Source organism: Ovis aries, chromosome 23 (assembly GCF_016772045.2).
Source record: "Ovis aries strain OAR_USU_Benz2616 breed Rambouillet chromosome 23, ARS-UI_Ramb_v3.0, whole genome shotgun sequence".
Taxonomy (NCBI): Eukaryota; Metazoa; Chordata; class Mammalia; order Artiodactyla; family Bovidae; genus Ovis; species Ovis aries.
In genome coordinates this window covers 60,803,877-61,035,893 of record NC_056076.1, presented here as the reverse complement: position 1 = coordinate 61,035,893, position 232,017 = coordinate 60,803,877, and the positions used below count along the sequence as shown (strand labels likewise).

The window sequence follows — 232,017 nt, the reverse complement described above, 5'->3', positions numbered from 1 at the left end:
GAACTGCAGCCCGTCAGGCTCTCTTGTCCATCACCAGCTCCCAGAGCTTGCTCAGCCTCAGTCCATCGAGTGGGTGATGCCATCCAACCATCTCATCCTCTGTCGTCCCCTTTTCCTCCCGCCTTCAGTCTTTCCCAGCATCAGGGTCTTTTCAAATGAGTCGGCTAAGACCAACCTAGATAGCATATTCAAAAGCAGAGACATTACTTTGCCTACTAAGGTCCGTCTAGTCAAGGCTATGGTTTTTCCTGTGGTCATGTATGGATGTGAGAGTTGGACTGTGAAGAAGGCTGAGTGCCAAAGAATTGATGCTTTTGAACTGTGGTGTTGAAGATTCTTGCGAGTTCCTTGGACTGCAAGGAGATCCAACCAGTCCATCCTAAAGGAAATCAGTCCTGAATATTGATTGGAAGGACTGATGCTGAAGCTGAAACGCCAATGCTTTGGCCACCTGATGGGAAGAGTTGACTCATTGGAAAAGACTCTGATGCTGGGAGGGATTGGGGGCAGGAGGAGAAGGGACGACCGAGGATGAGATGGCTGGATGGCATCACGGACTCCATGGACGTGAGTCTGAGTGAACTCCGGGAGTTGGTGATGGACAGGGGCGTGCTGCCGTTCATGGGGTCGCAAAGAGTCGGACACGACTGAGCGACTGAACTGAAGACCCCACAAGCGGCGCGCCTCGGCCAAAGAAGAAGAGAAAGAGCAGCCTGTGGCTGACAGCGGCGCAGGGCAAGCTCTCGGAGCGTCAGAGACACTTGTGTCCGAAGCATCAGAGACGCGCCTCCAAGCCCTCCCCACTTGGGTGCTTGTGCTAAGTCGCTTCAGTTGTGTCCAGTCTTTGCGACCCCAGGGACTGTAGCCCGCCAGCCCCCTCTGTCGGTGGAATTCTCCAGGCAAGAATACTTGAGCGGGTTGGCTTGAGGCTTCAACAATCTAATGAATGGGAGAAAATATTTGCAAATCACGTAGCCGATAAGGGGGTTAGATGGTAAAGAATTGCCTGCAATACAGGAGACCCAGGTTCGAACTCTGGGTCGGGAAGATCCCCTGTAGGAGGGCATGACTACCCGCTCCAGTATTCTTACCTGGAGAATCCCATGGATAGAGGAGCCTGGCGGGCTACAGTCCATGGGGTCGCGAAGAGTCGGGCACGACTGAGCAACTAACACTTCACTTCGATGTGATTATAAATATGGTGAAATTTAAGTCTGGCTATTTGTTTTGTATTTGTTCCACCTTGGCTCATTTTTTCCTTCCCTTCTTCTGGATGATTTGGGTATTTTTACGGCTATGTTTTTTCTCCGTTGGTAGCTTATTTTATATGCCTCTCGTTTGTTTTGTTGTTTTAGTTCTGGGTTTGCAACGTGAACGTATGACATCACAGCCTACCTCCAGATGAAGTTCTGCGGCTCTAGGTGTAGGGTAAGGGCCACACAACGGCATACTGCCATTGCCCCTCCTGCCTTGGGCTGCGGCAGGCACGCAGGCTCCTTTACTTTGTGACTCTCTCCTGGGCAGCCTGATGGGTACACTGCCCAGTTACTTTTCTGCTTTTTGGAAAGCAATCTGTAGTGTTGCTTAAAAAAAATTAAAAGTGCAAATATCCTTTGGCAAAGCAATTCCATATCATAGTAGAAAAAGCTAGTTACAGAGAAATATCATCCCATGTCTGTAAAAAATAATTTAAAAACATGATTTTACTTATCTAAGCAAAGGAAGTTTCTGGAGAGACAACAATAGCAAATACTAATAGCATACTTACAAATTCTTTTAATCCTTGCAACAGCTTTGCAAGGAATACTATATCCTTCCTACAGATGAGGAAACTGAGGCATAGAGGTTAATAACTTACCTGGGGTCACCTGGAGTAAGTGACAGAGCCGGGATTCAAACCTTGGCTGTCTGGCTCTGGAGTGTATCTTATTACTAAGCACCAACTTTTCCCCAGGTTTTAAAAAATTGAACTATAGCTGATTTACAACACTGTGTTAGTTTATATAGTAATACTGTTAGATATAAAGTGATTCTGTTATATTTATTCTTTTTTCAGACTTTTTTCAGTTATAGGTTATTATAAGATACTGAGAGAGCTATATGTAAATCCTTGGTGTTTGCCTATTTTAAATACAGTGGGTGTATATCTGTTGATCTCATACTCCAGATTTATCCCTCCTCCCCTTTTCCCTTTGGTAACCGTAAGTTTGTTTTCTGTGCCTGTAAGTTGGTTTCTCTTTTCTAAATAAGTTCATTTGCTTCTTTTTTTTTTTTAGATTCCTCATATTAAGCTGACTTACTTCACTTAGCATGATAGTATCTAGCTCCATCCACGTTGTTGCAAAAGACATTTCATCCTTTTTATGGCTGAGTATTATTCCATGGTGTGCGTATCACATCTTCTTTATCCACTTATCTGTTGATGGACATTTAGGTTAAAGTACCAAATATTAGCATTAGGTGAGTCATAAAAGAAAAAGTAGAAACTACTCATTTCAACTTTTGATGTTCCTAAGCTGTTTACACTGAGGAAAAAGTACTTTTGTACTTTAACTGACAGGTATGGACATTCGGTAAAGAGAGGTTAAAACTCCAGATGAAGTGAAGTATAGGAATTGAACAAAATTACAGATTAAGAGAAATATTTATCTGGCCTTTTGTTGTCTTGAATGTGGAGACAGACTTTCTGGAAATGGCTGTGTGGGAGACTTTGATTTTGATAAAAGGAACTGACTCGTGGGAGAGGGTATACTCAGTGTGGCACTTCACGAGAAACACCAAGGCCTACTCCTGGCGTATTTCCAACATCTACCCCTTCTTTTTTCAAAAAAAGATTAGGGGACTTAAAACTTCTGCTTGGAAAGTCCCAGAGGTGAATGTGCTGGTTTTGGAAGCACTCTCAACAACAGGATGCCCAGGTCACCATATTAAATCTACTGAAACAAGTTTACCTGAAAAAATAATTACCTTTAAAGACTTTATTTCTATATTTACAGATCACTCAAATAATTCAAATACTTTGTAGAGATTAATGTAGAATACATTTGTTATTAACAAGATCCATTAAAATGAGCTTGAAGACATCATCTTTCCTATATAAATGGCGTTATTATGAGAAACGTGGAAGATAAATAGTAGTTTTTCCTATTAAATGAAGAATGCTTGCTCTATAAAGAGATTTCTCATCATTTACAGAAAGTGTTATTTATTATTTTTATAAGTCCATTTACAAGCACACGTATAATTAAATTTTGGTTATACGTAATAAATGCAAAATTCATTTTAAACAACAGATGTTTTAACATTTATTAAATATTTCCAATTTTTACAGAGTAATCAGCCAATGGTGAATTGTTTTATTTGTACTGGGGAGAAAAATAAAGGAATCATAGCATTAGTTGAAAACTATTTTGCATGGCTAATGTGCAACTAACCCTGAAAATCCTCACTACTCCCCACTTCTGCAAGAACTTTTTGAGTTTCCAGAATCGAAAAGGTAAATTAAAATATGGCTGTCATTTTTGTTTCAGGGGAATGGTTTGTAAGTATTATGTCAATAGTATTATATTTTAATGGTCTGTACTAGGCACCAGAAAATAGATACAATCTTGTTAATAACACGCTTATAAATGTCCACAAGAATGATAATTAATCAGCTTATGTAATTTTTTTCATGTGGTGACAGAAAATACTTACTGGGCACAGAGCTAAAGCAAATACATAAAAAGTGACGTTATTGAGTAAACATAAGGCTTCACAAGCCTCCAGTGAAGCTCAGGAAACACAGACGTTTCCACTATTCACTCTCTCTGCTCGTGCTGACGTCTCACCCACAAAACACGTTTCCAACCAAAGTGAACCTTGAGAAATCGGTGTTCACTCACAGATAAATCAAGGGGCAATACTATCCCACAACGACAGGAAGAAATTTCACATCCAGGTTTGTGAGCGAGATTGGCCTGTCATGCCCTTCCTGAATTGGGTCAAGTTTTGGTGTCAGGGTTTTGCTGGACAAGACTGAGGAGTATGGAAGACCTTCGAAAAGGTGTATGATACGGTGTTATTTTTTCCTTAAATATTTGGTAGAATTCACCCATAAAACCATCTCGGCATTGAGGTTTCTTTATGGCATGGTTTTAAATGACAGTTTTGCTGTATTTAACAGATAGCTTCAGAGAGTTTGTTTCCTTTTGTGTTGGTTTTGGTAAGAAGTGGTGTGTGTGTGTTTAAATAGAAGTGTGTTCATTCCGTCTCATCTTTTAACTTTGCTGGTGTACAGTCATTTATAAAGTCTCATTATATTTTAAATGTAGTGTTTGCAAGGATTTCTTCTTTTCAGTTTCCAATACTGGTAATGGCAGAAAGAGAAGAGGAACTAAAGAGCCTCTTGATGAAGGTGAAAGAGGAGAGTGAACAAGTTGGCTTAAAACTCAACATTCAGAAAACTAAGATCATGGCATCTAGTCCCATCACTTCATGGCAAACAGATGGGGAAACAGTGGAAACAGTGAGAGATTTTATATTCTTGGGCTCCAAAATCACTGCAGATGGTGACTGCAGCCATGAAATTAAAAGAGACTTGCTCCTTGGAAGAAAAGCTATGACCAACCTAGACAGTGTATTAAAAAGCAGAGACATTACCTTGCTGACAAAGGTCCATCTAGTCAAAGCTAAGGTTTTTCCAGTAGTCATGTATGGATTTGAGAGGTGGACCATAAAGAAGCCCGACTGCCGAAGAATTGACGCTTTTGAACTGTGGTGTTGGAAAAATTCCCGAGAGTCCGTTGGACTGCAAGGAGAGTCAACCAGTCCATCCTAAAGGATATCAGTCCTGAATATTCATTGGAAGGACTGAAGCTCAAACTCCAGTACTTTGGTCACCTGATGCAAAGAGCTGACTCATTGGAAAAGACCCTGATGCTGGGAAAGATTGAGGGCAGGAGGAGAAGGGGACGACAGAGGATGAGAGGTTGGATGGCACCATCAACTCGATGGACATGAGTTTGGGTAAACTCTGGGAGCTGGTGATGGCCAGGGAGGCCTGGTGTGCTGCCGTCCATGGGGCTGCACAGTCTGACCCGCCTGAGCGACTGAACACCACCTGGGGATTTATTTATGCCTTCTCCTTTTCTTGGTAATCTTTCTGAGGTTTAACCAGATTTTATTAGTTCAATTAATTAGAATCAAATTGTCTTTCTTCATCTTCCTTATCGTATGTTTTTCTGTTTAATTTCTGATCTTTATTGATTCTTCTGCCTCATGGTTCTTTTCAAACTTCTTAAAATGAATGTTAATTGACCTTAAACCTTCTTTCCTCATTTATGTGTTTAAAGCTGTATGTACAGCTCCCTGTAAGAATGGCTTTAATCTCACAAGTTTCATATTTCCCATTATTTAATAAAAATGTTTTCTAATGTTGTCACAGCTTCCTTAACATATGGTTTCTTTTAAAAGCACGTTGCTTACATCTCAACATTCGATATTTTCCAGTTTCCTTTAAAAAATAAGCTTGGCTGTCCTGGGTCTCGGTTGGGGCATGTGGGGTCTAGTCCCCTGAGCAGGGCTCGAACCCAGGTCCCTGCATTGGGAGCGCAGAGTCCTGGCTGCTGGACTGCCAGGGAAGTCCCTGTGTATCCTTTTTTGGCTCCGTATTCCTTTTTGCATCACTTTCCTTTTGCTTGAATAGCTTTCTCGGCTTTTCCTTTGGTGTGAGTCTGCTGCTAACAAATTCTGTTTTGGGGTTTTTTTTTTTCTAGGGGACGAGTGTCTAAAAATACCTTAACTTGCCTTCTTTTGAAGTTGTAGGGTGGCGGTTATTTTCCTTCGGCATTTAAAAAACATAATTGCTTTTGTTTTCTGTTGATATGCCAACGATCAGTCTTACAGTAGCTGCTTTTAAGACTTGCTGTTTGTAATCGGTTTCCAGCAGGTACTCTAACATGGGGAGGCTTAGTTTCCTTTGAATTGATCCTGTTTGTGATTCATTGCCTTTCTTGATGTTTTTGTCAGCTTAAACATTTTTGTGTCCATTCTCTCTTCAAATAACATTTCTGCCCAGTCTCTCTCTTCCCTTCTGGCCCCAATGACTTTTACCCTCTTTTCTGTGTTTTGCATTAAAAAAAAAAATCTGTGCTGCTTCCTGTTTCCAGTTCCACATGTAGGGAGCTTGAGGTTGCCACTCTGCCCTGAGGAGTAAAAAGCTGAATGATCAATGGTTTAGTCGTTAAGTCGTGTCCGACTCTCGCGGCTCCATGGACTGTAGCCCGCCAGGCTCCTCTGTCCACGGGATTTCCCAGGCAAGAATACTGGAATGGGTTGCCTGTTCTTTCTCCAAGGGATCTTCCTGACTGACAGATTGAACCCTAGTCTCCTGCACTGCAGGCTGATTCTTTACCAACTGAGCCACCAGAAAATCAGTTCAGTTCAGTTCAGTTGCTCAGTCGTGTCCGACTCTTTGCGACCCCATGAACCGCAGCGCGCCAGGCCTCCCTGTTCATCACCAACTCCCAGAGTTCACTCAGACTCGCATCCATTGAGTCAGTGATGCCATCCAGCCATCTCTTCCTCGGTCGTCCCCTTCTCCTCCTGCCCCCAATCCCTCCCAGCATCAGAGTCTTTTCCAATGAGTCAATTCTTCGCATGAGGTGGCCAAAGTACTGGAGTTTCAGCTTCAGCATCATTCCTTCCAAAGAAATCCCGGGGCTGATCTCCTTCAGAATGGACTCTTCCTAAATCCATTTAAGAGAAGGGAGGTCCCAGGGCATACCACTGCCCCCCAAACTGGAGAGACTGACAGGCAAATACAGAGAATCACAAATTGTCAGAGCAGGACGCTCACAAGCTATAATCTCTGTGGGAACTGAGGCAGGGGTGGAAAAACTAGAACTGTTATTGATCAACTGCTGGAGCCCCAGGAGGACAAGTCCAGGAGCCACAGACCCCAGGGAGCCCAGCCAGAGAGCGGCCCCTGCTCTTTGTTCGTTCTTACCTCCAGGAGCTTGACCAGGTTCACACAGATGTCAGCGAGAAAGCTCCTCAATCTCTAACCCTTCCCACTGGGCACATGGCAACTCAAGGTCTGTCTTCAGGTTTCTCGCCTTCATCCTCAGCCTCTTCTCTTGGACTCATCTTATGCTAATTGAATCCTGACTACCCCTTGGTAAAGACACCGCCTGCAATGTAGGAGACCTGGGTTTGATCCCTGGGTTGGGAAGACCCTCTGGAGGAGGAAATGGACACCCACTCCAGTATTCTTGCCTGGAAAACCCCATGGACAGAGGAGCCTGGCGGGCTACAGTCCGTGGGGTTGCTAGAGTCAGATGCGACTTAGGGACTAAACCACCATCACCCCTAAAACATCACCTTCATTGCTATTCTTCAGCGTGCAGGCTTTTCCATTTTGTTTCCTCAAACCTCTGTACCTTAAAGGCTGGACGCAGAACAGGTATAGTATTTGCTTTTCACTTCTACTCTCAAAGGAAGCTCTTTCCAGCTCACTTACATATTGCTGACCCTATCCATCCGGTTGTGTCCCCTCTTTCCCAGTTAGATTCCGTAGGTCCATCTCGATAATACTTTCTTTGCAAGAGGTTTAATATTCTTTTCTCATCTTACGCATCTGGAAAAACCCGGACTTGGTTCTACTTTATTGTATGTATACTTTACGTCTGTTCTGAACAGCTAATTTTGTCTGGAAGAAAACAACAACAACAACAAACCACAATTGTGTTAACTGCCTGTCTTTAAATTCGTAATTACTATTCTCAAATCAGCTCTCACAATTGCTTGGCAATTTAACAGTTGTATCCGTAATACTCTGCTATTCTTGGAGACAAGCATTTCTACCTTCCTTTTCCTCAAACCTCCAAAACTTTCCACATGCCGGCCACACTAGTATCTTTGCTTCATACTTTACTGAGAAGAGATGGAAAACCCCAAACCTTCCCACCACTAAATCTACCAAATTGCCTCCAGTGCACCTGTCCTCTCCAGTCACGGAGGAGGTCTGGATGTGTCTGTGTTCTGAACCGCACCCCTCTTGCCTTCTCAAGGACTTCGCTGTTTCACAGTCCTTGCCTACTCTCACTGCTCCATCACCGTTCTCTCTCAGTTTACCGACTTGCTCTCAGCAGGTTATGTACAGACCTAATTTCTCCTGTTACAAAACTTTCCTCCACGCCTCTCCTGGACCTCACGTTCCTTTCTAGATGCCTTTATAGCAACGTTTCCTGAAAGAGCCGGAACCCCGCCTGTCTCTCTTCACGCCTGCAATCAGGCCTCTATTTCCCCAGACCCACTGAGCTCACGATTGACGTCATCAGTGACTTTAATCTTCCGCCAACCTTAGACCCACCCTCCTACTGACTGCCAAGGGGCCACCACTGCTCCTCGGGGTGTTCTTTGCTTTCAAGAAACCACCCTTTCTTGGTTTCTCTCCAGCCTCACTTCCGAGTCTTTGAGTAGCTCCTCCTGCTCTACTGAACTTCAGATACGGGAGTGTCTCAGGGCTGAGTCGGGTCTCTTCACGGTCACTCTCTCACCAGGCCATCTCATTTAGTTTCATGGCTTTAGTCAAATATCAATGACTCCACAATCTGTGTTTTCAACCTTGACCTCTGTTGAGACCCACACTTGGATAATTAACTTCTCACTTGACCTCGAGACAGGTACCTCTCAGGTATCTCAATTCTGGCACATCTCAAATCAAACTGTAGATTCACTCCTAAAATTTCCTTACTGTTGTTATCACTCATTATTTATTCAGTTAATCCAGCCCAAAATCCCAGTGACATTTTTGACTTTTCTTTTTCCCTCACTCTTCATACCCAACCTGTCATGCCTGTATTACGTCCCGAATTTACATCAGGTCTGCCCTTTCCCTCTACTTTTGTCCAGGCTGCCACCATCTCTTGCTTAGACATTGCCTTAGCTTCTGCCTGCTTGCTTCTTGCCTCTGCATGCTTGCTAAGTTGCTTCCCTCTGACTCTTTGCAACCCCATGGTCTGTAGCCTGCCAGGCTCCTCTGTCCATGGAATTCTCCAGGCAAGGATACCTGAGTGGGTTGCCATGCCCTCCTCCAGGGCATCTTCTTAACCCAGGGACCGAACCGTTCCCTCGTTTCCTGCATTGGCAGGTGGGTTCTTGACCACTAGTGCCACCGGGGAAGCCCCTGCAGCCTCTATTCCTGCCTTTTTCCAAAGCGTTCTTCCAAAGCCTGTCTAACCATCATGTGAACTGGATCAAGCCAGTGTACTACTTCAACCATGTGAGAAGAATATTGGAATGGGTTGCCATTTCCTACTTCAGGGGATCTTCCCGACCCAGGGATCGAACCTGTGTGATCTGGCTATACCCCTCTCCAGTTTAATCTGTTGATACCCCATCACATTTAAAATGCTGGAGTCACGCTGATCTTCTTTTTCCAGTTCCCTAAACCCTCCAAGGCCTATGCACATATTGCTCTTTTTTCTCTTCCTGTTTTCACATGGGTAAAGCCACTCTTCCTAATTTTCAGGTACAATGTCACCTTACAGAGGCCTTCCAAAGTACTCATCCTAATTACAGTAAGGCTTCCTCAGTCCTTCCCTCTCAACCTGTTTGGTTCCCTGCCTGGCTGCAAGCTCTGTTCTACGCTGGCCTTATCCATTGCCTCCCGTGCCTAGCACAGTATAGGTACTCCATAAACAATACAAATGTTGAGTAGTGAACGACTGGATAATCTTTAGAAAGGCATGGTTTTACTACATTTACAAATGGCTTAGAAAACGTGGTAAGGTTTGCTGATAAATGGGGCTGCCCAGAGCCAGTGATAAGGAGACAAGCTCTGCTGAGCTTTTTAGGCCATGAGCACACAGCACAGTGCTTTATTTGTGCTTTTATTTACCCATATTTTTTACCTTGGAGATAAGTAAGGATGTTAAGACAATCAGTCAGATACTTTGCTGAGTTCAAAATGTATAAGACTACACAATTCTGATCAACATATAATGGCTCTATGAAAAGAACATTAGGTTAGGGCTAGAGGAAAGGTAAACAGAGCATTCTTATGTAGCATGAAAATAGTCTAAAATCCAATTATTTCGCTGATATGCAGATACCACATACATTTATTATTCTTATTAGTAACATGTATCTTTAACCTATTATTTTTTAAATATACTGAAATAAAATAGTAACCAAATGAGGTACACGGTAAAGTTTTCAAACATGTCTACTCATATGAAAGGCACAGTTTGCTTGTAAGAGTTAACAACTAAGATAAAGTTGGAATATAGTTACCTGGGCAATCTGAAGAATTTGAGGAATCGGAGTAGCCAGTTACAAACTTCTTAAAATAAATATACATTATTTAGGCAAAAAATAGTCAAGAACTTGTAATCAGCATAAAGTGTTAGCTGCGGTTGGCTATCACTGTTCAAAGATCCACAAGGTGGGTCTAGACAAAGTTACGTTCTTAAAGCTGAGCGCTGAAGAATTGATGCTTTTGAACTGTGGTGTTGAAGAAGACTCTTGAGAGTCCCTTGGACTGCAAGGAGATCCCACCAGTTCATCCTAAAGGAGACCAGTCATGGGTGTTCTTTGGAAGGAATGATGCTGAAGCTGAAACTCCAATACTTTGGCCACCTCATACAAAGAGGTGACTCATTGGAAAAGACCCTGATGCTGGAAGGGGCTGGGGGCAGGTGAAGGGGATGACAGAGGATGAGATGGTTGGATGGCATCACCGACTCGATGGATATGAGTTTGAGTAGATTCTGGGAGTTGGTGACGGACAGGGAGGCCTGGTGTGTTGCAATTCATGGGGTCACAAAGAGTCGGACACGACTTAGCGACTGAACTGAACTGAATGGCCTAAAATAGTTTATCTTAAAGAGCAGGTTCGTGAAAAGACAACTCAATACACACTGATTTCATGTTCCCAAACTTTAGTTTAGTTCAGAGACTATTTATTTGAACCATTTTTTCTTTTCTTATAAGGAAAGGAAGCTTGATAGCACCTGAATTGATACCCCATTAAAGTTACTTAAATTATTCACAATTTCATTCAGGCTGTCAGTTAATCTGATGTTTAGCAAGTAATCTCTCAAAAGGGGTGCTGACTGTCGACAGATGAAGGTCGAGGATGCTGAGCACAGAGGTGCACACACAGAGTGCTGCGGCTACTCGCGAGGCACTCTCAGGTTAGTACAGAGAAGTCGGCAACTACAACCCTTGCGGGTTTCTGGAAAACTTCAGTCTCTGGCTTGCTTTGGAACATAATTTCGAATGAACTTTTCATTACTTTGCAAACTTTGCTTTTATTTGTATCATTTTTACCTCTGTTTAAAAAGAGTGAGGATGGGAGTTTTCCAGCTTGTTTTGGAAGAACACACCCAGTTTCATATTAGTGTCTGTCTTGTCATTAAAGAATCTATATTTTACAATAGAAAGCCATGGGAAAATAAATGTAAAGTCTTACTGACATTAAGATGTTTAATAGCATAGTAACAGGGACTCGAAACACACTGCATATCTTGCTGGATGGCGCCTTTCATGAAAACCTGTTAGCATTTGGATAAACGGATTCACAAATTAATAAAACGTATCACATTAAAAATACATTATATTTATTCATCAGGTAACAAACATACTAGTGTTGCTATAGTTCAAAGCAAATGAGAATTCAAACATTTTTTTCTTTAAATCATCTCAGAAATGTTTTCATTTTATACAACATAATGCTTTTTAAATAAAAGTAAACTAAACGAGGTAACTTATAGAGATTATATTCCTAAATTAAAATATATTTAAGTGAATATACAGTTTCTCATTTCTCTTTTGCTTGGATGGAGGATATAGTGTTTCAAAATGAAAATAAATACACATAGCCAAAATCAAAACCAAAATAAGTATGCAAAAACATTTTATTTATAATAGATCAACATTTTTGACATGAAAGGAAGCCACTTTTAATTTCTCAGGAATGCCTAGAATCCAACAGTTTCCATAAATACTAGCTAACAATTATTTCACTGTAGGTTAAAGAAATAATTTCAGAATAAACTTTTTAAATGGCTCTGCCTATGGCAACTTATTTTTTATAAGCTTCAATGTGTGGTAAGCTAGCTTTGCCCATGAATGTAATCCAACTACATTCCAAGCGTATTAAAACCAGTTTATACAACAAACGTGACAATCACCCATATGTGCTCAAAAGAGAATTCTCTTTACCAAAATACGCATTTTTCAGAAAGGCCTCACATTAAACCCTTAAATCAACCGCCTCCCTCCCATGTCCAGGATCCCTCTTTTCTACTGCAAGTTGCCTTACTTGACAGACAACTGCCAGATTCCAGGGGAACTGTACACTGACTTAAGACTCTATGCGATATATGTCAAACACAAGAACAGTCACTGACTTTAAGGGACAAGCTGATGACTGAGACCAATAGTAAGGAAGCCGATGCCTTTTTTTGTCTAGAGGGAAAAAAGCAGCCCCAAACGTCCTGAACTTTTCTGTACCTCTCTGTACTACATAGGATGAAAAGATAATCTCTGAAATTAAAATTCATCAGAAAATTTATCACCTTAAATAGAATGTTTTATGCAAATAAGCATTAACTTTTAGATCCGAGCCATACTTTCTTCTGTATTTCCACTTGGGAAAAAAAAATGTCACAATTATTAGCTCTTCTTACTTAAATTTTGTTTGGTATTTAAATCTACTACACACCAGTTGGTAAAATTCACCTTCGTTACCACTCCCCACGCGACACGTGCTCTCCTCCCTCAGGTAAGCCCATTATATTCATATAAGTGACGGGGAGATTTAAATAGCACTTAAAGAATATCCATGAGAGCGAGGAAATGTTGAAAGTTACATTATTATCTACTGACTGCAGGATTTGTAATTCAGGCTCATTACCGCGTTATAAATACTGTGTGACTGGAATGCACACAACTCCTACAGACACACAAACTGAAGTCCAAAAGGCACAGAGTAATGCTGGTGGCTCTTTCTAGTCAGTTAAGAAACAATAAAAAGTCTGCATCATCCTTTCATAATTTAAATACTTAAGTAATCTCCATTTTTATTACTTTATAACAATGACTTCAAATTTACATTATTTTAAGTACCATTGTAATAGCTTAGTGTATCATACAAGTATTTGCTAATGTCCCATCCAAAAATTAAAAAAAAACTATTCACTATATATATATAATATATAAAAAAAATATTCTGAAAGACAAGAACATAGAGGGGGACTTGGTACAGACTATCAGCTCAGCTTTTTCATCACCACAGTTGGAACTCCAAAATTACAGATATACAGCAACAATCAAAAGCAGTGCAAGTGTCTTTGGAGGTTAAGATAAAATTATTATGCAAGAACGAAAAACAGAGAAATAAAAAAGGCAAGTACTTCAAGTACAAGGAACCAGTCTGCTTGAGGTCCATCTCAGTGTTCGCTGGGGCCTCCTTCCCGCTCTTACTTCTTCCTCTGAAACACGTTGGCCAGCATGGCGCCCGATGTTGTCAACTGGCCCATTTTGTTCAAGAATTTGGTCTTCGCATCTTCACTCACTAGGCTTGCAGCAATTGACATTGAGCTAGGAAAAAGATTTTGAAATTCGTGTAAAGCGATTAGAAAATGAAAATTATCTACTTTTTTTCCAAGTCTTTAGTAACAGAACATTAAGAAATACATTCTGAACTGGTATCACAAAAGGGAAACGAACACTTAGGGAGTAGAGCTTTTTAGTAGGTTAGTGGTTTTTGTGTTAATCATTTCTTGAAAGGAAGCAGTGTGGTGTAGTGATTAGGCGCAAGTCTGGAATGAGACTGAAGCTCAATTCTGTCATTCACGAGCTGTGTGACTTTGGGCAAGTTATTTAATCTCTGTTTCCTCATCTATTAAAAGGAACGTAATTCTAGTACCTACCTCATAGGACTATTCAAGCATTAAAAAGGCTTCCTTGGTGGCTCAGTGGGTACACAATCCGCCTGCAATGCAGGAGACCCGGGTTCCATCCCTGGGTCAGGGAGATCCCCTGGAGAAGGGAGGGGCAACCCACTGAAGTATTCCTGCCTGGAAACTTCCATGGACAGAAGAGCCTGGTAGGCTACAGTTCATGGGATTGCAAAGAGTTGGACATGACTGAGCGACAGACACTCGGTTCCCTGATGAGTATACAGTGCTCATTAGCAGAGCCAGGCATGTAATAGCAGGTCTAAGTGTTAGTTATGCTTCTTATTATTACCATTACTTCACCTAATGCTTACAGCAACCCTGGAAGATAGATATTATTTCTATTTTCACGAATGGGTAAACCAAGCCACACTGAGGTCTTCTACTGTGCGGGTAACAGTCCTGTGACTTATGCCTGTGTGCGGGGGGCGTGGGAAGAAGAAACATGTCATCAGTCGCCATCTGCACTAGTGCCAATCAGCAACGTCAAATCTTGTTTCTCTTTAGCCAACCTTCTGTGTAGGGAGTAAGCACAACCTAAATGACCACTAAAGACTGCTGACACATCATGCTGCTGAACAAAGTATCGACCAGGGACACTTTCCAGCGATTCAACAATCGTGCTGCGACAAGTAGTTTCAGGAGTCCAGCTTTCTGGATTTGCGACTTTGGCCAAGATACTTTAAATCACTGATTCAGTTTCCTCCTCTGTAAAATGCAGTTTGCAACTGTTACTGCAAAATATCTTGAGGTCTAAGTAAGAGAATATGTCTGGCCCTGTCAGAGCCGAGAGCGAGGCGAGCCAGGTACAGGAGCGCAGCAGGCGTCTGCTCCATCTGCGCGTGGAGGGATGCTGCCAGCGAGCACTGCTGGTTCAGTGTGGCCTTTAAAGGTGCGCGGCGAGCCACCAGCTCCGCGCTGGCCACGGCACCCACCGTGAGCACCTCTTCTTCCTGTTGCTCTTCCACCAGTGCCTCCACCTAAGGTGTCCCCGTGCCTCCGAGCACTCCTCTCTTGCTGGTTTCCCTCTTCCCACAAGTAATCCTCCACCAGGCTCAGTATCTGACTCTAGTTCTTCAGTTACAAAATACACTCATTCTCTTTGTTTCAAATAAATTTCCATAGGATGCCTACAAAATAGTTACCGAAACACAACGCTTTGCTGAGGGCCAGAATCATCAACTGTTGTATACTAGATAAAGCCAATGTCCCAAGCATTTTTCTCAGACCCTAACTTTAGAAATAACTCCCCAGAGCTCTAATACTTTGGCCACCTGATGCGAAGAACTGATTCACTGGAAAACACCATGATGTTGGTAAAGACTGAGGGCAGGAGAAGGGGGGGACAGAGGATGAGATGGTTGGATGGCATCACCAACTCAATGGACATAAGTGTGAGCAAACTCAGGGAGATGGTAAAGGATGGGCAAGCCTGGTGTGCTGCAGTCCATGGGGCTGCAGAGAGTCAGACACGATGCAGTGACTCAGCAGCAACCCCGCTGGTGTGTCTCTCCTTGCCGGTGCTCCTGTCATTTCCCCTCTTCCTAGCAGTGGATATGATGGCTCTCAAACTGTCATCAAATCTTGAGCCTTTACAACGTCTCTATTGTTTACTTTTATTTCTAATGTCAAGACTTTACAACTGGATTATTCCGATAATCTTGGATCTGGTTTCTTGCATTAGTCACTCACCACTTAAATAATCACTTCTTTATATCACACCCCTTCTCAGAATCTTCAGTGGCCACTTACTACCTCCAAGATAAAATATGCATGGGATTCAAGAAACAGCAATCTAACTCTTGTGTGGGTGTGTGTTTTAAACCAACCATCACTGATTAACTCCTTGACTCCCTTGAGTCATGTTTGCCTAGTCTAACTGTTTGAACTATTCTCAACTTAAATATCTCTTCTTTGGTGTCTAGCCAAGTTTTAAATTCCATGATGCCTTTCCTTAACACTGTAGGTTGATGGTACTGTTTTCTTTCTTTAGGAAACAGTGTTATGTCAGAAGATAAGTATTATTTTAGTCTGCATCTAGAAAAACAGGAGACATGGGTCAGATAATATCTGAGATACCATCAAGTCAATGACTCTAAGAGGAGTACAATATGCTAAAGGAGCCTGGAAACCAGGACATAGAAGGGAAAGCAGTGCCCAGTGTTTAGCTTGGAGGAGAGTTAGGAGGCTTACGATACCTTCCTATGAAGAATGAAACATATAATATACATCTGCACAGCTGTGTATATCTATAGAGACCTACTGAGGCGCAGCACAATTATCTGGGGAACTTCTTGATGTGGATACCTAGACCTGACCCCAGTGATTCTGATTTTTTCTTTCCAGGGTAGAAGACCCAGGTAGGTATTTTACAAAGCTTTCTAGTACAGAATCACCGCATTATAGCATTTTTTTTGTTTGTTTGTTTGTTTTTCTGAATATTTACATTTTTTATTACTTTGACAAAAGAGTCTGACTCTGATCCCTCTGCCAAAACTTTGGAGAGCAGATGTTACAGGAAGGGAGACTTTAACTCAGAATATGAAAGGAGTTTTTTTTTTTTTTAAAACAAGTGGTTAAAAATGAAATGGACTGCTCTGTAAAGTACTGTCTTCTTACTGCAGGCTTTCAAGGAAATCTCAGACCTTTCCATTGCAACTCATAGCCAATCACTTCCCATCACCTGTTGATTCTGCATCTATAGAACCTCTTGCTGCTGGTAAGTCACTTGTCGTGTCCGACTCTGTGTGACCCCACAGACGGCAGCCCACCAGGCTCCCTTGTCCCTGGGATTCTCCAGGCAAGAACATTGGAGTGGGTTGCTACTTCCTTCTCCAATGCATGAAAGTGAAAAGTGAAAGGGAAGTCGCTTAGTCGTGTTTGACTCTTCACGACCCCATGGACTGCAGCCTACCGGGCTCCTCCGTCCATGGAATTTTCTAGGCAAGAGTACTAGAGTGGGGTGCCATCGCCTTCTCTGATACTTCTGGCCTATTTTTTAAATTATTTATATCCTAGAATATTTCTCTCCCTCTCCACATTACTCTATCTTACAAATGGAAGACCACTGCTCCTTCTCTTTTAAATTCCTGTTTGATTTTTTGACACCACTCTGAATTGCCTCCTAATTCGCAGTGAAGCTTCTCTTGAAGTGAAGTATTAGTTGCTCAGTCATGTCTGACTCTTTGCGACCCTCTGGACTGTAGTCTGCCAGGCTCCTCTGTCCATGGTATTCTGCAGGCAAGAAGACGGGAGTGGACTGCCATGCCCACTTCCAGGCAAACGTCCTGACCCAGGGACTGAACCCGAGTCTCCTGCGCTGGCAGGCGGATTCTTTACTACTGAGCCACCTGGAAAGCCCAAGCTTCTCCTAGATGCTGCATTTTAAACACTGGTCTAATTTCATGTCTGAGCCCTCTTTCCAAGTGAGATCCGTCCACCTCCACCCCTCTAATTACCACCACTATTTTACTAGTTCCTAAATCTCAGTAACTGCTTACAGTGCTTTTCTAACTGTACTTCAAACTGTGAATAAACACTTCTCTTCAGAATAGCTCCCCTGGGTTGTACTGTGCCATCACCCAACCTGGGAACCCTTAGATTCTAGTTCTCTCTTAGTCTAACCTGTTGCCAAGTTAAACTGAACTCACATTTGAATATATCCTGAATCCACCTTATTTCTCATACTCACTGTTATATATAAACTGAGTAAGTGAATACGTGAGGATTCATTATGTCATGTTTATTTTTGTGTCTATTTGAAATTCTGTGGATTAAGAATTAAAAAAAATGATAATACAGGAGATGTGAATAACACAGGGAAACTATGATTATCAAAGTGAACTTTTCTTTTTAGATGGAAGGTCATATAACCAAAGGCGGCTCAGGACGGTACAGAGACTTCTTTCTTGTAATCTCCTGCATGCTAATTTATGAAATGTCATTTAGAAGGTATTTCACATATAATTTCTCTCAATTTTAGTCCCAAACCTTTTACATTTTAAACTAATAAGGCATCAAAAATGTTCATATTAAATGTATAAAAACGAACAGAATTATACGCTTTAATGTTAACTTTACGGATTTTGTGTTCAGAGTAGAAACCTATCAAAGTATTTCTATTTTATAACTTTCCATGGCTAAAATGATAGAAGAGCTTCCACCATTCCAGGAGACTAAGGCAACAGTTCTGAGCTGTGCTAAGGGGCAAAGGACTGCCCGTGTGTGTGTGCGTACTGGGGCTGGAACTGTGAAGGAGCGTCTGTATGGGCACCTGGCCTGACAAGATGAAACACTTATTCCTGGGAGTCACTTTTACAAAGGAAACACCTTTGAGTTTTTCATGCCTAAACAGATTCCACTTAAGATTAACTGTCCAAGGTTACTTTAGAAAGAGTACAACAGACTATTTATAAATTACTTCCTATCCTGAAATGACCAACTTTATTCTTCCACACCTATGTTCACATTTTAATTTCACTAAATCTCTGAGCTCTAGTTTGGTCAGAAGCACGTGACTAGAACACCCACACGCTGACAGCCCTTTATGCAGTGAATCCGTTAACTGCCCCAACTCTTGTCACAAATTTTTAGATATTTTCACCAGTGATTCCCAAACCCAACTACCTATCAGAATCTCTTTGGAAGCTTTTGTTTTCTGTTCAATATTTTATTGAAGTATAGCTTATAAAGGCATCCCTGATAGCTCAGTTGGTACAGAATCTGCCTGCAATGCAGGAGACCCTGGTTCGGTTGCTGGGTAGGGAAGATCCCCTGGAGAAAGGACGGGCTGCCCACGCCAGTGCTCTTGGGCTTCCCTTGCAGCTCAGCTGGTAAAGACTCTGCCTGCAATGCAGGAGACCTGACCTGGAAAAGGTCAGTTTTCATCCCAATCCCAAAGAAAGACAATGCCAAAGAAAGCTCAAACTACCGCACAACTGCACTCATCTCACACACTAGCAAAGTAATGCTCAAAATTCTCCAAGTCAGGCTTCAACAGTATGTGAACCATGAACTTCCAGATGGTCAAGCTGGATTTAGAAAAGGAAGAGGAACCAGCACATTGCCAACATTCATCAGATTACCGAAAAAACAAGAAAGTTCCAGAAAAACATCTATTTCTGCTTTATTGACTACACCAAAGCCTTTGACTGTGTGGATCACAACAAACTATGGAAAATTCTTCAAGAGATGGCAATACCAGACCACCTAACCTGCCTCTTGAGAAATCTGTATGCAGGTCAGGAAGCAACAGTTAGAACTGGATATGGAACAACAGACTGGCTCCAGATCAGGAAAGGAGTACATCAAGGCTGTATATTGTCACCCTGCTTATTTAACTTATACGCAGAGTACATCAAGAGAAACGCTGGGCTGGAAGAAACACAAGCGGGAATCAAGATTGCCGGGAGAAATATCAATAACCTCCGATATGCAGATGACACCACTCTCATGGCAGAAAAGTGAAGAACTAAACAGCCTCTTGATGAAAGTGAAAGAGGAGAGTGAAAAAGTTGGCTTAAAACTCAACATTCAGAAAAGTAAGATCATGGCATGTGGTCCCATGACTTCATGGCAAATAGATGGGGAAACAGTGGAAACAGTGTCAGACTTTATTTTCTTGGGCTCCAAAAATCATGGCAGATGGTGACTGCAGCCATGAAATTAAAAGACACTTGCTCCTTGGAAGAAAAGCTATGACCAACCTAGACAGCATATTCAAAAGCAGAGACATTACTTTGCCAACAAAGGTCTGTCTAGCCAAAGCTACAGTTTTTCCAGTAGTCATGTATGGATGTGAGAGTTGGACAATAAAGAAAGCTGAGTACCGAAGAATTGATGCTTTTGAACTGTGGTGTTGGAGAAGACGCTTGAGAGTCCCTTGGACTGCAAGGAGATCCAACCAGTCCATCCTAAAGATCAGTCCTGAATATTCATTGGAAGGACTGATGCTGAAGCTGGAACTCCAATACTTTGGCCACCTGATGTGAAGAACCAACTCATTGGAAAAGACCCTGATGCTGGTAAAGATTGAAGGCAGGAGGAGAAGGGGACGACAGAGGATGAGATGGTTGGATGGCATCACTGACTCGATGGACATGGGTTTGAGTGAACTCTGAGAGTTGGTGATGGACAGGGAGGCCTGGCGTGCTGCAGTCAGTGGGGTCGCAGAGTTGGACACGACTGAGTGACTGAACTGAACTGAACTGATAGATGATATACAATATTATGTAAGTTAAAGGTGCACAATGTAATGATTCACAATTTTTAAAGGCTATATTCCATTTATAGTTATTATAAAATATTGGCTATATTCCCTGTATTGTACAATATATCCTTGCAATTTATATATAATAGTTTGTTCCTCTTAATCTTCTACCCCTAAATTGCCCCTCCCCCTTTCCTCCACCCTTCTCAGTCGGTTCAGTCACTCAGTCGTGTCCGACTCTTTGCGATCCCATGAATCACAGCACGCCTGGCCTCCCTGTCCATCACCAACTCCTGGAGCCCACCCAGACTCATGTCCATCGAGTCAGTGATGCCATCCAGCCATCTCATCCTCTGTCATCCCCTTCTTCTCCTGCCCCCAATCCCTCCCAGCATCAGAGTCTTTTTCCAATGAGTCAACTCTTCGCATGAGGTGGCCACAGTACTGGAGTTTCAGCTTTAGCATCATTCCTTCCAAAGAAATCTCAAGGCTGATCTCTTTCAGAATAGACTGGTTGGATCTCCTTGCAGTCCAAGGGACTCTCAAGAGTCTTCTTCAACACCACAGTTCAAAACCATCAATTCTTCGGCGCTCAGTCTTCTTCACAGTCCAACTCTCACATCCATACATGACTACTGGAAAAATCATAGCCTCGACTAGACGGACCTTAGTCGGCAAAGTAATGTCTCTGCTTTTGAATATGCTATCTAGGTTGGTAGTAACTTTTCTTCCTAGGAGCAAGTGTCTTTTAATTTCATGGCTGCAGTCACCATCTGCAGTGATTTTGGAGCCCCCCAAAATAAAGTCTGACACTGTTTCCACTGTTTCCCCATCTATTTGCCATGAAGTGATGGGACCACATGCCATGATCTTACTTTTCTGAATGTTGAGCTTTAAGCCAACTTTTTTGCTCTCCTCTTTCACTTTCATCAAGAGGCTTTTAGTTCCTCTTCACTTTCTGCCATAAGGGTGGTGTCATCTGCACATCTGAGGTTATTGACATTTCTCCTGGCAATCTTGATTCCAGCTTGTGCTTCTTCCAGTCCAGCATTTCTCTTGATGTACTCAGCATATAAGGTAAGTAAGCAGAGTGACAATATACAGCCTTGACGTACTCCTTTTCCTATTTGGAACCAGTCTGTTATTCCATGTCCAGTTCTAACTGTTGCTTCCTGACCTGCATATAGGTTTCTCAAGAGGCAGGTCAGGTGGTCTGGTATTGCCATCTCTTTCAGAATTTTCCACAGTTTATTGTCATCCACACAAAGGCTTTGGCGTACTCAATAAAGCAGAAACAGATGTTTTTCTGGAACTCTCTTGCTTTTCCATGATCCAGCGGATGTTGGCAGTTTGATCTCTGGTTCCTCTGCCTTTTCTAAAACCAGCTTGAACATCTGGAAGTTCACAGTTCACGTATTGCTTAAGCCTGGCTTGGAGAATTTTGAGCATTACTCTACCAGCGTGTGAGATGAGGGCAATTGTGCGGCAGTTTGAGCATTCTTTGGCATTGTCTTTCTTTGGGATTGGAATGAAAACTGACCTTTTCCAGTCCTGTGGCCACTGCTGAGTGTTCCAAGTTTGCTGGCATATTGAGTGCAGCACTTTCACAGCATCATCTTTCACGACTTGCAGCAGCTCAGCTGGAGTCCCGTCCCCTCCCCTCCACCCTTCTGGTAACCACTAGTTTGTTTTCTGTATCCGAGTCTGTTTCTTTTTTGTTATATCCATAATCCTGTTGTATTTTTCAGATTCTACATAAATGATATGATGCAGTATTTGTCTTGCCCTGACTAATTTCATCAGTAGAATATGCTCTTCTTTATGGTGTAGTAGTATTGCATTCTGTGTGTGTATACATACAGACACTCACACATCTTTATCCATTCATCTGTTCATAGACACTTAGTCTGCCTTCCATATCTTGTCAATTGTAAATAATGCTTCTATGAACACTGGGGTGTGAGTCTCTTTGAATTGGTATTTGGCTGGAAGCTTTTAAATATACAGATCTCTAGGCCGACTCAGAAAGATGAGGGCACAAAGAATAAGGCAGAGATCTGAATTTTAAATTCCCTAGATGGTTTATGGATTAGTACTGTGAACTGCCCATTTAAAGGCTTTTCTTGCCTTCTAAATTAATTACCACAAAACAACACACTATAAAACACTTGACCCACTGACAAAAATTCCATGTAGAGAAGTTAAGGTTAACAGAAAGCCATAAAAAAGAATTAAGGTTTTACCCTTGAGGCTCTTGGACGGTCTTGTTCTCTACTTTTTGTTCACATTCTTTTATCATGGAAGTCAAAATAACCTGATTAAAAAAAAACTGACTTTAGTGAAATATAGGTAGCACAGTAAAACTAAAGTTTTTAGTTGAGCATTTAATATTGCCATAAGCTAATATGTTAATTAAAAGAGGAAACTTTTGGCAGTTACTTTGTTAAAGGCTTGCCTCTTGTTTGTTCTATTCTACAGATGGCCTTCATCTTCAATGCACAAATCCTGAACAAAATATCAGCAAGTTGAATCTACCTTCATCTATTAATAAAAGGAATTATGCATCATAACTAAGTGGGATTTTTACAGGGTTCAGAGGTTGCTTTAGGATATAAAAACCCATTAATATCAAATATTGTGAGAGAATAAAAAACCATAATTATGTAATCATCTCAACTGACTCAGAAAAATACATTTAACAATATCCAACCACCCCTCATGATAAAAATACTCAACTAACCAGCAATAAAAACAAACTCCCTCAGGTTGGTAAAGGGCAGCTATAAAATGTACAAAGCACAACAGGGAAAAAGCTAAAACGAGGGAAAGAAAGCAATTCCCAATCATGATTTTAACATGTCTTTCACAGCTGATAGAACGACTAGATCACAAAACGTTAATACAAATATAAGAGAACTGGCTCATAAAATTACCTACCTTTACCTCATGAAGCAAAAATCCATGGATCAATAAAGAAATAATGGAAATGAGAATCTAATTTGGACCAAATGATAACAAAGCTACAATGGAACAAAAGGGACGTGGCCTAAGGAGCACTGACAGGCTTGCGTTTATGTATCAGAAAAGAAGAAAAGTTAACAAGAGAAAAACCCAAGCTTCCTCCTTAAGGAGTTAGAAAAACAGGAAAAAAAAATCAAACCTAAAGAAAGCAGAAGGAAATAAAGATGAAAACAGCAGTCAAACTAAAAAACAGAGAAAAATCAACAGTCAAAAATTCAATATTTGAAAAGGTTAATAAAATTCATAACCCCTAACAAAACTACTTTAAAAAGAAAGCAAAAAGCAAATTAATATCAGAAGTAAAAAGGTATAGCAATATAGAGCCTACACTAAGGAAAAGGAAAAAAAATACAGTAAAAGTATTAGAAAATAATATATTATTTACTATAATAATGGTGACTTTCCTGCATTTGAAACTTACTTAAAAAATTCAGAGACATTTTATTATTAGAATAATAAAGTTTCTCAGGTTAGTCAGACATAAATTCAACACATAAAAGTTATATACATTTCTACACCCCAATAACAAAGTGTTAAAAAACATATAATCCTAAAGAAAGTTAGCATTATAGCATTATAAATGTAAGGTGACAGTTTTTTTCAAACAAAATTATAAAACTTCATTCAAAGACATTAAAGGAGACATAAACAAATGTAAGATACAGTCTGTTCTGCATGCGTGCGTGCTCAGTTGCTAAGGAGTGTCTGACTATTTTCGACCCCATGGACTGTCCATGGGATTTTCTAGACAAGAATGCTGGAGCAGACTGCCATTTCCTCCTCCAGGGGACCTTCCTGGCCCAGGGACGGAACCTGCGTCTCTTGCACCTTCTGCATTGGCAGGTGGAATTTTTTTTTTTTTTTTTTTTTACCACTGAGCCCTTTGGGAAGCCCCATGTTCTAGATAGAAGACTCGAAATTATGAAGTTGATGTCTCTCCCAATTAATTTATAGAATCAATTAAACTTCATCAGAATCTGAACAAGATCATTCTAGGAACCTTGTTTAACGCAAAAATTTACATAAAAATGATAAGGGTTATGAAAAGTTCTAAAAAAATGACAGGATGCTGAATCTGCCGTTAGATTTCAGGACTTTTTAACAAGCAACTGTAATAAAGACAGTTCATTACAATGATACAGTTCATATCAATGTTATAATAAACAAGGAGATCAGCAGGAAACAATGTTCCTGAGTAAGACATGCAGGAATACAAGGAAACATCAGATATGAAAGAAGTGGCACTGCCAGTCAGTACAAGACATAATGAACTGTTCCGTAAACAGTAACGGGACAGCGGGTCATCTGTACAGAAAAAAGCATAATTTACGCACTGCCTCATACCATACATAAAAACTAATTTTAGATGGATTATGAATTTTATTGTAAAAATACAATTTTAAACATTTTAAGAAGAAAGTATAGGAGATCATGTCTTAGAAAGATTTAAACAATCTATTAAAATTAAAAATCAGTGTTCAAATAGGCCAAAAATATGAAAAAAAAATTGGGAAAAGATATTCATAAAATACAAAATGAACAGAATACTGGATTTCCAATTAAACAACAAACATCAAAGAAATAACAGGAAAAAATATCATCCAAAGTGAAAAAAATGGGCAGAAAACCTAAAAAGGCTTTGCTGTTAGTGAGCACATAGAGGATTCCAGGTTTAAAACAATCAAGGAGATGCAAGGAAAGCCGTCACGAGATGCCGCTTTGTCTCTACCGAATTCAAAGAAGCCCAAAACCATCGAGCACTGACGAAGACGTGGAGGAAAAGCTTGCAACTCCGGCGTGCCTGTGCAGGGCAGCACTCACCACCGGCGAGCTCAGAGACGGAAGCTTTGCTGGCGGCGAACTGTGTGAGAGCTGAGAGTGAGCGTGGACTACTGGGAGGAAACAGGTGTGGTGCAGGGATAACGGGAAGATTTTGGTTTTGTTTTGTTTAGGACGGGAGAGTCAAACATGGGAACAGGCTAAAGAAAAGCTGATAGAAAAACAGATTGAAGACAGAATAGGAAATAAATGATACAACAGGGACAGAACCTGTGTCTTCTGTCCTGAGGACACAGGAAGATAAACAGAATGAGAAGCGTTATGAGGAAATGGAGACAGAAAACAGAAACGCTGCCTCTAAGAAAGCTGATGGTCTGAGATAATACTGCACAGCATTTTGCAGATAAAAAGCATTTCACATACATTCCTTGCTAAATTCTAGACAGTTCATTGTGCCTACTTTAGAGAGTTGAACAGATAGATGCAAAAGGAGCTGCTTAAGATCTCATCACTAGTTAACAAATCCGTAAAATGACACTGAACTTGATTTGAAAAAATTAAGCACAGCCTGCCATCATCAGGCCTCACACGAAGAGGAATGAAAGTCTGAACAGGAGATAATGAACCTCCCAGGTGGTGCTAGTGGTGAAGAAACCGCCTGCCAATGCAGCAGACATGGAGACAAGGCTGGATCCTGGGTCGGAAGATCCCCTGGAGGCGGGCACAGCAACCCACTCCAGTGTTCTTGCCTGGAGAGTCCCATGGACAGGGGAGCCTGGAGGCCTACAGTCCACGGGGTTGCAAAGAGTCAGATACGACTGAAGCGACTTAGCACGCACACGTAGGAGATATTAAAACACATGAGCATGGTGCTGATGGTCACAATGGCTTAATCATGACAGCAGCTTACTTCGTGCTCTGGAGAAAGATGTTCCATGTCGATGCGTAAACATCTGAGACCAGGTAAAAAGTGATTAACCATTAAATCCTCTGAAATGACTTGAGAGAAAGTAGTTAAGGACATTTACAAAAACCAAACTGGTATGTCCAACAGAACAACAGCAGCAGATTTCTTAAATGATGGCTGTGGTATGCTGATCACTTAGGGCCAACAGGCTTCCCTCAAGCATCATTCTTATCTGTTGAGTTAGCTACTTATCAAGAGTCAACTGTGTTTATTGCCACAAATCTCTTCATGTCAGAAGCATTCATTATTGTTACAGCACATAGTTTAATAACTTGGTATGTAAACATATGAAATAATAAGGGTGAAAATGAAATCAGGAAATTTAACTGGATGTTTAAATGAGGATAAAAAGAAAATTAATGTTTCCATGACAATTAAGTTGAAAGTCCAGCTGCTTAAAACATTGCTGTTTAAAATATATGCATATTAAAATATAAAGAAAAATACAAAAATCTAGAAAAATTCAGTATCCATTATCAGAAATGTTTCTGGATTCTCTTTAAACAAACTTAAGTTGAAATTCATAGACAATTATATTACAAACGTGATTATTCTAAGAAGGCTGATGTTTAAAACTCTAATCAGCAGACTGACAAAAGAAATGCCGTAACTTTACATCAAAAGATTGGTAAAATAAGTTATATTTATGTGTTTTAAGTTAAAAGAAGCTACCTTAGATATATATTATTTTCTAGATTCCTTACTTCAACCATTCTGCTAAACTGACGCATATGGTCCTGACTGAATTGGGCAAGAGAGGTTTTGCTGTAATACGTTTAGTACTACCTATATTTCTCAGTCCTATGAGTTTTAGTTGATTATATGACATTGAAAGGAGTCAGGAAAGCAGATGCATTTCTCAAGAAAACAATTCACCCTGTTCATTCACATTACTTAACAACACTTTCTCACCTATAATAGTTGTGAGCCATTTAAAAATAGTTCTTATTTAACATTATACCATATTAATATTCAAGTGAAAAATGCCAGTAAGTGACTTCCCCTATAAAGATGAGCTGATTTTTCTGAAGCAAATTATAATAAACTTTATTAAGTAAAAAAGTCCATATAACTACTGCCTTGAAAATAGTTATTTTCAAGAGAGAGAGGAATAAAGCCTCCTCTCTCCCTACTCACTGTTTGGTCCTCTTCCCCATGAAATCCCACAGTCTTTCTTAGGAGCTGGAAACTTATAGGTCATTTAGTCCTATCTGATGTTAGAAACCACCTCTACCTCATCCATGAGTGATGGTCATAAGGCCTCTGACTGCAAAACAGTGACAGGACATTCAGTTTCACAGAAGAGGTCACTGTACTTTTAGATAACTCAGAAAGCTCTTCTCAGACCACAGGCCTCCCTGCTCGTCAGCGTTTACACAAACGGGCCTAAGTTTTTTTCATAACCACCTTTAAAATTATTTTCAAATTATCTTTTCATCGCTAAACCATTCTAAGTCAAATATTTCTAGACTCCTTCAAATTTTATATTAAACGTCACTTCTTGACGCAACACCTTGCCAAACCTATTGAAACACGATGCTGTGTCCCATCAGCTCAGGATGCCGTGGAACACAGCGCAGACACAGGCAGCGTGATTCTCCCGGTGGCCTTAACGCCCCTGTAGACACAAGCACAAGCCCTGACTCAGGCGGAAGTGCCCGCACAGGGCCTGCTGTTGGGAGGCTGCTTCCCCTTGCTACGCTGGTGCGGAGGCTTCTTCCTGTGTGTCCTCTGCAGTGACAGTCTGCGCGTGCCTAGCCATGCACTGACGCCCCTTCCATACGGACGCCTCTGCTGTCAGAAACCACCGCACAGAGCTGAAAGTTTTGACCTTTCTTTTTTTGACTTTCTCATTTTCTTTGAGGCATATTCTTTTTGAAACTCTAAGAAAATTTAAGATTACACATAACTTTTCACTGAAGTTTGTAAACATTTACTTCTGCAAAGTTTAGGGAACAGGTACAAACATATCTGTGTTTTCTTTCTTTGACATGCCACACTCTGAAATGCCATTATTACTTTCTTGTAAGGGTCTTGCCACTTCTCCATTACTAAAGAGTCCTTCCTTGAGAATTCACAATTATTACTTCCTCTTCTTGCTTCCTCTATCTTCTCTAAGTTGAAAATGCCAACAAGATAAACTAGGAATGATGGTAAGTTCTGCTTTTACCAGAATTAAACTTATAGAAAATATGTGGTTAGTTGAGGCAAAATTATCAAACTATGGTATCTCTGCCCATTTTATAATCTATATGATAAAAAGCAGCTAACGTCAGCCATGTGACTAGGCAATTCGCAGTAGGTCCCAAAATGAAGTGCTCTCAGCCGTGCATCGAGCTTCAAGCTTGACACTTTGGAAAGGACCAGCAGCTCCTTACCACCCGGTTCTACATTCCTGCTTTCCCTCCCACCACTTCCTTCTGCCCCAGCCCTAATCCTCTGGTCATGCTATGCGGCGCGCACTTTCACAGTCCTGGGCAAGTGCTCAGTGCTCACTCCTTTTTCAACCTCTTACTTCCCCTTTCTAGGGCTATTCCGCTTTTAATGGGAAAGCCTGAAAGCTGGAGCTTGTTCTGCCCATCATTATCTTTACTTCCTTCTTAGTTTTATTTCATTTTTATTTCTTAGTTTTATTTTACTAGGTCTAGGATAGTAGAGAGAACATTTAACAGGACAGCTAAAGTTCACTGTTGTGGTCACAATTTTGCTTTTAACTATTAAAAAACAGAAGTCACTAATGGCTTCAGGTTTTAGTTTAATCATTTATAGAAAGCAGTGAGTGACACGGCTTAGATGAGCTCTGAGGCTTCCTCCAGTTCTGCTATCAATGTCAATGATTAGCCTGGGTGGCCCTGTATTTTTTTTTTCAATGAGTGATATGTCTCCAAGAGATATTCATAGGATCATAAAGGTGGTTAAACATTCATTAAAAGTGAGTGCCAGGACATAGATAAGGCTTCCTTTTGATTAACAGAGAAGCCTCAGCTGTAGTTCATTTGTGGCTTAAGTCATACAGCCGATTAACACAGACAAAATTTTAGTCAGTATTTTCAAAACTATAGAACATATAAAAATAGAAGACTCAAAGTTGTCTTAAAATTAGGGGATGGCTAGAGTGAAGAGTGGGGCAAGTCAACTCAAATTTTTAAACTTCTACTCTACTTCTTGTTTGAGCTGAAGAAAACATTCTACTGCTCAAGGCTCGACAACTGAGGCTCACAGCAAAGCTGGCCCTTACGTCCAGACGCACAGAGCGAGGCGAGGATACAGCAGCAGGAAAGTGCACTGAAGGCCTCAAAGAGGTGGGCAGCGACGTCCAGCCGCTTAGAGTCCACGATCTGCAAGTTGTTCACCAAGGCCAACTTATGCAGGTGCGGTATAACAACTGGAAAGAGAGAGAGAAATGGTTGATTTTAACCTGAAATGTCCTCTATCCATTTGAAAAACAATATTTTATTTTATAAAATTTTACTTTAGTTTTGGATGATTTCAAAAGATCACCCACATCCTACACTTGCTCTTTCTTACTAGGGAAGAAAGCATGTTTTTTCAGAATAAAGAGTGATCCAGAATTTGGGAGAAATAGATTATAGCATGCCATTGTAACCTAACTGTGAGGATGTATACAGGTCATTTGGCTTCACTGCAATTCAGTTTCGCAATCTGAAAACCAAATAAATAAATGTAAACAACCTACCTCTTGTGTTATTATTATAAAGTTTATATAAATCAGGTATTGTTGCTATTAAAAGATGAATACAGTATACTTATTCTCTTTCAATATCAAATTATTTCACTACTTCATGAAAATATTACTGACTTTAGTTTCTCAAGTTCATAGCAAAGACCAGTGTCCAACAGCACAAGGTGGCTGAGTTTTCAAGTCACTCAATGGGCTCAATATCTGGTATCTCAATGAACAGAGTAAAATTTCAAAAATACAGACAGCACACTGCTAAAATAAAAGCAGCGGCCCAAGAAACAGTAGCCACTCCAGCAACGCTGAGTGTTCCTCCTGCCTAAGACCATGACCTCTAAACACCACTTCCCACTAAAACCAGGGCTCCTTGGAGAAACGGCTCCAGGGTAAGCGGCTATCAAGTTGTTGATCTCAGGGCCCCTTTCTAGTCCCTGCTTGGGTGGGGGACTCCAAACCGGGTTCATGAGCTCATATTCTGACCACTTGCAGTGACTCCTTTCACGTTTACACCGAATTTGCATATATTAAAGCCACAATCTCCTTATTGAAAAATCTTCTTTCTCAATAGATCAGCACTATAATTACAATCTTTAAGCTTACCTTAGTAAATGTAAAAAAAAAAAAAAAAAAAACCCCACAAAAACTTAGGACAACGGCCATTTTTAGGGGACTTTTTGACTTGTCAAAATTAGTAACAGTATACTTAAGAGGTATTCTAAAACCATAAGACAAAACTTCAGCTCTTCATTGAATTCCTAATGAATTCACTGAAACTTTGATTCATTAACTGGCATGCTGAGGCCTCAACAAAACGGTGGCTCTGAGACAGTCTCTCAAAGAGTCTTTATTTCATTTCTGCCCACACTTACCTTCCTTGCGCTTGTTTATCTATAAAAGCATGGCCTCTCTATTCATTCTGCTCATGCTCTGTTATTTCTTATTCAAGCAATCCTTTCCTCAATGTTTTTCTCAGAAACTCAACAACCACACTACACAATATCCCCTTAAAACTGCTCAACTAGAAAACAAACCTAAACAAGTTTCTTTAAATTCTAGTCTACTGACAGTTACAGGCGATCATTTAGGATCTTCCTAAATCTCTGAAGATAGACATTTATTACAGAATTCAACATTTCATTATATAAGTACTGTCCTGGAACAACTAATTCACTCAACTGTTAACCCCTCAGATGGAGATAAATCATTAAAAGATTTAATAACCTAAGTGTGAGTAGTTCTACAAATGACCTGCAGTGGGCAAGGAAAACAGGAAACACACAATATAAGGCCACTTCTGGAGCCTTTCACTTAAAGATTCAAAACTGCAAACAAAGTACAGATAGATCAATAGGAAACTTTCTAAAAATAGACTTTAGTAAAGTTCCAAAATATATTCTGGGGTAGATCCAGTAGCAAAAATGAAGGGAATCATGTCTTCTCTTTTTAGAAATGGGCTGAGATCAAAAATAAGGAACTAAAAAAAAAAAAAAAAAAAACAACACACTGATTTGAAATGTAAAACTGCCATGTTAGAAAATCTCTGAAGTATGACTGAACGTTTTCAGATAAAGTTAAAAAAGTGGAAAACAAACAAAATTGTATCATATTCTGAAAAATATTCCCCAGTGGCTCAGACAGTAAACAGTCTGCCCGCAATGTGGGACACCTGAGTTCAATCCCTGGGTCTGGAAGGTCCCCTGGAGAAGGAAATGGCAACCCACTCCAGTATTCTTGCCTGGAAAATCCTATGGACGGAGGAGCTGGCAGGCTACAGCCCACTGGGTTGCAAAGAGTTGGACACGACTGAGCGGCTTCACTCTCACTGGAAAAACCAAATGGCCCCTGAGATAAAAATGAAAACCGAAAGGGCCTGTGTTCACTAAGAGTGGGGAAGAAAAAGGGCCGCTGGATGAGCCGGTGTCGTCTATTCTTTGAGAAATAGAGGGGAAAAGAGATAGAAAAGCTCAAAAATACCACTCCAAGAAACAGCAGTCACCACCCTGCAACTCTCTGACCCTTCTTCAGTTTGTAACAGTAACTGTCTGTAGACATAGACAGACGGCAATATAGCATCCTTGTCAGTATGCGTTCTACTCTGTACACCATTCATCTCACTAATACAGGATGTTAAGTTCCTTGGGGTGAAGTTTCAAGCAAAAGAGAAACCAACTGACTGAGTAGTAGATATAGAAGTGGAAAAAATTGTTTGGTCTTAAAACATACTTGTCAATCAATACACAGTTAACTTGTAGAAGGCTTCAGGGATAATAGTTTACTACACCTATTCAAGCATCGGAAACTTCTATTCTCAATCCTTTCTCTAGCCAAACCTTGTTATTTTGGGATCATTATGAAAAGAAAATTTCTTTTTTCTATGCAATGTGTCAACCTTTCTCTTGAATGTACATACAAAGGTTCGATTGTGTTCTCAACCATGTGGCGCCCATCAAAGGTCCACTGACTATTTAGACTGTCCCTTGATTCAATAGCCAAGACCTGCTTTAGGACAATTACAGCCACAATAAAGTTAGTCTAAGCTCCTGCAGAGGGCCATCTGTAAATCTGATGTTGCTGTGATGAAGAGCTAACCCTACTGCTCACTAAAACACTAAGCCTTTTTCTGTTAACTAATTGTGAAATATGTGAAATATTATTTCCTCCTCATGCTACCAACACTATTACCCATCGAGAAATAATCCTGTGATTGTGTTTTTGTAGCTCATGCCCTTTTGGACACTGCAGTCCAAATCCTGACAATATTCTTGGTGATAATTCTTATAAACTGACTTAGGAAACCAAGCCTGTGATCCTTTCAAGAGCATGTCAAATGGCTAAAAATAAAAGGACTAAGATGTAGCAGTGCTAACTGTCATGCTTTTGGCATAATAATTATTGGATGCTTTGATACCACTCAGAAATGGCTGTCACGAAGGTTGAGGCTCACTGTAGAAGTGACAGTATAGAAACCGGAGAAAACGCTTTAGCAGATCATTATGCAGCTTATTCAGCAGGTTGACAAGCTGTGACTTAAAACTGTTGAATGGCATGCTAAGTGGAAGAAATGTACACGTTTCATGACATGTCTAAAAACACATATAAATTTCCTTAGAAATAACAATTAAATAATAATCTCTGAATATAAGGAGCACAGTTATTTTGAAATTAAGTTATTAAGAACCGTTCTAAAAATAACTTGAAATTATTTATGAGTTACTTTTCATGTCTACAGGATATAGTATAAGAAACCACTGAGTAACAGCAATAATGACCAACCCTCAATAAGAAACTTGCTTCACTCGTGGCTTTCAGTGTATGAAAGACAAAGCGCAGAAAAGGCTTTAACACAAGACATATCCTCAGAGAAGCTCATGCTTTTGCTCTTACACGTCAACTCAGGAAAAAGAGTAAGAAAATGCAACTTACACTCATCTCGGAACCTTGGCTCTGCATTAGGCCCAACTCTACCAAACGTTTTTATGATCTCTGTATGCAGAGAATATTGGTCTTGATATTGAGGGTCTTCCAGGAAAGAAGCCAACTGCATTTTCACTCTTTCCAGCAACTTAAAATTGAATATCATACAGTCAGATTGAGGGAAAGACACACACTAAACATGGCTTGCATCACTGGATTCAAATGACTTGTATCAACATGAGTTGAAGTTTGAAATTAAATAAGTACTTCTCTAGTTTTTCAGGTCAGAAAAGAGCCTACATTTTTATGTTTGCCAACTCATTTTATTTTCTTAACACAAATATTCCCTGACAAACTGTAGAAAGATCCCACAATATTTAGGGAAAAAGATAAACGTATGATGATTTTGTGTCTAAGTTAGAATTCTTAAAACAGATAACAGTGTAAGTTACCCACTTATTCACCTTCTGAAAGCAATGAGTCATTAGTGACTTATATATTACTCATATTTCCCTAAAAGAAGTTTTTATTTTGGGATTTAAGAACATGTTGAAATTCTGCCAAGACTGCAAGCTTTGCAGAATGATGTATTTTTTTTATTTTGCTCCACCAGGGAAATATATATATATATATGTAAGTAAAAAAACAAAAAACACTTTTTCCCACAACTAACAAAGTTGTTTATTTTGTTATAAAAAAACTCTATGACAAAAATTTTACAAAACAGTCTATATGTATATAATTTGTGTGTGTGTGTGTGTGAAATGTCTATGAGATGGAAAATCTTGTTTTCCATTTAAGTGGCTAATACGCCCACAAATAACTGATTTTCTAGTGTACAGCGTTTTTCACCGTGCAAGGACATGTCCAATCTCATAATAGAGAATAACATTCTGATACTAATTTTGATAAGTGTCTAACAGTTAATTTGCAGACAGAACCGAACAAACTTCAGATCACACAGGTTTCCGAATCAAAGTGGACTCTGAGGGAGGAAGACTGGTAATCTCCTGAAGCGGGCACGACAGAAGGCTGCCACAGTGCCGAGGAGGCCGGAAGACACCAGCAGCCTACAGCATGACTTGCAGCTTGACACGAGTGACAGTTACCAGAACATCGGCCCCTCTCGCCTCCATTCTCAAAACTGAGGAAGACTGTTCTCTTCAAATCTGCACACACTGACAACTGGGAATTTATGCATACTATCCAGAAGTCTACTGAATAAGAGAAGTCTCTGAAACTAGATCTGCTGTGAAGGATTATTCAATACTGCAATACCCAGACAAGCTTAGAATAGAACATCTGAGAGCTGGCTTATATTGAAGTTTCAAATTGAGAAGAAAGACTAGGGATTGTCTTAGCATATGAAAAGATACTTTTGGAAGGCTGGCTATCATATTCTCACGCACTGAGGTCCCTCTGGCCCATAACTAACTGAGGAATAAAGTGGATGCGTGTGCCCCCTGCCCCCAGCCACAGGGCGTGGGTGCGGGCATGTGCTCCCACCCCCTCAGCAGCACATCAGATGAGAGAAACTTCACTCATTTCCTACCTCTCTTTGAATAACTGTTTCCATAATCGTGCCAAAGGCTGGAATCGTAGCAATCCTGACAGAGCTGTTAGAATTAAAGAAGAAAAAAACTGACATTTTCTTTGAGACGAAAAACTGGTTATTATTAAAGTATATATCAAGGTAAGTACAAGGTAAATATACTGTATTAGTCGCTAGCAATGACAAATTAAATTAAAAAAAGCAGACCAAGAAGAATGCTCAAAAGGACAGACAGTATAACTTAAGGTCGCAGTCTGTGGAACTCACAATTCAGGATCACTGGACAAGGTAACAAGGGCCGGAGCAACCCGCTTGTCAACTAACGCTTCACTCATGCCTCGAAGAGTCAGCTGTAAACCAGTCAACATGCAATAAAAAATGGTTTGGTAAACTGGAATGAGAACTGGGTTAGCTGTGACTGAGGATGGGCAGGCAGACTCATTGGCCTTTCTTGGTTTAGTCACCCACATGAGACATTAAAACGTTAAGCCTCTGGTTCATGCCACTGTACTTACTGGTAACAGCGTGTTAGTGAGATTAGCAGAGCACCCCTTCTTGGCTTGGAAGAAATAGTCCATCAGCGTGTTTCAAGTTTTGGAGCTGTTTACTGAGGAACACTACTACTAATAACCCCTTTCAATACATGGCCTTGTCATTAGGCTTACTGCGAAGGTGGACTTGAAAACACAAAACCCACACATGAATAGTAGTATAATAGTTTAAAACCAAGTAAGCATGATCCCATTTTATTATTTTAAAGAGTTAAACCTACTCTTCAATGAATTTAAAAGCTGATGGTTATTTCTTGACAGGCACGTTTTGAAAGGGATGCTGAAGGTAAAAGGCAAGGACGACACTTACATTTCAGGGTCACTGGAGAGAGTTATGAGAGCAGGAACAACCCTCTGAGCTACCAGAGTTTCATTCACCCCCTTCACCAACAGCTGATTGGTCAGCGCAGGGGGTATTCACAGGTGATGCATGGAAAGAACAAACAACAATGCCACGGGAAGAAGAAAGAACAATCAAGAGAAAGAGAAAACACAAAAGCAAAACCAAAATTAGAAGCTAAGCCAATATGACTACTGGAATGCTTAAAAAAGGCAGAGAACGCTTAGGAGGAGAATAAAGCTTCCACAGCCTAGCAGTCCCCGAAAACAGCTTGTCACCAACTCAATGGCAATTTGTACTTTTGGTCACATAGTCTGCACAATTTCCAAATTCAATTAAAAGGCAATTTAAAATAAAGCTTTATTCTTTATTATTATTATTTTTTAAAAGAAGCCAGAAAGACGACATACTGGGTTCTACGGTTAAATTCTTTAAATAAATCTGGTATAACTTTGTTTTGACCAACAAGGTACAAACTGGACTGTCTTTAAACCAAACTCAAATGGCTAGCAGCCACCACTAAATTGCTTTTGACTGTTCTAAAGCATGTAAATTTTAAAATCACATACAAAAATTCCCAGTCTTTCACATCACAGAGCTTTCTTTCTTGAGGTACAGAGACCCAAGACAGCCTAGTGCAAAGCAGTTACTTCATGTGGACCTCAGACCTGGGTTCAGACTGCAGCTCTCCACTTATTAGGCATGTGGCCTCACATATATCATACCATCCCTTGAAACTCAGTTTTCTCATCTGAAAATGGTGACTGTCATCTGCCTCCAAGGATCCCTGCTCTGCTGGCTGCACACAATGCACTGGAACACTGTGTCTGACAGAGACTAGGCATTCAAGAAATGTACGTGGAATTACGACGCTGACTCAAAGGATGCAAGATTCGTGATCTATTTAGAAAAAGCAGTTAAATAAAAAAATGCTTCTGGTTGGTCCAAGGAGTTAATGCTTACAAATGGTTCACTTCTCCAAAAGCTCAAATTACAAAAAAATATGATAACCACAATTAGACCTATTTCTATAATCTAATTATAAAACAATTTTTTTTAGCAGCCAACCCTAAATTGTAGAACAAGAGGACAATATTGAGCTATATGCATTTTGTTTTTATAGAAATCACAGCATTTTATGAGCTTCAACAGAGAAGTGTAACACCTTAATCCTATAATCTCAATTTCAGAATGTAAATACAAATTATTAATCTTAAATGCTAACCTTGTAAGGGAACTAGTCCTCCAAGAAGTTGGAAGATGTCATGGAATTTTTAGTAACAAAAACCCAGCAGGTACTTTTGAATCTGCTTCAGTATTCTGAAATAATTTTTATTTCAACAGAACCATGGATAATTTAGACAGGAATAAAATGACAAAGAATTTCTGTTACTACTTTAAAAGCATTACAGCTGTCAGGTAGAAAGAAACAGGGGGAAGAAATTAAAATATTGTTAAATAAAACTTTCTTCTCTGTATCATTTTATAAATAAAAGGGCATCCCTGGTGGCTCAGATAGTAAAGAAATCTGCCTACAATACAGGAGACTGGGGTTCACTCCCTGGGTCAGGAAGATCCCCTAGACAAGGGGATGGCAACCCACTCTAGTTACTCTTGGCTGGGAAATCCCACGGACAGAGAAGCCTGGCAGGCTACAATTCACAAGGTCACAAAGAGTTGTTCTGTTAAATAAAACTCTCTTCTCTGTATCATTTTATAAACAAAATAACTTAGATTTGAATCAGTAAAATACATTTTGAAAGGTTTATATTGTGCCAGCCAAAAAGCCTTAAAATGGACTCATTCACTGGTCTTAAAAGCCCATGCCTTCTTTGAGTTGTGGTCTTAATATCATGTGCTTTATTTCCTTATGACTGATATAAGAAATCATTATATGAAACTAATTTTCTGCATCTTTTGGGAAATCCACTATGTCACCCTAGAAGACACATAAGAGAGTCTCTTTCATAAATCAATTTCAATACTAATTTGTTACATCAAGAATATACTTTCTCTTATTTAACAATGACTAGAGTTCCCCTTTTTGTCCTGCTGTCTGAAAACTCAAGAGCTAAATTTAGTGTTCAATCTCACTAAGCATCCAATATCAAATTCCTGATATATCCATTTCTCACTTTCTTATCAATAGTTTCTATTCTGACATTAAAAACTTAAAACATGTTAAGTCCCCCGCTTTTTACATTTTTATTTTGAATTAAGTCATTTTTGGGTGGCAGGGGAAGCAAGCATAATTGTAAATTATAATGTATTAGTATCAAAAGAAATCTTATGAAATAATTAATCTTTTAATACAATATTGTTAAGGCTCATTGACAAAAATAATTTTAATATTTCCTGACAACTTTTACTGGCATGCTCAGTAAAACTACTTTTATCATAAATGAATTTGAAAAAATACTGAAATAAGTTCTCAAATTAGACTCAGAAATTCATAATCAACCTGAGAACACTGAAAACTGCTTAAGCATAGGTATAGTTTCCAACCAGGACTGACAGCAGACATAGAAACCAAAACCAGACAAAAGTCACATGTAAGAAATAAGGCAGAAAAAATACAAAAACAAGTAAAAAGGGAGGAGACCTCATTTTCTTTAAACTATTTTCCTTTATATGGTATGCTTCATCAGTATATATAGACACATTAGAAATAAATGTTTTAAGACAAAGAAATAGCTCTTATGGTCTTAGAACACAATTCTATGAAGACAGTATATTAAAGAAATACGATGCTCTTTTCCTTTGGGGGAAAGATGGGGCTGAAGAAAGACTTTCTTCTTCCATGGTAATAACTTTTCAGCATACTGAATAATCAAAAACTATTTGTACCTAAAAGGAACTTATTATGCTAGGCATCTAATTAAACTTTTAATTTGGCATTTGTCTTGACAAAGAACACGTGATTGGTTTTTTGGATCAAATTTGTATAACTGTGGAATAACATGGACAGATTATTTTCAATCTTCTGATAAGAATGGAATTTTCTTTAGATGCCACAGAAACTTAAAAGTTTTAGATGGTATATGTTTTAAAATCTATCAGTGCTCTAACACTTTGATTGCAATTTACCTTAAATTATCTAAAAATTCTGAAATGTAGGAAGACATGAATTATCTCCTTCTTCTTATGAAAATAAATGCTTTAAGAGATCTTAAGAATGACATACACAATAGGGACAGTTTTAGCCTGATCAAACATACTTTTCTTAAACTATTATATTATCTTGTGAAGTAATGGCATAGATTTAAAAAACAACAATCATAATAATAGTTAACATTTATTAAGTTCTTCTAATTATGTGTCAGACACTGTCTTAAGGCTTTTACAAGTATTAACTCATTTAATATTAACAAAAAATCCTTTGAGATGGATACTTATTATTATCTTCACTTTATAGATGAGAAAACCAAGGCCAGAGAAGTCTGAACCCGGCAATAAGTGGCAGAGACAGACGCTGAACCCAGGCAGGACGGCTCTGTGATAAGACTCAAGAATAAGAAAACATTCAAAGCCAACTTTAGTGCTCACATTCAAGTTCTAAAAACATATATCATGAACTAGGCTGACACAATTTCTTTTGTGAAGAATAAAAAAGATAGGTATTCCAGTTTTCATACTAAACTTGGGTAGGTGGCAATTTAAGAAAATCTAGTTAAATTATATGAAGTGTCTTCTCTCTTGGGCATTTAAAGTCTAGAGATGCCGTTATTCTAGATATGATATGCGAGGAAATAACAAAGTAGGAGCAATCAATAAATATTTCCATAATTGCAATGACTGAATCAAAGTATATTTTACTCATGAATCCAACTTTATAAATACCCTCTACTATTCTACTTTGTTTTAATAGCCATTTGCCTCATTAAATAGAAAAGTACAGCCAAGAAGATTTACATAGGATGGAAATAAGTAAGATTTAAAAGAAATTTGAGAAGAGGAAATGATAATATAATAACATTCAAGGAACCAATAAGGCTAAAAAACAATCCGAAATATTCCAAAACTAGATTTCTGCCCCATCCCACAGGACACAACTAGATACTATCCAATGCCACAGAATGGACGTCAATGTAACACAGTGTGAAAAGCTCCCTCCCTTCAAAAAAATAGTCCCTCTCCCTCTCCCAAAGAAAATCATTACGATCTGAAACTTTTGTTTACATACCTCAAACATTCTAGCAGCAGTACACCTCACGAGTGCTGACGTGTGGACAACACCATACCACAGAACAGTCAGCAGCAGCTCGTGGTAAGCTGGATTCGCACTGCAAGGGAGAAGATCAGTGCTAAAAGTGAGCACCACAGTGTCCTACTGGGGTACTGAAAACCTCTACCTTTCTGAGGAATACCAGTGGCAAAAATATTGGCAAAACATATAGAATTACTTTCTATGGTTTAATAGGTTATGTCTAAGATTCTTTAAAAAAAGGAAGTCACTTTATACAACTACAAACTTTTAGCCCACTCAGGAACTAAGTTTCTCTAAGCATGCGCAAAGAGAATAGACATTTCAACTCTTTAATAGCATAAAAGTTAGAATTATAAAAAAACAGAGTAAAATAAAACATACTACTTATGAGAAGAAACACTGGACTAAGAGATGGGTAAGTTGTAACCTTTGTGAGTCTCAATTTCTGACACCTATAAACACTGGAGAAACAGTATTGCCCTATATATGCCATATGGGTGGTACAGGATCAGTGAGGATAACCCAAATCAAGGAGAACTCAAACCACCATATATGGAAGGGTTAAGTTGGGTGTGACACTTATCCAAATGTGGGATAGTGTTATTAATAAATACATAAACCTGTTTTTAGTAAAGAATGAGAAGAAACTACTTAAGCAGCTAGATGATGTGATTATGGGTTCAGTTCAGTTCGGTCCCTCAGTCGTGTCCGACTCTTTGCAACCCCATGGACTGCAGCACACCAGGCCTCCCTGTCCATCACTGACTCCCAGAGTTTACTCAAACTCATGTCTATTAAGTCAGTCCAACCATCTTATCCTCTGTTGTCCCCTTCTCCTCTCGCCTTCAATCTTTTCCCAGCATCAGGGTCTTTTCAAATGAGTAAGTTCTTCACATCAGGTGGCCAAAGTATTGGAGTTTCAGCTTCAGCATCAGTCCTTCCAATGAATATTCAAGACTGATTTCCTTTAGGATGGACTGGTTGGATCTCCTTGCTGTCCAAGGGACTCTCAAGTCTTCTGCAACACCACAGTTCAAAAGCATCAATTCTTCAGCGCTCAGCTTTCTTTATGGTCCAACTCTCACATTCATACATGACAACTGGAAAAACCATAGCCTTGACTAGATGGGTCTTTGTTGGCAAAGTAATGTCTCTGCTTTTTAATATGCTGTCTAGGTCGGTCATAACTTTTCTTCCAAGGAGCAAGCGTCTTTTAATTTCATGGCTGCAGTCACCATCTGCAGTGATTCTGGAGCCCCCCCAAAATAGTCTGTCACTGTTTCCACTGTTTCCCCATCTATTTGCCATGAAGTGATGGGACCAGATGCCATGATCTTACTTTTCTGAATATTGAGTTTTAAGCCAACTTTTTCACTCTCCTCTTTCACTTTCACCAAGAGGCTCTTTAGTTCTTCCCTTTCTGCCATTAGGGTGGTGTCATCTGCATATCTGAGGTGATTGATATTTCTCCTGGCAATCTTGATTCCAGCTTGTGCTTCTTCCAGCCCAGCGTTTCTCATGGTGTACTCTGCATAGAAGTTAAATAAGCAGGGTGACAATATATAGCCTTGACGTACTCCTTTTCCTATTTGGAACCAGTCTGTTGTTCCATGTCCAGTTCTAACTGTTGCTTCCTGACCTGCATACAGATTTCTTAGGAGGAAGGTCAGGTGGTCTGGTATTCCCATCTCTTTCAGGATTTTCCACAGTTTGCTGTGATCCACACAGTCAAAGGCTTTGGCATAGCCAATAAAGCAGAAATAGATGTTTTTGTGGAACTTTCTTGCTTTTTTGATGATTCAGTGGATGTTGGCAATTTGATCTCTGGTTCCTCTGCCTTTTCTAAATCCAGATTGAACACCTGGAAGTTCATGGTTTACATACTGTTGAAGCCCGGCTTGGAGAATTTTGAGCATTACTTTACTAGTGAGATGAGTGCAACTGTGTGGTAAACCAGGCAAATCAAATGGAATGGAAAAGGGAGCCCAGTGGGACTCCTTTTCCAGTTTGGGGCCACTGAATTTTCTTCAAATTTGTACTTGATTTTATGCCTCCAGATGCTTCAAAGAAGATATATCTATATCCTTTACCTCATTCTTTTATTACAATGTATTGATTATAAAATATTAAAATATACAAAAAAAGAATAAGAAGATGTTAATTAAGAAATCAAGAAGTTTGGCATGTAATCTTTATTTAGACTAAAACTATGTAGTCTATAAAACCAATTTTAAGACTTGCTATAGCTTTTAAAAACTATCAGCTATTATTTTTACCCCAGTTCCACAAAAGCAGCTTTCAGGCTATCAAGAGGAGCATGAGATAATGAAAGCAAGGTCATTACATCCTCTAAGAATCCAATCAACAGCTTTCGGTCTTCTTCCTATGGAGGAAAAAGACTGATAATGAATTTCCAAGCAATCAAGTAGAACTTAAAAACCATCATTTCATATCTACAATTAGAAAATTTTATCAAATAAGGGGAAAATATCCTAATTTGTAAGCATTTTAATTAAAGATATTTATTAAGCATATCTACAATCACAATGGTATGAGGACAAGTACTATTCTGATTCATTGATTTAGACTTGAGCTGTCCAACACGGTTGTCACTCACCACATGTGGTAACTTATACTCAAACTAAAGAGAAGTAAAAGAAAAGATTCAGTTCCTGAACTGCACTAATTACAATTCAAGCTGTTTAACATCCATGTATGGTTACCTCAATGGACAACTCAGATACAGATTACTTGTATCACTGCAGAGTTTGATAAGATAGTTCTGGTTTGAAAATAAAAAGGTATATTTTTTTATTAAAATTCATTTTAACAGTTTTACTTCCCATTAACTTTGGCTCTAAATACTTAAATACAAGCCACTAAAACAGTTATCCTCCTAACAGAAGAAACTGACATCTGAGAAATTATTAGTGGTGAGAAGTCACACACTTGCTGAGACCATTGTGTCCTTAAAAAAAAATAGTCACACCTTTGATTAATAAATTACCTTTATTTTTAAACTTTATTTGACAAACCATTATTTTAATAATCAGAAAATATTCTTCTTTCTTTTTTTACATAGCACACTATTAAGAAATTTGTTAGAAAAAGCAAGTTTGGTCAATAGAAAAGTTAAAAAAGATAACTGTATGTTAAATTAGCCAGAATCTATAAGGGAAAGAATCTGACATTCTATCAGGAAATAAATATATAATAAACTAGAGTCAAATATTTTGTCTTTAGGGCTACCTTATGTAAACAGTAAATGGCTTCTATATGTACCAGTATCAATGCCTCCTGGGGGCTCAGTGGTAAAGAACCCACCTGCCACCGCAGGAGACACAGGCTCAACCCCTGGATCAGGAAGACCCCTGGCGAAGGAAACGGCAGCCCACTCCAGGATTCCTGCCTGGAGAGTCACATGGACAGAGGAGCCTTGGTGGGCTACTGTCCACGCGGCCACAAAGAGCTGGACATGGCTGAGTGACTAAAAAGGCACATATGTCACTAGGCCCACGAGGAAGACTGGACTGCCATCTAACTTTTCCTACACGGCCAGGCTAACTTAGAGTGAGGCAGGGACAAAGGACTGACAACCGTAACGCTCCGCAGGCATGGAGGATGGACACAGCAGCTTTCTAATGCGCCGCTCTGCTCAGTGGAGAACGGAAACGCAGACAAGCCACCGTCAGAGCTAAGGGGGAACAGAGATCTCACTCATTTTTAGTTGCTTACGGTACCAGAGGATCCATAAAATTTGGAAAATAAACTGTAAATCTGAAAAAACTTAACTGTGAAGTAACAGCTACAAAATATACTGCTAAATGAGCATGGATTCTTTGATTTGAAAAGTTACTACAACACAATTTCTCAACTTTGAAATTTCAAAACAAGTAATACTGCTTACGTACCTGATTCAAAATAGGCTTTGTTTATCAAAGCAACAAGGACAGTTAATTTATCTTAATAGAAAATTTTGTTTAGTAAGAAAAACACTGGCATGTGCTTCCTTAAGCACTGACAATCTATAATAGCCACTCGATTCTCGGTTTGTAAATAGTAGCAAAGCTCTCATCTCTTTAGATATTTGGATTTCACACAGTGCCTCAAAAAATGTGTCTATATTGATTTATTCAATAAATCTATTCTGAGGGACTACTGTGAAACAAATCTTGTATTTCATACTTTATCAAACCTTAAAAAAAATGTATTTCATATTTATTATGCCTTAAAATACTATTTATGGTCAAAATCAACATACTTAACATACTTACTGCCCAAGCTTAAAAATGAGAGAGGAAAACACTGACATTACGTTTGTTATTCTGCTGGAAGAGCTTCTGAAATTAGAGAGGAAAGGGTACTTGTGCTGTTGTGCCTGGTAATGCGCTAGGACTTAATCTTCACAAATTAAGGACAACAATGGATGTAATCTGTTATGGTTACATGACTTAAAATATTTAAACACAGAGATCCTGTGTGCATCTGTATTATGAGGTAGGCTGAGAAACTAGGGTAGAAAAGTTAAGAGAATACCGTACTACTCTAACTGAGCTGGAGCTTCTACTGCAAGATATCTTATGATATTGGAGAACCACAGTTTAATATTATAAGATGGTTCAAGTCTGTTTTAGAAGAAGAGTGCAATAAATATGAATAGCTAGCCCACATACTTTGAATTTAAATGCAAAAAAAGTTAGGAATTATTATGGAAAATTTGGGGAAAAAAAGATCTTCCTCTTTGGTTTTCCCATTCTAATTCCTTTTTAAAAGTTAATTTGGATTTATTTTATTGTTTTCCTATGATTACATTCAGATTAATTGGGGGGAGTGGTCAGAAATACTACATAGGAATTATTGTGTCATAATTTCTCCAAATGCTTTATCCTGAGTCCATATTTTCAACTCACAGGTGGGACTGCCTCACACTTAAAAATTACTGATATTAATATACAACATGTTTATTTAAAACAATGCTAAGTAGAGTGAGGTGGTCTGCTGTACTGGTGACCACCAATCAACCCACCTCCTGGGTCAAGCTCTCACTGAGTTTCCTCTTTTTTGAGTCTGGGTTGGACCTGTGACTTGCTTTAACCAACAGATACAGTAGTGGCGATGTGCTGACTCCAAAGCCTAGGCTGCAGCCTAGCAGATTCCGTTCCTTACAATTTGGGAGCCCTAAGCTAGCACAGAATGAGCCTGGCTCTGCCGCTACACAGGACCTGTGGACAGAGAGTGGCCCTAAGACTCCATGGGGACTAAAGCTCAGTCATCCTGCCAGGAGCCCCACCAACCAACCAGGTGAACGCAGCCACACAGCGACTATCAGCAAGAACAGCGGAAGAGACGCCCAGCCAAGCAAAGACCACGAGCCACCCTTCGTGTCTCGGGATTACAGAGCACTTTGCTAAAAATGACGAAGCTGCCTGTCATGGCACTCTGCAGTTTGCTTCACCTAACAGATGTGCTTTGTTTATTAATGAAATAATTATCATGAAACACAAAGAAATTGGTACGTAAGTACAATCTAACCCTTTTAAACAAAATATCAAGAAGCACACAATGTCTAATTTTATTTAACAGAGATAGTCCTCAAGAGACTATTATTAAAATATGCTTTCTACTATATATTATTTATTGAATAAGAAGAATAAATAAATTTGTTTCTCATTTATGGGTATTATTTTCACTTATAAACACATTAAAAGATATAACATTAGCTATCTTTCTAAATAGGAAGTGCTTTTACCTTTTCCAGCCAAAGAATTTTTCCCTTACCTGAATATAACACGTAAGGACTCCTGTTGCATAAATGGGGACAGTGGCTTTAGTGAGGACCCCATTTCCTGCTGAGGAATCTAAAAATCACAAAAATAATTTTAAATATCTGAGTATACTTTAAATGTAAGGCAAAAGGTCATAGTACAAATTATATTTTAAATTACAATTGGTTACAAGGCTTACAAATAAATGTTATCATTACTTTAAAAATACTTTGATCAAAACATACATATCCACTGGTGGTTGTGAAAATGTAACTTAATACTTTCCAGAGCCATTAGCATACACAATTTTGAAAGATGGGAAAACCTTTAATGACTAAAATGAGATGCTATACTGTTATTTGCATAGTCATAAATCAGAGCTTTCTTTAACACTTTCCCAAGTGGCCATATAAGCATGTTCTATAAATTTTCAGGCTTTTAATTTGCAGTATTCAATAAAACATAAAGGCACTCAGCTGAAAGGAGACACCTAGATATGTATTTAACCTGCTTCTAGACAGGAGACACTACCCAGTTTCTAGTACTTGCCTAGTTCCAGAGCTCTTCCTGCCCCCTGTACAGGGGTTTTTCAGAAGCCAAACAGAACCCTGACTATTTTCATGGAGTAGGGAGGCTAAATACAGCTTGGGGAGACGGGAAAGCATCCAATCACAGCTGAGTGTTCCTGTGGCGGCTTTAACACATCAGATGCTCTTATGCAGCATGTGTAGCCGACCCTTTTTTTTAAAGTCCAGAGATGATATGGCAGTTGCTATTTATAGCACCAAAAGCTCTCACTTACTGACGCCAGGCATTATTTGAAGCGCTTCACATTTGCTTTTATGTACTCAGACTTTTAAAAATTATTTTTTTCTATTCTTATATGGTTTTAAATTCTTTTCAGAAAGTAGTACATACAGAATTCAGTCGAAAGCATGTATTTAACTGTCTTGAAAGTATTTTCACCCAAAATGAATCTATTTTCATATCAATTAGTATTTGAGGTTTTTTTATTCTCTTGGCAAGAATAATTTTATCTTTTGGGGAGTACTGATGTTCGCTGAGTGTGACTATGGTAGTTGAGAAATAAATTTGAGGCTACAAACATAAGCTTAAGTTGAATTCATACATATAGACTGTATATAATCACCTCCTAACTAACAATTCTGAAAGCTATCATCATCAGAATGAATAATTAACTAAACAGATGATACCAATTTTTAATTCTAAGTAATTAAACCATTAGAAACCTATTAAATATAAACTTTAGGAAGCATTTGTCAAAAAAAAAAAAACCTCACTGACATTTTCAAACTTAAAAGGAATCATTTATTCACTCTCTAATTACCTCTGATGACAGACAAAAATGGAATCAAATCACTAAGGTACGACTGCGTTAAGAATTCCCTATACATCCAAAACAGCCAAGGTAAGATACCGATCAGAGGGACTATACATTTTTGTCCTTAATATTTTTTTACAATTCATTCCTAGAAATTAGAAAAATACACAGGGACATAAGATCCAAACATAAAGGAGTTCTTGGTGCTATAACCAGACTTCTTGAGACAGGTAAGTAAAAACTATGAACAGAGGGGCTGGAGCGGCCCATTAAAACCTGTAGCTTCATAAAAATCTCATGTTTCATTTAAAAAAAATGTATATCTTACATTCTATTCAGTTATACTTGTTTTAATTTTTAAAAGTTCTAAGTAATTATGAATTACATGCTCTGTATTTTTTCCTTTTTAGTATTTCAGCTGCACAATTTCAAACCTCCAAGGGTACAGTAAGTACGCAGTCTGAGAAGGTCAGGCTTAGGTCAACCTGATTACAGTGAAGGTAGATATTCACAATAAAACTGACGGAGATTAACCTCATTACTACTCCATGGAAAGGATATCAGACGTAGCAGTGCTGTGAACCCAAGAACGCCATAGTATAAATTTTCCTGTTCAGCTGCACTTGTTAGTTTATTTATACAATTTGCATATAATGAATAAAGTATTTTTCTGGAGTAAAGAGATTTAATTGTTTTTATAAATTATAATGCATAGACTTACCAATATTTTCTTCAGACAGCCTTAAAATCTCCTGGAACTGAGGTTTTACCTAAGCAACCCGAAGAAAAGATCCAGAAAGTCTCAGGTTCAACAGGCCAATCAGTGGTTAAACAGAATGCTTCCTACCATTGCTACTCCTGCTTATTTTTAGAGATTCAAGTAGTCAAAACCCTAACAGTTCTTAAAGCCATAGGAAAAGAGAAGTGTCAAGTTTCTGAAAACAACACCTTTTTAGAGACAAGATATTTAAAAAATCAATTTAGGTCAGCAAGTTTTCTGAAGGGCCTTTAGATTAATTTCCAAAGTGACTCTAAGTGTTTGAAATTACTACCTCCCAAAACTGAACTTTATGATAGAAAGGGTATTTAGGCAGATATTATATGATTAAAATTGTTGAAAAAAAAATGTTGTGCATAAAAGGAATGAAAATGAAATTCCATTCATTTAGGATATTCAGTGAGTAACATACTCATTATGTTATGTCCACTGGCTTAGATTAGTCTTTAACTTTTTTAAAATTTAATTTTAAACATGAAAGACAGAATTTAACATTAAAGTTTTAAGTTAGAGGAAATGCTTGTTTCAATTTTTATTTTTAACATCACAGATTTCAGGCCTCTGAAGTCAACCACTTAAGTGTTCAAGTGAATTCGTAATTGCTTTTGTAAGAAAAAGTAAAATTAATAACAGTTACTTCTTCTGGAGATGTCAAATAGTTTTTGCCAATAGTGATTCCCAGTAAAATCCAATTATACTTAATAATTAGATGTTAATGAATGATTCGTTTTCTTCTACAGTAACATTAAGCTCTGGTTTTTGCCCTCCCACTGTGAAAAGATTAACCTTCAGCATCAGATGTACAGGACTAGATGTCACACCACACATGAAAAGATTAAGTACAGATCCGTTAAATGATTTACTCGAGGACACACAGAGTCATAACCCACTTTCTGAAGTTTGTCAGTCCACTATACCAAACTGTTATGCTCCAAATGTTTCAAAAACTACCGGCTTAGTAAAGAGGTACCACAAAATTTTTACCTTTTAAATGTCTCAACGTATAGCAACTACATCTTTATAAGGTTTTGTTAATGCTCTAAAGAACTGGCTCAACAATCTGTTATGAACACAAATGGATTAACAGGATTAAAGAAGAAAGTAGGACCTAAGGACTTCACAATTTTAATATTTAAACAACAGAATAACCTGGTTAGGCAAGTGTGACAGTGACTGAGATGTGCAGCGGTAATCCCCCATGTCCACCCTGTTTCAAGAGCTCCTGCCTCCTGGCAAGCATTCTACATAAGCTGCTTTGTTTCTATAACCACCTGAGTGAAAGCGAAAGTCGCTCAGCTGTGTCCGACTCTTTGCGACCTCGTAGACTATACAGTCCATGGAATTCTCCAGGCCAGAATACTGGAGTGGGTAGCCTTCCCTTTCTCCAGGAGATCTTTCCAATCCAGGGATCGAACCCAGATCTGCTGCATTGCAGGCGGATTCTTTGCCAGCTGAGCCACAGGCGAAGCCCGAGAATACTGGAGTGGGTAGCTCATCCCTTCTCCAGCAGATCTTCCTGACCCAGGAATTGAACCGGGGTCTCCTGCACTGCAGGTGGATTCTTTACCAGCTGAGCTATCAGGGGAGCCCATAATCGCCTGAAGTGTTGACCAAAGCATAGAGAGGAAATGGCGGCTTCCTGAATCTGTGGTCGATTCAGTACAAGAAACAAATTCAAAGAACTGCAGTGGAGTCCCCCAGCTGATACTTTCTATGCTGGAAAGCTCTGAGACATCCACAGTGAGTAGACCTTATATTTAAATGTGGATACAGACTAAATTTTGGCTAAATCATTTTTTGGAAAGTCAATAAAGAATATTACAGACCAGAATTTTCTTTTTTATCATTGTTTTCTAAGATATTAAAAGATACTTAGAATAAAGGAAGGGCTCCTGCTTTTACTTACTCTGCCATAGCATTAGTGAACACATTACATTTTTATATGTCTTGCATATAAGAAAATATGAAATACAAGTTTTTACCTTAGTGTTTGTAAAAATTTTGCCAAATGTCCGGCAAAGGCGCCAGAAAAATCTGGAGAATTCATGGACACAGGCAGTTGAAGTAACGTTAATTTTGCCAACTATTTCTATAAGCTGTGGCAACCTGAATAAGAAAGAAAGGAAAACAGGCAGGGAACACAAGTAAATGGCTGTTTCTCGCCAATTTCTGAGCCCATCTAAATCGAACAAGCGCTTCTGCTTTTCACAGCCAGCAAAACCAGAATGCAAAGGAGTTGTTTGGGACCCTTTGAAAAAGTCTTAACTTTATATTCTTTTTTTTTTTTTTTTAACTTTATATTCTGTAAACTTCTTAAATGTTAACAGGTTGTCATGAAATATATGGAAACTTAATGGCAGAGTTCCAAGGGTGGTGTTAGTAAGACTCAAGTCAGTGGAGGTGACACTCCCTACAGCAGCTTGGCTAACATGGCTCCATGCATTTTAGCCCCAAAAATGAGAAGTGTGGATGCAGTTTACAATCCACCACCACTTTTAGATAATAAGGTAGCAGACAGGTCTTTCTGCAATAACACAGACGCACCGTTTTCACAGATAAGCCGCTACATATCTACAGGTATAACTCTTCTCTCCCAAAGAAAGTTACCACAGATGACGCCAAGTTATGTTTTGTTATTTTTTAAAAAATATTTTACTATATTTTGTCCCTCAGTTCCTAGGCTAAATATAGTGAGCTATCGTCCATTCAAGTAGCTGAGATGTACCAAATGAACACGGGAGTGGTAACTCACAGCTGATTGACAACCCACAGCAAGCTCTCCCAGCCGGTTGTGCCCGCGTGCTCCAGCTGGTAGTCATAGAGCTGCAGGAGCACCGCCAGTTGCTCACGGCTTCCAATAATAGTGGACACGTCTTGAAGAGGGGACATAGGCCGAGGGAACCTAGTCACTGTAGAAAAGAGCAACGAAATAAATCATATGTAAAATGGCAGTTTGGAAAGCTAGCTATCTTATCAGAAGAAAACTAAGGTTCTGCCTCCTAGTATCTTTTTAGCATATTATAGCCTTTAAATATAAAACTAAAATACATTAAATTACTTTTAGAAAAAGAATGAAATATAGCTGATCCCCGCACAATCAGGGGTTAAACTGTCTAACTTATCGTCAGCCCTTTGTGTCAGAGATTCCTTCACACCCACAAATTCAACCAACCATGGACCAGGCAGTACTACAATATTAACTACGGAAACTACACACATATAAGCGGGGGGTACACCTCAAACTCCTGTTGCTTAAGGGTCGACTGTAAATTTCTCTTGCATGTGAACAAATTTAACAAATCTCAAAAATTAAGATTTTATGAGACTAAATATATAGTAAGCAAAAACTGAAATGAAAGAGTTTGCCAGTAAAAAGCAAAATTTTATTTATTTTAATTTAAAATTTGCTCCAGAACAAGATCTCAGTTAAAATATGGATTTGAATTTGGTTTAAAAAAAAGATAGCTGTAAATCCACCAGACTGTTTATGTCAGTAAATAATAATTATAATAAGATATTTCCTTCATGGAGTAAAAAACTAATAGGTTGACAGCAGGAAAAAGTTGTTCAATATCAGAGAATAACCTAAAATACATTAGAGCTTGAGCTGAACAGGACTCTTAAGTATTTAATCTCCAATAGTAAATGCTTTATTTAGAAAGTCTTCCATAATTTGATAAACATTAAGTTAATATACAGTGTTAAAAGCAGTGGCCAGTAAGATAAAGCTATATGTAATAATAATAAAAAATTATTATAAATATTATAACCAGGGTCTCAAATACAAACTCTAAAAGTTTTAGGGGAAAACTGGAAAAATCACTTTCAAAACTGTGTGAGTAAATAGTGAATATACATCAGTGTCTTTTCAAGTCTGAACATCACAGCAATAAAACCTGCGGCCCTAAGGACCACAGTGGGATTCCAGGTCTTAGCTGGCTCTCGAGTGAAGATGCTACCGACAGTTTCTTTACTGTTGAAGAGAAACTCCTAGCGGCCCAACAGCCCCTGCGTAGAGGGTAACACCCTGAAAAGACACAGTGAAGGGTGCAGCGTTTTCTCAAAGCACATGATCGGCTTAACGATAATCAGCAAGCTTAAGAAAACATGAAATAGCTTTTAAAATGCCGAAAGACAAAATTAAGATGGTACTGTCTTCCTATGCTTCCTAACGTATTTAACAATATCTTAAGTACAGATAAGGGTTGTCCCTTGTTAGTTCAAGTCTCTATTTGCTATCATAATACACAAACAAGTAAATGAATTTAGGTTAAATGGTACCCCATAATACTCTGAGATTTCTGCATGAATTGTCATTATCTCAACCTAGGAATCCAACAGATTTGGACATACTGTTACAGGTGGCCCAGTTTACTTTACACGGAAATTATAACACTAAAAACACTTGATTTTATACTCCTGTTTATTACAAGCCCATAAGAGATATGGATAATTTCACAAATCTGAAAATCTCATACATACTAACAGCTTGTCTATAGCCATTTATCCTGGGGGTTGGGTGCTGTGGGGCTACCACGTGCCGTGGATCAAAGGTCACTTACTGGTTAGCGGGACTTTGAGCTAAGAGAAGAATGGCTTTTGCTATCAATTTCATGTATTCCTGAAAATAAATCATATTCTTTTTTCTGGGGGGAAAAAATACAAAAAAACTGCTGCATATGCTTATATTCCTATCAAGGACACAGCAGGAAATAGTAATTACACTTTCTTTCCCCTACTGAAAATAAGACAAAATAGCTGAGGAAGAAAAAAAATACAAAGAAAATGAAAATGAAAAGCTTCACAAACTGGCCCTAGTAACTATTAATTCAGCTCTGTTAATGAAAGAAAACACTTACTTCTGACTTACCACACTGAAAAAAAGAAGGTTATAAAAAGGTTCTGGATTAAGAATGGAGAGGAAGAATAAAACCTGTAAAATTACACCATAAGGCTCATCCATAAATGATGACGCCATGGAGTTCACCTTAGGTATCATACGATCTCTGACCACGCGGTTCCACACGTATAGTACGTTTTAGTAATTATGATGTCATAAAGTGACTTTTGGAGAAGGAAATGGCAACCCACTCCAGTAATCTTGCCCAGGAAATCCCAGGGACAGAAGAGCCTGATGGGCTACAGTCCTTGGGGTTACAAGAGTTGGACATGATTTAGCAACTAAAACAAAGTGACCTTTACAATTTTAATCAATAACAATTCTGTGCGAAGCTAAGCTGTTAATGTTCTACTTCTTCCTTCCATAATTTAAGTTCAGTACCTTCTATCTGTGGCACGTCACCATGAAGCTTGGCTTTGCTGGAGAAGGGTGCGTTCTGTAGCACTAATGCAAAGAGAGATGGGATCAAGGACTGCAAGGCAGACAGATACATGTGGAGCTTATGCTCATCCAGCCCGTGCTCGCCTTCCTGAAACATAAGCAGGTGGAAGCTAATTTAGTCTCCTGAAAGTATGCATTTATGATGCTCTTCCTTTCAGTGACAAACAATGAAACACTGAAGGCCATGCATGTTAGCCTCACAGTAAACCTGATGCAGATGACCAAGAATCTTTTCTGAACTGCTCTGAGTATGTGAAAATATAGGCACTGTGGGGGCTTCCCTGGTTGCTGAGAAGGGAAAGAATCCGCCTGCAATGAAGGAGATCCTGTTTCGATCCCTGGATCAGGAAGATCCCCTGGAGGAGGAAAAGGCAACCCACTCCAGTATTCTTGCCTGGAGAATTCCATGGACAAAGGAGCCTGGTTGGCTGCAGTCCATGGGGTCGCAGAGAGTCAGACACTACTGGTTAGCTAACATTCTAACTTTCACAAGGCACTGTGGATGTAATAGAATCTTTTGTATGGAAAACTTCAGGGTGAACATAAGTCATTTCATTTGTATAGAACTTCTTTCAGAGCTTTTTTCTTTTAAGAGGGTCTTAACTTTTGAAATTTTAGACATCAGGTGAAAGATATTAAAGTGATCAAAGGAATCATTTTAAATGCTCAACTGTTAGACCAGCAGTAGCACTTATTATTTTCTCTCTACTTCCAAACTCCTTTCATAGACTTGATGACAACTGTATTTGCCAGTAATTAATGCACTTTAAAATAATTCAAGGTATAGGTAAAACGCAGAAGAAATTTCAAAAGGAAACAAAAGAAAGAGATAACAGAAACAACAACCAAAAAGAGTGAAATGATCACTGTGGGCACAGAAGCCCAGCATCACAGTGAAGAGCAGAGTCATCAGAGACAGAAGCACTAAATGCTGCTCAAGTCCACTTGGGATGTCATTATATTACAAGTAACAGCTGTGTCAGAAGCACCAGATATGTTAGGTTTTTTTTACTATCAGGCTCTAAACTAGTTAATTTCTTTATGGAACAGTACCTGTGCTGAATATTGCAGCTGTGCTTAGTGGCAACGTGGAATTAGCTGCGTTATGGAATGGAACAAAGAAAATGATGGATAATTCTCAGATAGAAGGGATGCAAATATTAAAGAAAAATAAAATACTTGAGAAAAATCCCCTAGATTTCATGAAAAGAGGTACTCCAGTCTAGCTGTCTATTTATAGTCTTCAACATGCATTTTGAAATTTACAGGAAAAAGAAGTCCAATTTTTAAATTAAATAAATGCACATATATACATGTAAGACTATACACAGAGTAGTATATATATATGTTAAAATACTTTATGTTAAGAGTCTTATAAAGATTCTTAAAATTTTGGGGTAGAAAGGGCAACAGTGTAGTTTCAGAGGCTGATATCTGATCCTGGTCCTGTCATTTGACAGCTGTGGTAAGTTAAACAGTTTCCACACCAAAAAACCAAAATATAATTCAAAGAGTTCTAAGGATGAAATAATAGATTTTATTTATAAAATATGGTACATAATGTGTACATAATACACATGAAAGAAATGTTAGTTTTTCTCATAGACACTGAGACTTTCAGTACAAAAATTAGTTTCATTGTATCAACTTTTCTTCTGTTCTTAGGAAGAATGGAAAATTCATTTTAAAGAAAAGAAGACTCATTTTAAAGAGTGAGGGCATGAACGAATGCAGTGAAATAAAGTTAAGACATTTTGACATTGTGTAAATAAGAAAGCTTTGCAGACTCATATTTTAAGTCATCTCTGCAGTTCTGGGGACTGAAGCTGATACTTTATCTAAAGTATTTAAATATTCAGAAGAGGTTAGGAAGAGGCAGCATTGGGGACAGTGTCAGAGTAGGCGCCACAAAGGTGCTATTTTAGCTAACAAAGTCAGATCGTGCCCTTCTCCTTAGCTTCAGTCAAAAGCAAAAGTTCCTCAAATCTCTCTTGGCTCCAGACCAACAGAATCTTTAAAGGGTAATTAATTAGAATGTTCAGCGAAGTGGTACTTTCTATCTTTGTTTCCCCAACATTCTTTCAAGATGCCTTAAAACACACTTGTATAATTTCTGTTGTATAAATAAAGGAAGCATTTACCCTGAGAAGTTTTTCAATCTTGTTCAGCAATGTGGGTATAAGGTGAGACTGTAAATTTCCAAGTTCTGTAGTCCAGGCAGCATAGGCTGGTAAAAATACTTGATGTGTGGCACTAACGACTCTTTCTGAGGGATCACCCAAGGCTGACAGCAACAGTTCAAAACCCTGCCACAAGGAAACAGACAGACATAACGCAGATTTAAAGCGAAAGAGAAGCCTCGGAAACACAACAGAACGCACCGTCCATCCCAGCACCTTTAGAAGGCGCTTCAAGCGAGAAGGAGGCCATTCGAAGCCCACCTTCCCCCAGTTCTTTATAGAAAACGTCACATGTCCACTGGTGGGAACCAGAGAGGAAATGCTGCCAACTTCCTGCCACAAAGCTGTGCAGATACTATAAATGAATCAAAGCATTTCCTCCTTGAAATTGCAGAATTGAAACCAGGCAGCCAACTCTACCTTGTTCAGGCTGACACATCTGCCATCCCTACTAGGGATTATGTGGTATCTGAATCAGATTTGGGATATTACACCATTCGGAATTTTATAATGGAACAGATGGGATTTATTCTGAAAGGCATACCTGCTGATATTTGTCTGGGTCATCAATGTATCCCATAATGATACCAAGGCTTTTGATCACAGCTTCTCTTACCAAATCTGCCTTATCTTCCATTAACATTTGTTGCAACATTGAAAGAACCAAGGAGCTACGGATCTCTTTCTGAAATGAACAAGAACATGTTTTACTATTTTTTTATACTAGTAGCAGAAAAGAATAGAAAAAAATGACAGATATCCATGTAGTCACAATCCAGATTAAATATATATTAACACGTTGCTATATTTGCTTCAAGTCATTTCTGAAACACGGACGACGTTACAGAAGCCCCCCCTCCCCCAATTCTCCTCTCTAAAGAGAACATTTGCCCTGAACTTGCTAATGATCATCTCCCAGCACACTTTTGTGTTTTCGCTATGGAAGTGCCAACCCCTGAAACCTCCACAGTGCACTTTCGGCAAACCAACAGTCACCCCTCTGCCATAAACAGACTCTTCTGTGTAAAAGGACTATTCTTCCTATCACTACCTATGGAACCCAGAAAAGCACTGATAGACAGGAGGGATTACAAAAATCACTCTGGTAATCAAAACATTTGCCTGGGGTAGGAGCATGGAAACTAAAATCCTGGTGTTGCTATTTTTTTGAAGAATTGAGGGGGAGAAAAAACAGAATGATAAAATATGAGAGTAAACTTTAAAAGTGCTTACAAAACTGCACGGCTATCTTCAGATGCTACTATTAAATATAATGTCAACTACTATTGCGTCTTAAATTTCATACAACTTTTCCCCCATGGATTCAGCCTAATTACTGTCTGAGGTTAGAATAAAGTGTCATTGTTTTCATATTCTTGCCCTTCCTTCCCTTTTTTGTACCATTATTGTAACTTGATCAACTCATAAAATTCTTTAAACCTAAACTTGTTTAGGTCACTTTTACATTTAACAGTTACAATAAAAGGAAATGACCACTTCTGTAAATCTCCAGTCAGTGTGATCTGGGATGCAGAGCAAGGTCTGAAAGACGTTTTTAAATAACCTAGTTTTTGTTTTGATTTTTAAAAACAAAAATATATGTAATTATAGAAACGTTTGGTCACATTTAGGGTGGTGAACATACTTTTTGGTACAGCCTTGTTTATTTATCGTTTAGGTTACATACTGCTTCCCAAGGTTTCTTTAAAAGTGAATTAAAAGGGCTTTTTGGGTGATGTCTACACAGGCAACAGGCCAGAGATCAGTAAACCTCAGCTGGGTATCTGCTTTGTAGCCATCAAGGCTGTGGTCAACTGTGGCAGTTTCCATATGCTAAGGAAACCCATGGGACAAGTTAGGAGGCTTCACGCCATCTGAGCTATGACTACACTGAGGTTCTACTGCTACCAGTTACTGAGGGGTAATGAGGCACGCGGAGATTCATGCAGGAAACATTAAGTCCATTACTAACGCTGCTTTGCATTCGAGTGCTAGGAGCAGTGTGGAACAGTTTCTTCCTTCTTTGAGAACATGTGATATTCAGCTCTCTCTTGGAACAATAAATAATAGGGTGCTCAGACTCACTCATGGATATCTACCTATACAATTTATCACAATAAGATAATTTTCTCTGAAAAGATAGGCAAACACTAGAAAAAAAGTTTATGCCCAGTTCCTGGTGGAAGTATGGGAAAATAAGAACTTTGATGCACAGCTGATGGGAGTGCAATCTGTGCTGTCTTGGTTGGGGGAGAGTTAAACTGTCAAAATAAAAAAAATGGACATGTCAAGAGAAGCAAGATACAGAGGTTTCAACAATATGTGAAAATTTAAAATGCATAGATTCCCACACAAGGGATATATAGATCATTGTACAGTGTAATTCATTCTGAGTAAGAAAAACTTAAAAGATATAAATTTATAAGCTTGCATATGCATGAAGTTTTATTTTCTCTAAGTATTCATTAAAAACCATTAACTGCAGATGTCTTTGGAGAGAAGGACTAGGGCCAGGGAAGGCTTTGATTTTCATGTTGTTCTTTTCTGTACTGTCTGAAAATTTATTTTCAACAGCGTTTCTGGGAGTGGAGACCATGAATTGTTCTTGGATTATTCTCTGTATTTTTCTGTATAAAAAGAAAAGATAAACTTTATTTTTTAAAAAGACGATCGTCTGACTCTTGGGGTTCTCAGTCTTCACTCACCCTCACACTACAGAATGGGAGCTAACAGTAAATGTAACATAGACAGCTCCTGTACTGCTGCTGCTGCTGCTGCTGCTGCTGCTGTGCTAAGCTGCTCCAGTTGTGTCTGCCTCGGCACGACTCCAAAGGCGGCAGCCCACCAGGCTCCTCTGTCCATGGGATTCTCCAGGCAAGAGTACTGGAGTGAGTTGCCTTGCCTTCTCCTATGTACTGTTGCATAATTCCAATTTTTGTACTCCCTTTAAAGAGCTGTCTTATAGAAATGACCCTTCAGGGCAGGGGTCAGCAAACTGGGCTGAAAAGTCTCTGCTGCAGCCGCTCAACTCTGCTGCTGCAGCATGAAAGCAGACAGACCATACACGAGAAAAGCGTGTGGCTGCGTGCCAATAAAGCTTTATTAAAACACAGGCTGCGGACTCCATCTGTACTTTGCCAAGCTCTGCTTTAAGCGACCGTTGTTCACAGTGAAGCAATTCTTGATGTCGCCTCCTGCTTCCATCCCCTGCAAGCCCTGGGCCCATCGGGAGACGCCTGAGAGAGCACAGCAGCCCAGCGTGCTCAGTCTTCTTCCTGGCGGGGGCCCTCGGTCATTTAGGAACCAACAAGCACCTCAAACAGCTTCTGTTTGGCTGGGGAATATCATCCTGACATTTATCATAGCAGAAATTTAAAACGAGAAATTTCAAATTATTAACTCATTAAAAACTAAACTTCTTAATGACTAATGAAATTACAATTTTAATGGAAATAACTATAATCAAAAAAACTAGTGAGGAATAGTGTTGCAAATCTCAGTGACGTCTGACTCAAAAGAAGACAGGCAGGATCCTCTTATCTGCTCTGAACTCAACTGTGCTCTGTTGCTTGGGTGGGAGGACTAAGAAAACTGGGCCTCAGAGAAACGTGTACCTGAGAAAGGGAGAAGTATCTTCATAGCCTGTTCTGATAAGAATAGAAGCTGTCAAGCTCTGAATGGTGAATACAAGTTTTCCAAAATTCTTGTTCTCATTAGAAGTTCTAATTTTATCATTGGCAATGAAAACTGTACTTGTTTACCTTGAAGCAAGGCTCCATGCCACTTATCTTCGTGAAAATGTCTGCCACATACCCAAGTTTGAATAATCACAGCTTGTTTTTCAGTGATCTATTGAGGAAAATTGGTGTCCACGAGCAAAGGCAGGTGGTTCAGCTCACAACTCAAACTATCTGAGTGCTTTCTCTCTACAATAGCCTCCATAGTTCAGAATGTAGCAAAAGGGCTTAATATCAGTATCTTCCAGCTGATTATATAGACTATTAGAAAAGAGGCACACTCAGGGTCAAAGTTTAGCAGAATTAACAATTTCACTGATTCCCCAAGTGCATGTCTGAGTGCAGCTGCCTCCCTGTGGGTGCACTGTGGCAGAGTACGGCCACTGCCCGTCTATCTGGGGGCCCCTGCTCTGATCGGTGCTGACGCACAGGCGCTGTGCCCGTTACAACTTGTGCTTGCACCGACAGTGTAACTGTCAACACAGAGAAACAGACAGAAATGTTTTAATATTATGATGAAAATGGTTTTCATCTCATGGACCTCTTCGAAAGGATCAAGGAACTCCCCAGGGTCCTCAGACCAAACTTTGAGAATTCCTGATGAGGTTTAATATATTTATACTCATGTAAAATCAATGGCTAATGTTCCCCTCTGTCTGCAATGTCACATGGTATCAATGTGAGCTTTCTTTATTCAGCTCATCTTCTTCCTTTGTTAGGACACAATGTGGATTAAAATGTGTAGTAAGACACCTGAAAAAAAAGGTTTCTCTATTGCTAAAAAAAGAAGGAAAAGGTTTTATCTTTTTAAGAAAAAATTACAATTCTTACAGGAAGGTAAGGTGCCAGCGCTCCACAAGATTCTGCCACAAGCAATCTTCTTTCTGGGTATTTGTGATTAATCTAGAGTAAAAAATAAATAAACATAAACAACATACCCTCCCTTTCTCCAAAAGAGAATTATTTTCACCACAAATCTTGTTAGGAATGCAATAAAGCTTCTTTCTTTCCACGTCTGGGGATCCCTATACATGGATCAGGATTAAGGGACTCAGAGAGAGCCTAAAAAATGAGATCATAGGGGTTATTTGTTGAAGAGAAAGAGGATAAAGCAAAGATGAAAATATGGCAAGGTGTCTAGAGATTGTGGGCTTGCCCAAGAAAGCTTTCCTCAGGATGTCAGGAGCAACCTTTTCCTTCCCTAGGAACATTATTATATTTTCAAATTTGGAAAATCCAGCATCTAGATATTTACTGATATGGCCTACAATATGGAAAATCCAGCATCTAGGTATTTACTGATATGACCTACAATTTGGAAAATCCAGCGTCTAGGTATTTACTGATATGGCCTACAATATGTACCAGGAATGATCCATCATTCCTCATTTTTACCTCAAGGATTAAGTTGCAAGTCATCAATGATTTAACCAGAGCTCCTGACCAGTGTTACGACTTTGTTTTTAAAGTGAGCAGATGTCAATTCATTCCTGCTTGCATATGCAAGATGATGGGGTTTTACTATTGTAATAACTACACTGAATCATAACAAAAAATAACAAAACAAAAAAAAGGACACATACTGGGTTTAATTCCCTATGTCTTCTTCATAGAATATAAATCTTTCTTTGACTGGAAAAGAAGCATATCTGTTCTCATACCGCCATATGAAAAGGTGACATAATTCATTAAAGTATTGGATGCCTAAAATTAAGAAAAGAAATTATGCAGCAATCTACTGGACAACAAACTGGAGGCAGGCGGCTGACAGATCCTTGATGTCCATGTTTATTCGGGTTACAGAAGAAAGAGGTGGCGGGGGAGTTGTTGGTAACTGAGATCTCCGAGTTAGGCTTAACCCAGGAACAATAACCTCAAGACAAAATGGTTTGAATGTCATAATATGTTACCCATAAACTTACACGTTTCTTTAGTCTAGCAGGATGAGTCTCAAAATTAAATGCACACACAACAATCAACTGTATTCCTACATACTTTCAATCAACAACCAGAAAAATACAGAAAATTCTATTTATACAATAGTATTAAAAAGAATAAAATACTCAGGAATAAACTTTATGTAAATTATATTCTGAAGACTATAAAACATTACTGAAAGGAAATTTAAAAGACCTAAATAAACGGAGAAGTAAAGTGAAAGTCGCTCAGTTGTGTCTGACTCTTTGCGACTCCATGGACTGTACAGTCCATGGAACTCTCCAGGCCAGAATACTAGAGTGGGTAGCCTTTCCCTTGTACAGGGGGTCTTCCCAACCCAGGGATCACGCCCAGGTCTCCCTCATTACTTCTTTACCAGTGGAGTAAAAAGCTCGGATTTTGCTCTTCATGGTGACTACAGTGAAGAAATTCATGCATCACTGCCAGAATAAATGGAAAGATGTCTTAAATTCATGGATTGAAAGCTTCACTATTGGAATGGCAACATCCTCCAGATTGATCTACAGATTCAAGGCAATCCTTACAATTTCAGCTGACTTCTTTGCAGAAATTGACCTGTTGATCTTACAATTTATACAGAAATTGAAGGGACTCAGACTAGCGAAACAACCTTGAAATGTAAGAACCACTTTAGGAGGTTGGGGCTTCTTTTGTGGGTGATAAAACTGTTCTAAAGTTGACTGTAGTGATGGCTGTGTATCTCTGTGACTACTAAAACCCACTGAACTGTAGACTTTAAACAGGTGAGCTGTATGCTGTCTGAATTACAATCTCAATAAAGCTTAAAAGAAGATGGAAAAACAATTTAAAAAGACATGTACATATACAGAACTGTAGAACTGTAAATTCAAAGTTGTGTATACTGTTTTCAGCTCAACTTCATTTTCAGTGATTAGAGTCTCACCCTAGATTACTGCGCACTAGAATCGACAGGAGACAAAGGGACTGTCAGAGACGATGTGAGGACATTTAATGTTCCCTTTCAAACAACGTCTCTAGGTTACTAAATTAGGAGATGACTCTACTAAATTTTAAAGAAAAAAATGAATATCTGAAGAAAGCGGGAAGAGAATTCTCAAAGGCCATATACTTCAGCCATATTCCAGAGAGTAATATTTTCCCTTAAGAAAAGTGACCGAGCTGGTATAAGTGAGGCCAAGAAATCTGTCTTCATGAGCAAGAAATTCATCTTTTGAGGATGGAACAGTGAGTTACTTAATGACCTAAATGTCAAGCATACAAAGTCAAAGATCCTGAGTTTTAGAGAAGACAGGAATATTCAATATAAAACCAAAAGTGTTATTAGTAAACAGTGAGCTGCATTATACAGACTTCTTACATCAAAGGTTCACGCTTTACATTCTGTCTATATTTGTAACATATACAAGTATACAGTATATACAGATACAATGTCTATTATTTACCTCCTTACTTATACATACACAGAGCCTCTTGCTTTCCCTGAACTCATTAGTTTTTTTATATATTTTTTTGTATTTTGTAGCTCACTTGATTCAGAATAAAGCAAAACATCCCAGACGTTTCTTAAGCACTGTTAAATCACCGGGCTGGGCAACAGAAATACTAGCATAATTTATATCCGACATATTTCCTAATAGCATTTTTAACAGATAATATGAGCATTTACAATAACCTAGAATACAACAGCTAGAGAAAACACAACACAGCTACTTACCTGTTCCCAACACTGTGGTAAAAGCTCAGCTTCAACACGCGTGGGTCCAACATGACGTGCAAATGCCACACAGCCCGTCAGTATCATCTGCCTGAAAGACAAAATGCACGACTGCAGACTAGCGTCGCGTTAGGAAGCACAGCCAGGCCTGGGGGTTAAGAAGAGCCAGCTCTAATCACCATGGAGTACAACTATTTCTGTATGATCAAATTTGACTTTTGACTTTTCCCAATGGATAGGCTGCCCCAAGGGAGTGAGTTTCTTAAGACTAGTCCTTCCAGCAACGGCAACACCATTTGAGAGACGTTGTGAAGAGATTCTCTACAGCTGTAAAGCTGAATTCCTAAATTAACTTCCCACATATATAGTACATTGTGAGATCATGTTTAATGCTTCCATTTCTAATGAACTTCAGTTTCCAGTCACTAACTCAATCTATGACCATTTTCCCAGCACTCCTATAGCCCAGTTTCCCAGGCAGAGCAGCGGTGAAGAGCCCACCTGCCCATGCAGCAGACCCAAATGACACGGGCTCGAGCCCTGAGTTGGGAATGTCCCCTGGAGGAGGAAATGGCAACCCAGCCCAATACTCCTGCCTGGAAAATTCCATGGACAGAGGAGCCTGGCAGGCTACAGTCCATGGGGTCACAAGAGTCAGACACGACTGAGCAGACAGATTTCTGTAACTAAAAACTATGATACTGTATTAGTGAGATGATGCTTAAGTGAGAATTTTTGGTACTGAACCCAAGATAACTGTGGTGGGTAGGCAGCTTCTGACATGACTCCTAATGAGGTCTGTCTCCTGATATTCATGCCTGTGTGTAATCCCATCTTGTGGAGTGTAGACTGGACCCAAGGATTTGCTCCTAATGAACAGAATAATGGCCACAGTGATGGGATGTCACTTATGAGATCAGGTTACAAAGGCCTGTGACAGCCACCTCGAGAGACAGTCTTTTCTGCCTTCTCAGCTGGCATGCTCTGAAGACACTACCACGCTGGAGCGGTTTCAGGGGGTGAGAGGATGAATCCTGCCAATAGCCAACCACGTGAATGAGCTCAGAAGCAAATCCTTCCCCCATGGGCCTTGAGGTGACCCCAGCCACAGACAACACCTTGACCACAGCTTTATAAGAGACCCGGATGGACTGACTCACATAAATCATAATATAAGTGTTACTTTAAACCACTTTCTTTTGGGGTAATTTGTTATAAAATAATATATAAATAATTAATATGACAGTTTCATTTTATGATAGATTTGTAATACAAAATTTTGAAAGATTTTTCACTTTTCAGAATGAAGATACATTTAAAATGATTCTGAAAGTCAGAATCTTAAATTTTCATTTTTTTTTACTTCTGATTATCTATGACTTCAAAACCAGTAAAGGTTGATGGAAAAAAAAAGCATGTTTTCCACAGATGTTTCAAAGTAGCCAACTTTAAGGAAAACCAAAACAGAAAGTTCAATTCATATCAACTATAAAAGCAATTCCTCATTGCTGTTTCTTAAAATATGTCAATTTAACTGAAAACTGAAGCATGACTTTAGGTTTCTCCTTAGACTGCCCAAGTCAGCGACAACTGCTCTCTCAGGCTGGGGGGATCAGTGACAGACAGTAAGCCTGTGGGCGGCAGGACAATGCTGAGCCGTGTGTCTTCACGGCATGCAGCAGCAGCCTCTCCCCGTTCCTTGTAACTTTTACCTACATGATTTCCCTTTATGCTTATGTCACTGTCTTCTCTGATGGCTTCTCAGCTTTTCTCTTTGCTCCTACTTTAGGAAGGCAAAGAAAGTGAATAAAAGAAAAATGGAAAAAGAAATTCCCAGGCTTTAAGACAGACATTTAGCTTCCCACTAAAAATTTCTTCATTTCTGATCATTTCTACCCCTACTAGTCTGTTAAAATAATGAGAAGTCACATACATAGGTTTCAGAAATATTTGATATATTATAATAAATGGACTGTTGAAATTTAAGCATTTTGAACAAGTGTAAGAACTATACACTTGTATAAGACATTCACGTGAGATAACTTTAAATTGTGAGTCACCACCACTATATTAAGCATGTACAAATTTGTTAAAAAAATGTTAAGCCCCTCAAAATAAACTTCTAGCAGAATCGAGTCACAATTCTAAAAAGTAGGTCAGTTTTGAAATATACTTGAAAACAGAAAAGATCAGATGGCTACAGATTATTAATAGCATTCGAATCAGACTCCTGTGATAGTAAAAATACTGTTTCTACTTGTGGGAAATCAAATACTGTTCCTACTTGTGAAATTATTTGATTGCTATTTGACACAATGGGCTTCCCTTGTGGCTCAGCTGGTAAAGAATCCGCCTGCAATGCAGGAGACCTGGGTTCGATCTTTGGGTTGGGAAGATCCCCTGGAAAAGGGAAAGGCTACTCATTCCAGTATTCTGGCCTGGAGAAATTCCACGGACTATAGTTCCAATACTTTGGCCACCTGATGGAAAGAACTGACTCACTGGAAAAGACCTTCATGCTGGGAAAGATTGAAAATGGGAGAAGGGGACGACAGAAGATGAGATGGCTGGACGGCATCACCGACTCGATGGACATGAGTTTCGGTAAACTCCAGGAGTTGGTGATGGACAGGGAGGCCTGGTGCGCTGCAGTCCATGGGGTCGCAAAGAGTTAGACAAGACTGAGCAACTGAACTGACACAACAGGTGGAAATATGGGGTTAGTTATGGCTGCTAGCAAAGAGTTACCAAAAATGCAACATAGCTGAGCATAAAACTCAGGACACAAGGAAGCTTGTGATTCAGTAAGTAAAGAAAATGAAAAGCAATAACTGATTATATATCAAACTTATGCTAATTTAAAAATTTTGCTTAATTTTTTATTCATATCAAATATAGTTAACAGTTCAGCTTATTTAAATAAATAACTTTATTTCTGAAAAGTGGAAGAGCGTCTGTGAACACGCGTGTTTAAATCCTGACGTGTCTTTACCTGAAGTCAGGCTGACAGGCACTTTTGGCCACCAGGTGGCAGCTGCTAGCTTTACATGCAGAGTCTATAAAAACAGGCTAGCTAAGTTGAGAGATTTTTGCCTTGCATTCTAAAAATGACAATGTAATAAGTAGTATTTAATTATTAATTAAGTTTCTAAGATAGGGAATAGTATTTTCAAGGAGAAGATAAAATATTAACTTTCCTATATGCTGCTGCTAAGTCACTTCAGTCGTGTCCGACTCTGTGCGACCCCATAGACAGCACCATCAGATTGTCCTCGGAAAATTTCAGTTTGCAGTGAATGGAACCTGACTGAATTTCCTTTCATGTAGATTAATCTTGACTAGATCCTGAAAACAACATGTCTCTCTGCTTGCTCAGATGTATTTTAATAAGGGCAGGAAAGAGACACATGTTCACAGTTTACAAGTCTACGTGACTGTTTATTCTCACGGTGGAGAGACTCCCTGTGTCTTAAACTTCGGGCTTGACTTGTCATATGGTTCACTTCATGATTTCCCACCGTGCTCAGAAGAGGTAAAAACTGTAACAGTCAGTAAAACAAGAGCTAAAATGATATCAAGTTGCCTAGTCTTAATGTACAATTCTGTTTTGCGAAAGTATAAGTGAAAACTGCCTGCTTATTAAGCTGGAAAATCACAAAGTGGAGACATTTCAGCAGCTCAGCCCTGTCCAGCTGGTGCTTAGTCTGCCTACCCTCCCCCAGGGTACTCTGCTCACGCTCACACTTGCACAGCTTCTCCTAGTATTTTAAAGTCTACTTTCTGGGGAGACACCTATCACGGTTGCCTGAGCAAAAAACCCACTCCCCTTTCTTCCAGAAGTCTCTCGGGTATGTGTCTTGTCCCCCTGCCCCACCACTCTCATGCCCCTCACCACCCCCAAGTACAACTCATTTCTCCATTCAGGCATCCTTGATTGCGGGTGTTTGAATCAGGACTAACCGAAACACTACATCCCTCTAGCCATACAGAAACTGCTTTATAGACAGCTTGGTGATGCAGACATCCCTATGTTAAATATTTCATTTCTGGTAAAGCATAACTATTAAGAGGCCATGCTGTATCTAGTTCATCTGTGGTGGGGGAAAGGGAAACATTTAGGAGCTCTTGGAAATCAAATGTGAAAGATAAAAGCGAAGACTTATGGAACAATCAGCAGTCCAAAGATGACTAACACGGAAGCGCAGCAGTGCAACCTGAGTGCTGGACTGACAAGGAGAGCACGGTTGGGCGCTGTAAGCAAAGGCCAGTGCTCCCCTTAGTAAGAGAGACCTTAGAGAGGAGAGATGGCATTTAGGTTAGAAAGGCAATCCTGACACCAAAGCAATAAAGAGCAAGGCAGCACTATGTTGATTTCCCAGAGAAGCAGCCATAGTCACCTCTGCTCGTCGTCGGGCCTCTTGATCAGATTGAAGAGTATGTGGAGAAGCTGGTCCCTCTCCTTGGGCTCGGGGTGCAGACAGGCTGTGCACAAGATGAGGGGGATCAGCTCCTAGAGAGACACGGAGGCGGAAAAGGCCAAAGTAAAAACGCATCGCAGAATATTCTTTTCCCCCCAAAGTATTCATAAATGAAGTTTTGAATGAAATACACCTCAACACAGAGAGGAGCACATTTTTATTTTGTAAGGCTGATAATTCAAGAGATAAACACCATTATGGAGTGATTGTGCATATCACGATGTAATAAGGTAACTTACGATTGAACTAACCTTGTTTGCTCATCCAATATTTCCCAAGGGTCTACTACCTTTTATACTAAGTAACATTTTATCTTACTAGAAGCTGATGTAGTAGTTTAAATTTTGAAAGTGCTTTTAAATAAAAACTTGCAGAAGTTAACTACATTTTAAAACCTAAATGAAAAGCAGAGAATAAAGATGACCCTTCATACTTCCACAGGCACAGCAGGACCAGAAATAATCAGCAAGTTTATGCCCTTAGCACCTGACCTAGTGGCTGATTAAAAAGACCATCTTCACAGGTGTTGAATGCTCTCCGTAAAAGCATCTGTGGAAATGTTCTATTTTGAAATGAAAATTTTAAGTAATATTTTGTTCCACTTTCAACATACAGAAGTAAATTTAGTATTTTCAAGGAAACAGATAAAAGTTTGTTTCTCTTTTACAAAGTATTAGAAAATTAAAGTTTTTTCACATTTTAATTAAACTGAGGTAAAATTCTAAAATACATTTAAAAGATATTAATGTTTTTCACTTTTGAAAATCTACTGAAATAAAAGTTCAAAAGTGATGAAGTATTTTTGGAGAGAAATCCTCTGAGTTATTTTGCAGCTATTTTAAATAAATCACTATGATATAATAAAAAGGGTAGAATGATTATTCTCATTTATTTTTCCCATATACCTCCCTACCCACCAAAAAGTATTGGCAGATTTAAAATAGGAATTAATCACTATGTGCTAACGCATGGCTGGACGGCATCGCGGACTTGATGGACGCGAGTCTGAGTGAACTCTGGGAGTTGGTGATGGACAGGGAGGCCTGGTGTGCTGCGATTCATGGGGTCACAAAGAGTCGGACACGACTGAGTGACTGAACTGAACGGAACTGAATGCGGGACACTTTAAAGAAGAGTCTACATTATTCTGAAGATGGTCCCTTAGAAACAGATGATATGCTTTTAGAGGAGTTGAGTCTGAAACTAAGGCGTGACTACAAGTCCTTTCCATTATTTCTAATGTCTTACATATATTATGTTAAAATTATAATTACTCGGTATAAATCTAAATTCAAAGCACAAAGATGTAGATAAGAAGAGGAAAAACAAATCTGAGAAGCAAAAACAAATTTAAATGTAAAACACGTATTCTGCCATCTTTCTATTCAGGTGCCTCTGAAGGTTTTAGGTGAGTGAGTGACTGAAAAGTGGGGAAATGATTGTGCACTGGGGATGGACTAGAATATGCATGGGTCGCTGTATTTTGATGTTTTCCAAATATGCTTACTATGAGGCTTGATGGGTGAGGACCAATAATACCAAGGATCCTTAGAGACTCCCACTGAGATTGCTAAGGGCCAGTGATACTAATGAGAGGACAAGGATGACACATAAGCATATTCCACTGAGAGTAGAAGTTTAAGGATGAAAGGTAGTTATTCTAGGAAGTGCTAACAAAAAGAGAGAACATTTTAATGCCTGAAAAATCAAAAAGGCCCTAAATATTTAACTTATACTTTCCCCTCATGTCCCATGGGTTTTCTTTCTCTCCCATGGGTTTTCTTGCTTTCTCCTAACCCTTCTTCCTGCTTCCCAATTATCTCCAAATATTCACTCTTAAACTATCTCACTCTACTGTCTTCCTATTGCATTACTCTTTAAAGAAATAAAGTTGTGAAGTGTAGGTAAGATATCTGCTCTAACTGCAAGTACATGCATACACCCTCTGTTTAAAGTACAGAATAATAGTTTATCTCAAAAACAGGTATACCAAAATAACTGTTACTGTTTACTTTTTGTGCCTTACATTTTCTTTCCCTTTTTTCTTTTTTTTAAACCATGAGGCCTAGTGATTCTTAATCAAAGAGGAATTTTATGTTATAGATTACTGTAATGAATCTTTTAACTGGAATGTAGCTACGGATGTGCCAAACCAAGAACGCTAAACTCAAGAGTTTGAAGAGCTCCTGTCTCAAAACTCCTAAGTACCAAAGAACCCAATGAAAACTGTAAACCTCTCTGAGTTTTTGTTTCCTCAACGGAAACATACAGGAATTAAGCTGAGTACAGAAATCAAAAGTACATATATTTTGTCATTTTCTTATCTATTGCTAATGAGATGGTTAATTTTCCTTTCTGAGATCAAAGCTGGCCTCAAAACCCTTCTCAACACAGCAGCCATTACCGACCAATCCAAACGGGCACATAGGAAACGAAAAAAAAAAATTGTCAATCCTTGTCTCCTTGAACTCTAAAATTTTGTGAATTTAGGACTTTAGAGAAACATTCGTTTACTTTTCTCAATCACAGTTAGTAATAATTTACTCTGCCACCTGTTTTTATTTCTTGCTGGCTAAAATAGCAAACGCGGGAAGTCAGTGCCAATACACTTTGGTTGATACTCTAAGCCACGGAGAACTGGTTACATCCTGGCACCTTGATGGCAACGGCAGTTATAAAGTGTGCCAGATGGCTTCCTCTTCCTGAGCATTGCTGAGCTGAGAAGAGGCCCAGAAGGTGACGGCAGGAAAAAGTGGAAGCTGTAGTCTGTTTGTGACACAGCCATCAGGACTTTAATTGCTAAATTATGACCAGCTTCAAATACCCTAATTTCCTCTCCCTCTATCACTCATTCAATCACCACTTCTAGTCACACCACTTTTCAATGAACTCTGTAAGTACGTCGTCTGCTGTGCTGCGTATCTTACTTCCTACAAATTCACCTTTTTCAAGCCTCTGATGTGCTAGTCTATCCACAAGACTCCTTAGGATTTTCACACTACAGTTGACCCTTAAACAACACCGGTTTGAACTGTGCTGTGGGCCCACTTACATGAAGTGTGTGTGTGCTTAGTAGCTCAGTCGTGTCCGACTCTTTGCAACCCCATAGGCTATAGCCCGCCAGGCTCCCTTGTCCATGGGAATTCTCCAGGTAAGAATACTGGAGTGAGTTGCCATGCTCTCCTCCAAGGGATCTTCCCAACCCAGGGATCAAACCCACGTCTCCTGCATTGCAGGCGGATTCTTCTCTGTCTGAGCCTCCAGGAAATACTGGAGTGCATAGCCTATCCCTTCTTCAGGGGACCTTCCCAACCCAAGAATTGAACCAGGGTCTCCTTCACTGCAGGCGGATTCTTTACCAGCTGAGCTACCAGGGAAGCCCACTTACGTGCAGGTTTTACCCCTTAAACATGTACTACATGACTACACGCATCTGTGGTTGGCTGAATGTGTGCAGTCAGCACACATAATCTGTGCACTGTTCAAGGAAGGGTCAAGGGTGCGCGTGAATGTATAGATTTGAATTACTATTTTCCCACTGGTATCATCATCTCCAACTGAAGAAATCTAGTGTTTAAAATAGTTTCCTTATAATTCTAAACAAAATATTTAAAAACTGGTGTCTAGATTTTCAGAGGAAAATGTGACAGTGGGTTTAAAAATGTCTTTGAATAATAACCATGGCAAAATAATAAAGCTTTGATAAACATGATATACAAAAGGAATCCCTTGCCTACTCCGCCTAAAAACGTTACTGGGTCCATATTTCAAGGCAACAGACATTTTAAATATTTTCAAACATGCTTTATCAGTTAACATGTACTGAAGTGAAATACAAAACTGATCTACTGATCATCAGAGAGGAAATCAGTGTAGTAATCCTATTACAGAAGGTATTCCCGTAGTTTCTTACCACGGACACTAGCAAAGATGTTTCTAAGGCCTTTAGAATTCATTAATCGAAAAGCCTTCAGTAATCTGCACTTTACTCAAGTAAATGAGTTTTGCTTCAACTGGTTTGACTTCTGCCATTTTGACAACACTAGTTCTTTCCATATGAAGGACCTCCCACCCTTCCTGTGAAATTTTGTACATAATTAAACAAGAAAGGTTTCTAGTATTTTTCTTTCAGTTTTATAAGTAAAACAAAATAAATTCTAATGATAATAAAGAAATCATTTTCAAGGTAGTAAATGTCTTCAGAGATGATTACATTTGATTTAATGAATACTTTTACTTGACTTTCTTCGTCTTTAAAGATTAGTATGTGTTCAGACTACAAAAATAGTAGAAAAAATAGTACCTGAACAGGACGTAAAACAATGTGAGTGATCAGATGTTGAAGGGAAAAGAAATGAAGTAGGAAATGAGATCAGGCACAATTTAAAATTTAAAAAAGTATGGGAATGTTGATATGATAATGACTCCGAGATCTGAAAGGAGTCTAAAACACAAAAGGAAGCAGTGCGCTCAGATCAGATGCCAATGAGGGAAAGCCTGAGTACTTCAGGTCAGGAAGCAAAACTCTACAATTCTAGAAAGGTGATATCAGTCCAATTAATTATAGGTCACCATGTGTCTTCACTATTCCACTGAAAATATTTCCTATAATTTAAGCTTCAAAAAAATTTGATGGCTGTTACTAAATTTTTTTCATCTAGTCTTTTGCCTAGGAATTAAGCAATAAAGAATTACAATTTAAATTCAAATACTGATAAGTATACACCCTTTGATTTGGATTTTCAGTTGAAATTTGTCATGATGTTGGTAGTAACATATAGAGAAAAAAAAAACATTACAAAGACTTATATAAGGAAAAGACAAGATTACTCACCTCTGGAAAAGTTTTATACTTCAAGGGCTGCTAAAATACCTATTCTTAGAATTATTAACATCTATAATTCCCAGGTCTCAGACTTTAGGAAGCTTAACTGAAATACTTAAGTGACTTTTAAACTCTGATACTGCTAAAGGGCATGTGATTTACTCTGAAAATTACAAGATACACACACACACACACACACAGCATGGGTGCAGAAGGTGGACCCAACCTGCGCAACTCACTGTTCACTGCCCTCTGCTTGTCCTGCTCCACTGCACTCACACAATTATGAGTTATATCGTTGCTCTCCAGTTAAAAGTTTACCCTAGCGCAACCACAAATGGTAATGTAAAAGAGTAAAGTTTGGTTTCTTAGAAAATGAACAAGTCTTTAGAGGTACTAGCTAATTTTTAAGGCTTTTAGGGAATTGGTGCTCTCCTTTATCTTTTTTCTTCTTATAGCTTTAATGATATCCATTTCACACAACACACTCTAAAACAACCAATGGGTCAAAGAAATCACTAAGAAAATTAACATACTTTGAGATAAATGAAAAACAGAACATACCAAAGCATGTGAGATGCAGCATAAGCAGAACACAGAGGGAGACCTATAGCCACAGTCACCTGCATTAACAAAATGAGATTCCAATTCAACAGCCTTGCCACAAAAAGGAAACTAAACTCAAGGCCAGCAGAAAGAAGAAAATAATAAAGATTACAGCAGGGGTTAAGTGAAATATGGAACCGAAAAAAAAACACAGAATCAACAACATCAGAAGTTGGCTCTTTGAAAAGATCAATACAATTGACAATTTTTACCTTGACTGACTAAGAGAAAAATAGAGAAGATGCAAATAACTACAATCAGAAATAAAGGAAAGGCCATTAGTAACAAATTTAAAAAAATCAAAAGGATTATAAGTGAATACCATAAACAATGGTCCACCAACAAGTTAGATAATCAATAAATGAACTAACTTCTAGAATCACATAATGACCAAAACTGATACAAGAAGAAACAGAAAATCAAAACAGACCTATAACAGGCAAACAGATTGAATCAATAATTAAAAAACCTCTAGGATCAGATGACTGCTTGTGAATTCTAAAACACATTTAAAGAATTATTAATACTGATCGTACTCAACTCTTTGAAAGAACAGAAAAGGAGGAACAATTCTTAACACATTCTGTGTGCAAATACTCTGAAGAATTTCCTGTTCATAAAATACAAGAGTTAATACTGTTTGAATGTCAATATTCCTCAAAGTGATCCACAGATTCAGTACAATTCCTATCAAAATTGAAATGACTTTTATGGCAGAGACCAAAACTGAGCATCCCATTATGTGGAACCAAGAGGGACCCTAAATGGCTGAACGATACTGTCAAGAGAACAAATCTGGAAGACTTATGCTTTCTACCTTCAAAACTTACTGTAAAGCTACAGTAATCAGAACAGAGCGGAACAGGCACACAGATAAACAGAAAGACCCATGGGACAGAACTGAAAGTGTAGAAATGAATCCAGCATCCACATCAAACTGATTTTTGACAAAGGTGCCATGACCATTCAATAAAGAAACAACTCTCTCTTCAACAAACGGTGCTGGGACACCTGGGTAACTTCATGAACAGAATACAGTTCTGGACTCCTGCCTCACTCCATATATTAACAAAAAACAAAACAAAAACATGGATCAATCACCTAAATAAGAGCTAAAGGTATAGAACTATTAGAAGAAAACATAGGGGTAAATCTTTCTGACTTCAGCTTTGGCAAGGGATTCTTAGATGGATACCAAAAACATCAGCAACAAAAGAAAAAAATAGAGAAATCAGATTTCACAGAAATGAAAAACATCTGTCCATTTAAGGACAACATCAACTACAGGATGGAAAAAATACTTGCAAATCATATATGAGGTCAGAGTTTAATATCCAGAATTGTAAGAACTCTTACAATTCAAAAACAAATAATCCACTTAAAAAATGGGCCAAGGATTTACTAAAATTTACTGCATGTGAGATGACAGCTCAGGGACAGGGGAGTAAAAGCTCTTATTGTACATCTTTTCATATTCAAAAGATGTTAAACCATGAATATACATTATTTAGTCAAACCTTATACTCTGCTTTTAATGCTTTATTTTTTAAATTATCTAGGATATTGCTATGATCAATCATACAAATGGACATTTTAATTGTCACATATCAATAAAAAGGCTTACACTGATAAAAGAACACAAAAAACTTGAGAAATAAGAAAAAACAAAAATATTAATTCTTAAAGCATAAGACCTTTTAAAAAATATAAATTTATGGAACTAGGGTAAAATATTAAATACAAGTAATCCAATATCAAAGGATAAAATCAAATAAAAGTTTTGTGCTTTTATGCCCTGGGATTTAGTTTCAAAGAAAGGCAAGATAAACCTCATTATTTACCAATTTAATTTTGAAGGAATACAACTCTGGTATATTAAAAATGGTAAAATTTCCAGTAAAACAAAATATGATACAAATAATTAAATAAACAAAGATAAATGATCAATTCTTCATGAAATTATAAGTAAAAAAATATTTTTATATATAAAAAAACTTAAAATCAGCCAGAAAAGTAAACATCATACCACAAATAAAATATACATGTATATATAAATATATGCTTACATATATATTTATATATATATATCTGATTACTGATGATGCAAATTTATAAAAACTTCATGCAGTACAATCAGATTTTAGTGGTAGAGTTTTTTATGATTAAAAAAGGGAAAATAAAAATTAAAGCTTAAACTGCATCTCATGACGATTAGGCTTCTGTGCTATTTTAAAGACTGTCTCAAGGAAACATAGTGAGAGGGATGCAAATGTTAATGCACTGCACAGATTATGCTACAAGCTGGGAAGGAAAGAAGCTCAGACGCCATCCCGCCAGGCAGAACTGCCAAACCATCTGAAATTGGACACTGATCCTTCAAGACAGAGAATTTTCATACTTCTTAATGTCTCACAACTATTCTTAAATGTTAGGTAAAATAAAACCATCAGTAAGAAAAGTCATGCTTATCATTTTTAAATTAAAAATACCTATAGGTATAAAAATTATTAAAGCTCTACATATGTTTTCTTGAGGATCAGTACAAATTTCTTGTGCTAAACAGATAATTAAGGATAAGCTCTCATATGGGTTTTGCCAATGCACTGTGTACCTATCATACTGTAGGTCCCATGAATTATGATTAAAACCAGTGGTAAAGATTAAGAGGATAACAAAAGAAAACTTGTAGGACACGTTCGATAATATTCTTAACCTAAAAAACTTGTGAATTGCAAATTGATTTCATAAATTGAATAATTCAAATAAATAAACTTGTTTGCAAATAAATCATTCACTATTTAAATGAGATTACTGATAGTTTTTCCTTAATCTTTTAATGGCAAAATATAACTCTAAAAATACTTTCTGTAGTATTTACGGCTTATAACACAGGCACTGTGCACCAAAATAAATCTGCTACTCTATTTTAGACATTTAAAGCATCTGTCAACAACAGGTTAGCTACAAGAAAAATAAAAAAGAGACTCTCAAAAGTTATTGCAGGCAATATTATAACTATCCTATTCTAAGACAAGTCTAACTACTGCCAAACAAATACAATAAAACTAACATTAATAAGAGGTAACTACAAGTACATTTAAGAAAAGAGTTATATTATTAGTCCCTATTAATGTTCAATCCCAAGACTGTCTATTTCTGTAGGCAAGTCACGCATATCATATCGAGAGAGATCAAATAAATTAGTTAACTGGTAATGTATAGAACGGACAGTGTTCATGGCGCCTAAACGGACCTACAGTACTAGTTAGTGTTGCAGAAGCTAATGATGCTTTAAGCGAAACTGGAAGCATGAACACCATGCAGCTTCACTGAACTCACCTGGCAGAGGTGTAAAACCATTCTCTAGGAGCAGAGATGCGTGCACAAAAGTAAGAACATGATTGCAAGGAACAGACTTTAACAAATGAAAATATGACACTAAGCTTCAAAACGACGGAAAATGGACGACAGGATGGTCTAGGGGTGACAGGGCTTCTCTGGGCCTCACCTCCCTCTTGGCCAGCAGCACGTTAGGCACGATGTGCGGCAGGCAGCGCCCCAGCATCAGCATGACGCTCGCCTCACTGTCTGCAATCCGAGACACCTGGAAGACCACAGGGTTAGTCAAGGCCGGCACGGGAGGGCTGCTGGGCGCGACGCGGCTGCAAGGCTATGCTTTGGACCCTGTCTCAAACACTTCTGTTTCACACACACATTCAAAAGGATGATCTATGAGGAGGAGGGAAAAAACCAAGAACCACCTGAGATTCCAAACAGGACGAACATTTCTGTAGGCCAGAAACGGATTTAAAACACGAGGGGAGCAGGGGGCAGACAGGGAGGCTTACTAGGCTTCCGTTCCGGGAACAAACAGTGGTAACACAGCACTGGGGTGGCCTCGATGGCTTTTAATCTTTGTTTTGGGGGGAAAGGTACCCACAAAGTCACGGTCTTTGGCTAAGGTGAACGAGTAGTTTGTATAATGAAAACAAAGGGGAAGCCCATGGGGGCTGCCCTAGTCTTACAATGAGAACTGCCAGACTGCATCCAAACCACTCTCTAGCTCTGTCATATTCTTAGCGACACTGTGGGACAGAAGCCCAGAAGAGGTGACGAAGAATCAACCACAAGCAAGGTATTAACAGAAAGGGAGAAGCACAAAGAAAGGAGGAAAAAAATACCCTTTCAAGGTAAGCCTGCAACAACAGCTACAGAGGACTTGATGAAAAGAAGTGAGAGATCTGAGCCAATTTACTCTGCAATAAAGACAGTCAATCCTAGAGAAATTAAAAATGGAGTAATCTAAAAATAACTGAAGTTATAAATAATATATACATCTGACTTGGTTTTCTAAATTACACCATAAAGAGGCATATAATTGTAGTCTGATAGACATAAAAAATTAAAACTAGACTGTCAAGAGTCACTTTCATACTAAACAGAGCTTTAATCCAAAGATAAAAATAATCAACTACTTTTCTTGAAAGTGGAAAACTGGATTTATTTCTTAGATTTTTACTGGAAACAGAGTTGTATTACAATTATTTTTTGGGTAAAATGCTAAGAAGAAAAACGGAATGTTTTAAGAAAGTTGCAGGAATCTGATATAACTTACCTCTGATCCTAAACGACTATCAGCTGACATTCGACAGAAAGAGAGTAGTGCTTGATGGAAAGCAGGAGACAGCTTCCTAGAAGAAGACATCGGATGAAGATGGGACGATGCCCAACGTTAAATCGGCGTTCAAGGAGAAAGTAAGTTGCAGGCTGTAATTCCCATCATTACATGAATCCTACCCCACACATGCTTGAATTTCTTAGCCACAAAAGATTTAAGGTCACTTCACTGGAGAATCATACAGGGAAAAAGGAATAGCAATAGCTGCTGAGCTTAAAAGAGCTTGATATTATGTGAATGAATGTCTTATAAATGTTAATAGATTAAAACTGAAGTTGTATGGCAGGTCAATGACTATAGAAAGTGTTTGCAACACCTGAAATGAGGACTTCTCCTCCCCTTCCCTAATTCTAAGGCCCCAGAAAGGTAATGAGCGGCTGCAAAGGATAACCTGCTATGTTGCTGACAAGTTCGGCAGATCCATATCATGAGAACGATAACCCTTAATGTTAGAAACCCACATAAGAGAGCAAGAAATTAAACCTGAATGAAGGAGAGGCTCATTCAACATTCACATGTATTTTAAACGAAGGATTATTTTGTAATTGAAAATATTAGCCTATTTCTGTTTAATAAAGAAGGTTAAAACATTTACATTTGTAAAATAACACTGGTCTCTATGTAATAGTATTCATAATATTGTAACTAGGAGTTGTATTTTATGTGTTCAATCTACGACGAAGAAAAGTGGAAACATCTAAGGTTACATAACAGAGGTATTCAGTATACACCACAGAGTGGCCCCCAGGAGCACCTGATTATGGAGTTAGTGTGCCAAAGCTGAAGCCTGTTTGCTCATTATGTCCCCCCTCCCCTATTCTTTCTGCGGAGGGAGCTACAACACACCTAACTGCCCAAGCCAGAAAGCCTTCATCCTTCCCTTAGTTTTAACCTCCTAATCCAATCAATTTTTTTTAACCTTCTAACTATCTTACAAACCTATCTGTCTTTCCAATACAGGAAATCCCACCATCTCTTTCTTGAACTCTTCCAACAGGTATCCTGTGAGTCTCCGTTCTTGCTGCCCTCTAATTACCACTACACTCTGGAGGACTCTTTCTAAAACTTCAGTTCAGTCGCTCAGTCGTGCCCAACTCTTTGCGACCCCATGGACTGCAGCACGCCAGGCCTCCTTGTCCATCACCAACTCCCAGAGTTTACTCAAACTCATGTCCATTGACTTGGTGATGCCATCCAACCATCTCATCCTCTGTCGTCCCCTTCTCTTCCAGCCTTCAAACTTTCCCAGCATCAGGGTCTTTTCAAATGAGTCAGCTCTTCGCATCAGGAGGCCAAAGTATTGCAGTTTCAGCTTCAAAACCAGTCCTTCCACTGAACACCCAGGACTGATTTCCTTTAGGATGGACTGGTTGGATCTCCTTGCTGTCCAAGGAACTCTCAAGAGTCTTCTCCAACACCACAGTTTAAAAGCAGCAATTCTTCGGGGCTCAGCTTTCTTCATAGTCCAACTCTCACTTCCATCCATGACTACTGGAAAAACCATAGCCTTGGCTAGACGGACCTTTGTTGGCAAAGTCATGTCTCTGCTTTCTAATATGCTGTCTAGGTTGGTCGTAACTTCCCTTCCAAGGAGTAAGCGTCTTTTAATTTCATGGCTGCAGTCACCATCTGCAGTGATTTTGGAGCCCTCCCAAAATAAAGTTTGCCACTGTTTCCACATCTACTTGCCATGAAGCGATGGGACCAGATGCCATAATCTTCATTTTCTGAATGCTGAGCTTTAAGCCAACTTTTTCACGCTCTTCTTTTACTTTCATCAAGAGGTTCTTTAGTTCTTCTTCACTTTCTGCTATAAGGGTGGTATCATCTGCTTATCTGAGGTTATTGATATTTCTTCCAGCAATCTTGATTCCAGATTGTGCTTCATCCAGCCCACTGTTTCTCATGATGTACTCTGCATGTAAGTTAAATAAGCAGGGTGACAATATACAGCCTTGACGCACTCCTTTTCCTATTTGGAACCAGTTTGTTGTTCCATGTCCAGTTCTAACTGTTGTTTCCTGACCTGCATACAGGTTTCTCAAGAGGCAGGTCAGGTGGTCTGGTATTCCCATCTCTTTCAGAATTTTCCAGTTTATTGTGATCCACACAGTCAAAGGCTTTGGCATACTCAATAAAGCAGAAATAGATATTTTTCTGGAACTCTCTTGCTTTTTCCTTGATCCAGAGGATGTTGGCAATTTGATCTCTGGTTCCTCTGCCTTTTCTAAAACCAGCTTGAACATCAGGAAGTTCACAGTTCACGTATTGCTGAAGCCTGGCTTGGAGAATTTTGAGCATTACTTTGCTAGCATGTGAGATGAGTATAATTGTATGGTAGTTTGAGCATTCTTTGGCATTGCCTTTCTTTGGGATTGGAATGAAAACTGACCTTTTCCAGTCCTGTGGCCACTGCTGAGTTTTCCCAATTTGCTGGCATACTGAGTACAGCCCTTTCATAGCATCATCTTTCAGGATTTGAAATAGCTCAGCTGGAATTCCATCACCTCCACTAGCTTTGTTCATAGTGATGCTTCCTAAGGCCCACTTGACTTCACATTCCAGGATGTCTGGCTCTAGGTGAGTGATCACACCATCATGATCATCTGGGTCGTGAAGATCTTTTTTGTACACTTCTTCTGTGTATTCTTGCCACCTCTTCTTAATATCGTCTGCTTCTGTTAGGTCCATACCATTTCTGTCCTTTATTGAGCCCATCTTTACATGAAATGTTCCCTTGGCAACTCCAATTTTCTTGAAGAGATCTCTAGTCTTTCCCATTCTATTGTTTTCCTCTATTTTTTTGCACTGATTCATTGAGGAAGGCTTTCTTATCTCTCCTTGCTATTCTTTGGAACTCTGCATTCAAATGGGTGTATCTTTCCTTTTCTCCTTTGTTTCCACAGCTATTTGTAAGGCCTCCTCAGAGAGCCATTTTGCATTTCTTTTTCTTAGGGATGGTCTTGCTCCCTGTCTCCTGTACAATGTCAGGAACCTCTGTCCATAGAGTTCATCAGAAACTCTTTCAGATCTAGTTCCGTAAATCTATTTCCCACTTCCACTGTATATCATAAGGGATTTGATTTGGGTCATACTTGAATGGTCTAGTGGTTTTCCCTACCTTCTTTTAAAACTTAGATACCATCGTGTTCCAAGTCTCTAAAATGAGTTAACACAGTTTATACGACTTAGTCTCAGCTCCGTTCTCCAGCTTCCCCTCCTGCTGCCTTCTCACCTGCATGCTTTGCTTCCGTCTTCATACACCGTTCTAGCTCCCAAGTGCAGTGTTCCTCCTGCTCCTATTAGTGCCTCTTAGTGGGAAGACTTCCTCTTATCTCTTGGCCTGGTTCACCGCTACTTACGCATTAGGTATAAAGTTAGAAAATACTTCTTCCCTGAAACCTTTCCTCCTCTGATGACCAGGTTAGGTACCCTGATTGTGTGTTTCCAAGCAAGCTGAACTTCTCTTATCTTCCTACCTTTTACAATATTATAACTGCCTGACAGTCTCTCTCACACTGTAAAGTCTGTGACCGAAGGGCACCATATGCTCGGTTACCATTGTTATACTTTTCATTTGGGCTTCCCTGGTGGCTCAGAGGGCAAAGAATCCGCCTGCAATGCAGGAGACCCAGGCTGGATCCCTGGGTCGGGAAGATCCCCTGGAGAAGGGACTGGCTACCCACTCCAGTGCTCTTGCCTGGAGAATCCCATGGACGGAGGAGCCCGGTGGGCTGCAGTCCATGGGGTCGTGAAGAGTCGGACACGACTGCGCGACTTCCCTTTCACTTTCATGCACTGGAGAAGGACATGGCACCCGCTCCAGTGTTCTTGCCTGGAGAATCCCAGGGACGGGGGAGCCTGGCGGGCGGCCGTCCACGGGGTCGCACAGAGTCGGACACGACTGAAGCGACGCAGCAGCAGCAGCAGCGAGAGGACTGGCAGGCTGCAGCGCGTGGGGTCCCGAAGAGTGAGCAGCTAACACTTCCACTCTTCTTTTAAACCGCAAACTCCTCGCTGACACTGCCTGACACGCGCTTAAGAGCTAGAAGTCAGCTGGACACATTTGAGAGTCATCTTTCTCCTGAGAGTGGCTCTGGGGTCTGGAGCAGATGCAGGGAGCTACTGCAGACGCCGCTGCGTCGCCCTTAGGCCTGGGTCTTGACCATGTGAGATCAGACGCACTCTGAAGACTGGCCCATGTCTGTTGCAATCCTGTGACCCCCTCATGATGCACAGACACACACACAACCACACACAAAGTTGTGGCATGTGAGTCAGAAAGTTTGCTTTGGAAAAAATAAAATAAAATACTTCTCACTAATAATGAGTACCTTTAAATCTAAAACAAATTAGTCATGCTTTCCTATTACATCCCAACGCTTGCTATGATACTCCTCCATTTATGAGGAGGAGGAAGTATGACTGCTCAGAATGCATCACAGGGTATGTGTGAGGGTCGACTAAGCTGGCATATGTAGAGCGCTTAGCACTGTCTGATGCATAAAACGAACTCAGTAAGTATTCCTCTCTCAAGAGAATATTCTTTTTCCACATTATAACGTAAATAGTTTTTGTCTCCTCTACTAGGAAACGTAATCATGAGGGGCAAGGGACCCTGCTTTGGTCATCTAAGTTCAATCATTGCAATTCAATAAAAATTAAATGAATTAAGATAATATTAATGACACAATGTTACTAATGGAAGCAGAAACAGGAAAAAGGACTAAGATCAAGAACTAATCAATCACCTTTTTCGTAAAGGCTACTATTCAACATCAAACTTTCTACTGGGCCTGGTCACGACGCGGAGCACAGAGAAGGCAGCAGCACTGGGCGGACACAGCCCAGAGAGCACGCGGTCCGTTCTCGGGCTTACGCACTGGGCTAACACGGGGCCTAGCTCATGCACGGTCTGCTCCTCTGCACCACAATCCAACTCAGCAATTACTTTCGATTTTTCGCAGCGATGTGGACTCTGCTAAGTGTTAAGTTCATGCTAGACACATAAAAATTCATATATCTGATCTGCAAAATAAGAACTGAAACTCTTCTAGTTTGACAATGTACTAAATAGCTGAAAGATGCATTTCAAAACACAGGACACATACTAACCTATTGGGTTTATCAAAATGGACTGTGCTTTTACTTGATGGAGAAGACGACGGCATTCCTTCTCTTTCTCTTCTGGGGAAAGACTGTGGGAAATTCTCTTTAGGAACAGTAGAATCAACTTCATCTGATTTTGAAAGATGGACATCCTTGTTTTCTCTCTTGTCCAAACTATTTATAACTGAATTCTGTCCACTGTCTTCAGAGTCTTTGTGGGGAGACTGATCCAAAGAAGGTTGAAGAGAGTCACAAACGACAGGGCTGGCAAAGTGCTCACTTTTGAGGAAGTCCATTTCACTGTAAAAGAGAGAGAGATTCTTAGAGAAGAATTGTATTTTTTAAGACTTTGGCAATAGCATAAACCTCATACTGGGTTTAATGATTTAAAAGTATAACATATTAATAGAAAGTGGTTTGGCAGCTAATCTTTCCTGTACCATATATATTGATGCTTCATATAGAAATGTAGCCACAAACTCTTACAAAACATAAAAATATTTTTATAATCTATGCTTTGGATTATCACTTAGCCTTCTCCATGTGCAAAATGTGGAAAATTCCATCTAACCCACATCATAAGAATTAAATGAAATAATGAATGGAAAATATGTATAACATTAGCACGAAGAAGCTCCTTTATTACTACTGATACAACCTGAAGAAAGTAAAAAATACCTTACTCCTTGGTTCTAAGACAGATGTGATTTTATGATTATTACAGTGATTAACAAGTTTTGGGGGGAGAAGAACACATTAAGTATATAAGCAATTATAAGATTTGTTTCCCCCAGAAGTATTAGGATATGAAAAATTATGCCTTACAACTGAAATATTATCTTATATGTTTATATAATTTGTCAATTTCTTTAATAATTTTAAGAGGTTTTATAGAAATGATGATTAAGTACTAACCTTTCAAGCCTTCTGATTTGCTCCATCAAAGACCATTTCTCACTATTTAATAAACTAATTTTATCTTCTAATTTCTGCACTAGCAAGGAGTTCTAAAATCAAAATGAGAGAAAAACAGAAACTCAGCATCTCATAGTGCGCTTTTACATGGCTTAAACACTTTTTGTGGACTTGATTATTTACACCTCTCACCTCTACAGTCTGAGGAGTTTCAAGGGTTGAAGGAAGGTTGCCTAAAACTGGCGTCAGAGCTTCTAATTCGTCTTCTTCTACACCGCTGGCCACGTCCACAAGGTCTTTTCCAGTTACTTGATGATTTCCAAAATCTCGGTAGAGCTGCAATAAGTCTGGAGGTTTTGGAATATTTAATCCTACATCATCCCATAGTTCAAAATCCTAAAAGATAAAAAACAGTAACATAAAAAAAAATCTATGTGGCAGTTTGATCTTGCATTTTTGAGATGTATCTTTTCCTTATTGCTAATATCTTGAAAACTCAACATAATTGTGTGATAACGTCAAAGTGTACGTGCCTGGTGAATCCCACCCTGGGAGTCAGGAAGTGTGCAGGATTAGAGTGTGTGATGCACCCCCACCTCATACTTGGAAAACAAGGGAAACAGGGTCCTCAGTGGAGAGACAAGTTTTCTTTACAGCAGAAAGGATATTCTGGACTTCCCTAGTAGCACAGTGGATGAGGGCCTGCCTGACAAAGTAGGAGCCCTGGGTTTCGTCCCTGGTCCGGGAAGATTCCACCTGCCCTGGAACTACTGAGGGCAAGCTCTAGAACTCGAGGGCTGCAACGAGTGGGCCTGCAGCCTGCAACCACAGAGACGCATGCACCTCAACAAGAGAGACCAAGGGGTGAGGAGCCCAGGGGCCCCAAAAGGAAGAGTGACCCCGGCTCACCACAACTAAAGAAAGCCCGCGAGCAACAACAGAGACCCATCACAACCAGAGGAGTAAAAAATAATAAATTCCTAAAATAAAACAAACAAACAAACAAAAAAGGATACTCAGAGAGAAGTTGAAAATAAAGACTGCTCATTTACAATAAGAGAATTTCACATAGCACCACAGAAAGGAAAGAGAGGAAGTAAAGGAAAGAACTGGCAAGAGGGAACCCGAAATCAGCAAGACAACGATTATATGCAGATAAAAATATAAGAAAACTATCACTAAGTAAGCATTGAGTGCAACTATATCTGCAGATACAGAGATCTGTTTAGCCTCAAGAAGATTACAGGCTAGTCAAGGGAGCTCAGAGATAATCCTAGGTAATCATAGAGCCATTAAGATTAAATCAGGCCACTAAGATAAATGATCAAAAATAAACTCAGGTAAAAAGTCTTACACTTTCGCCAGAGGCTAAACATGAAAGACAGCCACTGGCACCGACCCCAGTGCTCTTGCCTGGAGAACCCCATGGACAGAGCAGCATGCTGGGCTACAGTCATGGGGTCGCAGAGAGTTGGACACGACGGAGCGGCTCCACTTTCACTCTTGAAACACGAAAGCAGTGAGGGCCCTGGGACAGAGCTGCGTTAAGGGCAGGCGGGATCACCATTAAACACCATTTAGTGGTTAAAGGGTGAGTAATTGATGAGCGCTTACACTGCCCTTTATAAAATACTTTCATTGGGGTATATAATTAATAAAAAACAAACTGCACAATTTAAATCTGACTCTCTGCGACCCCATGGATTGTAGCCCGCCAGGCTCCTCCATCCATGGGATTCTCCAGGCAAGAATACTGGAGTTGGTTGCCACTCCCTTCTCCAGGAGACATTCCCGACCCAGGGATCAAACCTGGGTCTCCCGCATTGTAGGCAGATGCTTTTCCCGTCTGCGCCACCAGGGAAGTCTTAAACCCACAAGCTAACTTAAGATGTGCAGCTGCTGCGTCCTGACACCTGAGCGCACACCTGAAGAGGTCACTGCGGTCAAGATGGACCTGGGGGTGTCCCTGGGGGCTCAGTGGTCAAGAACCTGCCACCAGTGCAGGAGACACAGGTTCAATCCCTGATCTGGGAAGATCCCACCTGTCGCGGAGCAACCGAGCCTGTGCGCCGGAGCAACTGAGCCTGTGTGCCACAGCTACTGAGCCTGTTTCATCTCGGGCCTGCGGGCTGCAATTATGGAGCCCATGTTCTGCGACTACCGAAGCCCACACCCCTGGAGTCTGAGTTTTGCAACTACAGAGTAGTTCCCACTTGCTGCAACTAGGGAAAAGTCAGAGCAGCAATGAAGACCCGGCACAGCCAAAAATAAACAAACAAAGCAGAGGAAAAAAAAAAAAGATTAAACACCAAAGCTACGAAAAAAAAGATGAACTTGTTCACTCCCAAGTGTTCCTGGCCGCTTGCGACGCTTCCCCCTTTTTCCTCACACACGCCCTGTTCCTAGGCAAATACTGCGCTGTTTTCCGTCACTGTTACAGGTTTACCTTTCTTAGAATTTTATAAGTGGAAGCATACAGCAAGTACTCTATTTGCCTGGTTTCTTTCATCCAGATTATCGATTTTCAGAGTAATCTTTGTTGTTGTATCTGTCAGAGGTTCATTTTTTTTTTTTTTTTACTGCTGAGTTAGCATTTCACTGTAACGATACATCAGAATTTTTTATTCAACTGCCTCCTTTTGGATATGTGGGTTGTCTCCCTAATGTCAGCTATTATAAATAAAGTGTGTGTGAACAGTGCGTAGGAGTCTTGGTATGAATATCTCCCTTCACTTCTCTTGGACTGCAATATCTAGGAACGGAATGATCAAGTCATATAGGTAGTGAAGGTTTTAATTCTTTTAAAATAGCCTGCTAAAAAATGTTCCAAAGTGACTGTACCATTTTGGATTCCCATGAGCAATGATGATATTTCTACTTTCTCCACATCTTTGCCAAGACTTGGTACAGTCTCAGGTAAACATTTTAGTAAGTGTGCTATGGGATTTCACTGTGACTTAATTTTTACCCACCTAATGACTACAGATGCAGAACATCTTTTTCCATGTGCTAATCTGATACCCACATAGGTTCTTTGTTATAAATCATATATACATGTTTGTTATAAAATCATCTATATAAATCTTTTGTCCATTCTTTTAAAAACTGGGTCTTTTTTTATTATTCATTTTATAGAGTTCTTTAAATATTCTGGATAGAAATTCTTTATCAGATATGTTACTTGAAATATTTTACCGAATCTATGGCTCATCTTTTCATTTGTTTAGAGTTGCTTTCAAAGAGTAGAAGCTACTGACTTTGATGAGAACAAATATTTGATGAAGAACACCATACTTTTGGTGTCATATACAAGAAATCTTGGCCTCCCTTCCAGGGTTGCAATGAATTTTTCCATGGTTTCTTCCAGGAGCCTTATGGCTTTAGAACTTACATTTAAATCCATGATTCACTTGAATTACTTTTTGTATATGGTGTGAGGTATGGTTCAAAGTTCATTTTTGGAGGTATACAGATATCAGAATGTTACAGTACCAACTGTAAAAGAGACTGTGCTTTCTGAATGGAATTTACTCTGTGCTCTGTTAGCATCAAAAGGTCACTTCCGTGAAGTTAACCTCGTGACTACCAGCGCACTAAGTTCCAATGATTTGCCTGCGTTTATGCCAGCAGGACACCGCCTGAACTAGAATATCTTAAAGTCAGCCAGCTGAAGTCCCCTAATTTTGTGCTTCTTTATTAAAGTTGTTTTGGGCTATACTACGTTATTTCCATTTCCACAGAAATTTTAGAATAAGCTAACCTCTACAAAAAGGCTGGCGAGATCATTAGGATTGTATTAAAAGTACAAATCAATTTACAGAAACTGGCACTTTGACAATGCTGAATCCTATCTATTAGTACAGTGTGTCTCCTCTTTATTTTCTTTCAGCACGTATAATAGTTTCCAGTGCATAATCCTTCGTCATATTTATCCCTAAGTATTTCCTATTTTTTGATACTTTTATAAATGGTATCTTTAAAACTTGAATGTTTATTTGTTGCTAGCATACAGAAATACAATTCATTTTTGTTTACTGACCTTGAATCCTACAGCTTGTCTATCATCACTTATAGTGTTCAACACTATAAGCAGTCTATAGGATTCTTGATATATCTAATCGTATTACCAGTGAAAGTCTTCTTTCTTCTTTTCCAAAATATGTCTTTTGTTTTTTTCTTGCCTTGTACTGGCTAGACTGCTCAGCATGATGCTCAACAGAAGTAGCGAGAGCAGATATTCCTGTTTTATTCCTTATCTATTCCTTATTGTTCATCATCAGGCATGATGTTAGTGATAGTTTTCCTATAAACGTCTTTTATGAATCTAAGGAAATTCCTCACAATTCCTAGTTTCTTTAAAGGTTTTACGGGAAAGACATGTTTGATTGTGGCAAATGTTTTTTTTGAGCTGACCATATGATTGCTCTTTTGAAAAGTTTCTTAAAACGGTGAATTACAATGATTGATTTTTGGACTAATCAATCTTATGTTCCTCAGATAAACCATTTGGTCATTGTGTATTAGCACTTTTACACATTGTTGGATTTAATATATTAAAATGTTATATAGAATTTCTATATCCATGCTCATGAGGAAAATAAGCCTGCAACTTTCTTTGTTAGCCAGGTCTGTATCTGGTTTTGCAATCAGAATTATGCTGGTCTCATGGAATGAGTTTTGGACGATTCCCTTCTCTTCAATTTCCAGAAGAGTTTGTGGAGGAGTGGTACTACTTCTCCCTTAAATGGCAGGTATCTACAGTGATAGAACCTTGCTCATTTACTTTACTTCTTCCTTAAAGTCTAGTAGATATCTACAGTGATATAACTTTGCTCATTCCAGATTCTGATAATTTGCTTCTTGTCTCTTTTTCTTGGTAAGTCCGGCTAGAGGTTTACCAATTTCATTAACCTCAAAAACCCAGTTTTTTGTTGTTATTAATTTTTCTCTGTTGTTCTCTGTTACCTATATCACTAATACATTCTCATTTTTAGTATTTCCTTCATTTTAATTTCTTTGGACTTCAGTTAGTTTTCTTTTTCTAGTTTCTTAAAATAGAAACCAATCTTCATCAACTTGAAATGTTCTTTCTTTTCTATTCACTATTTTGGTGTTATGGAATTTTACTGTATGTATATAACTTTAAAAAAATTAAAGCTAGATAAAAGAGGAAATAAGTACATTATAAATTAGAAAGAAACAAATTATTGTAAAAAAAAAAAAAAGGAAACGGTACCTGATCATCATTTTCATCTGAAAACGTTATTGATGTCAGCTTGTAGTTATTCTTCAATAAAAATTCATTGACTAAGAAGTTTAGAGCTCTCTTTTCAAGAGGTTTGATTGGCTCCTAGAGGTGGACACAAGATGGGTAGAGTACTGTGAGTCTCCGCTTTCAACACCTGTGCTTCCATCTCATACGGAAGATACTTTTAGATCTGTCATTCACCCACCTGAATTTCAGGACTTGATTTGTAATTTTTTCGTTCCTGTAAAGGAACTTCATGTTCTGGTGGAAGAAAATACAAATAATAGTTTACTCCTTTACATTTCACACCATCTCAGCTACCTCTACATTGTCAAAGCAGAAAAGTCTCAGAAAAGTTGCATGTACACCACCTGCAGCCTCCGTCAGGTTGGCTCGGAGGGCCTGAATGGTCTCCTTGGCTTTCCGTAGTTCAAACTCCAGGACTGGACAGGGATTTGGAATAAACACACACAGGCATCCAACCAAGAAAAGGGAAACAGAAATAAAAAATAAAAAGCAAGGATGGGTATGAAAAAAAAATACAATTTGTATTGAAAACAGAAAGCATGCAATCTTTATGAAACTTGTGAACGCATGCAGCAGAGTTGATTTGCAAGCAAACTGGTGAATGTTTTCCATAGTTTTAGAATACAGGGGACTACTGATCAAGGGTTCCAGCTGTCTGACAAGGAATAGCTCTATTTAAAAATAAAATCTATGGCATACTCTCATTTAGGCAAATAAAAACCTTAGGTGTTGTGCTTCACTCAGTCTAGGTAAGAAATGGAATGGAATGTTTCCAGGTGACATCATTTTAGGGGAAAAGACAAAACTTAGATGAAGTTCAGCAAATACAGTTAAAGAAAATCTTAGGATTAAAAAAAATATTTATCTAGAATAATGTTTTAAATCAACATACAGGAACAGTGAATATATTCTTTCATTAAGATGTTGAAGAAGTATGTTTTAAGTATCTTACAAATGTGGGATGTCTATCAATTTTTCTACAAACAAGTATATATGTTCTGTAAACAGGCACAGATATGTTAAACACATATCTAAAAAAGTTCCAAGGGATTTATTTTAGGTTTCATTTAAAGCCAAAGAATAGACATACGTTTGTTTTTTAAGTTACAATTAAAATCATTCTAAAGCAAATGATTGTGTACAATTCTAATAAGAGTGTAGTTATCTAAGGATATGGATAAAATTAAGCAGAATTTCAAAGTTCCTGACAACCCTTCAAATAGATATTTGTTCACATTAAGAGGTGCTAATGAAACTTAAAGATTTCTCCTGTTACTGCAGAGTCTAACACAATAAACACGAATAACTGAGGAAACATTTTAATGAGCTTTTTGAAATGTTTCATCATGAGCAAGATTTAACTATGTCTTTACTTGGAATTTTCTTTAAAATATATAAATATTGCTACGAAGGAAAAAGCATTGGACGGAAAAGTCATTTCTGTGAAGTAAAGCTCTGAGAAAATTAAGTGATCTTTGTCACAACTGGATGTTTAAAAAATTATTATTTAAATAGTTCTGCATAAAGATGAGTAAATTTAAAACTTTAGAGATGCAACTTTTTCCTGATTTACTAATAAACAGAAAAAAGAAGATGGCAAATGAAACGCTATCAGAGACAACAGAGCTATAAAATATACGGGAAAAACAGAATTCACTCAGTTTGCACATTTTCATTAAAAACTTAAGATGTAACTGAATCACACCTAGTACATGAAGGCCAATTATTTTGATGCACAGAATTTCAGTGCAGCAACACGAAAGCACAGCTAAAAATCAGAAGATGTGTATATGACTATTTTTTTGGTCGTCAGCAATGCTGATCTGCAAACATTTCTGTGCAACAAAGTAGAAACATTTTCCCTAAAAATTACACTTCTGGAAACTCTCCGAGTTTGTATTTAAAGTCAGACTGCACAGATTCGATGTGTAAGCTAAGTACAGAATAGATTTACTTTTCTTCTATTTCAAAACTCTAGGTTTTGATTTAAAAGCACTTCACTATACCATAAGCAAAGTAAGTATACATATCATACTTTCAGTATAACTTACAATTTACTAAGAGATATTATAGAACAATTGCAGATCAGAAATGCCCTGTACCAGAATGATAGAATATGGAAAAAAAAAACACAAAAACTGGTTAAAACACAAACTGTGGGAAAAAAAAAAACAACTCAATTCAACTGGTGAAGTTTAGGTGACCGAGAACAAAACAATGCATGATCCAGGCACAGAAAGCCAGAAAAACCCATGTCAGACGGCGAGAGTTTGTGTCTTTGAGCACACCTCAACGCACATTGCCAAATGCCACCAGAAGCCAGCACTGCTTTTAGAGCCAGTGCTCACCGAAATGGGCTCACTCTGCTGCATGTGTCTCACTGCATAATACAGACTTTAAAAGACAAAGGCAAATCTCTGAAGCTACTCACATCTCTATAAAGGCACAGTATGGTCAGATAATTGAACTTATGTGAAAAGTTTTCCATGAAAGGTCTGAACAGATATATTTATACACATATGAATTTGTCACTTCTTTATCAAAAGATATTGAATTATAACTCAAGACTTATTACTCTGTAAAGTGATACATTATACCAAGCAACCTCCAAGTCGTTTTCAAACACTATGATTCTTCATAAGAATGTTTGAAGAAGTGAATGCTTTTAAAAAACACTGTAGGAACCAGCCACCAGCCTGCTCACTCCACTACCCCACCCTCTACTAGCCCAACACTGTTGAATGAAACTTTAGTGGAACTAAAGTAACAACTGCAAAGATATAGGTATATTGTAATGCTGCATATTATAATCTTACCAAAATAATTAATGACTAAGTCAGCATCAGCCATTCTAGATTGGCTGAAACAGTTGTTTTTCAATCAAAGTTGGATAATACTGGTATTGTATCGGGGTACTACTAGATCAGGCACTAATGACTTGGGATATATGCAAGTGTGTATCACTATCTTAAAATATTTGTTAAGTCTTAGTTCTTTTGGCACAAAACTCAAAATAATGGTGCTCTATAAACATCTGTTCATTTAGAGATCTTCTCCTCATTAAAGGAACACCTGCACAGACTTATAACCAGATTTTTAAATTTAGGAAAATGATGATGAAAATCATCACATACATATTTATATCACACACACACACACACACACACACACACACACACGTCAGAGAAACAGCTTATTAATGGTTGGAGCAGACTCTACATTTGCATCATGGGGCAATGGACTCAAAACCTGTGTTATCTATAAACTCCTGCCCAAGACTGGTACAGGAACATCAAAAAGATGTTTCTCAGTAAGGTTTACGTGTGAGCCAATGACAGATGACATGGTAATTATCTCTTCTCAATTACTGGTCTTTCAATTAGTTTCTAAGTTACTATCAATGGTTATAAAGAGACAAAAATCTCTTCGGAAATGGGAATTGTGATTAATTTAAATTTTCAGCCACATATCACACACTTGATTCAACAACAGGCTATGGTACAAGAGCCCTAAGAGTTTAAAGATTATTTTCTTGGAATAACATGTATTTTCTTCCTTTTCCCAGTGAAGATCAAAGACTGCATCCATTCATCCATTTATCCTGAAGTATCACTGATGCATAGTATTGTGCTAGTTTTCAGCTGTATAGCATAGTCATTCCCTTTTTTTGTAGCCTATATTTCATTATAGGTTATTACAGGACATTAGATATAGACTTCTGTGCTATGAAGTAAACCCTTGCTGCTTACCTATTTTACGTTTAGCAGTTCGTATCTATTACTCCTGTACTCCTAACCTGTCCCATCCTCCCCTCTCTCTCCGCTTTGGGGAACCACGGGTTTGTTTCCTATGTCTGTAAGTCTATTTCTGTTTTATACATAGATTCACTGGTATTATTTTTAGATTCCACATATAAGTGATATCACATAATATTTGTCTTTCTCAAGACTGGATGTATTTATATAATAAATACATATATAATTAAATATAACATAATGCCACTTAACAAATGATGTAATTAGGAGGATAAGTCCTAAAATTATTGAAATAATTCCCATTTGATTTGGCAATTTTCAGATATCACTGATGTGATTTGCTCTTTTGACACAGCTCTTTACTAACCATTGGTAGTAACTTAGAAGCTAATTGAAAGGCCAGTAATTCAGAAGAGATAATTACCGTGTCATCTGTCAGCTAACAATGTTTACAACTAAATCATGACAATTGAGGAGGCAGCTGCACTGAAGTTTCCCAATGACTTCCCCCTTCAGCTGACACTAATATTGTTCTCACTGCCGAGTCCTCTCTGAGCCTCTGCTGAACTAAAAATGATTCATCATTTTTTCCCTTAAATCATGTAATACTGTTTGAGATTTTTAAACTCTTTTATCAAGCAATAAATGAAAAGCACATACTGGAATGTCATTTTACATAGGTCAAACTTAATCCTTCACCCTAAGAGGTGGCATATGGTATGATCAGTGTTGGGCTCTGCTGCTGGGCTGTCTACATCTGAGTCTTAGTTCTGCCACTAAAGTCTGAAGACTCTCTGAGCGCCTCAGTTTCTTGGGGAGTGGAAGATGAGGATAATTCTATAACTTAATGAGTTAAGATACATTTACAAAGTGTTCAGAAAAGAGCAAGTGCTATATAAAAATTAGCGCTCAATAGCACTCATCTTTATTCATGATGACTAGAACAGGCAAATGTAGGGTAGGTTTTAACAACATTGTTCCAGTAAAGGGAAAAAAAAACTCAACAGGGCTGATGAAGAGAGGAAGCCAGCGTGTGGATGCCCCTGGCCCCAGGGCCCTCACAGGCTCCACGTGTCCCATGTGGCATCTTTCCTGCGCCAGGAGTGCCCACCACCCCAGCGGGGTAAAATGCCTCACTGAGGGTGGCTTCCCGTCTATCTCAGAGTCAACATCCCGTGAAAACCACAATTCCTATAAAGACATTCAGGAACTACTTCAGTAACTGACAGCCACAGCCTGAAGCACCAGAAAGGTACCAGGCACTTGACATCTGAGGAGCCAGAGCTTCTGCACTGGTGGATTCAGGGTGGACCCCAGGAGAACCCCACTGGCCTCATCTGATGAGGGCAGGGTACAGAGGGTGCAAACGGGTCTTCTGAAGTCCCCACAGACCCAATGGTGATGCCAGAAAGGCAAAACTGGTGGGAGAGTGGAGAAGGGACGCAGACTGGGGTGAGGAACCAGGCCACTAAAAAGCATGCTGCTCTTCTTTTTGGAATGGGCGAAGTCCAGGAAGCCCTGAGTGGACCAAGCATTAACAACCTTTACTTCCAGGACCACAGGAAGGTCGAGTGACGTTTCTAGAGGGATGCAGTGGTGGCCAGGGAGAACCCAAGGACTGAAGACACAGTTCTGGTCGCTAATCAGCATGGAGGTATTTAAACCAGCTTTTAACCATCAGCAGAGGGCACTGGTACATACCATGTAGATATCACTTAGCCCCGGTCTGGAGGATAAAAGGAATGAGGAGAGCAAGGTCCAAGTAACTTTGCACTAAACCATGGCTGACTGACACCTGCTTTACACCAGTTTTATAACTGCACGGCTGTAAACTGTTAGATGTAAGCAGAACTCAGTAGTTGCAGGCACACATAACCAAAAACTCAGAGCATCACTGGAAAGAGCAGTTGGGGGTTGGTGAACACTCAGGAATGCTCCCTGAAGCCAATACTTGAGTAACGTAACTTTGTATAGTAACTATCTAATTCTATTCACATACTGAACTGTACAGGAAGAGAATTTTTCAAGTCATTTCATTATTTCTGGAATGTGAAAAACTTCCAAATCTGTCTTTAGAATCTTACCTGCCACTCTCTCATCTGTTTCCCTGTTACCATCATCTGAATATCTTGCAAAGTCTAAAGAATCAAGGGTGCTGATGCTCCCAGCTCGATCTGTAATAAATCAAAAACAGAAAAAAAAAAAAAAAAAAGGGAAGAAGAATTAAACAGCTTTTTATTTAACTGCCAAAATAAGGGACTGGAAATCAATTAATTATCTATGATTTTTTTTCCAGTTAATAAACTATGACTCTACGGTATAGGAATTCTATTACAACTATAAGGTAAAAATGCTCGTACTAATTAAAGTACTTTGAAGTAACTCGAGTTTCCCTGCCCAGATCTCTAACTCCTGAACAAGACACACACAGGGTATAATGCAACCAGCCTAGCTAAGGACAACAGAACTGCAAACAATTTGGATTTTACTCCAAGTCCAGTGGAAAAACAACAGAAACACACACATTTTTAGAAACTGGCTGCTGTAAGGAAAGTGGTTTTCAGAGAGATCAACTCAGAGGCTGTTATGTAAATCAACTATACTCCACTAAAAAATAAAAATTAAAAAAGAGAGGCGACTGCAGTCATGTAAGGGCTTCCCAGGTGGCATCAGCGGTGAAAACAACGAGAAACACAGCCGACGGCGAGCGCAGGAGACATTGAGGGACGAGGGTTTGGCCCGAGTCAGGAATATCCCCTGACGGGGCACGGCAGCCCAGGCCAGTACTCTTGCCTGGAGAATCCCATGGACAGAGGAACCTGTGGGCTACAGTCCACGGGTCACAAAGAGTCGGACACGACTGAACTGACTTAGCACAGCACACAGCACAGAGGCGTGTAGGTGAGGGATGATCAGATCTGGCCTAGAATAGAGGTACTAGAAATGTGAGAAGTGGTCAGATTTGCGTTATTTTCTGGTGTAAAACATGTCCTGGTAGTGAAATGAACGTAGGTTTAAGTAAAAGAGAGAAAACAAGGTGATTCCTGAAGACTCCATTTATCGAATTTGTAATATGAGATGCAAAAGATGAACGCAGGGGCTTTAGGAGGTCTGTGTTTTAAGTGTACAGGGGTGGTATGGAGTGTTCTTAGCTTTAGGCAGATTTTTAAGTGTCTCTAAACAGAAAAATACACTGTACAAATTCTCAGCTGAAGGAAGAAATCAAAGCTGACACTTATTAAGGGAGATGTACCTAGCTAACGCAAAGAAGGGACAATAGGTCAACTCTTTATTAAGTTATGCTACTCACAGAGTGCTTACTGTTTATTACTGCTGTAAGGAATAGATTATCTGTTTAGAAAGCACTATTTGGGCAAATAAATTCAGACTACAGAAATATAGATTTGAAATCCACATATGGCTCCCCAACCTCCTTTTAAAACAATTAGTATATGCCAATAATTGAAATGGTTGACTTTTCAAATAGAGTTATGCTATTACTAATGTACCTCTTATCTTTTTAAAGTGAACCAAAAAGTTGAATCTTATTAAGGTGAACCAAGTGAAATTCTATATATAGTACTCTTCTGAGAACACAGTGTTTGTATTCAGAGAAGCATTTAATTTCTCTGCACTTTAATTATATCTGATAAATAACAACTTACTATGAACTTTTGTTGTAAGATGGTATAAACAAATTACAGGGAATCAAGTACACATCAAATCATTAGAGCATAATTTATTTAAGCATAAACCAAGAAATATCAAATAACAATATTTACTATACAAATCTCAAAAGTTCACATTAAAATGGGTTGAAATTAGAAATATTACTCAGCAATAAAAAAAACTACTGATATATGCCACATGACTGAATTTCAGTGCCTTATGATGAATGAAAATCTTTATACAGAATACACACTGTGTAATTTCATTTACATGAAGTTTTAGAACAGACAGTAGTAATTTACGGTAGAAAAAAATCACTATAGTGGATCTTGGAGTGGGGGGAGTGGGGGGCTGCAAGGACCGGGGGCTGCTGACTGGGAAGAGGCTGGAGGGGCCTTTTAGGGGCGAAGCTAGTTGGCAGGAGACTGGGTCACCACAGGGCATTCATTTCTTACAATTCATCAAACAGTACACTCGAGACGTGTATTTTACTGTTTGTAAATTTGCCTCAAAGGAAAAAAAGGTGAATTCTAAACACTGAGCCCGAGTCTGTGGTGTGCATGCTGAAACATTTAGAGGGAAGGGCACTGGCATTGAGAAGCTTCTCTGGTAGCTCAGTTGGTAAAGAATCTGTCCGCAGTGCAGGAAACCTGGGTTTGATTCCTGGGTCGGAAAGATCCCCTGAAGAAGGAAATGGCAATCCACTCCAGTGTTCTTGCCCGGAGAACCCCGTGGACAGAGGGGCCTGGCAGGTGGCAGCCAATGAGGTTGCAAGAGTCAGACATGACTCAGCAACTAAACCACCACCAACACTGGTATCTGCAACTTAATTTGGAATGCACAGAAAAATAAGATGACCTTTCAGATGAGCAGAGGATCAAAGAGCGGTATAAGTCGGAGATAAAGCAATCCTAGTAAAAATTTAATCGCATAATCGAGGTGGTAGATAAAGCAATCACAATAAAAATTTTCTCGAATAATCAAGGTGGTAGATATCAGCTGTAAAAATTCTTTTCCACCTTTCTCAAGTTTTGAAATTTTCAAAAAAAGTTGGAAAAAAACCTGGATGTACAAAGGGGACCAAAAAAAAAAAAACCCACAAAAAAATGCATTTAAGTTAAGTCCAGGATCCACCGACTCCTAGAATTTAATAACTGAAGTTGTAATACCGGGAAATAGCTATGATTTCTTATTGTCTTAAATGACAAAATAAATAAATTTGTTTTACTTCTACTGTTTGAAATGGAACCAAAGTTAGACAATGTGTCACAAAAAGAAAGGAAATAAATTTCAAAATAGATCAACTTCATAAGGCTTTTTACTTATACATCTTTTAAACAAGTAAAAACACAAAATGCTTGACTCGAATAGACCACTGACCTATGAATATATCTGCCTGGTAAATAACTAATATATATTATAAAATGGTGTTTTCAGGTCACTATATGTATACTACCTAAAATTTCCTGTTGTTTCTTTTTAATAATGACTTTTCTCCAATGATTTGTACCATACTGAAAATAGGAGCTCTTTCCTCCAATTATACAAATACACATACTAGACATAATTATAAAAATAGAGATACACAGAAAAGTAGATAAACCATTCCAATCTTACTAAGATTGGAAACATGATCAGAGATTATTAATTATCCCCCCAGAATTTCTAGATATTCTTTTCTGAACTCTCTTCCCCATGTGTAAGTATACATATATATTTCTGCAAAAACAGAATGGATACTTGCATCTTTGTAACTTGCTTTTTAAAAATGAAGATCATGTAGTGAGATTTTGCCATATTGATAAGGCGATGGATACATATTGCTTAGACTGCTTTCTAAATTAAGCACGGCAATTTGAGTTCCATCCACAGTATACAACAGCAGTTGTCAATGTCTGGTATTATTATTTTTAATCTCACCAATTTAACAAACTATAACACTGTCTTTTTAATTATGCATCTCTTTGATTTCTGGTGAACCTGAACGTTCTTTTAAAGATATAATGGCCATCTACCTTTTTCGGTGTGTGTGTGTGCAAATTTTCTATTCCCTTTCTTTGACCATGTAACTAACATCAAGATTTTCCTGGTAAGTTATTTTGCCATTACTGCCCTAATCAGAAATTCCTCTTGAGTACTAGGCCCTCCGCTCACACTCACAAGCATGTTTTGGCTCCTCACTAGCTAGTCTTATGTCTCCAACCTGTGTATTAAAACATGTACACCCAGTAGGATAAATCTTTATCAACCAATATTCTGGTGGCGGTGTAGCAGACCTCACTGTTTTATTCCTGAGTTTCATGAATGGTGAAGTATGGTGCTGGTGAAGTATGAGGTTGATTTCATATATTTTTTTTTCCATATTAAGTAACTAATGTTAGTTTTCTAAGTTCTTTCTCTTTCTGGTATTTTCAATCAGATACACAGGCCTACTAGGCTAGAGCCTATTTGATCATCATACATTATCCCTCCATTATACTATTTATCCAGAAGTTTGTAATAGGAAAGAGTCTTTGGGGAAAGCAAACGCAGCTTAATTTCTGTCTTGGTATTATTATGACCATTGAAAAATATATTTTTTCTTTTTTTTTTTCAGTTCCAAGCCAACAATTTTATATTCTCCAAGGAAAAAAGCTTTAATATCTTTTAAACTATAATAACATTAATCTTATAAAAGTAAAAGCAATCTCCAGATGTACTAAAATATATGCCATGTCAGAAAATAATTACTTATGGAAGAAAGTAATTTCAACTTTGATGGAGTTAACCTGTAACAGTTTGTATATAAAATATACTTGGGAATTTAAGACTAAAAGGTAAGATTTTCCAGTTTTTGCAGTAGTCACGTATGGATGTGAGAGTTGGACTATAAAGAAAGCTGAGCACCGAAGAATTGATGCTTTTGAACTGTGGTCTTGGAGAAGATTCTTGAGAGTCCCTTGGACAGCAAGGAGATCCAACCAGTCCATCCTAAAGGAAATCAGTCCTGAATATTCATTGGAAGGACTGATGCTGAAGCTGAAGCTCCAATACTTCGGCCACCTGATGTGAAGAACTGACTCATTGGCAAAGACCCTGATGCTGGGAAAGATTGAAGGCAGAAGGAGAAGGGGACAACGGAGGACGAGATGGTTGGATGGCAACAGCGACTCGATGGACATGAGTTTGAGCAAGTTCTGGGAGTTGGTGACGGACAGGGAAGCCTGGCGTGTTGCAGTCCATGAGGTTGCAAAGAGTCAGACACGACGGAGCAACTGAACTGAACTGAGGTAAGATTATAGCTTCTAGATAAATAAGCTTCTTTGGATTCAGCCAGAATTCTTTTCCAGGGCAAGCACATACCTTTCCAAATACTCTGATATAAAAGAGGAAGAGTTTGGAAAAACTAGCCTCTTTTCTTTGGAGAAGGAAATGGCAACCCACTCCTCCCAGGGATGGAGGAGTGTGGTGGGCTGCCGTCTATAGAGTCGCACAGAGTCGGACACGACTGAAGCGACTTAGCAGCAGCAGCAGCCTCTTTTCTTAAGAAAGAAGCTGTTACCACTTTCTAATATAAAGTATACCACAAAGCATTTCTTCAAATTCTAAGATTGTGTAACTTCTTAGTAATTCACTTTGTAACTCAGAAACTGAATGATCAGGGACTTTCACCATAGCTGACAAACCAGTAAAACCTGTATGTAAGTTTTAGTAGGCCTGAAAACTAAAACCATTAGACAGAGTGTAACTATAAGGCATGCAGACCGATTTTATAAATTATTGTATGAGAGGAGCCTTATTTATATATATTTAATCTTTAGGTACTGATGACAGAATGTACTTCTATAATAGCTAGAAAAATTAGCTTCAGACTCTTGAAAAGTCATCTTTTATAGAAATTAGATACCAATAGCACTGTAAAAGAAAAATGTATCAGAGAAATTGATCAGCTCCTGACTGGGAAAGAGCATTGGTTAATTCAGTGAACATTCAGTGAACAGCTACTGTGCACCAGGTTAACAACAGGAAAATACAACAAAGAATTAAAGAATAATTTTTAAAGACTATAGATATAACTGATTCTGAAGAATAGACTTAAATTTTCTGAATACTTCTTTCTATACTGTTTAATTTTTTACAATTAATACTTTTTGTAATATGGGCATTTTATAATTAAAAAGTCATTAAAGTACCCAATTTATAATTAATGGATTTAAAGAAAAATAATGTCAAGCAATTAGCTTTAAATTTCAATTTGCTTAGTAAAGATCATTTACTGAACTACACCTGTGCCATGGGTTAGGGTTAAAGCAAAGAAAGAAGTATATAGTTTATAAATTCAGTAAACAGATAACAAATTTACCTTAAAATTAATTATATCCAAATTTGAGGTCATGCATAAACACTCTAGTGTATTATCCACTTAAATTAAAAAACGGATCTCAGAAATCTGTCAGTGGCAAAATTTGCGTTTAGATTTCCTGATCTTCAGTTCTTCTCTAACATGGGGCTCATTTCACTGGCCCCTCTGTTTGAGAGCTAGAGGGAAGCTTAGAGATAGCCCACCTCTCATCTTGACTAGTAAGGAAACAGAGCTGCATATTCACCCAGTGCATATTCACTAATCCATGGTGTGGAGTAGAAAGATAAACATTCAGTGAGACTTGGCTCTAGCTTTCAGTAAGCTTATAACCACTGGAATTAAGTCACGTACACAGATAATAACAATACAATTAGACTACATTAAAGGTTAAGCAAATTAACCTTTGTAAGAAGCTCGGGGTATAATTTAAGTCTCCCAGTTTCCAGCTCACTGTCTTTTCTTTGTCACAAGATTCCACTGAGTTAAACATCAAATTAAAAGACTTACACTTAGGAACAGGCGAACGAAACTTTACTGACAAACTGTTCATTAGAGGTAAGATTTCTATAACGCCAGATGACTTGACCATACGAACAGCTGTCAGGTGGAGAGGAGGGTTATTATTAGTAGCATTAGCTACTATTATATTTAACTTTCTGACCACTTATTTTGTGCCAGATATTTTTCACAGATAAACAGGAGCTGTTACCTTCTGTATTTTGCAATAAAGGATAAAGAGACTATCCCAGACTCACGCAACTGGGAAGGCGCAGACTAGAACTACGAACGCAAGCCCGCTGGCGCCAAAGCCTGTGCTCTAAACCATTCGTCTCCTTGAGCAACATGTGAAAGCATGCAGGCTCTCATCTCCTAGACTCCAGCCGAGCGGGCTTGATGCCGTGAGTGGCCTCAGTAAGGTCGACCTGGACTCAACTTTCCTCAGGCGACAGAGGGAAAAGCTAACTTGACAAGGAATACTCCAAACTCACATATCTAAAAGATCCCAATACCTAAAGATCGTCTCTTTAACATACAATCAACATTTACTCAAAGGCTTATTTGTCTGGTACAGTATTAGGCACTGGTGACAAAAGATAAATATCGTCTCTTTTCTATATTCATGCTAAATAAATATTTCTGAACTGCCTACTTTAGGCAGCTGTGCCAGGTGTGAGAGAAGACAAAGATACGTGAGACAGGAACTCCAACAAACACCTTAAAAAAAACCCTAGTCAGCTGAAACATCGACATGCAAAAATAAGAGCAACAGTATCACAGTCACAAGTTTCATATAATTAATTTCCATGAGACAGAGACAAACAAACACAAGTTCAGAGGATTTAGAGACCACTTTGAGGAAGGACATTAACTGGACCTTGACTTAAAGGTAAACAGAATCTGGAAAGCGGGAAAGAACGTGAAGAGAAGGAAACCGATACGGACAAGAGCACTGAGACAAGAGCATATGAAGCAAGTCCAAGAAACACTACGTGAACAACGTGAGTACAACACAGGCCTGCACACGCCAGTGCGGATGAAGACGCAGGGAGAAACAAGAGCACAGGGAGAAAGTCACAAGGCATATTTACAATAAAATAGTTCAAAGTCATTTTTATCGTATACTGTGCAAAAATGGGGAAAATTAACTTCCTAAACAGATTTATAAATTTTTTTTCTGCAATGTATAATTCTGCTAATAAAAAAGAGTTTAAAAAAAACTGTCTTGGATGTGAGCAATTTTAAAAGGTTTTAGCTAGACTGACATGAACAAACTGCTTTTAAAATCAATTAAGGATGGAGGAACCGATTAAAGGCACAGGAACCAGCGATAAGGCTGAGACTCAGGATCCAGAGGTGAGCTGCAGGCCTGAGCTGAGGCAGCGCACAAGCACAGAGCTGAGGATGGTCAGAAAGAGCACAGGAAACAGGGCGGCACAGCCTTGAGCAACACTGGCCACCTAATCAGGATCGGCTGGTTTCAGAAACAAATGAGCATCATTTCTGCCTGCTGAGGAAATCTGGAAGAAGGTTACACCCACAATGGCAACCGTGGTCCCCCTCCTAGAGGCTTAGTCATCTTTCAGGACTAGACCAGAACCTGAGATGTAACCATGCAGCAAAGCTTCAGGACTGAGAAAAAGGAGGACGTCCTGATCCAGCGTTCGTGGATTTCCATAGCTGATTCCATTCAGCAAATGATCATTCTCCTTTGTCTTGGTGTGGTGCTACAGTTTATCATTTTACTTGTTAAATGATCAATATTACTCTACCTGACCTGCCCTCTGCATTAAAATGACTGGCTACTCTCAGTCAGTCAGTAAGATATACTCTGAATGGGTCACTAAGATACTTTGCCTGATCACATACTAAAATGACTCAAGAACATTTGCTTAACTGTGCTTTAAAATTGACAAAACAGTAGTTGTACTGCAATGGAAAGAATGAAAACTCGGAAGCTGACGATCTGGTCTGGAATCCCAGTCTTGCCACTTAAGACATGATACGCAGAAAGATACGAAAGGGCACACAAATAAAACGTAAGCCCATCTTCAGCCAGCCCTCAGCACCCTGTGGGTCCCCAATCCTTGCTTAGACTCTTCTGTGCGTGTCCTTTCAGAAAACGCGACGCGCAGACCAGTTTCTCCCTTTTTGCAGCTCAGTGGAAACAGTTCACAAATACTGCCTGCACCCTAGCTTGCTCACTTTGTAACACATCCTCTGTCATTCCACATGAGGGCATACAGATCACTCTGCTTTAATTAGCCGATCCCCCCTGTTGGACATTCAGGTAGTTTTCAACTTTTGATACCTTTACTCGAACATAGAAGATATGAAAAAAATCTAGGTTCAATAATTTTGATGCAAACAAGCTTGTCTTTAATAAAATATGGAATGGAACTGGATACTAAGGAACATGCATTTTTAAAATGTGCTTGATACCACCAAATTACTCGCAAAAGAGTGTCCTACCAAGAGTATATAAGTATACATCTTACTTTCCAACCTTTGTATCATACGTATTTTGATCAAAACTACACTCAGAAGACAATATTGTTTACAGGGGAAAAAAAAAAAACTTGTTAGGAAGAGTTCAGTGAGCCTGTAGACTTGAAACCCACCAATACGAGCTGCCTGTCTGGCGCAGACACCTTATCAGAAAGTTTAGGAGGCAACGATCAATATTCCCACTACTGTAGCTTACCACAATGCAAATACTAAACATTAAGAACATAACAAAATATGACTGAGAGATTTTGGTGATACATTCGTTACTCTCATCATCTCATACTCTTGGACATTTCTCCTTACTCATACATTCATTCTCCACGCCCACTATCCTCCAACACACACACACACACACACACACACACACACACACACACACACACACACACACACGCTTTATTCCTTACAGTGATTGTAAAGAATGCCTACAACCAGGAACTACTCTTGACTAAAACAATTAGAAGCTTTTCGGGCCGCTGCCACACACCTCTCCAGTGGTGACACTATCTCTGCGCACACATGCAGAGTATCTACAAGGCCCCCACACAGCGCCACGTGCAGCGCAGCACTCTGTAATACTTCTTACTGCTGAGCAATAAGAAGCTGCTGGTAGAATTCTGACTGCTTGAAACATGTCAAATGTATCCTAAAAGAGATCTTTGTCAACATTATAGTAAGAATTATCAACTCAGTCTCAAAATTTCCCTTCCAAATAAAACTGACCTTCAAGGTAAAACACCAATAGGTGACTGAGAACAGAGAAACCGGTGCATAGGCACCAATAATTTGTGAGCAAAGAATGACATTTTTTGCTACTGTCTTGTACAGGAGACAGGGATCAAGACCATCCCCATGGAAAAGAAATGCAAAAAAGCAAAATGGCTGTCTGGGGAGGCTTTACAAATACTTGTGAAAAGAAGAGAAGCAAAAAAGCAAAGGAGAAAAGGTAAGATATTCCCATCTGAATTCAGAGTTCCAAAGAACAGCAAGGAGAGATAAGAAAGCCTTCCTCAGCGATCAATGCAAACAAATAGAGGAAAACAACAGAATGGGAAAGACTAGAGATCTCTTCAAGAAATTTAGAGATACCAAGGGAACATTTCATGCAAAGATGGGCTCGGTAAAGGACAGAAATGGTCTGGACCTAACAGAAGCAGAAGATATTAAGAAGAGGTGGCAAGAATACAAAGAACTGTACAAAAAGATCTTCATTACCCAGATAATCATGATGATGTGATCACTCACCTAGAGCCAAACATCCTGGAATGTGAAGTCAAGTGGGCCTTAGAAAGCATCACTACGAACAAAGTGAGTGGAGGTGATGGAATTCCAGTTGAGCTGTTTCAAATCCTGAAAGATGATGCTGTGAAAGTGCTGCACTCAGTATGCCAGCAAATTGGGAAAACTCAGCAGTGGCCACAGGACTGGAAAAGGTCAGTTTTCATTCCAATCCCAAAGAAAGGCAATGCCAAAGAAAGCTCAATCTACCGCACAATTGCCCTCATCTCACATGCTAGTAAATTCATGTGCAAAATTCTCCAAGCCAGGCTTCAGCAATACGTGAACCGTGAACTTCCAGATGTTCAAGCTGGTTTTAGAAAAGGCAGAGGAACCAGAGATCAAACTGCCAACATCACTGGATCATTGAAAAAGCAAGAGAGTTCCAGAAAAACATCTATTTCTGCTTTACTGACTACGCCAAAGCCTTTGACTCTGTGGATCACAATAAAACTGTGGAAAATTCTTCAAGAGATGGGAATACCAGACCATCTGACCTGCCTCTTGAGAAACCTATATGCAGGTCAGGAAGCAACAGTTAGAACTGGACATGGAACAACAGACTGGTTCCAAATAGGAAAAGGAGTACGTCAAGGCTGTATATGTTCACCCTGCCTATTTAACTTATATGCAGAGTACATCATGAGAAACGCTGGGCTGGAAGAAGCACAATCTGGAATCAAGATTGCCGGGAGAAATGTCAATAACCTCAGATGTGCAGATGACACCACCCTTATGGCAGAAAGTGAAGAGGAGCTAAAAAGCCTCTTGATGAAAGTGAAAGAGGAGAGTGAAAAAGTTGGCTTAAAGCTCAACATTCAGAAAACGAAGATCATGGCATCTGGTCCCATCACTTCATGGGAAATAGGTGGGGAAACAGTAGAAACAGTGTCAGACTTTATTTTTTTGGGCTCCAAAACCACTGCAGATGGTGACTGCAGCCATGAAATTAAAAGACGCTTACTCCTTGGATGGAAAATTATGACCAATCTACATAGCATATTAAAAAGCAGAGACATTACTTTGCCAACAAAGGTCGGTCTAGTCAAGGCTATGGTTTTTCCTGTGGTCATGTATGGATGTGAGATTTGGACTGTGAAGAAAGCTGAGCACTGAAGAATTGATGCTTTTGAGCTGTGGTGTTGGAGAAGACTCTTGAGAGTCCCTTGGACTGCAAGGAGATCCAACCAGTCCATCTTAAAGGAGATCAGTCCTGGGTCTTCTTTGGAAGGAATCATGCTAAAGTTGAAATTCCAATACTTTGGCCACTTCATGTGAAGAGCTGACTCATTGGAAAAGACTCTGATGCTGGGAGGGATTGGTGGCAGGAGAAGGGGACGAGAGAGGATGAGATGGCTGGATGGCATCACCGGCTGGATGGCATCACCGACTCGGTGGACATGAATTTGGGTGAACTCCGGGATTTGGTAATGGACAGGGAGGCCTGGCGTGTTGCAATTCATGGGGTCACAAAGAGTCGGACATGATTGAGAGACTGAACTGAACTGTCCAAATCTAATTAATAGATGATACAAGACAGATATTCAATATGAGCCAACAAAAAAGGCAGACATGTACCAAACACATATGCAGAAATAACTTAACAATGCAGAATATGTTCCTCCTGTTCATGTACCAGAGTAAGGATGGTATTCGCATTTCACATCACTACAAACACCAAACTTGGTTTACACTGCATAGTTATAGGCTTTGGTGTCAATTAATGGCAGAACACTGGAGCTGTTAATTCCCCTGACAAATGTTCCTTGCTTTGCTAGAATTTATTACATGCAAAATTTGACAAAATACCTTATATCGACTCAAAAGAGAAAAGTTCAAAGTACACCGTCACATAGCCACCACCTGATGTGAACAACTGCTAACATTTTACAAAATTTAAAAAGAAATGCCTTTAAGTTCATGTCCCTAATGTTTCCCTCCTCAAAGGCAATCACAGTAATGGATTCAGTGTGACTCTAGTTGATGTTTTGTAAACCTATAGCACATATCAGTTCAGTTCAGTTGCTCAGTCGTGTCCGACTCTTTGCGACCCCATGAACCGCAGCACACCAAGCCTCCCTGTCCATCACCAACTCCCCGAGTCTAAGTACCCACAAATAATATATTGTTTTATGCATTTGAAAATGTACATAAGGGCACAGAACCGTGTGTGATGCTTCACAACAGATGTGAGATCTGATTGAGATGCTAAGATCTTCATTCTATGAATATACCATAGTTAATGTTTCCATTACGTATGGCCAAAAGCACTGCTTCCAGCGTTGTACACAGCTCGTTCCGCACCCTTGTGAGCTCTGGATAAACAGTTCTATGTGGAGACGCTGGGTTAACCGGTGTGCACCACCTCCAGTTCTACTGCATTTTATCAAACACTTTCCACAGGAGCTCTACGGACATTTCTACTGGTGGCACAGACGGCCTGCCTCCTCCGTATCAGGAACACTAAGTGTCAGGCCTCTTCATATTTTGCCAAAAGATCAGGTATAGGTATCATAATATGCATTTCCCTAATTACTAGTGAACTTGAGCGACTTTTCATTGGTTTGCTTCTGCCTATTTTTCATTAGGTTATTTTTCTTTTCCTTACTTTGCAGGGATTCTATACAGATTCTATATTTGAAATACTTTTTGACTACTATATATACATGTGCCAAATACGTACTCCTAGTCTATGGCTTGTCTTTTACTTTATGTTATCTTTTCACATACAGGAATTTTAACTGTGATACAAATATATCAATCTCTTCAAAGTCTACAATTTTTATGTGTAAGAAATCTTACCTCATAAAGGTCATAAATATGTTTTAATATTTCCTTCAAAAAGTCTTCCAGTTTCATTTCCCACATTTAGTATTTCAATTCATTTGGAACCTCTGTTTTGATGTGTGTATGTCTGTGGTAGGAGAGAAAGGAATAACTCCCCTCTAGAAGGAGAAAAATGTATCCAATAGTCTTCCCTTTCCTCCTTTATCTGACTCTGTTTCTTATACAAAAGATTCACTGAGCTTGTTTCTGGCCTATAATCTCTTCCTTACTTCAATCTGTCTACCTTTGCTTGCCTTTGCTTTTAAAATATTTGTTCTGTAGACAGCAACATATATTGGTTTCAAAAAAATTTTAGTAAGCTTCAAAAAGACAAATCCCATTTTCTCGCCATGTGCTGGTTATAAAATCAAATAACTAACCATTGCCTAAGAGGAACACAAAAAGAAATATTTAAAAATAACTTATATGAATGTAATTTAAAATATCTACAAAAATGGAGGTACAATGCCTTTACAGATATAAAACACAATGCATTAACTGTATGGAGGCAGATTTTAATGAACCATTACAAAATCTTAAATCCAATGTTTGCCTTTTAATATCAATAATCTATTTTACACTTACACAGACTTACTGCAAATGATAATAAATATTAATTCAGCTGACTCTCATAACAGCTCTTATCAGGTAGGTGCTGTTATCCTCAGTTCTCATTTTTAGATGAAGAAATTGAGGCACTGAGAGATTAAGAAACAAGAAAAAAAAAGTGGCAGAAACAGGATCAAAGCCAGGACTCCAAACTTTGTGCTCTGAAGTCTCTATGCTGTACAGTTTTACTTCTTTAATTTATGGTGGCCACTCAAATAGAAATGTTTTAAATTTTCAAGTGAATTTCAAGTACAGATGTTCCCAGTATGTTTTTTAAACAAATATTTTAATCCGGATGTCACATACCCATTCAGTTCAGTTCAGTTGCTCAGGCATGTCCGACTCTTTGCGACTCCACGGACTGCAGCAAGCCAGGCCTCCTTGTCCATCACCAACTCCCGGAGTTCACCCAAACTCATGTCCATTGAGTCGGTGATGCCATCCAGCCATCTCATCCTCTGTCGTCCCCTTCTCCTCCTGCCTTCCTTCAATCTGTCCCAGCATCAGGGTCTTTTCAAATGAGTCAGTTCGTCACATCAGGTGGTCAAAGTATTGCAGTTTCAGCTTCAACACCAGTCCTTCCACTGAACACTCAGGACTGATCTCCTTTAGGATGGACTGGTTGGATCTCCTTGCATGGAGCTCTCAAGAGAATTCTCCAACACCACAGTTCGAAAGTATCAATTCTTTGGCGGTCTTCAGAAAATAGGCCAAGTTCACTTTCACTTTCAAAAGTATAGGTGGTACACACAGACCTACTCCTGTTTTATCAGCCACACATTTTTCCAGTTACTCTGCTGCCAAGCTCACATTTCTCTACTTCGTTCACACCAATGTGAGAGATCTATCACACAGCTTTTGCTATAACACAAACACATCAGCTCTAGGATGTTCTCCTGGGTCCTGTTATAGTCACCTTTTGCTGAATCTTAGTAAATACCATTGCTGTATTCAATTATATCAAGTATTCACTTTTCAGAAATCTGAAGAATCTATTTTTAAAGTAAATTAGGCAATTTACATCCAGCTTGTTCAGATTTTCTGTGCAGATTTCCCTAGTTTGTAGAAACTATATGCACACATGGAACTGGAGAGTTATCAGTCTGCCATGCTCCAGGGAAATGGGGCCAGAACCACTTTAAAAAGTTAATCGTGGGTACAAACTTCCAACAAGATAGATAAGTCTTGGGGACGAAGTGTACAGCATGGTGGCCATAGTTAACAATATTGTTTTGTGTATTTCAAAGCTGCTCAGAGAGCAGATCACAGAAGTTCTCATCAAAGGAAAAAAACAAACAAACTCTAACTGTGTGGTGATGGGTGGAAACTAAACTCACTGTGGTGATCATTTCAAAATGCAGACGCGTATCAAATCACTTTGCCGGACGCCTAACACTAGTGGAATGTCATGACAATTAGATCTCAAAAAAAGTTAACGGTAATAGCTCCACAAACACTCATACAAGGGGGTTGAAGCAGATCAACCCTCAACTAATGCAAATCCCCCAAAAGTCAACCAAAGAGGCACCACGTTCAAAATATGGCCAAACAGCAGAACACAATTTATTTAAGTATCAACAAGTATGTTTTTAGTATAAATAATTCAGAAACCACATTTTATCATCAACTCTTACAGTACAGACGTGTGTGTTGTGTGTTTAGTTAGTTACAGTACACATACATAGAAGCCAACAAAAACAACTATCTGAAGGGAGAAAATAGGTTATTAATATTTAAGGCCCTTCTCAATTGATATTTACAATTTAGATATAAGCAGACTTTAGACCAAAGTAAGTGCTCTTTTCCAGTGAATCATCCTAAAACCATGGGAATTAAGGTAGCAGGCACAGTTAGAAGCCACCATTCAAAAAAAAAAAAATGATAACAAAATTTAGTTTTTGTCCTAAATAGATTAAACAAAATGAAAACTGAGCCAATCCTGAATGGTTTTTTCCAACAAAGGTGCTTAAAAGACAAGCAAAGAAACAAAAAAACATACAGTAAGATCATCTCTAAAGTATAAAGTGTAAATTTAGTTTTTAACATAAAAGGCCTGTTCACTGGTTAATACCCTTATCTTGCTTCCTTTTAAACTATGTACCACAAGGGCCTGAAGTGTCATACTGCATTTTTATAACTACCCAAATGGAATCACTTTATTAATTGTGAGCCAGATAATGGAAAGCATGTTCCCAGATGATGTTTTCAACAAGGCAAAATATAAAATAAATATTATCTTCTCTTTACCCTCACTTCCTTTTCCTCTTCCTCACTCAGGATGAGACTCTAAATATGGCCAAATAAGAAAGTTACTGTTTATATCGAAATTTCACTCATACTTGAGCATCACGTTAAAATTTTACTTTCTCCACAATTATCACAATCAACAATGATGTTTCTATATCTGATCACAATCAACAATGATGTTTCTACATCTGAATGCTTACACTATTACCTGTACCACGGAAAACTATTCTATAGACTTTTAGGCGCTAGTCTTGGCTCTTCATTAAGAACATAATATGCTCAAGGATATGCACTAAACTTCTTTTGGATTCCTATACTTGGCTGATCACATAACTTTATAAATTTACTGATCAATGTAAAATATTGAATACCAACTATACGCAAGTGACTGTTCTAGGCAATGAAAATATCTGACTTTCCACAAGAATTAAAAAGTTTGAAGCTGATGAAAGACATGGGTAAAAAATGAGTCATATAAGAGAGAAATTTAGGAATCTATATCAATCACCTCAGATGTGCAGGTGACACCCCCCTTATGGCAGAAAGTGAGAACAACTAAAGAGCCTCTTGATGAAAGTGAAGAGGAGAGTGAAAAAGTGGGCTTAAAGCTCAACACTCAGAAAACTAAGATCTTGGCATCTGGTCCCATCATTTCATGGCAAATAGATGAGGAAACAGGGGCTGACTTTATTTTGGGGGGCTCCAAAATCACTGCAGATGGTGACTGCGGCCATGAAATTAAAAGACGCTTACTCCTTGGAAGGAAAGTTATGACCAACCTGCTAAGTTGCTTCAGTCATGTCGGACTCTGTGCAACCCCACAGACGGCAGCCCATCAGGCTCTGCCATCCCTGGGATTCTTCAGGCGGAATACTGGAGTGGGTTGCCATTTCCTTCTCCAACCTGGATAGCATATTAAAAAGCAGAGACATTATTTTGTCAACAAAGTCCGTCTAGTCAAGGCTATGGTTTTTCCAGTAGTCATGTATGGATGTGAGAGTTGGACTATAAAGAAAGCTAAGTGCCAAAGAATTGATGCTTTTGAACTGCGGTGTTGGAAAAGACTCTTGAGAGTCCCTTAGACTGCAAGAAGATCTAACCAGTCTATCCTAAAGGAGATCAGCCCTGGATGTTCATTGGAAGGACTGAGGTTGAAGCTGAAACTACCAATATTTTGGCCACCTGATGTGCAGAACTGACTCATTTGAAAAGACTCTGATGCTGGGAAAGATTGAAGGCAGGAGGAAAAGCGGACGACAGAGGATGAGATGGTTGGATGGCATCACCGACTCAACAGACATGAGTCTGAGTGAGCTCCAGGAGTTGATGATGGATAGGGAGGCCTGGCGTGCTGCAATTCATGGGGTCGCAAAGAGGCGGACAAGTCTGAGCAACTGAGCTGAACAGAACTGAATATGGTCCAGACAGCAATAGCAAGTCTCCCTCAGCTAAAAGCAGTGAGCTTAATATATTTTAGGAATATTCTCTCGATATTTGGTTAGAAGCCAGAGGAAGCACTAAACCCAGCTCCAACCTAGCGGGGAGGGACTATTTTGTTAAGTGGAAGCGATGGGCACTTTTCCAAGATGGGAGTCACAGCACAGGGGACACGAAGAAGGGGACAGAGCAGTGAGGTGAGCGCTCTTTCAGAGCTCTGAGAAAAGATAGGCAGGACAGTGAAAGAGCACTTCAAAAGGAGAGAGGGGACTCAAGAAGTCTGCAGGCTCATAAGTTAAATTATTAAAGTCAGCCATAAATAAGCTGATAAGCTGCCTTAAGAACATCTGGAAGCATAACTACAGAATAAAAGAAATTCATCACTGAAAGGCATGTTATTTGACCACTTACTGTCTCTACAGAGCTGACTCATTCTAGGCAATTTTTCTGATTTTGATTAAACCTTGAAGGCTCAGAGTAGAACAGCATTCCTCTAGATAAAATACTGTAATTTGTAATTAAGTTGTGCCAAAGGCATTGGCATAAGTTTTACCTTGCAATCTAACTGGAAACCAAACTGGCTCAACTGGCAAAAATACAGGGGACAATATATAATTAATGTGTGTCTATATTCAAGCAAGTAATATTACATGCAAAAGATCAAATTAGTTTATCAAGTGGGCCTAGCAGGACTGTCACAAGGAATCAAACCCTGAGACTCCATGAGAGTGCATTTTACATTCTTCCACTGAAAACATCAAATTTAAAAAGCTATAGTTCTTTTACATGTTTTATAAATTTGACTTACTCTTTTAGTCAAGGAAAAAAAGATAGTATGAAGACTTCTTAAAGTATTTTAGAATTACCACTATACTATTATCTAGGTCAGCAGACTTTTGGGCAAACAATTTAGTAAATCTTACAAAATTAAACTGCTTTTGTGTCTGCTTAGTCGCTCAGTCCTGTCTCTGCGACCCCACGAACTGTAGCCCGCCAGGCTGCTCTGTCCATGGGGATTCTCTAGGTAAAAATACTGGAGTGGATTGCCATGCCCTCCTCCAAGGAATCTTCCTAACCCAGGGATCGAACCCAGGTCTCCCACATTGCAGGTGGATTCTTTACCATCTGAGCCACCAGATAAGCCTTTTAGAAATCTTTAAACAAAGAAAACCACTGTTGATTATACATTTATTACTCTGAAGTTTTATGAATTTTCAGATCTGACACACATTAATCAAAAATACATAAAAACAAATAAAAATAATTTAATGTTTTAGATAATCCACACTATCAATGTTTATACTGTTCATAATCAACCAAAAAGTACTCATTGAGCATTATAAAGTAATAATCCAACTAGCAGCAATTAACATGGTAGAAGTGAATACAGAGGACCTTTATAACCGGCAGTAGTCTGGTCCTAAAGAAAGATTCATCCTCAGAGTTTCTAAAATATAATTTGTATGATCCAAATCTTAATCAAAATCTTCAAAACACGGTACTAACCATAGATTTACAGACTTATTTTAGCATGTATCTACTTCCTGACTGTATTAAGACATTTAAGTATATTAATATTTTGATACACAATGCATTTGGATTTAAATTATACTAAAGCTTGAGCTATAAGTGTCTGCATAATTATAGGAGGAATATTTCAGAAATATTTCTTCTTTTTATGATGCCATCATAGGCCTAAATTTAGAAACAGAAAACTATAAAACTTCTAGAAGAAAATACACAGGAAAATTTTTGTGACTTTAGGATACGCAAATATTTATTTAAGAAACAAAGACCATGAATCATTAAGGAAAAACACAATTAACTGGACTTGATGAAATGAAAATCTTTTGTTCATAAGACACATTGTTAAAAAATGAAAAGGCAAATCATGCTGGGAGAAAAAACTTAGAAAACACATATTTGATGGAGGACTTGGGTTCAGAATATATAAAAGAACTACAACTCAATAAAAAGCTGTTAACAGACATCGCACAAAAGATATGTAATAGCAGTCGACACCCCCCCCCCCCCATGGCCAAAAGCTCACAGGAGCTCAGCATTGCTAGTCCTCGAGAAATAAAAATTAAAACCACAATGATATACCACCGTACTCTCACTAGAATGAGTTAAGTAAAAGCCTGAAAATACCAAGGATTTCGGGGATGTATAGAAACAAACTTTCATACCCTGATGATGGAAATTTTAAATGATACAACCACTTTGCAAAACCTGTTTGACAGCTTCTTACAAAGTTAAATGTATACTAACTATGAACCAGCAATTCTATTCCTAGGTTTTATCCAAAAGAAATGAAAACATATGTCTCTGCAAAACTCACACACGCATGTTCATGGTAGCTTTGTTCATACAGGCCAAAAATGGGGAAAAAGACAAATGTCTAACAACAGATGAATGGTAAAACCGAAACAGGAATGAACTACCATGACCCATAAAAACATTATCTGGATGAATTTCAAAACCATTATACTGAGGAGAGAAAGCCATACAGAAAAGACTATATGCTCCCAACTGCGTTTGTATGAAATTTTAAAACAGGCAAAACTCATCTAAGGAAGTGGTTCTCACTTGGGGCATTTTGCCCTCCCCTTCCTCCGACGGTGCTGGCAACATTTTTTGACTGTCACAACTTGAGGAATGGGGGCTGGGTGGCTGCTTCTGTGATGCAGTGGACAAGGGGCCAGCAGTGCTGCTGAACAGTCTAGAATGCACAGGACACTAACAACAAAGAATTATCAGGCCCAAAATTCCAACAGTGCCCAGGCCCAGGTTGGAAAACTGTTTTCTACTGTGGTCAGTGATGGGCTTGAGATACTGAATGCAAATGAAAATGAAGGCGTTCTGGGGACAATAAAAATGTCCCCAGACATTCATTTGCGGTGGTAGTTTGTTTTCCCAAATTCACCATGTGCGGCACGCTTCAAACGGGCACGTTTTATTGCGTGCAGTTTCCCCTCGAGGTTGATGGCGAGAGTTACAGCCCATCCAGTAACATCAAGCTACAAAGACTCTTTAATCCAATTTTTGCTTTTAAACATATATGCACAGAAAAAAATGGAAAAGGCAAGTACTATTGGTTGGATTATGGATAACTCTGATTTTTTCCCCCTACTGCTCATCTGTTTGGTATTCACCTGAAAATATATTATATTATATTATGGAATAATGTACTTTTGAGTTATACCCAAAACAGGTCCAAATCAACTAGGGAAGAGCACAACTGCACATGAATATTTGATTATAGCTAAATCCCGATTTATGATCACAGGACTGAAGTTATTTCAAGAAACTATAAAAATGTATAATGCAAAGGCATTTACCAGTCAACTTTTACTTTAAAACACAGCTACATTTAGAGCCTAAATTATAAATATAACTTTCTGTACAAAAAAGTTTTTAACAGAAATTTTCACTACAGTGATTCCACACAATAAGGTAGGCTAAAAAGATTAATAAATGCTTTTAAATTAAATAATGTTATAAAGGAATAACATTTCATTATATGTATGCTGCGATTCATGGGGTCGCAGAGTCAGACACGACTGAGCGACTGAACTGAACTGAACTGATACAGTAGAAAAACATATCAGATGCAATTCAGTTATGTTCAACAACAGGCCAGGGACTATACAAACTGTGAGTAATAAAAACATGTCCCTCAAGAAGCTGACTATCTAATGGAGAGAAATGATACTGTTAATAAATCCAAATAAAAAGAGTTAAAGGGTATGGTTGAGGTTTGAAAGTAGTACAATGAAAAGAATCAAACAACTAAGCCTTGGTAGTCTGGGAAGCATTTACAAAGATGACAGTTGAGCTGGGTCTTGAGGAAGCAGTAAGAGCTTATCAGGTGAAAACCATTATTAGACACTTCAAAAATCTTAAAACAAACAAAAGCCAGCTGCCTAACAACTTTGTTACACTGCTCTTTTGTTACATTTTATGGTCTTAAAGGTCAGCAACAGAAAAACCAGTTCCGAGAAAAGGAAGATAATCCTACAATACTGAGCAAGGAAGTTACAACTGCTGAGAAAATTCCATATTCAAGAGAGAAGACTGCTTTGGATCTACCTTGATGGAAAAAGGCACTCTTTGCAGTTTAACTACATCTAACTAAGTTACGTGTAAGTTAGGGAACTGTGGTGTTGGAGAAGATTCTCGAGAGTCCATCTCAACCAGATCCAACCAGTCCAACCAGTCCATCCTAAAGGAAATCAGTGCTGAATATTCACTGGAAGGACTGATGTTGAAGCTGAAACTGCAATACTTTGGCCACCTGATGAGAAGAACTGACTCAGAAAAGCCCCTGATGCTGGGAAAGATTGAAGGCGGGAGGAGAAGGGGATGACATGGTTGGATGGCATCACCAACTCAATGGACATGAGTTTGAGCAAGCTCCGGGAGTTGGTGATGGACAGGGAGGCCTGGCGTGCTGCCATCCATGGGGTCACAAAGAATCAGACATGACTGAGAGACTGAACTGAAGTGAAGTTAGGTGATCTCAGTCTCTGGAACTACTTAAAAGTACTGACAAAAACCCATCAGTTTGGCTACAATTTTAAATGTATTTTAACATGTGTGAGCAAATTTCAGTTGGCCTCACATAACACATTGAAAACCTCATACCGCCAGTAAGGGAAAATCTAAGATGCCTCTTAAAGATAGGTACTGGGACTCCAATATGCATCCTCGGCAGAACATTTTAAAGACATAAATGCTTATAAACACATGATGAATGAGGTAAATGACCACTCTATACAGTTAATGATTACAACGAGGCAGAAAACATAATTCCTAAACTTCTGAAAAGAAAAAAGCCTACAAGGTACTGAGACCAGGAGGCAACACCGCAGGGAGAGCCTGCCTGCTCCTCAGTTCAGTTCAGTGCAGGCGCTCAGGCGTGTCCGGCTCTTTGCGACCCCATGGACTGCAGCACGCCAGGCCTCCCTGTCCATCACCAACTCCCAGAGTTCACTCAGACTCACCACTGAGTCGGTGATGCCATCCAGCCATCTCATCCTCTGTTGTCCCCTTCTCCTCCTGCCCCCAATCCCTCCCAGCATCAGAGTCTTCTCCAATGAGTCAACTCTTCACATGAGGTGGCCAAAGTACTGGAGTTTCAGCTTTAGCATCATTCCTTTCAAAAAACACCCAGGACTGATCTCCTTTAGGATGGACTGGTTGGATCTCCTTGCAGTCCAAGGAACTCTCAAGAGTCTTCTCCAACACCACAGTTCAAAAGCATCAATTCTTTGGCGCTCAGCTTTCTTCATAGTCCAACTCTCACATCCATACATGACCACTGGAAAGCCATAGCTCTGCTCCTTAGACTTTCTATAATTCTGGACACCCACTGAAATTAAGGAACCGAAAGTGAATGAAACTGAGTTTATTTAAACTGAACAAATTTTATGCAGCAGAAGATGCAACTTTTGAGTAGTCAACCCAAAGACAAAGGTTCAAGTGGATCTGGCTTCGGGGAGAGAGCAACACCATTTCCTATTCTTTTCTCTCTTGACTTGGAGTCAAATAATTACTGCGAACAACAGAAGGAACACTGTTTCCGGGTAGTGGCGATTCAGGAGATGGGAGAGAATGGAAAAACGATTAAAGCGATAAACCAAGGTTGCAAGGGAGTCTTCTGGAGTCATGTAGTGGCCAGCGAACTAGAAACTGGATATTTAATAGATATCGACACCAATAGTGGGACCAGGAGCTGGTGTAAGTCCAGCCAAGGGCTGGAGGCAAGCAGGGAGAGAACAGTCGCTGCCAGATACTTTGGCCTCCACCGTACGAGATCACCACCCCCAGCCCCGCACTACCCCCCCCGCCCCGCCAGCCCCAACCCTCTAGCTGAAACGCTCCCAGTACTCAGCACCAGCCCACAAGCACTCCCTCCCCACAGTAACCCCCCACAACCCCAACAGCCCAGCCGGAGCGACAGCGCCGTCGTTCACTTACTGAGCTGTCCCCCACCCGACGTTGTACTCGGGTCCCGACCTCCTGCGCCTCCAAGGCCGGCTGCCCCGGGGATCCCCGGCGCCCCCGTCCCCGGCGGGGTTCCGCTCTGCCTCTCGAAGTTGCCAGGGTTGGAGAAGTAGTCGCGCAGCCGAGGGAGCTCCCGGCCGCTCTCTAACAGCTCGGTGTGCAGCTCCAAGGCGGTGAGCAGGTACTGATCGCGCAGCAGCTGGGCCGCGATCGCATCAATTGACAGGCGGGCCGGGGTCTCCCCAGGGCCCCCCAGGGCCGCCGCCGCCGCCTCCCCGGGGAGCCCCGCTCGGGCACTGCTCCCCAAGGCCACGGGGTCCTGGGGCGACAGCGAGTCCGCAGAGCCCGGGTCTAGGCCGCCTCCGGCACCCAGCCGAAGTCCTGCCCGCCGCTCGTCGGTCGCCGAGACCTCGTCCTCGTCCTCGTCCGAATCGCTGAGGAAAGGGTTCACGCCGCCGCCGCCACCTCCAGGCGCCATCGCCGCCATCTTACACTGTCAGGCGTGTGGGCGCCTCCCTGTCTGGCTCTGACAGGCCGCGGCCTGCGTCCCCGCTCAGCCTCAGCGGGCACCGCTCGCTTCCGCAGCCCCGGCCTTGCCACGTCCCGCCTCCTCACCCGGAGACCAGGCGCAGGCTCGGAGGCGAACCGTCAGGAGGCTGCAGCGGCAGCAACAGCCACTGCCTCAGCCGCAGCTGCACCAGCAGCCCGGCTCTGCGGGCGTCTTCCTGGTCCCCCGTCTCGCGAGAAATGGCGCGTGCCCCGCCCCTCTCCTCTCCCCGCCCCGCCCCGCCCCGCCCCGCCCCGCCTGCTCCCCAACGCCTGTGACCAGAGACTGAGGGGCCCCGCGCCCTAGTCAAAGGCAAAGCCCCGCCCCACTCCTTTTTGATTGGCCGCAGGAGGTAGGGGCGGGGATTGGAGTCACGGAGGACTAACCCGGGAATTATCGCGAGAGTAGCTTCTGGCCAGGTAAGTGTCAGGGACGTTTCGTAGTTGGGGGGCGGTTGTGACGGTGGCTTAGGAACCTTCTCTTCTGGGCCGGAGGGGCGCTCTGACTCGCAGCCGGGCCCTGCCTTCGCGCTGACGAGGGCTCGTTCCCGAGGTCAGGCCTGACCTGCTCAAGCCCAGGTAGAGTCCGGGAGAAGTGGGGACATGGGCCGGGCCCCGACACTGGCGCTCGCCGGGGTGCGCTGCCCCCTCTTCCTTCCGGCTGCTGCTGTTTTCCCCGCAGGGGTGGCCGGTGGCCGGTGCAAGGCAGGGCCGGTGGTCAGAAGGGGGCTTGCTTCCTCTTCCTCGCCGTCCCCGCCTCGTGCAGGCGGGCCCCGGGGGCCTGGGTGCGGCACAGAGACAGAGCCAATGGAAAATGCAGCGGGGACGTTGGGATCTGCTTGAATCGGGGAATATCCCGATAGTCTCGACTTCGGTAACGAACTATTAGGAGCGCAGCAAGCACTTGTGATTTAATACACAGCTTGCACAATGGGGACGCTTCAAAACGTCAAATGCTGTCTCTCAGAGGGTCCCTTGCAGAGAAAGGAGATCCAACCAGTCCATCCTAAAGGAAATCAGTCCTGGGTGTTCATTGGAAGGACTGATGCTGAAGCTGAAACTCCAATACTTTGGCCACCTCATGCGAAGAACTGACTCATTGGAAAAGCCCCTGATGCTGAGAAAGATTGAAGGAGGGAGGAGAAGGGGACGACAGAGGATGAGATGGTTGGATGGCATCACCGACTCAATGGACATGAGTTTGAACAAGCTCCGGGAGTTGGTGATGGACAGGGAAGCCTGGCATGCTGCAGTCCATGGTGTCTCAAACAGTCAGACACGAACTGAACTTGGGGATTTTGTTTTGTTTTCGGTAGAAGTTTTTTTGATGCTTTTAATACTACGAATTGGAAGCTTTTTTTTTTTTTTTTTAACAGAGCATTAGCTCCTGGTATTTAATTCTAAATTTATGTGTATGTGCCTGCACGCCATGTATTGAAGAAAAGCATGGAAAAAAATCCCAGATCTTAGGAAAATAGTATCAAAAGAGCCACCGGTGTTGTTTCATCAGTTCAGTTCAGTCGCTCAGTCGTATCCGACTCTTTGCGACCCCGTGAGTGACAGCACGCCAGGCCTCCCTGTCCATCACCAACTCCCAGAGTTCACTCAGACTCATGTCCATCGAGTTGGTGATGCTAACCAGCCATCTCATCCTCTGTTGTCCCCTTCTCCTCCTGCCCCCAATCCCTCCTAGCATCAGAGTCTTTCCCAGTGAGTCAACTCTTCGCATGAGGTGGCCAAAGTATTGGAGTTTCAGCTTCAGCATCAGTCCTTCCAAAGAACACCCAGGACTGATCTCCTTTAGGATGGACTGGTTGGATCTCCTTGCAGTCCAAGGGACTCTCAAGAGTCTTCTCCAACACCACAGTTCAAAACCATCAATTCTTTGGTGCTCAGCTTTCTTCACAGTCCAACTCTCATATCCATACATGACCACTGGAAAAACCATAGCCTTGACTAGATGGACCTCTGTTGGCAAAGTAATATCTCGGCTTTTGAGTATGCTATCTAGGTTGGTCATAACTTTCCTTCCAAGGAGTGTCTTTTAATTTCATGGCTGCAATCACCATCTGCAGTGATTTTGGAGACCCCCCAAAATAAAGTCTGACACTGTTTCCATTGTTTCCCCATCTATTTCCCATGAAGTGATGGGACCAGATGCCATGATCTTAGTTTTCTGAATGTTGAGGTTTAAGCCAACTTTTTCACTCTCTTCTTTTACTTTCATCAAGAGGCTTTTTAGCTCCTCTTCACTTTCTGCCATAAGGGTGGTGTCATCTGCATATCAGAGGTTATTGATATTTCTACCGGCAATCTTGCTTGATTCCAGCTTGTGCTTCTTCCAGCCCAGCGTTTCTCATGATGTACTCTGCATATAAGTTAAATAAACAGGGTGACCATATACAGCCTTGACGTACTCCTTTTCCTATTTGGAACCAGTCTGTTGTTCCATGTCCAGTTCTAACTGTTGCTTCCTGACCTGCATATAGGTTTCTCAAGAGGCAGGTCAGGTGGTCTGGTATTCCAATCTCTTTCAGAATTTTCCACAGTTTATCGTGATCCACACAGTCAAAGGCTTTGGCATAGTCAATAGAACAGAAATAGATGTTTTTCTGGAACTCTTGCTTTTTCCTTGATCCAGTGAATGTTGGCAATTTGATCTCTGGTTCCTCTGCCTTTTCTAAAATCAGCTTGAACATCTGGAAGTTCATGGTTCACGTATTGCTGAAGGTGGTTTGAAGAATTTTGCGCATGAATTTACTAGCATGTGAGATGACTGCAATTGTGTGGTAGTTTGAGCATTTTTTGGCATTGCCTTTCTTAGGGATTGGAATGAAAACTGACCTTTTCCAATCCTGTGGCCACTGCTGAGTTTTCCAAATGTGCTGGCATATTGAGTGCAGTGCTTTCACAGCATCGTCTTTCAGGATTTGAAACAGCTCAGCTGGAATTCCATCACCTCCACTAGCTTTGTTCATAGTGATGCTTTCTATGGCCCACTTGACTTTGCATTCCAGGATGCCTGGCTCTAGGTGAGTGATCACACCATCATGATCATCTGGGTCGTGAAGGTCTTTTTTGTACAGTTCTTCTGTGTATTCTTGTTGTTTCATAGTCCTTAGCTAAAGGATTGCTGATCTTTATTGTAATTGAGTTGCCAGAGAGATTGAAAATGGAAACAATGTCTGGCATGGAGAATGGGAAGGGTTAGGGAGTGGCATGGAAAGGGCATGTTTAGAGATGTGTCATTTACATGCAATGTTTCTGCCTGTGTGATGGGAATTTTTCACATCTGTTGTACTTAGGTCCCCACATTTAGGGGCTTCCTGTCAAGGATTGTGCTTATTAGGTTCATATCTCCGTCCTGCCGATTATTTGCCATGAGACTTTTAAAAAGTTACTTGACTTCTCTCAGCCTCCTCTGACAAGGAGATACTTAAAGTACACAGAATTAGGAATGTGATTGTCACAGTACCTGGTACTTAGCACACAACAAATGTCATAATCATTTATCAGTTAATGTACTCCTAGTGGAGAAGGAAATGGCAGCCCACGCCAGCGTCCTCGCCTGGAGAGTCCCCGGGGCGGGGGAGCCTGGCGGGCTGTCGTCCATGGGGCGCTAAGGGCTGGACACGACTGAGCGAATTAGTAGTAGTAGTAGTGTATATTGAGAATATTTGACAGATTTTTAAAAGTAAAGCAAAACAAACCTGGTGTCAGTCATTTAGTAGCATTAGCCAGAAAAAGCAATAAAGGTGGTAGGCTCCAAAGGGAATATCTTCAGGGTCTGATTTCTAAAATGGAAATTGAAAGTAGGTGTGAAATGTGTTTCCTTAGAGAGCTGGAAGAAGTTGGATGTGGAAGTTCTTTCTTGACCAGCGGCTTCCTGTGGCACGTCTGTGACCTCTTGGCTCTGCCTCACATCCTGTAATCATGGACCTGGGAATGTGACCTTCCAAGCCCCTAGCAAATCACCTGGCCAGTCGTCTCAGTAAGTACTTTTCTCTTCCACTAGTGCAGAGAAATTTGCTTATCAATGAAAAATGTTGAAGAAATATTAACAGTGTATACTAGGATATTATTAACAATTGCTGATTTCTATTTAATAACAATTTACGATTAACATTGTTGAGGAATTTTCTTTCTACTTACCAAAATTTGCATTAATCTGGGTCTTTACAGCCAATGTTTCACTGAATAATCTGGATAGTCATTGATGCTTGTATGTTAGTGATAAAAATATAAAAGATTGCTCTTTTCCAAGCACTTCAATTGTTTTCTTGATTAAAAAATTATTTTTTTTGTTTTAGTACTCTTAAAATAACCACAAGCAATATTTTCAGTGCAAGTTTTTCATTGATGTAAACTTTTATAAATATCTAATTTTTTATACATTTTTACATATTTTAATTTTTGACATTGTTTTTCAGTGTGTGGTAAACATCCCAGAGGTATAAGCTTAATGACTTTTATTGATACATGGTTATGTGTATTTTAAAAAGTTTAGTAGCTATTCATTTGTTTAGGTGATTTCCAAATGATTCATCCATGAAAATGTTTTCTTTTTTACTGCTGCTGCTACTGCTGCTTCAGTTGTGTCCGACTCTGGGCGACCCCATAGATGGCAGCCCACCAGGCTCCCCTGTCCCTGGGATTCTCCAGGCACTAAATCTGAATAAAAAGTGATTTTAAAAAAGAGATTAAATGATAATAGTGCTTATTTCATGTACTTAGGTATAATAAAGTAAGTAGTATGTGAAGGGTGATGTTTTGGAGTCACTGAAATTTTGTGTATAGTAAATGACAAGTATGAAAGTTACTGTGGTTGTATTTATCCTCAGTCTTCACAGCTCTTGTTTCTGATCTGGAGAAATAAACAGAGAAGCAAGGTAGCCTGTAGTGGCTACAGTGCGTGTTACACATCCATTGAAAGGATAATCCTAGGTAATTTAATAGACCGAAGTGGCACCCCACTCCAGCACTCTTGCCTGGAAAATCCCATGGACAGAGGAGCCTGGTGGGCCGCAGTCCATGGGGTTGCTAAGAGCCGGACATGACTGATCGACTTCACTTTCACTTTTCACTTTCAAGCATTGGAGAAGGAAACGGCACCCCACCCCAGTGTTCTTGCCTGGAGAATCCCAGGGACGGGGGAGCCTGGTGGGCTGCCGTCTATGGGGTCGCACAGAGTCGGACACGACTGAAGCGACTTGGCAGCAGTCGTAGTAAGAGCCCAGGACTGGGCTGAGTGCTGGAGAAAGCCTGTCTTGCTGTCCTGGAATTAGCATGAAGTTATAGAGGCAGACATTGCTACAGTCAGAGTCGTACTGTGCGCTTATAAACGGAAGGAAAGGCCTTAGCTTCTGATCTGGACTGAGTGGTCTATGAAGGAGTGATGCTGGAAGGTGCCCAGGAGGGACCTAAATCCCACTGTTACTATACGAGAGAGCTAGGTTTTTATGTTAGCTATTACAGCTTCAGGGTCAAAGTTCTCAAATAAAATGTTTGTTTTACTACTTCAGTAAGCTTTAGGGTAGGGGAGAATTTGTATTATCCTTTAACACAGACACTTTGATACTTTTTACAGAAAAGTTGTGTAACAACATAAGTCCAGGGAGTTGTTTGTAAATGCAAAAGAAAGTGAGAAACGATAGAGATGTTTCCTTATTAGTGAGCATGATAAGGAGAGTACTCAGGTTCCATGGTTGAGAGGAGCGTTTCAGTCAATGGGAGCTTCTCTGCATCTAGGTAGACGCCATATGTACTTCAGTTGTGAATAGAGTTAAAGATCTTACAGAAATGAATTAAAATGAGTTGAAAAATGAGTTACTTTGCGTAACTAACTATGATACCTGATAGAAGAGTTCTGAGCTAAAGCACAGAAGAAAGAACAAGAGACCAGAATATTAGGGACAGTTTTGGGATAATAAATTTGACAATGTGGATGAAATGGACAAATGGACAAAAGATACAACTACCAAAACTTACTCAGCAAGTAGTAAATAATCTTAGTATCTCTCTGGATATGAAGAAATTGAATTTGTAGTTAAAAACTTTCCAACAAAGGAAACTCTGAGCCATTGATATCCTGTTACACAATAGAGGAAGAACTAGTACTAATCCTACACAAACTCTTCCAAAACATAAAATGTAGTAACACGTCCCATTGCATCGTCTGACTCCAGAACCAGAGAAAGATATTACACAGAAATTATAGTCTAATGTCGCTAATAAATATTAACTTAAAATGCTGAATATTTTAGCAAATAAAATCCAAGAGTATATAGGAAGGATAATACTTAATGATTAAGTTCAGTTTATTCTGGGAACCCTAGTTTGGTTTAACATTTGAAACGCCATCAGTGTAGTTCACCACACTAGGAGAGCCCACTCCGGGGGAGACCCCACACCTGGAGAGAGAGACCCCACACCAGGAGAGACCCCACACTCTGGGGGAGACCCCACACCAGGGGAGACCCCACACCGGGAGAGATAGACCCCACAGCAGGGGAGGGAGACCCCACACCAGGGGAGAGAGACCCCATACCAGGGGAGACCCCACACTCCGGGGGAGACCCCACACCTGGAGAGAGAGACCCCACACCAGGAGAGACCCCACACTCCGGGGGAGACCCCACACCAGGGGAGACCCCACTCCGGGAGAGATAGACCCCACAGCAGGGGAGACCCCACACCAGGGGAGGGAGACCCCACACCAGGGGAGACCCCACACCGGGAGAGACCCCACTCCGGGAGAGATAGACCCCACAGCAGGGGAGGGAGACCCCACAGCAGGGGAGGGAGACCCCACACGGGAGAGAGAGACCCCACAGCAGGGGAGACCCCACACCGGGAGAGAGAGACACCACACCAGGGGAGACCCCACACTCCGGGGGAGACCCCACACTCCGGGGGAGACCCCACACCTGGAGAGAGAGACCCCACAGCAGGGGAGACCCCACACCGGGAGAGACCCCACTCCGGGAGAGATAGACCCCACAGCAGGGGAGGGAGACCCCACAGCAGGGGAGGGAGACCCCACACGGGAGAGAGAGACCCCACAGCAGGGGAGAGACCCCACACCAGGGGAGAGAGACCCCACACTAGGAGAAACCCCACTCTGGGAGAGATAGACCCCACAGCAGGGGAGGGAGACCCCACACCAGGGGAGAGAGAGACCCCACAGCAGGGGAGAGACCCCACACCAGGGGAGAGACCCCACACCAGGGGAGAGACCCCACACCAGGGGAGAGAGACCCCACACTAGGAGAAACCCCACTCAGGGAGAGATAGACCCCACAGCAGGGGAGGGAGACCCCACACCAGGGGAGACCCCACACTGGGAGAGACCCCACTCTGGGAGAGATAGACCCCACAGCAGGGGAGACCCCACAGCAGGGGAGAGACCCCACACCAGGGGAGAGAGACCCCCACACTGGGAGAGACCCCACTCCAGGAGAGATAGACCCCACAGCAAGGGAGACCCCACACCAGGGGAGAGAGACCCTACACTGGGGGAGACCCCACACCAGGGGAGACCCCACACCAGGAGAGAGAGACACCACACCGGGAGAGAGAGACACCACACCGGGAGAGAGACCCCACACTGGGGGAGACCCTACACCAGGGGAGAGAGACCCCACAGCAGGAGAGACCCTACACCAGGGGAGACCCCACACCGGGGGAGACCCCACTCTGGGAGAAACCAAAAGAGCAAAACCAGATGGTCTCGGTCCCTCAAGCAAGAGGATCTCATGTGATCCTCCCCTCTCACTTTTGCTTTTGTCAAAAGCGCTTGACAAAATCCAGCATTTTTCATTCACAACTTTAAAACTGCATATTGAGAGTAAAAGAGAACTTCTTTAAAGCAACAAAAGGAATCTGTGAAGAAAACCTGAAAACCTGACAGCTTTCACCCTAAGACTGGAAACAAGGCGGGGCCTCTGTTGTGCCCAGCGTCACGCTAGTCCTAGACCGCGCAAGGTTGAGACACGAGAAAGTGTGCAGGGAAGGCCGAAAGGTGCCTGCAGAGAATCTACCAGAACAAACAGGCTTCTAGCGTTTCAGAATACAAGGTGAATGATAAAGATCAGCAGTGATTTAAAAAGTAATGAGGGGAAACTGAAATTGAAAATACCGTTTACAATAACATTAAAAAGTGAAATATATAGGGATGAACCACAGGGGCATGAGGAAAGTTTTGAGGGTTATGAGTATGTTCTCTCCTGTGATTATTATACACTTTAAATATGTACACAGCTTATTATAGGCCAGTTATACCTCAATAAAGCTATAAAAATGCTGTGAAGAATATTACTGGGACACTTCAAAAAGTTGAAGTATAGATGGTACATTAGGTAAAATACTGACGTTGAGTTTACTGATGTCGGTAACCACCGTAGGTACATAAGGGAGTATCATTATTGTCAGAAAATAAGCACTGAACTATACCCCCCCACACACACACGAGAGAGGTAAGTTAAAGAGACGAGGCAAGGACGAGAGAAAAAGGATAACGTTAGAGATATATGGCTAAGGGGTGTATGGGTGTTTGTACCATTATTGTGGCTTTTCTCTGAACTTGAAATTGTTTTAAAATAAAAATAGTAAAAGTCTATACTAAAGAAAGTGTTGTCATCTACAAAAATTCCCTAGGTGGAACACAAAATACAATCGCCAAAAGAAAAGTTAATTCAGAACTTTCAGAATTCATAAGTACTGACTGCTCTTTGAAAAACACGGTTAAAAAAATGAAAAGGGGATGAAAGAGGATTTAAAAATGTCCATTACATGCAAGTACAGTAGCTCAACATCATTGACCACCAGGGAGACATAAATTAGAACCACAGTAAGGTAACAGACGGGACAAAACCAAACGGATCACAGTACAAGTCCTGGCCAGTGTCATGGGTACACACTGAGGACACAAGGCTCAGCGAAACAGGTCGCTCCCAGAAGGACGGGTGTGCACAGTTCTGCTGGCCTGAGATAGTCTAAGAGAGTCACACTCACGGCGGGTGAGGGGGGGGGGGCGCTGAAAGAAAGTGGTTGTTCAGTGGCTGTGAAATCTCACTTATGCAAAGTGAATAAGCTGTCGAGATCTAATGTATAACAGTTTTACACATAAAAATTTAAGAGGGTAGATCTTATGTTAAGAACTCTCTTTTTCTTTTAAGTTGCTCAGTCGTGTCCAACTCTTCACGACCCCGTGCACTAGAGCCCCCCAGGCTCCTCTGTCCATAGAATTCTCCAGGCCAGAATGGTGGAGTGGGTTGCCATCCCACATCTCCAGGGGATCTTCCCAACCCAGGGATCGAACCCAGGTCTCCCGCATTGCCAGCGAATTGTTTACCGTTTGAGCCACCAGGGAAGCCCTCTTACCACAACTTGAAAACAGTTACCAGTGTAGATAGGGAAGGAGCCGCAGAGCAATGACGCTTATTGAAAGATGGAGGAAATAAAAAGTGTCCACCAAACTAAGAAGTTTTTTGAGACTGAAAAATGAGGCTGCTGCTGCTGCTGCTGCTGCTAAGTCACTTCAGTCGTGTCCGACTCTGTGTGACCCCAGAGACGGCAGCCCGCCAGGCTCCCGCGTCCCTGGGATTCTCCAGGCCAGAACACTGGGGTGGGCTGCCGTTTCCGTCTCTAGTGCATGAACGTGAAGAGTGAAAGTGAAGTTGCTCAGTGCAGGCAGCTCTAGTCATCAAGTAAGGTGGAACATACGTGCTTGCTCTAAGGCTTACCCGGATGTGGTCCCGTGCCCTCTCCCCAGCTGCCCTGGAGACGGCCCCCCGGACATGCTGCTGTACGTCGCCTTGGGGCTGCTCGTGCACCTCGTGTTCTTCGCCTCCATCTTCGACATTTATTTCACCTCTCCTTTGGTTCATGGAATGACTCCTCGGTTTACGCCCCTGCCTCCCCCGGCAAAAAGACTGATGCTGTTTGTTGCTGACGGCCTGCGAGCAGATAAGCTTTATGAATTAGATGAAGATGGGAATTCTAGGGCGCCATTTCTTAGGTAAGCGTGTCAACTGGTACAAGGACATCTCTGGAACTGTTAGGCTGAGACTGCTTCCCTCACACTGGGTAGAGGGGTGATGATGAAAGAGAGTAGGGCACGTGTGCCTCTGCCTTTGTCTTAGAAATTAGCAAGTGTGCTTCCTTCCACAGTTACTTCTGTTATTGTGGAGGTTGATAGCAGGTGGTCAAAATGCATGGCCTTAGCTGCCTGGCCTCGCTTGTCCTAATTCTGAATGCTGGCTTACAACTCAGTATATTATCTTTTTTTCTTTTTTTGTAAAGTAAGACTGTTCAATTTTCAAGTAAGGACAAGCATAAATTTCAGTGAATTGCCAATTACAAAGGTATTTATCTAAAAAATATAAATTTTAATTCAAAATATGTTTTCTATAAAATAAAGCCTTCCAAATTTATATCACTATGTAATATGATAATTTTGGATTCTGTCCGTTCCGAAGGAGATCAGCCCTGGGATTTCTTTGGAAGGAATGATGCTAAAGCTGAAATTCCAGTACTTTGGCCACCTCATGCGAAGAGTTGACCCATTGGAAAATACTCTGATGCTGGGAGGGATTGAGGGCAGGAGGAGAAGGGGACGACAGAGGATGAGACGGCTGGATGGCATCACTGACTTGATGGACGTGAGTCTGAGTGAACTCCGGGAGTTGGTGATGGACGGGAGGCCTGGCGTGCTGCGATTCATGGGGTCGCAAAGAGTGGGACATGACTGAGTGACTGAAATGAACTGAAGCGGCTTTGAAAAGAAATATTTAATTTTTTGGACCTGTGGGGTTCTTGCAATCAACTATTCTTTTTTTTTTTTTTCATTCATAGCAAGCCCCTCAAAAGCCCTTCCTAATGCTAATGTGGAGAGATTAAAACTCAAATTCAAGGGAAATTTGTCTAAAATTGTCTCTTTCCCCTGTCCCTACCTGTCATCATTGCTTCTTATTCCTCTATCCTGTGATTTTCTTTATAGTACCACTCAGCATGTACAGCTTCCACTAAGGCAGGGACTTGGTTTTATACACGACGTTATTTCTGGTTCCTAAAACATAGTTCAGTTCAGTTCAGTCACTCAGTCGTGTCCAACTTTTTACAATTACATGAATCGCAGCACGCCAGGCTTCGCTGTCCATCACCAACTCCCGGAGTTGACTCAAACTCATGTCTATCGAGTCGGTGATGCCATCCAGCCATCTCATCCTCTGTCGTCCCCTTCTCCTCCTGCCCCCAATCCCTCCCAGCATCAGGGTCTTTTCCAGTGAGTCAACTCTTTGCATGAGGTGGCCAAAGTATTGCAGTTTCAGCTTCAGCATCAGTCCTTCCAGTGAACACCCAGGGCTGATCTCCTTCAGAATGGACTGGTTGGATCTCCTTGCAGTCCAAGAGACTCTCAAGAGTCTTCTCCAACACCACAGTTGGAGCATTAATTCTTCGGTGCTCAGCTTTCTGCACAGTCCAACTCTCACATCCATATATGACCACTGGAAAAACTATAGCCTTGACTAGACTGACCTTTGTTGGCAAAGCAGTATCTTTGCTTTTTAATATACTGTCTAGGTTGGTCATAACTTTCCTTCCAAGAAGTAAATGTCTTTTAATTTCATGGCTGCAATCACCATATGCAGTGATTTTGGACCCCCCCCCAAAAAAAAATAAAGCCTGACACTGTTTCCACTGTTTCCCATCTATTTCCCATAAAGTGATGGGACCAGATACCATAGTAGGCAGTTAATAAATATTTGTTGACTGCTAGAAGAATGAATGAACCTGAATTCTCTGTCAGATTTCCAGGAATAAATTTATGGTGCATCAAAGAAATGCATAATATATTAAAGGATACAAAGAAACAAGCAACTCAGGGCAATAGGAAAATACAAGTAGGAAAATAAGATTGTCAGGGTTAGGTTCAGTACACAGAAATATGTAACATGAATTCCTATGACTGGTTTAAAAATTGGGGTGATATACTTGCTTGAATTTCTTAGTTGTCATAGAGAGGAGAGAAATGTAGTTCATTGCAAAGTTAATGACTGTAAACTCTACTGGTTGTTGAGACGAAGATGAGCTTTTCCGACAGTGCCTGCTTCTCCCTGGGGTGTTCGGTGGGGGCCAGGGGCTCCCAGGGGCTGTGCTGCGTGCTGCCTGCCTTTCCAGCTGCTTCTGAAGCCTTTTTGACAGGTTTTCTTTGTTTCTCACTTCGTTTTTTTAAAAATACGATCTGATCAAAATGTTTCTCATGAGAGGTATCCACATTGCTTTATACCTCCCTGTTTTTGCTTGAGTTCAGTTTCCATTATAGAACTGAAGAAGTTAAAAAACATTTCTCCCTTAGCATGTGGTTTAATGGTTTTTCAAGCCTTTTACTTTTTATATATGTATTTTACCAAAGTCTATTTGGTTATAAGTCAATTAAAAGTATCTAAATCAGCACTTTTAGGTACTTCTCTCCAGAACATTTTGAGAGTTGAGAGTTTAGCTTGAAAACTGTTACAAATGAATTTGTGTTTCATAACTTGTTGCTCTGCTGGCCTTTTACCTGTTGGCATTACTGTTCGTTTTGCATTTTTCTCCAGATTTTGCAAATCACCCTTAGACAGCTTAAAGAATGGTGATACATTTAGCAAAAGAAACTTTTGACTTGTTTTAATCTCAAATTTAGAAAGATAATTTAACTCCTAATTGAGAGTATAGCTGTTTCCTCTTAATTTTTTATTTTGAAAAACTTTTAACTACAGAAATGTTGAAAGGATTATATCATGAATATTCATCTGTATATCCTTAATCTAGATATGACCATTTTAAACATTTTTCATATTTGCATTCTCTGTCTCAGTACACACACACACACACACATACACGCTGAAACTTTATTTTTTTTCCTGAATAATTTGAAAGCAAAATATTTTCACACTTTACCCCTAAACACTTCAGTGTGTATCTCCTAAGAACAAGGACTTCAATATGATCACACCACCATCATCACACCTAATAAAATTTAGCATTGACAAAGTAATACTTTGTGTATCAGTGATTTCTTATGTAACACAGCATTTTGATACTTTGTGACTTAGAGCTCTAGCGTGTATTTCGTTTTGTGATTCTGTATGATGCTTGGGAGGTTCCTTGTCTTACCTGGGCTTTCTTATGCTATGGAATCCGTCTGGTGGAATCCGTCTGGTGGGAGGAACTGGACCGAGCCCAGTTGGGATCAGAAAGATTCCTTCTTAAATTTTGACTCCTTCTCTTGATTGGACTTCTTCTGTGGTGATCTTGTTTTTCTAAAACCTCCGCAGAGCCCGTGACTGTAGTGCATGCTGACTCTCTGTCTGTGACACCTTTCAGGAATGTCATAATGAACGAAGGCAGCTGGGGGATCTCTCACACGCATGTGCCGACCGAGTCTCGGCCCGGGCACGTGGCCATTATTGCAGGGTTCTATGAAGATGTCAGCGCAGTTGCCAAAGGTACTGTCTCTTTAGATGATTTTATCACACGAAGAGACCGCTTGCACAAATATTGCTTCTTTAATACTGCACCGTGACACAAAGCGAAGGATGTTCTGAGATCCTTTTGACAAGTCGCTTAGCCTCACTCACTCACACACACACTGGGACTGACTCAGGGGTACACCTTTAATCTTGTATCATCATGTCCTGTTGATAGAATATGATTGGATGGATTGCTGGTTTTCCTAGATGTTAACTCTCAAAAGTTCGGAAGTGATTCTGTATTTTAGTAAGAAGTCGGTCAGCTGGCGAGCCTTTTAACGAGGCTTGCAGTAGAAGTCGGTTAGCTGGCGAGCTTTTTAACGAGGCTTGCAGTAGAAGACGCAGGTGACAAAAGCTGCCGTTAGTTTTGCATTTGTTCTGCGGTTAATCCTCTTTGTTATTGTTTGAAAAAAAACTTCTTCAGGAGCCACACCAATGCATCACCATCTAAATATTACTATTGTCATTGTTTTTTTTCTCAACTACCTGAAGGATGGAAGGAAAATCCTGTAGAATTTGATTCTCTTCTTAATGAAACCAGGTACACATGGTCCTGGGGAAGCCCAGACATCCTGGCTATGTTTGCCAAAGGTAGGAGTCGCTGATTATATTTCCCCAAATACTAAGTAGGCAATGAATCAATCTGGTAATTTAAAAGATATACTACATTTTACTGATTAATGAGATACATGTTTTGACATATTTAACATCTCTGAAATGAGTGTATATTATAATAGATGTGTGGGTTTGATTTTTTTTCATCTTAGTTGTACTTAAAATGTTGGATTATACAGTTTAAATACCTTGGATTCAGTGAAATGGTATATGATTCTAACATCTAACAGCTTTTTAATCTTGGGTAAGTTAGATAACTTCTCTAAATTTTAGTTTTCCTTTTTGTAAAATGTGATAATAATAATTTCTATCTTATAGGTTTGTTTTGGGTGTTAAAAAAATTAATTCATGTGAAATATTGACCAAAAGGCTTATTACAGTGATCTCATTATGTTGTTGATGGTCACTTACTTTGACTATTAAGAAGTTAGTACCTAATCACATAAAGATTTAAATGGCAAAATTTATATTTATAGCTTCTGTTTTCATGTGTTCAAGATCATGCCAACGAGATTTGTTGTATTTGTTGTGTTTCTGTGCCTGAATCTGCAAGTGTGAGAACATCTCTTAATGAGGAAGTTCATTTGCATCATTTTCTAGAATCAGCTAGATTCCACTTAAATTTTATGCTATTAAGTGCTTTTTAGTGGGAACATTGAGGTCATTTCACCCAATGAAAAGATTTGGACCTTTAGTCATGGGTATAATTATACTATAAATTATAACAGTTGGAATTATTAAAGATTATTCTATATCTCAAAAGCAAATCAGATATTCAGAATTTTCTGTGTGATAGTCACAGAACATTATTATGTAGAGCAGGTCCACAAACTCATACTGCTTGAAGTTCAGTTCAGTCGCTCAGTTGTGTCTGACTCTTTGCAACCCCATGGACTGCAGTACGCCAGGCCTCCCTGTCTATCACCAATTTCCGGAGTTTGCTCAAACTCATGTCTGTTGAGTCGGTGATGCCATCGAATCATATTATCCTCTGTCATCCCCTTCTCCTCCCACCTTCAGTCTTTCCGAGCATCAGGGTCTTTTCTAATGAGCCAGTTCTTTGCATCAGGTGGCCAAAGTACTGGTGCTTCAGCTTCAGCATCAGTCCTTCCAGTGAATATTCAGGACTGATTTCCTTTAAGATGGACTGATTGGATCTCCTTGCAGTCCAAGGGACTCTTAAGAATCTTCTCCAACACCACAGTTCAAAAGCATCAGTTCTTCGGTGCTCAGTTTTCTTTATAGTCCAACTCTCATATCCACACATGACTCCTGGAAAAAACATAGCTTTGGCTAGATTGAGCTTAGTTAGCAAAGTAATGTCTCTGCTTTTTAATATGCTGTCTAGGTTGGTCATAGCTTTTCTTCCAAGGAGCAAGGAGTTAAGCTTTTTTGGGGACTGGTAGTGGTGAGGATGAAGTTGCTATGATTTACCAAACTCACCTCCCTGCTTCTGACTTCAGTTCATAGGACAGGATCAGTGCCTTAACTGGAGACAATCCAATGGGACTGTTCCATTTCTTACAGTAATTTACAGTCCCACTCAGATCTTTACTTGGGATTTGAAGAATAGGATGGTTGAGGGGTGGAACCAGTATCATTGGAGCTTAGCTTGTCATTATTATAAGAGATTGTCATTATTTTGTTATCTCTCTTCCTTATGACCTTTAAGAGGCTATCTAACTCAGAAATTCACTAAGTTGATTAGATCCTTAATAAAATCTTACAAGTGATTAATGTATTTGTTGACCCTTTCAAACTATTTGGCAATTATCAATATTTTTTCTCATACATTGAGAAGAATGCATGTATTTTATGAACGAAAGAATTGAAATATTTGAATTTTCTTCTTGGTTAGGGAATTTTGTAAAACAGGTGATTTAATCTGATTGTACCATCCCTAGATGCCCAAATTCTTTGAGTAGTTTCATCCTTACTTGAAGGCAAACTCCGTTGTTTACTTTTATGCTATTGTATACTAACTAGTGTTGTGATTTTTTTCTTAGCATTTTAAATTACAGCTCACTTGTATCTGCCAACAAAGGTCTGTCTAGTCAATGCTGTGGTTTTTCTAGTGGTCATGTATGGATGTGAGAGTTGGACTGTGAAGAAAACTGAGCGCCGAAGAATTGATGCTTTTGAACTGTTACTGGATAAGACTCTTGAGAGTCCCTTGGACTGCAAAGAGATCAACCAGTCCATTCTAAAGGACATCAGTCCTGAGTGTTCTTTGGAAGGACTGATGCTAAAGCTGAAACTCCAATACTTTGGCCACCTCATACGAAGAGTTGACTCATTGGAAAAGACCCTGATGCTGGGAGGGATTGGGGCAGGAGGAGAAGGGGAGGACCGAGGATGAGATGGCTGGATGGCATCACCGACTCGATGGACATGAGTTTGAGTAAATTCTGGGAGTTGGTGATGGCCAGGGAGGCCTGGCGTGCTGCGATTCATGGGGTTGCAAAGAGTCGGACACGACTGAGCGACTGAACTGAACTGACCTGTATCTATAAAACTGGAAAATGTTATTGGGAGAACAGAAGCAACAGCATACGTTCAAGCGTACACCATGGTCCATGGCAGATCATTAAAATTTTTCCCTAAAATTTCCTCTTCAGGTGACTCTGGAAACCATATTTTTACAGACAGTTATGATGCATCCAGTGAGGATTTTGGTGCCCACGATGTAACAAAACTGGACACGTGGGTTTTTGATCATGTGAAGGTATGTGCTGTTGGTGGCTGGCCTGCCACACACTAGATGTAGGTATTTGCCTCATGCAGTTGTCTAGTAGCTATACCTAATGTGCTGGAAACTGATTTGTTAATACATGCATCTATAGTTTTTTTTGCTTGGATGAATTTGAAAGTTCCTTATTGTAGCATACAATTTTGAAAAGACTGGATTCTAAGGAATTGCACATTCTACAATAACCATACAGATTTTTAAAAAATAATTTGAAAAAGTAAACCCTTTTCAATTCCATGCTTCTGCAGTGAAGTGGGCCCTGGATGTGATTCAGGAACCCCACATTTCCTTCCTCATTTGCTGAATCACCCCAGAATAACCTTGCTGGTCTTTTGTTGACCACAGAGTCAGTCTCTGACAAGCAGTGATGTATGTGGAAGTCTTTTGAAGTTTCAAATCTAAGGCATTTCTTATAGAATACAGTAGATGTTTCAAATATTTGCAAAGAAAAATTAGATAAGCAAAAACCAAGTTCATAAGTTAATCCTAGTAAAACATTTGAGTCTCTTTAAGAAGTAGAGGGGTTTTTGGACTATTTTTTAGTGACAATCCTCAGAGTTTCACCAGGAATCCAGTAGAATTTATGTTTTCAAAAATTGTGAGAAAATCTAAACTCTGGATATTGGCTGACTCCTATCTATCATTCTCTTCTTTCTCATCTCCAAATTGGAGCTCATAATTCATCTATTGTAGGAGGCATTCACTGACTGACCTTTAGTGATTCTTATTTTTACCAGCAGTGTCTCTGGACTGACACTGTGGGCTTCTCCATAACACAGTCATTTTTTATTGCTTGTTTGTAAACAGTCAGTAGCTGTCTGCATATTTATCAGGAATTAAGTGCTCAATATGTTCTTTGATAAACCATATTTCTTTCCTTGGAATTTGTTCCCTTAAGATTTTCTTTTCTTACTTAAAGTGAAAGTGAAAATCTTCAAGTTAAATAAAATCTCTTTACAAAAATAGCAAATGATTTTGCTAAGTATCACTTCTTAATATAATCAATTTACGTTAGTATTTGTTTCAACGCCCTTGGCTTCTGACTTCATAAACATAGCCAAAGATGTCCAGCATCGTGGGTTTGATTCCTTGTGGACAGGCAGATATAGTTAGTGGCTATAGCTTTGTATAACTAGGCAGATATGGTTAGTGGCTATAGCTTTGTACAACTAGGCAGATATGGTTAGTGGCTATAGCTTTGTATAATTAGGCAGATGTAGTTAGTGGCTTTAGCTTTGTATAACTAGGCAGATATGGTTAGTGGCTATAGCTTTGTATAACTAGGCAGATATGGTTAGTGGCTATAGCTTTGTATAACTAGGCAGATATAGTTAGGCAGTTACAGCTTTGTATAATTAGGCAGATGTAGTTAGGCAGTTACAGCTTTGTATAACTAGGCAGATATGGTTAGTGGTTATCGCTTTGTATAACTAGGCAGATATGGTTAGTGGTTATCGCTTTGTATGACTAGGCAGATATAGTTAGGCAGTTACAGCTTTGTATAATTAGGCAGATGTAGTTAGGTAGTTACAGCTTTGTATGACTAGGCAGATATAGTTAGTGGTTATCGCTTTGTATGACTAGGCAGATATAGTTAGTGGTTATCGCTTTGTATAACTAGGCAGATATAGTTAGTGGTTATCACTTTGTATAACTAGGCAGATACAGTTAGGGGCTGGCTTGATTCTATGCCTTTTTTTAACCTTATTTCAACACTGCTATTGACCAGAAAAAAAGAATTCCCTATAATTTCATAAGATGTGATAGAGGTATATGTACATTAATCAGGTAACAACAAAAATATAAAATCATCCGCAGTAAAGAGTGGTGTGAAGGAAACATATAGGGACTAAGAAGATATCTTTAGAAAAGTCCAATCTGAGCTGAACAGTTAGAGGAAGACTTTCCTGGAAAAGCCTAGGAAACATAGAAATGGTTGGGCCTGGATTGCACATAGAGCAGAGTGTCTCAGGCCAACAGCATAATGATAACTTGGGCTCCAAAGGAACTCTGTAATAGAGTGAAAATACTGCTTTAAAGCTAGCTTGTCTCTCAGTGAATGATAACGCCAGTAGGCAGCCCAGGACTGAGGCAGCCCAGGATTGAGGTAGCCCAGGATTGGCATGGTGGCTCCCCAGTGCCATTAAGACCCGGCCTCTGAAGTGTCTCTTCTGTCCTCAGAGTGTGGCCTTAGCTTCTGAGTCGTCTTACGACAGGAGATGCTGGAGTTCCAGCCATTATTTCAGTGTTTTAGGTCAACAATACACGGAATTGAAAAGGACTCTGTCTTCTTCTAAACTAAATTTATTTCGAAAAGACCTTAATAAATAGTTAAATTTATTTCAAAAGACACATTGTCTTTTGACTGAAGTGTTTGATTTCTGTCTCATTGGCCATAACCAAACAGGTACCGTGGGAGAGAATAAGAAACATGTAGGTTTTAAGTTTGGCGCACTAACATGGTCCCATAAAATCAGAAGCTTTACTTAGAGGGAAAGGGAGAATGCATGCACTCTCCCCCAGTGCATAATAAATATTTAAATACAAAAAGGAACAAGTGCCTTTGAGCTAAGAACAAAATGGAGTTGGTGGGCATAATTATACTAAATATTGGGAGTGGGGAAGAAGTTAAGAGTGTATTTCACATCTTGTGTGCAAAAGACCAATTTTTTAAAAGGCAATGGGAATCTATCAGTTTGAGCTCTGCAAGATTAGTATTTCATGGTTTCCCAGATCGTATGTCCACTTTTGAATGAACCGCACTTTTTACAAAGCTGAATAATATCAGTCATGAAACAGATTGTAAATTCGACTCCAATTCGATTGCTAAGTTTTGTTGTTTCTCGTCAGCTTTTCAATTACATCTTTAGAATATAAGTCCTTTCTCTTGAAAAACTTCCTGTTTCCATATAGATTTAAAGTTTCTTAGGGGCTAATTAGAATGTATATGAAAGCTAGGGGGCCATTTTATGCTTTTAAGGATGATTATGTTTATTTATATTTATTTTTATTTATGTTTAATTTCATTTGTATTCCTTTTTTTCTTCTTATTTGGAAATAGGTAGTTTCTCTAATGGCACCATTTATATTTTTTAATGTTTGTAATAATGAAGAGTTGGTTGAAGGAATACTTCAGGCTTTTATTGGAAAGTTAAATACCTTGTTAAAATTAACATCTTATATAGTTAAAGACTATGGGGTCTTTCATGGGGTCGCAAAGAGTCAGACACGACTGAGCGACTGAACTGAACTGATAGTTAAAGACATTTATGTGAATAATAATTATATATCTTGGCAGTCAGTTGACTTATTCAAAATAATTTAAAAGTACTTTCTGTAGGTACTTGCTTACACATTCATGTGTATGTAAATTCAGGATGAACCCTTTTCTTAGAGGGCTTTATAAATCCAGTTTATCATTGTGAAATTAATCATTTTTGAACTGTATTTCCATTCATTATGTGGCCATTTTTCCATCATACCTTGTGAAGCACAGATTCGAGTCTTGGGACAGTAGAAATAAGCTATTTGCAATGTTCCAAGTGAGATTATGGTTGAACTAGGGCGCCAACACAGGACAAGAAGCAGGAAAACGTTTTAACACTCATAACGCGTTCCTAAATTGCTGCCATGAGTGCTGTTTTATTGTTGGCTCATGTCAAAATAGTTCTCCAGTATTATTAGAACTTCATGAAACTGAGATCCCCTTTCTATAATCTTTTTTCAGCCTAATTATAACACGGAAAATAGCTCACTTGTGTTTTGAATGTAGATGTCTGAACTGACAAGTACTTTGTGTTGGTAGGTCCTGAGGACAAATTTAAATAAAATAGGACAATTTGATTTTTTAGTTCTGTATAAGTTTAATTAAATGTTTTCATCAGAATTACTTTTTAAATAAAATTAATAAAATTTTTAATTAATTAATAAAATTAATTTTTTAATAAAATTAATGAACTAAAAATTTTTAACTGATTTGTTACATATAGGAGTTCTTTCACGCTGCCAGAAACAACCAATCTTTGCTTTCTAAACTAAACGGAGACAGAATAGTCTTCTTCTTGCATTTATTAGGGATAGACACAAATGGACATGCTCATCGACCAACATCAAGGTAATTTTAATGCCGGGTTTAATTTCATGGTTTTGAGGGAAATACCTGTTCCGTTTGAACTTTTAAAGTACTATAATGTACTTTCTTTGTAATGATCACAACAGAACTTATATTTTAAATAACTCTAAAGTAGAATATATTCTAATTTATATGATATGTAGTATGATATTGTGGCTAAAATCACATGTGCTGTGACCACACTACACATTAATATAAGTAAAATATGTTCTGTACGTGTGTTCCATATTACTCACTTATCAAAGCAGAGAGAAAAAGATTATATTTGAGAAGGATTTTAATAAATTTTAAAACAAAAAGCATTTTTATTATGTTAATGTTTGTATCACAAAAAGATGTAACTAGCTGTTCCTTACGTTCCATTTAATCAGTGCTACATCGAGCAGATAACAGTATGAAGTTTTGTGCACCGTATTTCAGCAGCACTCCTTATAGAAAACAACAACTGTCTTTCTCACTTTGGCAGAGCATAAGATAGGAAGAATTCATATTATGCTTTTATTTTTCATTTTGGATTAGATTTAGATTACTCTTAACTTCCAGTAATGAATACCTCATGCTTCTCATCTGTAACACAATGCATTGTCTTAAGTAATAAAACATACTAAACCACCCCTTGTGCAACTGTATGGAAAGCTTAAATATAGTTTGTCCAAAATGTGTTATATCGTATCATAAACACACTAAAGAATGAAATTCTATAGTTGAAACAGTGATACTTAACCTGTTTGATAAATGTGTCAAAAGCAACATAGACATTATTAGAGACATGAGTTTAAAAGTCATCATTGTTGCATTTGAGGCTTAGAAAGCGCTCATAGAGACCTATTTGCTAATCGATGCTTTAAAAAAAAATTTCTGAAAATGATTTCAGATTGTTTTACTTCTTTAAGAGAGGAAAAAGTGTTTTTTAACAATCTACAGAGCTCTGATTAAAAAACATTAAGGTTGAAATCTAGAAGTATTTTAGCAGTTACTGACTTTATCATAAATTCGTGTTGAATCAAAATAAATTTGATTTTGCCAAATTAATGTAATTAATATAATTTGCTCTTCTTTTTAAACAGGGAATATTCAGACAATATTAAATTAGTTGATAAAGAATTGAAAGAAATTGAGGCTACTGTCAAAGACTTTTATGGAAATGACGGGAAAACAGCATTTGTCTTCACCGCAGACCATGGGATGACCGACTGGGGTCAGTCTGTCTCTGAGTGATGCATATGCTTTATGACTGGAGTCGCGGCGGGTGTAGCTTGCAGACATTTTAGGGCATTGCAGAGGATTAGATGTCTAGTGTATACAAAGTGTCTGGCATATGAGAGTGTGCATAACATGGCAGTGTGAAAAAGACTAATCTTATGCAGTCTTTCTTTTAACTGTGAAAGGCACATATTCTCATCTGACTTCCCAGGTGGTGCAGTTGATAAAGAATCCCCCTGCCGGTGCAGGAGACAGGAGACACGGGTTCGATCCCTGGGTTGAGAAGATCCCCTGGGGCAGGAAGTGGCAACCCACTCCAGCATACTTGCCAGAGAAGATCCATGGGCAGAGCCTGGCGGGCTACGGCCCACAGGGCTGCAGAGTGGGGCACAACTGAGTGTGCGCACGCGTGCACACACACACACAGAGGAACCCCCCCCAACTCACGGTTACCTCCCTACACGCAACTGTGTGATGGCGTAGGGCTGAGTGCAAGGTGGTGTTGCTGGGGGACCTAGGGCTACTGACCTTGTCCACTAGAGGAGACTGTCCACTCTGCCAGACTCCCAAGGCAGACAGTGTGCCCAGAGAGCAAGTCAAGGCAAAGCGGAGACTTGAGTCCCCGAATCACAGTGTAGAGTTCTGATGAGCGGGTCCCACTTTATAAGGGGGTTTGGGCTACACCAGCCAGGGTGGCCGGGAGGAAAAGCAGACCAAGACTGCTGCCCTCTTCAGAGCAGACCTGGCCTCGACCGCCCACCCCAAACCTGAGCGCTTCCTCCCCAGAGGAGCCTCGCCTGCGGTTGCTGCCTTCGCGGCCACTCTGGTGGCGTCTCCTCATAGCCTTAGTCGTTGTTATCCTTCATCTTCTTTCAACCAGAGCCACTCCACGGATGTTCTGGTTTTTCTTTCTGCCTGTTTGTTGTTGATGCTCTGATTTGCCTGGAGAGTATTTTAAAACTAATTGTTAAATAGAGATGCAAACTTTTGGGAGTGTGGTGGTAGAAATTAGCTCTTTATGGGTCAACTCTTTACAACGAAATATTAAAAGATTTTCAGGGATAGGTTACTCAGGTATAAGTTCGTCTTGGTTACTCACATTGCTCATTGTGTCTTACTTGTAGGCTCCCATGGAGCCGGTCATCCTTTAGAGACTTGTACTCCTTTTATCGCTTGGGGAGCTGGAATCAGGCTTCCCCAAAAAGTGTCAGCTCAGAACTTTGATGACTCATATTTGCAAGGTAGGAAATTTGCTTACCTTTATTGTTTTTATGAATGTGACATTTTAAAATCAAAGTTTAATTTTTAAAAATGACTTCAAATTATAGCTTTCATTTTGTTATTTGTGACATTGCTATTTCTGTGTATTACTTTTGTATAGTTCATATTATTTCATTTATGATATTCAGCTTAAAATACACATTATTATTTGCCTTATGAAAGTTCAAGTGTACTATTCTTTTTTCACAAACCTTATTACTCTAGGACTCAGATTAAACCCTTGGCTTAGATCTTACCTACAAAGACTATCAGTCAGATAAGCCACACATATGTCACAATTTATGTTTCAGAACTGGGCAGACTTTGCCCTGTCTCTAGTATTTTTGAAGGCCTTCTCTTACGCAAGCCTCCTTGTTTCTCAATCCATGATAAAAAGGAATTTCTTTTTCCTTGGAGTTCTGGTTATCTTGTAAGGTAAGGGTCTTTTTAGAATTTGAGAGCTTTTACTAATTGGACAAAATAAATTCCTCCCAAATGTCCTTCTCTGGATTAGTTGTGTCAACTCATTCAAAGTACTTGTTAAGAATACAGACTTTTTAAAATTTACAGATTTCTAGACCTTGTCATTAGATATTTCGATTCCATGAGTCTGGGTGAGGCCTGGAAATTTTCTTTTTAAAACCTTCTCCAGTGATGTGAACTCACAGCTGTATTAGGTATTTCTACTAGAAGACTTTTGGGTTTGTATAATAAAGTTTTGTTACATGTTCTGTCTTTTTTGGAAATTTTTGGAGATATAATTCTCATACTATAAAATTCATGTTTTAAAAGTGTGCGATTGAATTTTTTTTTAGCATTTTCACAGAGTTTTGCCTCTGCTATGCAATTTCATTGCTCTCCCCCCCCCACAAAAAACCCTTGTCAATTAGCGGTCGCTCCCCCCTCCCCTCTCCCTCGTATGTGTATAAACCGTATTCTGTTCAGTCAGCTTCTGGGCGTTCGGGTAGTTTCCACATCTGGGCTATTTTACAGTGGCGCAGCGAACCTTTCTATATGGGTGTGTCCTTTTATTCCTCTTGGATGGGTTCCTAGGTGAGTAGTAGCAGCTCATGTGTGCCTTATGTTCTATTTTTTGCAAACTGCCAAGCTGGTTTCCTAGGCAGCTGCGGCATTCTCTGTTCCTACACTCTGTGCTAAATAGGCTGTTTCTGTTGTTTAGTCGCCCAGGCGTGCCTCTTTTGTGACCCCGTGGACTGTAGCCCGCCAGACTCCTCTGTCCATGGGATTTCCCAGACAAGAATATTGGAGTGGGTTGCCATTTCCTTCTCCAGGGGATCTTCGTGACCCAGGTGTCAAACCCGCATCTCCTGCTTGGCAGGCAGATTCTCTGCCACTGAGCCACCTGGGAAGCCTTTTAAATGGATTAGACTGGGTCCAACTAGAAGCTAGGTTAAACAGTATGTTTGTACTTAGGAAACAGAACTTTATTTTGGCAGTTGATTTCAACCCACTCCAGTATTCTTGCCTGGAGAATCCCCATGGACAGAGAACCCTGGCGGACTGCAGTCCATGGGGTCACAAAGAGGCGGACAGAGCTGAGCTGCTAAGCACATTCACAGTTGGAATCAGTGGTGGCAGGAGCACCAGAGCTAAAAAGTTCCATGTATTTTGCAAGCAGCTGCCATTACAGAAAAAGAGAGCAGCTGCGATTGGCTACCGGCCGGCGGGCTGCCTGGTAACCTGGAGCGAGACTGTCGCTGCGGCCGTGTGACAGGCGTCATCGTTGTGCCTCTTGCTTCCATCTTCCTTCCTTAGCCTTTTGATGTTTTGAAGCAGTTATGGCCTAGTGAGCATTTTGGAAGTTTAATAAACTATTACAGAAAATATCAAATAAATTTTATTGAGTTACTCTTTTAAAATTCTAGTTTAAAAAAGTTTGCAGCTCTGCCTTTTGAGTACCCTTGTGGTTCATACTTGGCTTAAAATCGACTGTCCCAATACTTTCTTTTTCCATTAACCACCTGTAATAATGAAATAACTTCTCTTTTTTTTTTTTTTAATTTTTAACATCAGCACTTATGTTTATTTGTATCTTTCAGAATGGAAGTTGGAGAACTGGAAGAGACAAGATATTAATCAGGTATTCATTATATTTAATCATGTTCAAATTTAATTTTCTGTCTATAAGAAGTTTAGAACAAAAAAATCTGGGAAACAAAATTGTATTAAAGATGATAAAAGATTTTTCTAAAACATTTCAGTTACTAAGAGAACTCCTGCTAGTGTGAATATTTTCATCCCGAGTAATCTTATTTTGGGCTTCCCTGGTGGCGCAGAGGGTGAAGCGTCTGCCTGCAATGCAGGAGACCTGGGTTCAGTCCCTGGGTCAGGAAGCTCCCCTGGAGAAGGAAATGGTAGCCCACTCCAGTACTCTTGCCTGGAGAATCCCGTGGACAGGGAAGCCTGGTAGACTACAGTTCATGGGATCGCAAAGAGTGTTTCTTTGGGCAAAATAAAGCAGCCTCAGATAAAACTGAAAGGCGAAGACTTCCTCCAAATAACACTGGCTAATCACAGGATTATCATGCAGACTGGAGTGTGCGTGCCTGTCACACCTGTGTGGCTTCTGTGTGGCTCCTGTGTCACAGCTGCCTTGCTCCGTTGCTTCCGGCACAGGCCTGGTGGAGCCCGTGGTGCGCTTCTTCCCTCTTCCTGTGCCAGTTGCTGTTTCCTTTTTATTAACACAAGTCTTCTCTTTAATTCTACCCCCAAATTTTTACAGATGCGTGGGAAAAAAGTGACAGGAGCATACAGATTAGAAACCTGACCTTACAGGGATCCTTACACTGTAGGGGACCGTACATCACAGGCAAGTGCCGGCCAATCTAATGGTTAGACCGGCAGCGTCACCTGTAGATAGGAAGCACCGAATTTTCTTGTTGAGGACATGCTATGCAGATAGCTGTCTGCAAGTGAAAGGCATGGTATCGTCGGTGTGTGTCCTCCAGAATGGCAGGAATATCTTACACCTCCTCCAGATCACCTCACACGTTCACCTCAGAAGCTGGCTTTCCTTACTGTGGAAGATAAACCAAGGCCTGGGGTCTCATTTTCAGCTGTGTGCTTACAGAAGCCTTTTCTTTCTCAGCATATTAACAATGGTCTTATCTCTCCAGATGAATGCTTATTACCCAAGCAAATGAAAATGTATAGAACTGGATAGCAGTCTATTAATTTGCAATAAAAACAACTGTCAGAGGGATAGGAATATCTTGAAGTTCATAAAATAAGAGCATGTATTATTTATAGCCAGACTGGATCATCATCAAAAGCTGAATGCTCTTACTCTCTGAACACTGCTTCAGACCTGCGTTAGATGAGGGTCTGTGCTCATCCCTTCTGCCTCTGTCGTTGTGTGTCTGCAGCATGTTTAAGCACTGTGCAAACGTTAACACTCAGCATTGAAGTATTAACTTTAAACTTCGTGTGACAGCTATCATGGTGAATAAAAGAAGACACAGTCCCTCTCCTAGGAAGCTTATAGTCTAGGAATAAGATAAATTTTACATTTATCTTTACTTATCATACAAATAAATGCGGTGATGAGTACAGCAGAAGAGGTCTGGGAAGCGATGAAGGCACAGAGCAGATCTGTCTGGTGGGCTGTGTGGTCAGCAAAGGCTTCCTGAGAAACTGCGGCCTGAGCCGAGACTGAGCCAGTGCAGGAGGCGGGAGCTTCTCAGGCCAAGGGGCAGCGTGTGCCCAGAGGTCTGGGAGGGGGCACATGGCATCTCAAAGGACCCTGAAGACGGTGGTGTACAGAGCATAGCGCTGTGGTTCAGTGGGAGGCGGAAGGCAGACACTGGGCCGTGCAGGGCCTCGTGGGCCTCTGGAATTCATCCTTAAGTTGGGGGAAGCCCTCCTAGTGTTTGCAGCCTGGGGAGGGGCGTGATCTGAGGTTTTACTGCAGGGTCGTCTCTCTGTTGGAGGACAATTCAGAGGCCAGCAGTGGAGGCTGGGGAAGGAAGAGGGTGCAATCAGGCGACCAGGGGTGTTGTCGGTTTTCTGTGAGATGGGGCTTGGTAAAGAGGACATAGATCGTGAAAGTGAGACAGACTGAGAGCCTAGGACGAAACTCCAACTTTAAATGAGGGCTTGAGAATGTTCATTGGAAGGACTGATGCTGAAGCTGAACCTCCAATACTTTGGCCACCTGAAGCGAAGAGCTGAGTCATTGGAAAAGACCCTGATGCTGGGAAAGATTGAGGGCAGGAGAAGGGGACAACAGAGGATGAGATGGTTGGATGGCATCATCGACTCAAAGGACATGAGGTTGGGTGGACTCGGAATTGGTGATGGACAGGGAGCCTGGTGTGCTGCAGTTCATGGGGTCACAAAGAGTTGGACACGACTGAGCTACTGAATGAACTGAACTGAGAAAGTAGAGACTGGAGACTCTAATGGTGGGGTCACAGAGACCCAGAGAGGGTGGTCTGCACAGTGCCGTGTGGTCGCATCATTATAATCACAGCAGCATCTGCAGCCGCTGGTTAGTGTGGGATTATTACACACCAGTACTTTATAAATTGTCTCATTGGATCGTGCCATAATTCTATAAGGGAGAAACTTTCATTTATTTTCTAACTGACAGGGAAACCTGAAGCATTGGAGAGTTGAAATAACCTGCCCAAGGTCTCAGAGATCACAAGCGAAGTGTTTGGAATTGGGCATTCTGACAGCCAAGCACTTGACTGCCTGAAACATTATCGGTACTAATACCAAAGCAGTCAGTTAGATGTAGAAAATGGGGGCTATGAGTTCTGTGGTGAGTGCAGTCTAGAGGATGATGAAGAGTGAAAACAAGTTCGAGCAGCCCGAGGACGGATGGGGAGGTGAGGCCGTGCAGACTGGAAGCGTGGACCGCTCCTCCGGACACTTGGACCTGGAGGGGCCCTCCAAAGCCGTGCTCGAGGACTTGTGTCTAAAGAGGCTCTTATCCTGCTTGATGCCTTCTTCGAGAGTCACTGGCTGGCCAGCCGGCCTCCTTCTGCTGTACTCTTTCTTTAATTAATATATAATATATGTGTATATATATTTGTATATACACTGCTGCTGTCGGGGGGTCACACAGAGTCAGACACGGCTGAAGCGGCTCAGCAGCAGCAGCAGTTGAAGTCTACTTTTGCTGGCTATTTCCTATCTAGTAAGCATCCTTGTCGTAATACCCCAAAACTGTTAGATTAGATGGTCAAGCTTTTAGCTTGTAGAATAAGTAACTTTTTTGTTTTATATATTTTACTTTGGGGGCTCCTAGTGATTTCAGATTTAGGTTTTCGTACGTTCATGTACCTCTAGCAAGTGACATTTTTTTAGAGATCAGTATCTACCGTGTATGGAATAAGTATTTGATGAGAGTGGATTAAAATGGATATCATGGTCATCTTTCAAGATACAGGCACAGCAGTTGACTTACTCGATGTCCTTGTTGGTCTGTCGCCGTCTCAGATCTAACTCCCTCTGTTTGCAGGCTGATGTCGCACCGTTGATGGCAGCTCTGATTGGAGTTCCCTTCCCTCTTAACTCAGTGGTAAAGAGTACGATTTTCTTATCAACTCTCAGAATAACAGAAAAATTATCGTACAGTAAAGTTTACCTTTTACGTGTTTCTGAATCCATTTAAGGAAAGTTTATTACACAGATATTGCTGGTTTGCTAGGTCAGTGCCCCAGAGACTCGGGACGAAGAAACTCCCTGCAGTTCCGTGGCAGAGCCTGTTTGCAGGGTCACCAGGCCTCACCGTGCCTGTTGCACCGTCTGTTCCGTGACCCTAAAGCAGCAAATTCCAGTGTTTGTTAGCATTTGAGTGGTCCAGCCGGGAATACTTGTCTACCTTCAGTGTGGGAAGGCAGGGGACCTCATTAGACCCACTGTGCTCCATCTAATTTCTCAGCTTCCAATGGAAATGTGTTTAAGATGGGAACTGGATGCTGAAAAACTAAAAGACAGAATCCATTCCCATCAGCCATTCTTTCTAGCCCTTCAACTCAAAGTTAAAAAAAATAATATCCTCTGCCTCAGAGCTCTGCGTCATTTGCCCCCTGTAGTCATAAACGTGTGGTATGTCTATGACTGAAACCAGAGTCTCGGAAACGAAACTTTCCGTGTAGTGTGACCGTGTGGAGCTTCCCTGGTCACTCCCTCGGTGAGGGACCTGCCTGCGGTGCCGGAGAACCGGGTTCCATCCCTGGGTCGAGAAGATCTCCTGGAGAAGGAGATGGCAAGCCACTTCAGTATTGCCTGGAAAATCCCATGGACAGAGGAGCCTGGTGGGCTACAGTCCATGGGGTCACGAGAGTTGGGCAGCTTTAGCAACTAAACCCTAATAGCAAACTCCTATTTTCCTTCTGTCTTTTTTTGGGTGTGCTGGCTGTGGCCCACCATAGGAGCTTTTTGTGTGTGCAGAGCATCTGGCTCACTGCCTGCCATATAGCGATCTTTTGAGAAATGTTAGGTTTGATTGAACTTGACTCATCTCTTTTGCTTTCTTTATTTTATTATACCTATTTTGTGAGAAAAGTAATAGAACATTTTTCAGTTACGATTAAAAAAAATGTTTTTAATTATTCCAAGAATTTATTTGTCCATATGTCTTATCTCTCTTGCTTCCTTGTAAGTCTGTTCTGTTTTATCAGAATAACCTGAGCTTTGTTAGTGCTAATATTAAACCAGTGTGTATTATTTACAGGGAATCATTCCTGTGGATATGCTTAATACCTCTGATCTCTTCAAAGCAGAGAGCATGTTTACAAATGCAGTACAGATTCTTGAACAGTTCAAGGTAAAACGAGACCACACACAAATACGGACATGATTCCAATTTTAAAACTGAATATATCTTGTGAAAATATTTGATTTTGCATTTTAAGAAATGATTTTCATAATTTATTATCTTTAAATTGTTTGTGTTTGACTAGTGTCCTAAGTTTCATATTTCTGAGATGCACTTTCCTTGAATCAGTTTGAGGGTGTAGAATTAGCTCTGAGGAGCGTCCCGAATTGTTAGAGCACCACAGACGCTTATAAAGACTACAGACCAAGTCTCTGTCAGTGGGATTTGCCTTGTGCAGCATTGCATGGTGCTCTGGGTATATTATTATTTGCATTAACAACTTAAAGAAATGACCGTTTAACTGAAACTTTCTGTTATTCATAATAGTGTTAATGCAGCATGGCTTATTGTGTTTCGTAAGGGTTAAAAAGTATAGCTTAATTATATGACATTTTGCAGGCCTGATATACTTCATTCTCAGCTTGTTGTAATGGTACTATATAGCATTAACATTTTCTTTAAATATTTATGAAGTAGGATAGTAACACAAAATTCCATTTATTTCTATTGCTGAAGAACCATTTTAATGGATATTTGTATTTCAAAATGAAATCAGTTCATTTTTTTCTCTTATCTAATATAAAATATTTTCACGCTTGGTTCCCAGGTAAAAATGACTCAGAAAAAAGAAGCTACTTTGTCGTTTTTGTTTACACCATTTAAGTAAGTCTCTTATGTTTTTTATTAACTTGTAGGAAAGAAGTTTTCATTGAGTTTGAATGCTTGACAGTAGATTAGGTTCTTAGAAAAGCTGTCTTTTTTGTGTACATTAGTGTCGTTCACCAAATGAAAGCCTCTTCTGTTGTTTTACAAGTAATGAACCAGGTGCTGTGTGCCTTTGAGTGGCTCGTAGAGGGGATACAGGGGTGTAGAAAGACAGGGCTTGGCTGGGGAGGGGTGTGGCTCTTAGCCTGGCCGAGGAGGAGATGCTCATGCTGTTCTGGCTTATAGAAAGAGAGGAGAGCTGGCGTGAGAGGTGAGGCTGAAGGCTGCTGAGCTCAACTTGGCGTTTGAAGATGCATGAATTAGTTAGAAATAGGGATTGGGATCTCAAGGTAGAGGTGAGAGTTGGTTAGGAGGATATCGGCGCCGCCAGCATAAAGATGGTGGCGGAAAGCCTCGCGCGCGCAGGAGGCTCTCGGGTGGCTGCATGAAGTGACAAGGCCGGTGGTCTGCTTCTGGGAAACACGGACAGCTGCTTGGCAAAGAGAAGAGCAGGTTTTGGTGGGCAGCAGATTTTGTCCCATCCCAGAAAGATGTGCTTTCCTTGAATTGGGAACGGGGTTATTTGAGACAAAACCTGGCTGACTGACTCGGGTGGGTGCCTCCTGGGACATCATGTGCAGTTAGCAAGAATTCCCATTTTCAGGAAGGATTTTTCTCTTGACCAAAATAAATAAAATTTGTTTGAAATATGGGTAGTAGGGATGTGATTGAGTGACTTCACTGGAGTTGTTTTTGACAACTTATAGCGTGCTAAGTTGCTTCAGGCGTGTCCGACTCTTTGTGACCCCATGGACTGTGGCCCACCAGGCTCCTCTGTCCATGGGATTCTCCAGGCAGCAATACTGCAGTGGGTTGCCATGTCCTCCTCCAGGAGATCTTCCCAACCCAGGGATCGAGCCCATGCCTCCTGCATCTCCCGCATCAGCAGGCAGGGTCTTTCCCACCAGCACCACCTGGGAAGCCGATCTTACATAGCACTAGTGTGCGCTTGGTCGCTTCAGTCGTGTCCAACTCTGCAACCCGTGGACTTTAACCTGCCAGGCTCTTCTGTCCATGGGATTCTTCAGGCAAAAATACTGGAGTAGGTTGCCATTTCCTTCTCCATATAGCACGGGTGATTAATCCTAAAGGAAGTCAACCCTGAATATTCATTGGAAAGACTGGTGCTAAAACTGAAACTCCAGTACTTTGGCCACATGATGCGAAGAGCTGACTCATTGGAAAAGACCCTGATGCTTGGAAAGATCAGGTCAGGAGGGGAAGCGGACAGTACGAATGAGATGGTTGGATGGCATCACTGACTCAATGAACATGAATTTGAACAAACCCAGGGAGATAGTGAAGGACAGAGAAGCCTGGCGTATATAGTTCAAGGGGCTATAAAGAGTCAGACACGACTTAGTGACTGAACAACAAGAGGATAGCCCTGGTGTAATGTTCACAGACTAGAAGCTTATACCCTCTGGATCATGTAATATGAGTCAGTATGGCAGCTTGCTTCTGTGTGTGTGTGTAGGAGAGCAAATACCAAGTAAAATTAGGATTTTGCAAGTCAAAATTGATTATATAATATAATGATATATATAATAATGTTAGTGAAATATTATATTAATTATATATGTCAAAGGTAGAATTATCATTTGAAGAGTGTCCCTAGTTGTAAGGTCATCACATATGCTTATAAAGACTATAAGCCAAGTCTTTATCAATTAGAATTAGAGTTAGAATTCTAATCCTCCAATTAGAATGTATCCTATAGTATATCATATAGATATCATATGCATCTGTTTATTGATAACATAGTAGTATAGTCAGACCATAACAAAATAACTAAATAAATATTCTATCAATTCTTGGTATGAAGAAAATACACAGGACGTTGGAAATCACAGTTACCTTAGATCAGCAACCTTAGGAAGACTTATCAGGGTGATGCTCTTCTGCGGGAGGTTCAAGTGCATGTTGCCTGTCGTCTTCCCCTCGGCCCGGAAGCTGACCGTGACCTTTGCCCTGCTCTGAAGCTCAGCACCTGCCTGGCAGCTGCTGCTAGCTTTGTGTCAGCTGGGGGCCTGACAGAAGGGCTGATTTTCGTCCGTTGGCTCACTCATCCTGCCTGCAAACTTGTCTGGCTGAAAAGCACCATTTGTCGAAAGCCTGCAGTATGACCAAAAAAGCCCAAGATAAAATAAAAAATTAACTTATGAGGAAATGGATAGTTGAAGGAATAGCAAAAGACCAAAAATATTAAAATCTTGAAATCCTCATAAGTATCTGAGAAGCTGTTTTATCCATAAGACAAAAAGTGGCGCAAACTTTACAAAAGGAGGAGTACAGGGTGCATTGTTTAAAAATGGGAAATGTGTCTAAAACCTCATGGAAAGATAAACTGTACAGGAATGAGCCAAAGGGGAGGCCAGTCCTCCAGATTAGAACAGCAAGTAGACCTCAACTGAAGTGAGATGGATTTTCAGTAATTTGTGGACTGATGAGGAGCTAGAGGAAACACTAGAAGTCATCATTTCTTCATCCCTCTTGCGGTGGAAACTTTAGGAAAAGGAAACATTTCAAACTGTACAAGAAAGCACGCTTGCAGTGTGCAGCAACCGAAGACGTGATGTGGTTTGGAACAGCTGAGGGAGACGGCTTGGTCCAAGCAGACATAGGAAGGGGTGCATTTCTGTACTGGGAAGCTGAGAGTTGAGAATGATGGGGCAGAGATTGATTGGTTGTCATTATGCCCCTCGGTACTGTTTTTTATTATTAAAAATCACATCTGTGTGTGTGTGTGTGTGTGTGTGTGTGTGTGTGTAGGCGCTTTCAGTTCAGTCTGTCAGTCATGTCTGATTCTTTGTGACCCCATGGACTGCAGCGCACCAGGCCTCCCTGTCGATCACCAACTCCCGGAGCTTGCTCAGACTCATGTCCATTGAGTCGGTGATGCCATCCAACCATCTCATCCTCTGTCTTCCCCTTCTCCTCCTGCCCTCAATCTTTCCCAGCATTGGGGTCTTTTCAAATGAGTCAGTTCTTTGCATCAGGTGGCCAAAGTATTGCAGTTTCAGCTTCAGGATCCGTTCTTCCAATGAATATTCAGGACTGATCTCCTTTAGGATGGACTGGTTGGATCTCCTTGCAGTCCAAGGACTCTCAAGAGTCTTCTCCAACACCACAGTTCAAAAGCATCAATTCTTCGGTGCTCAGCTTTCTTTATAGTCCAACTCTCACATCCATACATGGCTACTGGAAAAACCATAGCTTTGACTAGATGGATGTTGGTTGGTAAAGTGATATCTCTGCTTTTTAATATGCTGTCTAGATTTGTCGTAGCTTTTCTTCCAAGGAGCAAGTGTAATTTAATTTCATGACCGCAGTCACCATCTGCAGTGATTTTGGAGCCCCCCCAAAATAAAGTCTGTCACTGTTTCCATTGTTTCCCCATCTATTTGCCATGAAGTGATGGGACCAGATGCCATGATCTTAGTTTTCGGTATGTTGAGTTTTAAGCCAACTTTTTCACTTTCCTCTTTCCCTTTCATCAAGAGGCTCTTTAGTTCTTCCCTTTCTGCCATGAGGGTGGTGTCATCTGCATATCTGAGGTTATTGATATTTCTCCTGGTAATGTTGATTCCAGCTTGTGCTTCATCCAGCCTGGCATTTCTCATGCTGTGCTCTGCATATAAGTTAAATAAGCAGCATGACCCATATGTAACCTTGACGAACTCCTTTCCGGATGTGTAACTAGTCTGATGTTCCGCGTCCAGTTCCAACTGTTGCCTCTTGACCTGCATCCAGATTTCTCAGGAAGCAGATCAGCTAGCCTGGTGTTCCGTCTCTTTCAGAATTTTCTTTAGTCCTGTTCAGCTCTTTGCCGCCCTGTGGACTGCAGCCCGCCAGGCTCCTCTGTCCATCGGGTTCTCCAGGCAAGAATACTGGAGTGGGTAGCCATTTCCTTCTCCAAAGGATCTTCCCAACCCAGGGACTGAGCCCGTGTCTCTTATGTCTTCCGCATTGACTGTTGGCTTCTTTACCACTAATGCCACCTGGGAAGCCCAAATATATAGTAATATGTATTAATATGTATAGCTTTTATAAAATATAGTTTAAAAAGAAATAAAAAATAGAAAATTCCCTGGTGGTACAGTGGTTGGGACCTGATGCTTTCACTGATGTGGGCCCAGGTTCCATCCCTGGTTGGGGAACTAAAAGTGTACAAGCTGTGCAATGCAGCAAAAAATAAATATAAAATAAAAAATTTAAATATTAAAATAATTTAAAAGACAGATATTTTAATCATTGGCATGACTCATAAAATCATGCAGTCTGTGGGCACAGATAAAAAAGAAATTTATTCTTTCATATAAATTTTAGAATCATCATGTTGAGTTATATATAAAATTCTTTAGTTATTTTAATATATTTAGGAAGCAGTTGGAGAGAATTGACATTTTTTACAGTATTGAATATTATTTATTTATATCTTCTGTTATATCCCTAAGTAAAATTTTATCATTCTTCACCCAATATACATTTCTCATTATTTTATTCCTAGATATTGTATTTCTAAATATTATGAGTAGTATCCTATTTTTCCTATCACAGATGCTTGGTATACCAGGAAAAACAGTTATCATCATTTATCATTTGAGTACAATGGGTTCTTTAATTTTCTCTATTCCAATGAGTTTTTTTCATTTCTACACATCTCTTTCAGTCACCTTTATATATTCACCTAATGTCAACATTGTCCGCTTTGAAACTACAGTATAATTATTGGCACATAGACATTATAAAAGATGAAAATATACTATGGTTACATATTCTTTTTGTACAACAGAGCTTCCTTGGTGACTCCCTGCAATGTAGGAGACCCGGGTTCAGTCCCTGGATTGGGAAGATCCCCTGGAGAAGGAAATAGCAACCTACTCCAGCACTCTTGCCTGGAGAATTCCATGGATGGAGGAGCCTGATAGGCTATAGTCCATGGGGTCTCAAAGAGTCAGACAGACTGACTATCACTCACTCAGGTTCTTGTTACAAGTAATTGTTCAATGAAATCCTTCCTTCTTGAATAAGTACTGTATTTTTTTCTTCTTATAAATATATTGTTCACTCATTGGTGAGTGTGAGGAAGTTTATCTCTGAGGTGTTGAGAACTGAAAATTCAGTCTTGAGATTTTGCCCAGGTGATCAATTGCACCAGCATCACTAGGTTTTGGTTTACTGATGTCTCTTTATCATTCTTCCACTGTCTTATTTAGTCTTTTTTTAGCATGAATAATGGATGAATAATGTCATAGTTCTTAGGGTGATGGAATAGTAAATGTGTCATCAAGATACAGAAAAACAAGATTGCTAGACTCTTACATCTGAAACTTGTTAAAGGGTCCAGTGGGTCCATATGCTCCCTGGTGGCTGAGTGGTAAAGACTCTGCCTGCAGTGCAGGAGACCCGGGTTTGATCCCTGGGCAGGGAAGATCCGCTGGAGGAGGGAATAGCAACCTACTCCAGTCTTCTCTCATCTGGAGAATCCCATGGACAGAGGAGCCTGGAGGGCTGCAGTCCATAGGGTCGCACAGAGTCGGACATGACTGAAGCGACTAACCAGCATTTTATTCTGTTATTTAAAAGTAAGTAAATTTTATTTTTTGATATTTTAAAGACCTCCAAGGAAGAATAAAAATCATGGATAGAACTGCTCAAAAAAAAACCCCTCAGAAGTAAAATTGGGTCTAATGGACCCTGAGGCTATGCCTAGAAGTGACCAGCAGGTGGGGCTGCATGACTAGAAAAAGTAGTTTGGCTGCCTGCGAAGGTGACTTAAAAGGGAGGAAAAACATACCCTATTTGAAAATTGTGTACTGTAGAGGCCAGAGTAAAATTTTTTTAAAAAATGTTTTTTTAATTGCATGAAATCAGAAAGGTCTCTTGAGAGAGAGTTTAGGAAACATGAAGGTGGGAGGAGACATTATGTTGCGCTGTGTGCGTTTGTCGCTTCTGTCTCTGCGACCCCACGGGCTGCAGCCCGCCAGGCTCCTCTGTCCATGGGATGCTATAGGCGGTGGCCACGCCCACCTCCTGGGGGATCTTCCCACCCCAGGAATTGAACCCAGGTCTCTCTAAGTCTCCTGCATTGGCAGGTGGGTTATCCACCTGGGATAGTATATTAATATCTTGCCATTTGAAGCCAAAACATTTTGTTATATATTTTACTTAAAAATCACCATATAAATTCAGGGAGCTGAAATAAATGTTAACAAAACAGTTCAATGTGTTTTTCTACTAAAATGATAAGATACTTTTTTTTTTTTACATTTCTTTCAGTCTGATACAAATTAAAGGTCCTCCCTTAGACCATTTTTTTTTTTTTTTTTAACCAGCAAAAGGAGTTTATCTTGGAATAGCAGAGAATTGCAATTTGGGACAAGCAGACACTGGTGAACCAGAGGCGCTCCTGTAGAGCGGAGGCGAGGGCGGGCCTTAACTGGGAGGGAGGGCTCGGGGAGCGCTGCGGGCGCCTCCTTGGCTGCGGGGCGGCAGCGCGCTCTCGCTGGGCCGGGAGGACACCTTTCTTTCTGCCCGGCTCGGCGAGCTGCGGCCAGTGATCGGGGCTTCCTTCACTTCAGATGCCATTCCCTTTAGTCATGTTCATGCTGCTCTCAGAAGCACCTCAGTTTAGTTGAAAAAAATTGTAAGGATCGTAAGGGACAGCTGTTCACCTTCGGGCATTTCAGTACCGAGGCTTCAGTCGCTCCTGTCCGCATTGCTCCTCGGCTGCTGCTGCGAAGTCGCTCAGGCGTGTCCGCCTCTGTGCGACCCCATGGACGGCAGCCCACCAGGCTCCCCCGTCCCCGGGATTCTCCAGGCAAGGACGCTGGAGTGGGGTGCCGTCGCCTGCTCCGTTCCCTAGTGTAGAGCCGGATACTCAAAAGGTCACAGGCTCTGTAGGATGTTGGTTTGCTTCTGTGTGGTTTTCTTCTCCCGAGGCTCCCAACTCTTCAATTCTTGGTGGTCTGCTAGCTCTCCAGCGCCTTTAAATTTATTTTAAAAAATTTTATTTAAAGCACGCAATCGGAGGATAGTTACAATACTGTGTTGGTTTCTGCCGTGCATCGGCATGAGTCAGCCGTAGCTGCACGGATGTCCCCTTCCTGTGGAACCTTCCTCCCGCGTCCCCCCCCATCCCATCCCTCTAGGTTGTCACAGGGCCCCGGATTCGAGCTCCGGGCCTCAGACGGCAAATCCCCACTGGCTGTCTAACTTCCACGCGGTATATACGTTGCCATCTGCTCTCTCCACGGGCCCCACCCTCTTTTGTTTTGTCAGGCTTTCTGATTGTTCCTGGTGGGAGCATTGGCATGCCCAAGTTTTTCCATCAAGCTGTGGTTAAATTTTAATGTTTTAATTATTTTATTTACAAAATCTGGCTCGTCAAATATGAATGAAAAGTAATGCATCTTCACAATAAAAAACCACACAGGTGATAATGAAAAGTTCCCATGCCTGTGTTCATCCTTGGCAGTCTTTGCTCCTGTAGGCAAAGTTGCAGTTTCTCCTGTATCTGTGTAGCTGTATCTTGAGTACACATGTATGTCTATGTACATATCCCTTTTGCTAGCATATTTTCGATTTTAATTATGAAACTGTTCACACTGAGAAGAATAAAGACTGTAGTAAAAATCTTTGTACCTACAATCCAGGCTTTAGAAATGTCAACATTTTACCGTATTTCTTTAGATCTTCTTTCTCTTAAGAAATAAAATGGTGTAATATCATCGAATCCCCATTTTTAAAGTCTGTTCATTTTTTTTACAGTTCTCCTTTCCCTGTTCAGCTTGATTTTCAAGATCCACCCGTACTGAGGCGCACGGGCCCCTTCTTCGCTCCAGGGCATTCGTGGTGCCCCTTTGACTCCTTCTTGCCAACCCCCCACGTAGTTTGTTGTTATTTGTTTTGTCTTTTCTCCAGGACGTTAAAATATGGTCCCTTCATTCTGGACTTTCCATTTTTCATAAAGTTTCTTTATATTTAAAATATGTGATACTAAGACTATTTTGTACCCTTCTCAACTTACAGAGAACTGAAAAAAAAAATTACATGGGGAATAAGAGTCTTTAATGTCATAATGCCCCAGTGAGGTTTGTTTAGAGCATTTTAATGAACATTTTGATGTCCAGGAATTAGTTTCTGGACAAGCTTTTTTCCCTCTTTTTAGCAAATTGTGAGGTGCTTTCGGAATAGCAATGTATACGCTTCCGTTTTTCTTCCTTTTTAGGTCTGCAATATTTTGATAGCACTTTAATCAATTAAGATATATTGCTTGATGTGCTTTGCACTTTCCTGAGCATTATTGATATTAATGAAAATAATTAATGGCCCGCATGGAGGTTAAAATTTAGTTGGAGAGAAATGAATTGGTGATCAGACCACACTAAAGTGCTAATGGTGTGCGGTGAGATTTGGAGTGGATCATAAAGGGTGATGCAGATTTGATTTTGGAAAGCAGAGACAAGAGGATCTTTATGAATAATAACGCAGACATGAATGCGAGATAGGTAACGACGAAAAGCTTAACCATTTTATAAAGCTGAGAGTTTATATTTGGGGTAATGGGAAATTAAATAGAAGAGAAGGAGATGGTCATCAGAAGTCCAGGAAGTTTAGAACTGATGAAGTAGACAATAAGATGCCCATCTCAATTTCAAGTACATTAGAAGATTTTAGGATGTGGAGTGGATTAGAGCAAGGAGAAGGGAGATCGTCTTAGGAGGTTTCTATAGAACTTTGGAATTTCCTCTTAGATGTAGCCTTTAATGAGCGCCTGTGTCCTTTGGCCGAGTAATTCCATTTCAAAGACTTCTAGGAAGATATTCCAAACTGTGAGGTGTCTGAAAGACAGAGAACTGAACTGGATCATGGCAACATTTCAAAGGAACTCAGTTTTAGTCATGAACTCCTGCTTCCTGGTACCTTTTTCCTCCACGTCCCAGTGAGTCCAGGGGATCCCCTCCAGTCTGACACAGTGTTTAGGGGTAGTATTAGTCCTTCAGTCGTGTCCGACTCTGCTACCCCACGGACTGTAGCCCCCAGGCTCCTCTGTCCACGGGTTCTCCAGGCAAGATTACTGGGGTGGGTTGCCATCCCCTTCTCCAGAGGATCTTCCTGACCCAGGGGTCGAACCCGGGCCTCCTGCACGGCAGGCAGCTTCATTACCGTAGGAGCTACAGGGAAGTCCTGACGGAGTGTGCCGGTTCCCACGAGTGGGAGGACCTGGGACTCCTCGGAGTGGGCCCGGATTCTTCTTAGTCAGGGTCTCTACAGAACTCGAGGGAGCTCACAGATGAGTTTCTATGGGTCTTGAACTTTCTTAAAATCTTACGTAAGAGTTTGAATTATGTTTATTTTGAAAACTCTGGAGTGAGTTTCAGATCCTAAAAGATGTCTGTGACCCACCCAAATTAATAACAATGCTTAAAGATGACTTTCTGAAACCAAGTAGAAAAAAGACAAGTGATTATATGTTGAGCTATATGAAATTGTAAAAAAAAATTTTTAGTAGTTATTGACCTACAGAAACATCAGTGTCATATGATCTGACCCAATATATTCTTCAATAACGTTTTTACACTTTGATAATGTAAAGGTATGCACTTTAGGAATGTAGATTCTAGTTAAACAGTTTGTGTTCCAATTTCGTGTTAACTATACTTATGCAGTAAGGAGTATTGTTCCTGTGTCTTTAAGGTTTTTACTGTGGTAAAACAAGGGTAAGGAAGTGGTAGAAAGAGATTGGTAGAAAGAGAAATGAAAGATAGGGAAACCAAAAAAGTATATGGTCTAATACCAAAATTGCAAATCGATTCCGATTTTTGACTGACTACTTGCTGGTTAAGCTCTGCCCGGCTCTCTTTGATAATGAAAACTGTCAGGCCCTGTCTGGCTCAGGGACAACCGAACCCAGGCCTCCTACGTTGCAGGCAGATTCTTTACCAGCTGAGCCACAAGGGAAGCCCAAGAATTCTGGAGAGGGTAGCTCATCCCTTCTCTAGAAGGTCTTCCCGACCCAGGAATCGAGCTGGGGTCTCCTGCACTGCAGGTGGGTTCTTTCCCAGCTGAGCCACCGGGAAACCCCCAGGGACACAAGACAGGGTAATAAGTCCGTCCTGTCTGTTGCATCTGCCACGAGCGTGAGAGGGCTGAGTGTTGTAATGCTCATCACTCATTTGCTGTTTCACTAATTCTGTTGATCTAATCATACTTTTCTTTGTTAGCCAGAGCATTCCATTTCTTCCAGTGACGTATTGTGTGACTGTTTTCAGTGGAGTTTGGCAGTTGCAACTTTGAGTCAAGAAAACCAAATTTAACTATAAACTATTTCTTGGGAGAGTTCAGATAACCAACATACAGTTTGGCTCAGAGTTTGTTTCTTTCCCTTTTCTCAATTTTCACTATTCTATTTTATTTTCAATCAAGCGAAAAAAAAAAAAAAAAGCAAAAATATAATTGAAATGAGAAAACATTTTAAACCTAAGCCTTTTTATTTTCTTTTATAGGTCGCTATCTGATACTAAACAGGCCAACATTTTAAGAAAAGCAAGATACTATATAAAACAGAAGAAGTATGATGAAGCAGTAAGTACACAGGCCTTGTGTGTATAAATAGCTGACCGTTCAGGTATGGAAAGGGGCAGATATGGTGGGAGCACAATGAGCCAGCCAGGGAGCTGTCCTCACCCTGCGTGCAAGGGCTGAATTTCCGAAGCAGCTGCTTTGACCCCATGGATAGACTTCTCTAATTTCAGATAATGTCACAGGTGAGCTTTCTTAGGTTAGTGTTGTTGATGAACAGTTGCTGTTTTCTGTCGTGAGAAAGGATCTTCCAAGCTCCTGTCATCCTGCCTTTGCATACTATTTTAGAGCGTGGCACATTTGTACATTTAGAATTAGCTTCACGCTATTATAAATTTACTAGTTTATTCTGAAGCTTTGACTTTTCCCAATCCCTGCCCCATTGTCTTTTCCATAAATTTTCCTCTTTGTTAAATGGTCGTATAAGTTTAAAGTAAAAGAGAATTCTATTTTCATTTCTAAAATTGCCTAAGTAGTATGATGGCATTTCTAATGCTTATTTTTATTATAGTTTCACAATGGCAAGCTACACTCCTCTAAAATATTAAGCTATTTTAATAATGTTTTATAACTGATTGGATTGGGAAGATCCCCTGGTGAAGGGAAAGGCTACCCACTCCAGTATTCTGCCCTGGAGAGTTCCATGGGGTCACAAAGAGTTGGACACGACTGAGTGACTTTCATTTCCACTTTATAGCTGATTTGGGTAATCTAATAAAAAGAAAGTAAAACATGTGAATATGAGCCTTTCTATCAGGGACATATAGAGCCATTTTAAAAAATGTATTTTTATTGTGTATTAGGGTGTAGCCGAGGAACGCTGTTGGGATGGTGTCAGGTGAACAGTGAGGCGACCCAGCCGCACATGTACATGGGCCCCTTCTCCCCCAGCCGCGCTTCCCAGCCAGGCGGCCGCGTGGCGCCGGGCGGAGCTTCCTGGGCCGTACCGGAGGCCCTTGCTGGTTGTCCATCTTAAGCACAGCAGTGTGTACGGTCCACCCAGGCTCCCTGACGGCCCCTCCCTCCTCCCCCAGCAACCGCACGCTCACCCTCTCAGTCTGTGAGTTAAAGAGACATTTCTCTCACGTCCTCTGAGGGTAATTTCCACAAAATGAGTCCTCTAAAGTCACTACACATCGCATCGATAGTTTGCACTTAAAAATATCCTTTCTTATCAAGATTTTAAAATTTCTTTTAGTCGGGATTTTTTTCTTATTTACCCCTTGCAAGAAGATCCTTGACCAACCAGAATCTGTTTCTGCTGCACGGTCTGCAGCCACGTTGATTGTGAGGACTCCCCTCCCCCTGACGCGTGGTCCCCCTCCTCTGTCTGCGTGGCCGTGTGTCCCGCTCTCCCCAGGTCTCGCTCTGTCGGGAGCTGATCGACCTCGCCCTGAGAGGCCTGGCCTACTACCACACCTACGACAGGCTCTTCCTGGCCTCCAACGTCGTCCTCGGCTTTGTGGGCTGGATCTCTTACGCGTCTCTGTTGATCATCAAGTCTCACTGCAACCTTACGAGAGGCGTTAGCACAGAGGCCAAGGTATGTTCAGAAAAACTGGATTCAGACGATGCTGCCAGACCAAAGGGCTGAGGAAGGAAATGGAGTCTGATTGACTGTAGGGCGCCCGCACAGGGCCCCCGTCGCTCTAAGCCAGCTCTGTCTTCCGCCTTTGTCGAGGTGCCTTTTCTCAGAAATCTCTATTTCTTTAGTGGGGAAAAGAGCATATCAGTAATAATAGTCCTGTAACAGAAGAGGGCTATAAAGACAGCTGTGCAGTTTACATTCACCTGTGGCGTTAACTGCGTGGACTTTCTGTTTATTTTCATATTTATTTAGTGTGTTATAAGTATTCCATATCTTTCTACAGTATAGGCAATCAGAGAACAATTTCAGAGCGATATATTTAACCTCATCTGTTACTAAGTTTAGGAGCTGGAAAGAGATAAAATCACTTATTCAAAATGTTCCTTTTAAAACAAGATATATATTTTTTGGAACTGTTCTTCCCTTTTTCATCTTTCCAAAATTCTTAAACATGAATTTCAAACTTCCTCTATATCCTCATTTTAAGAGTTAGCTCTCATTTATTGTACTTTCAACACCAGACAAAAAAACCCTGTTCTTTAGTAATACTTTATACAACTGAGAAAATATAACAGTACATATATGGTTCATAGTAAAACACTTCACTCTCTTGAAGTGCGTCTCTGTCACTCTCCAGGGACAGCATGCCGCTTGCGCTTTCTTTACTTCACTCTCTAGTGATTATTACCTTGTCCAAATCCTCTAAAAAGTAATATATCCAGATGCTGTATTATTGATAAGAATAGCCGGTACACATTTCCAACAGTAAGGTTTTTCAACTTCATATTTTATTTTTCTATAATGGAAGGAAGAACAGTAGTGTTTATTCCATTTTTACAGTGCTTTAATGCATCTTAAATAATTTAACCCAAGTAATTTTCATTATTTGAATGTATGTGGAATGGGCTAAAATAAAAATAATTTCTTACATGACAGGAAAAGAGACAAAGATGTCTTAGTGAAGGCTATATCTAGGCACTCAGCTGGCTCTTGGAAGCTCATTTTGCCCCTTTGAGCTTGTGACTGCTGAAGCAGGCTGTACAAAAAGGAGGAGACTGGAGCTGTTTAAGGGGCTTGCACAGGGCCGCTCAGCTAAGACGGGGAGGAAGGGAGGTTTGAGTGCTGAGTAGTAATGCCACGTGCCTTTGCTGTCCACTCGAATCTATCACAGCGTTGTTAATTGTCTATTCTCCAATATAAAATAAACAGTATTTTAAAAATCGCCCCAAACTGACCACTACAGTTGAGTTCATTAGAAATATTCTGAACCCTTTGGTTCTGTTTGCAAAAGCATTCTGATTCTTCTTCAGTGAGAGTTTGTAATCTAGTGACCTGACAGCATGTAAGCAGTTTGGGAGGAAGAATGCGTTGCCAGAAGCCGGAAGCACTGACGAAAGGGGGGCATGGAGAGCAGTTGGGGGTGAGGGGCTGCAGCCGCAGAGCCTGGCGCCTGCGGTTGGGGAGCGTGGAGGCCCCAGCAGCGCCCGGCACCCTGCCTCCTGGAATGGCTGCATGCCACCGAGAAGGGGGCTGGTCGACGGCTGGGAGGGGGAAAGAGTGGCTCGCAGCAAACACTGCCCTCCTCTCCAGACATGGGGGCAGATGTGAGGCAAGCTAAGTGGTTTAGCCGGTGAGAGAGTGAAAGTGAGTCGGTGGCTTAGCCAAAGGGACAGCAAATAGAACAGAAGCGCTGAAATTACCTTTTGGTCTGACTCCAGTGATGCCTGGGAAAATCGAGAGCCAGAGGATGAGGTGGTCGGATGGCATCCCCGACTCAGTCGAGCAAACTCTGGGAGTTAAACTCCGGGAGATGGTGAAGGGCAGGGAGCCTGGCGTGCTGCAGTCCATGGGGTCGCACGTGGGGACACGACTGAGCGACGGAACAACAACCTCCAGAGGCGATGTCGCGTCTGCCTGACAGCGTCCCTCAGACGATACAGGTTGTTTCTGATGTGTCTCCGTTACAGACAGGTCTGCAGCGAGCATTGTCTTTAGAGCTAATCTGCCACAGCTCCTCCAGATGAGCTCTGCATTGGACTTGCCTCTGTTCTCTGCTTGCTAGTTCAGACGTCTTTTGCTTTAGAAGTAAATATCCTTATTTATCTTCATGCTTTCCTGTTCTCTCGTTACTTGGGGAAATCTCAAAAGGTTAACCCCTTAAACCAGCCCCGTGTTTCCACCTCTGTGTGGATTGAATTCCTTCTTGGTCAGCACCTTGTCCAGAGCGTGGCATAGAGGTGTGACTTAAGAACTGTTGGCTGGAGGGGTAGCCTCAGTTAGGTGCTTTTTGGAGGATCTGGGAAGGCGCGGAGTTAATTGTGAGGGAGAAACCGTCTCCCATTCCTGTATTTAAAGTTCTTCCCATTTTTACTTTAGCGGAACCCACTTCTCTTTGATTTGGTTTCCTACAAGTAGATGTCTGTTTGTGATGTCTGTTACTTTATGTATGAAAGGTTCAGATAATTATACGATACTGTGCTGACCCTGGAAGGTCCCTTGAGGATCTTTTTACATACTTGTTTACATTTATTTTCTTATGATTTTACTCTTCTCAGAGTGATGTGAAACCAGTCTCAATCCCTACAGTGCTTGCCTGCCTTGGGCACCTTCCGTGTTAGAGGCCCTCCCTGTCCATCTCTGAGTTCTGCCCCTTCTCCTCCTGCCCCCTTGTTTGGGGTCCTCCATCCTGTCTGGCCTGCATCTCCGTTTCCAGGGCTAGTCACTGGGTAGGCGTCTCCACTGACTGCTGGGACTAATGCAGAGAAGGAGAGGAGGAGACAAGGAAAATAGAGGCAGTGATAGGAACCGTTATTTCTTAAGCAGCAGTAATATTCTGGGCATTTTGGTAAGCTCTTTTCATAACCTCATTAAAGCATGACTAGCCTTGATAAATAAATATGGATATTATTATTCCCATTTTATAGATGGGGTGAAATTAAGTCTCAGAATCTTAGTTTCTTTTGTTTTTTTTTTTTTCCTCCAGCTCATGGTCATACAGTGAGCCATTGACAGAAGCAGGATTTGAATCCTGATCTGTGTAGCTCCAAGCTCTTGATCACAGTGCTATGCTTCACCTTCCTTTTTACAGCCCTGCTCTAGTTTATCCTGGCTTCCTTGCTCCCTTTCTGGTGACATTTTAGAGCAGAAGGGAGGAATTATAAAGGGGAGAAAAACACTTGCTTTTCCTCCCTAACCTCACCTGCTCCAGAAGGTAATTCGTGATTCTCCCCTTACTCAGCTTGGGCAGCAAGGCAAGGGGGAACAGAAAGAGCAAACAAGGAGCAGAGGCAAGAGGGCGCCGCCAGGCCGTGCAGTCCTGCTCCTCCCCCGCGCTGTTCTTAGCGCGGCTTCCGTCAGTCAGCGCGTCTTGTCCTCATCGCTGGCCTTACTGCCCCCGACGTGGGCCTCATTGCTCCCGGCCCAGAGCGCCCGCAGGCTCCCCATCCACGCGCCGCCACTGAGCGGCTCCCCTCCTGCTTGGCGGGCGGCGGGAGCGGAGATGCGCCCGAGCGATCCTCCTGTGGTCAACTGGTGGGAGAGTGGCGTGCGCGGCCGGTCAAGGTGAAGCTGGAGCAGATAGCGGCGTTGCTCCCGATGGAGATGAAGGCCCACGCTTCCTGTAGATCCAGTTTTGTGCGCTAGGCAGTGAGCTTAGCCAACATCTATGAAATTGTCACTAAGGAGAACTATGCTCAGAGGTCCAGACGCGTCATTTGACAGCAAACTGTAGCAGCGTAGTCTTAAATGGAGACTTGCCTAACGGCTGCAGCCCCAGGCTTCCTGCTCTTATCCAGTGACAAGTTTCTTTTAAAACGCAGTTCTTAGATCGATCGTCTAGTTGTGGAATCACTGAAAGAAAGTAATGTATTTCCTTTACTTCAAAAATGTCTTTTAAGAATCTGTCAGTGAGCATGAGTTTGGACTGTTTTCAATGTTCTCTTTGACTTTCAGAACCCAAGCCGTCTCCTGCCATACACTTTTGTAGCCATTGGCCTTTTCGTCGCGCTTCTACTGCTGATTCAAGCCTGTCCCTGGACTTACTACGTCTACTGTTTGTTGCCGTTGCCAATATGGTACGCGGTTCTCAGAGAGTGAGTAACACGTCTCGTGGTCTTGTTTTCCACTTCACTGACAGTTAAATCTGTAATTATAAGGCATTAAGCTAGCATAAGTGGATTTCTGTAGCATGTCATGAAAGAGACTGACAGTACTGTCAGATCTCCCAGCCCTCTGATTTCACGGATAATAGCATAAATGGTGCATATAACCATCCTCTTTTTTTTCCTTGGCTGCCCCTCACAGCTTGCAGGGTCTTCCTTTCTATGTCAGGAGTGGCTTACACTTTGAAATCTCATCGTCCCAGTTTCCAGTGTATCTTTATCTTTCACGAGGCAGTTTGCGTGCTGTTGTTCCAGACATTTTTGGCCCTTTTCCCAGCTATCATGTAAACCTAGATGAATGAAAGCTTGTAATTAAATTCAGTCTAGTAATGTGTACCTGTGAGGATTAGGGGAGATTATTCCCGTATGCTGTGGTTCCATCTTTAAGAACTTCCTCACAGGTTGAACTTGAAATGAACTCTTATCATCATAGAAAACATGAAGGCTGAGCTCTCATGCTCTTAAAACAAAATTGCTGTAACACTGGGCTGGTTCATGTTCACAGGCAGTGAGGATCGTGGTGGGGACTGTGTTACTCTCTGCATCTGCACCGGTCGTCTGGAATGTAAACTTAATCTTGGGCACCCTTTGGGCAAGCCAGACCCGGGAGTGGCGGTGCAGAATAAGGGTGCTGTCGGGCTTGGCAAGCACGCTCGAAAAGACACAGTGTTGTTTCTATTCTGATTTCTGCCAACTCCAGCTTTGATCCCCTCTTAATATCAAAGTAAAAATTAATATTAAAATATTTTAAATGTTAACTTTTTCAAATGCAAGGTGAAAAGACACTGACAAAAGAACAGACTGTTACTTTTCCATTTGAAAGGAGTATAGTTGCTGGATACACATATTTAAATCAGAATTTTTTCTAATGTCATTTTTTCTGATTTAAAGCTTCTTAGAATGAGAAGTTTTATCTAAAATTCTCTCCTAAATTATTAAGCACATGCATGCTTAAATTTTAAGGGACACTGTGATTTTGAAAATATGTTGTTTTCTGTATTTATCTTTTTGATAGATTAGATAAAATAAAACATGAAATTTCACTTTTCTTCTAGAAAAAAACTCAGTGACTTTATTGAATCATCACTGCTGAGAACAAAAGAAACATTCTCCTTTTGACTGGTGTTAGCTTTTCTTCCCTGCATGGTACTTTAATTGTTTTGATGACAATGTGTAACCATTGTTCTTAATTAGAAAAAGGTTATAAACCAAATCATACTGACAGTTTATAATTTCCTACTTAAGAATGCACTACAAATGCTAAAGAAATTTTTCTTGTGATAAAATGTAAAACATACTCAAGTATGTAATGCATGTTAAATGGTTGTGAAGTCACATTTAATTATAATTAGTGTACGATTAGTGACATCTTAAATTGAGTTTGGAAAAGGTTATTTCGCCCAGTGAAAAAGTGCAATTAAGATTTTCTCTACCTAGATTAAGTTGAAGACAGTTGAGATTTCAATATAAAATTAATTTTACTGAATTTTTAAAATGTTCTCAGTTTTTATTCATTTGGGTTCATTTATTTTATTTCTGATGTTGTGTCTGTAACTGCATGTGCCCATGTTTAAACTCTAGAGAAGGAAATGGCAGCCCACTCCAGTATTCCTGCCTGGGAAATCATGGGCAGGGGAGCCTGACAGGCTGCAGTCCATGGGGGCGCAGAAAGTTGGACACAGCTTAGCGGCTAAGCAACAAAATGTTTAAACTCAGGTCAAGTAAGACTCATTTATTGTCATTAATGTTGATAAAAAGCCAAGCAAATTATTGTGATCCTTATCAAGTTAATTCAGAAGTTGCATTTTTCCTAATATATTTCCAGATTTCAAAAAAGGTGTAGGTAAGTTAAGGCATTGAAACAAATCTTAGAAATTATCTTAGTTTTTAAAAGATCTATGAATCAAAAACTTCCTGATTTCTGTGCACAAGATTTTAATGTTTTGCCATGTGAGAACTAACTTTTTATACTCAACACAGGTTATAAATAATCTTTTTATAAATAATCCTGTTACACAGAATCCCAGTTATTCAAGGCTTTGTCACCGTACTGTTGGCCTTCCGTCCGTGGTGCTTCCTTGGATACCTCTTGCTCTTTATCCTGGGAGTTGAAGTATTGGTAAGTGATTTGCCCCTTACCCGGTCTCGGGTCTCTTCCATACACGTGCGCACCGCGCTCGCAGTGGCCGCCTCTCCCCTGTCTTCCCTGCATTGCGTTCCCAGGTGCTCAGCTTTTTCTACCGCTGCACGCTCACAGCGGGACTCGTCGCATTCGCCGCTTGGCCGTTGATCACGCCGCTGTGGACTCGAGCAAAGGTATAAGTGCTACTCACTTCAACTCTGGGCGGATTCATAGTGACTTTTTCGTTTATGTGTTTTAACTCTGGGAATTGTCCTTTTCTTAAGAGACGCAGAGAATGTGTCCTTACATAAAGATCCTGATCCTTTTGACAGGAGGACTGAGGTTGACTTAAAGGTGTCAGTGATTCGTGTAGATTTTCATATCAAAGTGAACTCCTCTTCTGGTGATTGAAATACTCAAGAAGTGCAGCTGATACATCCTTCTCTGAAAGGGTTCCTAGGTTCCTTTAGCCTCAAATGTCTGTGCCACCGAGGAGCTGCCCAGAGCAGAGCGCTGGCAGGAGGGGCCACGTTCTGGGCTCAGATCCGAGGGGTCACCTCCCCTGGTCCAGGGCCCCATCGTGCTTTCTCTGGAGAAGTATGTGTTCATGATAGATGATTTTAAAATAGAATTACTCCTGATTTTTGTTTTTTGTTGTTGTTGTTGTTTGTTTTGTGTATGGTTTGCAGAGCTTATTTTTTATGCATTGCATGTATCCCTGAAGACAAATTAGAATACGCAAATAAGCAAAGATTTAGGGAAAAAAACACCCCCAATCCCATCACCCAGACACTGCATGTTGTTAACCCTTCTGGATTTTTTTCCTATACATTCATTCTTAAAGAGGAAGAAAGGAATCATCCTATACTTCGTATTTCACAACTTTTTTTTTTTTTTACTGAATTATTATTGTAATTACTCCTGATTTTCTGCCTTTAACTACATAGGTAATTACAATGTGCTACAAAAAATATTCTCCTGTTTCCACTTTGATGCTTTTTGGTGGAGGTAGCACGAGGATAGACATTTCTTCTTTCTGTTCTATGAGAACCTACAAGATGTTCCAGTTAGTGGAATTAATTTTTCTGTCTTAATCTAACTACAAAAATGGTTTTACTTTTATCCCTCCTGGGCACAATCATTTAATAGTAGGCCAGCTCTCTCGAAGCCGTCACCAGCGTATGTTGGGCCATAAATTGAATGAGGCTTCCCAGTTGGTAGCGAATCTGCCCGCCAGTGCAGGGGCCCCAGGAGACGTGAGTTTGATCCCTGGGTCGGGAAGATCCCCTGGAGGAGGAAAGGGCAACCCACTCCAGTATTCTTTGTTGGGATAATCCCATGGACGGAGGAGCCTGGTGGGCTATAGTATGGGGTCCCAGAGAGTCAGACACGACCGAGCATGCACAAAGGACTGAATGAAGGGCTTGCTTTGAAAGAGTTCAAGGCCAGGTTTAAGTCCTGGCTCTTTGATTTACTAGTCTTAGATCTGATGCTACACGCTTCGACGTCTCTGAGCTCAGTATCATGATCTGAAATGCTGTGAATAATATAGCCTACCTCTTGAGATTATTGTGAGAATTAAAGGAGATAATACCTAAATCATACTTAACAGAGTGCCTCGAACGTAACAGATCCTTCACAGATAGCAGCTGTATTACTTTCAGAGTAAACAAATGTAAGGCTTTGAATTTTCCTTTTAGTTTCACTAACTGTGTAGTCTGCAAAATGATGAGGACGGCTGCTTGCGCCGCAGTGCCTAAAGGTGACTTTCCTCTTTCTTCTAGCGCACCTCGCTGAGTTGGATTCTCTTCTGTTTCCTGCTGGCCGTGTTCCCGCTTTTGCCTGTCGTAGGACGAGAGCCAGACATCTTCCTAGTGTATGGACACTACTTTACCTTACTTTCGTTTGAATACAGTTGTTTTTCTCAGTCAACACTATATGAACCACATCTTGGCCATGAGTTTAAAATCATGTGAACAACCTGGAAGTTAAAATATTAATATTAAACCATGAGTCATTGTTTTGGCCCGGCTCTGAGAGGCATTGAAACTCCCTGAAGATGCTTCTGAGCCTTCATAAAAAATGAAATTGTGCCAGTGGTAACTTAAATTTCCAACAATTTAAAAAATGTCTGGAAGCTCTTGTATTTTGGGGGAATCAGTGCATGATTTGACATGAAAAGCATGTTCGGTTGCTGAAATTAACAGGTCCAAGAAGCTGCTGATGACTAATATCATCTCTGTCTTCGCCTTTGAGCAAGTCCACACTTTTAATGTCGTAGAAAGACGAAATTCTCTTCTACTTTGAACATAAATATATCCACTGGGGAGGGGGGAGTCTCTGTGCACCTTGACAGCTTTAATCACGTACGCTGTTAGAAAATTCTTTATGCCTTACTTGAATTCTCCTTGCTGCTCTTATGCTTATTTCCCCTTGATGTATCCCAACAAATCTGTAAAATAACTGGTTACCTGTGTTTTTAATTTTAAATTATTATCATATAATCTATTGGCTGTGTGTGTATGTGCTTGGGAAGCTAAATGATCATTATTTCATTTAACCTTTTACTCTCTTATTTTCTAATCATGTAATCATCTTCATTACTTTCTTTTGGACTCTGTGTAAGGAAATTTTTTAGCAGTCTAACTCAGTCTTTAATAGATGAGGGTATTCTTTTTAACTGAAAGAAACCACAACATTTTAAAAGTATATGTTAATTTTAAAGTATGTGTTATCTATAAATTAATACATTTATTCTCATTTCTGTGAGAATAATAATTATGGACTAGATTAGAAATTATTCTGTGAGTCAATTTATTTGCAGAGCTCAAAAAATAGTATTGAATTCTAGGACTATTCTCTGTTAGCCATACCTTACTGGTTACTAAGTGGAAACACTTTGCAGTTGTTTCGAACTGTAGACAGCATGTGCAGAGACGAACTCAGACATTCTGCTTCATTTGTTACTTCCCATTGCTCTGATGCTCTTATCTCTGTGAAGACCCTCCCCTCCTTTCACTAGTCTCTCCCTGTCTGTCCTGTTCAAGTACTGTCGACACAGTTGAACAGGACTTAGGCTAAGAGGAAATGAGATTATATAAACAGTCTCCATATAGATTTGCCACTCACCTATTCTGTTGTGAATTGTGTTTTAAACAGAGTAGGTGCAGGCTTGCTGGTTCTTCTGCTATCCCTGTTTGTTGTAACATCTGTCATAAAAAGAAACGATAGTTTTATAAATGAAGAGCTGGTGTTACATCTATTACAGGTGGGTTACAGATTTTCAATAGTATGCTATATATGTGATATGCTAAAATGGACGTTATGGTTGTATTTAATTATTTCATTCTTAAGATGCCATCATGCTTTTATTACTCAATAAGAAGAGCTGAGAAGAGAGTTTTCTGTTTAAGATATTAAATGGAAATACATTCTCTAGAAGGAATAAAGGAAATACATTCTCTAAAATAGCTACAAGGTCAACAGGAGCCACCCCCTGCCCCTACCCCGAGGGCAGAGATTAAGGAGGTATAAGTCTACTTTGGCCACCTGATGTGAAAAGCTGACTCACTGGAAAAGACCCTGGTGCTGGGAAAGATTGAGGGCTGAAGGAGAAGGGGATGACAGAGGATGAGATGGTTGGATGGTATCACCGACTCAATGGACATGGGTTTGGGTAAACTCTGGAAGTTGGTGATGGACAGGGAGGCCTGGTGTGCTGCGGTCCATGGGGTCGCAAAGAGTTGGACACGACTGAGTAACTGAACTGAACTGAACTGAAGAGGTATTGATCAAGAGGTTAAACTGAAAAGGGCTTATTCTGGTCTGAGATTCTGTGTTGTCCTCTTTGGGGTCAGGAAAGAATAAGTTATTTGAAGGGAAAGCACCTGCTGAGTATGTTTATGTAAAGATTAGCCACATTACGACTGCAGATGACATGCTAGGAGAAAATAAACTTCACCTTGGTTGGTGGCTTTGGAGTGGTGAAAAGAACTTTGAACTTGATGTTTCCAAATTGAGTTAATTCCCAGCTACTCTTTGTACTATATGTGTGATTTTCAATAATAAAGCTTCAGTCTGTTTATTTTTAATCAGTAGAGACAATATTCAGTAGGGTGGTAAGAGGTTATATGATGTCATATTCTGTAAAATGATAGCTTTACTGTAGATGAGTGGAAGTCACTTTTTTTTTCCTTTTAAACAATAAAAAATAAGCCACATCTAGAACATTGATTAAAAAGAAAACATATCTGAGTCTTCTCAAAAAATTTACTCAGAGTCAAGCTGGGATAATAGTAGTTCCAAGAACACTCAAAACTTAAAGTATACAAGACATGAAAGATGTTAACTCATTCTTGGAGAAAACAGAGAACATATGAAAAAGAGAGATATTTTCATTGAAGATCCTATCAAGCCATTGAAACATATCTTTTCATTTTATTTGGTCTCTGATTGGCTTTACACTAACCCATAGTAGCTTTGACAAAACTCACCTGTAATAATGAGTATTTTGACAAAGGTGAGTGTTCATGCATCTCACTCTTAGGAACAAATGCCATGTTAAAATTCTTATGGACTTTGTTAGAAATGCTCCTAAATATAAGGTAAATCTGATTTTTTAAAAAAAATTCCCTCTCACCTTAACCTTGCTAATGCGCACTCCCTCCTCTCTTGTGTGCCGTGTTTATATATGTGTATATATATGTGTATATGTATATGTATATGTTTGATTTGAAGATTTGTGTCTTTTCACATTTTAACGTATCTGAAATGAGAATGTGGCTTATAATTGAAAGGATCCTAGGACTGTGTCCTAGATATATTGACAGCATTTCTCCTTAATTCACTGAAAACAGGAGTAAATTAAATGTGTCTCTAGGATTTGGTGATCAGGTTGCTAATCTGAACTTTAAGAGAGTTTGCTTGATTCACAACCATAGTTTAGCTCATTTTTTAAACTGGCTGTTAATCTACTAATTCAGGGGTCAGCACACATATCTCTGAAGAGCTAGATTGTACATATTTTAGGCTTGTGGGCCGTATGGAGCCTGTTGTCAGTTTTCAGCTCTGCCGTTGTAGGGCAAAGGGAGCTATCGACAATAGGTAAATGAATGGGAGTGACTATTCAACAGTGAAGAAAACAGCATTTCAATAAAGCAGCATTTCGAAAAGCAAGCAGCAGCCCACAAGCCATAGTTTACCAGCTCCACCAGTTTATGTGTGCTCTCTGAAGAATTCTACACTCCTTGTATTCTCAGCACCAGCGACCCCTCAGGCCACAGCCACGGACTGAGTGTGTGAACAGACCTGCCGTGAGTGAGGCCAGAGGGGGGAGACATTCAGGCACACGCACCAGGCTGTGTGCATCCATCCTCTGCATGCCCATGGCTTAGGAAACCTTCAGGACTGAGAACATCTTCCTAAGCAGGCACGGCGTGGTGACGCGTGCCACAGTACTCTTGAAAGTGTAGAACGCCTCGTTTGTGCTTGTAAAGGAAGGCCCTTCGCTCAGTACAGGAATCCCGACTCTTGGTCTTGGCCACAGGAAGGTGAGCGGGTCCAGTTTCAGTAGCGTTTGGGCCAGATCCCAGCTGTTGAAGCGGTTTTCTAAGGATCTTTCTGATACAGACCTGGCCACTCACCACCACCTCTTCTCACGTCTCCTGGGTCTGTTTTCAGATGCTGAGCATCGTGCTTTCCGTGTGCGTTGTGTATGGGACCCATAAGAGTCTGCTCGAGAAACAGGGACTGCCGCTTCTCAATCAGATTGTTAGCTGGACAATATTAGGTAAGAGGGCAGTCAAGTCGAGTGAGGTGACTTCCCATCAGGGTGCATCTTAAAATCATCCATTGACATCTGCATTATTGTTACTGAAACAAGTTTGTTGTGAGAAAATAATAACAAGTACCTATTATTTCTGTCTCTTGCTAGAATTTGATAAAGAAAATTAGAACTCTTGTGAGCATTCATGTGTTAATAAGAATTCCTGAGAGAACATTTATGACTTGATAATAAGGCTGCATATTCATTCACACCTGATAAAAAGTGATTCCAGGAGGAGGAAGGCTCTGTGAAGAGACTCCTATGCTGAAGTTTCACGTCAGTCCATAAATTCCCAGTTCTTACACAGGGAACAGGGACTAGGAAGCAGTTAAATTTTATCTGTGTTTCCCTTGCTGAAAATAACATTGCTTAGTCATCTCCCAACACATCACACATTTATAAAGCCAGTTGTGTGTTTCAAAGCGTTCTCCTCTGTAGCTCTCTGTAGAATGTGCTTGAGGAGCAAACATGCCATTTAAAGGCAGCCTTTGCCTTCCAGGCAGAAGCAAACTGGAAGTCCATATTTTTCATGAAAAAAAAAAAGGAGAAGACGACAGTTTGTAATGCCTATGGATGATGTGATGTGCAGTTTAACCTTTATTTGTTTAAAAACGCTTTTTGTTCATCATTTTAATAAAAAAGATCGTTGGGTGGAACTTTGCCTGACAAAGAGCATTAAGGGATAGGAGTGTTTTACCTTGGATTACCCTTAAACTCCAAGCAGACGTGTAACAATACAACAGGAAGCTGACATGTGTCTCTCAAAGTTTTGATTTGCACCTTTTCCAAACACCATGGTTATTGTGTAAGTGGAGCTGGACAAGAAGTATCTCTTGTAAACGTAACTCTGTTTTCACTGTATGAGCTTTATTTCATTATGGGCTTTATGTAGACTGTTCCTTTTAAATTATCTTGATTACTAGAGTTACTATTTAAATTTATTGTGCATGACAATAGAGAGACTTCTCTTTCATTTTTTTTTTAAAAAATGTGTTCAGATCGTACCATGTTCTGGTGCTATTCTGTTCCCTGAGAAAAATAAAAGATTGCTTAAATGGATTAACAGACTTGCCCCATGGTTAAACAGTTATAAGCCTTTCATCCAGGATGCCCTCCCGAGGGATCTGTCTTCATTCTCTGAAACATTTAATTCTAAAGGTGGCACTAATGGTGAAGAATCTGCCTGCCATTGCAGGAGCTGGAAGAGAGGCAGGTTTGATCCCTGGGGCGGGAAGATTCCCTGGAAGAGGGCCTGGAAACCCACTTCAGTATTCTGGCCTGGAGAATTGAGTGGACAGAGGAGCCTGGTGTGTTATAGCCCTTAGGGTTGCGGAGAGTCGATGCAGCTTAGCAGAGCGTGGCACATATTGCCATCTTAACCAGGAGGGTTAGGAAATCGTGCACATTTTCCTTCCAGAATAAAGATTGGGAAGTTTATGGTTAGTTGTGCTCAGCTGCTCAGTCATGTCCGACTCTGCTACCCCATGGACTGTAGCCCGGCAGAATCCATGGGATTCTCCAAGCAAGAATTCTGGAGTGAGTTACCATGCCCTCCTCCAGGAGATCTTCCTAACCCGAGAATCGAACCCAGGTCTCCCACATTGCAGGCGGGTGCTTTACCGTCTGACCCACAGGGAAGCCCAAGAATACTGGAGTGGGTAGCCCATCCCTTCTTCAGGGGATCTTCCTGACCCAGAAGTCAAGCCAGTGTCTCCTGCCCCGCAGGTGGATTCTTTACTAGCTGCCCCTGCCCCAGTTCGTTTGCTCCCCCGAGTGGCGTGACTGCTTCCTGGCCTGCGAGGGAAGAGGGCCTCCCTTGCTCCCGTCACGGCCTCTTGTGTGGCGGGCTCCTCCTCCTGTCTCCTGTTCTAACTGGCATGCTACAACTCTTCAGTGCAGTGCTTTGCAGGGGAAAACTTGGAGAAGAGCAGGGGGGCCGGGTTTAGGGAAAATCAGCTTCTATCTTAGAATTAAATGTCTAATTAAGAGAAAAGTTGCTGAATCTTGAGTAATATTTTTTATTTTTATTATTTACATTATTCTCTTAGGAGTTATTACAGTGAGCAAGAGCGAGGATATACACTGAAAAAATCTGAACTAAAATACGGTTAAAGTGAGGGAATGTCGTTAAACATATGGAGTTTTAAGTGTCTTACAAAAATGAGTAGGGCAAATGTAGTTTCCTTTTAAATGTCACACAAGCAATAAATGCTGGAAGTGGTAACAGATTATTTGGTGCTTTAGACTCTGCACTGTGACCCTCGTCCTGACTCCACCCAAATCTCTCTCATTGCAGCCTCCTCCTTCGTCACGCCTCTCCTGAGCCCTCCCGTCCTCTTCGATCGACTGTTCAGCATTCTTCTTGCCTCGATGTCGACCTACCTACTTCTAAGTACTGGGTATAAAGTGTTTTAAGATTTTAATTTTTAGTAGCAAGTTTTAAATGATATACTGACCGTTCTCTAAGTATTTGACCTCTGGAAATGAAAAACATGTGAATCCTGAGGAATACATTGCAGGCATTTTTACTCTGGAAGAACTGTCTGTGCCTTTATGTGTTCTCTGCAGCTTTCCGTGTCGTGCCGTTTTCAGAGTATTACCTGTTGTCTTGTGTTTCTGTTTATTTCCTGAAGTTGCTAAAATGTTGCTTACATCCAGTGTTAGAAAGTTCTGATAGATTGTAGAGGAATTTAAAATCTCAATGACTTATAAAAATTCAAGTTTTTGTTGCTTTCCTTTCATGCACTGTAAATTATGTTTTGATTTGTTCATTCTTTTTTAAATACATTTTCTTCTATATTTACCCTTAAATATGTCATAGCCCAAATATTCCTTTTGATTCAGAAACCTTTTAGAATATTTTCTTAAAAGTTAGGGAATACATTTTCATTGAAGATTGAAGTTTTCTTATAAAACCAAAAAAGAACAGCTTGATTTGGGTGAGTCTGAAGCATTCTCTAGAAATCAGTGAGAACAATGATTCTCTCCGTGTCTGCTTTGAAGAAAAGAGTTCTTCATTTGCTTTCAAATTTTATTTCATCTTTACTTAAATCCTTATGGGTGCAAAAAATATGCACATTACTCAGTTTCAAAATTCAGTCCAAATATAGGATCTTGGTCTCAATTAGAATAAACCTAGGGATTCACCATTGTGCTATCAACAGATTATCATCTATCGATAATTTATATAGGATTTTGTAAAGCCATTATGTGTCCAAGACTTGGGTCCATTTTGTGGGAAGCCTAGTATCTCCTGTTTTAGGGTTAGAAGGGTGTCCTCAACATCTTTTCCTAGTAGACCCTAACGTCCTAAGTGATCTGGAACCCAGGAGTTCTTGTAACCTCCTTCTCTTAACAAGGTTCCCACACCTGTTTCTTCATTTCTCCCCCAGAACCTGATCTGGGGTGTATCTGTGAAGATGTTATATGAACAACATGGACATGTTCACCAGTCACCTTGACTTGAGGCTTAGAATTTTCAATTGTCAAAGAAAACTTGAAGTCTATCAGCATATAAACATAATGAGACTTAATGCTGTTGACTCTTTTCTCCTTTATTGGTGAAATTTCAGGATAAACAGTTCAATTATAATCAGAATCCATTAAAGTGCATATGAATTAGAATATGCACAGGTTTTAGTCTAGATTAAAAAAGTAGAAGATAAGATCATTTCTAACCCTCCTTTTGGGACAACACACAAGTTTCATTACGATCACACCCCCGGAGGTTGTCTTTAGGAGGTGGATGTTTGAGTGTTCAGTATATGTGCCAGCCCCTACATAGTCACTTAAAGATCAATAAGCCCTTTTCTTTTTTGAGCCTTTAAATTCTAAAGCAATGTAAATCTTTTAATCTAAATATTTAAAGAAATGTATTATAGACTCAAAAATACAAACAAATCTAGAAATAGATTTAGTTTCCTGGATTAGAAATGAAGGAAGGAAGAGTAATTAAAGTTGAATTTTAAGTCAAAAATATTTCACAGTGTAGACTGAGCTAATCATACGACTTATATTAAGGAAAATATTAGTGTTTTATCTTCTATTTAAAAAATTTTTAGTATTAGAGTATTTTAAATTATCATCAGTTTCATTGTCAAAAGATACCAAAGCAGATTATCATAGGCATGTTTAATTTAAAAAAATCTAAAAAGTGAAAAATCACATCTGAAATCAGAATACTAATGATGTATGACCTTATTAATGAATGTATTAAGAAATATATTTTGCAACATCAGAAAGTATTTACCTTTGCAAAAAAAATTAAAACAGAGATAGCTGAAACAGGAGTCTAATAATTTCAGTTAGTACATTTTTCAATGGCAAGTCAGTTTTGCAAAACATAGTCCACCTGTTACTGTTCCCATCACTGTTTTGGACAAGCTAGAGGGTTCTGTACCCACTTCAGTGTCCTTGCCTGGAGAATCCCAGGGGAGCCTGATGGGCTGCCGTCTATGGGGTCGCACAGAGTCGGACACGACAGACGTGACTAAGCAGCAGCAGCAGAGGGTTCTCTATGTAAATAGTGTGAATAGTCAGAATTATAGGATATTTAAAAGAAATGCAGTTTTATTACTTTACAAAAGTATAGTAATAGAAATTCTAAATTCTAACAATGCATCCTTGATTAAGTGAATAAAGAAGATTCATTTTTAATCAGCATTTGATTATTTTTATGCAAATGGAAGCTATTGTAATACTTGAAAATAGTTTTCTTAAGTTGGTTAAACATGTTCTAAAATTTTGATTATCCCTTTGCTTAACAAAGTATAATATAAACTGAATGTCTTTTCAGCCCTGTTCAGTTGTCACAGAGCCCAAACTAAACAGATCCTAACTTAGTCTAACTTAGTAAGTACACTATGAGCCCATAATGACATTTTCTTGGTATTTCAGTTTGTTAATTCAGATATAGAGACTTTAATGCGATATTGGCTTTCTGAAGAAATTATTTCTAAAGAAATATACTCTCATAAGAAGATTGTCTTTATCAGATTTATTCACCTACATTTTAAAAATTGTATTTAATAGTTGTAAAAAGAAGTAAATCTGTAGCGCTATTTGTTGAACTATGGAATTTCTGTTTTTATGTATTCAGTTCAGTTCAGTTCAGTCACTCAGTCGTGTCCGACTCTTTGCGACCCCATGAATCGCAGCACGCCAGGCCTCCCTGTCCATCACCAACTCCCGGAGTTCACGCAGACTCATGTCCATCGAGTCCGTGATGCCATCCGGCCATCTCATCCTCTGTCGTCCCCTTCTCCTGCTGCCCCCAATCCCTCCCAGCATCAGGGTCTTTTCCAGTGAGTCAACTCTTCTCATGAGGTGGCCAAAGTACTGGAGTTTCAGCTTTAGCATCATTCCTTCCAAAGAAATCCCAGGGCTGATCTCCTTCAGAATGGGCTGGTTGGATCTCCTTGCAGTCCAAGGGACTCTCAAGAGTCTTCTCCAACACCACAGTTCAAAAGCATCAATTCTTCGGCGCTCAGCCTTCTTCACAGTCCAACTCTCACATCCATACATGACCACTGGAAAAACCATAGCCTTGACTAGACAGACCTTAGTCAACAAAGTAATGTCTCTGCTTTTGAATATGCTGTCTAGGTTGGTCATAGCTTTTCTTCCAAGGAGTAAGTGTGTTTTAATTTCATGGCTGCAGTCACCATCTGCAGTGATTTTGGAGCCCCAAAAAATAAAGTCTGACACTGTTTCCACTGTTTCCCCATCTATTTCCCGTGAAGTGATGGGACCAGATGCCATGATCTTCGTTTTCTGAATGTTGAGCTTTAAGCCAACTTTTTTGCTCTCCTCTTTCACTTTCATCAAGAGGATTTTTAGTTCCTCTTCACTTTCTGCCATAAGGGTGGTGTCATCTGCATATCTGAGGTTATTGATATTTCTCCTGGCAATCTTGATTCCAGCTTGTGTTTCTTCCAGTCCAGCGTTTCTCATGATGTACTCTGCATAGAAGTTAAATAAGCAACGTGACAATATACAGCCTTGACAGACTCCTTTTCCTATTTGGAACCAGTCTGTTGTTCCATGTCCAGTTCTAACTGTTGCTTCCTGATCTGCATGCAGATTTCTCAAGAGGCAGGTCAGGTGGTCTGGTATTCCCATCTCAGAATTTTCCACAGTTTATTGTGATCCACACAGTCAAAAGCTTTGGCATAGTCAATAAAGCAGAAATAGATGTTTTTCTGGAACTCTCTTGCTTTTTCCATGATCCAGTGGATGTTGGCAATTTGATTTCTGGTTCCTCTGCCTTTTCTAAAACCAGCTTAAACATCAGGGAGTTCACAGTTCACGTATTGCTGAAAGGAAAGAGTAATTTCGCATATAAGTACAAATATTTTTTAAGATCATGTTTTTTTTATCCTCAAACTACACCTTGATTCAATTAGTCAGCAGCTGTTTTTCTTCACATTTCTAGTATCCTGAACACTAGACAGACGTACGGATAGAGTAATTAGAATACCCCAGGTCTGTAACAGTTGTAAAGTTCTGTAAAATGTGGACTCTATTTTACAATGTTAGGCAATTATAAAATGCAGCAATTCAGTTCAGTTCAGTCATTCAGGCGTGTCCAACTCTTTGCAACCCCATGAATCGCAGCATGTCAGGCTTCCCTGTCCATCACCAACTCCCTGAGTTTACTCAAACTCATGTTCATTGAGTCAGTGATGCCATCCAACCATCTCATCCTCTGTTGTCCCCTTCTCCTCCCACCTTCAATCTTTCCCAGCATCAGGGTCTTTTCAAGTGAGTCAGCCCTTCGCATCAGGTGGCCCAAAGTATTGGAGTTTTAGCTTAAACATCAGTCCTTCCAATGAACATTCAGGACTGATATCCTTTAGGATGGCCTGGTTGGATCTCCTTGCAGTCCAAGGGACTCTCAAGAGTCTTCTCCAACACCACAGTTCAAAAGCATCAATTCTTCGGCGCTCAGCCTTCTTCACAGTCCAACTCTCATATCAATACATGACCACTGGAAAAACCATAGCCTTGACTAGACGGACCTTAGTCGACAAAGTAATGTCTCTGCTTTTGAATATGCTACCTAGGTTGGTCATAACTTTTCTTCCAAGTAGTAAGTATCTTTTAATTTCATGGCTGCACTCACCATCTGCAGTGATTTTGGAGCCCCCCGAAATAAAGTCTGACACTATTTTCACTGTTTCCCCATCTATTTCCCATGAAGTGATGGGACTGGAGGCCATGATCTTAGTCTCTCCTCTTTCACTTTCATCAAGAGGCTTTTTAGCTCCTCTTCACTTTCTGCCATAAGGGTGGTGTCATCTGTATATCTGAGGTTATGGATATTTCTCCTGGCAATCTTGATTCCAGCTTGTGCTTCGTCCAGCCCAGCATTTCTCATGCTGTACTCTGCAATTAAATTATCATAAGTTTATTGTGAATAATATGATACAAAGAATGACTAGAGAAGGGGATTGAATTGTGCCGTCAGGGACTTTGGTGAAAATTGAACTATATATTCAAGAATGGCTAGGATGCAGGCATTCTAAATCTTTCCTTTTCAATTTTTTTTTTTAGTCGCTGTAAACATCGTACAATCACATTTTGCAAAGTAGAGATAAGAAGGAAAATCATATACTCACCCTACCCCTCCTCTCGATGTTCTGGCTTATTTCCGCCAGTCTTAGCTCTGTACTTACCTTTTTAATACAGTATTAATGATAGTCAATGTACTATTTAGTATCTTTATTTTCTACTTAATTTTAGAAGCATTTTCCCAGGTAGTTCACAGGCTTCCTAAGAATCATTTTAATAGATTTTTAATATTAGGTAATATGGCTATTCCTTGATGCTTTTATTATTCCCCTATTTTTGGTCACTTTATTTCTAATTTTTAGTATCATAAATAATATTTTGAGTTATATATTTTTCATAAGCTTTTTATATAGTTATTAATAGATTATTTTCTTTGCTCACTTCTCAGCTGTATTATAAGTGGGCCATAGAATATGAACTTTTTTTTGTTACTTTTGTCTTAAGAACAGCACCAGTTTATAATATTACCAACAACCTGTGAGGGGACGCACTTCATCATATCTGTCACAGTATTTCTACTTTAATTTGTAAATAAGAATATTGGAGAAGGCAGTGGCACCCCACTCCAGTACTCTTGCCTGGAAAATCCCATGGACGGAGGAGCCTGATGGGCTGCAGTCCATGGGGTCGCTAAGAGTCGGATACGACTGAGCGACTTCACTTTCACTTTTCACTTTCATGCATTGGAGACGGAAATGGCAACCCACTCCAGTGTTCTTGCCTGGAGAATCCCAGGGACGGGGGAGCCTGGTGGGCTGCCGTCTATGGGGTCGCACAGAGTCGGGCACGACTGAAGGGACTCAGCAGCAGCAGCAGCAAGAATGTCATAAGCTGTTTTAGCAGGCGAAACCGTACAGCTCTGCGTGTTCTCTGCGCCTGTTTTACCAGAAGTGTTTTCTCACATGCGTACTGTCTGCTCGTATCCTTGGATGTTCTAAACCTTATATACCGAGTGATTTATATATGCTTTCTCAAAGCTGAATGTTTTCATCTGCCCAGTTTTCAGGGTTTTGTTTTACGATTGGTGGTCAAATTTAAAGGGTTTTGGTTCTCTTGCTTTCCCTTGTTTAGGAGATAGTACCGTATGGATTAGAGTTCGGTAGCTGAAAAAGTTGAATGAGAAATACAGGTTGTTGTTTTGTTTCTGTTTGGTTTGCTTAGTTTGCCAGTTAAGCAGCTCATCCACAAGTGCTTCTGAGCTGGACCTGTATGGTGAGAAGACTGGCGCAGGCAGAGACTTTGCAGGCCGGTGGGGAAGGCGTTAGTAAGCGTGAGATGTATGAGCGGCTGTGTGTCAGATGTATCAGAGCAGTATGATAACTGCCGTCAGGTGTAGAGTATCTGGGGGATTACAGAAATGAAAGACGCCTTAAACTAGGGCAGAAAAGGACGAGAAAAGGAGTCTGACGCTGTGTTATCTCATGACCATCCCTCCTTTGTCCACATTATAGTTGCCACATTGTACACCAGCTTCGAGAAGTACTGTACATTATTTAATCAAACTCCCCTGTGACTATTAGCTTGTTTTTTTTTTTTCCCCGTAAACATATTACAACAAATGTCTTCATATGGAAATCATGGTGCATATGTCTGATTATTTTCTCAGGGTAAACTCCTAGAAGGAACATTATTAGATTACACTATGTGAATAGCTTTGAGGTTCTTGATGCATAGCACTAGATTGCCTTACAGGAAGTATTTATTATACTTTTATAATTATTCTTTGATTATACTTTTATCTGGATTATTTTTTTAACATGAGTAAATATTTTAAGTGGCGGTGGCATCTATTTTTTAATTTCTGTATCAGTTATCAGTAAAGTCAAACGTATTTTAATGTATTTATAGGCTCTTTTTTTCTTTTGAGAGGTTTGTATTCCTGTATTATGCCCATTTTTAAAAAAAAATTGAAATGTTCATCTTGCTGTTCTCTTGATACTAATGATTTTTACCTTTGTCTTATGTTTTCTTGTTTTGTGTACTTCTGTCATTTACCTTATGAATGACTTAAATATCTCTCCTATTTTAAACATGTAATGGTCTCAAGTTTTGATAAATTTCAAAAAAAGATGTTGTTGGAGTTGATATTTAAATGTAGCTTTCTTTTCTTATTTCTTCCTCTGGAAAACCTAAAAAAATTAAATTTTGTGATAATGTAACTTAGAAGTATTATCAAAATTGTTTTAACTCGCTTTTGTATTTAATTTTTTCTTTTCATTCCCTCCCTCTCACTTCCGCCCCCACCCCCAACCCCTTAGGTGCGAAGCTCTCTTTCCGTTAGTATTGTCGTGTCTGATGTTTGTCTGGATACACCTGGAACAAGAAACCCTGCAGCAATCTGCTGTTTCCTGTAAACAGAAGGTAGCTTTTGTCAAAACCGTTCTTGCATGTGAAAATGCTAAGGTGCTCCCTATTCTAACCCCACGAGGAGGCTGCCGTGTTGCTTGTCAGCAGTTCTGCCTGAGGCTGCCGTGGCTGCCCAGTGGCCAGGCTGCACTTCCAGCGCAGGCCGTGGGTCGGGTCCCTGGGTGGGGAGCTAAGATTTCCACACGCCACACAGCACAGCCAGGACAGAAAATTCTACTTAAAAATGTGTACTACTTCACATGTTAATAATTAAGTTAATAATTAAGTCAAGCAGTTTGTAAGGAAAGTTTCATTTAGAAAAGCATGATTTTATTGTTTTATGAACATATGGGTTGGGCTTTACTTAAAGATTGTTTGTGACTCTCTGATGTAAAAAGCCATTAATATAAGTGAAAGAATAGAGGGCAAAGAATGTTATTTATCTTGTTTCCCTTTGTTTTCACATTTAGTCTTTATTTCCTTCAATTTATTTTTGTTGGAAGAATATTCATGTTGCCATACATCAGTTTATGAGTCTGATCATGAAGTGAGATATGCGTTCCCAGGGTTATTTTTCTCTTTCTGGTTATTCTAATCCAAAATGCTTATTCTATCACCTTAGTGATTCGGCCTCAGTCCAAATCTTAGACTGTTTATTCAACATAATGTCCTTTGAATTGGCTAAAAGCCAACCAAATATTAAGGGTACCTTTATCATGCTGAGCTGGAGAGTTGATTGATATCCCTTGCCCTTATTTCAAAACTGAAGATAATTATAAGAAACTGATGATAGAATATTTACAGTTTTACTGAGGCCAGATGAAGTGAACGCGGCAGGAAAATGCCTTCACAGTTGAGCCACTGATTCACCTTAGCTGGCTCTGCTTGAGTTCACAAAGAGTGCTTGAGGATTTAGGATAAATAATTTCAGTAAAGAAACTTTATTGAAATATTACTGAGTAATTACTGGTTTTAAACTTTCAGCCTGGAATATTAAAACAATACATAAAAAGTAATTTTGATTAGATTCAAGTAAATGATCAGACTGTCTTTAGTATTAAATATTCAATGTTTAATAACTAAATATTATTAAATTAAACATGAGGCTCATTGTGTTATGTTTTAAATTCTATATTTTAACTTAAAGATATGTCTTTTTCTAAAGAAGAGGATTAAAGCATCTTCCGAACTTAGTAGGAAATTACATGGGAAGTGGGAGATAGGGAAAGTCTCCCTTTAACAGTGTGTTTTACCTTGGCAGATTTTACTGAGTGAAATTCAGCTGTAGGAAAACGTTTCTTATTGTCTGTGTGTCAGTGCAAGCTGTCTTCCTGGCTGCTGGAACTGAGGCGGTGAGCTTGCCCTGGCGGGTGGAGGGAAGCCGCCTGCGATTGTGCGTTCTCTCTCTTCTCATCCCACAGGTCTCCACCATCCAGTTTGCCTGTAACACTGACATGACCCAGTGTCGAGACCTCTACCTGGATGACATCCGCAGGGCCTTTTTCCTTGTATCCTTTCTGTGGGGTTCTGTCTTAAGGCGCCGCAGCCTCCCGTTTGATGGAACAAGAGAGGTGCCGGGGAGCGGGGGTACGGTTTCCACCCGTCGCTTGGTAGTGGACTCAGCCTTGGAGGCTGTTTCACCGCCCTCCCAAACATGGTTTTCTGATACAGATTGCACTTCAAAACACTTATGAAACTGTAGAAAAGCATAAAGAATGATACAACAGACCAATGTGTTAGGTTTGTGTGTTTTTATGTGTACTTTATACGGTGCTCAGATAATATGTCTCACGAGGTTGCTGGATCACCTTGTGTGACAGCTGTTAGCATTAGAAGTTTGAAAGATGATGTAACGGGATACCGTCTGGCTTTGGAAAGGCGAGCTCGCCGGCTTCAAGGTGTCCATCGGGAAGTATCTCCTTTGAATGGACATAGTGGAGTCTGGACCATCGAGGCCCAGGAGGTCAGTGCTGCTCCTCTCTCCTCTGCCTCTTGCCTTCACTCTCAATTTGGCTTTCTGTCTTTGCCGACACCTTCCACTCAGCCTGTGTTAATAAGATGCTTCTTCCCCTGAGCCCTGCCTCCTCCTCAGTTATCCTTCATCTGTCCCTTGTGTTTACAGCCTAGCTCCCTGCTGCTACCGTTTCCTCCCCGTTTGTGTGCCATCTCCTCAGCCTAGATGGGTGCCTTTGAACCCTTGTCCTTGCTGTGCTGGCGTCCTCTCCTGGCCTGCACAGCCTCGTGTGTGTGGCCTGCAGACAGGAGAGGGCGCCGCACAGCCTCGCGGTCCGGTTCCACTGGACCGCTCTCACAGTGCTCACCTCAACTGGTTTCTTCACTTTCCTTTGTCCTCTGGAACACGATCCAGGCTCTCTTCTCGGATTCTACACCACCTCTGCTCTCCTTCACGAAAACTCGCTCTTCCTTTGCTCCTGAACGATGCATGCTTTTCCTCTGAGCTCTGCCATTAACCTTCTCCTCTAAACGTGCCTGGGTGGCGTCACCCTCTCCTACAGCTCTGGCTGACACCTCTCTACAGGCACCTCTGAGACCTACCTCTCCAGCCCCGACCTCTAGAGTCACGTGACTGCCGTGCCCGCCGCCTGCGTGCCTGCCAAGTCGCTTCAGTCATGTCCCGCTCCTAGCGACCGCGTGGTCTGTAGCCCACCAGGCTCCTCTGTCCAGGGCATCCTCCAGGCAGGAACACTGGACTGGGTTGCCATGCTGTCTTACTGCCCCAGGAATCGAACCCACGTCTCTTATGTCTCCGGCACTGGCAGGCGGTTCTTTACCACCAGCTCCACCACATCCTGCTGGGCGTCACCAAATCCACGTCCACACTGACTGACGACTGCCCACCCTTCTCCAAGTCAGTCTCTGCCTGACCTCATCTCGTTAATGTCGCTGCTGCGCTCCCAGCCTCCCAGGCCGTCAAACTTGTTGCCGTATTTAACTAGCTCCCGACCGAGCTCCCACGGTCTCTCTCCTCCATTTCCTCTCTGACCACACCAGTTCAGACTTTCCTGGTCCCCAACATATGCACTATTAAAAGAGCTTCAGAACTGAATTTCCTGCCTCTAATTATTAGTCTCCCTGATCAAATATCTCACTGTTGGTGATATTTCTTGTTTGTATCACTCACTGAAAATGCTTGCTAACTCTTCAGCGTCTCCACAAGATAAGGCTCAAGGCTTTTTATTAATAGGCCACCAATCTGTATTTCTTGCTTCATCTCTCTGTACCTCATTAATGTCCTTATTTTCCCATTGTTTACCTTTAATGAATCTTACCTACTTCGACCTATCATCAACATTTTAGTTACCATATGAGCACATTATACTGTTTTATTTATAATTATATTCTTAGGGCCTGGCTCTGCCTCTGACATACTAGGTGATAAATACTGGTTGGTTAGTTAATTGGTTGAATGCATTGAACCATGAATAAGTTTAAGGCTCAAGTCACCAGCTCAAATACCACTTCTTCAGTGAAATTTGTCGTGATTCATACTTCCTCTTCACTGTTTCTATACCACTTTTGTGTATGTGTCTATAATAATAAAGTAACTAACATTTATCGAGCACTTTCACTATTTTAAATGCTTTACTAGCAGTAAGTTGTTAGACACTGATAAAACTAATATCTACTTTTTATTACTGCACTATTACAAATATAAGTTGAAGAAATATCAAAAAGATGTTTAACACTTTATCATCTTCTAATTGAATTCTTTTAAAACATGGCATCTTATTTCTTCCTGAGCCTCCCGAAGAACCTGGCACATTTCGTGCATAGTGGGCCCAGCGAGCATATGTGAACTGAAACTGTTTCAGCTGGAAACGTCTATCACTTCTTTCTTTAATCTTTAGCTGCCAGCCTCAGATAACACTGGGGCTTCCCTGGTGGCTCAGAGGGTAAAGCGTCTGCCTGGAACGTGGGAGACCCGGGTTCGATCCCTGGGTCAGGAAGATCCCCTGGAGAAGGAAATGGCACCCCACTCCAGTACTCTTGCCTGGAGAATCCCATGGATGGAGGAGCCTGGTGGGTTACAGTCCACGGGGTCGCAAAGAGTCGGACACAACTGAGCGAGTTCACTTTCACTTTCAGATAACCCCAATCCAGTGCTTATGTGAGCGGGGAGGAAACAGCAACCTTCCCGAGGTGACGGTGACAAGTGAGAGTGACTCTCAGGCCTTGCTGTCCTTCGTACGTTGCTTGTTCAGCCTGGTTCTCTCCAAATGCATTCATGACGAAATATGGTGGAACACTCATTTTCAGCAATTTACCACCAAATGTACAAGTAGAGAAAGCAAATTACCCTCATGGTAGAATGTATATATCTTCTCTAAATGAAAAGGAACTTTTATGGATTCTGACTTGTTTGGCATTTCCTTTAACTCTATTTAGGTTTTCTTCTTAGTGACAGCCTTTTTTGGAACTGGAAATATAGCTTCTGTTAACAGGTAATTTTAAATAAAAACTGTATATCTATATATATATAAAACCAGAAAATATACAAATTAGGGATTTTGTTCTTGCTTTTTATCCTGAAGGATGTGCTTTGGAAATTGGTGCATATTGGCACAAACGAGTCTATCTCATTCATTTTACTGACTTTGTGATCATTCTTTTACGACAATATTCACTCTCTTTTATTTTGGGCTGCGCTGCGTCTCTGTCGCTGCATGCGGGCTTTCTCAGGTTGCGAAGAGTGGGGGCTCCTCTCTGGGAGGTGCGGCTCGTGGGCGCAGCGCTGCTCCCAGGCCCCACCGCGCACGCAGTTGCTCCGCACCGGTGGGACCTTTCAGACCAGGGGTCAAGCCTGTGTCTCCTGCACTGGCAGTGGATTCCTCGCCACTGAGCCGCCAGCAAAGCCCCCACGATGATTCTTGATGCACTGTAGACTCGTGTTATAGTAAGAGTAGCTTTCAGAAAATTAGCTCAAACATCCTTTTCAGGAGAACATTCAAGTTGCAATAATGTGAATTCTAAAGTCCCTTTTCTTGTTGATCCCTCAGCTTTGACCCTTCCTCCGTCTACTGCTTCCTGACCGTGTTCAGTCCTTTCAAGATGGGAGCCCTGATAATGTGGAAGGTTGGTTTTCTTCTCTTCTTAAGATACTGATTAGTTAAGGCTATGAACTCATTGTCCCATGAAATCATGTGACATGAAGATTGTGAAGTGGCAGAGTTAAGTGGCTGGAAAGTAGATGCCTTCTCAGACACTGCTGAATGGGAGTGGGGGACGCTTTAGCCTTTGCTCCAAAATAGAGTTAATCTTCTTGGTTTAGTCTTAAGCCCATTTAACTTCAAAAAAGTAGAGAATCTCTGTTAGTCCCAGGAAGTCCTGTCAAAGGTGATTAAAGCCTGGGAAGTGAAGGGTGGATCAAAACTGCCTTGCTCCTCAAGATCAAAGGCTCCCCACAGCCGTGTTCCCCACCCACGAGACTGCCAACACGTTACCATCTTTTCTCATAATCCTTGTTCCTAGAATTGATTTATTCATTCAATAAATATGACATTGAAGGCTTATCAGCACCAGCTGGGTCTTGAGGATTCTAAGATAATGACAAATTATCAGCTTTCCAGGGGTTCGGACTCGCCAGTGGAGTGTGATTCACTTTCTTCCCCTTTCTCTCTAGGGTCATTAAGCTTGTCTCATTCCCTCTACCGTAGTGCCTGGCACGTTCTGTGTACTTAGTATGGACTTGTTTAAATACAAGAACTAATATCTGCCTAACATCTGATTTCTTCTTATTCAGATCACATAAGTAATAATTGTTGGAGGTATGTGTGTCTTAATAGGATCAACATCCTGTTTTGTTACTGCACAAATGCAAAAGTGATTTTAAGAAATGTTAAAAAGATGTTCGTTTTCTCACATCACATTCTCTGTTATTTTGAAATGTGTATTGATAGTTTCTTTAGTCTTTATGTACATTTTTCTTGATGGTGGTAGTTCTTTTCTCAGTATGTTAAAGATCATGAGCCTTTAATTAAAAACAAGAAAAAAAGAAAGGAAAACTAAAGTTTACATTAAATGCTCGATCTGTAATCTCCAGCTTAATCCAGTAAGCTTCACTGACGAAATGTAGTTGGTCATTTTTCTTGACTGCTGTCCCTGTAGGTGAAAGTCCTCTTGGAGCTCTGCCTCACTCATGCAGCCTTCACTTGGACAGGAGTCTTGTGTAGTCGTGAACGTCATCTCTTTTCCATATCTTCTGCCTCCTCTCTTTGTTTAAGCACTGTGTGTGTGTATTTTAACTGGTCATTGGAAAACAGTATCTCAAAATATTAATGGTGTTATTTCTGGCTTATAGATTTTTTTCAACAAATAAAATTTTATTATACCTTTCTCCATTTTTTTCTTACAGAGTATGAATTTTATAATCAGGAATAAATTAGTATTGAAATAAAACCACAGAAAGCAACGGTTAGGCAGCTAAATCATGTTAACAGAATTGTAGTGACAAATAACCAGATGAGTTCAAGGATCTGTGAGTCAGGTCTTCAGGCTTCATAATTAATTTGATTTGGGCCTTGTGTGCCTTTCACACCCTCTTGGGATCACTTGAACATGGTCATTAATTATTACAACGAGTTCAGGAGAACGAAACTTGGGAGTAGGCTCCATCTGAAGTATGTGTCACTCTCTTCTCACTGCCGGCGCTGTTGATGTGGACTCCTGAATCCATCTGGTCACTATTCTGTGTGTCACTGGTATCATGACTTTATTTCAGCATTTGCTTTCCACTAATACAGATAAATTTTGAGAAATTGAAATATTTCTTCAAATGCTGCAGGCACCCATGGCATCATCTGTTTTTCTTTCAAACAGATTTTAATCCCCTTTGTTCTTGTGATGTGTGCTTTTGAAGCTGTTCAGTTAACTACTCAGCTATCTTCGAAAAGGTAAGGTGAATGCTTTGGATTTGTTCATTTTCAGGAAACGAAAGCAAACATTTGATGGTATTTTCTGTGCTTGCTATTAAGATACTGTAACATAGATTGTTTATTATAAAAATGAGGGAAAAAATGTTCTGCCCTTTTAGCCAGAATTTTGTAGTCATTAGAGGAAATAGTTGATTAGAGCCTATAACATAAAAATATGCTTTTTCAACTATAAAATATTACTGGAAAGCTGTCCCAGCTAGAGAGTAACCTCGTCTAGAAAACTGTAAAATGTAAATGTCGAATTCTTGTGGTTAGTAACTTGCTCACTGTAGATAGAGCTGTGCCTGCGACTCCGGATGACCCCCCTGTTTTCCTCTGGGTTCTCTCATAAATGTGTATTAGATGCCTGTATTATCACATTATGTCATTTTATATGGGTTGAAATTAGCTTCTAGATATCCCTAATTTATGTGGTTTCTCAGTCTTGATTACTACACTTTTGACAAATGGAATAGGAAGTATTGTTTCTGAGTTTCTAGGAATTTGTGGAATAGTCAATGTGTTAAGTAATCAAAGACTGGAAGAGAAGCTGTCAACCCAACTGTTTGCTCTTTTGAAACAATCAGATTGTTTCATCTGCACAGGACTGATCAGCCTTTCTGAAAGACACTTGAGATAAATATGTAGTTTCCTAGCAGTTTTATTATTCTTTAATCAAACTGGAATATTCAATACTGAAAGAAATAATGAATATTAGAATAAATTTGCATGTTCTTCTTGATAATTTAGGCTAGAACTGAGTATAGCATATTATTATGTGTATGCCATAATAATTTTTTTTAAAAGGTTTTCTTCCATGGCTTAAAAATAGTAGAAATCTTATTTCTAGTCTAATTTAGTATATTTTTGCAGGATTTTTACTTGAATTTAACATTAAAAGCACTTATACCTTGTCAATACCACATAGAAAATAGTGACTTATATGCAGTTAAAAAAAAAAAAAACTAGTAAAGTGACAGACATGTGCTTTCCTGCATCTCTGTTAGTGAATGCAATTTTTTAAGAAGGACTTAATTAAAGTCTAAATAAGAAGAGCTTGTGGAGAAGGAAATGGCAACCACTCCAGTATTCTTGCCTGGAAAATCCTGTGGATGGAGGAGTCTGGTAGGCTACAGTCCATGGGGTTGAAAAGAGACACAACTGAGTGACTTCACTTTCACTTTCTTTCAAGAAGTGCTCGGCACATGTGGGACAAGAAATAGAAGACTCATCAAAATGTGTGTGTTCGTGTGTGTGTGTGTGTGTAGTAATTTTAACTTGAGACTCAGTTCAGTTCAGTCACTCAATCGTGTCTGACTCTTTGCAACCCCATGAACTGCAGCACGCCAGGCCTCCCTGTCCATCACCAACTCCTGGAATTTACCCAGACTCATGTCTATTGAGTCAGTGATGCCATCCAATCATCTCATCCTCTGTCATCCCTTTCTCCTCCCTCCTTCAATCTTTCCCAGCATCAGGGTCTTTTCAAATGAGTCAGCTCTTCGAATCAGGTGACAAAGTACTGGAGTTTCAGCTTTAGCATCAGTCCTTCCAATGAACACCCAGGATTGATCTCCTTTAGGATGGACTAGTGGATCTCCTTGCAGTCCAAGGGACTCTCAAGAGTCTTCTCCAACACCACAGTTCAAAAGCATCAATTTTTCAGTGCTCAGCTTTCTTTATAGTCCAACTCTCACATGCATACATGACTATTGGAAAAACCATAGCCTTGACTAGATGGACCTTTGTTGACAAAGTAACGTCTCTACTTTTGAATATGCTTGGTAGGTTGGTCAAAACTTTCAATCCAAGGAGTAAGCATCTTAATTTCATGGCTGCAATCACCATCTGCAGTGATTTTGGAGCCCAAAAAATAAAGTCTGACACTGTTTCCACTGTTTCCCATCTATTTCCCATGAAGTGATGGGACCGGATGCCATGATCTTAGTTTTCTGAATGTTGAGTTTTAAGCCAACTTTTTCACGCTCCTCTTTCACTTTCATCAAGAGGCTCTTTAGTTCTTCTTCCCTTTCTGCCATAAGGGTGGTGTCATCTGCATATCTGAGGTTATTGATATTTCTCCTGGCAATCTTGATTCCAGCTTGCATTTCTCATGATGTACTCTGCATATAAGTTAAATAAGCAGGGTGACAATATACAGCCTTGACGTACTCCTTTTCCTATTTGGAACCATGTTGTTCCATGTCCAGTTCTAACTGTTGCTTCCTGACCTGCATACAGGTTTCTCAAGAGGCAGGTCAGGTGGTCTGGTATTCCCATCTCTTTCAGAATTTTCCATAGTTTATTGTGATCCACAGAGTCAGAGGCTTTAGCATAGTCAATAAAGCAGAAGTAAATGTTTTTCTGGAACTCTCTTGCTTTTTCCTTGATCCAGAGGATGTTGGCAATTTGATCTCTGGTTCCTCTGCCTTTTCTAAAGCCAGCTTGAACATCAGGAAGTTCACGGTTCACATATTGCTGAAACCTGGCTTGGAGAATTGTGTGTGTTACTCTACTAGCGTGTGAGATGAGTGCAATTGTGCAGTAGTTTGAGCATTCTTTGGCATTGCCTTTCTTTGGGATTGGAATGAAAACTGACCTTTCCAGTCCTGTGGCCACTGCTGAGTTTTCCAAATTTGCTGACATTTTGAGTGCAGCACTTTCATAGCATCATCTTTCAGGATTTGAAATAGCTCAGCTGGAATTCCATCACCTCCACTAGCTTTGTTCATAGTGATTCTTTCGAAGGCCCACTTGACTTCACATTCCAGGATGTCTGGCTCTAGGTGAGTAATCACACCATCATGATCATCTGGGTCGTGAAGATCTTTTTTGTACAGTTCTGTGTATTCTTGCCACCTCTTCTTAATATCTTCTGCTTCTGTTAGGTCCATACCATTTCTATCCTTTATTGAGCCCATCTTTGCATGAAATGTTCCCTTGGTATCTCTAATTTTCATGAAGAGATCTCTAGTCTTTCCCATTCTATTGTTTTCCTCTATTTATTTGCATTTATCACTGAGGAAGGCTTTCTTATCTCTTCTTGCTATTCTTTAGAACTCTGCATTCAGATGCTTATATCTTTCCTTTTCTCCTTTGCTTTTCGCTTCTCTTCTTTTCACGGTTATTTGTAAGGCTTCCCCAGACAGCCATTTTGCTTTTTTACTTGTCTTTTTTTTTGGTAGATGGTCTTGCTCCGTTTCCTGTACAATGTCATGAACCTCCGTCCATAATTCTTTAGGCAGTCTGTCTATCAGATCTAGTCCCTTAAATCTGTTTATTACAGTGGAAAACTAAACACACAGGTTTAGGGTTTAAGTATTTAATACAAGCAAATACAGAGGGAGAGAACTGAGGCAAAGAAGGCAAAGTGCGACCTTATAAGTGTCTTCTCTTTTGACCTTAGACCTTTATAAGTCACTGACATCTCCCTGTAATATTATACTGACCCACTCAGACTTAATTTGCGTCCATTGAACTCAGCAAGTCCCTTTCCTCCTGGTGACCTCTAGCTGCTCCCCGTCCGTTTTTTTGTCTAACCCGTTGCAGAAGCTCTAGTCCGCCCGTCCCTCACTGCTGTTTCCACTTGCCTAATGTCACCGGTGTCATCGTCCTGTCCACGTTTCAATCACCGCCAGAGCCCACTGTTATCATTCGTCTTCAGTGGTCCCTTAGCTGACCTCGCTTAGCTGACTCCTGTTCTCCGAGAATTGTTATCTACGCAACAGATAGTGCAGCCTTTAGATCTTCCAGGGGCTTCTTGTCCCAGCGAGGACCAGTTCTGCAGCCCTGACTGTGGCCCAGGCGACCCTGTGGTCCGCCCTGCACCTCTCGTCCTTGTTTCCTGCAGCCCCCTGCGCGCACTCTGCTTCCAGCGGTGCGCTCACTCTTCCTCCGGCACCACGCACGGTTCCTCCGCACGCCCTTTGCAGGTCCACGCCCGGTGCCACGGCAGGCCCTTTGTAGGCCCACCCCCGGTGCCGCGGCACGCCCTCTGTAGGTCCACGCCCGGTGCCACGGCAGGCCCTTTGTAGGCCCACCCCCGGTGCCGCGGCACGCCCTCTGTAGGCCCACGCCCGGTGCCGCGGCACGCCCTCTGTGGGCCCACGCCCGGTTCCTCCGCAAGCCCTTTGTAGGTCGACGCCCGGTTCTGCCTGCTGTGCTCCCGCTGTTTTGGTTTCATGGTCCGCTCCGCTTGTCCGGGTCTCCGCTTAAATGTCTCCTCCTCACAGATATTCGCCCGGTCAGTCTACTTTTCTTCCTAACAGCTACCACCACCGGACCTTGTATTGTTATTGCAAACATTCTATGTATTGTCTCCCTGAGTTAGATGGTAAGCTCTGGTCACCTGATGTATAACCAGCAGTAAGCGCCGTGACTGGCATGCCACAGAAACTGAAAACTTATCTGCTAAATTAGTGGTAGAAGTTACTAGCATAAGATAAAATTGGAAATGGCTACTACTTGCACATTGTAACATTTCTTTTAGACACAAGGCTGACTTAAGGTCTTCAACCTTCCCATTCCCTCGAGCACTAAAAAAAGGTGGCCCAGGAAAAATTAAACTTGCTAGAAAGAACACCAGATAACACTGTAAAAAGCTAAAACCGCCCAGAGTAAACTCTGTAACGCAAGGATCATAAGGGCTCCTTGTAACGATGGAAAGACTGTGTGTGTTGCCAGCATCGGTGGCAGTGTCCGGGTTGTGAAGCTGTCCCGGAGCTTTGAAGGACTCACCAGTAGGGAAACCAGGCAGAGAGTGCATCAGCTCAGTTCAGTTCAATCGCTCAGTCGTGTCCGACTTTGCAGCCCCATGAACCGCAGCACGCCAGGCCTCCCTGTCCATCACCAACTCCCGGAGTCCACCCACCCCATGTCCATGGAGGCGGTGATGCCAGCCAGCCATCTCATCCTCTGTCGTCCCCTTCTACTCCCACCCTCAATCTTTCTCAGCAGCAGGGCCTTTTCAAATGAGTCAGCCATTCCTATCAGGTGGCCAAAGTACTGGGATTTCAGCTTCAGCATCAGTCCTTGCAATGAATATTCAGGACTGATCTCCTTTAGGATGGACTGGTTGGATCTCCTTGCAGTCCAAGGGACTCTCAAGAGTGTTGGAGAAGAAGAGGGTACATGGGCTTCGTCTATATCATTTCTTCAGTTACATGTATATCTGTAATAATCTAAAATAAAAAGCCTAATTAAAAAAGCATAATTCGTGTCCCTTTCATATACTTAAAATAAATATTCAAAATGTTAAGTAACATTTTTGAAGTCCAGCCCATCACTGTGGGACAGGAGTCCATGGTAATGTGAACCAAGAGCTTTTGTCAAGTGTATTTTCAGAAGCAGAAATGCTAAGACCGGAACGTTGGGTCGTTTGATTATTCTGATTTTGATTTTAATATGCTTTTAGAATGTGCCCGCTGTGTTACATGTCTTTTTTAATTTTTCCAGCCTTTTCCTCATGGTTATCAACATATCAGACATCATGGCTTTGGTAAGAGATTACTGGATATTCAATATAAATAAGATTGAGAAGCTAAACAAAGATTACTTTCTTCTTTTTTTATTTTGACTTTCAATGCAGTAAAAATGCTCTTCTTAGGGTGTCAAAAATCCTCTAACTTGATTTATTAGAACCTGTATTTTATACATAGTCTTCTATGGTGCATTGTATTAACTTCCATAGGAAGATAACATAAAGAGCTATCTTTAGATTCAGGTGACACATCATTTCCCTACTTGAAATGTTGATTTTTAACGTTTTAGTCAGATTGAAAAAGAAAGGAAAAAAGAGTGGGGAGAAGGAAGGGAAACAGGACAAAGGAAATAGGATAATGTTATCAAGACCACAGCTCCAATAATGGGTTCTAGAGAGGGACAGGTAGCTGGGCCTCTTATATGTAGTGTGTGGACAGAGAGACCCTGTTTACAATCAGGAGGGTCCCCTCACTACCCTCAGGTTTGATCATTCACTGAATGGACTCAGAGCATTCACTGAAGACTTAGTATTCACAAGTGTGACTTGTTACAGGGAGAAGCGGTAGTCGCTCAGTCGTGTCTGACTTTTTGCAACCCCATGGACTGTGGCCCACCAGGCTTCTCTGTCCATGGGAATTCTTCAGGCAAGAGTACTGGAGTGGGTAGTCATTCCCTTCTCCAGGGGATCTTCCCGACCCGGGGCTAGAACCTGGGTCTTCTGCGCTGCAGGCAGATTCTTTACTGTCTGAGCCAGCAGGGAAGGCCGTTAGAGCGGAAGGAGCAGCTGTGGATGAGCGCAGGGAAGGTGTGCTGAGGGCAGAGTCCGACAGGGCCCCGTGCTGGAGCACTGGCCGCCCGCCCCGGGGAGCACGGACAGCCGGGCTCCCCCGCGTCGACAGCCCGGTGGTGGAGCACTGGCTCCCCCACGTCGACAGCCCGCGTCGACAGCAACAGCGCTCGGCAGAGCCGCGACGGCGACTTTTTGCTGGGGCTCAGTCGCCTTCCCACGGCTGTCTCTAATCTCCAGCCCTTTAGGAGGTGGAACTGATAACACACGACCCAGAGCCCTGAACATGATTGACAGGATCAGACGGTCCGGTGGCTGAGGTCCCCGAGGCAAAGGCTCCTGTCAGGCAGGACCTGCTAACGCCCGTGGTAGCTGATGGCCAAGGCCGGCCCTTTCTTGAGAGAAGAGTCCCTCCTCACTAGTCACCTTCCTGTGCTGGAGGTGGCGAGGCTGTTAGGACAGCTGCCCGATCGGAGCCCTAGTCACTTGGTTCAGAGGAGAGCATCTTTATGCTGCATTGACCTGGAGGTCTTCCTGGCGGGGCCACAGATAACGCCAGGACGAATGGGCTTTCAGGTGTACTCACAGAGTGGCAGGAAGGCAAAGCCATGTTAACAGAAGGGGATTTAAATGCCCTGGTTAACTTTGGGTGAAGAATCAGACTGCTGAGCTTAGCGTGGAGAGCCGCGTGCGGGCCAGCCGCTGCTCGTGCCGGCGCCGAGCCTCACCCCTGCCCTTGTTTCCTGGGCTCCGCCTGGCCGTGGGCTCCGATGCTCACGCAGTTGCCCGCTCTGTCAGACCAGCTCCTCCTTGGGCCTCCCCAGAGTCCAGCAGGGCCCCGTGGTGGAGCACTGGCCACCCTTCACCTCTTACTTGTCGCTTAGACATGGAGAGTTCCTGTTGGGACAGCCTTCCCTTGCACCCTAGGTGGGGTCTGCGCCCTTCCTCTGAGCTCCCGTCCTCACCTGTACTTCCAGTGACAACACTCATCTCACACACACACACACCCAGCACACACGCCCGATCATTTGACTGAATCAGCACTAGATTATAAAGCTCCTGAAAGAGTTTGTCTTCAGGATAAACTTGTTGGGAAACGTCTGTTGATGATTAGACAATATGGCTTCTGTTCACTGCGATCCTTGGTATCATTTAGTCATTTTATTACCGTTGGCTGGGTTTTCTTTCTGGTTATTCACAGATGTCAGTTTTGTGTTTATGTGATTAAATGGAGATGCTGTTTCTGGCTTTTAGGCTATTGCTCATTTTAGTCCAAGCAAAAATGTCAATAAAAGGTGAATTCTTATTGATTCCAGTCAGATAGCAGTTCTGAGGGAAACCTGAAAGACACAATTCTAAAGCGACGCTTTTAGCCTGGCTCTGTATAGCCTTTGTTTTTAATGGGGCCCTATCTGGTTTTGTTTTACAGCATTTTTTCTTCTTGATCAAAGATTATGGCAGCTGGCTTGATATTGGAACAAGGTATAGTATACATTCACTGTGTATAGTATGGAATGTCTATATATGGTGTGGAGTTCTTAAGACTGTAGTTAAAGAAGAAGTAACTTGTATCTCAGCCTCAATCAAGAAGTAACTTGATTTTTGAAGCAGGCAAGCATGGCAGGCAGCAGTGCCTGCAGAGGTGAGACCTGTCCCTCCAGTTCTTCCCAGATGCTCTCCTGGGGTCCTGTGAAGGCAGGCGGGGTCTGAGAGCAACGCAGGGCAGCAGGCAGGTGCGAGGAAAGCTGCTTGAATCTGGGCTCTCAGGGGGCTCACTCTGGGGGCTGCATTCTCCTCGTCTCTCAGTCTGTCTGGACAACAGTGAGGCTCTCCAGGTTGCAGTGTGAATTTTCTACTGCAGTTTGCATTTCAGGAGGTCATCATACGCCTCCTGGACTCTTCTGTGTGGGGACATTTGAACACGGGATCCCTGTAGCATCGTTACTTGAAGTATAATCTGAACAAAGTCAGTCTCCTTATTGTGATTTGAACATCAAGGATGGCCGCAGTCTGTTAAATTTCTTTTCTTTGAGGGGAAGAAAGTGAGGTTGATTGTTTTGCCAGTCTGTTTTCAAATGCAGTCAGAGACAGAATACGTTTCTGTAGGCGAATTGTATTTCTTTAGTCAGTACTTATTCAGGCAGGAACCATGTGGCCTGGACGAGCCCCCAGCTCCGGTCCTCCCCTCGGTCCCTCCCTCTGAGGCGCTCGGGCGTGTCCGCCCTGGTGTCTAGGGACGGTCTGCCTCCCTCCGCAGTCAGCCGCTAGGAGTCTCTCCCTCCCGGCGTGCTCGGCACATACAGGGTGCGCCGTAGGCCGTTCGTTTGGCCTCATGAGTCTCTTAAACCTGCAGCTTTGGGAAGTCTGAATGTGTTCTCCTCACCACCCTCTGACCCCAGACTGGCCAGGCAGGTAGTGGTCAGAGCAGGGGCTTTAAACCAGACCTCCTGGGGTTGATCTGTTTCTCCCACTCTTCAGCTGTGAGCCTGTCAGCAACTGGCTTGACGCATCTAATCTTCCTGTCTCTTGTAGTCGTTTTGAATGAATTAACCCATGTAAAGCATTTAGCCCAGTGCCTGGCATCAAGTAGGTCCGATAAGTGGAAACTGCTATTATTGATATCACTCTGCGGTTCTGTTTCTTTATCTTTCAGAGTGTTTTTTGTGTTTGACATAACTCTCCTTACTCTCTTCATGATTTAAGTTTAGATACAGATCAGAATTTTGTTTGGAAAAGATCCTGACAAAAGGTAACATTTTTACTTGTGAGACTTTATATATTATTTTTAATTGTAGCCAGATATACATAATATTGGAGAAGGAAATGGCAGCCCACTCCATTATTCTTGCCTGGGAAATCCCATGGACGGAGGAGCCTGGTGGGCTACAGCCCAAGGGGTCGCAAAGAGCCGGACACGACTCAGCGACAACACGCACGTGCGTAACATGAAGTTTACCATCTTAGCGCTTGTTAAGTGTAGACGCCAGTAGCACCAGGTACCTTCACACTGTTATCCAGCTGTCATTAACGTCCACCTCCGTAACTGTTTCCTCTTGCAAACAACTCACTTCTCCACCTCCACCAGCCCCAGCAGCCACCCCCCTTTTTTTGGTTGGAGGGACCTATACTGGTTTTGGCCCTTAGGGAGTGCCAGAGAATGAAGAGGACCTACTTCTCACGTGAAGACGGCCATCGTTAACTTCTTCACAGCATCATGAATTTATGTCACACAAACTAAAGATCTGGGTTTCTCTGATTAGCTTGAGGTTTATCTTTACATGGCAATTTTTTTTTCTTCAAAGTACACATTTCAGTGTTATTATCAGTAATAACAAGCGTAAAACACAAAGCATTTTTAGATATCCATGGTCTCAGTTCAATCAGGCGGCACCAGGCGAATTGCTGGGGATGAGAAGCACGTTCTGGAGTTGTTGAGGAGCCTAAGGGTGGAGGAACCAGGTGAGAGCAGAGCTGTGGGATCCAAAGAACATTCAGGAAAGAGGGTCACCGAGATGCTACAGAGAGCGCGAGTAGGGAAAGACGTGAAGACACGCGTCGGGCTGAACAGCAGTCATCAATGAGCTTGGCCAGGGACTGTTCAGGGCTAAGATTTAATACTTGGTATCTGCACTGAATCAAATTCATTGATGTCTGGGTGTGGACTACAAGCCAGAGGTAATCATTTTTCTCCCCTCTACCAACTCTTCAATAAAATAGCAAACCCAGCCAAAGTGAAAGAGAATAGAGAAACGATCATCAGCAAATGCAGGTTCAACAGATTTCTGGAAGATGGAGAATCCGAGAGAGGCGGCAGCAGCCCAGAATCTCTCACAGTCCTGCCAAAGGCAAGGCACCCTGATGGCTCAGATGCAGCTGGGCAGTGACGGGGCACGTAGGAAGGAGGAGGGGGGCCGGGGGTGACCTGACCATCTCTGTGTCCAGTGATGGAGCCGGCAGTCTCCCCACGCCTCTCCTTGCCCCATCCCCGTGCAGAAAGGATTTCACTCCCGGGGAAAACCTGGAAACAGCTGTAAAGAGACAGAGGCGACCCCCGTGTGCAGGTGCTTCTCACTCTAGGAAAGCTGCCTCCACTCAAGCAGTTGTAGCTCCCTTCCATCCCGGCCCAAAGGGTGGAGACAGGCCCCTCTCCTGCTTGTCCCAAAACACGACCTAGCGATTTTTATTACACACCCACAGCTTACTGGCAACTGTCCTATTGGGGAGGTAGACTTAGAGGAAAACAAGACTTTCTTAAAAACCTAAGTAAACGCCACCCTCTGACTGATATTTTGAATTGTACAGCAGTTCTATTCCTAGCCATCTACCCAAGAGAAGGGAAAAATAGGTCCACAGAAAGGCTTGTATGGGAATTTTCATAGTAGCTTTGTGACTCAGATGGTAAAGAGTCTGCCTGCAATGCAGGAGACCCTAGTTTGATCCCTGGGTCAGGAAGATCCCCTAGAGAAGGGAATGGCAACCAACTCCAGTATTATTGCCTGGAGAATCCCATGGACAGAGAAGCTTGGTGGGCCACATAGTTCATGGGGTTGCAAAGAGTTGGACATGACTGAGTGGCTAATACTTTCTTTATTAATAATCAAAATCTAGGAACCGCCCAGCTGTTTATCGGCACTTGAATGGTAAACAAATTATGCTATATGCATAAAATAAAAGCCTCTTATTCATAAAAAGAAGTGAATGACTGATGAACTCAACTATACGGATGAATTTCAGATATTTTATAATGAGTGGAGGAAACCTGGTGCCTTGAAAGTACACGTTGCATTTTTCCATTTATGTAAAATTCTAGGACAGATGGAATTAGCCTACAGTCAGAGAAAGCCGGTCGGTGGTCGTCTGGGCCTGGGAATTACGGAGCTGCTGCTGCTGCTGCGTCGTGTCAGTCGTGTCCGACTCTGTGCGACCCCACAGACGGCAGCCTGCCAGGCTCCCCCGTCCCTGGGATTCTCCAGGCAAGAAACTGGAGTGGGTTGCCATGTCCTTCTCCAATGCATGAAAGTGAAAAGTGAAAGTGAAGTCACTCACTCGTGTCCGACTCTTCGACACCCCATGGACTGCAGCCCACCAGGCTCCTCCGTCCATGGGATTTTCCAGGCAATGGTACTGGAGTGGGGTGCCATCGCCTTCTCTGGGGAGTTACGATGAGCATGACTAAATGCGTACTTGGGAACTTTTGGAGTGATGGAAGTGTTCCGTGTCTTGACCGTGCTGCCGGATACATGGGTGAATCGTGTGTCAGTATCCATTTAACTGGATACCTTAAATGGTTTGATTTTCTTGTATATAAATTATACCTCAAAGTTGATTCATAAGGAAAAACAGAACTAAATTGCCTAGAATTGACATGAGTAGGGTATGGTAGAAGTCAACTAAATCCTCCCTCTCTCCTCAATTCAGTTCAATTCAGTTGCTCAGTCATGTCCGACTCTTTGCGACCCCATGAATCGCAGCACACCTGGCCTCCCTGTCCATCACCACTTCCCGGAGTTCACTCACACTCACGTGCATCGAGTCAGTGATGCCATCCAGCCATCTCATCCTCTGTCATCCCCTTCTCCTCCTGCCCCCAACCCCTCCCGGCATCAGAGTCTTTTCCAATGAGTCAGCTCTACGCATGAGGAGGCCAAAGTCCTGGAGCTTCAGCTTCAGCATCAGTCCCTCTCTCTGCTGCTGCTGCTAAGTCGCGTCAGCCGTGTCCGACTCTGTGTGACCCCATAGATGGCAGCCCACCAGGCTCCCCCGTCCCTGGGATTCTCCAGGCAAGAACACTGGAGTGGGCTGCCATTCCCTTCTCCAGTGCATGAAAGTGAAAGTGAAGCCGCTCAGTCGTGTCCGACTCTTTGAGACCCCATGGACTGCAGCCCACCAGGCTCCCCCGTCCCTGGGACTCTCCAGGCAAGAACGCTGGAGTGGGTGGCCACTTCCTTCTCCAGTGCAGGAAAGTGAAGAGGGGGAGTGAAGCACCAGCAGGCCTAAAACAGGAGGAGGTTAGCGCAGTTGCTTGGGAGGTGAGTGAGCAGGAGCGAGGCTGTCGCTTTCCAGTGGGTCTTTCTGCTTATTTTGCTGTTTCAGTGCTGCGTGTATGACTCATAAAAACGAAGGGAAGAGTCTCCACCACTCTCAAGCTTGCTTGGACAGGGGAGGAGAAGGAGGGCGGTAACCACCTGGGAAAACCCAACCTCCTTTTGAGATTTTGTTGCCATTTCATTTCACACATGAGCAGTGTGAGGGATGATATCTTAGTGGAAGGCATGAATGTCCGAAGATCTGACTGAAAGAACAAGTGAGAGTGTTAGTCTCTCAGCCACATCTGATTCTCTGAGACCCCATGGACTCTAAGCCACCAGGCTCCTCTCTCCACGGGATTTCCCAGGGAAGAACGCTGGTGTGGGCAGCCACTCCTCCTCCAAGGGATCTTCCCGACCCAGGGACTGAACCCAAGTCTCCCGCATTGCAGGCGGGTTCTTTACCACCTGAGCCCCCAGGGAAGCCTCTGTCCAAGTTGGAGCCCAGCACGCAGGCCCAAATGGAGCAAGCTCATTCCTAGAGCAGGGTAGTGACCCGTCTGGACCAGTCAGAACCAGGCTGCGTGTTGCAGCAGAATCACACCAGCCGTTGGGTATTCGAGCTGTGGGCTCAGAGACAGGCAGCTCAGAGAGGGCTCCGTCTGTGCTCCGGAAAAGGCTCACGCTTGGGGGGAGGCTCAGGACACCGGGCACAGGCTCCCTGTCACAGCTCTGCCGACGCTGGTGCCACCACCGTGTTTACAGGGTCCCCCGGCGTGTTCGTCCACGTGGTCTTTATCTCAGCGCTCTGACGTAGACGTTGTTTCCACAGCAGGGTGTGCTCACTGCCTCCTTTTACCCCGAGGACCCTGAGAGCCTCCGACTCGCTCGCGTCACGGAGCCTGGCAAGAGCTGAGCAGGTCAGGAGCAGCTCTCGGGTCTCAGGGCTGTGTGTCCCCACTGTCCTTCACTGCGTCTCCCTGGAGAGAACTGCCCCAAGTCCTTGCTTTGTGATTCTGGTAGCCTATTTGGAAAAGTGGCTTTGTGTCTAATCCTATATTTGTGATTGTTGGAAACTTTTGAATAATATAAATTTAGGATCTACAGGAGAAAGAGATACTGATTAGAAGGGAGTGAGCCAAGAGTTAGGGCGTCTTTGGCCAGAAAAGAACTATTTGGGGCCAGGGGCCTTTGTTAAAGGTACAGAGCAGACTCATTTCCTCGGAGAGAAAACGCTGAGACACAAGGAATGAAGCAGGAGGCAGCTTTCTGCTAGGAGAGGCTGTCGCGGGGCAGACAGGGTGCCAACAGGTGCCACATCCCTGGGCACACACTGCCAACTGCACGGCTGGCACAGAGGCTTCTTGTTTATGTCAGAAGAGGCAGCAGATGGTGAGTCTTGTGTCCATGTTTGAGAGAAAACCTTCTACATAGAGAAGGCTCTCTCTAGGGGAGCTGAAAGGGTTGCAGACGGCGCCGCGGTATCCTGGTGACGCTTAAGTTCTGAGGCTTTGCGTATGCTCTGGAAGGACTTCTGCTGGGGGCACAGAGTCAAGAGAAAATTCAGGGACATTGTGATGAAGTGAGACACCCCCAAGCAAGGCCCTGAACAGGAAGGCTTCTCAGCTGCATCACCTTTGCCGACCTTGGTTACGTTGTACTCAGTATTCCACTTGAGATTTCTTTTCAGCATTGGATCCCAGAATTCAGGACCTTTCCCCCACTTACCGACTTACTCAGTCTTCCCTGCTTTTATTCGGCGAGTACTTCCTGAGCAAGGACTCTGCGCCTGCCTGTCCAGTTACATGCGGCCCAGCCTCCTGCTCACGTCCACCTCCTGGCGGTCCCTCGGGGACCCCGTTCCTTTCAACACTGTTGTTCCCTTCTCCTTCCTGTCACCCAGTCTTTCATCTAAGACTTGATTGGCAGAATGTTCCCCTCAACACACACCCCTCAAATTACCTTTCTTTTCTTCCTCTTTAATAATATACTGTTCATCCAAAAAAAGAAGAAGGGAGAAAAGGTGAGGGCTGTGGAGGAGGCAGGAAAGAAGGGAGGGAGGAACAGAGAGAGGGGAAGGGAAAGAGAGGGGAAGGGAAAGGGAAGGGGAGGGACAGAGAGGGGAAGGGAAAGAGAGAGGGAAGAGAAAGAGAGAGGGGGGAGGGACAGAAGCCCCACTTGAGTGTCCTGTTTTCTACCTTCGGCAGCAGTGTCGGCCCCCGATCCACTCTGGAAGGTCTGTGTTCTTTGTCCCAAGACTACTTTCTCTCTTTCCCAGACTTTCATGTTGCTTATTTAAAGATAGCCACCATTTTTCCCTGGAAAATTCTGGAGTGTCTTTCTTTAGAAATGTTCAGCACAGCTGGTTTAAGGAATTTAATGCAATCGTGTTTATCTCTCCTGCCTCCTGGGGTCCCTGAAACTTTCCAGAAACCATTTAGAGGATTGCGTTGTTTTGCCATAGAAAAAAAGTTATACCCAAACCCAGGGGAAAGCCAGATTAAATTAAGTAGCAAATGAGGAAAGTGATTATTGAGAAAGGTATTAAATTGATATAATGTGTATATTAGTAGCTCAGTCATGTCTGACTCTTTGCAACCCCCATGGGCTGTAGCCCTCCAGGCTCCTCTTTCCATGGGGTTCTCCAGGCAAGAATACTGGAGTGGGTTGCCGTTCCCTTCTCCGGGGGATCTTCCTGACCCAGGGATCAATCCCAGGTCCCTGCATGGCGGGCAGACTGTTTACCACTGAGTGTTTAATGCCGCTCACTGTTCACAGTGTGTTCGGAGCTGCACGTTATTTCATTACTGTCATGGCAATGGTATGAGGAAAATACAGTATTTCTGTCTTACAGAGGAGGAAACTAGCTCTGAAAGACTTTAGCAATAACATGGCCTACCTAGGTTTCGTTTTTTTGTATGTGTATACATGTAATATACAGATCTTTTCTTGAGAAGAAATTATGTAGTGAGCCATCCATAAAGCATTCCCAGATGTTATCAAGGACCCAAGACAAATGGCATTGCCTCTTCCAGACCTGGTGATGCCCCCCCTCTAGAGACGGATGGCTCTGCATCAGAGTGTTTTGTAGCGAATTCGGGTACTGAGTGTGAGATTCTAATGTATAACTTATAACGGATATTCCAGCGCTGGAAGGATCTGGCTCTGACAGATGGCCCCCGCTGTCAGGTTGTAAGACAAAATAACTGTAATACGAGGCAGCGTGTGGTTAAGAGGAGAGGCCGCTTCACTTCCAGCTTCAGTGACCGAGAACACTTTGTGCAAGGCCAGTGTGTGGGCTGAACCTTGAAGGAAGAGAATAATTTCAACTGAGAAACTCAGAGGTTGGGGAAGAGTATTTGGGGCAGATAGAGGGGATATGGGCAAAGCAGAGAGGTAAAAAAGCCCAATGCCCTCATATCTGGAGTGTGATAAATAATCAGAATTTCAGAAACCATTGGTTTTGGATAAAGAAATTTCTAGCAAATAGCTTTTGGGAACCTTAATTTGGAGAACTTTGAATACAGAACTCCTGTTGGCAAATAAGTGAGGAGCCATGGACTTTGCTGCTGCTGGAGCGGTGATATTCCAGATGTCACTTACACAAGTGAATCATTCCTAAGCGTTAGGGACCTTGGCTGCCTCTTTTATGCAAGTGCATCCCGTGGGGTGAACGGTGAGGCAGAATGTGTGTCTGGAGACGGGCACTGCACACCCGCACCACAGGGTGATGACCGCATTGTCCCCGGGGCTTCCTGGTGTCAGACCCCTACCGTTCAGGCGTCAGCTCACTTTGACCCTCTGCAGGTCTTCTGTGCTCCCAGGCACAGTTTTTTCCCGCTTCCTCTAAGGTCAGTCTTCCCAGGCTGCCGTGATGTTGCAGGGCCCCTCACCACGTCACAGTGCTTTGCAGAAACCCAACTGTCAGCTTCTACTATCCTTGCCCTTGATAATTTTAAATTTTTCTTTGAAAAAAATTACAGTAATATATATATATAACATAAAAATCCCACCTTAATCATTTTAAAGTGTACAGTTCAGCTCAGTTCAATTGCTCAGTCATGTCCAACTCTTTGCAACCCCATGGACTGCAGCACGCCAAGCCTCCCTGTCCATGACCAACTCCTAGAATTTACTCAAACTCATGTCCATTAGGTCGGTGATGCCATCCAACCATCTCATCCTTGGTCATCCCCTTCTCCCCCTATCCTCAATCTTTCCCAGCATCAGGGTCTTTTCCAATGAGTCAGTTCTTCACATCAGGTGGCCAAAGTATTGGAGTTTCAACTTCAGCATCAGCCCTTCCAGTGAATATTCAGGACTGATTTCCTTTAGGATGGACTGGTTGGATTGACTTGCAGTCCACAAGACTCTTAAGAGTCTTCTCCAACACCACAGTTCAAAAGCATCAATTCTTCAGCGCTCAGCTTTATGGTCCAACTCTCACATCCATACATGACTGCTGGAAAAACCATAGCTTTGACTAGACAGACCATTGTTGGCAAGTAATGTTTCTGCTTTTTAATATGATGTCTAGGTTAGTGGTAACTTTTCTTCCAAGGAGTAAGCATCTTTTAATTTCATGGCTGCAGTCACCATCTGCAGTGACTTTGGAGCCCCCAAAATAAAGTCTGACACTGTTTCCACTGTTTCCCCATCTATTTGCCATGAAGTGATGGGACGGATGCCATGATCTTAGTTTTCTCAATGTTGAGTTTTAAGGCAACTTTTTCACTCTCCTCTTTCACTTTCATCAGGAGGCTCTTTAGTTCTTCACTTTCTGCCTTAGGGTGATGTCATCTGCATATCTGCTGCTGCTGCTAAGTCACTTCAGTTGTGTCCTACTCTGTGTGACTCCATAGACGGCAGCCCACCAGGCTCTTCCGTCCCTGGGATTCTCCAGGCAAGAATACTGGAGTGGGTTGCCATTTCCTTCTCCAATGCATGCAGGCATGCACGCTGAGTCACTTCAGTCATGTCTGACTCTATGCGATCCTATGGACAGCAGCCCACCAGGCTCCTCTGTTCACAGGATTCTCTAGGCAAGAATACTGGAGTGGGTTGCCATTGCCTTCTGCATATCTGAGGTTATTGATATTTCTCCTGGCAATCTTGATTCCAGGTTGTGCTTCATCCAGCCCAGCGTTTCTCATGATGTACTCTGCATATAAGTTAAATAGGCAGGGTGACAATATACAGCCTTGATGTACTCCTTTCCCGATTTGGAACCAGTCTGTTGTTCCATGTCCAGTTCTAAGTGTTGCTTCCTGACCTGCATACAGATTTCTCATGAGGTGGGTCAGGTGGTCTGGTATTCCCATCTCTTTCAGAATTTTCCACAGTTTCTTGTGATCTGCACAGTCAAAGGCTTTGGCATAGTCAATAAAGCAGAAGTAAATGTTTTTCTGAAACTCTCTTGCTTTTTCCTTGATCCAGAGGATGTTGGCAATTTGACTTCCGGTTCCTCTGCCTTTTCTAAATCCAGCTTGAACACCTGGAAGTTCACGGTTCACATACTATTGAAGCCTAACCTGGAGAATTTTGAGCGTTACTTTGCTAGCATGTGAGATGAGTGCAATTGTGCGGTAGTTTGAGCATTCTTTGGCATTGCCTTTCTTTGGGATTGGGATGAAAAGTGACCTTTTCCAGTCCTGTGGCCACTGCTGAGTTTTCCAAACTTGCTGGCATATTGAGTGCAGCACTTTCACAGCATCATCTCTCAGGATTTGAAATAGCTCAACTGGAATTCCATCACCTCCACTAGCTTTGTGTTCATAGTGATGCTTCCTAAGGCCCACTTGACTTCACATTCCAGGATGTCAGGCTCTAGGTGAGTAATCACACCATCATGATTATCTGGGTCGTGAAGATCTTTTTGTACAGTTCTTCCGTGTATTCTTGCCACCTCTTCTTAATATCTTCTGCTTCTGTTAGGTCCAGACCATTTCTGTCCTTTATCGAGCCCATCTTTGCATGAAATGTTCCCTTGGTATCTCTAATTTTCTTGAAGAGTTTTCCAGTCTTTCCCATTCTGTTGTTTTCCTCTATTTGTTTGCATTGATCGCTGAGGAAGGCTTTCTTATCTCTCCTTGCTATTCTTTGGAACTCTGCATTCAGATGCTTATATCTTTCCTTTTCTCCTTTGCCTTTGCTTTTCTTCTTTCCACAGCTATTTGTAAGGCCTCCTCAGACAGCCGTTTTGCCTTGCATTTCCTTTCCTTGGGGATGGTCTAGATCCCTGCCTTCTGTACAATGTCAGGAACCTCCGTCTATAGTTCTTCAGGCAGTCTATCTATCAGTCCCTTGAATCTATTTCTCACTTCCATTGTATAATTGTAAGGGATTTTGTTTAGGTCATATCTGAATGGTCTAGTGGTTTTCCCTACTTTCTTCAGTTTAAGTCTGAATTTGGCAAATAAGGAGTTCATAATCTGAGCCACAGTCAGCTCCCGGTCTTGTTTTTGCTGACTGTATAGAGCTTCTCCATCTTTGGCTGCAAAGTATATAATCAATCTGATTTCGGTGCTGACCATCTGGTGATGTCCATGTGTAGAGTCTTCTCTTGTGTTGTTGGAAGAAGGTGTTTGCTATGACCAGTGTGTTCTGTTGGCAAAACTCTGTTAGCCTTTGCCCTGCTTCATTCTGTCCTCCAAAGCCAAATTTGCCTGTTACTCCAGGTGTGTCTTGACTTCCTACTTTTGTATTCCAGTCCCCTATAATGAAAAGAACATCTTTTTTGGGTGTTACTTCTAAAAGGTCTTGTAGGTCTTCATAAAACCGTTCAACTTCAGCATCTTCAGTGTTACCGGTTGAGACATATACTTGGATTACTGTGATGTTGAATGGTTTGCCTTGAAACAAACAGATCATTCTGTCATTTTTTGAGACTGCATCCAAGTACTGCATTTCAGACTCTTTTGTTGACCATGATGGCTACTCCATTTCTTCTGAGGGATTCCTGCCCAACAGTAGTAGATATAATGGTCCTCTGAGTTAAATTCACCCATTCCAGTCCATTTTAGTTCGCTGATTCCTAGAATGTCTAAGTTCACTCTTGCCATCTCCTGTTTGACCACTTCCAATTTGCCTTGATTCATGGACCTGACATTCCAGGTTCCTATGCAATGTTGCTCTTTACAGCAATGGACCTTGCTTCCATCACCAGTCACATCCACAGCTGGGTGTTGTTTTTGCTTTGGCTCCATCCCTTCATTTTTTCCTGAGTTATTTGTCCACTGATCGCCAGTAGCATTTTGGGCACCTACCACCCTGGGGAGTTCCTCTTTCAGTGTCCTATCCTTTTGCCTTTTCACACTGTTCATAGCGTTCTCAAGGCAAGAACGCTGAAGTGGGTTGCCGTTCCCATCTCCAGTGGGCCATGTTTTGTCAGAACTCTCCACCATGACTCGTCCATGGCATGGCTTAGTTTTATTGAGTTAGACAAGGCTGTGGTGCCTGTGATCAGATTGGCTAGTTTTCCATGATTGTGGTTTTCAGTCTGTCTGCCCTCTGATGGAGAAGGGTAAGAGGCTTATGGAAGCTCCCTGATGGGAGAGACTGACTGAGGGGGAAACTGGGTCTTGCTCTGATGGGCGGGGCCATGCTTAGTATATCTTTAATCCAATTTTCTGTTAAAGGGTGGGGCTGTGTTCCCTCCCTGTTATTTGGGCCAAACTAATGCGAAAGTAATGAAGACTTCATTCAAAAGGTCCCATGATGCACTGCTACACTCCGTGGCCCTGACCCTGCAGCAGGCCGCCTCCGCCGGAGACTCCTGGACGCTCCTGGGCAAGTCTGGGTCCGTCTCCTGTGGGGTCACTGCTCCTTTCTCCTGGGTCCTGGTGGCACACAGGGTTCTGCCCGTGCCCTCCAAGAGCCTCTTTCCCAGTCCCGTGTAAGTTCTGGCGGCTCTATGGTGGGTTAATGGCTGCCTCCTCCAAGAGGGCCCCTGCCATGCCCAGGTCTGGGCACCCAGAGCCCCTGCCCCTGCAGGAGTCCACTGCCGACCGGGCCTCCTCAGGAGGCGCGCGCACACAGCTCTGGCTCAGCCTCTGTGGGGTCCCTGGGTCCTGGTGCGCACAAGGCTTGTTTGAGCGCTCTGAGCGTCTCTGGCAGGTCTGACTCTGAACAGTCTCGCCCCTCCTGCTGTCTTGCTGCGCCTGCTCCTTTGCCCTTCGTCGTGGGTTTCTCTTCACAGCTGCTCCAGCGCCCGCCGTTTTGCTGGGGCTTAGAGTGTACAGTTCAGTTTTATTAAGTGATTTCACATTGTTGTACAGCTGATCTCCAGAACTTTCTCATCTTGCATAACTGAAACTCTGTACCAATATCTTCCCATTTTCTCTTCCCCTCAGCCCCTGGAATCCACTATCTACTATCTATCTCTCTGAATTTGGCTACTCTAGATATCTCATGTAAGTGAAATCACACAATATTTGTCCTTCCGTAACTGGCTAATTTCACTTAGCATAATGTCCTCAAGGTTCATCCATGGTGAAGCATAGATCAGAATTCCCTTCCTTTTGAAGGCTGAATAGCATTCCGTTGAATGTCTGTATCGCATGTTATCTGTCCATTCATCCCTCTGTGGGCACTTAGCTTGTCCCCTTTGGCCACTGTGCTTGAGGTTGCTGCAAGATGGGTGTTCGTTTTACCCATTCGAGTCTGTTTTCAGCTCTTTGAGGTACATGCCCAGAAATGAGATTGCTAGATTAAATGGTGGGTATGCTTTCACTATTCTGAGAAACTGCTGAAGTGATTTTCATAGCAGTTGTACCAGTTTATTCCTATTGATGGTGCAGAAGATTCACCAACTCTTTTCTTTTTTTTGACAGTAGCCAGCCCGGTGGATGTGAAGTGTATCTTACTGTTTTGATTTGCTTTTCCTTCATCGTTACTGATGCTGAGCGTTTTTCGTGTGCTTGTTGGCTATTTGTATGTCTTTTTTAAGGAAATGTCCGGTCAGGTCCTTTGCCCATTTTTAAGTAGGGTTATTTTTGTTGTTGTTGAGTGGTGGGGTTCGTTCTGTATGTTAGACTTTAACCTCTTACCAGGTAAGATGGTTTGCAGATATTTCCTGCCTTTCTGTAACTTGCTTTTGACTTTGTTGATTATGTCCTTTGCACAGAAGTTTTAAATTTTTATGTAGTCTTGTTTAATCTATTTATTTTTGTTACCTATGCTTGCTTGGTTGTTTTTAAAACAGGCTTTGAGCCATTGCAAAACTCAAATTTAATATCTAGCATGATGTTCTTCTTGGCATGTGTGTGGTACCTCTGGGCCTATTCCTTGCATTCCTGTACACAACCATCATGGGAATAAAGTGTTCGTCAGAGCACAAAATAATAGCAAAAAAGAGACTGCAAGGCATAAAACACACAGTGAGCATCATTCAGACCACGGGAAACAGAACGGTGATTAGCACTCCTAGCCTGCGATGCACTAACAACCCCTCACTGCAGCGCTACCCACAGGAAAAGGATGCTAACGCCACGTGCCAGTCCTATACTTCACTTAGGATAAATATGGGAAATATGTAGCTAACTGATGCTATGTAGGGTACAAACTACGCTGTAGAAATATTTTGTGGTGATAGCATTTTTTCTGAAGGCAGCTGCCCCGCACATAGAGTAGCCCCGGTTTACCTGGAGCAGTCCTGGCTGGTGCCTTCTGTTCCAGTGTGATCATCACATCCTCATCTACACAACATTAAAACCTAGAGTGCATGGGAGAGGTTAAAGGCATGCCAGGTAACAAGCCTGCTAAACCTCAGTTTATCTCAGTCTCAGCGCTTCATCCTCACTGGTCTAACTCCTCTAGGTTAAATGGGATGCTTGCTTTGAGAGACTTAAATTTCAGAGCTCAGTTCTATTCATCAAACTGAGGGCACTGAACTAACCTACGTGAATTCCCCGAATCCTCTGCCGGTCATTCCTGCTGAAACACCTCCTTGCTCTGCTCTGCCTTTCTTGTCTATTGTTGTTTTGTACAAAAGACTCCCACTTAAGAAAGGAAGACGGTAGGGAGATGGAGGCGGTCGGGGTGGAGAAACCCAATGCACTCGGAGTTAGTGGAACTGGGCTTCCTAAACGGAATTGCCCAGTTGATGCTGCACAGTGAGGTTTTTGTTGCTGCTGCTGCTGCTGCTGTTGGTGAGTTAGGACTCTAACCTCTTCCTTTCGCATCTTGTAGGGCAGTAGTGGTATGCAGAGCTGCAGGGAACCGCGTGACACAGGTCTAAGGGGCAGAAGGGGCTCATCTGTCCTCATATGCATCTGACTGATTGCCAGGAAAGGACTTGGATAGTCGGGGGAAAATACACTTCAAGACTTGAAAGTTTAGCACCATAGAACAAGGTTCATATATCAAGACTTCATTATGCTACTTTTTCCTGCATTTTTTCCCTGCATTTTATTTGTGAGAATGTTGTTCTTAGTTTCGGCTTTCTAATTATTCCTCTGTGAATATACATTTGAAAAGCCGAGCTGTTCCATGTCATGTTGCAGATGTTATTAAACTTACTGGCAGAGTTTCCTTAATGGGAGCCTGGGTTATTTGAACTGTGGCCCTGTAGTGGTTTGCCTTGGTGACAAATTTCATTTCTAAACCCCTTTGTATCAGTAATACAGCTAATAACTCCAGCCATTCCCTGCCTGTTATTCACAGGAATGGAATATTGTCCTTTTGTCCTCTCTATTTTATTGCTCTTTAAATATATAAATGGTGAGAATCTGTCCCAGAATTTGAGAGAGGACTCAAGTGCAATACACAAACGCAGCCTGGGTATCTGCAGTGTCTGTAGGATTGTTTGGGGACTGCAACAGGTTTTCAAAATGTGCTGGAGAGAATCTTCAGCTGTTAGTTCCAGCTTACTAATGGTTTCTTTAAAAATAAAGATTAAATTGCTAGGGCATGAGACAGGATATCTGTTTATAAGTGTAGTTCAATATGTTGGAAATGCATCTTTTGGACTGAGACTCTTAAAGGAATACACTCTAGTCAGCATGACCAACTAAAACAGTGGGTGTAAATTCAGTGGTTTTCTGGAGAACCTTCTCGCATTGGGTGTTCTTTTTTTTTTTCAACAGCCATATGAGAAATATCCTACCCAGGCTGTGAAACTGACTTGGGCCAACCGAGCTATAATTTCGTATTTTCTTGTTTTAATCTTTTACACTGTTTTTTTCAGTTATAGCAGGCCATAAACTTTACAGAGTATTGCCTTTATTTTGCATTCAGAGAGAAGTGATTTTTTTTTGAACTAGAGAAAGAATGCTATTGAGGGAGCTTTCATAACTATAGAAGCATATTTAAATTTACGTTCTAAACGCGCTTGACTTGAGGTGAATAGTCGTCTTCATCGGCAGGAGCTTTCAGTTCGACAGCAGGAGTCATTTGGATTCTGTCTCCTGCACACGCTATTGTTATACATCACTGCAGGATAAACGACAGCCACAGTGTCATTTCTCTTTGTAGTGAAAACTTATCATTAAGTTCAGTGATATTTTAATATCCTCCTAAACGTAATTAATAAGCACCATAAAATCTCTTTACTCTTGACAGTGAACATTAAGCTTTATTAAAATTAGTGATTCTCCACCTGTGTCTTCCCGGTACATCTGACAGATAGGACCGGCTTTGATTGCGCATTATCCTAATTGAGAAGTATCATCAGCTTTTTATCACCCATTGTGTGGGTTGAACAGACCCGCCTGGTGAGTCTGTCCACACAATCGGTACCTGTATCCGCCTCGTCCCTCTACCGTCTCATATGATGTGCACCTTGAGAACTGCTGATTTAAATGACAGAACAGTCAGGAGGAGGGAGTGGGAACAGCTGAATCGTTTCAGATAGAAATCTGATGCTCCTTTGACTCTGCTCACAGACTGAGTGCCCTGGACTCAGCCGCATGGAGACTGAGACAACGAGCTTCACAGCTGTTCCCTGCCGACTGTGTTAGCTTAAACGAGCCAAGAGTCCATGGTTTCAGGCCATTTCAGGTCGAGGAGATAGGTGATGTGTGGAATACCCTTTAGAGATAGATTGTCACTCAAATTGAGGTGGGGTCACCTGCCTTCTGATCAAGTCATTTAATATTTTAAAGTTTTTAAAAAATATTAGAAGTGATAAAAGGCCTAAAAGTGATAGCAAAATCTAATGGAAAAAAAAATCATCTGCTGTGATAGAATCTTTTTGTTTTTATGGCTTTCTTGAGGTATAATTTATATATCATAAATTCCATCCGTTTTAAAGTTTTAAATGATTTAAATTACGTCAGTGACTCTCAGCAGATTGATGGATTTGTGCAGCCATCACTGCCAGCAAGTTTCTTCATATTTCCGTCACCCAGAAAACTCCCCCGTGCCTGCTTCCGGTCTAGCCAATTCCCATGCCGAGCCCCAGGAAACCGCCAGCCTGCTCTCTGTCTCCACAGATTGGCCTGCTCCGGACACTTCGAGAAATGGCGTCGCGCGATGTGTGCCTTTCACATCTGGCTCTTTCAGGCAGTGTGGCGTTTCTGATCCCTCTGTGTTGTAGCGTGTCAGGATTTTTTTCCCGTTCCCCGCTGAGCAGTGTTCCACCATGTGGACAGGCCGCAGCCGGTACACACTTTCTGGAGTGCACTCTCTTACAGCCTCATGGCGTTCCTTTCATCCACCTGCCTCCTGCCCTCCTTGCCTGCTCTCCCCATGGAACACGGCCTCCCCAGGGATCCAGGTCAGTCTGGGCTGCCTGGATTTGGTCCTTGAGGCTGTAACCTGGGCACTTTGCACTCCGTCCCTCCCCCCTCTCACCTCTGACTCCAAATTCCAGTCCCTGGGTCGGGGAGTGAGCCTTCTTACATAACATGAAGAAGTCATAGCCATTACATCGAGCTTATTGGGCGAGGATTTTGATCTCAGGAACCACTGCAGATATTGTAATGTCCTGTGAGGAACAGAGATGGGGTAGAGGAGCTATGTGTGGGAACTATGAGCTCAGCCCAAGAGTGCTATGTCTAAGCCTACCATAATTTGTAGTCATCTCATAAAAAGAAATATATCATAAGCTCATTGTAGAAAATGCTGAAAGCACGTAGAAAAAATAAGTCAACTGGAATTCAGCCCCAGAGTCCAACAGATTGATAAATATCGTTTTAGACTTAATGTATATGCAAATGTATTCAGGGTTGGGTTTTGTTTTTTTTAAGTTGACTTTCTATGAAAGCCGTGTTTCCTGATGTCATCAAATAGTTTTGAAAATTTGAATGTTATTATGATGAGAAGGATACAAGGAGAAAGATGGTAGGGAGCGAGTTCAGAAAGACAGGTGATGTCACTTACGGTTTTGACTGAGGTTACTGTAAGGAATTAGGAATTTATTCTAAGTGTGAGGCAAAGCATTAGACTCTTTGCAGGGACATATTTGATATGCTTACATTTTAAAGCAACACTCTGGCCACAGGATGGAGAACCCATTGAGGGGTCAAGAAAGGGAAGAGGTCGATTGCTTAAGAGGCTCAGCTAGAGATGATGCCCTTGAACTAGGGCAGCGATTCAGAACGGCGGCAAGAAGCTACATTGATGAAGAACCCTGAAAGAGGCGAGTGGAATCTGCTAACGGACTGGATATGCTGGCGGAAGACGAGGAGAGTCAGGAGTGGCTCCTGCCCCATCCCAGCCGCGCGTGTAGACCCCTGTGCCCCGACTCGGCCTTTGCAGAGCAGGCGGGAGCAGAGCTGCCACCTTCTGTGCCGTCTGGCTGAAGTGGAGCAGCTAGTGTCTGAAAGTTTTCCATCTTTGGGGCCGCCCCTTTCCTTATCTGTTCTGTGACTGGAGAGAGTAGGCTTTTGTTATCATGTTGGGTTGTTTGGGGTTCTTAGTCTATGTCCATTGGCATTTCTGGTTGGCCAGTTTCTGCCAGCAAGAAGAAAACCCAGCAAATTCAACCACCGTGTCATTCCTTGGGTCTCAAGGTTCCTAACCCACCTATTGTCTTTCCACCATTCTGTCTACTTAGGTTTATTTTATATACAGTGTCCAGAGGTTTTAGTTGTGCTTGGCAGGAGGAATAGGGGGAAATACGCCTACTCCATCTCCTGGAAAAGGAAAGTTTTCTGATTTTTTTTGTTTGTTTGAAAGTTTTAGTGTTCTAATACCATGTTTTCCTGGCACCTCTGCTGTGATGAGCTTGAATTGCTCCCCTTTGGAAGACATTTTAAAGTAAGATCAGTCAACCAGTTACCAACTTCTGTGTGATAAAATTTCAGCATAACTCACATAATTTTAGTAACATAATATTGTCTATTTTGGCATGAGGTTTTTAAGAGTATTCTGTTAAAATGAATATCTAGATCATTTTCTTCCCAGAAGGGCTTTATAGAATGAGAAATGTCATTTTCATTTTTAAATAGATAATTATCAGTGATTTATGTCCACTGTGGCTACTAAAGTTGGAAAATGGCTTTGTGAAATCTGCATAATTAAGGGGCAGATAAGATCTATATCATATCCATTCTGTGTTAAAAAACATACCAACACACAGATATACAAACACATACACATATAAATTTAAGCAGGAAAGAAGTCCAGGTCCAATATTCTGTTCCATTATTTTTACAGGGAAAACAAACATTTCGAAAGTCTTTCCTTAATGATAGTATTTGTCTAGCAATTAAATATCCAATTGTATTGCTTTCTTTTTAGGTCAGAAGCCTACCCTAGTCCAGAACCAGATTTCTAACATAGCTAGTTCTCATTCTTATTTTTTAGCCAGTTCTTTTTTTCTATTTCAAATTTACTTTGGAAGATTAACCAGTTAATCTAGAGAAAGATTCTAAATAAGAATGCCCTAACCAGTGCCATTCCAAAGAAAACATTATCAAACTATAAATCTTCATAATTGGAGATTCTTACTTAAAAGCTTATAATACCAGAAATAAATGAATTAAATCTGCTTAGAGTAGAGGCTCTTCTTTTCTGGCCTGAGGGCCTCACCCATTATGGGTAAGCACCCTGAAGCTTTGCCTCGGTTGGTATAGCAACTTGACATTTGGGGGGCTGTCCACCTGTTGGACCAGAGTTATTGGGGGAGTGAGAGGGTGGACTGCAAGCCTCTTTTCCCATTTTCCTTATTAGTCTCCACATCCCTCTAGGTGATTGCCCTATTGTACATTCACCCAGCAGTCACTTTCCCAGATATTCTTAAGACAAGTTTCCTGGGGCCTGCCCTGGGGGCCATCCTCGAGAAGCAGCTTGTTGAAGGGTGTAAGTCTCAGTTCAGTTCAGTCGCTCAGTTGTGTCCGACTCTTTGTGGCCCCATGGACTGCAGCACGCCAGGCCTCTCTGTCCGTCACCAACTCCCGAAGTCCACACAAACTCATGTCCATCAAGTCAGTGATGCCATCCAACCATCTCATCCCCTTCTCCTCCTGCCCTCAATTTTTCCGAGCATCAGGGTCTTTTCCAGTGAGTCAGTTCTTCGCATCAGGTGGCCAAAGTATTGGAGTTTCAGCATCAGTCCTTCCAATGAACGATCAGGATTAATTTCCTTTAGGATGGACTGTTGAGGAATCTTCTCCAACACCACAGTTCAAAGCATCAATTCTTTGGTGCTCAGCTTTCTTTATGGTCCAACTCTGGTCCAACCCTGGTCCAACCCAGGGATTGAACCCAGGTTTCCCACATTGCAGGTGGATTCTTTACCAGCTGAGCCACCAGGGAAGCTGGGTATAAGTTTATTATGAAGTAAGATTCTTAAATGTAACTCTGATAGGCCTAGTAAATAAGTAACTTGCCAGTGTCGTCTGAAGCTTAGCTTGGCATTTGCTGTGGGAAACCCCCGCTTTACTGCACATCTGTCAGGCCTATATCCTCAATTTCTTTCCATATTTGCAAACTTATTATCAAGCCATGGACAATGTAGTATGGCGCTTAAAAAGAAAAACTGAACATTTACTATTGCTGATAGATGGGAGCTGGGATTGAGTAATTTTAATAGTATTCTTTTTCCAAAAGTCTGGCATGTAGTGGTTTTGACTCAGATTAGTAGAGAGATGTGTCCTTTTTGTTTTGTTTAGACTCTTTGACTAAAAGTTTCAATTCACTGAATTTGAGTTTGAGTAACATCTTTCTTTCTTTCTCTGTGGCCTGTATTTTAGAGTATGGAATGCCGTGCTCTAAAATGCCATATTACTGAATCTGGGGACACCTTGGGGAGTCTGTGGCTGTGATTCAGAGGATATGGAAATTATAAGGGGAAAGTTACATTTATTTTTGTAGAAGCTAGCTGTTTAAACTCAGCTTCTAATGGTGACAAAGACACGGGCACTGCTGGTACAGTTTCCTGTCAGATTATGGTTGGAGCTGTCTCGAAATATTCCTTACTGTCATTGCTACTTCCGCAACAAATTCACTCTTTTTAGCATTTTGATACCAATTTAAAAAGCGTTAGTATGCTTTGTAATTTATGTATTTTGTATATGCAGTTGGCCCTTCAACAGCACGGATCTGAACTGCATGGGTCCGCTTGTCTGTGGGTGTTTTAGAGAGTGGCTGCTTCAGTACTGCTCGATCTGTGGTTGGCTGAGGGCAGAGACCAAACCACAGATGCTTAGGAACTCAGGACGCTCAGGGCCAACTCTAAAGTTATAGATCGACTTTCAACTGCTCGGAAGCTTGGCACGCCGAATCCCTGAGTTGTTCAGGGATCACCTGCACACTTAGAAATGTTAGAGGAGCCTTATGCTCTTCCTCCTGAGTGTTGTGTCCGCCTGTAACGCGTTCCTTTTTCTCCTGTAGCATCAGCCACTACGTGATTGTCATGTCCATGACCATCTTCATGGTGTTTCTCAACTGCCTAGCTCAGATGCTCACCACAAAGAAGCTCAGCCTGTGCGGCAGACCCAAAAGCCACGTCACATAAAGTTGCCAAAGCCACCTCTCAGCATCCAGGGGCTCTTTCTCATTATCCTTTTCAACGGAAATCTTGTCAAGGATTCACTAAGAAGATGGAAATCAACGTGTAACACATTCTGCGCCTATAAGGAAATTGCATGTGGAATTCTGAATTTACAGGTTATCTGGAATAAAAGAGCTTCCATTTTCTTGAGGTTTGGTGTGCGTGAAATAGTGGTAACACCTGTGGAAAAGCCTCGTAAGGCATTCTCCATTTTCATTTTTTCCTCTGGTTGGAAACTCTTCTCACTGATGTTTCAGAGCAACCATAACAATCTCCAGCCCCCCCTGCACAGCTTCCTGTGTAACATGCTCCTGAGGGGGCGGTGCTGATCACCTCTGCAGTCAATGCACTGGCTGAACTTGAAGGAAGTCACCAGGTGGCCCCATAAATATTGATCAGCTTTCAGCACTGGTTTTGCAAGTGGTTCTAACGACTGAGCAGCGCTAGAGAAACAGTCGGGATGTGGAGAAAAATGTTTGTAGGTGTTTTTAATTGTAAGACTTAATAACTGTTAATTTCCATAGCCTTTATCATGCATTGTTCCAACAGAAATCTTTAATTGATTAATTTGTTTTGGGGGTATACCGCACAGCACGCGGGATCTCCCCCAACCAGGGGTTGAACCTGGGCCCCACGCACTGGAAGCGTGGAGTCTTAACCTCTGGGCCTCCAGGGAAAAGTCCCTGATGGAATTTTTTTAATCAGTGGTTAGACTTGCTGGCACTGTCTTAAGAATCCACGTTGAAACTGCTTTTCTTTCAGGCTGTGCGACTTTAGCCCACAGGCCCAGAGTCTTCTCATTAAATTTTGGTTTCTGTTTATAAACTAACTGTAATGGACAGAACATCTTCAGAGTAATTTTTATTTGGGCTTTCCATGAAGTGACCTTTGCATATCACTGTAGAGTTGGACGTTTGCCCATGATGTGCCAGGGGAGTTTGGCTGATGCTAGGCTTTCTTGGTCTGAATCCCATAAAAAAAAAAAAAAAAAAAATTGATTTTAAATTAAGTTATAGCATCACCAGTTCACATTAATGATGAGAAAAAGCTCTCTACAGATTAGTAGATTTTTCAAATTGGCAGGTGAGTGAAGAAATATAATCTAGGAGATTCACAAATCAGCTTGGCAAAATGTGCTTTCTTAATGCCTATTTATGATGAAGTATAAATAGTATTGTGATAATATTTCACGGTGTAACAGCAAAAGCGTACAAGAGTACAAAAAAAAAGGACGTACCGATGTCAATAGAAGATAGCGTGTCATCTGTGGCACAGAGTCGAGGTGGACAGCGAGGACGCTGCGGTGGCTGGAACCGTGTTGGCAGCTGGAGGGCCTGTGAGCCTCCACAGCAGCTCAAAGGGTGTTTGATCAGTCTTTTCACAAGTCAGAGAAAACTGACTTTATAAACACGTTGTTATTTTTCCTTTTATATCTAGTTTTGCCTTTCATCTTTTTCCAGAGTTCCACACAGAGGAATTACTGAATATTTTATTACAACAGGGTAAAAGGTGCTCTGTACTTTATTTTGATTTTTGAACATGTCTCTTTAATATTATTTCAAGTCAGTGTGAATTTCCACTACAGAGGTCTCCCCTGCGGCCGCGGGCTGGCCTTGCAGTACCGAGACGGGACCACTCGGACTCACCTGGGGACAGAGTTTGCAGGCTGGGCCTTTTCTGTTGCACGGCTTATCACAGTATCTTGAGGTATTTTGAAATGCGTATTTTTATACCGAGTGACCGAAAAATAAAGTGTGAGTGAAAAGTATTTCTCCTGCCGTTTCGCTCCCCTTTGTCCCTGGGTGTGGGACACGCTTTTCGGGTGGGCTCAGTGTTTTCCTGCCAATAGCTGTTCAACAGCTGGTTGTGATTTTGGTGCTCTGGCAGGAGAAGATGAGGACTCGTCTTTCTCCTCAGCCCTGGGCTTTTAATTTAGTAAATTGTATTTCTGTTTAAGATATTTAATTACTTTTTCATCCTAACTATGAATACCAGATTTTCAAGTCAAGACTTAAGGCATTTGCTGATTAGCATGTGTTTAAATTAGGAATGCTGTAAGAATTAAGGTGGGGCTATCAGACTGGGAAAATATTGAGCAACAACAATGACCGAAAACCACTGTCTCATGGAAACTCTAAGGATTTAGGAAACTGTAGCCTGCCTGTAACTTACTAACGCCTTGATTCTCTGCACCATTTTATTTAATGTGCTGTATTCACAACACAAAGTGCTTTTTAAAATTTTCTAGGGAAATAATAAGTGGTAGTTTGAAAGTGTTAGTCACTCAGTCGTGTCTGACTCTGTAACCCCATGGCCCGCCAGGCTCCTCTGTCCATGGGATTCTCCAGGCAGGAACACTGGAGTGCATTGCCATGCCCTCCTCCAGGGGACCTTCCCAACCAGGCATATTCTCACAATAATCCCCTCAGATGATTGAACCATTAAAGCTCAACATTCAGAAAACGAAGATCATGGCATCTGGTCCCATCACTTCATGGGAAATAGATGGGGAAACAGTGGAAACAGTGTCAGACTTTATTTTGGGGGGCTCCAAAATCACTGCAGATGGTGAGTGCAGCCATGAAATTAAAAGATACTTACTACTTGGAAGAAAAGTTATGACCAACCTAGGTAGCATATTCAAAAGCAGAGACATTACTTTGTCGACTAAGGTCTGTCTAGTCAAGGCTATGGTTTTCCAGTGGTCATGTATGGATGTGAGAGTTGGACTGTGAAGAAGGCTGAGCGCCGAAGAATTGATGCTTTTGAACTGTGGTGTTGGAGAAGACTCTTGAGAGTCCCTTGGACTGCAAGGAGATCCAACCAGTCCATTCTGAAGGAGATCAACCCTGGGATTTCTTTGGAAGGAATGATGCTAAAGCTGAAACTGCAGTACTTTGGCCACCTCATGGGAAGAGTTGACTCATTGGAAAAGACTTTGATGCTGGGAGGGATTGGGGGCAGGAGAAGAAGGGGACAACCGAGGATGAGATGGCTGGATGGCATCACGGACTCGATGGACGCGAATCTGAGTGAGCTCCGGGAGTTGGTGATGGACAGGGAGGCCTGGCGTGCTGCGATTCATGGGGTCGCAAAGAGTCGGACCACGACTGAGCGACTGAACTGAACTGAGAGCTGAACTATACACCTAGAAAATCCACCCACCACTCACTGCTTCTCATGACAAACTGGCCCCGAGTTTCTCCAGCTCAGGTGTGAGGATGCGCACCTCCGCCGCCCGCACCCCACCTCCACACCTTCTGATCCACCACTGGGCCATCAAAGATGTCATTCTGACGGAGCGGGCCAAGCTGAATGGAGGGGTGCATTGCGTGGGGCTTGTCTCGAGATGGCGCCGAGCTGCGGGCTCCTGGTGCTCTCCTGGGGAGAACCAGGTGAGCTCCGGACACGCATTGGATGCCCTTTGATTGGAGGGCTGACCACCCCCCAAGAGGAGGGTGAGCCAACCCGGCTCAGCTGTTCGGAGAGGGTCCCCTTCAAGCAGTCCTGAGAGCCACTTTAAGGGACTGGAGATGGCTTGGTAACTTCTCAGCCTTTCAGAGTTCTTTTTATATCTACATTCTCTCCATCTGCAGAATGTTACAGAATGGGATTGTTAGAGTGGGTGCTTTCAACACTGTGGTAGTGTTAATATCTTGCAGCGTTTTCCCGTTTCTGCATCAACGTGGTTTGTTAAAAAAAAAAGGTGGGCAGGATTTCTGCTCTTAATACTCATTCTCTATAAAGAATGTTTCAGCACTAATGTATCACTTATTAATTTCCTTAGAGACACTAATACAGATCGTTAATTGTCAAGTCACCACCCTAAGCATTGGAGTATTTGCCACACAGCAGCGTTTTTCAAAGTATATCCCTTGGAACATGAGTTTCTGAGGATCCAAATAGATGTCATAATAAAAAAACATTCCCTGATCAAATATATTTGGAAATAAGTCAAATGCTGGCTGGACCAAAGGCAAGAAGCCCATGGATTTGATCTACAGATAAAATGTCAGACAATTAAAAATGAAGATATTAGTTATCTACTGCTGCACAGCAAACTTCCTCAAACTTACCAGCTTAAAACACACATTTCACAGTTGCTAGGGGTCCATAACTGGGGAATTTAACTTGATGAATGCATTGTGAGGGGAAAAGAGAGCAGTATGCCCCAAGCTTCCCCTTGCTTGACTGTGCACCCAACCTCTGAGTTCCCCTTCAGCCTAGTACACATACTTCAGAAATGCCCCTACATACTTTTATGTTTAAAAAACCTCAATTTATCACAGTTTCAAAAAATAGTGTCATATACTTAATCGAATCTTTGTTTTTTCTGAGAGCTTGAAAAAACATTTTCATTTTTACTTTTATTGTGGGAAAACTTTAAAAAGTACTGGCAATTTTACCTGCCTCTGCATGAGTCATGTAACCTTGGACTGGTAACCTTCAGTAGTAAGGGATGGACATCCAGTCAACTAGAAATTGAACCAAGTCTTTATACATCTTAGGTTAGGTCTTTTACCAGAAAAATAAATTCATAACAAGTACTGACACGCTTTCTTGTGACTTGCCACTAGAGAAGGTGATTACTAGTTAAATTTTTGTGCGTTCCCTGGCTTTTTATTCTACTTACTTCTCTCTCCCCAGGTCACTCCTCTCCCCTCCCTTAGTTACATTAGAACACAGTGCTTTTCTTTATGAATTAGTTTCCATCAGTTCTTTTTAAAAGCTTTCTATTCTAGAGTTGATTATAATTCCCATCGGTTCTTAAATTCATCATGCGGTGTGAGCGCGTGGTGCTCAGCTGGGCCATCTCCGAGGCATTCTCTTTCTTCTGCAGTTACTGCCTCCATTGCTAACCACGTGTCTCTAGCAGGTGACATGGTTTTTAATGACTTCCCTCACCACAGCTGACTAGGGGTACACATCTGACCCAAGCCAGGCCAATCCGAGTTCTGGGCAAGATTTTCAAGCTAGAACAAAGAGACACTAAGATTCAAACTTCAGGCGTCATTGATGGCTAAGTGGGATCCTCCAGTAACCTTACAATGAGTAACTTTCCACCACATCTTTATGCAATAAAAAGAGGGACTGATTTTATTGGTATTTCCAAGAGCACTGTGGGTAATGACAAGTCCAAAGTTCCACTTACGTGCTGTGTGTGTGTGTGTGTGTGTGTGTGCGCGCGCTCAGTCATATATACTTGTATGTTTATTCGACGGGTCAGAACGGTCCAGCAGCGGCTTGCAGGCCCCTTTGGCTGTCTCCTTTGCCGCTCAGCTTCCCTTGGTTCCAGCCATATTTTAACCCCTCCTAAGTATTCTACAAGCCATTCATTTCCTCAGAATTTTTATCTGCGTCTTTTACCTTCACACCCCAAGAACTTTAATTGATATGCATGCTTTGAATGTATCTGTGTCTCTTCAATGCTTAGTGTGGCTTCTAATTACAGCTTTTTAAAATATTGTGATAAAACTTATACAGCCCTTACAATGTGCCAGACATTGTTTTAAATGCTTTACAAATACTGCCTTTTTGATACTCATAACAACCCTGTGAAGGAGGTATTATACTATTTTACAGATGGGAAAACCAAAGCACAGGATGGTTATAAATAACTTACCCAGGATTCTACAATTAGTATGAGGCCCTTTTTTAAAAAAAAAAAAATTTTAAATGAGTCGTCTCCCCTCAACCGCTCTGTCCTGAAATCTGCATATGAGCGTTTGTAGCGTTTGTAGCGTTTGATTCTGTGAACACAGCTGCTGTACCGAAGCAGGTAACATAAAAGCTAGACTTTTTCAGCTGTGTTTGCTGCTGCTGCTGCTGAGTCGCTTCAGTCGTGTCCGACTCTGTGCGACCCCATAGACGGCAGCCCACCAGGCTTGTCCCAGGGGTTTGTTTGTCTAATCAACTACAATTAGGAAAACATGCTTTTGAAGTTGCCTGAACGTGTGCTGAGTCGCTTCAGTCATGTCTGACTCTTTGCAGCCCCATGGACTGTAGCCCGCCAGGCTCCTCTGTTCCTGGGATTCTCCAGGCAAGAATACTGGAGTGGGTTGCTGTGCCCGCCCCCAGGGGATCTTCCCTACCCAGGGATCGAACCCCTGTCTCCTGCGTCTCCTGCATTCCAGGCGGACTCTACCACTGAGCCACCTGGGAAGCCTTTGAAGCTGCCCACACGTGTGCACCGGGCACGGAGCAGGCATGTACCCAGACGCTTGCCGTTCATCTTTGAGGCACAGGTCAGCTGTCTTCCTCCCTCTTCTTTTTAATCAGCATTAAAGGAAGGAAGGAAATACTGGAAGGAAGGGAATATTTTCAAGCACTTGGAGTTTGGTCAAGTCCTGGAAGACCAGAAGACGCTTAGTGTAATGGATTGAATTGTGGATCCCACTAAAGATATGTCCACATCCTAACCCCTGGGGCCTGTGAATGTGACGTTAAAAAGGGTCACTGAGGGTGTAGCTAAGCCAAGATTCTTGAGGTGGTGTCCTTCTGAATTACCGAGGTGGGCCATAAATCCGATGGCAGGAGCCGTGTCAAAGGCGGAAAAGGAGGCTCCCACGGTGGCCCAGTGGCTAGGAGTCCACTGCCAGCGCGCGGGCGTGGGCTCAGTCCTTGGTCCGGGAAGATTCCACATGCAGCGGGGCCGCCAGGCGCGTGTGCCACGGCTGCTGAGCCCCCGGGTTACGGCTCCTGCAAGCCGCCTCCCAGAGCCCCCGCCCCGGGAGAAGCCCCTGCCCTGAGGAGCCCCCGCCCTGGGAGGAGCCCCCGCCGCATGAGAAGCCCCCGCCCCGGGAGAAGCCCCCGCCTCCCAGAGCCCCCGCCCCAGGAGAAGCCCCCGCCCTGGGAGGAGCCCCCGCCGTGAGAAGCCCCCGCCCCGGGAGAAGCCCCCGCCCCGGGAGAAGCCCCCGCTCCATGGAAGCCCCCGCTCCATGGAAGCCCCCGCTCCATGGAAGCCCCCGCTCCATGGAAGCCCCCGCCGTGAGAAGCCCCCGCCGCATGAGAAGCCCCTGCCCCAGGAGGAGTCCCCGCCGCGTGAGAAGCCCCCCGCCTCCCAGAGCCCCCGTCCCGCGAGAAGCCCCCGCTCCATGGAAGCCCCCGCCCCATGGAAGCTCACGCACTGCGATGCGGAGTGGCCCCCACGTGCTGCAACTGGAGAAAGCCTGGGTGCAGCAGTGAAGACCCAGCACAGCCATAAACAAATGAACAGATACCAAAACAAGAGAGAGAGAGAGAGGAGGGGAAGATAGAAGGAGGAGGAGGCCCCGTAAAGACAGAGGCAGAGACTGAGGTGATGCGCCACAGCCCAAGGATGTTGGGAGCCACTGCAAGCTGGAGGCGGCGGGAAGGAGGGGATAGGTGACTAGGGGCTTCTGGCCTCCAGAACTACGAGAGAGTAAACCTCCACTGTTGTAAGGTACCCCCGTGTGTGATAATGTGTCATGGAAGCCCGAGGAAGCTCACACACTTGGGGAGGTGACTTGCACAGACCCATCGGCCACTCTTCGGATGGAGCCACAGCTCTTGCTTGGCTAAGCTGTACTGCTCACCAGGTCATGAGTATGAGCCCCAGAGCTCAGCCTGAAGTGTGAACAGTAAAATAACATCAAGATTGCTGATGGCTTTCCTGGGACATTCTTGCCACATTTTTCTGGAAGTAGTCAAGAGAACCTGAGGCTTTTTCAGTTTTGGTATTTATATATCTGGATTCAGTTAAAGCCAGAAAGTCCTGCGTCTGGTTGTCCTTTAAACCATGGCCTCACCCACCCTGACCCTGTGGCATCCGTGACCTCATCCAGAAGATGAGGGCATTTTCCCACGGGATCCTTGCATGCGAGTCCCCTCAGCCTTTGGTCCAGACTCGGCATGAATCAGGGCCCAGTGGCGCATCACGAGCACACTCTCCACGCCGGAGAGGGAAGCCTTCCAGTGATGTGCCCTCTGTGAAGCCGTGAGTCTTGCATGATGACGTTCCAGTTCGTGAGGTCTTATCCCATATGAGTCTGCAGGCTGGATGGAGCTGCTGCTTTTACTGCTCCTGGGGCCGCGGAGGTCTGAGGTGGGGAACGTGGAGAGGCAGGCCCTTGAGCTGGCCCCTGGGCCTCTGCCCTAGTGTGGCACGAGGTGCTCTGCCTCCTGCGTTTGTCTGATGGACCAGCTCGTCCGGGAGGCCGCCGGCAGCGGGAAGCTGGCGGGGCCTGGATCAGGTTTGGGGGGTCTGGCCCAGTGAGTGCTACGACATGTGCTACAGATGCGCGTGACTGCTGTCCGTTCCTCAGCGGCCTTTAATAACAGGCCTGTCGGGAGGACCTGCGCTGTTCTCTCTTCCCACCTGGTCACCTCTCCCCTCCCGTTTTCTTCCTGGTGGTTTGAAGTTACAGCCCTGCTCCTGAATGGGCCCTGGAGTGCGGCGGTCACCCCTCCTAAACTTCCCATTTCCTGCCTCAGCAAATTCAACTTTGCCAATCCCACCAGTTCTGTTGGCTGCCAGCAGAGCAAATGTGACTTCGTTTCAAGAAAGACAGTAGCTGAAGCTCCAATACTTGGACCACCTCATGTGAAGAGCTGATTCTGGGAAAGTCCCTGATGCTGGAAAGATTGAAGGCAAAGGGAGAAGGGGGTGGCAGAGGATGAGATGGTGGAATGGCATCACTGACTCAATAGACATAAATTTGAGCAGACTCTGGGAGATAGTAAGGGACAGGGGAGCCTGGTGTGCTGCAGTCCATGGGTCACAGAGTCAGTCAGTCACGACTTAGTAACTGAACAACAGCAAAGGTCAAGAAGCAAAATGAATTTCTTTCTTCCGTTCACTCATCTACCCCGTCGTCCTCCCTTCCCTTTCTCTCTCTCTCCCCCTTTAAAGAACTTTCCTTGAGCCCCTGTATGTCAGCTAGGGGGCTTCCCTGGTAGCTCAGTTGGTAAAGATCTGCGTGCAGAGCAGGAGACCCAGGTTCGATCCCTGGATCAGGAAGATCCCCTGGAGAAGGAAATGGCTCCCACTCCAGTATTCTTGTCTGGAGAATCCCATGGATGGAGAAGCCTGGTGGACTACGGTCCGTGGGGTTGCTAGGAGGTTGGATTAGGGAACTTGAAATGGTTAGAGATGCTGTGTGTTATGCTTAGTCACTCAGTTGTGTCCGACCCTCTGCGACCCCATGGACTGTAGCCCACCAGGTGCTCTGTCTGTAGAGTTCTCCAGACAAGAATACTGGAGTGGTTGACATGCCCTCTTCCAGGGGATCTTCCCAACCCAGGGATCGAACTGGGGTCTCCTGCACTGCAGGCAGATGCTTTACCAGCTGAGCCACACTGGAGGCAGGATTGGCAGTCATGGTTTCCTCAGGCTTTGTAGGTGGACAGAAAAGCGGGTAGGAGAAAAACAGAAGAGAGTAGCTGAGATCCAAAGGGTTCTCTGCATCAGTTTACCCAAAAGGGGCAGGAAAAACGGAAAGTGGCATAGAGCCGTCAGAAGGATGGAGCAGATTCTCTCCCCCCAGCAATGCTTCTCCCTGCCCCCGCCCTCTCTCAGCCAGAAATTGTGCTCCTGTGCCAGAGAACTCCAGGGAGAGAGACAAAGACGGCGAGGCTCCTGGACGTGGCTCTCGGCGTGGTCCCAGCCTCCACGTGACTCGTGAGGGCCTTGTCCCGGTCTGCAGGATGCTGGGACGCTCCAAGTTCGTGCTGCTTTCCACGTGGAGGCATGGTGGCCCTAGTCTCCTGAGCTGGAGACAAGCACACGGACCTGCTTTTTTGGGAATCAGGATACTGCTGCCGCCCGTGAAGCCGCTCTTCCTTTCTTCCTCTGACAGTAACTTACTTACTTGGACAGCAAACCCCAACCTTGACCTTGTTAGCTTCGTATTCTAAGGAGCTGGGAAAACAGAACCAGGGAGCTGCTTTAAAAGGGGCGCTTCTTACCTAGGAAATTCCAGCAACTTTTAACCTACGTGTAGATCATTTTCAAAATGGCACTTTGTTCAGAATTGTTATCCTTTATTGCACAGGGCTTTTCAGTGTGAATCAGTAGAATCACAATAAGGAAAAGAAAGAGGAGAAAATTGTTTCTAAAAATTTTAAGCGGAAGATTCTGGAAGCTTTCTCAAGACGACTGTTTCTTTTGCCAGCTATGACCATCTAAATAATGGCATTTGCTTCAACTAAAATATTTGTAAAGCTTCTCAGTTTCTTCTGTTTCTTTTTAGAGCAGATGGTCTGAACGGCCTGAGTCTGTCCCAAGACGGTTTGATTTATTCTTCCAGAGTTGCTGAAACCTTAGAAGGATAAACAGCTCAGGACAATGCCGTCAGGGGACTCCGTCTGCTATATAGAGTCTCTGCTGTCACACTGGCAGAGAGAGACCCCCAGGAGGGCCCCTAGAGAAAGGCTGCAGCGCCCTCCAGCGTTGGGCATCCTGAGCACCACAGGGCCGTCACCATCAGGGGCAAGGGGAAGGAGTTGGAAGCGAGTGTGTCAGCCAGCCAGCAGGATCTCTCTGTGGATTGAAGAGTGTGGGGCCATCACTGTGCACAGTCTCTGTGCCTGATGCACAGTGAGGCCGAAGTATAGAAATGTCCGAGTTTGGAGCAGAGAAAGGTTTGTTTCCAGGCCAGGCGAGGAGACATGCTTTTTAAAAAGCCCAACTCGAAAGCTTTCAGCAACGCCCTTGCACTGGGAAGGTGAGGGAGTGGAGTGGCTAGCTGTCACAAGCTTCTTGTGTGGGATTCTTTGTTTTTGCAGGTGTCCACGTAGGTCAGGCCACAATCATCTTCGCATAAACCTCCATCAAAGCAAGTGTTATTCTCTGTTCTGACAAGAAAGGGAAAGGGAGGCATTAGATTGTCTCCAAGCCTTTGTGCGGCTTTTAACACTTAAGCCCCATAGTAAGAAAAGCGGCTTCATCACCCCTCCTTTTGTTTGTTCAAGGTCCCGAGCTGGACATTCGCCCTCTGAGATCCGGCCCCGGCCGAGAGGAGGGTCCCTATGCGGGCAGTCAGGCTCCCGGGAGCTCTCCTGCAGCCCCCCGGGCCCTCTCACAGCCCCCTGGGCCCGTCGCAGAAGCAGACCTCAGCTGGCACTGCCCCCTGAGCCACGCCCCCGCACCCTACCGGCCGTCTTCACTGTGAGACCCGGGTGCCCGGGGTCCAGGAGGCCCACAGGCTCCTCTGGCCACCCCGACAGGGCAGACTGTGACCTGGGGACTGTGACCCAAGGTGACCGCCACAGCGGCACCCCTGTGATGCCAGTCATTGCCAGAGCGCCCCTGGGAGCAGCCTCAAGCTAACAGTCACGGGCTCACGGTCATGCACTAACAGCCACCTGCTAATAGACGCCTGCTAAGTCACGTGCTAACGGATACACGCTAAGGGACACACACTAACTGCCGCGTGCTAACGGTCACACTCAGATGGTCTTGCACTGACGGTTAAGGGCTGACCGCCAGGCACTGGCTGTGTGCCCGCCCCACCCCGTCACAGTGCCAGCAACAGCCTGGCTGCAGGAGGGCACAGATTAGGTGATGAGACTGGAATGTAGTACCTGCTTCAGGGAGACGACACCTGCTGCTTTCCCTGCTTAAAGAGAAGGCAGTAGTTAGCATCCGACTGTTTTCTGAAGCTAGGGCCTCAGGGGAGGATGTCTCAGGCCACAGGGCTCTGCTCATTCGCAGTGGTTACGGCTCCACTGGGGTCTGTGAGGGCGACAGTGTCTCCTATGTCTGGCCACTTCCAACATGTCTGTCCAGTCTCCCCAGCAAGTTCGTGGAGGATTGCCCGTCTTTTGACAGGAGTCGCAGTAGCAGACCCAGAGTCATGAAGGCTGTTGTTCTTTCTCTGTAGGAAGAAAGCATTTTGAGTACATTTTGAAGTATTAAAGGACATCAAACTTGATATATCTGTTAACCCAAGACATTTTAAAAGTAGATTATTCTCCAGTGGGAGACCTGGGTTCTTTCCCTGGGTTGGGAAGATCCCTGGGGAAAGGCATGGCAAGCCACTCCAGTGCTCTTGCCTGCAGAATCCCATGGCACACTGAAGGGCTGAGCACGCACACAGGCTCCAGCTCGTAAGGTCTGGCTTTTTAAGAGGGCCGCTCCAGTGCTCTCGCCTGGAGAATCCCATGGGCGGAGGAGCCTGGCGGGCTGCAGTCCATGGGGTCGCTAAGAGTCGGACACGACTGAGCGACTTCACTTTCACTTTTCACTTTCATGCATTGGAGAAGGAAATGGCAACCCACTCCAGTGTTCTTGCCTGGAGAATCCCAGGGACGGGGGAGCCTGGTAGGCTGCCACCTCTGGGGTCGCACAGTCGGACATGACTGATGCGACTTAGCAGCAGCAACAGCAGCTATTATCTTTGCTTTTGTGTCCCTATTGGTATCATTTGTTGCTGATTAATGCTTGGGGCCAGACACAGAATGAAACTTTCACTTGCTTTTGAAATTCGAAAAGGGCTATGATTGTTTCAAT

The 232,017-nt window shown here is 41.5% G+C and overlaps 2 protein-coding genes and 1 non-coding gene across 24 annotated transcripts; 1 reads left to right on the top strand and 2 right to left on the bottom strand.

The window, feature by feature from the left end:
- Positions 1-11,584: 11,584 nt before the first annotated feature.
- On the bottom strand, positions 11,585-118,299 carry RELCH (RAB11 binding and LisH domain, coiled-coil and HEAT repeat containing). Of its 13 annotated transcripts, none has more exons than XM_042239224.2 (29): positions 117,524-118,299; positions 94,212-94,301; positions 88,717-88,788; positions 88,551-88,606; positions 88,334-88,447; positions 83,290-83,493; positions 83,098-83,189; positions 82,189-82,482; positions 77,011-77,086; positions 75,904-75,999; positions 66,884-66,996; positions 62,487-62,577; positions 59,663-59,734; positions 55,639-55,779; positions 55,056-55,220; positions 52,855-53,002; positions 50,326-50,482; positions 49,556-49,679; positions 47,517-47,565; positions 45,467-45,546; positions 41,965-42,071; positions 39,665-39,764; positions 35,452-35,534; positions 34,591-34,654; positions 33,048-33,186; positions 29,163-29,309; positions 25,868-25,956; positions 22,401-22,471; positions 11,585-13,590 (listed from the first exon to the last, which is right to left on the bottom strand). In XM_042239224.2, the coding sequence occupies exons 1-29, from the start codon at positions 118,035-118,037 to the stop codon at positions 13,470-13,472; spliced, it is 3,669 nt and encodes a 1,222-aa protein (XP_042095158.1). In that variant the 5' UTR covers positions 118,038-118,299; the 3' UTR covers positions 11,585-13,469. The 13 variants fall into 13 exon arrangements, with proteins under 13 accessions (XP_042095158.1, XP_042095157.1, XP_027816670.1 ...); XM_042239223.2 differs by lacking the exon at positions 35,452-35,534 and adding an exon at positions 34,858-34,940; XM_027960869.2 differs by having other exon boundaries at positions 11,886-13,590; positions 29,193-29,309.
- LOC114110517 (small nucleolar RNA SNORD36) lies at positions 61,148-61,215 on the bottom strand. The gene has a single exon (XR_003586768.1). It is a non-coding gene; the product is annotated as a small nucleolar RNA SNORD36 (small nucleolar RNA).
- A 176-nt stretch (positions 118,300-118,475) lies between the features above and the next one.
- PIGN (phosphatidylinositol glycan anchor biosynthesis class N) lies at positions 118,476-221,313 on the top strand. 10 transcript variants are annotated; one of them, XM_012103814.5, is made up of 30 exons: positions 118,476-118,516; positions 121,934-122,087; positions 127,869-128,114; positions 131,465-131,586; positions 132,103-132,201; positions 134,844-134,950; positions 138,964-139,088; positions 140,174-140,304; positions 141,434-141,550; positions 143,630-143,670; positions 147,058-147,117; positions 148,276-148,368; positions 149,027-149,082; positions 159,696-159,774; positions 161,132-161,314; positions 165,311-165,450; positions 167,539-167,638; positions 167,743-167,835; positions 169,426-169,517; positions 170,801-170,909; positions 173,321-173,429; positions 175,762-175,864; positions 183,296-183,398; positions 184,805-184,891; positions 187,791-187,846; positions 188,402-188,477; positions 190,221-190,294; positions 195,770-195,812; positions 198,013-198,065; positions 219,386-221,313. In XM_012103814.5, the coding sequence occupies exons 3-30, from the start codon at positions 127,894-127,896 to the stop codon at positions 219,507-219,509; spliced, it is 2,796 nt and encodes a 931-aa protein (XP_011959204.1). In that variant the 5' UTR covers positions 118,476-118,516; positions 121,934-122,087; positions 127,869-127,893; the 3' UTR covers positions 219,510-221,313. The 10 variants fall into 10 exon arrangements, with proteins under 10 accessions (XP_011959204.1, XP_060261297.1, XP_060261298.1 ...); XM_004020682.4 differs by having other exon boundaries at positions 118,493-118,675; XM_060405312.1 differs by having other exon boundaries at positions 118,493-118,675; positions 127,273-128,114.
- The last annotated feature ends 10,704 nt before the right edge of the window (positions 221,314-232,017 follow it).

Bases quoted from the DNA above. Each gene is read 5' to 3' on its own strand.
- RELCH (XM_042239224.2), bottom strand. From the start codon at position 118,037: ATGGCGGCGATGGCGCCTGGAGGTGGCGGCGGCGGCGTGAACCCTTTC. The intron at 76,000-77,010 runs GTAAGTTATATC...GTGGTCTTCCAG, and splicing joins ATAGTCGTTTAGGATCAGAG to GTGTCTCGGATTGCAGACAG. The intron at 33,187-34,590 runs GTAGGAAATGAG...TTCAATTTTAAG, and splicing joins AAACAGTTATTCAAAGAGAG to TTGCTGGAAAGAGTGAAAAT.
- PIGN (XM_012103814.5), top strand. From the start codon at position 127,894: ATGCTGCTGTACGTCGCCTTGGGGCTGCTCGTGCACCTCGTGTTCTTC. The intron at 141,551-143,629 runs GTAGGAAATTTG...TGTATCTTTCAG, and splicing joins TGATGACTCATATTTGCAAG to AATGGAAGTTGGAGAACTGG. The intron at 167,639-167,742 runs GTAAGTGATTTG...TTGCGTTCCCAG, and splicing joins TCCTGGGAGTTGAAGTATTG to GTGCTCAGCTTTTTCTACCG.